General features: G+C 39.8%; 1 protein-coding gene and 1 non-coding gene across 2 annotated transcripts; one reads left to right on the top strand and one right to left on the bottom strand.

The window, feature by feature from the left end:
- The first annotated feature begins 52,217 nt into the window (after positions 1 to 52,217).
- On the top strand, positions 52,218 to 225,023 carry LOC126176273 (CREB-binding protein-like). The gene is made up of 32 exons (XM_049923422.1): positions 52,218 to 54,059; positions 55,356 to 55,481; positions 83,102 to 83,493; positions 85,108 to 85,491; positions 98,755 to 98,971; positions 100,673 to 100,983; positions 110,546 to 110,741; positions 110,823 to 111,053; positions 112,195 to 112,403; positions 118,350 to 118,492; positions 127,775 to 127,892; positions 128,223 to 128,277; positions 145,004 to 145,095; positions 145,430 to 145,520; positions 145,980 to 146,686; positions 148,347 to 148,569; positions 154,800 to 154,943; positions 155,088 to 155,377; positions 156,974 to 157,131; positions 163,063 to 163,143; positions 173,235 to 173,369; positions 175,119 to 175,334; positions 178,183 to 178,443; positions 187,384 to 187,549; positions 205,731 to 205,898; positions 206,035 to 206,268; positions 206,371 to 206,601; positions 206,687 to 206,806; positions 211,878 to 212,084; positions 215,191 to 215,532; positions 215,754 to 215,941; positions 220,797 to 225,023. The coding sequence occupies exons 1-32, from the start codon at positions 53,978 to 53,980 to the stop codon at positions 222,052 to 222,054; spliced, it is 7,776 nt and encodes a 2,591-aa protein (XP_049779379.1). The 5' UTR covers positions 52,218 to 53,977; the 3' UTR covers positions 222,055 to 225,023.
- Trnat-ugu (transfer RNA threonine (anticodon UGU)) lies at positions 201,522 to 201,596 on the bottom strand. Its single transcript has one exon. It is a non-coding gene; the product is annotated as a tRNA-Thr (tRNA).
- Positions 225,024 to 288,358: the final 63,335 nt, after the last annotated feature.

The raw sequence follows: 288,358 nt of genomic DNA, 5'->3' as shown, positions 1-288,358 counted from the left end.
TAACTATCACAATCTAGATTTAGCTACATTTCTGCATAAGGAAATAGACATGGAAATGACATTGTTCACTTTGCAGAGCATGGGTTGCAGATGAACAATGCCCAGAGTTGTTTGTTGGTAAAGTCAATAATTAAAAAATCATACTCATCTTAATTATCTTAATGTCATCATAACTGTTATTTCTTTTTCTCCTGTAATAAAACAGGGTGTGATTTCAGTCTGGAGTTACATTTCTGAAAAAAATTCACGTCTGTGTAATTGAGGTGTCTTAATACTGCATTCTTCAAACAACTGAGATAATAATTAACTTCTGTTCACACTTGCAAAAATATCTGAATAAATTTTAAATGAAACTGTTTTAAAGTATCACTTCCATATATTCTGCATGATGAAACTCAGAACAAATCTTCGGTATGTTGAATTTCCATACATCTTCAATGCTTTACAAAATGTGTTACATTATTGCAAGGGGACAAATCCCAGACTTGTCAAAAACATTTGTCCACCGTCAATTCAATTCAATCTCTTTATTCAACCATTAAAAATATACCAGGTGATCAAAAAGTCAATATAAATTTGAAAACTGCATAAATCACGGAATAATGTAGATAGAGAGGTAAAAATTGACCCACATGCTTGGAATGTTATGGGGTTTTATTAGAAAAAAAAAAAAAGTTCACAAAAGGTCCGACAGATGGCGCTGGGCAGCAAAACGTCAGTGACTGCGCATGACAATCGTCATGCTTGGCCTCCCAGGTCCCCAGACCTCAGTCCGTGCAATTATTGGCTTTGGGGTTACCTGAAGTCGCAAGTGTATCGTGATCAACCGACATCTCCAGGGATGCTGAAAGACAACATCCGATGCCAATGCCTCAGCATAACTCCGGACATGCTTTACAGTGCTGTTCGCAACATTATTCCTCGACTACAGCTATTGTTGAGGAATGATGGTGGACATATTGAGCATTTCCTGTAAAGAACATCATCTTTGCTTTGTCTTACTTTGTTATGCTAATTATTGCTATTTGGATCAGATGAAGCGCTGTCTGTCAGACATTTTTTGAACTTTTGTATTTTTTTTGGTTCTAATAAAACCCCACGTCATTCCAAGCATGTGTGTCAATTTTTACATCTCTATCTACATTATTCCATGATTTATTCAGTTTTCAAATTTATACTGACATTTTGATCACCCGATACTTTGTATGGATGTAGTCAGTTACAATATAATTTCTTATATTTAATTTGGTTCAAAAACTTGGATAATAAAACAAATATTTTATATCAGTATATATAAATAATATTACTTTTCCATATTCAGATGTTCTTCAATGTTATAAAAGCTATGTGTTAGTAAAAGTTGTTTAAGATCTACCTTGAGTTTATGAAATTATTTAATTTTCTTTATTGTAGCAGCCAATGCACTAAAAAGTATTTTGGGCTGGCAGTTTACACTTTTTTGGTAGAGCACTCCTTTGTGTGTGTCTCTGTGAAAATTATCTCTGTTCCTTGTTTCACAGTTATGAACCTGATTATTTAATATCGAAAATTCCTGGTGAGTTTTCAGAAATCAGAACCATTCATAGATGTATAATCTAGAAAGAGTAATTCTTTTAAATTCTTTAAATATTTCCCTGCATGACACTCTACAGGGAACCCCTTTTATTATTCTAATAGCCCTTCTTTGAAGTCTGAAAGCTTATTTTGTCATACCTGTATTTGCCGAAAAGATCACACTATATCTAAGCAAACTGTTCATGTAAGCATAATAGGCACACAGCAATGATTCAGTGTTGCAACATTCCTGAAGCATTCTAACCACATAGCCGCATTTACTTAGTTTTTTACTCAAAACTTCTAGATACTTTTCCCATCTCAAGTGCTCATCCACCCATATACCTAGGAATTTTATGTATGGAGCTTGTGCAATAAGATAGTTCCCTAACCCAGCTTTTACTCTCCTTCTAGCTTTACTTTTAATATTACTGAAATTCATCAATACCATTTTATCCTTATTTACGATCCAAGTATTATCCCTAAACCATTTTCCTTCTCATTAATTGTCCTAGAGACACTCTGCTGTAGATTGTCCTCAGTGTGTCCTTTTATAAACTGTCAGATGGTTTGGCAAATCATTTCCTGACGAGGCAACCGTTGGTTGCGAAAGCTAGAATTTTGTGTGTATGTTTGTGTTTGTTTGTGTGTCTATCGACGTGCCAGCGCTTTCGTTTGGTAAGTCACATCATCTGTATATGTGTGGATGGATATGTGTGTGTGTGCGCGAGTGTATACCTGTCCTTTTTTCCCCCTAAGGTAAGTCTTTCCGCTCCCGGGACAGGAATGACTCCTTACCCTCTCCCTTAAAACCCACATCCTTTTGTCTTTCACTCTCCTTCCCTCTTTCCTGATGAAGCAACAGTTTTTTGCGAAAGCTTGAATTTTGTGTGTATGTTTGTGTTGCTTTGTGTGTCTGTCGACCTGCCAGCACTTTCATTTGGTAAGTCACATCATCTTTGTTTTTGGGTATATTTTTCCTACGTGGAATGTTTCCTTCTATTATAACTATATATATATATATATATGAAAGTGCTGGCAGGTCGACAGACACACAAACGAACACAAACATACACACAAAATTCAAGCTTTTGCAACAAACTGTTGCCTCATCAGGAAAGAGGGAAGGAGAGGGAAAGACGAAAGGATGTGGGTTTTAAGGGAGAGGGTAAGGAGTCATTCCAGTCCCGGGAGCGGAAAGACTTACCTTAGGGAGAAAAAGGGACGGGTATACACTCGCACACACACACATATCCATCCACACATATACAGACACAAGCAGACATATTTAAAGACCAATAAATAAAATAATATACTCTCCCAAGTTCAGCACAGGATCAACTTAACCAACACTTTTTCGCCTTTTTTCATACCAGATCTCCAGTTGCTTTCTAGTTCACCTTTATCTCTCCCCATATATTTCTATCTTTCATTTTCATTTCAACCTCATGTTAAACTTTCTACCTTCTAATACCATGTCACCCTCACAACACCCCCACAACGACCCCATTAAGTTTTATTTACATTCCCTCCGCAAACATGCCTTCACCCTAGCCAGATTACGCTCGCATATTTTATTTTCTCAGGCTTGTCTGACATTTGGCATAACCCCCAAAGGCCTCACACTTAAAGTTCCCATCTCTGGCTGCAACCCTTCTTTCCATCAGTCCCTATACCAGTTCCAAACTGAACAATCCATTGCCCTCACCCACCTAATCCTTCACCTACACATCAACTTAGCCAATGAACACACCCGTCAACTCCTATCCTTAATAAAAGTCCTCAATCTTTCCTCTCCCACATCCACATCGGCTATTCAGAGCATCCTCCTACAGGCCAACCACAAATTAGAACAGCATGCCACCCTTCACCTCAAAAAACTATCCAATCTCCTGGTTTCCCACCTCCGGAAAGGCAACTCACTCACCCTTCACAACCTTTCCAGCAAACCTCAACCACCTCTCATTGCACACAAACCCACTCTCTCCCATCTACTCAATCTCCCACTTCCAGCTCCACTCCCTCCGAAACCTCAAAATTCCAATCAACACAATCTGGTACCACAACACCCTAATTCAGTTGTTAACCTTTCCTCCAAACCTCTCTCCCAATCCGAAACCTCTGTCCTATCCAAAGGCCTCACCTTCAGCCCCACTCCCAGATTCAACCAAACAGCCCTCGTCAAAGATTTACTGTCCTACACTCGTACTCTCTGCTGGAAGTATCACTTTGCCACGAAGAAAAATGATCCTAATCCTACCCCTAATGATCCAACTCCCCAAGACACTATCCAAATTGAACCCTGCCTGGAACAGTTCCATCCTCCGTCACAGCGGGACCCACCTCCTCTTCCTCAAAATCACCCTCTCCAAACCTTCCAGGAATTTCTGACTTCCAGCCTTGCCTCTCAATCCTTCTTAAAAAACCTTAATCCTACTCCCAACATCACCACTGCTGAAGCCCAGGCTATCCGTGATCTGAAGGCTGACCGGTCCATTGTCATTCTTCCGGCGGACAAGGGTTCCACAACCATGGTACTTGATCGTCGGGAGTATGTGGCTGAGGGACTGCGTCAGCTTTCAGTCAACACCACATACAAAGTTTGCCAAGGTAATCCCATTCCTGATGTCCAGGTGGAGCTTCAAGGAATCCTCAGAACCTTAGGCCCCCTACAAAACCTTTCACCTGACTCCATCAACCACCTGACCACAACGACACCCCGCACCCCTACCTTCTACCTTCTTCCAAAATTCACAAACCCAATCATCCCGGCCGCCCCATTGTAGCTGGTTACCAAGCCCCCACAGAACGTATCTCTGCCTACGTAGATCAACACCTTCAACCCATTACATGCAGTCTCCCATCCTTCATCAAAGACACCAACCACTTTCTCGAACGCCTGGAATCCTTACCCAATCCATTACCCCCAGAAACCATCCTTGTAACCATTGATGCCACTTCCTTATACACAAATATCCTGCACGTCCAGGGCCTCGGTGCGATGGAGCACTTCCTTTCACGCCGATCACCTGCCACACTACCTAAAACCTCTTTCCTCATTACCTTAGCCAGCTTCATCCTGACCCACAACTTCTTCACTTTTGAAGACCAGACATACCAACAATTAAAGGGAACAGCCATGGGTACCAGGATGGCCCCTTCGTACGCCAGCCTATTCATGGGTCGCTTAGAGGAAGCCTTCTTGGCTACCCAGGCCTGCCAACCCAAAGTTTGGTACAGATTTATTGATGACATCTTCATGATCTGGACTCACAGTGAAGAAGAACTCCAGAATTTCCTCTCCAACCTCAACTTCTTTGGTTCCATCAGATTCACCTGGTCCTACTCCAAATCCCATGCCACTTTCCTTGATGTTGACCTTCAGCTGTCCAATGGCCAGCTTCACACATCCGTCCACATCAAACCCACCAACAAGCAACAGTACCTCCATTATGACAGCTGCCACCCATTCCACATCAAACGGTCCCTTCCCTACAGCCTAGGTCTTCATGGCAAACGAATCTGCTCCAGTCCGGAATCCCTGAAGCATTACACCAACAACCTGACAACAGCTTTCGCATCCCGCAACTACCCTCCCGACCTGGTACAGAAGCAAATAACCAGAGCCACTTCCTCATCCTCTCAAATCCAGAACCTCCCACAGAAGAACCACAAAAGTGCCCCACTTGTGACAGGATACTTTCCGGGACTGGATCAGATTCTGAATGTGGCTCTCCAGCAGGGATACGACTTCCTCAAATCCTGCCCTGAAATGAGATCCATCCTTCATGAAATCCTCCCCACTCCACCAAGAGTGTCTTTCCGCCGTCCACCTAACCTTCGTAACCTCTTAGTTCATCCCTATGAAATCCCCAAACCACCTTCCCTACCCTCTGGCTCCTACCCCTGTAACCGCCCCCGGTGTAAAACCTGTCCCATGCACCGTCCCACCACCACTTACTCCAGTCCTGTAACCCGGAAGGTGTACACAATCAAAGGCAGAGCCACGTGTGAAAGCACCCACGTGATCTACCAACTGACCTGCCTACACTGTGATGCATTCTATGTGGGAATGACCAGCAACAAACTGTCCATTCGCATGAATGGACACAGGCAGACAGTGTTTGTTGGTAATGAGGATCACCCTGTGGCTAAAAATGCCTTGGTGCACGGCGAGCACATCTTGGCACAGTGTTACACCATCCGGGTTATCTGGATACTTCCCACTAACACCAACCTGTCAGAACTCCGGAGACGGGAACTTGCCCTTCAGCATATCCTCTCTTCTCGCTATCCGCCAAGCTTCAATCTCCGCTAATTTCTAATTTCAATTTGCCGCCGCTCATACCTCACCTGTCTTTCAACATCATCTTTGCCTCTATACTTCCGCCTCGACTGACATCTCTGCCCAAACTCTTTGCCTTTACAAATGTCTGCTTGTGTCTGTATAAGTGTGGATGGATATGTGTGTGTGCGAGTGTATACCCGTCCTTTTTTCCCACTAAGGTAAGTCTTCCCATTCCCGGGATTGGAATGACTCCTTACCCTCTCCCTTAAAACCTACATCCTTTTGTCTTTCCCTCTCCTTCCCTCTTTCCTGACGAAGCAACCGTTTGTTGCGAAAGCTTGAATTTTGTGTGTTTGTTTGTGTGTCTATCGACCTGCCAGCGCTTTTGTTTGGTAAGTCTCATCATCTTTCTTTTTAGATATATTTTTCCCACGTGGAATGTTTCCCTATATATATATATAATAAAATAAATTATTGTGTGTGTGTGTCTATATATATATATATATAGACACACACACACAATAATTTATTTTAGTTTAATATTAATATTCACTTAAAGAATATAAACACTTGTCAATCAAGAAATACACTCCTGGAAATTGAAATAAGAACACCGTGAATTCATTGTCCCAGGAAAGGGAATCTTTATTGACACATTCCTGGGGTCAGATACATCACATGATCACACTGACAGAACCACAGGCACATAGACACAGGCAACAGAGCATGCACAATGTCGGCACTAGTACAGTGTATATCCACCTTTCGCAGCAATGCAGGCTGCTATTCTCCCATGGAGATGATCGTAGAGATGCTGGATGTAGTCCTGTGGAACAGTTTGCCATGCCATTTCCACCTGGCGCCTCAGATGGACCAGCGTTCATGCTGGACGCGCAGACCGCGTGAGACGACGCTTCATCCAGTCCCAAACATGCTCAATGGGGGACAGATCCGGAGATCTTGCTGGCCAGGGTAGTTGACTTACACCTTCTAGAGCAGGTTGGGTGGCACGGGGTACATGCGGACGTGCATTGTCCTGTTGGAACAGCAAGTTCCCTTGCCGGTCTAGGAATGGTAGAACGATGGGTTCGATGACGGTTTGGATGTACCGTGCACTATTCAGTGTCCCCTCGACGATCACCAGTGGTGTACGGCCAGTGTAGGAGATCGCTCCCCACACCATGATGCCGGGTGTTGGCCCTGTGTGCCTCGGTCGTATGCAGTCCTGATTGTGGCGCTCACCTGCACGGCGCCAAACACGCATACGACCATCATTGGCACCAAGGCAGAAGCGACTCTCATCGCTGAAGACGACACGTCTCCGTTCGTCCCTCCATTCACGCCTGTCGCGACACCACTGGAGGCGGGCTGCACGATGTTGGGGCGTGAGCGGAAGACGGCCTAACGGTGTGCGGGACCGTAGCCCAGCTTCATGGAGACGGTTGCGAATGGTCCTCGCCGATACCCCAGGAGCAACAGTGTCCCTAATTTGCTGGGAAGTGGCGGTGCGGTCCCCTATGGCACTGCGTAGGATCCTACGGTCTTGGCGTGCATCCGTGCGTCGCTGCGGTCCGGTCCCAGGTCGACGGGCACGTGCACCTTTCGCCGACCACTGGCGACAGCATCGATGTACTGTGGAGACCTCACGCCCCACGTGTTGAGCAATTCGGCGGTACGTCCACCCGGCCTCCCGCATGCCCACTATACGCCCTCGCTCAAAGTCCGTCAACTGCACATACGGTTCACATCCACGCTGTCGCGGCATGCTACCAGTGTTAAAGACTGCGATGGAGCTCCGTATGCCACGGCAAACTGGCTGACACTGACGGCAGCGGTGCATAAATGCTGCGCAGCTAGCGCCATTCGACGGCCAACACCGCGGTTCCTGGTGTGTCCGCTGTGCCGTGCGTGTGATCATTGCTTGTACAGCCCTCTCGCAGTGTACGGAGCAAGTATGGTGGGTCTGACACACCGGTGTCAATGTGTTCTTTTTTCCATTTCCAGGAGTGTATTTCAAGGTCACTTCGAATAAGTTTCCTTTGTGGCACCTTATAGAGCTCGGTAATCTGTTGTACCATATTTGACCACTAATGCATGGACTATGGTCCGTTGTTTTTAATTTTTTTGTTTGTCTATAGTAAAGTCTTTATTTCTTGTATTATAGGCATGCATATCAGAGCACTTTGGTGCTTTGTTTTGATGTGTCACAAAAAAATAATTAATTTGTAAAGATACAGTGAGTAGACTGTGAGGTATTTATGATGAACAAAGATTTCCCTGCATGAATCTCTATAGCCTAATCCATGGATAATTCTGATTGCTCTTTTCTGTAGGGTTAATATTCTGTTCATATGTATGTCGGCAGCACAACCCCATATCTCTATCCCATAATTAATCTGTGCAAAAATGGTTCCATAATAAATTGTTTTTATGTCTGATGTGGGACTACTTTTTATAACTGCCTGATTAGATGTAATGAACTGCTGATTTTATTGCATGTTGCATGAGTTAAGCAGATTTAATAATTTTACCTTGTTCTTATTACTTTTGTTAAAATTAATGTTAAAGTCACCAAGAACTGTTGTGCATTTTGACCTGCTTCTCAATTCATCTAAAAGATCATCTCTATAATATAACAATTGGGTAAAGTTGCCTGTCGGGGACCTATAGATGCAAGCAATGATAGTTTGACAATCTGTAAATTCACAAATACAACATTCAAAATCTTTTTCTTCACACTTCACCTTGCTAAGTTTTACCTCTTTAGATTTAACTTTACTTCTAACATAGATGCATACACCTCATCATTTATAAATTTCCCTGCAAAAGCTAGTTGTTGCTGCACAAATCTGAGTGTCTCGAAGCCAGTGCTCATTGATACACAGCACAGAAACCTCCTTAAGGTTACAATTTAAAATTACTTCCAGCTCACATATTTTGTTGTCCTTGGCCATTCTGATACAACAAAGTCAAGCCACCTAGATTTGGTACACAGCTCACCTTAGTCTCCCTTTCAGGCTTTGACCAAGTCTGACACATTTCAGACTTGGTTAGCCTTATACATTTTCCTAATCTGGTTCTGAGTTTTGAGACATATGTTCCAAATTTCTGATACAAGATAATTTGGTATTTACCATACTAAGTATTATTTGGGCCAGCAGTGTGTTTCCTATTCCACTTAGGCCTTCACCGTGTCTTGTATGACAAGTTCTTGAGCAGTTACAATTGTCAGAGGGTTCATGGTTACAGCTGAAATATTCCTTAGTGTCTAGATTAGATTACATTAGATTTACTTTCATTACAATTGATCCATAGTGAGGAGGTCCTCCAGGATGTAGAACATGTCAGAAAAACAACAATACATGACAAATATTTACAACTAAAACAAATAAGCTAATGTACCATTCCACAGGTCCCAAGTGGAAGGATCGTCATTTTTTAATACACAAATCAGTTGGTTTTACTGAGAAATTCATCAACGGAGTAGAAGGAGTTGGCCACCAATAAATCCTTTAGGCTTCTCATAAACTGAATTTCATTGGTTGTTAAGCTTTTTATGGCTGCCGGCAAGTTATTGAAAATGTGTGTTCCTGAATAATGCACACCTTTTTGTACAAGACTAAGTGACTTTAAATCCTTGTGAAGATTATTCTTATTTCTAGTACTGATTCCATGAATTGAGCTGTTGGTTTTAAAAAGTGATATATTTTTAAAGACAAATTTCATTAAGGAATAAATATATTGGGAAGCAGTAGTTAGTATCCCTAGATCCCTGAACAGGTTTCTGCAGGATGTTCTTGAGTTCACACCACATATAACTCTTACTGCACATTTTTGCACCCAGAAAACTTTAGCATGGCTTGATGAATTACCCCAAAAAATAATCCCATATGACATTATGGAATGAAAGTAAGCATAGTATGCCAGCTTTTTCATTTTTATATCCCCTATGTCTGACACAATTCACATTGCAAATAGACATTTGTTAAGTTGCTTCAGCAATTCTGTGGTGTGCTCCTCCCAGATGATTTGTTATCAAGCTGTAATCCCAAGAATTTAACACTGTCCACTTCTTCTATCTGCTTGTCATCGTATGTTAGGCATATACTCGTGGGACACCCCTTAGAAGTTCTGAACTGCATGTAGTGTGTTTTTTTTTTTTTTTTTTTTCAAAGTTTAGTGACAAGGAATTGGCTAGGAACCAGTGATTAATGTCCACAAATATTTTATTAGCTGATCTTTCTAAGACTACACTTGATTTGCTATTTATTGCAATGTTTGTATCATCAGCAAACAAAACGAACTTGGCATCTGGTAATGTTACTGTTGAAAGGTCATTGATATACACAAGAAAATGTAAGGGCCCCAAAATGGAATGTTGTGGGACCCCACATGTAATTAGTTCCCAGTTGGATGATGCCTGATAGCTTGATACATGTCTCTTTCCTAATAACACCCTTTGTTTCCTGCCACAGATATAAGATTTGAATCAATTTTTCAGCATTTACTGTTACACTAAAATATTCTAATTTATTTAAAAGGATATTGTGATTTACACAGTCAAGTGCCTTTGACAGATCACAAAATATACCAGTTGCCTGCAATTTTTTGTCTAATGAATTAAGCACATTTTCACTGTAAGTGTAGATAACCTTCTCAATATCAGAACCCTTTAGAAATCCAAACTGTGTACATTACTTTTTCTAAAAGTTTCCAGGATGCTGGCAACAGTGAAATTGGATGGAAATTTGATGCTATTTCTTTATCTCCCTTCTTAAGCAGTGGCTTAACTTCAGCACATTTCAACCATTCAGGAAACATTCCACTGATAAACGACTGGTTGAACAGAAAGCATTACATTTTTAAACTGTTTGCAAATTGTTTCGAAATACTTGTTAGCTTTGGTTATTTCTCTATTTACACAAGATGTTTCAATTAAATGATAATGATAAGGTATTTTAAATAATATAACACTTGTGTCTGTTAACTTTTCCAAGTGTTGTCTTCAGAGCTGCTGTTGCTGCAGCTGTTTCATTACAGTGTACATAAGAACTGCAAAGTCACTCCTTGACAATACTCAAAACAAACTTCCTTCCAACTCAGCACCCACTATACAAATAAACTTCAGAGAGTAACGTGATGCAAAGACACAGTTATTACATTTCAACATATCACAGAATTTCATTAAGTTTAGAACAGTTCAACTGTAATGACATTTACATATAAATTGTTATTTAGCTTTTGAGCACATTTTGTAAAATATAATTTGTTAGGTAATTTCTAAATATAGTTTTTTATAATAGATTTCTTAATAATATGTGTTTGCTGAAAACGAGTTTAGTTATCTGGTATAGTAGGCAAAACAGATAATGTGAGATAATTAATGTTTTCAGATAAATGGCGAAAATATATAGGAAAGAACTTTCAAAACACAAAGGAAATAATGTAACATGATAAATGAAACTTCAAATATAGGTCTCTAAACATCAAAATGGTTCCACAAACTCACAGAGAGAAAATATGTTTTGTAAATGATAAGGAATACCACAAAGCCAAGTATTATATTGAGATGTTCATTAAACACAGCTGTGTCATTACCTACCATTATACAGGTGTTACTGTAGGTTCATTTCAGTACACAAATGATCGGTCAGCAGGTCTATTCAGACACACACTGTGCTCGTTCTTAGAGTTACATACCTTATTTATTTCTCCGCCTTGGTTACTCATCGGTCTAATGGACACATGCTTTGCTCATTCTTAGAGCTACATAACTTATTTCTGATTGTTTGGCATTAGGCCAGATGAGATTTAAAGCATAAAGGTGGAAGAGATGATAGTCCACAAGAAAGAGATTACTGACAGAACAACATGCATGAGTTAATAAGAGAGAAAAGGCTAAGTGAAGTGTATTGCATCTGACAGAGGTGGGGGCACGGGGGGGGGGGCAAGCAATAGACAGGATAGAAAATCAAAGCTGCAGAAAATTAAAAATGGGTTGAAGAAAGGAATAGTTACTCTGAAGAAATGCTGAGAGCAAAGAAATTAAGGTAAATTAAGGCCAGGTGGGTGGCTAGAACAAAGGACATGCCGTAGCACCAGTTCCCACCTGCAGAGTTCTGAGAAATGTGTGTGGTTGAAGAATCCAGATGGCGTGTGTAGTAAAACAGGCAATGAGATCACAACTGTCATACTATAGAGCATGCTCTGCAACTGGATATTGTGTGTTGCAAGCATATAACCTTTATCTATTCTCATTCATCTTAACTGATAACTTGGTTATGGTCGAGCCAATGTAAAAGGCTGAAAAGTGTTTACATTACAACTGGTATAAGACATGTGTCATTTCACAGGTGGCTCTCTCTTTGATAGTATGTGTTTTGACCATCACCAAGTTATCAGTTGGATGAATGTGCATAGCCAAAAGATGTATTCTGGCAACACACAATATCCTGTTGCACAACATGCTCTACAAAAAGACAGTCATGACCTTAGTGCCTGTTTCATCATATGTGCCATCTGGATTTCTCAGAACTCTGCAGTTGGGAACTGGTGCTGCAAAATGTCCTTTGTTCTCGCACCCAACTGGCCTTAATTTCTCCGCTCTCAGAATTTCTTCAGAGTTCCTGTTCCTTTCTTCAACCCATTTTAATTTTCTACATGTTTGATTTTCTGACCTGTCTATTTTTCGCTGCCCCCTCACACCTCTATCACATACGATGCACTTCGCTTTTCTCTCTTATTAACTCATGCATGATGTTTTGTCAGTAATTTATTTCTTGGTCATTACCCTATCTTCCACCTTTACACTCTCAGGTTTTCAAATCTTGTGTGGTGCAGTCCCCAACCGTCTTTCCTTCTCATCACATCAAGTAATTTTCCCCTGACCTGTGGTCCTGGGTGACTCTACCCTTTTTCCTAAACCGCACCAGTCCTTTTTCTTCACTGCTCTCTCTTCCCCTTCAATATTTTCTTACATGGTAAGGCAATCAACAAACCAACACTTTTGTTAAGTGAGTTTCCTTTATAGGTCATCTAAGAATGTGAACATTACTATATACCATTCAGTATACTTCATATAAGCACAGAAACTACTATTATAATATCTAGGAGGTAATAACTCAAGTGCTAACTTTCCTGTGGGTTCAATGACGAATACTTCTTAAATTTTTCTTGTAACTTATTCCAAGAAGAAAATTCCTCAGAGCGAGCTGTTTCCCATTCAGCAGAACCCTTTCTGAATAACTAGGGACAAAATCAATGTTTTTTAGACTAACTCCAACTCTTCGGCAGTGGTTTAAAAAATACCCTGGAGAAATATGCAGGATGACCATCAACTTCATTTTCTTTTTCTTGTGCCTTTGTCATGTGCTGGCACAGGGTCAGCATGGCCATTAATGGATTTGGCATGGTTATTTTAGGGGGTGGACAGCATGCTCTTCTTCTTGCCAGCCTTTTACTCTCCTGAGATGGAATGTGTGTATCCTAACTGTGTTTGTGAAGTATTATTCATGTGGTAGTGAGTGAAAGTGTTTCAAAATGATTGCAGAACATGTAACTGAGACGACACTTGGGTATCAGCCCAGTATTCATCCAGTGGGATATGGTAAACTTCCTAAAAACCCCATGTATGTTGGTCAGCACACTGATCCCTATTGCTAATCCACCAGACAGATTCGATCTGTGGCTTGCACCACTTCCTGTTCTGGAAGTTAACATACTCAGCTATATAGGCTGATAGGATGAACATCATTTTCAGGTTCTCAATTTTGAAAATAGTTTAGAATAGCTTGCCCACTCTTCTTAACGGAGTTCCTTCTGTATGGAAAGCACATTGTTATTATTTTTTGTTTTATTAATCTTGGCTTTCACTTTTATTAATTTGTCCAAGAACATTTGAAATTCTGCCTCTGTTCTATCTGTCTCAGCTGATGAATGAGGTATACTGAAAAATGACTCAATCTTTTCCTGATCTTTTTGTTCAATTATATCACCCAGGCACTTCTCCAAAGTTGTAAGAGTATATCTTGACACTGAAGTTAATTCTGAATCTTTATTTTACTCTAAAACTTTTAGTCAGATTGTAGTGTCCAAAGTCTGTTGATGTAGCTCAGTAAATATATTTTCAGTAAATTCTTTAATCAGTTTTAAATCTTTACTTCTGTCTCTAAAATGCTCATTAACATCATTTGTCAGCAACTCACACACCCAGAGTGTATATAATAACATTTAATTCTGCTTTTAAATCAGCAGTAGTAATATCTATTTTATCATTAGTTGTATCTAGCTATTCATTTGGTTTATTTAATTCTGATTTCAAATCCAGTAGTAATATCTATTGTACCATTAGCTGTATCTAACTTTTCATTAGGTTTATCACTTTGGGTCCTTATGTTGGCATTTAGTTCAGTCTTTAACTCATGAACCTGAGATTCTAAATAGCAATGTCTTGTACTAATGGCCCTATTCTGGCATTTACTGCAGATAAAGCTTTGAGTATTTCCTCCATCTTCCTAGTCAATACAGGCATACAATTAAAAGTTTATAGTCAATTTTGTCATACCAACATTTGTTAAAGTGGGGGGTAACTTTGTTTTCAAAAATCTTTTGAATGCCTTGTCAACTTCAACTACACTGCACACAACATCACCAAATAAATAAATAAATACATAAAATGGGAATATTGAAGAATGGATAAAACCCATCAGCTTTGACCAACAACATCACAAGATGAAACTTCCTGGCAGATTAAAACTGTGTGCCGGACCGAGACTCGAACTTGGGACCTTTGCCTTTCGCGGGCAAGTACTCTACCAACTGAGCTACCCAAGCACGACTCACGCCCTGTCCTCACAGCTTTACTTCTGCCAGTAACTTGTCTCCTACCTTCCAAACTTTACAGAAGCTCTCCTGCGAACCTTGCACAACTAGCACTCCTGAAAGAAAGGATATTGCGGAGACATGGCTTAGCCACATCCTGGGGGATGTTTCCAGAATGAGATTTACACCCTTCAGTGGAGTGTGCGCTGATATGAAACTTTTTGGCAGATTAAAACTGTGAGCCGGACCGAGACTCTAACTCGAGACCTTTGCCTTTCGCGGGCAAGTGCTCTACCAACTGAGCTACCCAAGCACGACTCACACCCCGTCCACACAGCTTTACTTCTGCCTGTACCTCGTCTCCTACCTTCCAAACTTTACAGAAGCTCTCCTGTGAACCTTGCACAACTAGCACTCCTGAAAGAAAGGATATTGTGGAGACATGGCTTAGCCACAGCCTGGGGGATGTTTCCAGAATGAGATTTTCACTCTGCAGTGGAGTGTGCACTGGTATGAAACTTTCTGGCAGATTAAAACTGTGGGACTGAGACTCGAACTCGGTACCTTTGCCTTTCACGGGCAAGTGCTCTACCAACTGAGCTACCCAATCACGACTCACGCCCTGTCCTCACAGCTTTACTTCTGCCAGTATCTCATCTCCTACCTTCCAAACTTTACAGAAGCTCTCCTGCGAACCTTGCAGAACTAGCACTCCTGAAAGAAAGGATATTGCGGAGACATGGCTTACCCACAGCCTGGGGGATGTTTCCAGAATAAGGAAACATTCATTCTGGAAACATCCCCCAGGCTGTGGCTAAGCACTATTTGCTGCATCATTCCAGAGGCGCCTGATGAACACACAGCCGCCCTTTACACTGTTGACCTCTAATCTCCTCACTTCTGTGTCATACTTGTTGCTGATAACTATGGCTGTTATTTATCAACACTTCCCATGCAAATATTTATTTACACACTTCTTCTTAGTGTTCTATTGTTTGTTCAGTTGTCAGTACAACAAAGATAATTTATCAATAAATATTCAGTTAAAATTTGAGTTTTCTTGTATAAGTTCCATTTGTTTGTTCCATTAGCACTAATAATAGTCTGTTTCAATTTCAGAGTCACATGTTCTGGGTCCTATCACCAGCACACCAGCATGCAATGTTCCCACTGTTGATGACTAATTCATTCATGAGCTGTGATTACTAGATATTATTTAGCATGCCTTTTTATTTCTTTGTGATCATGGATAGTAAAAAGCTCAGACTTCTTCAGTTTCTGAATTAGACACTGGGTGCATAAGACTTACTATAATATGCAATTACAAGTATGTGATCAAAAGTATACAATCGTGTGGCTGAAAACAACTTACAAGTTTGTGGCGCCCTCCATTGGTAAGGCTGGAATTCAATATGGTGTTGGCCCACCCTTAGCTTTGATAACAGATTCCACTCTCGCAGGCATACGTTCAATCAGGTGCTGGAAGGTTTCTTGGGGAATGGCAGCCAATTCTTCATGGACCGCTGCATTGAGGAGAGATATCAATGTCAGTTGGTGAGGCCTGGCATGAAGTTGGTGTTCCAAAACATCCCAAAGGTGATCTATAGGATTCAGGTCAGGACTCTGTGCATGCCAGTCCATTAGAGGGATATTATTGTTGTTTAACCACTCCATCACAGGCCGTGCATTATAAACAGGTACTCAATCATGTTGAAAGATGCAATCACCATCCCTGAATTGCTCTTCAACAGTGGAAAGCAAGAAGGTGCTTAAAACATCAATGTAGGTCTGTGCTGTGATAGTGCCATGCAAAACAACAAGGGGTGCAAGCCCCCTGCATGAAAAACTCGATCACACCATAACACCACTAGCTTTGAATTTTACTGTTGGCACTACACACGCTGGCAAATGATGTTCACCAGGCCTTCGCCATATCCACACCCTGCCATCGGCCTTCGCCATATCCACACCCTGCCATCGGATCACCATATTGTGTATCTTGATTTGTCACTCCACACAATATTTATCCACTGTTCGATCATCCGAAGTTTACGCTCCTTACACCAAGTTAGGCGTCATTTGGCATTTACCGGCATGATTTGCAGCTTATGAGCAGCTGCTCGACCATGAAAGCCAAGTTTTCTCACCTCCTGCCTAACTGTCATAGTACTTGCAGTGGATCCTGATGCAGTTGGAATTCATGTATGATTGTCTGGATAGATGTCTGCCTATTGCTCATTATGACCCTCTTCAACAGTCGGCAATCTCTGTCAGTCAACAGATGAGGTCGCCCTGTATGCGTTTGTGCTGTACATGTCCCTTCATGCTTCCACTTTACTATCACATCGGACCTAGGGATGTTTTGGAGTGTGGAAATCTCGCATACAGATGTATGACACATGTGACACCCAATCACCTGACCAAGTTCAAAGTCTGTGAGTTCCACGGAGCACACCATTGTGCTCTCTCACAATGTATAATGACTACTGAGGTTGCTGATATGGAGTACCTGGCAGTAGGTGGCAGCACAATGCACCTAATATGAAAAACATATGTTTTTGGGGGTGTCCAGATATTTTTGATCACATAGTGTATGTAAATAAATACAACTATTCTCCGATTGATGTGATGTATAGTCTTGTAATTTTATTAAGTTCTCTTCATGATGAACAGTTCCTTCTCCAGCAACATTAAAATGGCTGTCATCACTCAGAATATCAATGTAAATGTCAACCTGACAGACCAAAATATGACAATAGAATGAAATAAATTTTAAATATATTCTTTTGTTCCAAGGCTGGGCTTTTGTTCCAAGTCTGATGATGGAGTGTACACAAATGCTCTCACAAATACTTCCACTTGAGAGGCCATGCAATCATCGACCCACCTCAAAGACATACATCTTCCTTCGAGATGACCTGCCACATGACAAAAACATAACAAAAATCCACATTCTTCTAAACTGTAAATTATTACATCATTTTATAGTTTGCAAGCACCATTTGCTGGTAAGATAAATGAAGGGCTACACACCATTCTGCCAGAGTGATACGTAACACGACAGTTGGTATGCATCTTCTTATTTGTCCACATTCAACATGTTGAACAACAAAGTGAGTGCAGAGTGTATGCTATTGTTGAACAGATCAGTACTGATGGGGTTACTACAAAGTGTAGTGCTTTTGATGTCTCATTTGAAACTGATCAAAAACATAATAAAATCATACTCACCAACATGTCTGTAACAAGTCAAGAATAAGAAATTATACTTTGGCAAAAGGGAAATAAGAGGAGGGCAGAATTATGCAGCCGTGGATTTCAAGAAAATGGAAATGATTTTTTTTTGTTAAGCAAGAAGAGCATCTGCAACGTGCAGCTGGTGAGAATACCTTACAAAGTTGTACCTTCAGTCTCCCCACAACAACAAAAAGTAGCTGATAAACTTGAAAAGTACCTTGTAACACAGTATGTTTTATCCTAGGTTAAACAAGTGACAGCCAGAACAGACATCTATTGAATATTTTATTAGCAGCTCTGGATGGAAAACATGTGAGATCAGTCCTTAACCTGCTTCATTGAGAAAACAGACACTGGCAGTTTCATGTAAAGTTGCAATGCTGCAAGTTTACTATAGTCTGATGGAGTAAAATACAATTCAATGCTTACAAAAAAGTTTCTGACACTTTACTAGCTTTTCTTCAATCTATTTTTATATAGTGCAAAGTGACTTGCTTCAGGTGTGCCTTGTATATGAAAGGTAAGGCATTAGAAAATGTATACTGTACTCAAATGTATTCAAATGGTATCCTGTTTTAACAAAATCTTGATAAAAAGTTCCTGCGATAGTGAAAACGCATGTAGAAATTATAGAACTTCCAACAGCACTTTGCAAAATTAAAAAATTGTCGCATCCTATGACTATGATATCAATGAGTCACTGTTGGACTTGGTCAATCCATATAAATACCTAGGTGTAACACATTTTAGGGATATGAAATGGAATGGCCACATAGGTTCCATCATGCGTAAAGTAGATGGTAAACTTTGGTTTATTGGTAAAATACTGGGAAGTTCAATCAGACTACGAAGGTGATTGCTTACAAACCACTCATGCAATCTATCCTAGGATATTGTTCAGGTGTGTGGGACATGTACCAGATAGGACTCAGACATGATATTGGACATGTACAGAGAAGGGAGCTCACAGGTTTGTTTAATCCATGGGAGAGTGTCATAGAGATACTGAAGGAACTGAACTGGAAGGCTCTTGTATATATATATCCATGTGATATATATATATAGAGGGAAACATTCCACATGGGAAAAATATATCTAAAAAGAGAGATGATGAGACTTACCAAACAAAAGCGCTGGCAGGTCGATAGACACACAAACAAACACAAACATACACACAAAATTCTAGCTTTTGCAACCAACGGTTGCCTCATCAGGAAGGGGGGAAGGAGAGGGAAAGACAAAAGGATTTGGGTTTTAAGGGAGAGGATAAGGAGTCATTCCAATCCCGCGAGCGAAAAGACTTACCTTAGGGGGAAAAAAGGACAGGTATACACTCGCACACACACACATATCCATCCGCATATACACAGACACAAGCAGACATTTTCACCTTTATCCAGTGCTTCTAAAATTACTTTAGTGAACTGTGCTATAGCAGATTGTGTGCCTTTTCTGGGCCTAAAACCAAATTGGTCATTGGAAAGAAGGTTATATTTATTCAGGTAATTTAGCAGTCTCGTTTTGACTAGTATTTCTATTATTTTAGAAATGATAGACAGTATAGAAATCGGCCTGCAGTTCTCTACATTTTCCACATCTCTGTTTTTAAGGATAGGTATAACTTTTGCTTGTTTTAGGTACTCTGGAAAGTATCTAGATTCGAAAGATTCATTAATTATGTCTATTAATGGGCCCTTTATGGAGTCTATACATTCTTTAATTATGCAGACTGGGATTTCATCAAGTCCTACTGAAGTTTTATTTTTTAGTTGGTGTACTACTAGTGCCAACATTGTTTCTACTACACTGTAGAAGTTTCACTGGGAAAACCCTTACACATCCTACATACAGTCCTGATCTCTATCCATGTGATTTCTATATTTTTTGGAGCCCTGAAGAAAGACATTTGTGGGCATATACACTCCTGGAAATTGAAATAAGAACACCGTGAATTCATTGTCCCAGGAAGGGGAATCTTTATTGACACATTCCTGGGGTCAGATACATCACATGATCACACTGACAGAACCACAGGCACATAGACACAGGCAACAGAGCATGCACAATGTCGGCACTAGTACAGTGTATATCCACCTTTCGCAGCAATGCAGGCTGCTATTCTCCCATGGAGACGATCGTAGAGATGCTGGATGTAGTCCTGTGGAACGGCTTGCCATGCCATTTCCACCTGGCGCCTCAGTTGGACCAGCGTTCGTGCTGGACGTGCAGACCGCGTGAGACGACGCTTCATCCAGTCCCAAACATGCTCAATGGGGGACAGATCCGGAGATCTTGCTGGCCAGGGTAGTTGACTTACACCTTCTAGAGCAGGTTGGGTGGCACGGGATACATGCGGACGTGCATTGTCCTGTTGGAACAGCAAGTTCCCTTGCCGGTCTAGGAATGGTAGAATGATGGGTTCGATGACGGTTTGGATGTACCGTGCACTATTCAGTGTCCCCTCGACGATCACCAGTGGTGTACGGCCAGTGTAGGAGATCGCTCCCCACACTATGATGCCGGGTGTTGGCCCTGTGTGCCTCGGTCGTATGCAGTCCTGATTGTGGCGCTCACCTGCACGGCGCCAAACACGCATACGACCATCATTGGCACCAAGGCAGAAGCGACTCTCATCGCTGAAGACAACACGTCTCCATTCGTCCCTCCATTCACGCCTGTTGCGACACCACTGGAGGCGGGCTGCACGATGTTGGGGCGTGAGCGGAAGACGGCCTAACGGTGTGCGGGACCGTAGCCCAGCTTCATGGAGACGGTTGCAAATGGTCCTCGCCGATACCCCAGGAGCAACAGTGTCCCTAATTTGCTGGGAAGTGGCGGTGCAGTCCCCTACGGCACTGCGTAGGATCCTACGGTCTTGGCGTGCATCCGTGCGTCGCTGCGGTCCGGTCCCAGGTCGACGGGCACGTGCACCTTCCGCCGACCACTGGCGACAACATCGATGTACTGTGGAGACCTCACGCCCCACGTGTTGAGCAATTCGGCGGTACGTCCACCCGGCCTCCCGCATGCCCACTATACGCCCTCGCTCAAAGTCCGTCAACTGCACATACGGTTCACGTCCACGCTGTCGCGGCATGCTACCAGTGTTAAAGACTGCGATGGAGCTCCGTGTGCCACGGCAAACTGGCTGACACTGACGGCGGCGGTGCACAAATGCTGCGCAGCTAGCGCCATTCGACGGCCAACACCGCGGTTCCTGGTGTGTCCGCTGTGCCGTGCGTGTGATCATTGCTTGTACAGCCCTCTCGCAGTGTCCAGAGCAAGTATGGTGGGTCTGACACACCGGTGTCAATGTGTTCTTTTTTCCATTTCCAGGAGTGTATTTACTTCAGACCAAGAGGTGCTCACCTGGGCATGATCATAGTTCTGTAGGCAAATGCAAACATTTTTCCATGAAGGTATTGACCATCTTGTCTCACAGTGGGATAAATGTATTCATAATTGTGATGGTTACTTTTGAAATATGAAGATGGTTTTAAAAGTTCCCAGAACCACCATGAGACGTCAGCACTAGCACAACGTAAACACATGCTACGTCAGTGCTCTTGGAAGAGAGCTGTGGCAGTGTCATGGGTTTGTTGTTGTTCCCGAGTAGTGATTTGCAAAGATGGAAAAATTCGATGTTCGAGCTTTGATTAAATATTTCGTAAATAAAGGTACGAAAGCAAAGGACATTCAATCCGATTTCCAGAATTCACTGGGGGACTCTGCGCCTTCAAATTCAACTGTTGCCAACTGGACAAATGAATTTAAATTTGGTCAGGGGTCAGCCAAGATGTGTCACTACTCCAGGAAACATTTTGGAAGGGCACAAAAGGGTCATGGAGGATCACCGGTTGAAATTGCTCATGCTTGCTAGATGTCATCTGAAAGGGTACATCCCATTTTAACTGAAGAATTAGAAATGAAAAAAATTATCTGCCAGTTGGGTGCCACGACTCTTGAAAATGGATCAAAAATTCATGAGAATGGACATATCGGAACAATGTTTGGCTCATTTTAGGAGAAACGAACAAGATTTTTTGCGCCGCTTTGTGACCACACATGAAACTTCAGTGCACTACTATACCATAGAGACAAAACAACAATAAAAGCAATGGAAACACGCTGATCCTCCACCACCAAAGAAAGCAAAGACAATTCCTTCAGCAGGAAAGGTCATGGCGTCAATGTTCTGGGATGCGAAGGGGATTCTGTTTGTAGATTATCTCCCCACTGGGCAAACAATTACTGAAGAATACTATGATAACCTCCTGGACAAACTGCAATGAAAGATATGAAAAAAAGCCAGGTTTAGCAAGGAAGAAAGTCATCTTCCATCTAGACAATGCATGCCTGCACACATGTGCCGTCGCCATGGCAAAATTACACACACTAAGGTATGAATTGTTGCCAAACCCACCTTATTCATGTGATATGGCTCCGTCAGACTTCCATCTCTTCCTGAAATTGAAAATTTTTCTTGGTGATGAAGATTCACTTCAAACGAAGAATTGATAGCTGGAGTTGACAACTATTTTGCAGGCCTGCAGGAAACTCATTTTCAAGACAGGGTCAAGGCACTGGAACAAGGGCATTAATCTACAAGGAGACTACATTGAAAAATAAAAAAAGTTTCAGTAATGTAAGTACTTTTTTTTAATTCCGTTTTCAAACCAAACTTCGTAATAAAGTGTTCACTTACTTTTTTCCATCTGTAACATTTTCATTTGACTGCCCTTTATATATTGTGATTAGTTTTGGTACACTGTTCATTCAGTAGACGCATAGAAAGAGATTCCCAAAAATGTGGAATAAGACAGGAAAAAAAAGGATACATATTCACAAAATAACTGACTGCCTAATGTTTCTTCCAAAGTGAAATGGTCCTTAGGCATGTGGAATAAGTTTAAAATATTAAACATATTTAAAAATTAATACGAAAGTTCTGGTGTGATGTCTGCACTTGTTGTTTGGCTTCCTTATACCATTTCTGTACAGGCATTATGAACCTCATGACCACAGCAATATGCTGCAGGCATCTTATTGTTGAAATAATGCAGTAGTAATAACTTCTGAAGAAGGGGCCTAAGTGCCTGAAACTGGTTAAGAAATTAATTTTTTTTTATACACCTGTTTGCTGAGTGTTTTGATATATACAGAACTACCACAAAATATCAGAGTCATTTCAGTGACTGATTCATAGCCTGTGCCATCTGGATCCTCCCCACTAACAGCAGCTTTTCTGAAATGCACAGGTGGTAACTCTTGCTGCAATATATCCTATATTCCCATAACCCTCCTGGCATCAACCATCGTTAGTCATTATCCCTAACCATCAGCCCCTTTCCTGTTCCCTTCCCAGCATTACACAGCCCTCTATTCCACCAACACACCCTCTGTCTTTTTACTTTGCTCCTTTTCCAGCCCCCCCCCCCCCCCCCCCTCCAACCACCCTCTGTCTAGCTTCCCAAGTGCACATAGCTGCCCTACCCTCTCTCAACCTCATCCATGTATGCTCCAACAAACAGTAATTTATCGTACCTCATTCCTACCCTGCTGTCCCTCCCCATTCCTGCCCCAGCCTCCTCCTTATCTCCACCACCCACTTGCCTCTCCCATCATGCACTGCTGCTCATAGTCCGACTTCAGCTACAAGAGACTATGGTCTTGTGTGTGTTTTGTCTGTTTTCAACATACCTTTTTGGTTGAAAGCTCACTTTCTGGCAGTCTTTTTGTTGTGCCTATCTGCAATACAGTATCTCTGCTGTATGGTGAGTAGCATTTATCCTTTTCATAATATTGTTACATTCCATCATGGACACACATGGCGGGTGAAAACTCTTGCAGCTTTGAACTGCATCAGTAAATTTTTGCAAAGTTCACTGACAGTGAATACCCTTGAAATTATAATAATCATGAATATCTCATTGGCATATTTTTCTAAAAATATTCTTGATTTGCTGTGTATCTCAGTGACAGTGTTGACTAGAAATGAAACAAACTTAGCAACTAGCAAACAAAAAAAAAAAGGAAGTTCCATAAGATGCCAACATGTGGAACACCAAATATAACTGGTTCCCAATTTGTCTATGACTAATATCTTAATAATGACATCTTCTATTTTGATGTCCTTTATTACCTGACTAGAACCACTTTGCAGGTATTCATACCATCACAATTTACTTATTAGAATGTTGAAATTTACACAAGAAAATTATTTCACAAAGTATTCTGACAGCCGGAAATTTATTGTCTGACGAAATAAGTACAATTTCACTCTATGTGCAACCTACTTAACATTGGAGCCCTTTAGTAACACCTACTGTGACTTGAACAACATGTACAATACAATATTGCATTGCTTGTGTTATTCTGATTATGATGCAAAGTTCCTTTGGACATTCATGCTTGTCCAAAGAAGCAGGTACTGCAGTAACTAAAGCCATTATAAAAACATTAAATGAATTTGCAATTGTGAATAAGGACTACAGTCAGCTATAGAATGGAATGATGACAATGAAAATTTGTGCCGGACTGGGACTCGAACCCAAATTTCCCACTTTACATGAGTGGTCACCTTATCATTTGGCGATCCATGCAATACTCGTGGCCAGACCCAAACTACCAAATGTCATCAACCACTCGCCTACAACCTGTGCTCGTACATCCATTATGTATATTCCCGTCCAGGTCAGACGTTGTATTTGAAAGTTGCTTGCCCAGTATCGCCAGACAAATATGATATTGCAGCGCTTGTGTTATTCTGATTATGATGCAAAGTTCCTTTGGACATGCTTGCATGCATGCATGTATTTGTCTGCCGATACTGGGCAAGCAAATTTTGAAATACGTCTGACCTGTATTGGAATATACATAATGGATGTATAAGTAAAGGTCGTAGACACATGGTTGACAACATATGGAAGTTTGGGTCTGGCTGTGAGTCATGCATGGATATAGCCAAATGGTCAGGCGATGGCTCATGATGAGTGGGAAATCTTGGTTTGAGTCCTGGTCCGGCACAAATTTTCATGTCGTCATTCCATTCTACAGCTAATGATAGTGGTTACTCGCTATCGTGAATTCATTTAATGTATTCGACAACGTGTTGTTAGGAGTCAGTGGTCAAGAAATTACTTGTACATTATATTTTCTAATATATCTGTGAATGTTAGCAAAAGTGAAAATTGTTGGAAGTTTAATCATATTTATTTATTCCACTTCTTACAGAGAGTATTAATTTCAGTGTACCACAACCACTAAGGAAATGTTTCTATGATAGAAGACCTTTAAAGAAATAACTTAAGATGTTAGTAAGTTCAGGATACAACTTTTGAATTAACTTTATTTATGTTTCATCATAAGCAGGGGAATTTTTCAGGTTTAAAGATTTTAGGATAAACATTACTTTTCTTGTGTGCGGTGAAAGTGTCATATTCATGTTACTGAAATTACTTACAAAAACTGTTGTCAAAGTATTCCAACACAGTGATGTAGGCGCCTGACATCATCACCTTAGTAGTAACAAATATAAAGAGCGTGTTATTATGAAGGTAGTCCAATGAAATACCCATATTAGAAATGATGACACCATTTATTTTCAAAAACGAATTATTTTCCACAATCATCCATTTTAGGGATAAGTTTTCCCAATATCCCAGCGATTTTTTAACTCATCCAAGAAATATGAATGATTAAGGTTATACAATTCTGTCCTGACAATGACATCATCATTTGAGGAGAAGTTTTCACCAATAAGCTATTTTTTTCATGTTTGAGGATGAGAATAAACTGCAGAGAGTCAAAGCTTATTACAGGAGGGTATGGAAGCAATTCAGAGAACTGTTAACATCGTTTTGCAGCAAATACTCCAGCCAAATACCTAAGGTGAAAGAGTGCTTTCTTTTGCACCAAATGTTCCTTCTCTCTCTCTCTCTTCCTTTTTCTTTTCTTTTTTTTCACTGTCAGTGAGTGAATTCACCAAAAGCAACATATTATTTGTTATTTTGACTTCCAGGATATAATAATGAACTCAGTTCTCATTAATGGTGATACTTCAATGTGAAAAGTCCCTCAAATCTTCTTTCAGTTCCTCCAATAACATTTCAAAGCTCAAAGCTACTTTCCTTTTTGTTCATTGTCATCAATCACAGCATCCTTTGTGCTGACAATTTTTTCATCTACTACTGATAGTACAAAATCATAATTGTCTTTCTCACTGACACATTAACGGCCTCTACTACTTATCGCTTTTTTGTTCAATGATCATAGAAAATCGTGTCACAGACTTTTTCAACTATATCTTTGGTAATCACATCTGCTGTGTACCCTGATAAATTATGGATGTTGATCAAATTTACATTTACTGAACAAATGATCCACTTTTGTCATTTATAGTGAAGGGTTACAATAAACTTCATCCAGTTTCATGTTCATCACATCATCACACAGTTTACCATCCAAAGTGAATTACTGGCTGATACTGCACTTTTCTGTCTTGGCCAATAATGTGAAAATATAGTGTAACTTACTGAAATGGCTGCCAAATACAAACTAAAATATGAATCAATGTAATTTTAGTATAATCTAACAGCTGTCTTCAAACTGTCCTTGTAAGTTTTTTTGCCACATTGTAACTGTGTGTTAACAGAGTATCACTTACTCTTAAGCTACCTGCTCATCATCATTCACTACATTCCACATGGTTTTTATTTTGCTGCTAGATGTAACTATCCTCTTTTTATAATGCATTTACTTTGATATTTTGATACTTCAATATTCTGCAGTGTGCCTTGTAATGAGGTACAGTACCTAAATCAAAACTGTTCCTGCCTGCCAGTTAACGTTTCCTTTCCATCCTACAAGATACTTTTATTCCTTGGGTAAATTGTTGTGTTGAGGATTTTTTAAAGTATAAGGGCTATGTTGACCATGGTGGCGGTTTCAGAAGAAGCATAGAATGGGGAGAGGGTGGGTTAGCAGTGTAGAAGTTGGGGAATTTGCTGTAGTGATGCCTGTAGGGGATGTGCTGGGAAAGTACGTTGGGCTACTAGATGCAGCATTGGGAGGCTGTGATGGGGGAGGGGAAGAAGAGAAGCAGAGAAGAGGAAATGATGAAGTAAGTATACTGAGGGGATAAAAGGCATGGGTGAGGATGAAGTGGGATTGGGGGGGGGGAGGGCAAGGGGAGGGGGGAGACACTGGCATAGGAGATCAGAGTCTAGTGAAGATCAAGGGCAGAAGAGTTATGGAAACTAAAAATATCTTGCTTCACTGATTAATGGGCATTCCATTGGAAAATGTTATGGCAACTGCACAATATATTAACGAGATGTATCCTATGATTTGTCAAAAATGATGTTATAGCCCCACCCTTTGGTGCCTGCACATTTCTAATGAGCCAGCCTATATGTTGGTGAGTCACTGCAGCAATATATCAGTAAGAAGCTGAAGATGACGATAAGCTGTCTCATTGAAATATTGTGCAGCTTTCACAACATTATCCAAGTGACACCCGGGAACCAATGGAGCAGTTTTATGTTGGGAAGACCTCAGACAGCACATAAGAATATGTTGCAGGAAAAGTTTCCATCTGAACAGTTCAGAAAAGCTGATGTTAATGAGAAAAATTCAGATGGCATGGACTGTGAAGCAGTTGTTGACGTTGAGCACACTAACTTGTGCTGTGAATGCAGCAACTGAATGATCCAGGTGTCTCTTGAACACATGTTGATGGTGGGAATTCTTGCAGACAGCCAGCTTGTTAGTGGCCACACCCACACAGAATCTTACACATTTAGTATTAAGTCTCCATGCTCATCGTCAAACATGGGGTGTCTAGGAATCCTTCATGCTCTGTTTACTAGACAATCAAATCAAACAAGTCGTATTAATGAGTTTTATTACAAAAAAGTAAATGATAATACTTAACTCCCCCCCCCCCCCCCCCATGAACCATGGATCTTGCCGTTGGTGGGGAGGCTTGCGTACCTCAGCGACACAGATAGCCATACCGTAGGTGCAACCACAACAGAGGGGTATCTGTTAAGAGGCCAGATAAATGTGTGGTTCCTGAAGAGGGGCAGCAGCCTTTACAGTAGTTGCAGGGGCAACAGTCTGGATGATTGCCTGATCTGGCTTTGTAACACTAACCAAAACGGCCATGCTGTGCTGGTACTGCGAACAGCTGACAACAAGGGGAAACTACGGATGTAATTTTTCCCGAGGGCATGCACCTTTACTGTATGGATAAATGATGATGGCATCCTCTTGGGTAAACTATTTCGAAGGTAAAACAGTCCCCAATTCGGATCTCCGGGTGGGGACTACTCAGGAGGATGTTGTTATCAGGAGAAAGAAAACTGGCATTCTACGGATCAGATCCCCTCAATTGCGCAGGTAGGTTAGAAAATTTAAAAAGGGAAATGGATAGGTTACAGTTAGATATGGTGGGAATTAGTGAAGTTTGGTGGCAGGAGGAACTAGATTTCTGGTCAGGTGAATACAGGGTTATAAATACAAAATCAAATAGGGGTAATGCATGAGTAGGTTTAATAATGAATAGGAAAATAGGAATGCGGGTAAGCGACTACAAACAGCATAGTGAACGCATTATTCTGGCCAAGACAGATACGAAGCCCATGCCTACCACAATAGGACAAGTTTATATGCCAACTAGCTCCGCAGACGATGAAGAGATTGATGAAATGTATGATGAGATAAAAGAAATTATTCAGATAGTGAAGGGAGACGAAAATTTAATAGTCATGGATGACTGGAATTTGACAGTTGGAAAAGGAAGAGAAGGAAACGTAGTAGGTGAATATGGAATGGGAGTAAGGAATGAAAGAGGAAGCCGCCTGGTAGAATTTTGCAAAGAGCATAATTTAATCATAGCCAACACTTGGTTCAAGAATCATAAAATAAGGTTGTATACATGGAAGAAGCCTGGAGATACTGGAAGGTATCAGATAGATTATATAATGGTAAGACAGAGATTCAGGAATCAAGTTTTAAATTATAAGACATTTCCAGGGGCAGATGTGGACTCTGACCACAATCTATTGGTTATGAACTGTAGATTAAAACTGAAGAAACTGCAAAAAGGTGGGAAATTGAGGAGATGGGATTTGGATAAACTGAAAGAACCAGAGGTTGTAGAGAACTTCAGGGAGAGCATTAGGGAACAATTGACAAGAATGGGGGAAAGAAATACAGTAGAAGAAAAATGGGTAGCTTAGAGAGACAAAATAGTGAAGGTAGCAGAGGATCAAGTAGGTAAGAAGACAAAGGCTAATAGAAATCCTTGGGTAACAGAAGAGATATTGAATTTAATTGATGAAAGGAGAAAATATAAAAATGCAGTAATTGAAGCAGGCAAAAAGGAATACAAACGTCTAAAAAATGAGATCGACAGGAAGTGCAATATGGCTAAGCAGGGATGGCTAGAGGACAATGTCAGGATGTAGAGGCACGTATCACTAAGGGTAAGATAGATACTGCCTACAGGAAAATTAAAGAGACCTTTGGAGAAAAGAGGGCGACTTGCATGAATATCAAGAGCTCAGATGGAAAAACAGTTCTAAGCAAAGAAAGGAAAGCAGAAAGATGGAAGGAGTATATAGAGGGTCTATACAAGGGCGATGTTCTTGAGGACAATATTATAGAAATGGAAGAGAATGTAGATGAAGATGAAATAGGAGATATGATACTGCGTGAAGAGTTTGACAGAGCACTGAACGACCTAAGTCGAAACAAGGCCCCGGGAGTAGACAACATCCCATTAGAACTAATGACAGCCTTGGGAGAGCCAGTCCTGACAAAACTCTACCACTTAGTGAGCAAGATGTATGAGACAGGCAAAATGCCCTCAGACTTCAAGAACAATATAATTATTCCAATCCCAAAGAAAGTAGGTGTTGACAGATGGGAAAATTACTGAACTATCAGTTTAATAAGCCACGGCTGCAAAATACTAGCACAAATTCTTTACAGACGAATGGAAAAACTGGTAGAAGCCGACCTCGGGGAAGATCAGTTTGGATTCTGTAAAAATGTTGGAACACGTGAGGCAATACTGACCGTACGACTTACCTTAGAAGAAAGATTAAGGAAAGGCAAACCTACGTTTCTAGCATTTGTAGACTTAGAGAAAGCTTTTGTCAATGTTGACTGGAACACTCTCTTTCAAATTCTGAAGGTGTCAGGGGTAAAATACAGGGAGCGAAAGGCTATTTACAATGTGTACAGAAACTAGATGGCAGTTATAAGAGTCAAAGGGCATGAAAGGGAAGCAGTGGTTGAGAAGGGAGTAAGACAGGGTTGTAGCCTATCCCCGATGTTATTCAATCTGTATATTGAGCAAGCAGTAAAGGAAACAAAAGAAAAATATGGAGTAGGTATTAAAATCCATGGAAAAGAAATAAAAACTTTGAGGTTTGCCAATGACATTGTAATTCAGTCAGAGACAGTACAGGACTTGGAAGAGCAGTTGAACAGAATGGATAATGTCTTGAAAGGAGTATATAAGATGAACATCAACAAAAGCAAAACAAGGAAAATGGAATGTAGTCGAATATAACCGGGTGATGCTGCCGGAATTAGATTAGGAAATGAGACACTTAAAGTAGTAAATGACTTTTGCTATTTGGGGAGCAAAATAACTGATGATGGTTGAAGTAGAGAGGATATTATATGTAGATTGGCAATGGCAAGGAAAGCGTTCCTGAAGAAGGGAAATCTGTTAACATTGAGTACAGATTTAAGTATCAGGAAGTCGTTTTTGAAAGTATTTGTATGGAGTGTAGCCATGTATGGAAGTGAAATGTGGATGATAAATAGTTTAGACAAGAAGAGAATAGAAGCTATCAAAATGTGCTGCTACAGAAGAATGCTGAAGATTAGATGGGTAGATCACATAACTAATGAAGAGGTATTGAATAGAATTGGAGGGAAGAGAAATTTGTGGCACAACTTGACTAGAAGGAGGGATCGGTTGGTAGGGCATATTCTGAGGCATCGAGGGATCACCAATTAGTATTGGAGGGCACCGTGGAGGGTAAAAATCGTAGACAGAGACCAAGGGATGAGTACACTAAACAGATTCAAAAGGATGTAGGTTGCAGTAGGTACTGGGAGATAAAGAAGCATTCACAGGATAGAGTACCATGGAGAGCTGCATCAAACGAAGACCAAAACAACAACAATACTTAACTTTGACAATTACACAGAAGTGTCTCAAACAAAGGGCAATATATGAAATAAGCAATATTCGTCAGTTCAAACAATCAGAAGTCTGTGCTAGATAGACAGTACAAGCGAAGCAATGAATGTTGATGCTTCTATCCAAGTCACTAATCTTGAAGCTACTATTGAACTGGTCCATGACCAGTCAGGTGCTGTTCTTATGTCCTCATCACATAGGTACTGCTGCTGTCACATTGTCATCCTGGAGATGGGTTGGTCAGCATGCTAAAGGCTGATGTCTTCTCACAGATGTCTCTTCTCTATCGTTCCCGACTAGTGTGCCGGAGCTTGGCTTTATGCCGTAACATTCATCCCCCCCCCCCCCCTCCCCCAAAGCAATGGACTGTCATCATATATGGGGCTCGACAATAGGAGGGGAGGCAGAAGCATGGATGCTGAGATGGACTGGAAGCTGTGGCTGCAGGGGACGTCAGAGTTCTGGTCATACCCGCTTTGCGGTTTAAGCTTTGATGGAAAACACCCAGAAGAGTACCCGTCCACCTCCGGAGGTCCAATATAGATGTAGAAGGTGTCAGCTGCTTCAGCATGGATGGGTACAGTTCCATCAGTAGGACAAGAAGAGGCGGTGGAGGTGAAGGCTCCCGCGGTGTCATGAGGACCAATTGGAAGACGTGAAAGTGCATCTGCATTACCATGTTGAGCTGTTGGACAATACACAATCTTGTACTGATATTGAGACAACTACAAAGCCCATTTTTGCAATTTTTTGGCAGTTCGTACAGGAACTGGTGTCATCAAATGAAACAAGGACTACAACAGCTTGTGATCCGTTACGAAGTACAACTTTCTGCCATAGCGGTGGAATTTGGAGACACCATAAACAATAACCAATGCCTCTTTCTCTACTTGTGCATAGCTACACTGAGCTTTGGACAATACTTTTGATGCGAAAGCAATAGGCCTATCTTTATCACCAAACCTGCACAAAAGCACTGCACTGGTTCCGCAGGAGGAAGAGTCAACATGCAAAACAACTTGTTTGTCAGGATGAAAGTGAACCAGGCATCAATCACTGACCAATGTATCTTTAAGTTTTTGAAAAGCTTCTTGGTGCTCATCTGTCCAAACAAAGGGGACGTTCTTCCAATGCAAGCAATGCAATGGAACTGCGATTTGTGCAGCATTCGGTGTGAACCGAATACAATAGGTCATTTTCCCAAAGTCTGACTGCAATTCTGTGATATTTTGAGGAACTGGCAGGTCACGTATGGATAACAAATGTGACTAAAGAGGATGTACATCTTGACTGCTTGTGACATGACCAAGATACTGCAACTCATATTAAAAAAAAAACAAAATCACGCTTGTCCAGTCTACACTTAAGTCCTGCATCAGATATCACATGAAACAAAGCACACAAATTTGCAATGTGTTCTTTAGGTGTACAACCTGCTATGACTGTATTGTCCAAATAGTTTGAACAGTTTGGTACTTGAGCAGTCAGCTGTTCCAGATACCATTGGAAAATGGCGGGTGCAGAAGCACTGCCAAAAGGCAAATGCAAATATTTAAACAAGCCCAAATGCGTGTTCACAACACACAAGGTTTGAGATTCTTTATCTGGTGGCATTTGCTGGTACATGTTGCACAAATCAATTTTTGAAAAGTAATGACCAGTGCCTAATCTGTCCATGAGATCCTCTGAGCGTGACAATGGATATGTATCAATCACAGTTTGTGGGTTGACTGTAGACTTAATGTCAACATAGAGGAAGATGTGACCTGAAGGTTTGGGAAGCAAAACTAGTGAATTTGTCCACTGACTAGCTTGTAGGGGCACAATAGTTCTGCTATGTTGCAGTTCTTTAATTTCAGAAATGACTTTGGCCTGTAATGCAAAGAAATTTCTGCAATGCCCACCTGAAAACACTGACTAGGAAAAACGCTGTAAGACACTGTTAAGACAAGTAAAAACACCCTTGCAAAGAAAAGACACGATAGAATTAAGGCGCCACCAAAACACAAAAACCCACAGCAAAACAAAATTTGGCAGCCAGGCTCTAGGTTCTTCTTACACCTCGTCGCCAAATGTTATGTCTCCATGCTCGTCGTCAAATATGAGGTGTCTAGGAATCCTTTGTACTCGGTTTGCTAGACAATCAAATCAAACAAGTCGTGTTATGAGTTTTATTTAAAAAAAGACACGTCATAACTTTGACAATTACATGGAACTGTCACAAGAAAAAGAGCGGCACACAAAATAAGCAATATTCTTCATTTTAAACATTCACATGTCTGTGCTAGACAGACAGTACAAGCGAAGCAACGAGTGTTGACACTTCAAACTAACTCACTAGTCTTGAAGCTACTATTGAACTGAGCCATGGCCAGTCGGTTGCGGTGCTTATGTCCTCTTCACATAGGGGCCACTGGTGTTGCATTGTCATCTTGGAGAGGAGTCAGTCAGCATGTGAATGGCTGACTTCTTCTCACAGCCATCTCTTTTCTATTGTTCCCAACTGGCATGCCAGCACTTGTCTCTATGCCATAACATTTAGCAAAATTGGTAGTTCACTTGGTTACTTTCACAAGTGGCCCTGCCTTCCACACAACAAAAACACAAGACTTTCAAATGAATGAAATGATCTTCATTTTACTTTCTCTACATAAAATGAATAAAACTATTTGTAACATTGAATCACTAAATATTTTGTGGTAAAACTGGATTTTACATACACAAGGAAAAAAATTCTTGAACAGTTGATGGATTTCCTTCAAACGTCAATACTAAAATGCATTTGATACTCTTCCACAACACAGGCTCACCAAGTCTGTATAGTTATTAAGACTTAAGAAAATTCAGAAGATTTAAATTCCAATTCTTATTTAAAATTACAGAACACCAAGTTAAAAGGCAAACTGACCATTTTGCAAGCAAATGTTTCTGTACTATTTTTAGCAAATTTGTGACCTGCACTTGTTGATGAATGAAATATGAGCTAGGGAAGCAGTTGCTCACCATGGTGTGCAAAGCACATGCCAAAATAAATGCCTTGCAGAGTTTTTACAAGTATCAGCCACACAGTGAGCATACTATTGAATATGACTGTGAGGTACTGCGCCATGTTTCACCATTTGGGCAATTTGCATTCCTCACACAAGAGCAACACTTTCAGACTTGAAATATATGCTTTGAGTCTCCACTAGTTACTGTGTTCCGAGTGTCAACCAGTCTTAAGAGAAACTACCTCTGCCTTACTTCTTGTCTTTCTTCCTGTCTCTGTTTTTGTTTTGATTTAATTCTGCATTATCATTTTGTGTGTTTGTTCACTTTCATGTCTTTTTCAACCTTTTTTGTTGCCCTGGGTTCCACTTAGCATGAAATGCCCCTGTCTCCAATTGGTATGGATTACAATAACCTATTGTGCTCCTCATCTTCACCTGTCAACCAGTCCTGCTCCACACTCATCTCCTCTACCACTCCAACACCTCCATTCTGAGTGTCCTAGACAGATAGACTGGCTACAAAGGCGCACCTCATTAGTGAGTCAGTACCACCCAGGATTGGAGCAAGAGAATCACATTTACCATCAGAGTTTTGACTACCTCTTGTCATAATCAGAAATGAGTAATGTCCTCATCACCCTCCCTCAGTGATATTCTGTCACCCACTCAACCTATTCCATCCCTGCTCGCAACCTCTCACACCATTGCTGATATATCTGTAATAGACTTAGATGCAAGACCTGTCCCATATAGTCTCCCTCTACCAACTACTACAATCCTGTCACAGACATTTCCTGCTCTCGTTTAATCTGTTACCAAAAGTTCATCATTTACTTTAACAAAAATTTTGACAGCTGGCAGTCTTTTGCTTGAAAATTTTTCTGCAACTTACTACATTTTAAAAGTGGGTTTGAGGTGATTTTTTCCATCTGTCTCACTGTAGACCACATTACTGTACAGAAGACGTGCAGAAGTTAGATATAATACAGAACCCCTCCATCAACTGATAAATATTATTTTTTTTAAAATTTGTGAATACATCAATCCTGCTGCAGTTGTTCATAATACAGATAAGTAACAGCTCCTCTATACTTAAAGTGAAAGCTGAATGGAATAAAAGAAACAGTAACGATAGAGAAGGACTGAGGGGCAAACAGAGAACATGGAACTGGAGTAGATTCAAATGGCATGAATAGTAATACAACTACTGAATTACATTATTTGACCTTGAGTAGAGTCTGGCAATGGGCATGCCTGTGAACAGACAATTGATAGGCAGCTAAACCCCTCTAGAATGCTGCACAGTGATTGCGACGAAGGTGTCACTTCTTTCACAGGTTGCTCTGCATTATAAATAAAGTGCAGTGTCCAACACCAGATTGAAGTGTGTAGTACACTGGTGTGCTTTACTCCTTATTCATGCACAAGAGTATTACTCATAGTGACTATGTATTTCACATTGAAAACAACTGTAGGAATATTATTTTTTTGGGTGTATATGATAGTTTGAAGAGTTCCTGCATGAAAATCTTGGTAATTGTGGCAAACATGCATGATACTTTAATGGCAGAATGCTTGCCCATTGTCAGCATTGCTCAATGAATGCTAGACACTAGTTTTATAGTGAGCTTCAGCCACTTTTCCTATGGACTGTTGTGACTATTGGGTGTTATCAATGGTTCACTTCCTGTTGCTATGTCTGACAAGCCTTGATTCAGACAAAATAATATAAGATGATTTTATCGCCATTAGGTCTTTAAAGCAATAGACAATTTTTATGTGTATATAACATAATCATTACATTAGCAAATAGAAGTGTATGGCCATGTCAGTTGTTAGGTTACAGTTCCACGTTTCAGTTAGAAAATTCTTTTAATTCATAGAAGGGATTGGCAACAGACCATTTGTTTAATGTTTTCCTAAATTCACACTCTGGGAGGTCTTGTACCATCTGTAGAAGCTTATTAAATAGTTTATGACCCACTAGCTCATAGCTATTGATTGACTTTGATAATCTACGGTATGAGATATGTATGGAGTTATTTTTTGTTATGTTGTGACCATAAATATTATTTCTACATTTTACTTCATGCAGATTCCTTTTTGTATAGGTTAACACTTGGTATATATATATAGATTTATAACAGTCATTATTTTACATTCAGAAAACACAGGCTTACAATGTGATTTTTGCTTAGAACTGATAATGATTCTGATTGCTTTCTGCTGCAGAAGTAATATGTTTTGAACATGGTTTGAGTTTCCCCAGCGAATACGTCCATATGACATAATACTTTGAAAAAATGCAAAATAAGAAGTTTTAATACAAGCTGTTGGTACACATTTCATAAGACGTCTTAGTAAATTACTCTGCATAATTTACCAATAATGTATTTCATGTGTTGCTCCCAGGACAATTTGTCATAACCCCAAGAACTTTATATAACAGGAATCATTAAAAGGACTTTTGTCCTTTGTACTAAATACCATTTTTTGTGTTTGTTCTCGTTCAGGACAAATCCGTTTGACCTGAACCAATACGATGCTTGAGCAAGTGTATTGTCAATAGAATCTTTTAACTTATTTAGATCATTGTTACAGTTTATGAAGGTAGTGTCATCTGCAAAAAGCACTGTATTGGAACTTATTATAGAGGGTAGGTCATTGATCATTACCAAAAACAAAAATGGTCCCAACACTGGGAACTCCCACCTTTGTTTCTTCCTAGACTTTTCTGTGGCAGTACATACAAGTTGCCTACAATTTTGGAGGTAACGCTTTAGTAGTTTTAGACTGTTATCCCTGATGCCATAAAAATGGAGTTTCTCTAGAAGTGTGTCATGTCCTACACAGTCAAATGCTTTACTCAGGTCACAGAAAGTGGCCTGAGTGAATCCCCTCTCCTCAAACACTTTAAGAACATATTTAATTACAGAGTTTATTGCATTATGGTTTTCGATTTTTTTTCTAAATCCCTATTGTGCTACATTCAATATTCCAAGTTTTTCAAAATGAGCAGACAACTGATTGTAAATCATGACTGGAACTATCAATATTTTCTGAAACCTGCAGGGTTATCTTCATCACCATTTTTATACACAGGAACCACCCTAGATAAGTTAAGCTTCTCTGGAAAGTATCCCTCTGATAAACATTTATTTATGCAGTGAATCAGTGGATAAACAATGGAATCAATGGCTTTCTTCAGCAAATTGCAAGACGTCCTAAATATCAGCATTATCTGATTACTTCAAGTTCCTTACTATTTTTAAAACAGTACTAGGCATAACCGCAGAGAAAGTGAGAATGTTGTTTAAGGGTGTCCCATGATAATTTTTTTTCTAGAGTTCTGTTGGACTTGTATCAGGTTTACTGATGCCATTGCTTAAAATAACCATTAAATTCTTGTGGAGAGATATTGATTTTCACCTTATGTTAATCTTTGGCAACATTATTTATAAGATTCCAAGCAGGTCTGTATTTCGTGTTAGAAGTCGCAATATACTAGGCATTGTGTGACCTTTTCACTCCAATAACTGCTTTTTTTTATAATCATTTCCCCACCTTACATACAAATATTTTGCTTTTTCAGACTTTGTATTGTACTGCATGGAACTGGGGACCTACAATTGACATAGAGGCTTCGTCCCCACTGTAGCCCTCAGTGGTTCACAACCCCACAACAGGCTATAGAAGTCCTCTCACTCCACCACCGCCCACACCGAACCCAGGAGAGCCCCCCTGGAACATCTCATTCCAGACGAGTGTAACCCCAATGTTTGCATGGTAGAGTAATTATGGTGTACGCGTACGTGGCGACAGGTGGAAAACTGCCTTAAAAACCATCCACAGACTGGCCAGCACACCAGAGCTCGACACTAATCTGCCGGGCGGATTTGTGCCAGGGCCCAGCACGCCTTCCCGCTCGGAAAGCATTTTCAGAATAAGTATATTATCGTATATTTCTAACAGCACCATTACAGATCTTTCATACCAGACAGTGTTTTTATTACACCAAGAATTTTTCTTTTTTGACAACTTTTTACAATCTCTGTCTGTTACTTCACATTTTCTAATGGGAATACTATCATGACATATTTGCAGAAATGAGTTAAAGAAACATTCAAAATTTATCATAGCTGACTCATTATTTGACAGACAAGGATTACCATCATTTCTCTGGCAGAACCAATCTCTATCTGCAAGGATTTTCCTGAACTTGCCAATTTTTCCATTGGTATTTGGCTTTGTGATCACCATTTTTGAACTGGCCATGTCACCACTAAGATTTGGATTGGATTGTTTTGGGGAAGACACCAAACAGCGAGGTCATCGGTCTCATCGGATTAGGGAAGGATGGGGAAGGAAGCCGTCCATGTCCTTTCAAAGGAACCATCCCGGCATTTGCCTGGAGTGATTTAGGGAAATCACAGAAAACCTAAATCAGAATGGCCGGACACAGGATTGAGCTGTCGTCCACAGCACTAAGACTGACTGAACTGATCCTGTTAGCATATGTTAAGGACACTGATTTGTGGTCAGAAAAGGGAAACATTGTTACATCACATTGAGTTGGGCACATTTAAAATTAACAATTGCTCCCTAGTAGGTTTATAGTTAACGCACTATAGAGTGAACTGACGTAATAGGTTTTTCAAATCACTAACACTGCACTTGTCAGTTGACATGTCAGAATCAGAATTAAGATCACCACCTATTATAATGTCATAGTTGATAAATCTGTTCTCAGTGAGAGCACATAAAAGGACATCCAATTTCTCTGAGAATACATTGCTAATACCATTGGGAGACCTATACAATGATACTACTATTACCTTCATACTACTTATGACTATACCAGTGGCTTCAAAATTCAGTTCTTCACATAAATAATATAGATCTGAGTTACTAATGATCTAGCAACATAGATTGCTGCACCACCTTTCTTGTGAACTCTTCTGTGGTAACTAAAATAGAAAGAAACATTCCACATGGGAAAAATATATTAAAAACAAAGATTCCATGACTTACCAAACGGAAAAGCGCTGGTAGATAGGCACAATAAAAAAACACACAAAATTTCAAGCTTTCGCAACCCACAGTTGCTTCATCAGGAAAGAGGAAAGGAGAGGGAAAGATGAAAGGATGTGGGTTTTAAGGGAGAGGGTAAGGAGTCATTCCAATCCCGGGAGCGGAAAGACTTACCTTAGGGGGAAAAAGGACAGGTATACACTCGCGCGCACACACACATATCCATCCACACATATACAGACACAAGCAGACAGTGTCAAAAGTTTTCTCTAAGTCTACAAAAACTAGAAACGTAGGTTTGTCTTTCCTTAATCTAGCTTCTAAGATAAGTCGTAGGGTCAGTATTGCCTCACGTGTTCCAATATTTCTACAGAATCCAAACTGATCATCTCCAAGGTTGGCTTCTATCAGTTTTTCCATTCATCTGTAAAGAATTTGCGTTAGTATTTTGCAGCAGTGACTTATTAAACTGATAGTTCAGTAATTTTCACATCTGTCAAAACGTGCTTTCTTTGGGATTGGAATTATTATATTCTTCTTCATGTCTGAGGGTATTTCGCCTGCGTCATACATCTTGCTCACCAGATGGTAGAGTTTTGTCAGGACTGGCTTTCCCAAGGCTGTCAGTAGTTCTAATGGAATGTTTACTCCTGGGGCCTTGTTTCGACTCAGGTCTTTCAGTGCTCTGTCAAACTATTCACACAGTATCATATCTCCCATTTCATTTTCATCTACATGCTCTTCCATTTCTACAATATTATTCTCATGTACATCGCCCTTGTATAGGCCCTCTATATACTCCTTCCACCTTTCTGCTTTCTCTTCTTTGCTTAGAACTGGGTTGGTTTATGCCTAATAAATTATTTGTATATGTGGTCGGTCACATTATCAACATATTTTCAAATAGTTGTGGCTTGGAAATGGTACATTTCCGGACATGGGTTCCAATTCAGAATATTATCTAATCAGCCTCTCAACAAGTTCCAGAAGTCTGTAATGGGAATATCCTAGTACATTTGTTGATGACTCTCCACCAAAGATAACATGTTGTGTCCTCCCTACCAAGAAATCCTCATTCCAGTCACAAATTTCATCTGATATTCCTTTGATCATACTTATGATAATAAGCATAGGTGTGGTGCTGAGTCAACTGCTATTCAGAAACTGAGGACTACCGCATCTACCTGACAGTCTTGATCCATGGCTTTCAGGATGTCATGAGAAAAGTTTGCGTTGTGTATCACTTCATCTATTTGTTTGAAATCCATGCTGGTTGGCATGGAGGACATTGCTCAGTTTGAGACACATCATTATGTTTGGGCTCAGAATATATTCTAAGATTCTGCACCATATGGATGTCAAGGATATTGGATGTGACCTGTGCTTCCTTCCACCTACTGGGCAAGGATTTTTGTTTGAATGATTTATGATAGATTATAGTTAACAGAGTAGCTAACTTAATTGCGAATTAAATATATTGTATTTCCCTGGTGGTCTGCTCAGGACACAACCCTCTCCATCTTCTCCAATCTTCACACCATCTCTCTGTCTCAGTATTATGGTCCATTTCTCTCTTTCGAATGCTTTCTTCAAATCCTTTTAGCCAATAGTCCATCAGCCTTCTGCCTGGTCTTTTACCTTACATCTTCATCTCATGCATCTTCCTAAGAATACTCGTCTCATTCCTTCCCTTTACATGCCCACATCCTTTTCACATTTTCTCTCATTCATACACTGTGTTCTGTAAATCCTGTCATGAATGAGGGTCTTCAGAAGTATGGAATGAGTCAAGTCATACATTAACAAGACCGAATCTGTCACTGTAGGCTATTTCTGTAAAATATACGAACAACAAATTATGACTAATGCTGAACTAACGATATGGATAATTACAGGAATTACTTTTAGATTGCTTTGGATATACGTAGTCTTCAGTGGCTACTCTGCCTGTTAATGCATAATTTCACATACATCACAGTTAGATTATATATGGACAAAATCAATGTCTACACTGCAGGAAGAAAAATAAATAAATAACAAGAACATAATTAGTACATCTTTTTAGAGGATTCCAGTTCACTCAAGATTTATTGTTGCAACTGTGCATATGGAGTACATGAAATGATTAATGTTTACGGATCAATAGCACAAGCAGCTCTGAGGTAATCGGTATTGACCCATGTTGAAACACCCATATTAGTACATGGTGTACATTCCACAGGCAGCAATGCAAGTGCTAACTTTGGCATCCACTCTATCATACAGATGGCAAATACTGTCCTGGCATATGTTATTTCATACCTTCTCAAACTGTCCACATAGTTCTGTAATACTTGCAAGTTGTGAGTTGCATGAGTAACTTCTCATCCCTTCATATCCCACAGGCACTCGAATGGAGACAAGTCTGGGAAACGTGCTGGCCAAGGAAGTTACTGAGTGTCTTGCAAAGTATGTTGAGTTTCACAGGTAGTGTGTGAGCGAGCATTATCCTGTTGGAACAATGCATCACATTCCTGTTACAAGAACGGCTACAAAACAGGGCTAACAACATCCTGCACCCACCAAGTGGTGGTTAGCGGCCTCTACAGAAACACCAGAGGTGAATGAAAGGTGTGGTTTATCATACCCCAGACCATAAGGCCTGGGATGGGGACAATGTGTCTCGGACGAATGCACTGTACAGGACAGTACTCATGAGGTCTATTTTGCATGTGCAAATGACCATTATTTGCATTCAGGCAGAAATTTGCTTTCATCACTGATGACCACAGCATGCCATTCCATCTTCCAAGTGATCCTCTGATGGCACCAGTTGAGCCACGCACATCAGTGCTGTGGTGTGGGTGGAAGATGGACTAGAGGTATGCAAGCCCATAGTTCCACTGTCAATTACCAATTTGCAACTTTTAGTGTGGACACATCTGGGCTCACAAGCCCTCTTGCCTGTGCTGTGGTAGCAGTACAATCTGCAACTGCTGCCCCTACAATACGACGATCCTGGCTGGTGTCTGTGCTGCAAGGACATCCAGAACCTCATCCATGGGCATGAGAATGTTCATGTAACCACTGATATCGGCATCATTGTGCAACTGATGCAGCATGTCCAACTTAAGCAGCAATCTCCAAAAAGACCATACTGCCACTCAGAAGGCTACAATTTGACCTTTTCAAACTCATTCAATTGGATGTAGGAAGCACGAGTGCATCTCTGTGACAAGCCAGTTTGCTTCCATGTTTGCACCACACTGAACCTTCTGGGTCATCAGTCAAAGCCTTTGGCAAGTTCACAGAAAATCCTAACAGGGAATTTCTCTCGTTTAATTCTACCAGAACTGAATTTTTACACTACCTACAGCTTTTTTGGTGTACAAGCCTTTATTGAGGCCAAATTAAATTATCAAAAGATTATTTTCAAAAATTTGGTTCAGTATTTGAGTGTAAGCCACCTTCTCTAAAGTTTTTGATAACTCAAGGAGGAGGAGGGTGGGGGGTTGAGTGGGTTTATAATGAGAGGTCATTTGCCTATCTCCACTTTTATAAATAGATCTTACTACCACATATTTTAGTCTTTCATTGCAGCTTTACTATGTGTGGTGGAGAGTTTCAGGAAATGCACCTGCATCATCCACCAGAAACAAAGAAAACTCATAGACAGTACTGCCAAATTGGCACAATATTTTAGTGCTTTGCCTGAAAAATAGTCATGGTCAATGGATTCACTACTTTTCAGTGTTTTTTTGATCTCTCTAACTGTTGTTTTGGCAAACATGGTGCCTAGTAATGGAATATACAATGTTTCTATAACTTAGGGTAACAAATTTTCTGTTGATGTCCTATTTGGTCACTGCTTTTTCGAGCTGCTGTTAGGAAGAATTCAACATCATTTGCCCTACCAAATTGATTAATTTTGTGCTTGCTGGTACTACAAATTGACCTCACATTGTTCTATAAATTTTTTATATGTAGTACATGTATTTTGCTTTTTTTGATGATACAGTGAAGTATTTTGTGACATGGGTTGCAGTGCATTTTTAAAGCTCAATTAGAGCTAGTCCTCTGCATTAAATTCAGCTCTAACTGGCACAGATATTTTTCATTCCAGATTTTAGCCACATTTTTTCTTGGCTTTCATTGCAATTGTTCCATTGCATTGTTCCACTGTAATTACAACTGTCCCATTCTAAAAGAAAACCGAAAAAGTGTTGTAAGAATATTTTTAGGGAAGAATTAAATTTCCCATTTACAGTGTATCCTTCCTAAAACACATCCCATTGTTCATTCAATTAATTCTCTCTGCAAAATGTAACAGATTCGGCATTTACAATTACATGAAATCACACTTTTCCCTACACAATTACACTTTATTGTTGGTGTTACCTTACAGCTGTCACTTGACCATTGCCATAAAGGTGAAACATTTATTATGGGTCTCATATTTCTTTTCTTATTTATTTAATGAAAGACTGCTGGATTTAGAAATAAAATATCAATCATTATTGCACAGCAGCAACTCTAATTGGCTTCTATCGCGTCATGAGATCAACAGAGAAATTTACACATACAGTGACTTCCCAGTTACTTCTACAAAGTCTTATTAATCTTCTCTCTAATTATCGGGTGAAATTTAAAATATTTGCTGACGGGATCCTGTAGAGAATTACTATATTTTATGTTTCCAAATATAGTACTGAATTACTGCACTTAAAGGGCTGTTAAATGCAGTATGTATTTATGTGTATGGTCTATGACTTAAGTATCATTTCAATTCAGTATGTTAAGACACAAATGCCCCTTTTCTGTACATTATGCATACAGTAATGTGACACTATCTTGTATTAATTTACATGTGACTGTTCAGTTTCTGTGGCTTACATATGATTTTGTTATGCATAACATACCTGTAGAATTATATTTAAATTTTTCAATATCCTGAAGCAATATGGGAAGCTCATCTTTCTTAATTAACACGTTTGTTATGTTTTGTGGTAAAAGTCCTCAATACCCTGAGGCAATATGAGAAGCTCATCTTTCCTATTTAACATATTTGTTATATTTTATTGCAAACTTCCTCAATATCCTGAAGCAATATGAGAAATTTATCTTTCTTATTTAACATGTTTGTTACATATTGTTGTAAAAGTCCGAATATATTATGACTGCTACTCTTTGTACAGTCCAAGGTGCATTTTTGTTTGCCCACTGATTACAGAAACTGTGTCTAAAGTTATTAGGTAGCTTTGACTTTGAAAAACATTTAGCCTACAAACAGCCTAGTGAAAATACAGGGAATCACAAGGACTGTTGGCAGCCCTCTAGTTACACAGAATGCTTCTGGAAACCAGCCATGCTAGTAACCTCTTGCCAGAAACATTTAAATGTAGACCACACTCTATATGCCATGAGAGAAGTGTTACCTCAATAAAACCCACTGTGTTCGCCACATTTTGTTGATTAACCCCTGAAGCTCTGCATTTATACATGTGACATAACACTTTATCCAGGACAGTATATCAGTATTCGTGTTTCAAAATTATACTGATGAGGTAATAAATGAATGTACAGCAAGTTCGACTTTTTCAAGAACTTTACTTCCCTGTGAAGCCATTGTCTTCAAAAACTTTGCAGCAATGTGTTCATATGCCTAAAATACGAATTTTATGCAACAAATGGGGCTGAACTAAACCTGATCATGATTCGAGGAGATTCATATGTAACACATGTATCTTCTGAAATCTACCATTGAGCCAAAGAATAACCAAGACATATACCCATTTAAGTAAAGTCTACCTTACCCATACATGTTCCATAATTTCCATCATGAATGAGCAGAGCCATCAGGGATGTAGAGTAAGTTAAATTATACATTAAGTGGCAGAAACAATAACTACAGGTTAATTCAGCAACTACTGACATAAAATAGTTACTAAAATTATTAGTATATTATTTTATTAATGTGTATATTAGCAGGATTGAAGCTATTTAGAAAATAACTTTCACTTATAAAACTAAGTTGCTGTTTTAATTTACTCTTTCATAGTAAGTACTTGTTTAAGTTTACTTACTTCAGAGCAGAATAATGCACACTGTTCCGAAAAAGTTAATTTTTTTTAGCATGGATGTCATTCAAAATTGTTGAGGCTTTCGTGGCCACTTGTTGACAAACTGCCTATTGGCTTCTGTCTCGGGTTCTTCGGCTGACGTTCATCTAATGATTTTTCTGACGTTTCGCCAGCACGAGTGGCTGGCATTGTCAAAGCTTCACCCTCACCACCGGCAATGGAGGGTGAAGCTTTGACAATGCCAGCCACTCGTGCTGGCGAAACGTCAGAAAAATCATTAGATGAACGTCGGCCGAAGAACCCGAGACAGAAGCCAATAGGCAGTTTGTCATGGATGTCATTGTTAAACATTAAGTACATCCAAGAGTCTAAACATTACATTAAATTACAAAAGCAGTGGCTAATAAGGAACTCTTCACTTTGGTTTTGTATATCTGGGGTAATTCCAGTTTTCTGTCACATATCAACAGACAATCTCTTTCTGCACCTGAATACAGAGGGGACATGTAATCTACTTGGAAATTATTTTTATTTCTAGACTGTGGTTGTGTATTTCACAGTACAACCTAAATTCACTCGTATTAGTTAGCACAAATACCACTAGGGAGTTGAGTGTATCGTGAGTAAGAATTCCTGGATTTGAGAACAGGATTCTGCAAGAAATTTGGTTACCCATTATACAAGGCATTCTTATTGATTATAACAAATGGCTTTTTTGACCATAACTGTGCTGCCCCATAAGTTTACGCAGTAGGAAACAATTGAATAAATATACACAATGTATGCTAGCTGCCCTATCTGCAGGTCAACAAAATGGGAGAGATTTCCAAATGTGATGTATGTGGAATATTGCCTTTCAACATGATGGTGTGACCTTGGTTTGTCATTTATGTGGCTGACTAACAATTTCATGTATGGTATTTAGTATTATTGCACGTGCCCATTGATACTTACTTGTGAAATCTGGTAGTCAGCTTTAGTTGTAATGAATTATACGAGTTTTTGTAAGATTATGAATTAAGCTCTTTGTTTTGAACTCTTTATAAGTAGGTTCCACTATTATGCTGTCTGTGTTTAGGTCACTGCATCAGCAGCAAACATCACAGGTTTGGAACAGTTCGTGACTGTCTTGGATAAATAATTTATGTAGGTCAAGATCTAGAGTGAAGTAAGTACCAAACCTTGCAGGACACCATATTTAAGGTTTACCCATTCTGAAATTATGTTTTATTCTGGTGGTAGTATCTATTTTATGTTGTTGACATACAACTTCATCCATACACTGGAGACACATTTAATATCATATTTTTTGAATAAAAAAAATTCCTTACAAGTTTGATGACAAATTCACTAAAAACACTTGAAATAGGCACAGAAAATTTCGACATGGCAATTTTAATGTTTATTTCTATCAGAACTGAGTTTGTGCAATCACATATTGCTTTCACTAAAGAGTAACTTTTAAGGAAGACTAATGAGTTTCTCACAGGGTTTTTGAAGAATCATGATTCAATAGTCCATTAAAAGTTACCTTCTCATATATTCTGTCAGAAGTTGGAAGGAGATGGGAACAGAATTAGAAAGAAACACTTACCTCCGTTTCTACAAACAGCCATTAACACTGCAAATTTCAGTCTTACAGAAAGTATTGCCAGACTCATCAACTGGTTGCAAAGGAAATCAAGGGGGGAACTACCAACACAACAATAAACAAATTCACAGCCACACACTCATTTCTATGCCTAAGGATGGACTCATTGTGCATTAGGCTTGAATATGTGTACAATTACTAGAAAAAATCTAGTGCGAATGCTATTATCTGCTATGCATTACTGTGCTCCACGCATCGATCCTCTATAGGTGAGTGGTATCCTTCCCTTAACTTTATGTACTACAACACTTAATATTAGTAATTTGAGTACAGTACCATCATGAGCAGAAGAACAGATGATTTTTTTTTATATCTCTTAACAGCTAAGACGGCAAAACTGGTGTCTGCTGGTGTAGACTGCAAGTCTTATCTAAGTAAATCTAACAGATCTCTCAATGGTCTACTTTCCACCCCAGTACTATCTGCTACTGTTTCATTTAATATTGTGGCCAATGATTTGATTTTATCATCAAGTCACACAGCTACTGTCACCTTGTAGTTGGGCAACATTTGCATAACTGTTTTTCTTCACTTCATGTGTGTGATGCATGGCTTATGCTTTTTGACAACTTGGTGAAGAATACTATGGTTTTGCTTTAAGTATTGATTAAAGCTGGTTTTCTCCATCAAATAGATGACTCCATCAAATACAAGGGTAATCCCAAAAAGTATGGTCTCCTATTTTTTATAAGTACATAGACCTGTTTATTTCTACAATCATTTACATCAGTTTACAGCTTGAACATTTAGCTATTTTTCGACATAATCACCATTTCTGTCGATGCATTTTTGTAGATACTGTGGCAGTTTTTGTATGCCCTTGTCACACCAGCTTACCGCCATGCAGTTAAGAAAGTTATGAACCTCTTTTTTCATCTCATCGTTGGAGCTGAATTGCTGGGACCACGATTAAAGCTGACAGGTACTGTGAGACTCTGAAAAAACTCAAACGGACAATTCAGAACCAGAGAAGAGGAGTATTGAGCAAGGGCATACACATTCTCCATGACAGTGCTCGCCCACACATCACTCGGCAAGCCGTTGTTCTCCTGCAACAGTTTCAGTGGAACATAATCACCCACATACCGTACAGTCCTGACTTGGCGACCAGTGACTATCATCAGTTCTGTAGGTTAAAAGAACATTTGGCTGGAAAGTGATTCAGCTCCGATGACAAGGTGAAAGAAGAGGTACATAACTTTCTGAACAGCATGGCATGGTGAGCTGGTATGACATAGGCACACAAAAACTGCCACAGCATCTAGAAAAATGCGTCAACAAAAATGGTGAGTATGTCGAAAAATAGCTAAATATTCAAGCTGTAAACTGATGTACATCACTGTAGAAATAAACAGGCCTATGTACTTATACAAAAAAATATGAGACCTTACTTACGGGATTACCCTCGTAATAAATACTTTCATTCTATATTTTGGTCATACTTCCTATTGATTTCACTTGTATTGGTCTTAGTTTTATTGCAAATGAAAGTAGGGTTGTTTGCAATAGCTAGTGTATTGTGGGGACATACTATTCCTACACTCAGTTATTAGCTATGGGATTTTTTCTGCGGTCCAAAGGCACAAAACATTGGCCACAAAAGGATGGTAAGAACAATAATTACAAGTAGTAGTCAGGTTCATATTAAAGAAGTATTTAAAAGCTGTCTACCCCTATAGCACCAAGTGAGTACATCCATCAATCTGTTGTGCATATCAGTCGGATCTCAGCAAAACAGACACAGTGGCTTTGTGTGAATGTGTGCGTGTGTTTTCTGCTTCGGAAGAAGAGCTTTGTCTGAAAGCGTACATATTTTAGCAGTCTTTGATTGTGCCTGCCTGGGACTCAATGCCTGCTCTATGTGGTGGGCAGCGATCTATCTTTTCCATATTATTGTTACTAAGCATTTCAATAATATTTCTACACATAATCTCGGAAAACGGACCACTCTGGATTTACATTTACCAAATAAAAACAAAACACAACCAATTTAGCATTTTCTGCCAGGGAACAAAACTGTATAACAAACTGACCCGAAAATGAAATCTGCTTAGAATGGCAGTTAAAATATTCTTAATAGTAATGCATACTACACAATTAAAGATTACTTAGAGGACGCAGAGTAGTTGTTAGTAATGAAAGGGGATAACTACAACACCCTATTACATGATCACAATGTAATGCTTTTACAAGAAAATCTTGTGCCATGACCTAGTGCATGACAGTAATGTCTTGTCATTCTCCTGAGCTCATCATCTTTCCACTCAGTGGGGTAAGGGAGGGGAGCTGATAGTTCAGTTTTTCAGGCAAATTGAGGGTAGGAAATGAAGATGTGCATGGGGCATAGCTGCACAGACAGACTTGAAACCAGTTTTCCAAATGAAATGGAGTTAGTGCAAGAGGCTTAGCAACATTTTAGCGGTCCAGGAGTCATCAGCTAGTGTTCCCAATACGAGTAGCAATAAAGTGCAAAACTACATTTTCCAATGTAAGTTACCTGGAGCAAATTGTGTGTAAAACATAGAATGCTGTACAACAGGGACCACCTGAATGAGGCAGTGCAGCTGTCAAGACACTGACCTCATATTCGGGAGGCTGGAGTTTGCTCTGTCCAGCCATCCTGATTTAGGTTTTCCAAAATCATTTCAGGCAAATGGTTCCTTCACTAAGGCCACAGCTGAACACCTGTTCTATCCTCATAAACACATACTTATATATTCTGTGTTTATGTATCTTCTGAGCTCACTGTATGATGATGACAAAGCCTATTTCGTGGTGATCCCTGGATGGATGGATGAATGAATAAGGAAATGTGTTGTAGCTACATATTTCAGGGAAAATTAACTTTGTCTATTGTGTGTCCTCTTTGAACACTATGGTTGAGTATGTATTTATGAGTCCATGAAACTGAAATCTTCCGTTTGTAGCTAAAGTTGATTGACTGGAATGATGACAGAAGCCATGGTCAGATGATCAATTTATTATGGACTCACATCAATTTCATGAAAGACAGTTGGATTTAAAAAGAAGTAATCCACAGCTGTTGCAACATGTCCATGTTTTGTTGGGAATGTCAGTGTGTCTGGGAAAAAAAGCTGGATATCAGTGACTGTAGGTGTCCTTGATTAGTGCTATTCTATACAGAATCAATACTAGAACCAACACACCACGACTTCTTGGTAATTTCTACTATGACTTATCAGTGCGCTAACTGCATGAAGAAGATCACCACACCATGACTTCTTGTAATTTCTACTATGACTTATTAGTACTCTAACGGCATGATGACGATGACAAAATTTTTTGTTGGTGCTTGTATTGTGTCAGAACAACTTTCTTGTATGTTTACAAGTCTATTATTAAGGTACAGAGCTAGAATTGCTAAACTCATTATTCACTTAAGTTTAAGGACTGGAACCTTGTTCAATTTTTTGCTTATATGCACAATCTCCTTTTTTCTTGTAATATTCCCAACAGTAATTTGACAGTAGCTTGCATCTGTTCAATTCATGTCTCATTCAAATCATGTTCTATCACACACAATGCATTAGCATCTATAGCTTTGGATTTCCTGTTGTGATGCCACAAGTTCCTCTCTTTTGAAGCTGGCTTCTTACGTTCTGATAAGTCAAAGATTTTGATTTCTGCCCTTGGTTATGCCCACATTGCAATTCTTTATTTCTTCAATAATTGTTGCAGCCATGTTTTTAGTTACGTCATCACTCTGTCCACATAAACATTTACTCCAAAAAAGACCTATTGGAAATTTTTGTAAAGAAGAACCATACATTTCCACCAAGTACCTGCCCCTTTTTCTTACACCCAGTAGCTACATGTTCTCTATTTGTACTTCATACAGCATTTTATCTCACACAGCGCAGCATCAATCATCATACAAGCACATTTATTTTAATTTCTGTACCCGTCAGTCTAATCTATTCTGAGTGCACTTCTTTGTACATTATGCCATTGTCCTTTATTAACAACTTGTACTACTCATGTCATTTGCTTGCTTGAAATTGGTACTCCAGTTAAGAAGCTGAAGTATTTCAAGACTGTTCTTAAGTCTGAATGAAGGAAGAGTGAAAAGCTAAAGTTTCAACTATCATGTTGAGGTCATTATAACTTTCTTCATGAAGGAAAGCAGGAGGCAGATGTTGTTGGGGTCTTCAGTCTGAAAGACTGGTTTGATACTGCTCTCTATGCTAAGCTATCCTCTGAAAACTACTACATCCCTGCATAACTGCCACAACCTACATCCCTTTGGTCCTGTTTACTGTATTCTCCATTTTGGTCTTCCTCTACAATTTCTATCCCCTTCCACTACCAAACATACTACTCTTTCATGCTCCAGGATGGGTCCTATCAAAATTTCTTTTTTTTTTCGAAATCTGATTCAGTGCCTCCTCATTAGTTATCCATCTAATCTCCAGCATTCTTTGATAATATAACATCTTAAAATCTATTGTTTTTTGTCTGACCTGCTTGTTGTTTACATTTCACTTCAGTACCAGGCTAGACTCTAGACAAAAACCTTCAGAAATGACTGCCTAACATTTAAATTAGAATTCGATCTTCAGAAATGTCTTTTGTTTCGTAAATGTTTTTCTGGCTACTGCCAGTCTGCATTTTATATCCTCTATAATTTGCTTGTCATCAGTTAATTTGCTGTCCAAATAGCAAAGCTCATGTAAAATTTTTAGTATTGCATTTCCTACAGTCTGAATTGCATCAGCATCTCCCAATTTAATTCACCTACGTTCCATTATCATTGTTTTACTTTTGTTGATGTTCATCTTATAAGCTCTTTCTCAAGACACTATACACTCCATTCAACTGCTTTTCAAAGTCCTTTGCTGTCTGTGAGAGAGAACAATCTCAAACAACAGAAACTTCCGGTTCGAATATCAACAACATAACGAAAAGATAAAATGTCACTTACCATACAGATGACATGGTGAGTTGCAGACAGGCATCACAATGACACTTACACATTGGCTTTTGGAAAAAGCCTTCTTCAGGAAAGAAAACACACACATATTCATTCACACATGCAAGCAAATCTTACACACACATGACCACCAACTCTGGTGACATGGACTAGAATGCAACAATCAGACAAAGTGGAAGCAGCTATCTGGAGGGAAGGGTGAGATGATAGCAGGCTACAGGTGGGTGAAGGGAAGCACACTGTAGCATACAACAGGTGACATTAGTTCAAAAGTGTCACATTGTACATAATATTAGGTTGATGTACAGCACATAGCAGTCTATCATGAATAGTTCTCTCATCTCATAATTCATTTCTTCAGTCTCTTCATGATTTATGGAATAAGTTGGCATTTAAACTTGTACTAATGTGATTGGTATTGGCTTTAATGTGTTCATTATGTTTATGGCAGCCATTAACATTAAGTCACTGGTCAAGGTCGATGACTTGTACTGAACATTTCTCTTGACCCAAGAAATGTATGCATAGTGCACACTGCTTTAAGGAGCCATTAGATTTAGTAACTGAATACTGAACACACTGGTAAACTGATTTGAAGTTTATTGTGGTTTCTGTATGAAATAAAAAGCTACATCATCACAGCTTGAAACAGAATGCACTGAAATTTTTCTGACCCTCCTATGTTACACAACTTCTCCTTGAAATGTATCCTAAAATATTTTCCTAATGCCTATTTGTAACAAGTGTTAAATGCTGGGCACACAAATGTAATTAAAACCTTTGGCTTCAGTACACGCCACCGGATTTTCTGTAGAGAATATTAAAGAAGTGGCAGCATAGTCGTTTCATAGCCACAGCCTTGCCAACAGGTATTATTAGCCTCAGCAGACGAAAAAAATTTCATCTTGCACACTTACGATAAAATCACGAAACCTGTATTTGCTATGTTCTTAAGAGAGTCATATTGCAAAGCTCCTGTTTAAACATTTCTACGACAGAATTTTCACATCGAAATTATAGTACTACTTGGGACTACATAACAAGAAAGTTTTGCGCTTCACTCTGTTGGGCACAGTATTTCAACCACTGCTTTCTGCGTCAAACAATGCTATGCTGCTGCAGTAGAAAGAAATAATAGTTTTCTGAGGAGACAGTATCTGTTGTTACATTATACAGCTTACACGATAAAACGCTGTGTACCTAAAATTGTCAGGTTACGTAAATATAACAACAAAAAGGCAAAACATGAACAATAAAAATTAATATACTTTACTATATCAAAATCACAATATATCAAGATACACACGAAACTGTAGCTAACATGAAAATAACATTTTTCACTTTCGTTTGTAATTCTTCCCGATGCACGACATGTTAAAACTTCTCATAATAAATATTTACAACAGACTCGAATGTTAAAACAGACACAACAGTAGTCCCTATGTCTTGTATTTTCTTAGTGATGCACAGTGCTTAAATCTTCTCCTTTAATACTGCACAGAACTAAACATTTTGCGCGGTCCCCGATTCTTCTACAACACCAATTACACTTCGGGCATCATCGGCTCCTGACATGACGTCACGATGGCGGTCGTGAGGAGCTGAAGCCAATAGCTGCCCTCCTGGCGATCACATGGTGCACATCGACCAATGGCAGACCCGAGTTCTCATTAATAGTCGGAAATTTTCTGACAAGCGTAGAAAAACTTTTCATCAACAGCCGCCATTTTGAGTTACTGGGACCGTGTGGAAATTTGGATATTATTCTTCAAATTACCGTCATTTTCCTTCTAATAATGGACGCTAGTGCGTTGTATTAGAGACGTGAAGTGTTTTGTGCCGCCGCACTTGGTCCATAAATGTTAAAAGACGTATGATGTTGAAAAATTGTGGGTGATTTACTTTTGGATCATTGTGCAGTTCCGTCGGAAGATGGAGAGTGGGACTGTGTAGGCTCATCCGCCAATTTGGGGCTTCATTAAGCTCAGTAGTTGACTCTGGAGTATTAATATGTGCCTTGAGGGATGCAGTGTTCGTCGAACTATTCCAGTGATATTTCTGAGGTGTTATTTATGTTGTCGGGAACAAGCAGAACCGTGCTTCGTGGATTCAAATTCCATTAAATACGATACTGTGTAGGCTAGTAGACACGGCTTGGTAAACAGGGAGATATGGCCGATCATCTCGTCGACGGGCCGCCAAACAAGCGGCAGAAAATGACTGACTCCTTCCAAGGGCCTTCTGACTCGTCCGGTACGTCCGTCGTTTCTTTTAAAACAAAGAAAAAATATTAGATATTTATAAATTAGTAGTAAAGAACGAATCTCAGAATGCATCATATAACATGCTATTTGACATAATGGCCAAGTGTGCTAGAACTTTTGTATTCAAAGTAAGTTTCAGTGGACAGTGTCTCTGGATGATGAAGTAAGTGTCCAGTTATTTGTTATGTATATATTTGATTTCTCTTGAGGAACTGAAGCGTGTATGATATGGTTATTAAAGGGCAGTGTGACGGCTTCTTATGTCACAAGAAAACACTTCTCAGAGTGTGTTTAACTTACATTTACTTGTCATTACCAGTAATTAAAACAGTAATTTGTTTACATCGTGCAGTTTTTTAAGTAGTTAATTTTTTTAGGCCGTATTCTGTTATTTTAGTGCAACTGTCCGATTTGTTAGTAAACAATGATTGAATAGTAATTGACCATGGGAAACTAAACAAAGTGTAACGTGAGAGAGAGTAATGAAAATAATGTGCGTTCACTTTGCTTTAAACTGTTAACAATAAGCTTCACGTGTTTAGAAAACAGTAACTTGTCATTGGTCAGGAAAGGTGAAGTTCTGTCGGATTTTTTTCGTTTTAATGGAAAGTTCGTTGCCCTCGTTTCTGTGATGTAAACAAATAACTGTTGTCTACTTCGCATGACATTACATCATTCACGTTTCACTTTTCTCAGTAATAGCATGATAGCAGCATGTGCATGGACTGCTTTTTGTAGATTGAAATTGATTTTTTTAAAGTGGTGGTTTGTGTTACTTTTTACATTGCATGATGTAATTGATAAAAATTTTAGTAACTGAAATATTACCATATCGACTTAAAATGGAGATCACCATTTTTCTTTTTTACAAGAACGTTGCAACTGATTGACAGTTGTTTTATCAGTTTTTGCTGATGTTATGGTGTCACATTTATTGTGATGTTTAGTCACTTATTGAGAATGTAGGTACGAAAAACATTGAAGAAAAATATTTTATGCCTACTTTTATATCATATTTATACTTGGGTTTGTTTACATTCTTATCAACCTTGTATTATATGGTGTGAGGTATTTGTAAGTGTAGGTGTGGTTGGCTTATTTTTCAAACATCATTAAGGGTTTACTGCGTAGCAGAAGCATTTATTTTTTTCTGTCCCATTAAATACTTTTTTTCTCTCAACTTTTTCAGTCAAAAGTGGGAATTGATATGAACAGAAAAGTCTTTTGTTTTGTATCCTTTTTATGAACTCTCTTAATCTTTGTGACGTGCCATCCAATTCCACAGTACCGTTGGCGCCTTTAATGATGCACCATGCTTACAACTTCGGCTTGGCTACACCTCTGGGGAACAATGGTGGCAGGGGAACACAACAACCGCAACAGCAACAGCAATGGAACACGCAGAAGAGAAGTAATAACTCATTTAGTCCCAGTTCCTGTATCCGTCCTATTCATAAATGTCCTAATGAGGTGGAAGATGATAAAATATCACTGTTGATTCACTTACATAATATGGTTGTGGTAGCTTTCTAACCAAAAATGCCTTGTGTCTACTATAAGATGCGCACAACTGATCTTTTAACCTTTAGGTAGTTTTTTGGGATGGTGATGTAGTGTGACAGCAATTACCAGTACGTGTTAAAGCTACTTCTTTTGTGACAATAACTGAGCATTATGACAGATATTTGTGTAATTTCTTCTCTTTCCTTTTATGTGCGTGGATGGGATTTGGTTCTTGTGGTCACAGTGAGCAAGTAAACCAATGCTAACAGTGCTGGGATATGATGATATTTAATTTGCAGTGAACATTTCTGTGCTTGTCTGTCAATATGGAGAATGAGAAGTCCATTATCTTTGTATTCTTAATCATTATAAGTATAGGTTTCACCCAGTTCCTGGTTTCCTCTGCCTATGACTACTTCTCTCTGCTGAGCAGTTGTTTAGTTGTGTAAGATCTTGTGAATTGAGACCAGATGTGGTGCAGACATCCGGGAACATATAAAATTCAAGTTTTTCTTATGATTAATCATATTTATTATTTATGGAGCCAGCATACCATTTCATGCTGAATGCTTAACTAAGGAAAAGTGCAACCACTGCACATCCTGTAATAGGTGTAGCCTAGTATCTTCCATTAAATTGCACATAGCCAATCTTCAGTTTTTTAATCATATTTGTCAATAGCATTTGACACTTGAGTGTTCAGATTCCCTTCTAATTCTGAAATTTGATTGCTTTTTTTTATCACAACTGTTATGATGATGCAGTTGACATTACAGTAGCCTGTTTCATATTTCAGTAATGAAATTTGAGTCTCATTAGCATACCTTCTGCACTCTGCTGTTCCACTATTAATGGCACTGTGCATTCTTTGTGGCTGGATAGAGAAATCAATTGTTTAATTGATTTAATGAAAGTAAATACATGTGCACTGTTTTGGCTGTAAGCAGCATGTTTTTACTTTGCAACCTTTATGTTGAGAATGTGTTTCAAAAATACTTGAGTGTCACAAGGAATGATGTGGAATGGAGCCTTTCCACCCTTCCCATTTAATGTTGTCGGCTAGATATAATGGACTGGTGTCTTGTGCTTTTTGCATCACATCTGTAAAGATTACTGTTTGGCTTTGTAATTAATGAGTACTTAAACCTATATATTTGAGTCAAATTGACAGGAGCATGTAATGATGCATAGTATTGGTATACAAATTGGGGAAGTTTAATTTATGGGCAGTGACTGCTTTGATCAGACTTCTATCACTGAAGAGTATGGTACTGAAAGGCAAAGAAGAAGGGGGAGGAAGCGAGGATAGTTGCAGTGTCATTATTTTACAGTGTACATACCACAATCGCTTTCCATAATTGTAATGATTCAGTGAAGGCTCTGAGTAATCAGTTTTGGATGGGGTTTGGTTCTTGTGGTCACAGTGAGCAAGTAAACCAACACTAACAGTGCTGGGGTATGGTGATATTTAATTTGCAGTGAACATTTCTGTGCTTGTCTGTCAGTATGGTGAATGAAAATGTCCATTATTTTTGTATTCTTAATCAATGTAAGTATAGGTTTCACCCAGTTCCTGGTTGCTGGTGGTCATCATCTGTTACAAATATCCAAAATTAATGTTATCTCATCTGTCTGGAACAAAGGCATAAGTAAAGATTAGCTGAGGCAGGACACAAAAAGGATGTACAACTTCACATTCTTGCATACTTTTAGGCCCTAAATATTGTACAGTTCAGCAGAGAGTAGGTTTACTCATAATTAATTTTTGAAACAAGAAGATATAGAGGTAATGTTTATAGAGACACATATGTGGTGGCAGGAGGAAAGGGGAGGGGGGAGTGCATTGTCTATCTGTGTACATCTGCACTTGCTTACTGTGAAGTACAAAAACATTGCACGTATTGCATGTTTATGTGTTATATGTTATTCAGTGTACACATTAATTTATTGTTGTATGACACTACAGTGTTTATGTTAGTCAACTTTAGAAAAGCTGTTTTCAGTGTCAAAATAAGTCCCATGGTTTTAATTTTTAAACTTTCTGAAAAGGGCAGTTGAGTGTGTGAAATATCCAGTTTCTTTGCCATAGCTTCTCAAATAGCATTGGCAAAGGTGCTTGAATGCTTTCTTAAGAGATCTGTATAGCTAACTGTCTTTACCAGAAAGTGCAACAGAAGCTAAAGTTTTGAATATTTCTTTGCATTTTCAATGTGTGTGTTCGTTTTTGTGTTGCATAATATAGCTTCAACTTCTATTTGTCCTGTAGTTCATTAATAAATATTTTGAAGTAAAGCATTAACACAGCTGACCCAAGTTTATTGTTGTAGCCCTAGAGTACATATGTGCATATGTATGGATGTTTCCACAATATTTTTTTGGAATGCTTGTAAATTATAGACATGTCACTGGCAATTGAAATTACATTTTGTTATTTTTTTAAGAACTTTGTATTTACTGTGTCAGTTTGGCATAATTTGCTATAAGTTAATGTCAGTTTATTTCTGTTTCCATTTTCTTGTTATGCTCATACGTAAAGCTTGACTTTATCATATTTTGCCCTTTTTCATTGTTATCATTCACAAAGTTCAGGTTTTTGTTATTACAGAATTGAAGGGATCAGCATTTAGGATTTTGAAGTTTATGCCTTGTGTAACATTGATAAATGTCAAGTAACCACTGACATTGATAGCCAGTTATAATTTGGGTGTAATTCTAATTAATTTGCATGCACTTTGTTTTTGATTTTATGTTCTTTGTCTTAGTGATAAGTGTAAATTTTCAGCTTACTTAAAAATGTTTGGAAATCATTACATAACTTGTTACTAAACCATTAAATGTGTAGCTATAATAAGTGAACTTCAGAAAAAATAAATTCGTGGCTGTTTATCTGGGTATAAATGTGCAAACAGTCACTTTTTTGGATTTTAAATAAAATTTATTATACTATTAACTAGTTTTTGAGCCACTGCAGGTTCATCATTAGATGGAGGTTTTACTGGAACATTATATTGTGGACCAAGTTTAGGCAGACACTATGGTGACAGGGCTGATAAAAATTTATTTATTGGTACAGTGCATTGTATCGTGGTATCCACAGCAAATTCAAAACCCATAATGTACGGTATGAGGTTGTACACACAACAAATTTTGTAGTAGGTGTGAAAGATGACAGGCAGTATAAATATTGCTGTACTCAGCAACAGTCACTTGTGGTGCTGCTAACTATGTTAGTACATACCAGACATGCGGCTTTGAAACAAATTTTATCTTTCGGGAAGCTATGCATGATGAATCACAGAATATGAAGCTACACAGCTTACAAATTATTGAGTGATGAAAGAGTGACTAAGGAGGAGCCGGCTGGAGTGGCCATGTGGTTCTAGGCGCTACAATCTGGGGCTGAGCGACCCCTACGGTCGCAGGTTCGAATCCTGCCTGGGACATAGATGTGTGTGATGTCCTTAGGTTAGATAGGTTTAATTAGTTCTAAGTTCTAGGCGACTGATGACCTCAGAGGTTAAGTCGCATAGTGCTCAGAGCCATTTGAACTAAGGAGGAATCAATGTGGCTACAGTTTATGTTGGTTGATCCAGGTGTATGCTTTTTCTTGCATGTTCTGTGGTTCTTGAGAATTTCGATAGAAACTTTATTCTAGATGTCAATTTTCTTGCAGTTCTGATATATGCAATTGTTCAGCAGGTAAGTTGGCATTCAGGCCATCATATTAATATCATTCAATCACTAGTGTTAACTTACATGATTTTTTTAGCCATAAAACTGACATTCATGTTAATAAATTGTTGCAGCTCTTTCATATGTTGGTTAGGGTGATATATGTGAAGGGAATTAGTTCACCGAAACTCTGGAATTACATCCAACATATTTTTGGTTCCACGGTTGGCCTTGGTGATCTGTATTAGATTTATGTGCTGCTTTTCAGTCATTTTGTTGAAATGGTTTAATGATTACTCAGTTGAGGTTATTGTGAATCCCTTTCTGATTCCACAGTTTGTCATTCACTAGATAGCACCTTTTATGGGTGGCAGAATAGTTATCATGTATTTGGATACCCATTCATATCATTATTACATGGGAAAGGATTCTGATGTTTATGGTGCGCTGGAAGTGCCAGGTTTTTAAATCAAAGTGAGTTATAATAAAATTGTTTATATTTGAAATATAGAAGACAATTGTAACAAGAATTAATGCTGATACACACAAATTAGACCCAGTAGGATTTGCTGGTTACAGAAATATAACAATTCCAGTTTCCGGAGTAAGAATGACACAGTTTCCGGAGTAAGAATGACAGGATTGCAGAAATTAATCCAGAGCCCACGTCAAGGGTGGTGGTGGTGGTGGTGGTGTGGGAATTGCTTCCACAAAGATAATGCTACCAATTTGAGCACACAAAACTATCATTTTGGTAGTGCATAATGCGATGAAAGGAACCAGATAGGTTATTAATTTAATGTACACACAGCGTACGATCAATGGTGTTTCACATTATCATTGTTTGCCCAATTTTTATTCAGTTTGTTGCTGCTCTAGAGACACAAACAATTGCGTGTTGCTCTTTCATATTTCTTCGTGATAGTTTCCTCCAGCTTTTCCTTTGGGTCCTGCAACCCTTAAATTTCTATTTTTCTCCAGTCCTTTTCTCATCTTTTTGTGTTCATGTGCCTGTTTCTTTCCATTGATCACAATGAGTTTCTTTGCTTAAGTTGTAGATGACACTCTTTTTACATGTGTAGCGTGTGAATCTTGGCTCTGGTGGTGTTGTTACTGCTTTTTCCTTTTATATTTAATGCTTGTCTGTATTCATAAAGATATTTGGTGGACTTCCTTGTTGCTCCTACAGAATGGAAACATTGTTCAAACATACTGATATCCATAAATTTGACCATGTCTTAATTTGTATGTCAGCCCTGTACAAGTTACCCCTGTCTCAACATTGGTAAGTATTCATTCACCTTCTTGTTCAAATATTATAACATTTTTATTTAAGGTTTCAACCATGAGAGACATACCACAAGTGTGAGATTTAAAAGTTGTGAGGTTCCATAAGCATTTGTTCACACAATTTTATTTTGTAAAGAAAAGGCTGTTTTTCCTGTGACTCTGAGAACTGTGTGCTTGAGGACGTATGTCAGACCTCTCCCATCAATACAATATCTGTTTCACTTGTGTAAGCTTCTGGAAATGGCCTCATTTGAAGTTGGATTTAGGCTTCTAGAATTATTGGCAGTATTTTGTGTGTTTCATTACCTCTCTCACAAGTTATTTTATATAGCACATAATGATTATGAAGTAACACCTTAAAGGATAGATGGTTCTTAATACTTTCAATTGATATTGAATTGAAAGAAACATCCCATTAAGGTGATTATTAGAGCTATTCAAACTCTCATTGAAAAGGGTAGAAGAGAAAATTAACCCTGTTCTTGTCAAGGGAAACACCCCAGTATTTGCTTAATGTGTCTCTGTGAATCCACATAAACCAATATCTTGATAGCTGGCTGAGGATTCATACCTTGTTTATACCAAATGAGATTTCGTTGTGTTAGTCACCATGTCAATGTGGTCAGTGGACGCATGATTACTGAATTACACCAAAAATCCTGGGTGAAATGCTAGTAACAGAATTACAATAATGTACACTTATAGTTTCAATATCATGTTAATGATCTTCAGTAACAGCTGAACACTTAATTTTCTCATTCAATTACATTACTCATTCCATTATTTGGTTCCACTTATTGCCCATTAGCTCTTTTAATATACTCAGTTAATCAGGAAATGCCAAGCTATTTCATGGAAACAAAAATGGTTGTGCACCTGATAAATTGATTTTTATTTTGGTGAAAAGAATACACATTGCATGTGCTGAGCAGCCGCTATGACAAATGCCAAGATAGTTTTATGTCATGATATGCTACACCTAATCTGTGTACATTTCCTTTCATTAGTTGGCGAATGTAGTGATTGTCAGTATTTTCAAATAGTTTTGAATATTAAATGTTGGATTACATAGATGAGTACACCACTGAAGTGCTTTATTTTTTTATTTTTTATGTTTACTTACAAATGACAAAATATTGGGTTTGAAATCCTTAGCAGCTTAAGATGCAAATGCTTTTTTAGTACTAATTTGTGAACCTGAGACTATTGCTTAAAGTTGTTTTCAACAAAATGTCAGCCCAGACAGACATTTGCAGTTGTATTTGTATGCAGTTTAGTAACCATTTTTAATTAACACAGTAACAAATCAATTATGCTTCAACACCTTCCTGTTACTGGAGCAGAATTTTGTTACTAGTTACTAATATGAAAATGCCAATATTTGGTGCACCTGCAAATACCATACTAAATATTTTTCATTTTACTGTCTACACCGCATCCTTGAAATTATCGAGAGACTACACTGTTTCATGAGTAAACAATGAATGACATAACTGGAAGTAATTCCATTAGTGAAAGACTTTAGAAAATGGTAGGTTTCCTTTACCAAGCTGTCTTTAAATTTTAAAGCTTGCTCATGAATGCATTATTGTGACCATTTGATGAACAGTCATTTCCTTACAGTGACATGTGTTAAGTGTTATTTTAATGCTTCTTATGTCAGTAAGAAAGGTTAGATGCAGTCAGTAATGACTGTGCTTAGTTTTTCTAATCTAAAAATCAAGTTAAGTCCTCAGACATCATAAAGGAACATCTAGCGAACCTTTCAGTAAGTATGCCACTGTACTGTAAAGTAGTGAGGTGTAAATCATTTCCATTCCATGCAAAATGCCTTTGAAATAATAGTGACTTATATTGTGTTGTCATACAAAATTAACAAAGTAAACCTTGCTCTTCATGGACAAGCAGCATACCTTGTACATCTCCTCCGCCTGTCTGCTACAAGCAGTCATAAGAATTCTTAGGCTGTAGTTGGAAGAGCCGTTACTAGATCATGGGAATAATCTATGTACACACTACAAAGTTAGTTTATTGTTCAACTTTTCACCTCAGAATTGACTATGTTGTTCATAGTGAAAAGCACTTCCAGGTTGTGGCATCTACATTTATACCTAACTATTACATGCTGTGATGACGATGGGTGTTAGTAAAAGTACATCAGTGTCAATTACTTATGCAAGTGCATAAAAATACACTCCTGGAAATTGAAATAAGAACACCGTGAATTCATTGTCCCAGGAAGGGGAAACTTTATTGACACATTCCTGGGGTCAGATACATCACATGATCACACTGACAGAACCACAGGCACATAGACACAGGCAACAGAGCATGCACAATGTCGGCACTAGTACAGTGTATATCCACCTTTCGCAGCAATGCAGGCTGCTATTCTCCCATGGAGACGATCGTAGAGATGCTGGATGTAGTCCTGTGGAACGGCTTGCCATGCCATTTCCACCTGGCGCCTCACTTGGACCAGCGTTCGTGCTGGACGTGCAGACCGCGTGAGACGACGCTTCATCCGGTCCCAAACATGCTCAATGGGGGACAGATCCGGAGATCTTGCTGGCCAGGGTAGTTGACTTACACCTTCTAGAGCACGTTGGGTGGCACGGCATACATGCGGATGTGCATTGTCCTGTTGGAACAGCAAGTTCCCTTGCCGGTCTAGGAATGGTAGAACGATGGGTTCGATGACGGTTTGGATGTACCGTGCACTATTCAGTGTCCCCTCGACGATCACCAGTGGTGTACGGCCAGTGTAGGAGATCGCTCCCCACACCATGATGCCGGGTGTTGGCCCTGTGTGCCTCGGTCGTATGCAGTCCTGATTGTGGCGCTCACCTGCACGGCGCCAAACACGCATACGGCCATCATTGGCACCAAGGCAGAAGCGACTCTCATCGCTGAAGACGACACGTCTCCATTCATCCCTCCATTCACGCCTGTCGCGACACCACTGGAGGCGGGCTGCACGATGTTGGGGTGTGAGCGGAAGACGGCCTAACGGTGTGGGGGACCGTAGCCCAGCTTCATGGAGACGGTTGCGAATGGTCCTCGCCGATACCCCAGGAGCAACAGTGTCCCTAATTTGCTGGGAAGTGGCGGTGCGGTCCCCTACGGCACTGCGTAGGATCCTACGGTCTTGGCGTGCATCCGTGCGTCGCTGCGGTCTGGTCCCAGGTCGACGGGCACGTGCACCTTCCGCCGACCACTGGCGACAACATCAATGTACTGTGGAGACCTGACGCCCCACGTGTTGAGCAATTCGGCGGTACGTCCACCCGGCCTCCCGCATGCCCACTATACGCCCTCGCTCCAGGTCCGTCAATTGCACATACGGTTCACGTCCACGCTGTCGCGGCATGCTACCAGTGTTAAAGACTGCGATGGAGCTCCGTATGCCACGGCAAACTGGCTGACACTGACGGCGGCGGTGCACAAATGCTGCACAGCTAGCGCCATTCGACGGCCAACACCGCGGTTCCTGGTGTGTCCGCTGTGCCGTGCGTGTGATCATTGCTTGTACAGCCCTCTCGCAGTGTCCGGAGCAAGTATGGTGGGTCTGACACACCGGTGTCAATGTGTTCTTTTTTCCATTTCCAGGAGTGTAAAAGCAGAAAAATTTAAGAAAGTAATTGACAGCTGAGTTGTGCCATATCATGTGCCGGATGTGTTTCATTGAGTTCAAATGGAACACATTTGGTTGCCAAGATATCGGCATGAGTTCACTGTTGTGATCCTCAAACCACTGTAACATGATTCTTACCATGTTACATAGATGGTTAAGCATGCTGGAAGATGCTGGAGATATCAAGCATGAAGGGATCCAAATGATCCACAATAATCTTCACATAATCACAGCTGTCGTGGAATGTCCGATTACTTACCACAGGTACCATGGCAGCTCAAGTGAATTTCCTCCATACCATAATACTGCCCCCAGTGACCTGCATAAGTGATAAGAGTACACATTTCAAGCAGTTCCCATGTCTGGACACAACAATCAACTCAATGTAACAAGAGACTTGATTTACCTGAGATTGAGTTCCGTTGATCCACGATCCAATCTCAGTTGTTTTTTGTGCACTCCAATCGTAATTGGCAATTTCATTTGGTCAGCATAGGAGCATGGGGACATCTGCTGTGGAGTCATGTTCACCATCTACACTGAACGACGTGCCTGCACCAGCAGTGTACTCTGTCATCAGACCTGCTACAGATTGCCACCTGTCCTGCTTTACAGTCAGCTTCAGATCTTCGTGCTCTGTGTTGGTGTGTGGATGTCCAACACTTGTAGTTTCACTGTCTCTAGTGTCTGTACCGCTGACCAACTTCACTGTTTTTGAGATGCCAGTTTCCAGGAGCTGAGCCATAACAATCTGCCATTTCATAAAGCTTGCAGCCCTGGGTGACATCGCCAACAACAGCCAATATTTCGACAGGAATACACTCTGCCATTTTCAAGGCATAACTACAGTAATCCAGTGCTCTGTATGGGAATTTAAAATTTCAGATTGTAGAGAAACTCCGGAAAGATAACATACCTGCACACCATAAAACAAGCGCCATCACACAAACCGAAGATGACCGACGTTAGAAGTTATCAATAGTGAAATTAATAATAAATGGGTGAGGTAGTATTAACTCTGTCCTGTTTTTTGACAAGGTAAAGGGCAGGATTCAAACAAAACTCACCATTCTATTTACAAGGGTTATTTTCTTATTTAATTTCAGTTGCTTCCATAATAACACTATCCAGGTAGCTAGAGATTCATGGCAGAATCTCCATGTTGTTACATTTCATAGGATGACTGGTGCAAAGACATATGTTCTGCAATGGCGGATTTGCTCGGCTGTTGTAAGCAAGTGTGACACTGAAGTTCAGTACACCAATCCTCCACAGTGCAGATAGGCTGACTGATATATGACATGCCACAGCTGCAGAGAATATGCTAAACCATTTAGATTCTCATGGTCATGAGGCCAGATAAATAACACAAGATGTCAAAGCCATCGGCTTCAAGGCATGTTTCTCAAAGTCTTTTGTTAACAAATTGGCAATAATGAGTGAGGGCTGTCTTCCCACTGTAAATGTATCTGTGCGCTCATAGTACTGGTACTTGAATAAAAAGTGAATAGGAGTCAACACATGTCGAAATGGTTCATTAATTACCATCAAATCGAACCTCAGTCTACCATTTTTTTTTTTTTAAAGAAAAGAAGGAAAAAAGAAATTGGACAGAGGAATGCGAGTGGAGAGAGAGAGAGAGAGAGAGAGAGAGAGAGAGAGAGAGAGACACAACATCAAAATTTGTTAGAATAGGAGTCATGCAATCGCATTTCCCCTAATTGATGTAAGAAATCCACTGACTTCTTAATGTGATCCTTACACTGACGTGCTACAGGGCTCAATAGAGTAGAAAGGTATTTTGCTACATGATTTGTCACAGGACCAATGTTGTTTGCTATCGGATGAAGAGGAGCCTCTTCCTTGTGGAACTTAGGAAGGCCATATAACCTAGTGGGAGCAGCACAATAAGAATTAAGACTCTTGATAGTCTGCTGTGACAGGAAACTTTTCTTCAGGAGGCTGTTAAATCTTACTTCAGTCTATTAGTGTTTATTGTGATGTCAGCACTAATCCTGTGATATGCGGAGTCAAGACAGTAAACACTGCATCTTCTGAACATAATCCTGCTTGCCCAAAAGAACGGTAGCATTGTCCTTGTCTGCAGGTAAAATAACAGTATCAAGATCAACTCAAAAATGAATGTAAAGCAGCCCTCTCAACTGCTGTGATATTACTCTTTGATGGAAGTGCCCCCGTCAACACATGATGTGCCTCCCTCCTTGCCGCCTCTGCAAAGTCAGGAGGTAGTTTAAAAACAGCTTGTTCAGCAGAGCTAATAAAATCAATTACTGACAAATACTTGAGCATCAGCGCAAAATTTAAACCTTTCCCTAATGTGGCTAAACTGTGTTGTCAAAAGCTTTCGCCATGAGATTTATCACAGAATGTTGTGATGTAGTATTAGATGCCAATCCATGGAAGCATTCAAACTTCACCTTGTGTCGGGCAGTTACAGAACGAAATTCATAGTCAGGTTGGGATTATGAATCAACGTCTAGCCAGTCACAAGAAATTGCCAGACTTTTTGAAGCAATCATTAAATTAAGCTGAAACAATTCATTGGAAACAAAATCTTACTGTCGATGAGTATAATGGATTCTTTCATGAACAACAGCTAGGCAAGCACATTCCTTGATACAGTTGGTTGCAGGAGAATTAATATGATGCACAATTTTGGCAAACATCGGAACAGTATTTTGATCATGACAACGCACAGTGCAATCTTACTCTACTGCTGCAGCCTTTATCCAATCTCTGCAAGCAGCGATACATTTCTTATCCAAAGAGGTAAACAATGTGAGACACAAGTTTTCAGTATGTACAACATTCAACTAATAAGTAACTTTTGAGAACGCAGCCGGGTTATGTTGTCAACAACTGACAATATTTCAACAGGAGCACTCTGCCATTTTCAAGGATAACTGTGACAAGTAAGTGCTGTGCAAGGGAATTCCCTTTAAAATGTCAGGATTCTCCTTTGAAGTATCGATGGTTGTTGATATCACCCGGCTGCTTTCCCGTAAGTTATTTGAACATAGCATACACTGGATGAAATTTGGGTCTCAATCTGCCATTTGCCAAAGTCACTTATGTCAGTGGATTTTCCAATTTGTGGCCTGTATTATCACCACTAGCATTTCCCATTTGTCACTGCGGTGCTCATATATTTCACTTACCTCGTCATGTGCCTGCAGTGCCACCAGGTGGCATTCATTCTCATGATGGGCAATGGCTGTGATATTTGTCTCATCAGTGTGTGCTGGATGTGTATTCAAGAAGAGTAAGGTTCAGATCTGTACCTAGATCCCAAATTTCTGTTTTCAGTAATTCTGTAAAATAAGAAAAAAACTTCTTCACCATCACCACCACCACCACCACCACCACCACCACCACCACCCTGCTGTGGCTTTTTTCTTACACATTCAGATCTCAGTGATTCAACAGGTTGGAGGTTGATAGCTAGAGTATGCAGACACTTGCTGGGTAGGAAAACATGAGGAACTTGTTTGGAGTTATAACAACAGATTACATACACTGAAGAGCCAAAGAAACCGGTACACTTGCCTAATATCGTGTAGGCCCCTGCGAGCACCTAGAAGTGCCACAACATGACACGGTATGGGCTCAACTAATGTCTGAACTAGTGCTGGATGGAAATGACACCATGAATTCTGCAGGGCTGTCCATACATCCGTAAGAGTACGAAGGGATGGAGATCTCTTCTGAACAGCATGTTGCAAGGCATCCAAGATATGCTCATTAATGTTCATATATGGGGAGTTAGTGGAAGTGTTTAAACTCAGAAGAGTGTTCCTGGAGCCACTTTGTAGCTATTCTGGGCGTATGGGGTGTCACATTGTCCTGCTGGAATTGCCCAAGTGTGTCGAAATGCACAATGGACATGAATGGATTCAGATGATCAGACAGGCTGCTTATGTACGTGTCATCCATATCTAGGTATATCAGGGGTCCCATATCACTCCAACTGCATATCCCCCATACTATTACAGAGCCCCTGCCAGCTTGATCAGTCCTCTGCTGACATACAGTGTCCATGGATTCACGAGATTGTCTCCATACTCGTACACATCCATTGGCTTGATACAGTTTGAAACAAGACTTGACCAACCAGACAACATGTTTCCATTCGTCAACAGTCCAGTGTCGGTGTTGACAGATCCAGGCGAGGCATAAAGCTTTGTGTCGTGCAGTTGTCAATGGAAGACGAGTGGGTCTTCAGCTCCTAAAGTCCATATCGATGATGTTTCGTTGAATGGTTTGCACGCTGACACTTGTTGATGGCCCAGCATTGAAATCTACAGCAATTTGCAGAAGGGTTTCATTTCTGTCACATTGAACAATTCTCTACTGTCGTTGTTGGTCCCATTGTTGCAGGATCTTTTTCTGGCTGCAGCGATGTCAGAGATTTGAAATTTTACCAAATTCCTGATATTCACAGTACACTCGCAAAATGGTTATACGGGAAAATTCTCACTTCAGCACTACCTCGGAGGTGCTGTTTCCCTTTGCTCGTTCAAACTCGCTTAAATTTTGATAACCTGCATTTTTAGCAGCAGTAACCATTGTGACAACTGCGGCAAACACTTGTTGTCTTATATAGGCGTTGCCGACTGCAGTGCCGTATTCTGCCTGTTTACGTATCTCTGTATTTAAATATGCATGCCTATACAAGTTTCTTTGGCATTTCAATGTATGTTACTACTGTAACATGTGACCTCCTATTGTGGGAAGAAGGAACATTTATCTAGTTATTCTTCAGCTGTAGTCCTTCTTTTCTAGTTTAGCTTCAACATGACATTAAATCCACATATTGCTTTAGCTTATAGTTGAGCTAGTTTATCCACAGTTCTAATTTTTTTCAATCTTGCACATCACCTAACAAAAAGTGTTTCACATCTCCTTTTAGTATGTTGTGTAGTTAATTAATGGCTGTTCATTCGTTGAGTAACATTCTTTTTTCTCTCTTTATTTTGGAGGATTAGAATTCGGTTTTTTTCCCATACAGATCTGTGTTTAGCATAACCCTTGTATTTGAGTGTATAATTTGAGATGTAGTGTCGCACATATCGTGTAACGTCACATATAATTAGCATGGTGCAAACTACAATAGACGTAAGAATTTGAACTCAGTATTGCAGATTTTGGAATCCTTTTACATGAAGATATAGGGCCACGAAAGTGTTGTAAACATTCTATGTTGGTTCCTTGGCTTCTTTGGCATGTTTGTATGTTAAAAAAAATCTTTGTCTCCAGTGTGTTTTCTGTTTAACTGCATCTATCTTAGAAGTCTGTACTTTCTTCTTTTTGTGCGAGAAATTCAATTCATTCCCTGCATTCACAATAAAACATTCAACAATGTAGAAGCTGAGAAGTAAGGCAAATGAATATATGTATCCTCTAATGCATATTGTGTTGTGGTTTTCTGAATAAGGTGAATGCGTTATTGGAGATGGTATGTTCTTCCTTCATTCAGTTAAATTTTCAAGGTGCTTGTTAAATGATTCTGAAGCACATCGTAAGTTTTCTTTTCCGTCCACAGAACATATAGAGGTGGAAGCCATATTTAGTGGAAGAAAGGGGTGGAGGAGGGCTTAAGACTGATTAGTAATTGAACAAGAAAGCTTTCACTCAATAATTTAGCATGTCAAACTGATATGCTGTTCTCATAATGGATCAGCTGTTTGTTGTTTCATCTGTGAATATAAGGACCTTTCTGCTGTTGATTTTGATGATGTATTTTATCCCCATACATCCATGAGAAACCCTGAGAAATTTGAAATGTAGTTTCTCTGCCTTGCTCTCTCTCCATTTTGCTTCATTAATAAATATGTTGTAATATTTCTGTATGTGGTCTTTCCTGTTCATGCCTATGACTGTTGGTACTTCAGAAGCTGAGTATAGTGAACAGCACAACATGTGGCTCAAGTTTTAATGTTGGGGGCATTAAAATACACAAGAGAGCCAAGAGAAATCAAAATACTATAAATTAATAAACTGTAATGTAACTAAATATTTTAAGTGTTTCGTTTGATAACTAGTGCCAGTTTGGCACATGCATATCCTTTGCCTGTTGTGATTAATGTCTATAAGCTGGGAATTGCATGTGTAGAAATGAGTGACTCAGTTATCCTCCTCGTAGATGTGAAACAAACCTAATTCTTTGACAACTTAAAAAGTTCGTAAGATCATGGAATCCAGTACTTGTATGAAGAAGCTAAAACCCTTATCACGAAGAAACCTTGTTTCCATGTTAAACCAAAAGATTTGTTTCAAATTAATTGATGTCTTCCTGCTTAGAAACTGCTGGCATTGCATTTAATGACAGTCATATTCGAAAATTTCTCTAAGTCCAGTCGTAATTTTTCTGCACACTGTTGTCCGAGGGTTGCACAGAAAGTAATGCACAGCATTTTGTTCTTCAACAATTCTATATTGAACACAATGAGAATTATACACACAAAAGAATGGAGTTTTATGTACACACCCTGTTTTTCTATGTAATCTCCATCCCGTTCTATTGCCTTCCTCTAGCGCGAAACAAGGGTGTGTGTATGCCCTGTCGATACCAATCCTTGTCCTGGTGGCAGAGCCAGTGCTTCACTGTGTGTGTCATGTTCTCATCGTCCTCAAAATGTCTTGCTGCAACATGTCTGGTGCGACAGCCATGGATGGTCTCCCTTCTTCAGTAGCGCTACAGCCCTTGGTGAGCCTTGGCTTCTTCAACAATCTTCCTCCACACTTCTCAGTTATTTGCTGCTCTTTTCCACACCTGGACTCCTGTACTGGTGATATCCATTATTACCTCGTCGATCCATCTTCTTCTAGGTATCCGTTTAGCCTAACTGAACGGATCACATCTTTCATCATTTTCTTTGGAATTCTGTCCTCTTCCATTCTCTCCAAGTGTCCTAGCCACCGTATTCGCTGTGATTTCACAAATTTTACTATGTCCCTGCCTTGTATTAACTCTTGTAATTTGGCGTTGTAGCGTATTCTCCAGCCTTCTTCCTCCTTTATTGGCCCATAAATTTTGCGTAGTATTTTCCACTCAGTGGTTCTTTGTGCATTTTTATTGTGTTCTGTCAACGTCCATACCTCTGACCTGTAGATGATAACTGGGCGGCCTGACCTGTATACGATAACTGGGCAGACTAGGGAATTATATATTAGCAGTTTACCGTATTTACTCGAATCTAAGCCGCACTCGAATCTAAGCCGCACCTGAAAAATGAGCCTCGAAATCAAGGGGGAAAAAAAAAATCCCGAATCTAAGCCGCACCTGAAATTTGAGACTCGAAATTCAAGGGAGAGAAAAGTTTTAGGCTGCACCTCCAAATCGAAACAAAGTTGGTCCATTGTAATATGAGACACAATTTAGGTCAAATGAATGACGATACAGCTACAGTAGTGTGGTTTGAGTCGTAAGTTTAGCAGTTAAGCTTTACCAGGTAGCCATTGCTATGTGTCAGGCGCTCCGTCCGTATTTATATGGGTACCCGTCCTTTTACACGTGCTTCGTCTGGTTTGAATTGATTGCTTATTTTTCTTTGATCTGTTAAATGCCGTTCTCTTTGTTATATGTGTTTACGTCACTCTAAGCTGAAGATGCATTACTCTACTGTGTCATGCATTTTTGTCGCATTCTGATAATGAGTGTTTACGGCCTGTCGCCGCGCGCGGCATGGCTTGCTTTTGTGCGAATGTGCGCGCAACCACAGCCTTTTTTTGGGAGAGAGAGGGGGGGGGGGAGGAATCATCTCATTAGCGAAACAATGGCAAGAGACTGCTATTTGTTGTTACTTCACTGCTGCTTTCTTTGATAATGATTAACAAGAACCAAATAATAGAGTGCGTATGATTGAAAATGTTCTGAACGAGAGTTTAGTGAAAATTTTTCTCCATTTGAAAATCTTTGCAGACGCCTCTTTAGTACATTACATTCTGCACAGAAATTAGAGTCATCTTAGATGTAAAAATCTAGTCAATTGCCGTGCTTCATTTCAGACTGTATCACTATTACGCATAAGAATAATACGAATATAAACATGACATGATATGTATATTCTTCCGCATTTGCTGTTGTCTCACTCTAGTTTCGTAGTTTATCCGGCAGACAGGATTTAAATGAGATAGTAGCAAACACGAAAGAATACGTGGCAAAATGTTTATATTCGTATTATTCTTATGATGAAGAGAATACTGTATGTGATTCACAATTCATAAAAGTTCTTATTAGCAACGATCTCTTCTCACAGGTAGAAAAAAATTCAGAACGTAGAGTTGGCCATATTGACAAACATGCCTAACAGTCTTGCCAGTCGGATTTTCGTAGTATGTTGAAATGCTGCAACATTCGAAGAAGAACAATACGGAATTTGTATTTACTTCGATGGATAATTTAATTTACTTACTGACGCAGAGGTTTTGGCGCCAGTATTTATCTTTGTGCCTGCAAAGTATGCCTGTGTAGCGCTACATATATTCGACGGCAGAAGTTTGTTTTGGCGGCACCTACAAACATTTTTCAGAACTTCCGCTTACTTTGCACTCGATTCTAAGCCGCAGGTGGTTTTTTGGATTACAAAAACTGGAAAAAAAGTGCGGCTTAGATTCGAGTAAATACGGTAGTTTCTCTTGTAACAAGGCTATTTTTGAAAAGCTGCATATTTGCGAAGTAAGTTCTGTTTCCTGCTTGTATTCTTTCCCTTATAGCCTTTCCAATACTGTTACCTTTTGTTATTAGGGCTCCCAAGTAGTTAAGAGAGGACACTCCTTTGAAGCATTTCCCGTTGATGTTTAGGTTTTTAGGGGTTCTTCTGGCCTCAGATTGTGACATTACCATATATTTTGCTTTGTTTTCATTTACTGTGAGGCCAATTTTTAAGGCTTCTGTTTCCATTGCTCGGTATGTTTCTAGGAGTGTATTGGTATTTCTTCGTACTATGACAATTTCATCAGCGTTTGCACATATCTGGCTAGTTTTCATAAATATGGTGCCTCTTTTGTTGATTTTATTTACTACACTATGCAGGGCTATATTGAATATGACAGTGGAGAGACTATCCCCTTGCTTCACACCTTTATTAAAGTCAAAGCTTTCACCTGTTCTGCTAAGGACCTTTACTTTTGCTCTTGTCTCTGTCATTCTGATTAGTCTTATTAATTTAGCACATATAGTTCTTGCCAATTTATGCTGTCAAAGGCTTGTTTGAAGTCGATGAATAGGAAATGCAGATCTATATCATATTCATAGAACTTTTCCCTCATTTGTCATATCACAAATATTTGATCAGTTGTTCCTCTATCTGGTCGAAAGCTACACTGATATTCCCCTAGTATGCCTTCTGCACACTACTTTATCCTTTCGTTTTATATACTTGTGAAGATCTTATAAGCTGTACTTACGAGTGTTATACCTCTATAGTTTTCACATGCTGTTATGTCCCCTTTCTTATGAATGGGGATTATTTTTCCAATTATCTGGCATAGTTTCTGTTTCTCATATGTCTGATATTAATGTGTGCAGTTCCTTTATTACAGCCTCACCACCAGTTTTTATTAATTCAGCAATTATGCTGTCTTCCCCAGGGGCTCGATTGTTTTTTGACTTGTGCACAGCCTGAGAGACCTCTTGCAGTGTTGGCTTTCTTGCCTCATTGGTTTCATTGTCTACTTCGAGCTCCACTCGTTCCTCTTGTGCGGCTGTCTCTTCATCTTCTAGGCTGGTGCTTAGTGTATCTTTGAAATACTCTGCCCATCCTCCCAATATCTGTTCTTCTTCCCTTATCATTTTCCCATCTTTACTGGAACAGGCCATTGTTTTTGGTTGGAATCTATTCTTCATTTTTCCTATGGCATGATAGAACTTTCTTATTTCATTCTGTTCCTTTAATTCTTCTAGTTCTTGAAATTTCTTCTTATTCCACTCTCTTTTCTTTCTCTTGCAGTCTGTTAGCTCTTCTCCTTAATTCTCTATATTGTTCCACATTATTTCTGATTTCTCTCTGTAGCACTTTTGTTCTTGCCCTGTTCTTTTCCTCTATTGCTGACCTGCAATCTTCATCAAACCATTCCTGGGTTGTTCTGTTCCTTCTTATGCCTGTTATTTCCTCTGCAGCATCCTTAATGGTTTTTTCAATCCTGTTCCACCTTTCATCTACTCCTGCTGCAGTCTCTTCATTGCTCAACTTTCTGCTTAGTGTTACTTAGTACTTTTTTACTTCATCAGGCATGTTCAGTTTGTCTGTATTCCATTTCATCATCTTTCCTATTCTGTTGCCATTTGTTAGTGACAGTTTCTCTCTCAAGACTGATTTTATCACAAAGTAGTCTGAATGACAGTTTGGTCCTCTGCAACTCCGTACATCCGTAACTGATGTGGAGTGGCGTGCAATCAGTAAAATATGGTCAATCTGATTGACTACTCCATTGGCTGTAGACTTCCAAGTACCCAGATGGATCCTTTTGTGTGGAAAGCAGGTTCTTTTAATAATCATATTATTCATTGCTGCGAATTGACATAGTAAGTCTCCGTTCTCGTTGTTTTCTTCATGTAGTGAATATTTTCCAGAAACTCCATATGGTGGATGTTCATTCCTTCCTATTTTTGCATTAAAATCTCCTGTTACTAGCATCAGGTCATATTTAGGTACTGTGCAGCATACTTTTTCCAAGTCTTCATAGAACTGTTCTTTAATTATATCCTCTTTCTCCTCTGTTGGTGCATGTGCATTAACTATTGATATATTCCTAAATTTCCCTCTTGGTCTGAGTCTGCACATCCTTTCATTTATGGGTTCAAATTCTAGAATGCTTTTCCTGACTTCCCTAGTTATTACAAACCCTGTTCCAAGTTGGCCCTGTAGCCCTACGATATCATATTTGAATTTTAAAAGTTCATTGGCTATTTCTTTCATTTTTCCAGGCTGAAGCATTGTCCTCACATTCCATGATGCTACTGTTAGACCCCTTATCCGTTTCCTTTCCTGGGGTCGTGATACATGCTTCCCATCCAGTTTCCGAGGCTTCTGTTGAATTTCGGTAATATTCTTTTTTTACAGTATGGGGTTATTAGCTCCATGTCCAACCCGAGGACCAGGATTTGTATTAGGTTTACTCCTCTTGGGAAGCTGGCTTCACTACGCCTCTAGAGCCCTCCCTGCCCTATGTTGTGGGACACACTTTGTCTGGCTTATCTGCCGAGATCAATCAGGCTTGGGTGACCCTGCTAGTAGCCGTGCTACCACTGGCATAGCTCTCGACTTCAACGAAGCACGCAAACCCTCCCGCCCGGCACTGAAGGTGCCTACTATAAGGCGGTGTCCCCTGGGAGGGATGGATGGTCTCCCTGATGGCTGGAAATGTGAAGTTCCACCGAACCACCTTCTGATGTCCTCACCCTCCGTGCCCAGTGACTAGCTGTACTTCAGTTGACAGCAGATGCTCCATAGAAATTGCACAAGCAATTGAATATTCCCCACAGTTTCTTTCCCCGCAGTGAGAAATTCAATTATGGGACATTGCTTTTAACATACATCACCTACAGATGCCATTTTGAAACTGTCCTGTAGCTACGCTATCTGTTGAAAGTGACGGAAACTTGGCGTGATCACTCAGGAGACTTCAAATAATACATATGTAACGTTTCGCATTTGTACCTTTGTTTTCAGCTGAGGAAAAAAGTCTTACTTTACTTCCTGGGCAATCCTCGTAGAAGTGTGTTGGAACAGTTGTTGGTGTCTTCTTCATTGCCATCACTAACAACAGTTGGTGCAAGTGTTACAGTGTTGTCATTTTGTATGTGAAAGCCAACCATAGTCCTATGAACTAGAGGAGATGAATGTTGATGTTTTCATAAGGAAATGTAATCATAGATAATGATCTGAAATTTTAACACTCTAAAATTTATTAATCAGTATAAAGTCAATGTAAGAAGAAACTTATTAGCAGAAATCTCAGATCGAATTTATGAGAATTTTTCCTAGTACAGATTTATTACTGCGAAAAGTTGGACATTGGCAAAATCCAAGCCAATAACTCATCTGGAAGCTGTGGACCAGAGAATGAATTGGTTCAGAACTGTTTTAAGAGATGTGACAATGCAGTGAGTTATAAAACAGCAATGCATAATTGGAGTGCACTTTATTTTTCAAAATGAAGTTTGCCCCCCCCAGATAGCACATACATTGTATGACTGCACTGTGACCGCTAACGTCTGTTAGGACTTTGTCAGTTCCAAACAGATGATATATTCAGTTCTTAAAGTTTTAGAGCCATTCGGTGTTCCATAATGTCGTAAAGCATGTATTGGAAATAGGCAGTGGGATCATTACAGGTGCATTCAAGTTAAAACACCTAAAATATTTTTTCTCACAAACTTATCACACAAAAACGGCGAAACTTGTGCTACTTTTGGTTGCATCTCCTTGCAGCCGTACAAATTTTGCACAGTTGTGACACTGTGATTCCATGGCCGCTGTGAATGTTGCTGTAGGAGTCTGGTGTGACCACTGGCAACTATTGGGGAAATACATTCCACGCTCATTCGGTAATAGTCCAAAACAACTTTTTCCGTTCAGTTGAGCATGCCATTAGAGCGGCTGCTGCTAGACCAAGATGGTTGTGGTTTGTTGTCTCATGTTCAAAAACAACAGTGACATTCATGATTATAATAACAGAAAAAAAGAAAGACCTACACTATCCTTTACTCAACCTATCTTTGCCACAGAAAGGGTTAAAATATGCTGCTATAAAAATTTTCAACAAATTACCAGATGAAATAAAATGTCTGACTGACAGCAGTAATAGCTTCAAAAATAGATTGAAATCATATCTCCATGACAACTCCGTCTATACCATAGATAAATTCTTGAGTAGGAATAAATAAATCTATAAGTATAGTATATGCATTTTGTGCCATTTAAGGGAATGGGGTAAATAATAGAAATATTAATTTTTAACTCTATATTGTATTTCATATGTGCATTTATGGTGCACTTGACACGTTCCACATCATAATGGCTACCTTACCGCGCAGTTTATCAATGGAACTCGCAACCAACTAACTTCTGTCGTCATTGAATTGAACATCTCCAAGAACGGCCCTCCCTTCTACCGCTGCTGGTAGTTTTCTGTGTGTCGTACTGTGCTGCCATCTCTGTCAAGCAGTCACAACAAGTGCATGCTTATTTTAAAACAAAACACATGTTTCTCTCTGTTTCCAGTCCTTAGAAAAAAGAAACAAAAGTGTTATAACTTGAATGCACCTTGTACTATAAAATATAGATATTGGTATTGTTGATATCCATGACTTCATTATCACGTTTGATGGGGACTGATGAAATGTATGTGATGCAGTCACATTGTAGTGCCTGATATTATGAAGGGGTTGTGAGAATGTATTTAAGTAGGTAGTGAAGTGTTCATTAGTTTCTACTGTATATGGTGGTTGCGAAGGACCACTCATATGTCTTAAAGTACGCAGAACATGTGCCAGTACTTGTCTTGGTCTCACTGATAAGCTCTAGATTCTATAATAATCTTACATCTACATACATACTCTTCTTGGATTACTGTTGAGTAATTTTGGAAAAAAATGATTTAACTTTTAGATTTTAATATTTAAAGATGGTTTTTGTGCGATCTTTTAGGTGAACTGGTTCAAAAATCTCCATGTGCCTCAGTGCATTGGCAGTGATGAAGTACAAGGGTTGTCGGATGAATCTAGTAAATTCTTTAAAATGATAGAATGTTGTTGGGTTGTGTCATTGTTATGCTTGACTCTTTTAATGATTATAAATAAAGTTTGAATCAGACACTGTAGGCAGTTAGCTGTTAGCAGACATCAGAAGTGGTCATTGTAGCAACTGCTGTGTACTGTTATTAAATATTTGTTTGATAGTTTGGACTGTTGCACCAGTCAAAATTTGGTTGGTTGACTTTTGTAAAATTACCCCGAACCGAAAACTGTTTTATTTTGGGTTAATGAGTTTGTGTCGCCGTAGAAGCACTACTGCTGACAAGCAAGGCCATCACAACTGTTGAAAGCATCTACTGTGATGAATGCAAGGTTGCTAAATAAATATGTGTGAGGTGGATGGAACTTTAGGCATTGTGAGTGAGTATACAGCATCCTGCACGAGAAAGTGCAGATGACAGCTGTGTGAATGATGGATGGAGAGATTTCTGACTACTGATGGAAACCACATTTGGAAGAATGTTTCAACATAGTGTGTGACATCTTCTGTCACTATCTGTAAGACTTTTTGTGCTGACTGTGGGTGATATCTGGATCAATCATTACACTCTGTAGTTGAAACAGCATTAGTAGAGTGGACAAAGGTGGATGATAGTTTTCCTGATTAATTAAAGACCAATTTGTCAGCTGGTAAGGTATTCACCATTATTTGTTGAGATTCCTTAAGTATGATCCTCGTGTATTACTGAGAAAAAGAACACAACTAGTCGCTGTTTTATCGTGTGTTTCTTTACAGCGTGAGTTGAATGAGAAGTACTTGATTGACCAGAGGATGTCACTGGAACCACACTCAATGTCATCATCACTGTCATTTGACTCGTGAACATTTTTCTTCAACATTTTTGGGCATCTTGTCACTAGATTTAGTTCTTTCATACCATACGATGTAACTGTAGATTTGAAGGTCATGAAAAGTGCCAACATGAAAACTGTCCCTTACTGTTTAACCATTTTTTTTGGTTCACTTTAAAATATGAACATCTATAATATTCTTTAGTAATTGCCATAGAAAGCTAGTTGAGAATGTAAGTTGGATATGGATAAAAATGTGCTCATCAGGCAGCAGGCAGAAACATGCAATGACTCCTGTCGTCTGGGTTCAGAGGTCTTCCTCAGTTCGTACAGGCGGTTGCCGGAATTGGTGAAAGCGGAAAGCCTCGCTCGCGGGGTGGAATCAGAGCTAACTATTTGTAGTATCATTCCCAGAACCGATCGCGGTCCTCTGGTTTGGAGCTGAGTGGAAGCCAGAGGCTCAGACGATTCTGCGGAGATCTGGGGTGCAAATTTCTCGACCTCCGCTATCGGGTGGAGAAATGTAGGGTCCCCCTGAATAGGTCAGGCGTGCACTACACGCCGGAAGCGGCTACAAGGGTAGCGGAGTACGTGTGGAGTGCACATGGGGGTTTTTTAGGTTAGAGAATCCCCTCCCTAGGCCCGACAAGACGCTTCCTGAGACCCGGCAAGGTAGGAGTAGGCAAAATGCAACAGGGAATAACAATATTAATGTGCTAATAGTAAACTGCAGGAGTGTCTATAGAAAGGTCCCAGAACTGCTCTCATTAATAAACGGTCACAACGCCCATATAGTACTAGGGACAGAAAGTTGGGTGAAACCAGACGTAAACAGTAATGAAATCCTAAACTCAGATTGGAATGTATACCGCAGAGACAGGCTGAACAGTGAAGGGGGAGGCGTGTTTATAGCGATAAGAAGTGCAATAGTATCGAAGGAAATTGACGGAGATCCGAAATGTGAAATGATTTGGGTGAAGGTCACGGTTAAAGCAGTCTCAGACATGGTAATTGGATGTCTCTATAGGCCCCCTGGCTCAGCAGCTGTTGTGGCTGAGCACCTGAAGGATAATTTGGAAAATATTTCGAGTAGATTTCCCCACCATGTTATAGTTCTGGGTGGAGATTTTAATTTGCCGGATATAGACTGGGAGACTCATACGTTCATAACGGGTGGCAGGGACAAAGAATCCAGTGAAATTTTTTTAAGTGCTTTATCTGAAAACTACCTTGAGCAGTTAAACAGAGAACCGACTCGTGGCGATAACATATTAGACCTTCTGGTGACAAACAGACGCGAACTATTTGAAAAAGTTAACGCAGAACAGGGAATCAGCGATCATAAAGCGGTTACTACATCGATGATTTCAGCCGTAAATAGAAATAGTAAAAAAGGTAGGAAGATTTTTCTGTTTAGCAAAAGTGACAAAAAGCAGATTACAGAGTACCTGACGGATCAACACAAAAGTTTTGTCTCAAGTACAGATAGTGTTGAAGATCAATGGACAAAGTTCAAAACCATCGTACAATATGTGTTAGATGAGTATATGCCAAGCAAGATCGTAAGAGATGGAAAAGAGCCACCGTGGTACAACAACCGAGTTAGAAAACTGCTGCGGAAGCAAAGGGAACTTCACAGCAAACATAAACATGGCCAAAGCCTTGCAGACAAACAAAAATTACGCAAAGCGAAATGTAGTGTGAGAGGGCTACGCGAGAGGCGTTCAATGAATTCGAAAGTAAAGTTCTATGTACTGACTTGACCAAAAATCCTAAGAAATTTTGGTCTTATGTCAAAGTGGTAGGTGGATCAAAACAAAATGTCCAGACACTCTGTGACCAAAATGGTACTGAAACAGAGGATGACAGACTAAAGGCCGAAATACTAAATGTCTTTTTCCAAAGCTGTTTCACAGAGGAAGACTGCACTGTAGTTCCTTCTCTAGATTGTCGCACAGATGACAAAATGGTAGATATCGAAATAGACGACAGAGGGATAGAGAAACAATTAAAATTCCTCAAAAGAGGAAAGACCGCCGGACCTGATGGGATACCATTTCGATTTTACACAGAGTACGCGAAGGAACTTGCCCCCCTTCTTGCAGCGGTGTACTGTAGGTCTCTAGAAGAGCGAAGTGTTCCAAAGGATTGGAAAAGGGCACAGGCCATCCCCGTTTTCAAGAAGGGACATCGAACAGATGTGCAGAACTATAGACCTATATGTCTAACGTCGATCAGTTGTAGAATTTTGGAACACGTATTATGTTCAAGTATAATGACTTTTCTGGAGACTAGAAATCTACTCTGTAGGAATCAGCATGGGTTTCGAAAAAGACTGTCTTGTGAAACCCAGCTCGTGCTATTCGTCCACGAGACTCAGAGGGCCATAGACACGGGTTTACAGGTAGATGAAGTGTTTCTTGACTTCCGCAAGGCATTCGATACAGTTCCCCACAGTCATTTAATGAACAAAGTAAGAGCATATGGACTATCAGACCAATTGTGTGATTGGATTGAAGAGTTCCTAGATAACAGAACGCAGCATGTCATTCTCAATGGAGAGAAGTCTTCCGAAGTAAGAGTGATTTCAGGTGTGCCGCAAGGGAGTGTCATAGGACCATTGCTATTCACAATATACATAAATGACCTTGTGGATGACATCAGAAGTTCACTGAGGCTTTTTGCAGATGATGCTGTGGTGTGTCGAGAGGTTGTAACAATGGAAAATTGTACTGAAATGCAGGAGGATCTGCAGTGAATTGATGCATGGTGCAGGGAATGGCAATTGAATCTCAGTGTAGACAAGTGTAATGTGCTACAAAATAGTAGGTCAGCAAGTGGAAGCAGTTAATTCCATAAATTATCTGGGAGTACGCATTAGGAGTGATTTAAAATGGAATGATCATATAAAGTTGATCGTCGGTAAAGCAGATGCCAGACTGAGATTCATTGGAAGAATCCTAAGGAAATGCAATCCGAAAACAAAGGAAGTAGGTTACAGTATGCTTGTTTGCCCACTGCTTGAATACTGCTCAGCAGTTTGGAATCCGTACCAGATAGAGTTGATAGAAGAGATAGAGAAGATCCAACGGAGAGCAGCGCGCTTCGTTACAGGATCATTTAGTAATCGCGAAAGCGTTACAGAGACGATAGATAAACTCCAGTGGAAGACTCTGCAGGAGAGACGCTCAGTAGCTCGGTACGGGCTTTTGTTAAAGTTTCGAGAACATACCTTCACTGAGGAGTCAAGCAGTATATTGCTCCCTCCTACGTATATCTCGCGAAGAGACCACGAGCATAAAATCAGAGAGATTAGAGCCCACACAGAAGCATACCGACAGTCCTTCTTTCCACAAACAATTCGAGACTGGAATAGAAGGGAGAACCGATAGAGGTACTCAGGGTACCCTCCGCCACACACCATCAGGTGGCTTGCGGAGTATGGATGTAGATGTAGATGCAGAAAGGATATGGAAATGTGCAAGCCTTCAGAGCCAGTGTTTCCATCTGGCAGAAGGTTCAAAAGGAAAGAAAGAGGGATGAAGGAGAAGACTGTTAAGGTTTAGGAAATGGGGAGAGTTACAGAAAGAGAAACCCAGGTCAGGGGAAACTTACTGGATGGGATGTGAAGGAAAGAGTGATTATTGGTGCCTGCATTGTACAAGATTTGAAACCTGAGAGTTTGAAGGTGGAAGATAGGACACTATGCAAGACAGAGATCACTGAAGCAAGAGGAAAAAGTCATGCAAGAGTCAGAGTGGAAAGCTAAGTGTGTTATACTTGGGTAACAGGTGTGGAAGGGGGATAGACAGGTTGAAGAGTAAAAGATAGAGAAGCCAAATGGTACATGAGGTGAAACAGGCACCGAGGTCACAGCTGTCATGTTATACTTTGCAACAAGATTTTGTGTGTTGGCAGCCAGTATATACCCTGTGTTTACAGAAATGTGGAAAAAGGGGGGGGAGACAAAAAGCTGTTTTAGGTCTGGCAGGCAAAAGTCGCACAGAAGGGATCTCATTTCATGGCATGATTATTTCACTTTGGTATGAAAACCTCCATTTGTTCTGAATAGCTAGTCTTCATAAATACCCATAAGTTGCTAAAAATTTGGTGGTGGTAGTGATGATGATGATGATGATGATGATGATGATGATGATGATAGCTAGCTTCTATTGTAATATTGGAGTTTCTGGCATTGTTCAATACATTGTACTTTAATATTTTCCCCTTGCAAAAAATAGATAAATGAATTGATGGATAATTTTAAACAATGCTATTGGCCACTATAAAGTTATCGAAATGAAACATCGCCAATATATTTTGAGTGTTGTATTTCAGATAGGTTTTTTTTCTATCGCAGACTTGTTTACAAACACTACAATGTTTGCCTTGGAGAATGATCTTCCGGATGATCTCCTGTCAACTGGCTCGTGGAGTACATCTATGGAAAGTGCTAAGCAGCCTCCGCCAGGTCCAGGGCCAGGTTCTGGAGGTCAACCAGGCACAGCACTCCAGAATGGGACTGTTGAACAGTCTCAACAAGGTGCTGGGACCGCAGCTGAAGGGGCTCGTCAACATGTAGCAGCACAACAGCAACAGCAACAACAGACACAGCAGCAGCAACAGCAACAACCGCCGCAACAAACTCAACAACCACAACAGCAACAGTCACAGCAGTCTCAGCAGCAACAGCAACTAGTGCAGCAGCAACAGCAGCAGCATCACCTTCTGCAGCAGCAACAACAGCAGCAGGTGCATAATGGTTTTTCTTATATGTTGTTATACAAAATTTTATCACAGTGAAATCGTCCATTGTTAGTAATGTGTGTTCCATTTTAGTCTTGTTACTGTCTTGTAAATGGACACGATGTGTGCTACATTGATAAGGTTTCACTTATTGCATTTGTGAGGAAAGTTGGTAAAGTGGTCTCTTGCGGATTGTGTTAATTCATCAGCTTTAAATATATTGAAAAGGGAAGGGGAAAACACTGTTTTATTGTGACGACACACACTCGGTCTGCTGATGCCTTCTTGTGTATCACTGATAAAAAGGATCTGCAATCTTCAAGGAAGTCAGAGCTCTGTAGTGTTACTAAGTGCAAAGTATCCAAACAATTGCCGTATAGGCTTTACATTCACCCACAGTTGAGTCTGCAGGATGAAATGCACACGATAAAAGAGTTTTTTCAGTGGACCTTCCTTTGTTTACTTGCATCTGTCTTATTTAATGGCTAAAAAGGTGCACATTTCCAGTTGCAGGTTACCTATATAGCAGATTCCTGGAGCAACATAAATTTAATTTTCAGTATTGCAAATAGTTACTGACTGAATTTAAACAATTGAAAATTCTGTCACTCTACTTATTAAGAGATATAATCTTACATTGACAGTTGAGCATAATAAGACAAGTATTAAAGTGAGAAACCCTATATATGTCTTGAGGCAGCATAATTCATGACACACTGATTATTTAGACTAGATTCAATAGTATGTGAGATTTAAACCATCACATAGAAAATGCGGGTAAGGCAGAAATCCACTAACAAAGCTGCCTACATTGTACATGCTCATCCTCACCTGGAGTATTGGTTCATATATGGGTTCCTTGCCAGAAAGGATTGACAGAGGACATTGAAAAGTTCACATAACAGCAGCTCATTTTCTAATTATCACGAAATAAGGGAGAGAACGTTATGGATATGATAAGTGAGTTGGGGTGGTAATCATTAAAACAAATCATTTTTTCAATGCAGCGAGATCTTTTCATGAAATGTATCCCCAACTTTCTCCTCCAAACGCTATTCTTTGTAGAGATTGAGCTACTTGTGGATTGAACAGAAAAGCTATCAAAACTGTATTTTAATACAAACACAGCATTACAAGACTGCACAAAAGGTTATAATATACTTGCATATCAGTTGGTAAAAAGTGTGGGTTGTTACATAGATAGCAGTTACTTCAGTGAAAGTTGAAAATGTTGTAAGAAGGGGCATTAGGGTAGGTGGATGTATAGAACAAAATCAGCAATGCAGGCGGTTGTGATTATAGGAATTGTTTGGCACTGTTAAGTTACAGAGAGTCATAAGATTTCATCTGTTTGTGAGGAAGGAGTCATTTGTATCTTTTGAAGTGTTGCACTGTAACTAAATATTTCTCTTTTCAATGTAACCAAATATTTCTCTAACTTAATTGAATTTTGTGCCGTGTGTTTGTCAAGTTTTGTCATGTTTGTTATGTCAGTTGTTGGTCATTATAGAAGACCAGCTCTTTTAAGGCAGCCATTGGAGGAAATTCATTATCAGCATACTTAAACATTGTTACTATGTTTCTGTGTATCAGTATCTGAAAAATATTTTGTGCTTTCAGGGAAACAAAGGATTGGTGGTCAACTCCATGGGGCTCACTGCTGGAGCACTTGGCAGTAAGAGCCCCAATTTACAGTCTGCACCAAATGTATCTGTGAGCAAGGGTGTAAACTCATTAGTAGTTAGCTTGAGCAGTTTGCCCTCCAGCATAGCTTCAACACAAACAATGACAGGGATCAGCATGGGAATGAATAGTGGAGGTGGCATGATAATGACAAGTGCTGTTCATAATCCTGTCCAGAATGGGCCACTCGTTGTGTCACGAACTGTAGGCTTACAACAACAACCACAGCAACAGCAGCAGCAACAACAGAGCCATCTTGTTGCAAGGGGACAATCACCACACCAGGTGCACACAGTTGGAATAGGTGGACCACGGATGCAGGTGAGTGTTTTGCAAGTTATTGACATAAATAAAAATTGATTGTTTTGTCTGATTTAATTTGTTGCTGAGTGTATTATTGAACCAGAAGTTTTAAAATGGTTTGTGCTGTATTGCAAGGACTGAGTGAAATGATAGGGGGGTGGTAACAAAATGGTTGAAAAATCCAATTTTCTGTTCAATGTTTTGATGAAGTCATTTTTAACATGACCAAAAGGAAGACTAAATGTTGTGAAGGATTGTCACCTTGCTGCACTTATTTCTTCCATGTTATGTGCCAGATGTTGGCAACATGTCTCCATGTCAGGTTGAAGGCAGCTAGTGGGAGGATAGCCAATGAACAGCGTTTGCTTTTGCTGCACATTGATGTTTCCGTTTCTACATTACAGATCAATCGGTCACCACAAACTAGATTCTGTGCTTGAGACACAATCATTAATAATATTTCAACACAGATAGTCAAAAGTGCTATATATATCAATTATAGAAATACCTGTATACAACGAAAGGAGAAAGTGAAGGGAGGGTCATATAACTAATGTGATGATTTCAAACAATGGAAATTCCTTGTGGGAATAAGATGACTGTCAACTCCAGTATCTCGGGCCAGAATTAAACTACCATGTAGGTTTCAAGCAGCAGTCTGGAGGGGCTAAGGCAGAGGCGGGGAGGGGATAGTAGTGTATGGTTGGGGGGAAAGACGAACACTGTCTGGTGAAATGTGCAGGGACTGGAGTGCCAACAGATGCAGTGTTAGGATATAATGGATCATCCAGGTGGGGAAAATGAAGTGAAGAAGGAGAGGACTGGGAAAAGATGGGTGGGTGCATTGGTAGAGGGTGGGAGACGAGAATGGGAGGAGGTTATGGGATAGAGGGGGTGGAAACTGTTGGATGGAGGGTGCTGGAACAGTATGTTACCATATGGCCTGAATAATTATGGGAGTAGAGAATGCGTTGTACAGATAAGCCTATCTGCACAATTCAGAAAAGCTGGTGGAGGGGAGGATCCAGAGGGCTTGGGAAGTGAAGCAACTATTGAAATAAGAAATGTTACATTCAGCTGCATGTTGTGCCACAGAGTGGTCTACTTTGCTCTTGGCCACAGATTGGCTGTGCCCGTTCAGCATGATGACCAGCTGGTTGGTAACATACCATTATAAAACTCTGTGCAATGATTGCAGAAGAGCTGGTAAATAACATCACTGCTTTCACAGGTGGCCTGGCTTCTGATGGGGTAGAATAAACCTGTGACAGGAAGTGCTTTGTGGGTGGGTGGATAGGGCAGGTCTCGCACCTGGATCTTCCGCAGGTATATGATCCTGGTGCCAAGGGTTGGGATTGGGAGTAGCTTAGGGATGAACTAGGATATTGTGGAGATAGGGTGGGCAATGGAACACCCCTTTAGGAGGGTTGGGAAGTATTTTGGGTAGGCTGTCCCTCATTTCAGATCGTGATGATAACTAATCAAAGCCCTGGTGAAGGATTTGGTTTAGTTGTTCCTATTTCGGGTGGTACCGGGTGGCAAAGAGTACACTGCTTTGTGGCTGGTTCTTGGGGGTGGTGGGAGACTTGTGGGTGTGAGGGGGAAATGGCGTGGGAGATTTCTTTACAGACTAGGTTGAGGGATAGTGTCTGTTTCTGAAGGTGTTGGCGAGGCCCTCAGCATACTGAGAAAGGGATTTCTTGTCACAGCAGGTATGGGGATGGGAGTGATTTTTTTTTTGTTTGAAAGGTCGGTATCCAGATAATTGTTGGTGGTTGGTGGGTTTAATGCGGACAGAGGTGCAGATGCAATCATTAGAGAGTAGGTTGTCAGCATCTAGGAAGGTGGCACACTGGATTGAGAAGAACCATGTGAAGTGAAAGAGGGAGAAGGTGATGAGGTTGTGAAGGAACGAAGATAGTCCAGATCATGAAGATATCATCATTGAACCTGAACCAGACTGGGTGTTTGGCATCTTGGGAGGCTAGGAATGTTTTCTCTAGAAAGCCCATAAAAAGGTTGGCATAGGAGGATGCCATGCAGGTGCCCATGGCTGTGCCACAAATTTTTTTATATCTTCCCTTCAAAGGACGAGTAGTTGTGGGTTGGGATGAAGTTATTAAGGTGTATGAGGAATGAGACAGTGGGTTTGAAGTCTGAAGGTCACTGTGAGAGCTAGTGTTCAGTAGTGGTAAGATAGTGGGCATAAGGGATGTTGGTGTAAAGGAAGGTGGTGTCAACAGCAACAAGTAGGGATCCTGGAGGTAAAGGCGTGGGTATGTGGTGAAAAGTCGGTGAAGGAAGTGATTGATGTCTTTGACATGGGAGGCTAGATTACGAGTAATTGGTTGGAGGTGTTGGTCAGTGAGGGCTGAAACCCAGCAATACTGGACATCCCATAGCGGCTGGTTATTGTGCCGCCACTAATCATAAACATTCTGACGACTGATAGTTATAACACAGTGAATGTGTAATAATACAGCTGGAGGTGGTTTTCATTAATTATTAATATTAGTATCAGCTGTGGTGCCCAACATGATTAAAATTCTTACGTCATTGGCTACACAAATCAGCTGTTCTGCCATATTAACATCTATGATTGTACGCAACATGTGTTACCAGCGTTCACTTTATAATAAATATTGCAAAATGGAGCCTTGGTTGGATTTATTGAGTATTCTTCATTGTTGTAACCTTGGCTCAACAGGTCTAGAACATTATTGCTGCTGTTATAGAAAGGCAGCAAAAATTAAGAAATGTGAGAGCTTGCAGAACCTTGGTGAGGAAACAGAAGAAGAAGAGACTAAAAAATCAAAATAAGATAGCTAAATGAGATTATAATTATTATAGGAAAGGACAAGAAGGAAAGGTTTGTTGAAAAGTGGAGAACAAATTGGGGAAACGTTTGTGCCCTTTGAAGAGGGCAACATTACAGTCTGTTATAATTTCTAAGACTATCCCGGTGATTTGTTGTCATCTCGTAGAATTGGGTGTACTGCCGATGGTCCGTGTCTTCCCAACACGATATTCCGACGTCGTAACTCAGCATCTTCATTGTTCCCTGATGAAGACGCCGAGTTAAGACGTCGAAATATTGTGTTGGGAAAACGTGGACCACCGGACGTACACCCGATTCTACAAGATTACGGTCTGTTGTTCATGATGGGGGAAATGTTGCCTATGAATCTATAACAGCCCAACATCAAGACACAACTTCGAAAACTTAGTTCTGTGAACTTTCGTGAAACTTGTACTTATTTGCTTCTACATCTGCATCTTCATATATACTCTGTAAGCTGCCATATGGTGTGTGATGGAGAGTGCTTGTACCACTATGTCATTTCCTTTGTTGTTCCACATGCAGACGAAGGGAGGGAAAAACGCCCGTCCATAAGCGTCCGTGTGAGCCTTAATTTCTCTTATCTTTGTGCTCCTTACACAAAATGTGTGTTGGTGGCAGCAGAATTGTTCTGCAGTTAGCTTTACATGCCAGTTCTCTAAATTTTGTCAGTAGTTTCCCTCGGGCAGAATATTGCCCTCTCTCCAGGGAGTCCCATTTGAGTTCTTGAAGTATCTCAATGACACTTCGGTGTTGTTTGAACCTACCGGTAACAAATCTGCCAGCCTGCCTCTAAATGGTTCGTTGTCTTCCTTTAATCCAACCTTCTGCAGATCCTAAACATTTGAGCAATACTCAAGAACAGGTTGCACTAGCATCCTACACGTGGTCTCCTTACGGATGAACCATACTTTCCCTAACTTCTCCCAATAAACCAAAGTTGACCATTCACCTTCCATACTGCAATCATCATATGCCTGTTCCAATCTTGCTTCCAAACTTAACACCTAGATATTTAAAATACATGACTGTTAAGCAGGACACTACTAATTCTGTATGCGAACATTACGGGTTTGTTTTTCATACTCATCTATATAACTTGCAGTTTTCTACATTTAGAGCTAGCTGCCATTCATCACACCAACTATAAATTTTGTCTAAATCGTCTTGTATCCTCCTACAGTCTAACTTGGACACCTTGCCGTACACCACAGCATCACCAGCAGACAACCGCAAATTTTTCTGCCTACCCTGTCTGCCAGATCATTTATGCACATAGAGAATAACAGTAATCCTATCACACTTCCATGGAGTTCTTCAGGAGAGGTTGAAGATGCCCTTGTATCTGATGAATGCTCACCGTTGAGGACGACACAATGGGTTCTGTTACTGAAGAAGTCTTGAGCCACTCACATATCTGGGAACTTATTCCATGCACTTGTACCTGTGTTAACAGTCTGCAGTGGGCACCATGTCAAATGCTTTCTGGAAATCTAGAAGTATGGAATCTGCCTGCTGCCCTTCGTCCATAGTTCACAATATGATAGGAGAAAAGTGTAAACTGAGTTTTGCAGAACGATGCTTTCTAAAACCGTGCTGATTCCTGGAGATCAGCCTTTGGTCTCAATAAAATTTGTTCTATTTGAACTGAGGATGATTATGCAGCAGACTGATGTTAGGGATGTTGATCTGTAATTTTGTATATCTGTTCTTAAACCTTCTTATATATAGGAATCCATTGCTCTTTTTCCACGCTTGGGACCTAGCGCTGGGCGAGAGATTTCATGGTAAATGCAAGCTATGTAAGGTATCAATGCTGTAGAGTACTCTTTGTAGAACCGAACTGGGATTCCATCCAGACTTGGCAACTTACTTGTTTTCAACTTTTCCAGTTATTTCTTTACGCCCAGGGCTGCTTATTATTATGTTGTCCATAAGTGAGTCACTTCAACGGTCAAACAATGATATGTTTGTATGATTCTCCTGTGTGAACGATTTCTTAAACTCAAAATTTAAAACTTAAGCTTTTATTTTTTGCTCTCTTCAGCTACCACACCTGACTTGGCGATGAGCGACTGTATGAAAGACCCATTTAGCGGTTTTACATAGGACCAGAATTTTCTCATTTTTGTCAATTATAGATGGATAAATTGAACAAAATTTTAAATCAGTTTGGTTGATAGCTAAGAATATTTGAATTTTGGATCTCCACATTTTTTTAACATTTAAGAACACATTTCGCTACTCACCCTTTTACGTTTTCTACGCCATTCTCCACGTGTTGTGGACGTGTATACCCGCATAGTTTGGGTTTTCCTACAGTGCCGTGAACATCTGAATGCATTCTGAGCTGCTGACCACATTGCTGTGGATGGGTTACTTCCATATCTTGGTGAATAAAAAGGTTTCAAGTATTTATCGTACCACATATGTACCTCATTGCATACTATCTATAAACAAAATAAAAAATAAAAAAAACCTCGTTTTGACATCTTGAATCGTTTTTTACATACGACAGTTGTTATGACCACGTGATTCATGATTCGCAAGGATATGAATTGGCTCATCACATGCAACCCAATGACTCGTGAATGAAATGAGAAATTCTTGTGTTCTCAATTTTAAATAGAATTTCAATACCTTATCTACATACCATTCACTGCAAATCCCCCCCACCACGACTCATGGCTCTTTCGTGAGTTCATGCGTGGTGCACATGGGGCACTGAGTTATTCCAGCCCTTTCTTCCTTCTCGAATTGCATTTCCTTCCCTGTGCTCCTCCCTCCCTCCCTCCTCACTTCTTCCCCTCTGCCCTGCCCTTCCCCTATCTTAGTGTTGTTACTTATGTCAACCTGGCTATCCAACTGGTTTCTTGTATTTCTTCCAGTTTTTGTTCATCTTGATTTTTCTTTGTCAACTTTCCGTTTTGTTGTTTTTGGTCCCCCATTGGGGTTTTACCTCGCCTTCTAAATTTTTTTCTCCGTGGTTTGACCCAACTGGGAAAGAACACGTTATATAATGTCTTCGGCATGTGGCCTTTCTGCCTTTTTCATGTTTTCCTCGATGCCATTGTCCTGCAACACCCCAAGGATGTGGCTCAGTGGTTAGTACTTCGGATTCACATTCGGACGATGACTGCGATGACAGTTCAAACCTGTGTCTGGTATCCAGATTCAGGCTTTCAGTGACTTTCCTAAATTTCTCCAGGCAAAGGCTGGGATGGTTCTTTTGAAAAGGCACCGCCAATTTCCTTCCCATTCCTTGACACAATCCAAACTTGTGTGCCTTCTCTGTGACCTCGATGTAGACAAGATGTTAAACCCAATCTTTCTTCCTTTGTCCTTCAATGCTATGTAGCGAGAAAGCTAGCAAGACTGTGAGGTGGAGTCATTATTTACCCTTTTGGTTGAGTCCACTGACAGCACAGGGATCACACACCTAATAACTGAGCTGTTGCCTCCTGATGTGTATCTAGGAGAGGTTGCTTGTCATTCTGGAGCATCAAAACTCCTGGCAGTGGCTGCCTTACCATACGGCTGTTGCTGTGGCTGGATGGCACCCATGGGAAAGGCTCCTGATCAGAGTGAGTGGTGTCAGTGTGGACACGTTGTGTATGAAATGCATTGGTCCTGTTTGGCAATGGATCTTTCAATGCTACTTCTTATGACCCTGCAGCCTTCCCATCTCTGGCTTACCCTGGGAGGAATGCCAGGCTCAGGGGCTTGAAGTGGAACCCTTTCCCTGCTATGTATTCAGAACCAGGACTGCCATAACACTTTGACCGCCACTAAACTGTTATTTTCTGTGGAAACTGTCAAAGATAAGTTTGGTAAAGGAGAGTTACTCATTAAGATGCAGTCTGGTTTGCTGTTACCCTAAACTACTTCTGCTGTCCAATCTGCAGCTCTTTATGTCTGTGACCGTCTTGACGACGTTTGGGTTCACATTACTCCTCACCAGTCTATGAAATGGTGAAGAGTGTCATTTTTCGTAGGGACTTCATCCTTCAAACTGATGAGGAACTCCGAGCCAGTCTGGAGTGATGGGGTTTTCATTTTGTTTGGCATGATCAGAAAGGGTGAAGGACAATTGCATTGATACTGGTTTATTCTAGTGTTTGAGGGAGGTGCTGTCCTGAAGGAGGTCAAGGTTATGACTTATCGTTGTGATGTGAAGCCAGACAGCCCACCATCCATGATATCTTTTTCGTGTTTAGGTTTCTGGCACTTCTTCCTGTTGTATGGGTACCCCTATGCAGTGAATGTGGATGCCCAGTTCATGAGGGGAGCTTCTGCGTTCCATCACCCATGTATTAATTGTCATGACCATCACTCTTTGTGCTCTCCGGATTGCCTAATTTATAAGAAGGAAAAGGAAGATACAAGAGTATAAGTCCCTTGATGATTTATGCTACACTGAGGCATGTCAAAAATATGACTGTCTTTACCTTGTGCCTGTGACATCTAACCTCCTCCCTCATCCTTACCCTAGTCTTGCCCCACTCTCCAGCCCCCTTCCTTTTCAGTTCCCACGCTCTCCCCTCCAAGGTGCTGCTCCCCCTACCTGGCCAGAGAAGCCCCCCACTTCTTTGGTGCCTATCAATGATGCCCCCCCCCCCCCCCACACACACACACAGGTGTCTCGCAGACCAAAGGCCTGCTCCCACAAGTCGGCTGCAGGTCTCACAGTCCATGCGCCCCAAGGTGTTGCTTGCTCACTCTCAGTTGCAGACCTCGCTGAAGCCTGTTCTTTCTCCGTGCCCTGCATTCCTCGATCTAAGAAGAAGAAACAGAACAACAAGTAAATAGAAACATAAATCCTGGGACAAGGCCCCTCTGGTGCCATCAGAGGTGCCGACTCCCCCCCCCCCCCCCCCCACAACCTGAGTGTGGTGTCTTGTTTATGGAAGACACCGTGTCCTTGTTTGTGGTGGATGGTAACCTGGAGGTGTGAATGGCTTCAACCTATTTGCCTCCAGTTTAGATCCGCATTCGTGCATATTCAGTGGAATTGTAAAGGCTATTACTGTCATTTTTCAGGGTTGCAATCCCTAATTTCCTTTTACTCTGCAGCTTGTGTAGTTCTCGAGGAATCTCATTTACTGATGCTCACTCACCATCCCAGTTCCATGCTTTCTATTGTAACTGGCTTGGCCCTTTGAGAGTTCCGGTGGTGTTTGCACATTAGCCCATACGAATGTTGTTAGTACATGGATCGCTCTTCATACTGTGTTCGAAGTGCTTGCTGTCTGGGTACACTTGGGCAGTGCAGTGACAGTTTGCAGTCTCATGTCTCCCTCCTGAAGAGCATCCATGCCTATTGTCCTAACTGCCCTCCTTCAGCAGTTCCCTCCTTCCTTCCTCAGCCTTGGGGACTTTAATGTCCATTATCCCTTGCAGGGCAGTGCTTTTTCGTCTAGTCTTAATAATAATTTTTCTTAATAATAGTTCCCCTAGCTGGTTTAGTGTCACTTATAGCAGTTTCTCTGCCATTGATCTTTGGCTCACTTCCCCTCCCCTTCTTCTTTCATTACAGTGATTGCCACATGGTGACATCTGTAATAGTGATCCCATTGATTCTCTTGTTCACTTCCCAATGGCCAGGTTACCCCACTGATCTTTTCATTGTGCAGATCGGTTTCTGTATATCTCCCAGGATTGTGCAGATTGGCGTCTACATACCTCCCAGGTTCTTTTTACCTCCTCTTTGCTAGGTTGTATTGATGAAATCATCTGTGATGTGTCCAGTACAATTATTTGCACTGATATTGCCATTCACTGCTCGACGGGCCCCATTTGTCACTGTGATAGAGCACGGCCATTACAGTTGCCATCTGTGATTGCTGTCGGGCCTTGCAATGCTTTAGATGGTGCTAGTCCTCCGCCGCTCTTATTATCTTTAAATTTCTTCATGCAAGTGGGTGTGTTGGGAACACTTATCTCCTCCCTAGGTTCTTCTGTCTCTTCTTCATGGGTGTGGGCTATGCTCCACACCCTACAAGTTTGCAAACTGCAGTCATCCATGCCAGGCAGTGTCCTTTTGGGTGGCCTTTGTATTTATCCATCGGTTCTCGTGGTACACCTGGTGTCACATTTTGTAATGGCATCAATGTCAACCTCCTATCCAACTGCCGTCCTCCTCTGGAAACATCAAGCTGAAGCTTTCCACTTACCTTTTGCCTCTTGTCAGGTGGAATCGTACGGTGAATCTTTTACTGAATGGGAGCTACTTCTGTCCCTTTCCTGTTCCCATAATTCAGCCCCTGGCCTTGAGTCCATCCATAACCAATTGCTTCAACACCTCAGGCCGCCATGACAATAGCTCCTGTGGGTGTATAAGTGTATTTGGCTCCAAAGCATTTTTCCCCTTTCAGTTGAGGAACAGTATTGTCGTTCCTGTCCTTAGGTCTGGTAAGGAACCGCTGTCACTTGATAGTTTCAGCCAATCAGCCTAACCAAAGTCCCCTGCAAGTCATTTGAACAAGTAGGGGTTTGCCAGCTCAGTTGGGTTCTCGAATCTTGGGACCTCTTGCCTCCTTACCAGTTTGGCCTTTTGGAGGGATGGTCTCTGCTCAATCATCTGCTTCAGTTTGAAATTGCAGTGTGGCAGGTCTTTTCCCAGAGCTGACATCCTGTTGCAATTTTTTTCAATCTTCATAAGACCTGTGACATGGTGTGGCACCATCACATCTTACTTACTCCATTAGTTGGATCTGTGGAGCTCCCCTCTTGATTTTAATTCGCCAGTTCCTGTCCCACTGGTTATTCAGAGTTTGGGTTGAAACCATTCTCAGCTCTCCTCAGACCCAGGAGAATGGCATTCCACTGGGCTCTGTATTAACCCTTTCGTGGTTGATGGGTCATATATGTCCCAGTTCGAGTGTCGGGATATATGTTACCCAGCTCTGCACGGTGCTGCCATCTAGGGACGACTGTACTGAACCTGAGAAAAAATCGGGACTGCACTGCAAAGGCAGGGGTGCTAGTTCTGCGAGGTTCGCAGAAGAGCTTCTGTGAAGTTTGGAAGGTAGGAGACGAGATACTGGCAGAAGTAATGCTGTGGGGATGGGGCGCGAGTCGTGCTTGGGTAGCTCAGTTGGTAGAGCACTTACCCGCGAAAGGCAAAGGTCTCGAGTTCGAGTTTCGGTCCAGCACACAGTTTTAATCTGCCATGAAGTTTCATATCGGCGCACACTCCGCTGCAGAGTGAAAACCTCATTCTGAGAACAAAAGTTGTTTGCACTGCTTGTGGTGTACCACTTTGTGCCACACCATGTTTTTCCAAGTTTCATGGAATGTAAAGTTTTGTAAGTATTGGTCATGTATCATGAAAACTGAAATGTAATGAATATTTTTTACACTGGCTCTACACAAATAAAAAGATTACATGCATGTATAATTTTTAGTTATTTTATTCTCCACAAAATACAGTTTATGGCTAAAAAAAAAAAATTACAAAATCAGTCAGCAGAAAAGGTATCTTGCGTTGGTTCATGGGACATGTGTGTCCCACTTCCTGTTGTGAAAAAATGGAGAACTTAAAAAATATTTTGGTGGTGAAAATATAATAATGGGACTGAAAAGAAAACGTTATCACCTTAATATTTTAAAAATCTGTAAAAAATGAATTTTATCCATGAAAGGGTTAAGTGTCGTTCTTTTCCATATTGCTATTAATGGACTTGTGGGGTCTGTCGAACCAGTGGTCACTCCTGCTCTGTATGTCAATAATTTCTGTATCTGGGCTAGTTCTCAGTTGGTGGCCATTGTGAAGTGACACCTCCAGGGTATCATCCAGCATGCCTCCACATGGATGCTCCCACATGGTTTTCATCCCCCCCCCCCCCCCCCAAAAAAAAGGGTGATGCATTTCTGTCACTGTAATACATCCTTCCTGATCCTGAACTCTATCTCAACGCCCAACACCTGACCATGGTCCCCCAGTCATATTTCTTGGGTCTTCTTTTTGACAGCAATCTTATTTGGTTGCCCCATATCCATCTTTTGGAGGTTGGATGTTTTCATAAACTCAATGCCCTTCCATTCCAGATCGTTTGACTCTTCTTCACAGTTATTGCGCCTCAGTTCACGAGTGGACTGTAGTTGTCAAGTTTATGGCTCAGGTGCCCTTCCATACTGCTCATCTTGTACCTGGTCCCACCATTGTGTGGTATCCGTTTGTCGCCGGTGCCTTTCGTGCTAGCCTTGTCGATAGTCATCTGGGTGATGCTGGGATACGTCCTCCCTTTCGGTTTGTTGGTCTCAGCTCCTGATTTCGAATGCCATATCTATCTGCTGTTTCCCTGCTCACCCCTTCTATTGTATTCTTTTCGCAGCTTTGAGACGTCACCCTTCTGCTGCCCACCCTTGGGTGGGTTTACCAGTTGAGCTGTGCCTCCCTTCTCTCTGCCGCAATTTCCATCTTCCCCTCTGTTCTCCGCATTCTCTCCCAAACATTCTCTCTTGGTTAGTTCCTCAGCCTCGGGTTCAGATGGGTCTCTTGTGGGGTGCGAAAGCCTCCGTCACTCTGATGGATTTCCATTGTTTATTATGCTCACTCTTATGGGAGTTTCGGGTGGTATTATTTTCTTACACCAATGGCTCTAAATCAGCCGATCATGTGGGATATGTCTTCTCATCTTCTGTTAGCACAGAACACCGTCTCTTGCCTACCATGTGTGGGATGTTTACTGCAGAACTGATGGCCATTATTGGGCCCTCTGCTTTATTAAATGGTCCCTCCCCTCACCAGAGTTTTGTGATGTATGGACTTGATGAATGGCCTTCAGGCCCAGTGTTAATCTTACCACCCCCTTGCTCTCTACCATCCAAAACCTTCTTGCCGATCTTGACCTTGCTGCTTGTTCAGTTGATTTCCTTTGGGTTCCCAGCCCCTAGGGTATCCCGGGTAATGAGCTTTCTGATCATCTGGTTGTGGGGGGGGGGGGGGGGGAGGGGGGGGGGGAGACCCATCTGTGGGTCGTTTTTCGGCTTTGCATCAAATTTCTTTTTGCCGATTTATGGGCTAACTCTTGGGTGCTCTACCCTGTCTAATAAAAGTCATGTGATCAAAGTGACTACCAGCATGTAGCATTCTTCCCTCCACCTTCTTGACAGGAATCTGCCATCCTGTGCCATCTTGGTATCAGCCATACCTGGTTGACCCATGGTTTTTAATTCCATCAGAAGTCGTGTGCCATATCGTGCTTGCTTTGAATTCTGCGACACATTCACTTCAAAAATTCAATTCTTCTTAATCACTAGCAGCATCATTTGGGTAATTTCTTGAATAATTAGGAAGCCTTAATTAGTTTCTCTCACACATACTAAAAAACTTGCTGCTCTGTTTAATAAAACTTCCCCTGGTACCCTGAAACTTTTGACATGTGAAGCTGGCAATTTTTAAATTGTTCTTTATCTGCTGCAGTTATTTGTGGTATCTTTGTCATGAATAACCATTAACTTAAAATTAGTTTTCATATTGTGTTCATGGACCAATTGTGAACTTGTAGATCTATGTTTCTCAACAGAGTCATAGCTGTTACTTACATCCATTATTAATTTCCATGATTTACTGTTCTTACAAAATTAGCAAACTGAATAACAGTAGTATGTTATCCTCTCGCTCCTTAGTGCCAAATTGAAAGAAATTGAACCACTCCGGGCTAACATCATTTGTTGCCAACCTTGAAGGTGGACAGGGCTGTTGAGCAGTAGCTGCTTTAGCGCCATTGTTTAGCCTGGTGTTTCACTTATTGTGCCATATTTTGAGTTTTCTGTGCATACTTATTTATTTTAGAAACAATTTTCTCCTGTAGAAATGTGTTCTAATACTGAGTATTTATCCATTTGTAAAATCACTTGAGTTCTGACTATGTTTTGATGAAGATGAACTGAAGTTTAAAAATGGTAGGGGTTTGTATGTGGGATGCATTTGCTTCTTTGGCAATATGACGAAATTTGCTGCCTGGTTGTCACTACCCTTTTCGTGTTTGACCATGCTGGTGCTACTGCACCATTAAGTTTGTAGAACTTTAATATCCAAACAATATTTGATATAATGTAATTTTGTCTTGATATAAGATATTAAGCCATAAGTACACACAATGTAAGGGAAGATAGATCATTACTTACTACACGTTAAGTTGCAGACAGGCACAACTAGCTTTCAGCCACAGCCTTCGTCAGAAAAAAGCATACACAAATTCCTTCACATAAGCAGGAACACCTCATGTGCATGACCACTGACTCCGGCCTTCTGACGAAGGCTGTGGCTGAAAGCTATGGTTTAAGTGTTTTGTAGGTGTGTTTGTCTACAGTGTGTCATCTTTACAATAAGTAGCACTCTTTCTTTTCTGTACATTGTTGATATTCCAGCCTGGGAGCTTCCATTGTTTAATTATGCCATAAGTATTTCAGTTTAAAATACTCTTTTATTACAGAATCCAAATATCTCCACAATCAGCCAGATGGGTCAAGCTCTTAATGCTGGCAGCCCTTACGGATATGCTCCTCCAGGTGGGGCTGCAGCAGGGCCACAGGCTGTCAGTGTTCCACCACCTGTTGGAGTAGTTACTCCTCAGCCAAGATCTACTATGATCCCCAACATGCCGTCGATCCAGGGTACCCGCTTTGGGGCGTCTCCAGGTAGCTCTTTAGGTATGCACATAGATACTGATAATTTTTTGTGTGTCAGTTATTATAAAACATTGTCCAGGGAAACGGGACATATTAATTTGACAGCTAGCACTTGTATACATTACCTCACAATGGTCTGTACGCCTTAATGACTTTTATTCCTTATAAGTACATTCTTTGAAAAGTATTTGATATGTGTTTTAGAAGAAAGTTTGTCTCATAATTAGAGGCAGTATTTGATAGTTAAATGTGGGGCTTGATGATGATGAAGCTGAAAAGAAAATTCAGAAATGTTGTTCAGCAACATCTGGGTTTTGGTTTTTCATATTTCATGTTACAGTTCTGAACCATAATAATTATTAATTTATGTTTTCATGCAAATTGTTACTGTCGATAAACAGTTAGTGTTTATGTTGCATGCGGAGTACATAGTTTTTCTTTGGTTACTACTGTAGTGTGAAGTAGTTATGCCCTAGTTGACACCTGGATAACCAATAATAATTCGTTTGTTCTATGCCACTGATTTTATTTACTCTTCATACTATCTCTTTTGGAAAATATCTTCAGTCTTATGTGTATTAGGTGAAATATTAAAATTATTCTGCCGACATGTTACCATTCATGTAATTGTAGTACCATATGACATAATACTGCTGGATATGAGCTTATCTAAAAAGGGCCCCTAATAAACATTTTATGACGGGATGGTATAATTATATTCTTGAATTTGTGATTTCAGCTTCAGTTATGTAAAACATTTAAATAGTCATTACTATATCTAATTCAGTATGTGCTTGTCATTTTCTAAGTAGGAAAGAAGAAAAACACAGTTATACCAACATTACGGATTCACACTTAAATGACACTGTTGTTGTTAACTGTCAAAGATTCGCATAATGAGTCTCACTGGGACTGGTAATTACAGTGATATTGTTCATGGAGAGTATGAACTTTTCCTTCTGTGGATTTTATTGTAGCATAATATGTTCTTTGCTGCCATTTCATTGTAACTGTTTCTTGACAAATTCATTCTGCAAGAACATTGTAATACTAAGAACCTGCTTGTTGCAATTTTGTGGTAACAAATGGCATTGAAAGCCTTTGGTGTACTTTTAAAGCTGTGTAAACATGCTTCACTCTTTAAAGCTACTGCCAGCTGTTGACGTACATTGTTCCTCATGTACTATGCTCTTACGTGGTTGACACATGTTAACACAGACATCTGTCCCAGGAACAGAAAAATCTAGAGACACATAATTTTATTTAATTTTTTGTTTATTTGTTCTTTCTTACAGTCATCCAATTGATATTATTTCCAGTTCTGAAATGTCCAGTTGCTGTATTCTGTGCATCATGTAAATAGTTTTTGTTGAGGAACCAAGTGAAGCATGGTTTTTTTAATGTGTGTGCCCATTAGAACAACAGTACATGGAGACATGCAGTTAAGATTATTAGGGATGTACTGTTTGATATTATATTAAAAAGTTCATTTGTTGAGATTGAAACATCTGCTCTCTGAGATACTTTATTTTTACCAACTGATGATAAATTCCTCCATATATCCATTGTCTCAACTTGTAAACTACTGAAAGACTACCCTATTGCTTTGCAAATGAGATTCTGGAACAGTTACTCTGTGCACACCTTAGAGGCTCATAATTTGTTATTAAATTATGTTGCTTTGTTGTGAATATGAAGTGTGTAAATAAGATGGTATTGCAGGTGGTCCAGCTGTTGTAGGAGTGACTGGAACAGAAGGAGGCATTGCACCTCAAGCGCAGCCTCCTGCACCATCTCCGGCTCAGCCACAGTCTGGAGCACCAAGTGGGAGCCAGCCTGGTCCTCAAACAGCAACCCAGAGTCAGGGAGCACCACCTACCCAGGGTCAAGCTACAGCCACTCCCACCACGACCTCCACCGCTGATCCTGAAAAAAGGAAGCTCATTCAGCAACAGCTTGTTTTGCTGCTGCACGCGCACAAATGCCAGCGAAGGGAGAGTCTCTCTAATGGAGAAACGTGGCAGGGAAGTCAGGTACTTACTATCTACTCAATAAATGCTATGTTAATTTTTCCCACTTTTTGTTCAAGGTTTTGCACACTAGACAGTAGCCTAGTGTAATTTAATATGAGTCAAATTTTTAAAAGTTAATGAACAAGAATTTTGTGTAGCAGTCATCCATTCTCTGTCCACATTGGAGATCGGAATTGGGAAACATGGAATGCTTCTTTCGAAGTAACAGAGGATGCATGGTTGTACAGTTTTCTGTCTCCCTGCATACATTTGCCTCACCTTATTTCTTATTTTCTCTTTGTAATTTTTGTTACAACCTTCTGTGTGTATTGTCCACCTTCTGTGCCTGTTTTGTGTCATTTTTTATGTTTTTGCCATTGATATTGTAGTTGATATTTGTTGGACCTATGTTGTAAAGAAGGCTGTATATCACTTCGCCCTGTACTGAACCTTTGTACAAGTAGACTTACTGTGTCAGCACCTTAATATTAAATTCCACTGTTTCAACTCATGTTGCTTTTCAGAACCGTGTTTAATATTTTAGGAAGAGAAACATGTTTAGTGACTGTTTTAATGCCGTTATTTGTAGGTTGATAGCATAAAGATGCTCGAAAGAAGGTGTAATTGTGGTCGACATAAAATAATAATGTGCTTGTGTATGGTAATTTGGTGTTAAATTTAATTTTTCAGCTGAGTTTCCACGTAGTAACATCAAATTTGCACTGGGAGAGGGGCGGCCAGGATTTTAATAGCACCACTTACAACATTGCCATTAAAATATAATATTGTATCTATTTAGTGATGTCCCTAGTGTTCTCCCAATACCAGTTGGTAGCTGCACTTCTAAATGCCATTGTTTTAATTTTTTGCAAAGTAAATTCTGCTGCTTTTGTTTGTTAATTATTTCAGTGTATTCTTCATTCATTTGTGGAAAATATCCCTAAAAAGTGGCAATCAGCCATATTTTCAGTCGCTTTGGTTCCACAGCATCCACAAGGATTCATTCCAGAATGAGATTTTCACTCTGCAGCGGAGTGTGTGCTGATACGAAAGTTCCTGGCAGATTAAAACTGTGTGCCTGACCGAGACTCGAACTCGGGACCTTTGCCTTTCACCGGCAAGTGCTCTACCATCTGAGCTACCGAAGCACAACTCATGCCCGGTCCTCACAGCTTTACTTCTTCCAGTATCTCGTCTCCTGCAAGGTTCGCAGGAGAGCTTCTGTAAAGTTTGGAAGGTAGGAGACGAGATACTGGCAGAAGTAAAGCTGTGAGGACCGGGCGTGAGTCGTACTTCGGTAGCTCAGATGGTAGAGCACGTGCCTGCGAAAGGCAAAGGTCCCGAGTTCGAGTCTCGGTCGGGCACACAGTTTTAATCTGCCGGGAAGTTTCAAGGATTCATTAGTTGAGAATACCACAGATCTCTGATGAACGCAGTCTGTTTTGTAAATTTATAAAAAAGGGTCATTCCACGTCAAATCAACAAATGAAACCATCATTTTCAACCTTACCCTCTTAGATTTAAATGAAATTAAGTATGCCTATAGTACTCATAAATAGTACCACAAATTAATTTTTTCACATTTTTCTGATAAAAAGTTACTGAGTAATGGACTTTCAAAAATTGAAAAAATGACAAATTTTTGATTCGCGGAACAATGTTGTTTTCTTTATAACTCGTGTTCTAATTAAGCTAGAACAATAAAATTTATTTCATTGGAAAGCTCTTTTAAAGAGCTTTTATATGATACAAAACATCATTAGTTTAATATATATACACACATTGTTTATAAAAACAACATTGTTTAATTTATCGAATTTTGAAAAACTCTATTTTTAAAATTCTCAAAAAAATATATGTGAAAGGTACACTTTACATCTACATATTCTGAAAGTTTCAACTTAGGATGAGCATGGGATCACTATCAAAAGCAATTTTATGTTTACCACGATTCTCCAAAATCACATTCAGATAGGTGAATTTCTATTATTTTGCTACACATGAAAATATTACATTGTTAAATTTTGTTACATGGTCCACAAATTGTACTTGAAACGAATAACTGCTTATTAAACTTTAATGCTAACTATTTATTAATGGCTGTAAAACCACGGAAAGAAAGAAGAAAAGGAAGCTCTCTCTCATTTTAAAGATTATATATAAAATGATTCTTTGGTGTTACTATCTGCAATCTATTCAGTATTTTATCTCTGGTTAATATTGTCAGTAATTTTCACCTATTGTTGAAAGTGACCCACACATTCTTTTGTTGTGAGGCAGCTGTAGTGAAATTATGTGGTTAACTCTGAAATGTGTTTTGAATTTAGCTTAAAGGTACTTTCGTACAAACCTCACAAGAGCCTGTAAGTTTGTATGCCTACAACCAGTTAATGTTTGCATACTATTAACATAATGAAATATTTTTTTACAGGAAGTGAAAGAATAAAGAAGTAATATTGTGTAGTATTGAATATAGAAAGCTGGGGCATTCAACTTCAAAAACATTTTTTTAAATTAGTTTGTTCACTTGAGAAATGTAAAATGCCTAAAATTTCAGCTTTGTATTGTAATCCATTTAATGAAAAGGCCACAATAACCACAAGAAAAACTTACGGCCTGTTTCACAATGGATGATAGGAAGAAAACCTTTCTTAACTTTAAATAAAAAAGTGACAACTGCCGTAAAAAAATTGCTTGAGTAGAAATTTGTGATACGTCTAGCACAGAAAATGATGATGATCTACTGTATTCTGTTGTGAAACAAGAAAATGAAAAGGTTTTATGCGATAGTGACGTAAAAGATGTTGCAGTAAGTGAGGCCTTAGAAAGGTCGAATGCTTCTTTGCAGTCCGTTAGTGAATTGCCTATTAAGAAGAAACGACAGTGTGAAGCAAAATATCCTAAGTAATATTATTGCTTCCTTCCGGAAAAGAAGAAGAGGTACATGATCATGCAGAATCTGAGAGGATCGGTCAGCTAAAAGATAAATTTCGTTCATGTACATCTTGAAGTAAACAGGTGGAAATTCTTACCATTTTACCAAAGCTGGAGTGTTAAGAAGCTTCAAGATGAATTTAACGTAACAAATTACATGGCTCGAAGAGTAAAAGATTTGGTGAAGGCCAGGGGAATTTTGTCTTCACCAAACCCAAAACCTGGCAAGACTCTTGATCAAACAACTGTGATTTTGTTAGAGACTTTTATTGTTCTGATGAGATAAGCGGGGCAATGCGTGGGAAAAAAGATTTTGTGCTTGTGAGAGATAATGAAGAAAAACTGCAAGTACAAAAACGGCTAGTTTTAAGTAATTTGAAAGAATTTAAAGACAACCATCCAGAGCTCCACATTGGATTTTCGAAGTTTGCAGACCTACGTCCCAAAAATTGTTTTAGCGGAAGTAGTGGTACACATAGTGTCTGTGTGTGTACTACCCATCAAAACTTCAAACTCATGCTGACTGGATGTAACATTCCTCAGCTGACAATGGATGAAGATAATCCAATAAAAACTTACTAAGACTGCATTGCAAGAGTTGTATGTAATCTTTCATTACCTGCTTGTCATGTTGGTGAATGTAAATTCTGCCCTGGCCCAGAAACATTTAAGACATATTTACAAGATTTGTTGAATACTAATGATATTGATAATATAACTTATCAGTAATGGGTTTCCGTTGATCACACATCTATAGAAACAATCATAAAATCACCTGACAACTTCATTGATTGTTTTTTTTTGATAAATTAAAATCGCTCACACGACATTCATTTGTTGCTAGTCAACAATCAACCTTCCAAAAGAGACGGAGAAATGAACTTAAAGAAGGTGAGGTCTTAGCGATCTGTGACTTTTCTGAGAATTACTCCTTTGTCATCCACGACGAAGTTCAAGGCTATCATTGGACAAACATGCAAGCAACGATTCATCCTATTGTTGCTTATTACAAGGATGGGAACAAACTTGAGCATACAAGTCTTGTAATCATATCAGAATGCCTAACACATGACACTGTAGCTGTGCATTTGTTCCAATCATGCTTGATGGACTTCCTGACTGTTAAATTCGGTAGAAAACCAAGAAAAATATATTATTTCTCTGATGGAGCAGCAGCTCATTATAAAAATAGGAAGAACTTTAAACCTGTGCCATAATGAAGATGATTTCCAAACTGAAGCTGAATGGCATTTTTCAGCCACCTCGCATGGGAGGGGAGCTAGTGATGGTGTTGGTGGAACAGGTAAACGACTTGCAGCTCGAGGAGGTCTGCAACGGCCATACAGTGATCAAATAATGACACCAAAACAACTTTTTATGTTTGCCAAGGACAACATAGAAGCAACGAACTTCAAGTATGCTACTAAAGAAGATCACAAAAATGAAGAAATGAAACTTATGGAGAGATTTGAGAAATGCTGCAAAATTTTAGGGACACAAAAACTTCACACTTTTATTCCTTTTAGCAAGGACAAAATAATAACAAAAGTGTATTCAAACTCTGATGGCACTAAAATTGAACTGGTGACAGTTTCTGACTGTGATACAATGCCATTCAAAGACATAAAAGGATATGTTGCTTGTGATTGTAATGGGCTCTGGTGGTTAACCTGTGTACTTGAAAAAAATCAGAAGGATGAAAACACAGTTAGTTTCTTACATCACCATGAACCGTCACCATCCTTTACATTTCTGTGTCATCCAGACATTTTTTCCATAAGCAGTAGGGAAGTAGTGGCAGTTGTGAACCCTCAAACTGCTATAGGGCGAACATATAAGTTATCCATATACAGAAATATTGATGTGCAACAGACTGATTAGTTCAAAGTATGAAGAAGTGCACTAATAGGACGCCTGTTTGTAAATAATAGTAATTACTAACTGAATTTAGGTGTGATCTCAGGTATTCATCTTTCTGTGTTTATTTATTTATTTTTTTAAGTTTTCATTTTGTTTTTATTAATTACAGAAGCATAAAACATATGTTCTTTTGCCAATTATAAGTTATATTTAATTTCCACAGTTTACAACAGCATACAGCTGGTGAGGAGTAGGCCTACTATCTAAAATAAATTAGTTTTTACGAATTTTTAAAGCACCACCCTTAACGTAAAATTGCTTTTGATAGTGATCCCATGCTCATCCCAAGTCGAAACTTTCAGAATATGTAGATGTAAAGTGTATCTTTCACATATATTTTTTTGAGAATTTTAAAAATACAGTTTTTCAAAATTCGATAAATTCAACAATTTTTTTAACAATTTGTGTATATATATATATTAAACTAATGATGTTTGGTATCATATAAAAGCTCTTTAAAAGAGCTTTCCAATGAAGTAAATTTTATTGTTCTAGCTTAATTAGAACACAAGCTGTAAAGAAAACAACATTGTTCCACGAGTCAAAAATTTGTCATCTTTTCAATTTTTGAAGGTCCATTACTCGGTAACTTTTCATCAGAAAAATGTGAAAAAATTAATTTGTGTCATGATTTATGAGTAATATATGCATATTTAATTTCAAAAAAATCTGAGAGGCACTTGTTGATTTGACATGGAATTGCCCATAAAATGAATTATACTTTCAGGGAAAAAAATGAATTCCTGTCTCATTTAGTAAGTTGGATATCTCTTTTAATTAAAGTAGAAGTGAGGTAGTTAGTGACAGTAGGATAGCAGTTTAATTTTTTTATTTCTGTACATGCAACAAATACTTTAAAACATGAGTGTTCTGTGTTGTACAGTATGACACCAGTAAAACTAAATAATTTAGTTATGTTAACCAGTTCGTGGGCCATGGGGGGGGGGGGGGGGGGGCAAACCTGCCACTAAACTTATTTATTTACTGCATATATGAGGATATGTCTTAAAACTTTTGTAATCTCCTTGCATCTAGTGGTAGTCTGCTGCATGAGTGGTAGTTCCTGCTTGTTGTGAAATACAGCTTTTAGAGCCATGGGAAGTATACATCCCAACAAATAACATTGTTTTGAAGTTTCTTGGGAAGTCTGCTTACCACCAAAGTAGTTTCTCAAAGAGGTTTGGGAAGTATATTTAAGACAAAATTAGTGTTTCTGTTGTGGACCTTGTAAACGTACTTGCCATTAACTTACTAGTTTTACAAAGCTTTTGTGAATATGACTTACTATCTCTGAATGTGCCCAGCATCTGGTGGTAATACATTGTTCCAAGTGTATAAAAACTGCTACAAAAATCAATGCTTGTGGACAGGGTGTATACGACCCGGGACAACCGGGAGATCCGGGAAAAACCCGGGAATTTTTTCATCCGGAAGATAACCGGGAAAAACCCGGGAATTTTTTAGAATTCCGGGAATTTTTCGTTATTTTAGGTTTCAGTTTAATTTTTGTAATCTTGACTGGTAAGAATCGATACTCTAACAAAGGATATTACTCTATCCCGCTACTGCAGAATAATACTACAACAACAAACGTGAACGAAAAAAAAAAATGAAAATAATACATAAATTGCAAAGGAAATGTGCCATATACAGCAACAAAACACAGTGCTCATACAAACGTTTGCCAACAGCAAAATGTGTCAAAGGCTTTAGGAAGACTATGCGATGCTTCACAAGAACAAAATGTCTCCGATGAGCGTGGCGTCACAACTGTTTAACTAGATTAGTTATAGCAGTTACGAGCAGGCTCATGCGCATGCGCAGTTGAGTGGCGGGGCAAACCGATGTATCTGACCCGAATGACAATTGCGGGGAGAGGAGGGGGGCGCCAAATTCATATTCTTGTGAAGAAAAAAATTATATTTCACAAACAGCCTAGCATCCAGCGCACGTTGAAACGCATCCCTGTTGGTTTTTGAACACACTCTGTAAGTTGATTTCTGAATGAATCATAAGTTAATATTTGAATGCGTGCCTAGTGTACGTGATGTCTGTCAGGGAAATCGTCGTCGCATCTAGAAATAAACTTTCCTGCAAGCAAAAGGGGACCGGGTTATACGAGCTGAGCGGAGTAAAGCCGAACGAGTGAACGCCAACCGCTGTCTGATTATGTGGTTGATTGGGTTTGGAATGATCAGCTTTGTTATAATTACTAGCGAAATCCAGAATCAGACTACCAGAGTGGAAATAAACGACTAACAGGAATAACAGATAAGAAAGGTTACGTATTATCTTCTCGGTGTATCCAAGAAAATGAAATATTGTCAGAAAATTTTTGGCCAGATCGCTACACTAGTGAGGACCAGTTGTACAGTCCCCGTCTAGCAGCCGCTTAACTTATATTCTGGAAGTAGCGCGGAAAGTGGTTTGTATGAACATAACAACGCCTAACCGGAGAATAATCAGGGATAACTAAACCGGTGATTCTGGCAGGGTTAGTGAAGTTAACCGGCGAGTAAATTTTAACAAAGGCAGGAATAGTTCCAGAATTAGTCATGACAAGATTGTTTGTTAGAACGTGGAAGGAGAAGAAATGGGGACATCAAACCAATTAGGGAAGAACATGACGATTCCAAATTTAAGTAAAAATCTCGTACTACCACTTTTCGATCTCATGCTCGAGAAACTGGGGCGTATGAATGAAATGTGAAACTATTTTCTAACATTAAATTGTTTGCTTGTAGTAGGCCTAATAGGCATTTTATGTTGGTCTTCGTGAATTATATTCTATCGTGTTATAAAAATGACCATTTGTGCCAAAACAGTCTCGTTTATTTGGTGTATGTTACAGTTTCTGCAGTGTTAGAAAGACCTATTTTGTTTTATCTAGCCGACTGTGACAAAATAAACGTAATCAGATCGAGAAACCACACCAGTCATGGGTACTATTTGTATTAACAGCTTACGCAGTATTAGACAACAATATTTCGGCCTCTTTTCTTTTATGACATAGCGTAAGATCTTTTAATGTCTTACACATACAAACATACGGGCTTTCTGCGTCATCGTAGCTGCCACAGCGTGGTGGCGCCTGTTATCTGGCGCTCTCTGACGACTGCTGAACAGAAACTTGTTTCAAACAGGTCGCGGGAAAAACTGCGAATGGTGGTTTGAAAAACGTTACTTTCAAAGTAAATTTTCTTTTTCGCAAGTGGAACTGTGTGTGAGAATGTACGATGAATTCCTTAAATCACAGAGCGTTTGATGACGAGCCATTAGAAGTATTTCGAGCCCATATCAGACAATCGTGTCGTTATTATGAGCAAATTGCTGTAGTGCTACGGGAAGCTCTCGCTCCTCTGCGGTAGCTAATTTATTTATGGAAAACTTTGATAAGAATTCACTGGACTCGGCAAAAAAATTTACTAGCACATTTGTGTGATGTATCTTAAAGTGTAACACGGACAAGAAAAATCAACATTATATGTGAAAGCTTAGCTTCTGTTGCAGCTTATTAACCTTAGAGACCAATTTTATACGTGAAAGCTTTGCTGTTCTTGTAGCAACACTATGTATATTAATTTAAAACATTAACTTTTCCTGTTTGTGTATCCGCGCTACTTAATAGTGATGTTGCTATTAGCGGACTACATCACGTGTCCTACGCTCTGAATATCCGCTGTCCCGGCTGGCGTGATCACGTGACATGAGCAATGACTCGCTTACAAAAGCGTATCGCAATCTCGATTACATGGTTCGGAAAGTAACATGCGGTGTTTGGTGGGATTCGAATTTATACTTTCGTGATACGAAAATATACAGCGTACATATTGGGGGGGGGGGGGGGGGGAACTTTCCAAAAAGGGGGTTTTCTACCCTGAGTTTCGTTTTTTAAAGTGCCGGGAAATTCTACGCCCATGTATAAAAACATAACCATTCAAAGAATTGATAAGTTATACAGTTCCGAGGGAAAATATACTGTCACTTAATAACACGGAAAAAGTGTGTTTTCATCCGGGAGAAAGTGTATTTTTAACCGGGAAAAATCCGGGAATTTTTTTTCCTTGTCCATGTATACACCCTGGTGAAGTCGGAAAAAAACTCTTCATTTCTACATTGTGGAATACATTTACCACCAAAATAGCAGTTCACAATAGGGCCATGTGAGAGATTCATACTACCACAGTTTTTGATGCTGAATCACTAAAGTGAAATTATAAAATAATACATATAATCAATTGATCACTATTGTAATAAGATACAAAAAAATTAGCTCACTGAGTTACTGTATTAAAAAAATGCACACATTTAGTGTTCAAAAGGGCATGTTGTAAACTTTCTACTTTCTTTCAGCAAGCGTGCTGATAATTAAGATATTCATTAATGCCTATTATGGGAAATTTATGTGGTGAATGTTATGAGATTGATACTGTGTTCTGTGGATTAAACTTGTGGGATTGCTAATTATATTATGAGTAGACGAGCATTATTGCTTAAATGATGTCAGAAAGCCATTTTTATTTTCCCAGTAGCTCATGCTATTCTGAAAGTATCTTCATTTATGATATTAATAGGGTTCGATCAATGCAGTTGGAGGACTGGACAGCAGATCCAAGGTGTAAGACCACAAGGAAACTTTCAAGGGAATTGGAGAGAGAATGCTTTGTTTGACATTAGTTGACTTCTCACTGGGTTTTTTACTGAGTATATATTTTATCTCTATTCACAGTGTACGTTACCACACTGCAAGACAATGAAAAATGTGTTAAACCACATGACTACGTGCCAGGCAGGAAAGTCTTGTTCAGTTGCACACTGTTCCTCTTCGCGGCAGATAATCTCACACTGGAAGCACTGCACTCGGACAGACTGCCCTGTATGTTTGCCACTGAAACAGGCTGATAAAATACGGCATCAGCAAAATAGTAAGTAAATAAATAAGTCATTAAATGACGCATAGTGTTGTGTTAATTTTGCCTTCTGGTATTATTGTTTTTGTTTTTTAGTCGTATCTAATCAGGCTCCCAGCAATCAACCAACGGCATCTGATATGAGAAGAGCATATGATGCCCTTGGTATTCAGTGTCCCACAACTGCTGCACCAGGTGGCCTTTTAACTCCTAGTAATGTGGTGAACAGAGGACACCGCATGGTCGCTCCTGGTCTTGGTGTTGGGCCAGCTCAGCCTAATGTGGTGGGTGGTGCAGTTAGAGTTGCTGCACCTCCTCACACGCAAGGTGAGATGTTTCGAAAAGAAGAAGTTTGCATAATAAGTTATATAATTATCAAATCTTGTAATATTTAAGGTCATCAACTTTGTGATGGATGGAAACACTGTTTACTCAAATAAAAACTGATCATTGAGAAACTTATTTAAGACATCTTTTACCTTGCATAAAAGATATTTGTTTTACCAGTATGGTGTATAAGATCAGTAACAGTTTCTTGTAAGCTTTATCTGCTTATGTAATACACAATGAAAATAATTTATACACATTCATATTTCTTGGAAAAGGTTATAAAGTTACGAGAGGTACCTTTTACCTTGCATTGATTGTATTAAAGCAACTTTATAAATATATCTAAAAACAAAGATGATTTGACTTACCAAACGAAAGCGCTGGCACGTCGATACACACACAAACAAACACAAACATACACACAAAATTCTAGCTTTCGCAACCAACGGTTGCCTCGTCAGGAAAGAGGGAAGGAGAAGGAAAGACGAAAGGATTTGGGTTTTAATGGAGAGGGTAAGGAGTCATTCCAATCCCGCGAGCGGAAAGACTTACCTTTGGGGGGAAAAAAGGACAGGTATACACTCGCACACCCACACATATCCATACATACATATACAGGCACAAGCAGACATATACAGAGGCAAAGAGTTTCTCTGCCCAAACTCTTTGCCTCTGTATATGTCTGCTTGTGCCTGTATATGTGTGGATGGATATGTGTGTGTGTGTGTGTGTGTGTGTGTGTGTGTGTGTGTGTGGGCGAGTGTATACCTGTCCTTTTTTCCCCCTAAGGTAAGTCTTTCCGCTCGCGGGATTGGAATGACTCCTTACCCTCTCCCTTAAAACCCAAATCCTTTCGTCTTTCCCTCTCCTTCCCTCTTTCCTGACGAGGCAACCGTTGGTTGCGAAAGCTAGAATTTTGTGTGTATGTTTGTGTTTGTTTGTGTGTGTATCGACGTGCCAGCGCTTTCGTTTGGTAAGTCAAATCATCTTTGTTTTTAGATATATTTTTTCCCACGTGGAATGTTTCCTTCTATTATTTTATATTCACAACTTTATAAATAACTTGATATAAATTGAATTACCGAATTTATTGCTATACTGTGTTTTCTAAAGACAACCACCAAATTTTTATTTGCAGTTCAAGGTCAGAGTGCAGCTCAAACTGTTGTGGCACCTAATGTGTCCCTCCCACTATCATCAGACCCTACCTCACAGCAGCCACCACCGACACAAGGCCCAGTTTCAGCTGCAGCTCAGGCTGCAGTCGCTACCATTCAGCAGACAGTTGCAAATATGCAAAATTCCTTGTTCGGGCTTGGAGGTGCTGAGCCACAAACATCAGCAGCAGTGAGTTGTGGAGCATTTACATTTTATTCTTTGCTGTGTATTCAATTTAATTATTACAATATCTTGTACTACATTTTATGTTTGTATCTTCTCTCTGCACTTCATACTTTTCTAGGGCAAAAAAATTTTGGTGCAGCTTCTGTACAACACACAGTGTCAAAAATGGTTAGACTTAGATAGTTGTTAGATTGGGTCCTACCAGATAGAAGGCCTAGACATGGCTCAGGTGTGGGAATAGTGTTAGAAGATATGAGGAGCCATTTGTGTCTACAGAAATTTAAGATTGCAAAATTTTCATTTTTGTAAATACTTTCTAATTAAGGAGACTACTCATTGAATAGCTGAAATGTTTAAGTCTTCAACAGGCACACATGAAAGTGAAAGAAAACATACTAGCTTTCACAATAAGTTCTGGTTGTTGTGTGTGGTGGGGTGGGTGGTAGAAAGAGAGGTGAGAACTAGAAGGAGGGGTTGAGGGTGGGTGGCTAGTAGCTTTGAGGAAGGCAGCACGTTTTCTGGCTAGGAGTGATGTGGGAGGGAGGGTTGGCACCTGTATGGGATCTTGTGTCCAGTTCGCACAATGTAGAGGCACAGGTAGAGGTGTGTGTGGGTGTGTACTCCAGCTCAACGAGGCATGTATTCTGAAAACTAGCAAGTTTTCATTCTCTTTTATGTGTGCCTGTCAAATGCTCTGCTGTTTGGTGAGTGACTTCCTGTACTTCTAAAATGTTTACATTCTGCTTGAACTTTCCTTTCTTCTTTACATTGTAATTTTTCTATAAATGGTACGGTGAGTTGGAAGATCGGTTGAGTCTACAGAACTAAATTTTATTGGAGGTACATGAAACCAGGTGTATTTCAAAATATTAATTGTTATACACTTGATATATTTTTGAAGCTGAATAGCTGTTGATCATGTTAACCATATTTCATTTGTATAAGCGGAGTACATCTTTTTATATCGTTGTTATGGTTATGGTTGCCACCACTTTTTAGTGAATGACCTGAAGCTATATGCTCATACAGTGAAGTCTTGTGTGTCTGGTGAGTTTGGAAAAGAAAGCTGATATACACTAGAAATATTTTGATTCATGTAGTAGTATGTTAAGCTAACACACAAAATTATAAATCTTCAATAAAGAAAAATAACAACAGATAAAATTGTATGGAATACTCATCAAAGTAAAGAAGCAGGAAAGAAATTTAAAAAAAGCACTGCTATAAGTTTTTGGTGCTGTCTATAATGCAGGGTTTGCTTACAGAACCTTATACCCTTCATATGAATAGAGTTATTATATGATTATCATGCCTTTTATTTTTTAATTTTCACTGATGTAATTTCATTTTAACCTATGTAAAGGTATTTGAGGGTGACTGTGGTCAGCCAGAGCTGGTTCATTATTGATCAACAATCTCCATTTGAACAACAGCGTAGTTCATCAAGATCCATAATGAATAGAGTAACATTGAACAAATGTGTGTTGAAACATTCAATTTTTGGGTGATTTGTGTAAAGCGTAACCCTTCCCAGTATTTGTCAAAGTGAAATCTGATTAACACCACACTGAAATTGGCCAGTTGAACAGGCACTTTAACAACCTTGACCGAACCAAGACGTTCCTTGTGTACAGCCATGTTAATCAAATTGAATTTGTAACTCAATGACTGTATTTTGCACTGTATTGCACCCGATAGTGATTGAGAAGGTAGCAATGCCTGGAGATTCTCTATTCAGCCTTGAAATACAATACTTTTTTCTATCATTTCTAGAGCATATTCCATTTTATGGTCCACACATGTAACAAAAAGTGCACCTACGGTATAAAATGGATGTGTTCTACACTCTTTAAGAGTGGAAGTGAATAATGTCTCAAGAAGCCAGCACTGGTCTTGTGGTTTGTCCACACAAGAAAAACGTGAACATTGTGGTGATTAGATTGTGCAACAGGTAGAGGAGAATGTCCTTAGGAAAATTGGGGATAGATGTCAGCCAGGTTTATTAAAGCCCTATTTATGTTGTGTTTAGGGAGGACAAGTGGCACGGGAACTGTTGACCAACTCTCTTGACTGAAGTGTTTGGCCTTTCCTTTCCTGCAGCTCATTGAGAGCTGTTTGAGCAAATGACAGGAAAAAGTTTGGGAACTGTGTTTTAACAATAATCTGTAAAGGTTCATATCTGCCTACACTGCAGGACAGTGTTGAAATTACGACTGCACCAAGGAAATGGCATTATTTACTGAGAATAGCTTGACAGTAAAGATGTGTAGTGATTGCTGAAGCCACATTTTTTCCCATCATAATCAGTAGTTGTAAAAATGTTGTTCAAAAGAACTGTTGACAGTCACTTCTTTAAGTGTGCGAGCATTTTGTAATTAATAAAAAGGCTACAGTCCAGTTTGCAGGAGTGGATGCCTGTGTGTGAAGTAGTGTTTCCCCGTTCAATTCCAGAATGTGTAAGAGACAGTAAGTTTGAAATAACCAGTGCTGTGAATAAAAACACTTTATTAGGGAGGGGATTGGACAGGGAAGAAGGTGAGGGAAGAAAAGAACAGTAAATAATCAGAGTTCACTATTGGGGAGGGTGGTCATTTTTTTCTGCCTGTGGTGAAGCCCAGGAAAGTGGATGGATGAAAGAAAATGTGGGAGAAATGGCTCCAATCTGCGGACTGGATGAGAGGATTCAAATGACGTGTAGTGTAGCAGCCTTTCAGTTCCCTCAAGACTTGCTGTAGACCTGGCTGTTCCATCCTTGCACCATGGGACACTGGCATCTACAGCTGGCAGAGCAGGTTTTGGTTGGTAAGCTATCCACCAGGTTCCTTATTGCACTGTGTTGTCATGTGTGCAGCCTCTCTCAGACATGTCACATAAATGACTTTTAAATATGGGCCACCTGTGTCTATTTAATAGGCAGTTTGTTACGGGAAACTGAACCGTGTTTTATTGCTGCAGTTACCTTCCAGCAAGTTGTTGGGTTTAGTAGCAAAATTTTGTGCAATCAGAATTTTTAGACAAAGATTCAGGACGTGTGTAATTTAGAAAATGAAGTTATTTAGCACTCCATTTTCAGTTGCACCATATACAGTACATTTGGAAATGCAATTAAAGGTGATTGATTTTCAAAATTGCACTCTGCCCTAGTATAGGTATTGTAGCAGTTATATTGGTATTGTGCTATATATGTAAAAGAGTTTTCAAAGCTAACAGAAATGCATCTGGCAGCAAGTCTTTGGATTAGCATTTCATTGTGAACATATTTTTTCTATCACGAATGTAATTGCAGAAGTATCATAACTTCATGATTGACACTGGTGAAATTACTGTATCTTGCGGAAACAGAGGTTTTGACCCAGAGTATGTCCCAAGCTGTGAATAAAAAGAAATTTCATGTTCCGCAAATATAGTGAAGTGTTTGTACTTTTTCATTTTGTTGCATTTTTCCGTTGAACGCATCGTGTTATGGTCGTATTTTGTAAATCGTGTTCACCTCATTAGCCAGTATTGTCATGTGCAAATGTCGGCTGGTTGTTAGCAAATTGTATGCTCACCACTGCCCGTGGGCACTTGGCTCCTTAAGGAACCCCCCCCTACACACACACACACACTGTTTATCCACCCCTGCCTACCTCTGCACACAGGCAGACATTCGATCTGGAACAGTCTGCTGTTACAGCATGCACAGAGGGACTGTTGCAAGGACAGAAACCTTGAGGTAGCTATAATGGTCCAGGAATGTAAAATGGTGTGTCAATGATTTTATCAAGATTAGGGAGTTGACATTAGGAATTGGGGAAGGATATCAGGCAGAGATGATCTCGTTTCAATACCTGCTTCAAGAAAGTCTAAGGCTGTCTCTTCTTCAGATGCTCCAAAAAATAGCTGATACCTCAGAAAAATCACTGAACTTCCACCCTCATCATTCTGTACCACTTAGGCGTAATACACCTTCATACAAAACTTGTCCCAGAGTATAATTTTCCAAGTCAAGCAATGCATTGAGATTGTGTTTTCTGATAAATTTACTGCACCAGCTACTGTTGCTTTCTTGTTGTCCTAACCTCTTGTTGTCCTAACCTCAAAAACGTTATTGCCCAACTATATGACATTGCCAGGTCATTATCCTTGTTCAGAGGCACGGACCCCTACAATAATTCCACTATAATACCTGTCCCATGTATCCATCTGTTACTAGTTATTGCTATCCACACTGCTGGTATGTCTCACATCATCAAAGGCAGGAGTATCACATGGGACCATACATGTTTATCAACTAATGTTTGTTCACCACTTGGCTTTTTATAGATGAATGACCACCACTAGCTTGTTGAACACATGAATGATTACAGAACTGTCCACCTCTGCGATGAGAAGTTACTGAACATGCTACTGCACTGCTCAAAGAGAGCCAAGTACATGATACACTAAATGGATCACTTTGACCATCCCACACAGCACTACAGGCTGGGCCAACAGCCATTGGGCTGTCAATCCGGTTGCTGGGCATTTGCCAGGTGAAGAACTCATGAACATGACAGAATGAATCAGGCTGTGATGCAGCTGATGGATGCTGCAGGTGCTCAAACCCCATGCAACAGCTTTGGAGCAGCCTGAAAGTAAAGTTTCCCTGAACGCTGGAGTTGGAAACTTGTTCTGTAACATATCCTCACATTCCATCTCCCTTCTAGACTTAGCTCCAGTTAGCAAAATATTAACACTAATTACTCAAAGAAAAATAGAGAGAGCACTAGACTGTGACCTTGTGGAAAATCATTTTGGCTGTGGAGAAATATAGGAACACACGAGGGAATAGTGACTGTACAATTTAACATAGAATATAGATTGAAGAGACATAAGTCCTCATTTATACGATTTTTAGTTTTTGGAAAAAGCATTTGACATGTTGACTGCAAAACCTCTTATGGTATTCTGAAGCTATTCGGGATAAAATACAAGGTGTGGAAAGTGCAACTTGTACATAAAACAGACTGCAATTGTATGAGTTGAAGGACATGAAAGGGGAGCAGTAATTAAAAAGCAGGTGGGACAGGGTTTCAGTCAGCCCCCATGTGATTCGATCTGTACATTGAGCAAGTAGCAAACTTTGAAAAGGAATTTGAAGTTCTTGGAGTGGAAATAAAGACTGGACTGGCCTACCAATCCGGGTTATAATTCTGTCATAAAGGGCAGAGATCTTGGAGGACCAGTTGAATGGAGAGGATAGGACATACATAAGTTGAATATCGGCAAAAGTAAATCAGTAGTAATGGAATGTAGTCACATTACATCAAGCACTTCTGAGGGAATTATATTAGGAAATGCAATACAAAAAATATTAAATTAGTTTTGCTCTTTGGTCAGCAAAGTAACTGACAGTGGCCAAAATACAGGGATATAAAATGCAGGCTGTCAGTAACAAGGAAGCAGTTTCTGAAAAAGAGAAGTAATTTAACATCTGATATAAACTTAACTGTTGCGAAGTATTTTCTGAAGGTATTTGTCTCGAATGGAGTCCTGTATGGAAGTGGAATGTGAATGACAAAAACACAGTCAAGAAGAGAATAGAAGCTTTTAAAATGTGATTCTGTCGCAAAATGTTTAAGATTAGTTGAGCCTGTTAGATAATTAATGAAGAGGTACTTAATCTAATTGAGGAGAAAGAAAAATCATGGCACAACTTCCCTAAAAGAAGGGATAGGTTGATAGGACACATCCTAGTACATCAAGGAATAGTTGTTTAGCAGTGGTGGGAAGCATGGGTAGCAGAAATTGTAGAGGGAAACCAATGCTTTACTTCAGTCAACCAGTTGAAGTGGTTGTAGATTGTGTAGTTATGCAGAGATGAAGACACTTGCAAGGAGCCATTTTGTGTGTGTGTGTGTGTGTGTGTGTGTGTGTGTGTGTTTGTGTGTTCACTTGCAGTAAATGTATTTCACAATGTTTCAGCAGCTCGCTGCAGAGAGCCGACTTGCAAATTTGCAGCTGCCAGCTGTCTTCCCACCAGGTCAAGTCACTGCAACACCTGTGCAAGGGACCAAAGAGTGGCATCAGTCTGTCACCCCTGATTTGCGAAATCATTTGGTGCACAAGCTGTGAGTAATTTTATTGTTAATACGTTTCTTCTGTCTCCTTTATCTTTTGTAGTACTGTTCATTCGATAGACAGGTACAAAAAAAAAATTAGAAATTTACATATTATGTTTACATTGAGCATGTTGTTTTTCCAATTAGAAAAGTTACTGTTATTCCATCTTGGACTTTCCATTGTCACAAGTGAAGTATTAACGATAAAAGGGGAGCACTGAACAAAGTATGGATTATTCTGAAGTTTTAAACTCAACTTTTCTGTCACTGTTGAAAGGCAAAGGCTGAGAGGATAGTGCAGTCACAGTTAGAATTATCAATAGAAATTCCAGGATGAAATAACAATAATATTGTGAAACCATAGATTCCTACTTATCATTTAGAAGAGGTGTTGAGACGCACAGAAGTACAATGAAAAGATTGCTGAACATTTAAGCTATCTGACAAAAATTTCCTTCTTTGGAAATAGAAAACACACAAACGTTCATTGAAGCAACACACACACACACACACACACACACACAATTGAGTCAGACAAGACCAGCAATCTAGATGGTTGATGGGGGTATGGAGGTGATGTGGGGTGGAGAGATAGCAAAGCTGGGGTGGATTAACTTGTGCTACCTGTGAGAGTGTACAGGGACAAAGTAGTGATAGGATAGGGCTGCAAGCTGCAGAGTCTGGTGGCTGTACTGGGAAGGGTAGTGGAAGAGGGAGAGAGGAGAGGATAGGAGAGGAGAGAAGTAATGAAGGGGAAAACACTGTAGGCACGTTGGTGGAATAGAAGGTGCATGCAGTACTGCAGTGGGAGAAGGTAAGAGGATATGTAGGTGGAGGACAGGGACTAGCGAAGGTTTGAGACTAGGTGAATTATGGGAACAAAGGTTATGTTTAGGAATAATTCCTACCTGAGTTAATCAGAAAAGCTAGTGTTGATATGAAGGATCAGATGGCACAGGCTTTGAAGCAATATTGAAGTGGGCATGTGATGTTGGGCAGCATGTTCAGCAACTGGGTGGTTCAGCTGTCTCTTGATCACAGTTTGTCAGATCATGTTGAAATCAGCACAATGATTGCAGCTTAGTTTGTAGGTAACATGGCTGGTTTCACAGGTAGCCCTGCCTTTGATGGAATAGGAGATGCTTGTGACAGGACAGGACTGAGTGGTAGTGGGAGGATGTATGGGACAGATCTTGTGTCTAGGGCTATTGTAGGGATATGAGACGAGGAGTTGAGAATAGGGGTATAGTAGGATTGGACAAGGATATTGCCTAGGTGTGGTGAGTGATGTAATATCGGTATTGGACTGGTGGGGAGGTTAGTTAGTAGGATATATCTCATCTCACGGGTGATGAGACGCGGTCAAAACCCTGGTGGAAAATGTGATTCAGTTGCTCCAGTCCTGGGTGGTATTGAGTCATGAGAGAACTACTCCTTCTTTGTGGTCCACCCCTGGCCTGCTGCCCCCCCCCCCCCCCCCCCCAGCAATCTATCCTTTTCATAATGTTCTTGTTCTATCCTGAACTTCCCATTGTTCGCGTATGGTTAGTGGAATGCAGACACAAGCAGCAGAAGACAGTGAATATAATAAAATGGAATCAACAGTGATGAAAATGGAGAAAGTAAATGTCTAGAAGCCTTACAGAATTGAAAGCATTATAATGAATAAACAAGGAGAGGAAAGAGGATTGGGAAGAGTAACACTAGGCAGTTTGTATGTCGAGAACAAAGATAGTGCCTGTAATGAGGTCAGAGCTGTAGGAACTGGTGTAGATATTGGAAGAATATACAAGGGGCCTTCAATAAGTATGCAAGAGATTTTTTTCCTCGGCAAACTTTTTTTTTTTGGGGGGGGGGGGGGGGGTCGGAGGAAGAAATGTGAAATTGGTTGTGGGCCTTAACCTTCAAAATACCGTCTGTAAAGGAGGTCTGTTCAAACAGAGAGCTGTCATTGAGTTTCTTTTGGCGGAAAACAAGAGCATCGCAGATATTCATAGGCAATTGCTGATTGTCTACAGAGACTCAGCAGTGAACAAAAGCATGATGAGTCAATGACTGAGGAATCTGTCATCATTGCAGCAATGTCGTGCAAACCTGTCCAATCTCTCACGAGCCAGCTGGCCACACACAATTTGCTGCTCAACTGGATGTGTGTGTTGGTACTGCTGATGCACTTGTCCACCAGTTAGGGTACTCAATGGTGGGTTCATTGGTGCCTGAGAGAAGATCATAAACAGCAACAAAGGACCACGTATGCAGAACTGCTTGCACATTATGAGGCTGACCGTGACAGTTTTTTGTCGATCATCATCGCTGTTGATGAAACACATGTTCATCACTTTGAACAGGAAACGGAACAGCAGTCCATGGACTGGTGTCTCACCACCTCTCCTCCGAAGGAAAAGTTCAAAGCTGCACCCTCAGCTGGTGAAAGTAATGGCGATCGTCTTCTGGGATTCTGAAGGGGTTATTTTGTTTGAAGTCCTCTCTCATGGTGCAATGATCAACTCTGTGAAGTGTATTGTGCTACCCTCAGGAAATTGAAGAAATGAGTTCAGTGCATTTGTCACCACAAAAATGCAAAGTAACTGCTCCTTCTCCATGACAACGCAAGGCCTCACACAAGTCTATTAATGAAAAGTCATCTCTACTGGATGAGATACATGCGAGATTCTACACAGATTATGTGGAAAAACTTAATCCCTTACTAGAAGCAGTGTATTGGAAATCTCTGGGTACCAAACAGCTGGAAAGAAGTACAGATCATTCTCATTTTCAGGATGGATCGGCAGAAAGCTGCACATAAGGATAAGCTTATATAACTAATGTCAGTGTGTTGTAGTATTACACTCACACACTAAGAAACTTTTAGAGAACAGGAATCTCCTTGATACAAATTAAGAAGGACTCCATAGAGATTTTGCATAATTCAGCTTGTACATGTATACATGAGATCCAGAGCATCACCCTGGAGTGTCATAGATGACGGCGTCCAAGGTGGCCATAATTTTTTACTTCTCTAGGGCATCCAATACAGTTCTGCACTGCCAGTTAGTGAACGAAATAGGAGCTTACTGAATGTCAGACCAGATTTTTGATTAAATTAAGGAATTCTTAACTGGTAGAACCAACACCTCTAAGGAATGATGCTAACAAATGTAATTGTACTAAATTGAAATCCATTGGATACTGGTGATTTACAGTGACTATTGAATATCAAGATGTAAAGGGGGACAGCAGTCAATCGCAAAATCCGTAATTTATCGCAGATCTAGATTTCAACTGTGATGTAGTTATCATCAGTGCATTACCAGAAGAGCCATATAGACATACCTGTGTCAGAGCATAAATATGTGACTGTTCCTATGTTGTGCCTATATGTCTGTTCTGGTAATGCACTGATGATGACTATGTTATAGTCTAAATGTAAATTTATAACAAATTACAGATTCTGTGACTGACTGCTGTCTTCATTTACATTTGTAATAGTAATTTTTTAGTACACCAGAGGAGTGTTACAGTATCATTACTGTTAACAAGTGATAATGTAGGAAAATGTGTGAGGCTGTTTGCAGGTGACAGTGTCCTTAGGAAATTTGCAATATCACAAGAAAGCAGTGAAAAGTAGTTAGATCTGTGGGTGATTTTAGTGAAGGATCTGGCAGTTTATCATGGATGTAAACAATTGTAACATTTCACACATTAATAGTCGAAGAGATTGATTACTGTATGATTACACTGTTGGTCATAAATCACTGGAATCAGGAAAACAGTGAAATACTTTGGACTAACCATCCAGAACAATCCAAAGTGAAATCTTCACATACACAGCTAGTTGTAATAAAAGTGGATGATAGTCTGTTTCAAATAATAGAATGACCAGCATGGACTAAAAATAATAGGGAACAGTAGATTGCTATTCACCACATAGAAGAGACATTGAGTCACGGACAAGCACAATGAAAAAGAATGCTACAAATGTTCACATACACATGGCCACTGTTTTCTCTGGGCACCAAGGCCCGAATGCAACTGTATCTGAGGTGAGCAGCAGTTTGGCTGGGGGGGGGGGGGGGGGGGGGGTATGCAGTGGGGATACAGAAGAGGTGAACATTTTTACCATTCTTTTTCATTGTACCTGTGTGCAACTCAATGCCTCCTCTTCTATATGGTAAGTAGCAATCTATCCTTTCTATATTGTTGTATTTTCAGATGATAAGCTGAGATTCACTGGAAGAGTGTAAAGAAATATTATTCAGTCACAAAAGTAGCAGCTTACAAAACATTTGTTCAATCTATTTTGAAGTACACTCCTGGAAATGGAAAAAAGAACACATTGACACCGGTGTGTCAGACCCACCATACTTGCTCCGGACACTGCGAGAGGGCTGTACAAGCAATGATCACACGCGCGGCACAGCGGACACACCAGGAACCGCGGTGTTGGCCGTCGAATGGCGCTAGCCGCGCAGCATTTGTGCACCGCCGCCGTCAGTGTCAGCCAGTTTGCCGTGGCATACGGAGCTCCATCGCAGTCTTTAACACTGGTAGCATGCCGCGACAGCGTGGACGTGAACCGTATGTGCAGTTGACGGACTTTGAGCGAGGGTGTATAGTGGGCATGCAGGAGGCCGGGTGGACGTACCGCCGAATTGCTCAACACGTGGGGCGTGAGGTCTCCACTGTACATCGATGTTGTCGCCAGTGGTCGGCGGAAGGTGCACGTGCCCGTCGACCTGGGACCGGACCGCAGCGACGCACGGATGCACGCCAAGACCGTAGGATCCTACGCAGTGCCGTAGGGGACCGCACCGCCACTTCCCAGCAAATTAGGGACACTGTTGCTCCTGGGGTATCGGCGAGGACCATTCGCAACCGTCTCCATGAAGCTGGGCTACGGTCCCGCACACCGTTAGGCCGTCTTCCGCTCACGCCCCAACATCGTGCAGCCCGCCTCCAGTGGTGTCGCGACAGGTGTGAATGGAGGGACGAATGGAGACGTGTCGTCTTCAGCGATGAGAGTCGCTTCTGCCTTGGTGCCAATGATGGTCGTATGCGTGTTTGGCGCCGTGCAGGTGAGCGCCACAATCAGGACTGCATACGACCGAGGCACACAGGGCCAACACCCGGCATCATGGTGTGGGGAGCGATCTCCTACACTGGCCGTACACCACTGGTGATCGTCGAGGGGACACTGAATAGTGCACGGTACATCCAAACCGTCATCGAACCCATCGTTCTACCATTCCTAGACCGGCAAGGGAACTTGCTGTTCCAACAGGACAATGCACGTCCGCATGTATCCCGTGCCACCCAACGTGCTCTAGAAGGTGTAAGTCAACTACCCTGGCCAGCAAGATCTCCGGATCTGTCCCCCATTGAGCATGTTTGGGACTGGATGAAGCGTCGTCTCATGCGGTCTGCACGTCCAGCACGAACGCTGGTCCAACTGAGGCGCCAGGTGGAAATGGCATGGCAAGCCATTCCACAGGACTACATCCAGCATCTCTACGATCGTTTCCATGGGAGAATAGCAGCCTGCATTGCTGCGAAAGGTGGATATTCACTGTACTAGTGCCGACATTGTGCATGCTCTGTTGCCTGTGTCTATGTGCCTGTGGTTCTGTCAGTGTGATCATGTGATGTATCTGACCCCAGGAATGTGTCAAAGTTTCCCCTTCCTGGGACAATGAATTCACGGTGTTCTTATTTCAATTTCCAGGAGTGTATTATTCATTAGTGTGGGACACTTGCTATGTTGGATTATAAAGAGAGAGATAAGATCCCATGAAAAGAGGCATGTTAATGTCATGGTATCATTTAGTGAAGTCCTAAATCATTATAGCGGTGCCCAGTAGACTCCAGTGGCTGATGCTGCAAGAGAGAGATTATGCTTCACAGAGTTTACTGATCAGATTCCAAGTGCTTACCTACCAAGAGGAATGGGCAAACTTTTTACTTCCTCTCACACATTTCGTGAAATGACCACAGTGAAAAAATAAGAGAAACTACAGTTCACATGGCAATTTATCACCCCCTTCCCATACACCATTCACAAATGAAATAGGGAAGGAGGGAAATGATGTTGGTATCCTGCAACATACATTAAGGTGGCTTGCATGGTATAGATGTAGATGTATGTGTTCAGTGATGTGGCGGAAGGTCATGATTGTTAATCAACATTAAGTTCCTGGAAGTTTAACATTTGTTGAGACTGGGAAGTTGTTGCTGTAACATTCATTCAGAACAGCTAGCAAATCGGAAAAAATTGCTTTGAATGAAATATAGATCATTGCTCACCACTTAGAAGAGGATTGTTTTGCAGACAGACTTAGTTGCATGTTAGTAAAAACCTACATATAACTGAGAAACTGAAAGATTAAGTGTCGTACAAACATTTCAGAAAAAATTTGTAGACATTTGATTAATCCAATGCTTGCTAGTTGTTAAGTGTTTTCATTTCTAGAAAGCAGGTCTACAACCAGCATCCTACTTAGAACAGAACATGAATCCTTTCCATTGCAACAGTGAGTGGCACTTGACATTGCAAATTTTGTTTTCCACTCCAATGAGCCTCATTCGATACAATTTTTCATAGCGTTCACATTCTGACTAGGCATCAGTGCTGCATAGTATTGCCGTCTAGGGAGGTCTGTGTTAACTTGTTGTTGAACTGCAGTAGGTGTGTTGAGAGAGAGGTTGTAATTATTACGGTTAAGTTGAAATGGCTAGTTCTTTATGCACAGTCCTTTCTGATTATGAGATTGTAGAACCTTTAGAGGATTGAATGAGTGAAAATCATTTTCATGATAGTGATTCATTTGTAAACAATTTGAGTAAAGCAGTAGTGGAAACAGTTCACCTTGCAGATTTTCAAAAAAATCACACAGTTAATGGTTTTGCATTGTAATACTTACTTAAATATAATTTAATGAAAATGCACTTTTGTTTTAATGAGTTTCCTAATTGTTGGTAAGTGGCGTCATTGTTTCCACGAGACTCACAATTCTCTGTGGCGCCGATTTAAACCTGAGCACATAGAGACACTCTTGTTTTCTGCATTGCAGAGTGCACAGAGAAGTATTTCATTATCAAGAATATTTTTGGTATTTGCCAGTAATGCTGCACCACAATTGCTAGTTCCTTAATGTTTGTACTATATGCTGACTTTATTGTGAGACTAGCGCTCCTTTGTAACCTCACTTTCATCCTTCAGTGTTCCACTGATCGAAGTGATGTTATCTTCATATTCCATCTTGTGTGAACACACCACCACGTCATGGTGCCTTTCTATTCTGTTCTGTTGACATTCAAAGTGAATATGAGGGATGGTCATTAAATTTTAATGATCCCCTTGAAAAAATGAAGTGTTCTATTTAATTTGTTTGTTTGTTAGTGTGTATGTGTCTGCAGTCCTGGTACAGATTGAAATCTGTGCCCCACAGTACTGTAGCACTTTACTAGAGGAGCTGAAACAAAACTGTACAGTCCATTGATAAATTGGAGAGGGGCTGTGTCATGTTGATTTGGCTCTTGTAGCAGACATACTGTGGTGTGGGAATCTCAGTGTTGCCAGTTCTTTTGGGCAGGTGCCTGCAAACAAACAAAAAAATTAACTGTGTAACTTTGTCTTTTTTAGGTTATTATTAAACTTTAAAACACTTCCTAATATTTGAACACGTGTGCCAGCACTTCAAATGCAGTAATTGAAGATCACTTAAGCCCTGTCTGGTGCTAGCCACATTTGCTTAAATGAACTCACAAATTTTTTTGGAAGGAACTTTCAAAGTTAAAGACTGCCTAAGAAGCGATTTGCTGGATACAAGAATGAGAAGGCATTTGTTTTAAGGTTTTTGAGGGAGAAGAGAAAAGGGAAGAGAAGATTAGAGAAGAAGGTTCATCATTATGTAGTATTAACATACTGTCACTCTTTGTTTTCAACAGTTGCGTATGTTGCAGAATATTTTGAAGAAGTCGAGGAATTCTGCTATAATGGCATTTGAAAGTTTTCATATGCAGCCACTGAATATGTTACATTCACTTTCTAATGATGGAATAAATTTAGTTACTAATGAGGCTGTGGTTCTAAAAGAACATGTTACGGAGTTTGAGTGTACACTGTATACTTACTTTTCGGAATATTCTATTTTCAATGTAAGACTGCTTAATGGTGGTTTCGTTATTGGGGAAAAAGCAATTTTGTGTGAGGAAAATGAGCAAAATTTTCAGCCAGATGAAAAGACTAATACTTCAGGTAGAAGGAAAGGCAACATTTGGTTGCAGCTTAAAACTGGCTGACAACTCTTATGGCAAAAGTTCCGTTCAACTCTGTGGTCACATTCATTGGCTCTTGGTACAACACTGGGAATAGAATGAGGATGGGGTTGAGGGTGAGGTGGTGAAGGTGGAAGATGATGATATATTTTATCACTGCTGACGTGGCGAAAAATACATCACATATATCTGGAATGTCATGTTTTGGTATTGTAGGATACAAATACTGTCACTACATTATGGTAAAGAAACTTTCCCTACCAGCAGAAAAATGGTTTCTGATGTTTGCGGGCAATGAGACTTGATCACTCATAATTTGCTTCTATTGCACTGAAGGCGGGCTAGCTCCCATATTCTGATGATGTGGGCTCAGAGCGGCTAGTTTCGCACTGTACTGAAGTATTAACAAATCAACAACGTAATCTGTCAAAAGGGTATTAAGTCCTTATAACAGTGCTTTCATTTGAAAAACTTTCAACTTTATTTGGTTGAAGAATTATTTTTTCTTGAATAGGTTTTGATAAGATTAACATACATGTTCCATATGTTACGCCTATTAAATGTAATGTAATTGCAAGACAAGCACTCAGAAAATGGAAACTAAATTAAAATATGAATTCGCCCTTGAAATAATTTTTTGGTCCTTGTCTGTTTGTTGTAATTTAAATAAGCACAGGAGATGGATATCTGCAATAACAGACTTTAACCACCTTTTGCAGTATTTTTGAAGAGACTTGCATATGTTGGGATTGCTTGGTTTTGTTTACTTTATCTTTTTTACTCTTTTATTTCCTTTTGTTTCATTTTATAATTAGATTTCAAATGACATCATGGTTGGTTAAGAGTAGTAGCAGTTGTTTTGATTTATAGAAAACATCGTATTTTCTGTTCTTTCCCTCTTTTGTTTTAAGAAATGAAATGGTTGTGTACATCCCCCCCCCCCCCCCCCCCTTCTTCTCCCTCTGCCTTTGTCTCACTCCTCGATTCATTTCCATTTTTGTATTTCTTACTTTTCAGTGTCCAGGCAATTTTTCCAACTCCTGATCCACAAGCTATGTTGGACAAGAGGATGTACAACCTTGTAGCGTATGCTCGAAAAGTAGAAGGAGATATGTATGAAATGGCTAATTCTAGGGTAAGTGGAATTGTGTTCATATCGTTTTATTCTAATACAGTCTTAACATATTAAGAACAGTGAAAGAAATTTTGTAACATGTAATGTATTGGAAACACATTTGTGCAACTAGTTTGTGTCAAAATATGCTTGTTTTACGTTACCTTGGGGAAAAAATGTAAACATTAATTTTACATGCTGTGGTTAAATTGAAATAGCAGTAAAATTTGTTGCAATTTAGTTATTACATAAAAATCAATTTCTAAACCAATAAAGTCTCTGATATGTAGAGTAATTCATATTGTTCTTTTTTCTGTATTTTAATGCCAAAGTAATAATTTTTTTTTTTAGTCGGAGTACTATCACCTATTGGCTGAAAAGATATACAAGATTCAGAAGGAACTAGGTAAGTACTTTCCCTCTTCATAACTATTATGACTGTGACTGCCAAGTCGAAAAAACTAATCTCTACATGGAACAAATGTGCATTTGTGTATTGCAGAGTATTGTATTAATACATGTAAGAGTGATGACAAATTAAATATTTTGGACCACAGCTTACCTTCATGTTTCATCATCATCATTGAGTATCCTGTGAATTTAGGTGCAAGTAGCTATAGCAGTTGCTGCAAAGATAATTTCCTTTTGAGTTTTTATATTTAGAAGGCACCAAAGTGGGTAACTGCAAATGTAAAATATGTTAATATATAAATTAAGTGGAGAGTTCTACTGTTCATGTTCACTATATTCCATTTAATGGAGGTAGGGAAACAATTGCTAGAAGTAAAATCAGAATAGTTTTGCATCCAGAGCACATAGCACATTAATAAGCCCATTCCAGAAGTAGCTACCGTTGATCCATTTTTAGCAGTAACTTATATTTTCTAGTTAATTTTGTTTGCCATTTATCTGAGTCTTTGTGTGGTCATGAAATCCTGCCATCAGAGATTTAGCTTGAAGAGTTCATATAAAGTATGCCAAAATGTAATCTTTTGATGACCTCCACAAGCTCCAAAACACAAGGAATTGATTGTAATTGCCCTCATCAGGAATACAAGGAAACATACAGTCTTGAATAACTAAGTTTTATTGCATCATGGAGTGGCAATCGGACTGTGAGTACATAAAGAGTAATCACATGACTGGAGTATATTTGACAACCGAGCTTGGTGGCCCGATTTTGCATGTATAAAGATATAGTTCCCAGCACGCGCCATTTGTGTTGCAGTGTGTGTGTGTGTGCACAGCAGACCAGGTGAGTGCTGTTGGCGATAGCGTCCATGCTCTGGTTTATGACCACAGTATGCGCAGTAACCAGTTGTAATACACTCCTGCTCCCTTGCCAAGGGAGGAGCGGAGGAGGGGGGGGGACATCAAGAGTGTGTCTGTTCACAGTGCTGCAACTGCTGAGATGATGTAATCCCATCATCCTGCCCGGTAGACAGGTCTGACAATGAAAGAGAGGCTATTCTGAAGTCGGGGTCCACGATGGAGGGCACCAGTGCTGGGAGCAATGATGGTTAAGTGGCGAGGAGAGGTCCTGGAGACAGTGAACTGCTGTTAACCCTGCTGCTGGCAGTGCAGAGGGAGGGGCCAGCTCCGGCTGCAGGAAGCAGAACCATAAGAAGCAGAACTGCTGTTGGTGTGGACGAAGCCCCAACCACTGGGGTAGAGGGCCAGGCTGGTGAAGAAGAGTAAGCAGGGGGTGCTGGATGGAAGGGCGTCACCGGATGAGAGGGTGGCAGTGAATGAGTGGGCGGTGTTGGATCCGAAGCCTGCAGAGGAGGCCCTGTGCTCATCCTCGGGCAAAACTGTTTCTGGTGGTGTGCTGGGAGCTGATATTGGTGCAAACTATGAAGACATGGTGTCCGCACCGGGTTCGGACAACAGTTGGAATCCAGTGGGGCACTGTCCATACAATTATGTTGGGCGTGAACTTCCATGAAATTGGCACTGCTGGGGGACACCTGCTGGGCAGTGAGAGGTTGAGCAGCATCAGCGGCTGACGGCCATGCAGTAGCCCGGCAGGACTCTTGGCCCCAATCGTTGTTGTTCTGTATGAGCTTAAGTGGGAGAATCTGCCAGGTATTTTCACATCTGTTTCTTAAATGTCCGTTCGACTGTGATTGGAAAGGAGGTGCCTACACATGGCAAAAGGTATTGTGGGTACAGAAGTCCGTGAACAATTGTACAATGAACTGAGAACCGTTGTCCGAAACCAAATTGCAAGGCAAGCCTTTGATGGAGAACATCTTTGGAGGGTCGTGACTGTCACATTTGCTGTTACTGATGGATGACAAACGACATAAAAGAAAACATCAATTGCCAACATACAGGAAGGGTCTAGAAAGAACCAAGCAAGTGCAATGTGGACTCATTAAACAGTGGACCTCTCTCCTCAGGGCTGCTGGAATCGTGATTAAATCCACCCGTCAACAAGAGAATAACACCATCCAATGGAGAGAGACAATGGGCGCAATGCGTAATAATTGAGATGCCGGGCCCATCAGATGGTCGGGCCACCCCGTTGTATCTTGCTCACGACCTGCTGGAGCATTGGATCCCCTGCCACACCAGAAACAATATGGAAATTGAGGATAGAAAAACTGTCTGCCGTGTGCTTCGCCTCTGTATCCAGTTGAAAACAAAGCAACTGCTTTGTCCAAACAAAGGGTCGGGGTCCATGTGTAGCCAAGAGACAGCATCTGTGTTTGTATGTTGTGAAGTATGTTGAAAAGTAGATTTCATAATTGTACCAGCACAAGAACAGAGCCCAACACTGAAGATCCCGGAAGGATGCGTATGGGATAAGCAGGGAAACCAAGGGCATATGGTTGGTTATTAAATGAAATTTTTGCACCATACAAGAACACATGAAATTTCTTCACAGCATAGATGATAGTGAGGGTTTCTTTTTCCATCTGAGAATAATTTTGTTGAGCCGAGTTGAGTGTTTGTGATGCAGAGGCAAGAGGCTGTTTGAAGCAATCGGAATGGGCATGAGCCACGACAACCCCCACCCAGTACTCAGACATGTCTTCGGCCAGGACCATACACTTGCTTGGTTGAAATGTTGATAGACACAGTACCGAATGAAGACTGTCTTCCACTTGCACGAAAACATGCTCACAGGCTGTACACCTAACTAGAGATGGGGGATCCGCTCTTGAACTAATTCATAGAGTTGAATCTTTCAAAGGAGTGAACAATCAGTGATTCAGAAAAAAAGAACGGTAGCTCCAAACGTTTCCCACGGCAGAGAGAGAGAGAGAGAGAGAGAGAGAGAGAGAGAGAGAGAGAGAGACGGAGCATATCAGCAGCGCCTCTGCTGGTCAGAGCACAGTGCACGCCACACAACACAGCCAGCGCTGGCCTCTGTCTGCTTCTACCTTGGCTGCCTGCATTGTGCAGTGCCCCATTGTATTTTGTGTTTCACATAGGCCGTGCCGTCTCTGTGCGTCCTCTGCCGCGCGCAGTGTCTGGCGCAGCTTAACTTAGCATCGCACTCTGTCGGTGATCGTTTCAGTCGCACGTCCTGCCCTCTGGGCAGTTGATGCGAGCAACAGGACAGAGAGCCACCTAGCGGATAACATAGGAACTACTTGCAACAACCTGCTCGCAAGAGAACGGACGATTTGTCTCGGAGCGGGTGAGTTCACCGCTCCCCCCACCCTCGGAACTCGCCCGCTCAACGCTCACCCCACCGTCTCGACTCTAGCCAGAGCGTTGAGCAAAGCGACTCAGGTGTCACTCTGGTCTCTGCGGTCTCAGCTCACGCAGTAATACAGCTCACGGCTCGACCTGCTCGACTCAGCGCCTCTGCATCGGAGTTCGTCCCTACTGGATATTGTTCTTCGTAGTAATACCGCTATGTATATTACATTATTATGTTATGTATACATGAATTGTTTTTATTTTATTTTTATTTGTTTAAACTGATTAGATTAGGTTCCTGATGACTCCTCTTACTATAGGATTTTTATTATGGACACTCGAATTTACGCTTTAATTACGAGCGAACCGATAAACGTATCGCAAAATGTGATACACCAATATTTTCCTTGTTTTATTCTGCGTAAGGCTATATGCAGCACTTTCGTTTTACAGTCAAATTTATATTTTTTTTTCTTATTCTGGTACGGATTTTGCGATTTTAGGCGTCTTCGGAAGGAAACGTTCCCTTTAAAAATATATGGCTTGCGATGTATTTGTATGAGGTTAATGAAATTTTAATACATTATAGCCAAATATATTGTTAATGTAAATCTCAAGTTACGACATTTTCCGATCACCCAAAAAACCACGATAGTGCAAAATAAATCGATAATCAAAAACTTTGTCATATCGTGGAAATTTCAATAAACAATACAAAATTCTTGTTCATTATCTGTGTTACTTCAAAATAGGATCAAATAAGATCAAAATACAGGTATAGTACTGGAATAAACCAAGTTTAAAGGGCAATGTGCCTTCCATTTATTTTCTATTGTAAATGAGTGGTGAGTCATGAAAAAGAGCTAATTCATTTCAGGGAGTGAACAGTTCTGATCCAATCTCTGAAAAGAACAGTTTTGCCCATCTCTACACCTAACAGGAGGAGTATTTTTCCAAAGCAACAGGCGCAAGGCACAGGTGACAGTAGCTGATCTGGAACTAAACTTGTGATAGCATACCACATTGTCGTGGAACGCCTGCAGTTCTTGTAAATGTAATGGAAGGGACAAAGCTGTAATTTTGGCAATGTGTAGTTCCGTGTGGTGCACACCCTGCTGAGAAATTTCAATACCCAAATAAACAATGGAAGGCTTAAAAACCTGAGACTTGGTGAAATCACATTTGAGGCCAACACCCTCTAGAAAATTAAACAAAGAACAGAGGTGACGTAGGTGATCCTTCGTGGTTACACCCATCATGGCAGTATCATTAAGAAAGTTAATGCAGCGGGGAACAACTGTCGTGATCTGCTCCAAAAAAATGTTGAAAGATGGCTGGTGCACTAGCAAACCCAAACATTAAATGCTAATACTAGTGGAGGCCTAAACCAACCTTTTTGATAACTCGTGCAATGGAATTGGTAGGTAGGCTTGGGGCAAGTCAATATTTGAAAAGAAATAACCCTCACCCAACATAGTGAACAATTTCTCTTGGCCAGGGAGGGGACCTGAAGTCCCTACAAAGCCAAAGCTGACAACAATTTCTTTACTATCACTAGGGGCATAGCCCACTCACTTGTGGAAATCAGTTGAATCACTCCCAATGACATAATGCGGGGATGGGGGGCATTGACAAAATGGATTGAATATCCAGGTCCATTGATTCCTTTGAGGAGACATAATGCTGCTATGTGACCTTTCTTTCTACCTTTGTGGCAAGTGGTCCTCCACCTGGGACAGGCCGCCTATTCGTGCTGTATGAAACAAATGGGACACATTGAAAGAAGCATTTGTTGTTTGTGCTGCTGATGACTTCTTTGCTTGCAGCAACCTGATGAACCTGTTTGTACTGTGGCCACTTCCTCCAGCGCGCAAGGCTCCACATGCCGAGAGCATACGTTGTCAACAATGGCAACGACATTCCAAACCTTTAACTGGCAGCCAGTGGCTCGAGAAAACTGGAACAACTGTGCAGTATTCAAAACTTATTCCAACATGGAGTCCTCAGACTGAAGGGCATATTGACAGACTACCTTTTTAGGGGCCGAAGGAATGATTGCATTGTTGACCATGGTGTCCACAAATGACTCCTGAGACTTAGCTGTGATAAAGTGTCATTTATGACTGTGACCATGAAGCTTGGCCTTACAAGCTTGTTACAGTTGCTGCAGCTGCATATGACATTAGAAGAACCCCATGTGTATGGTTTTGGTAGGAGGAGGACAGAAAAGACACATTTCGTCAAATGAAAGAATGCTGGTTCCTGTAGAGGATCTAACTAGCACAGTAATTGATATATACGAGGTGACATCCATGATAGGAAAAAAGCCTTACAGATCTCCTTGTTGACCATGTGGAATGATATGAAATGTTGGCGAAGCCACTTCTTGTAAGCGTCCTAGTCTTTGGTGGCTTCATCAGGAGGGGGGGCAAGGCCAGTGAACGGTGGCGGGTGATCAACCAGTGGTCTGCTTGAGTGTAGCCAACAATCATTCAATACGGCTGCAGTACACTGCTGTTGTTGGGTGAGCAACTGAAGAACAACCTCCAAAGTAGTGCTGAACGGCTATAAATCCTCAGGATTAAGAACACACAAAGATACTACCCTCTCTGATCGCCACTTGTTTTCTCAGTAGGAACACAAGGAAACAACATAAAGTCTGAAATAACATTTGACGACTGAGATCGGGGGCCCAAGTATGCACATATAAATATATAATTACCGGCAGGCGCTGCGGGTGTCGCCCTGTGCATGCACATCGAACCAGGTTACGACTGTTGGCAATGGGACCGTAAACAATAATCTGCTTCTAATTGACCAGCATATATCATCTGATGTCTTGGGAATACTGTGTGATAACTAACTATGCTCTCCCCCTGCGGGTCCGGGGGTTAGGATAGGCCTGAGGTATTCCTGCCTGTCGTAAGAGGCGACTAAAAGGAGTATCACATGTTTCGGCCTTTATGTGGTGGTCCCCTGTAGGATTTGACCTCAATTTTTCAAAATTTTCTCGAAGAGCGAGCCGATTGGTGAAGGTCGCTTTACAAGGTGCATCATGTCCATCATGCACTGAGACCTATGGCATCTTTTGTCGACGTGGATCTGCACTTCCACTCATTCTCCAGCTGATGGGTGAGGTCACCCTCCTGGGTGCGTATTTTTCCATCAACTGTGCAGTATTGTTTTCTACACTGACAAAAATGGACTTGTTTGCTTGGTTGCACCTGATATCCAGCATGGTAGCCAGTCCGTTGTGGTGGGGCCACCTTTTACCCTGTTGATTGGTTGTAGCCCCCTGACCACACAGGGATCGCTCTGATGATGCCTGCACCATTAACTCACCACATATGCCAAGGGGTAAATGCCCATCCCCCTGGGACATCAGGACTCCCTACAATGACCATCCTGCCAGGTGGCCTTTGCTGCAGCTGGGTGGTGCCCTTGGGGAGAATCCCTGGTTGGAGTAGGTGGCATCAGGGTGGATTACATGTGATGAAGCGTAGTACATCGTCTCTTGCTGGTAGTCTAACACCAGCAGTCTCTAAGCATTCACGAGCTCAATTCAGTGCACACAAGTACGACCCCAAATCGTTCCCCTCCCTGCCATACCATGGGAGGAACTTCAGGCTAAGGATGGCAGCAGCTCTTATTCGCCCCGGTACCTTTTATGTTCACGAGCTGATAGGGAAACTTTCATGACGATGAAGCCTCAGTTTTTTGATGAGCATTTAGAGGACAAGTTTGGAGAGGTGGAGGGCTTGTCCAAAATGAGATCTGGGTCAGTCTTGATCAAAACAGCATCCTCTGCCCAGTCACGGTCGTTACTCGCTTGTGACAAGCTGGGGGATATTTCTGTAACCATCACACCCCATAAGAGCTTAAATATGGTCCAGGGTATCATATTTCTCAGGGACCTTCTTTTGCAGTCCAATGATAAGCTGCGCACCATTTTAGAACAGCAAGGTGTACGTTTCATTCAGCATGTCCACCGGGGTCCGAGAGATAATCGGGTTGCCACCTGTGCCTTCGTCTTGGCCTTTGAGGGTGATATGTTACCCAAGAAGGTCAAGGTGATGGTCTACCGCTGTGATGTAAAACCATATATCCCTCCCCCAATGCACTGCTTTAAATGTTGGAAGTTTGGTCATATGTCTTCCCGCTGTACTTCCAGCGTCACATGTCGAGATTGCAGACGCCCTTCACATCCCAATACTCCATGTGCCCCTACCTGTGTCAACAGTGGAGAGTACCATTCGCCTTGCTCAGCAGACTGCAGGATTCTTCAGAAAGAAAGGAAAATCGTGGAGTACAAGACCCTGGACCAACTTACCTACACTGACGCTAAGAGGAAATTTTAAGCCTACGTCCTGTACGCATGACATCGTCTTATGCCACCGCTACAACAGTTCTAGCCCCATCAGCTCCGCCAACCCCAGTCACTTCTTAGAGCCAGAAGACTACACCTGCCCCCTTGATGGTGGGGGACACTTCCCTCCCTGTTGCTGCTGCACCACCTACTTTAGGAGTAACCCCCCCCCCCCCCCCCCCCCAACCATCAGGGATGTCCATCCCCACTTCTATGCCGGAGAAGCGTACAACTTCTTCAGCTGCTCTTGCTAGGAAGGGGTCCCATGGGTCACTCCCTTCCCAGGTTTTTGCTAGTGGGAAACATGACACCCGCCAGTGGCAGAAGAGCCCAAAAGCAGCTGGTCGCAGGGCTTCATGCTCATCCTCAGTCCCGAAGACTGAATCAGTGAAGTCCTCTCAGCCAGGGAAAGCCAAGGAACAGTGAGAGAAATCCAAAAAGAAGGTCCCCAAGACCAAGGTAATTGTGGTGGCACCCACACCACTGCTACCTCCAAGCTCGGCATCTGCGGATGAGGTGGAGATTCTGCCATCCGCTGAGGACCTAGATCTCGCTGGACCCTCAGGCAAAATGGATATAGGCTGCTCAGGCAAACAATCAGTGGCACCAAGTGACCCTGAGGTGTAAACTGCCTCATTGAATGTTCCATGTCTTCCCAGTCTCACGATGACGTCATCCTCCAGTGAAATTGTGGTGGTTTTTTCCACTACCTGGCTGAGCTACGGCAACTGTCATCTGCATTCTGCATTGCCCTTGAGCAAACCTGGTTCCCAGAATGCGGGCCCCTGCGCTCTGTGGCTATAAGGGATACTACAGGAACCGTAACGACTGTAATCAAGTGTAAGGTGGAATTTGCATTTATGTCCTAAACTCAGTCTGTAGTGATCCTGTGCCCCTTCAAAACCCTCTTGAAGCTGTGGCTGTCAGAATTAGGATGACACAGGAAATAACTGTCTGCAATGTATGTCTTCCTCCAGATGGTGTAGTATCCCTGAATGTATTCACTGCACTGATTGATCAACTCCCTAAACCTTCCCTACTTTTGGGAGATTTAAACTCCCATAACCCCCTGTAGGGTGGCACCGTGCTTACTGGCCGAGGCAGAGATGTCAAAACTTTACTGTCTCAGTTCGATCTCTGCCTCTTAAATACTGGGGCAGCCACACATTTCAGTGTGGCTCGAGGTAGTTACTCTGCCATTGATTTATCAATTTGCAGCCCAGGACTTCTCCCATCTAGACACTGGAGAGCACATGATGGCCTGTGTGGTAGTGACCACTTCCCCATCTTCCTGTCACTGCTCAGGTGTCCAGCCCATGGACGCCTGCCCAGGTGGGCTTTAAGCAAGGTGGACTGGCAAACTTTCACCTCTGCTGTCACCTTTGAATCTCCCCCGCACAGGAACATCTGTGTGATGGTTGAGTAGGTGACTATAACAATCGTTTCTGTGACAGAAAACACGATCCCTCGCTCTTTAGGGTGCCCCTGGTGAAAGACAGTCCCTTGGTCGTCGCCGGAAGTCGCTGAGGCAATTAGAGCGTCGGCGAGCTCTACAGCGGCATAAGTGGCAACCTTCCCTGGAGCACCTCATAGCCTTTAAACGGCTCCGTGCTCGCATTCGCCAACTTATCAAACGACAGAAGCAGGAGTGTTGGGAGAGAGATGGTTTGACCATTGAATGCCATACGTCACCTTCCCAAGCCTGGGCAAAGATCAAACATGTTTTCGGGTACCAGACCCCAACAGGTGTTCCTGGTGTTACCATAAATGGCGTGTTATCTACCTGTGCGAATGCGATTGCCGAGTACTTTGCTGAGCACTATGCTCGAGCTTCTGTATCTGAGAATTACTGCCCCCCCTCCATCCCCAGCCTTTTGCACTCTCAAACGGTGGCTGGAAGAGAAAGTCCTCTCATTTACTACACGCCACAGTGAATCCTATAATGCCCCATTTACAGAGTGGGCACTCCTCAGTGCCCTTGCTCATTGACCCAACACAGCTTCTGGACCAGATCGGATCCACAGTCAGTTGATGAAACATCTATCATCTGCTTCCAGAATGAGATTTTCAATCTGCAGCGGAGTGTGCGCTGATATGAAACTTCCTGGCAGATTAAAACTGTGTGCCTGACCGAGACTCGAACTCGGGACCTTTGCCTTTCGCGGGCAAGTGCTCTTGCCCACGAAAGGCAAAGGTCCCGAGTTCTAGTCTCGGTCGGGCACACAGTTTTAATCTGCCAGGAAGTTTCATCTCTCATCTGACTAAAAGTGACATCTCCTCGTCATCTTCAACCGGATGTCTTTCCATCGCAATGGCAGGAGAGCATCATCATCTGGTGCTCAAACCCAGTAAAAACCCACTTTATGTGAATAGCTATCAGTCCATCAGCCTCACCAATGTTCTTTGTAAGCTGCTGGAATGTGTGGTGTGTCGGCGGTTGGGTTGGGTTCTGGAGTCACGTGGCCTACTGGCTCCATGTCTGGCTTCTGCCAGGGTCACTCTACCACTGATAATCTTGTGTCCCTAGAGTCTGCCATCCGAACAGCCTTTTCCAGATGCCAACACCTGGTTGCTGTCTTTTTTTTATTTACGAAAAGCATATGACACGACCTGGCGACATCATATCCTTTCCACATTATACGAGTGGGAGGCCCACTCCCGATATTTATCCAGAATTTCCCGTTGCTTCATACTCTCCATCTCCAAGTTGGTGCCTCCCATAGTTCCACCCATATCCAGGAGAATGGGGCCACGCAGGGCTCTGTATTGAGTGTGTGTCTATTTTTAGTGACCATTAATGGTCTGGTGCCTACAGGGAGCCATCCACAAGGCACAGTCTCATGGGCTCTAGCCCACGGTTTCCAGTTTTCCACTGCAAAGTCATGTGTTATGCACTTTTGTTGGTGTCGTACCATTCATTTCAAAACCAGAACTTTACCTTAATGACGATCTACTCACTGTAGTGGAGACGTACTGATTCTTAGGACTGGTTTTTGATGCCCAATTGACTTGGCTTCCTCACATTCATCAGCTTAAGCGGAAGTGTTAGCAGCACCTCAGTACCCTCCATTGCCTAGGGTGCAGATCACTCTACACTTCTGCAGCTCTACTGAGCCCTTGTTCAATCCCACGTTGACTATGGGAGTCTGGGTTATGGTTCAGCGGCACCCTCAGCATTGTGTTTACTCTACCCAGTGCACCACTGTAGCGTTTGGCTAGTGACAGGAGCTTCTAGGATGAGTACGGTGACCAGTGTCCTTGTGGAAGCCGGAGTGGCTCCATTGCAGGTTAGGTGTGCACAACTGCTGGCCAGTTATGTAGCACATGTTTGTAGTTCTCCTACGCATCCAAATCACCGTCTCCTTTTCACACCCATGGCGGTTCATCTCCCGCATCGGCGGCCCAGGTCAGGGCTTCCAGTTGCAGTTTGTGTCCGATCCTTTCTATCTGAACTGGAGTCCTTGCCTTAACACCTATACTTTTGAGGTCCATTCACATACACCTCTGTGGTGTACACCTAGGCCACTTTGCCTGGACCTTTCACGTAGCCCTAAGGACTCAGTTAACCCCATGGCTCTCCGCTGCCACTTCCTCTCGATTCTTAGCAAGTACTGAAACCATGAAGTGGTTTACACCGACAGCTTGATGGCTGATGCTCACATCGGCTTCACATATGTCCATGGAGGACATATTTAACAGCATTGCTTGCCCGCTGGCTGCAGTGTATTCACAGAAGAGCTGGTGGCTATATCTCTTGCCTTCAGTATATCCGTTCATGCCCCGAGGAATCGTTTCTTTTTAGTACTGACTCCTTGAGCAGCCTACAGGCTATCACCCAGTGCTACCCCTTGCCATCCTTTGGTTGGGTCCATCCAGGAGTCCATCTATGCCCTGGTCTGGTCCCATCGTTCAGTGGTGTTTGTGTGGACCCCAGGACACGTCGGCATCCCAGGCAACGAACTTGCCGACAGGCTACACGGAAACCGCTTCTAGAGATGGGCACCTCTGAACCTGACCTGCATTCTGTCCTATGCCGTAGGGTCTTTTTGCTTTGGGAGATGGAATGGCATAGCAGTACACACAACGAACTGCATGTCATTAAGAAGACTACGAATATGTGGAAGTCTTCCATGCAGGCCTCTCACAGGGAATCAGTTGTCCCCTGCTGGCTCCGCATTGGCCACGCTTGGGCGACCCATGGTTACCTTTTGCCACTAATTTCATCTGACAACGCCTCACTGGCTGATTTAGTTCTACATTTCATTTGTGAGGGTGGGTTTTATCATTTGATCTAAGTTTTAGCGCATTTCATTTGTCCCTCTGTGTCCTCCACCCTAGTGCTTTTAGGGTGAAGGTTTCAATGTGTTGCAGAGTGGCTGGCTTCTCCTATTTATTCTCGTGGTCAGCCAGCCACTGTAATCTACTTTCTTGTTTTCCTTTTAGTGTTCGTTGCCTTTCCTTCGTTCTTGTGGTTTTTCCTTTCTTTCCATTTTGTGTTATTCTCACACTTGTGGCATTGTTTTATTAGGAACAAGGTATCGGTGACCTCGTAGTTTGGTTCCTTCCCCCCTCTTTTAAACCAACTAATTATACCTGTGCTACCAGAGATTACATTAAAATATGCTGAAGGGTGTCAGTTTGTGCCACCACTCTTGTCGAAATGTAAACAACTTTGTTTATTCCTGCATAGCCTGTCAGCATCAAGTGCTTGCTTTAACATATTATTTAGTGTACAACCGCTGCACTAGTTATGGTAAGTAAATAGTTTCCTTCATAACACACCCAGTTTCTACTTGAAAATGCAATTTTAATCTTATGGCTCATAATTTTGATAACTCAATCACTGGTGATAGTCAGATGGTGGTCCATTTATCCTCCTCTCTTGACTATAACAGCACCCTTACAAGGGCAAAGCCTCCTACACGGTCAACCAGTTTGGCTCATATTTGTTGGCAGGTCAGTTGTGTACAACCTAAAATGAAAGATTCTAAGATATTGGCTCAACACACCACCCCCTTTGCCCCCCTCCTCCCACTCTCTGCCCCCCCCCCCCCCCCAATCTCATTGTTTTTGAGAAAACAACCCCTAAAATTCCAGACAAACAGTTGAGTCACAATTGACAGTATTGATACATAATTGCAAATAGCATTTCTCGTTATCATAAACAGGGCTTCAAATACATATTTTTCTAGAAGTACAGGATACCCATAAGATAAATACAATTCAATGAAAACGTTGTTGAAGTAGTGACCACGGCACCTGGCTAGGGAGCAAAGAACCTGTGTTTGATTCTCTAAAGCATTCTGCATTTTTAAATTAATTCCTTTCTGTATCACAATTGATGGGAATAGAAGTGTTAACAAGATCATAAGGAAGAAATAATAACAAGGTAGATAAATAAATTTCTCAGACAACTAGGATTAGAAAAAATTTGAAACTTTAAGACTCATTGTATGAAATCAGTTCGAAGTAATACTGCTGAAATTCATCATGAAGCACCGCAGACTGCTGGCCGGGCAGTGTTTGTTTGCCACTTGGCACAGTACAAAATGTTATTTGGAGGTTTAAAAATTGCAGGGTGCTTTTAGAAACACAGTTGGTATTGTACAATCTCGTGGATGCAACAACAATTAGAGCTCAATTCATGATGAGCTTTCAACATTGTTTTTTCAGGTGACATCACATGTGTAGTATGTATTAAAGTTAATCCTCAAAAAAAATAAACATTTTGTAAACCAAGGCTGTTTCCTAACAAATCTTCAGAAGGAACTTTGTAATTATGTGAAGATTCTATTTATTAGATGTTTCTGGTGCCGCAAGTATATTTGCTTCGAATGTTTATATGACAAGTATGATCCATATACCGTATTTACTCGAATCTAAGCTGCACTCGAATCTAAGCCGCACCTGAAAAATGAGACTCGAAATCAAGGAAAAAAAATTTTCCCGAATCTAAGCCGCACCTGAAATTTGAAACTCGAAATTCAAGGGGAGAAACAAAGTTGGTCCATTGTAATATGAGACACAATTTAGGTCAAATGAATGACTATACAGCTACAGTAGTGTGGTTTGAGTCGTAAGTTTAGCAGTTAAACTTTACCAGGTAGCCATTGCTATGTGTCAGGTGCTCCGTCCATATTTATACGGGTACCGGTACCCTTCCTTTTTCACGTGCTTCATCTGGTTTGAATTGATTGCTTATTTTTCTTTGATGTTATAACTGCTGTTCTCTTTGTTATAGGTGTTTACGTCACTCTAAGCTGAAAACACATTACTGTACTGTGTCTTGCATTGTTTGCCGCATTCTGATAATGAGTGTTTACGGCCTGTCGCCGCTCTCTGCATGCCTTGCTGCTTTTGTGCGTGCTACAGCCGCTTTTTTCTTTTTATTTAAAAAAAAAAAAGAAGAGGATCAACAAGAACCAAATAATAGACTGTGTATGATAGATGATGTTCTGAACGAGAGTGTAGCGAACGTTTTTCTCCGTTTGAAAATCTTTGCACACGCCTCTTTAGTACATAACATTGTGCACAGAAATTAGTCATCTTAGATTTAAAAATCTAGTCAATTGCCGTGCTTTATTTCTGACTGTATCACTACTAGGCATAAGAATAATACGAATATGAACATGACATGATATGTACATTCTTCCCTTTGCTGTTGTCTCATCTAGTTTCGTAGTTTACTAGGCACACAAGATTTAAATGAGATAGCAGCAAACACGAAACAATACATGGAAAAATGTTTATATTCGTATTATTCTTATGGTGAAGAGAATACTGCATGTGATTCACAATTCATAAAAGTTACTATTAGCAACTTCTTAGTACATTGAAATGCTGCTACATTCGAAGATGAACAATACGGAATTTGTATTTACTTCGTTGGATAATGTATGAAAATGCAGTGGTTGAAACTCGGGGTGGAGAAAAAAGCTCGTTTTCCACCTTTTTTTTTTTTTAATTTATTTACTGGTGCAGAGGTTTTGGCGCCAGTATTTATCTTTGTGCCTGCAAAGCATGCCTGTGTAGTGCTACATATATTCGACGGCTGAAGTTAGTTGTGGCGGCACCTACCAACATTTTTCAGAACTTCATCTTACTTTGCACTCTATTCTAAGCCGCAGGCGGTTTTTTGGATTTCAAAAATCGGAAAAAAAGTGCAGCGTAGATTCGAGTAAATACGGTAGTTTTTCGAAGAAAAGTGAGGGCATGTAACAGACTGAATGAAAGAGTTTATTCATCACGCAGAGAGGATTAAATTTTTAATTTTTTACTAATCCAAGTCAGAAAAAAATCATTTGCATGCCTTGCTGTTGTTTCGTATTGATTACCTTACTAACACTCCTATTCTTACCAATCTCAATTGTGGGGGAGGGGAAGGTGGAGGTGGTTGCAAAATGTGTTTGGGAATTGAACGAAGGTACTCTGATCCCCAGCCTGATGCCTTGGTCGCTGCACAAGCGGCACTTTTCATTGAACAACATTTACCTTGCGCATACATAAGTGGCAGTTGTAACAGTTACTTTTCTTGATTCTTAAGAAAATGCACATTTGCAGACCCCACATATGATTATGAAAAATGATCAGTTTTCAATTATCTATTGGTTGCATTATAATATTGGGTATCCCTTACTATAAAGATGTTCATAGAGGTACAGGAAATAAATATACTACTTTGAACGAACTATTTTAGTGTTGTCAGTGTTTATATAATTTCAAAAGGGCGAAAACACTATATTAGCAGATGAAAGTTACTTGTCCTGCTATTGCAGTCTCTTTGTCTAGGGTGTTGGTTCTTGTTTATGCTTTCCAGCTAATTGGTCCAAAGTTTTGTGTTTCAGTTGAAGTTGCTGGAATGTTGTTGCTTTTTGACATCATTGGTATTTATTAATGAATTCTTGACACTTTCTACACTACCACTTGTTATATAAATGCATTGCACAACATTTCAACAAAACACAAAGAACTTGGTAGATACATTGACCTATCTCGATAATGACTGAAACTGTTAAGCCACATATGGTGCCTAAAATTTCTATAAGTATTTCGTACACAGCTTCCAGATCCTTCTACAACAGTATATGATTCAAATTAGTTTTGTTATGACTGTCTTCATTAAAATTACTTGTCAGGTATTATTTACATAATGTTTTTTGGGAATAATTATTTATATAAAGATTTATGCACCTAATAATTGATAATGAAGGATGCAGATTTTGACAGTATAAAAACTATCAACTTCCTTTCTATATAGTTGTTGACTGAATTATCAATAATAAAATTAGAGACATTAAAAATGAAAACAGAAGCTTTGTTTATGTGAAAACTAAAACTTAATAATATTAGTTTCACTGCAATTGGTTTTTGACTCAAAGTTAACATTTGTGATTATTAATTTTCATGGTTCAAGATCAGTGTTGCTAAACGGATTGGTTGTTGTTGTGATCTTCAGTCCAGAGACTGGTTTGATGCAACTTTCCATGCTACCCTATTCTGTGCAAGCTTCATAGTCTCCCAGTACCTACTGCAACCTGAATCTGCTTAGTGTATTCATCTCTTGGTCTCCCTCTACGATTTTTACCCTCCATGCCGCCCTCCAATACTAAATTGGTGATCCCTTGATGCCTCGGAACATGTCCTACCAACCAATCCCTTCTTTTAGTCAAGTTGTGCCAGAAATTTCTCTTCTCCCCAATTCTATTCAATAGCTTCTCATTAGTTATGTGATCTACCATCTAATCTTCAGCATTCTTCTGTAGCACCACATTTCGAAAGCTTCTATTCTCTTCTTGTCCAAACTGTTTATCGTCTATGTTTCACTTCCATACATGGCTACACTCCATACAAATACTTTCAGAAATGACTTCCTGACACTTAAATCTATACTTAATATTAAAAAACTTATCTTCTTCAGAAACGCTTTCCTTGCTGTTGCCAGTCTACATTTTGTATCCTCTCTACTTCGACCATCATCAGTTATTTTGCTCCCCAAATGGCAAAACTCATCTACGACTTTAAGTGTCTCATTTCCTAATCTAATTCCTTCAGCATCACCTGACTTAATTCGACTGCAAATGGATTGGTATGAAATATAAAATTATATTATCAGAAAAAAGTGTTGATGAGATGTGCAAAATTGCAAGTCAGGTTGAATTTATATGGACTCGAACATTTCAGTTGAAGTGCAAAAGTTCTGAGGAGGTAAGATTCATTACAGAGTCATGAACTTGAGGAGTGGTTTTCTCAAAAACTGGGGGTGCTTTGCATCTTCCTTTCTACCAAATACAACCCAAATTGATTGACCATGTCTAAGGTCTTCCGTTTGTTAGCAAAATGGAAATTCTTTCTGTGATTAGATATCAGCAAAGTTTACATCACTTATTACACTGTATAAACAGAATACATTTAGTCTGGGCACAATGAATTGGAAATGATTTCTTATAAATTTTGTGCAGAGGAGAAAAGACAGCGACGTAAAGAACAGCAGCAACAGGAACTGCAGCGGCAACAGCAGCAGCAGCAACCGCAACCACAGCAGCAGCAGCAACAGCCACAACCTCAACTGAGGCCGACGGCCCCAACAGTGCCATCAAATGTACAAATACGACCCACAGCTGCAGCACCAGGTGAGCTGCTAAGACTGAGCCTCCCACAAAAGTCTCTGTTCAAATAGTCTTTATGTTGCTCGTAAATGCTGTATGTGGCAGAACATATAATGCAAAGGCCTTAAGTTGCAGAATAAACCCTTTCAAATATGGCCTTCATAACCTTAGGCATTTGGTTGCTGGTTTTATAATGGTTCCTGATTTCAATGAGTACATGTTTGATTATCCCAATAGTTAAAACATTAACTTTTCATATGTTGAAGTGAAGCTCTCACCTCTGTCAGTCCTACTATTGTTGCAGAAACAAACAAAAATTTCTTTCTGCCCTCTTTATCTATGTATTGTATCTTAATTTCCCTTTTCCTCTAACACAGAAAAATATTATATTTTTAAAATATCATACTAGAGCTCAAGTTCAAAAACTTTGTTACATAGAAGTTTCATTTTCTGGTGGATAAAAAATTTCTTTTTCATTTTTAGGTGTCCCTCATGGAGGAACATTAACAGGACTTCAACAGCCAACTCGTCTGCAGTTCCCAGCACAACCCACACAGCAACAGCAGCAGCCACAACAGCCACCTCAACCACCACAACAGCAACAGTTGGTCGTAGGACCACCTGGTCCTAGCCCCACAGGAACTTCCGTAACATCAAGTTTGTCGAGTACAGCTTCATTTGTACCGCCAACAAGTGCAGCTGCAGCAGTGACAACTAGTCAGTTCAACAATGGCCTGGCAGCATCTCCCACTGCACAGTTCTCAGATCAGGTGAAAGCAAGAGTTGCAGGTGGCAACACAACTCCTGGTGCACAGACACCTCCATCGGCTACCTCCCAGTTCACTCTCCAGACCCAATTCTCAAATGCAGCAGCTGCCCCAAGAGTTTCTGTTGTCCCATCTGCAGCAGGCCAAGGTTCAGACAGTGTTTCAGTTTCAGGTCCCTCCCCAGGTCTTTCTCAGACTGTTAGCTCAGCAGCTTTGCCTTGTCCTACAGCACAAGTTCCACAGCTTGTTCCGCAAAGTGCCCCTGGATCTACAGCAGGATCTGTTGTTACAGCATCAATGACCCAACAGCAGTTAGCAAGTCTAGGAAAGGGAATGCCTGCAGCTGAGCGAGCTGCTCAGTCACGTCCCACGACAAGTGGTTTGTCCAGCCAGATGGCAGCCATTGCAGCTTCTCTCAATGAGGTATGTACAGTATTGTTATTCAGAAGCATAAAACAATGATAAATATTGTACTGCTGTTCAGGATTAAATGATTATGGAAGTTACAATTTCTTACTCATAAGAATGGTGTGTGTGCAATTCATGCTTCCGGTCATCATAGAGTGGACGGCTGGAGCAGAGCCTTCCAAAAACACTAATGTTTTTAATCTTAAGCTCAGAATTTATGTCTAGTTTAAGAAATGAGGTGCATGTAAAAGAATGTTTATATAAGTAAATACTTTTTTTAGGGGGACAGGTTACCTGAAGAGAGATTGACATTTTGCGGGAAGTGTATTGTTAAATCTCATCAGTTGTATCCTAAAGTTATAATAATATTCCTGTTTTCCACTTTATGTATTCTATCAATTCTTGGTTATATACTGACATTTCCTTCACTTTAACACTATTATAGTCTTAATCTACTGTTTTTCTAACTGGCATCTCTCCTTTAAATACAAGTGACCTGCTAGTTCTAAAAGCTTGAGATTTGCTATGATTGTATGTTCTGTCTCCAAGAGCTGCACTCTAGTTGTGCCTGTTTTTTGGGTAGTTGGTCTCCTTTCATTCACCCACATATATTTGAATTTAGACAAAATGAGATTCATCCTGTGCTTTCAAAATACAAATGTTCTTGTAAAAGCTCATCACAGCAATGTGACGACTTCATGAAAACAGTGCAGGTAGTACAGTTAACCATATTCCATTACCACTCACTAATTATTCGTAATGTTTTTCTACCGATGTCAGTTAATCTTGAACAGAATATTGTATTAGATTAATTTGAATTTGGTTCTACCAACTGACCATAAACAATTATAATGTGGACAACATTTTGTTTACAAAAGTCAAGGCAAAGTAAAGCAAAGCTCCATGTTCTTACTCGGATAGGCCAGTTGGACCAGTAGTCTGCTATGTCATCCTCTGCAAATGACATCATTGTATTATGATATGGAGGGGCTTGGGGTCAGCACACTGCATTCCTGGCCATTGTCGGCTTTCTTTACCTTGGAGGTGCTATTTCTCACTTGACTAGCTCCTCAGTTGGCATCCAAGACAGAGAGCATGCCAGTCCAGCCTCCCACCTAGGAAAACTCCCTGCAAGCATTATTGGGCGCGAGGTGTCTATTACGGAGTCACTCAAAATTATATACTATACACTATAAAAAGTAATGTAGATGACTACAATAAAATTCCAGGTATGAATGGGTCATATTAAATGCATATGTGAATAGGCCATACAGCATGTAGAGGGTCTGTAATCCATGCTGTGTGTCAAGAACTACTGTAAATGGAGTAATTTAAGCGAATAACAGTGACAAAAAAGTAGTAGCTGAGCCAAGTCTGAGGTCCGGATTTAGTGTTACGGCTAAGGGATGACATGGAATCTGTTTTATCTGCAACCCCTAAGAGTGTGTGGAAGCATTGTCCCATTGTTGATCTCCCATATTAGCTGTGGTCATAAACTATGTTAGCAATAGCTACAACTTGGTTCATTTATTCAAGTTGCCCATTCTGTTTAAATGATAAACATTTTCATATTTGTTACTCTTGTCATTTTTAATTTCCCCTATCACATGCAATTTTTAAAAGTAATAGTTTCTCAGAGAAACAGATAACATGAAAATGTTTCTTATTTCTTAAGGATGTGGATTCACCACCTCCAGCTACAAAAGGAAAGCTGGATAACATGCATGCAGATGGAGAAAATGATATTAAAGTGGAAATAAAGCAAGAGAATGATTTGAATGATCAACATGACGGTGGAGGTGGGAAAGGTATTAATATAGACAGCATCAAGACAGAGATTAAGACTGAACCAATGGATGACTGCAACACTACATCAGAAAGTAATGTCCTTGTTAAAGGTTAGTGTACTGTAATATTGACCTACAAACTATAATGTTACCATGCTATCACATTAGTTATTTTTTTCTCTTCTTGTACACCCCAGTGCGATACAGACTGCATAATATATTTATTAACAGTTTCATCAGTCTTCTTTTGTGTAGGAGGAAGGTGTTTAGAGTAGTTTACTCATAATTTTAATGAGCTGCCCAGGCATGGCTTGTAGTTAAAATATATATATATATATATAATAGAGGGAAACATTCCACGTGGGAAAAATATATTTAAAAAGAAAGATGATGAGACTTACCAAACAAAAGCGCTGGCAGGTCGATAGACACACAAACATACACACAAAATCTAGCTTTCGCAACCAGTGGTTGCCTCGTCAGGAAAGAGGGAAGGAGAGGGAAAGACAAAAGGATTTGGGTTTTAAGGGAGAGGGTAAGGAGTCATTCCAATCTCGGGAGCGGAAAGACTTACCTTTGGGGGAAAAAAGGACAGGTATACACTCGCACACACACACATATCCATCCTCATATACACAGACACAAGCAGACATTTGTAAAGGCCTTTACAAATGTCTGCTTGTGTCTGTGTATATGAGGATGGATATGTGTGTGTGTGCGAGTGTATACCTGTCCTTTTTTCCCCCTAAGGTAAGTCTTTCCGCTCCCGGGATTGGAATGACTCCTTACCCTCTCCCTTAAAACCCAAATCCTTTTGTCTTTCCCTCTCCTTCCCTCTTTCCTGACACATATATATATATATATATATATATATATATATATATATATATATATATATATATATATATATATAGTTATAATAGAAGGAAACATTCCACGAAGGAAAAATATATCTAAAAACAAAGATGATGTGACTTACCAAATGAAAGTGCTGGCAGGTCGACAGACACACAAACGAACACAAACATACACACAAAATTCAAGCTTTCGCAACAAACTGTTGCCTCATCAGGAAAGAGGGAAGGAGAGGGAAAGACGAAAGGATGTGGGTTTTAAGGGAGAGGGTAAGGAGTCATTCCAGTCCCGGGAGCGGAAAGACTTACCTTAGGGGGAAAAAGGGACGGGTATACACTCGCACACACACACATATCCATCCACACCTACATCTTTGTTTTTAAATATATATATATATATATAATGAATTTCTCAGTGTTTACAAATCTAAATTATCAGCACGTCTTTCCAATATTTCTTGCACTAATTTAAACAATGAAAGTCAGCATTTTTGGAACTGTTGATACTAAGTGATTTTTTAAAAAACGTGTGTAGCTAATATTAAGGCTGTGCTGGTTAACTGTATGTAATAGTGGTATTGGGGGGGGGGCATGACTTCTGTGGAGTACATCTATTATGGGCTTCCCAAAGGCTCCGTTTGTTCAGTCTAATGGTATCCTACCACCCTACACATGATTATTTGCTTTCCGTTGCTTACATCAAAAGGGAAACAGAGTGACTGAAACTTCAGTAGTGAATCCCTGTCTCAGGATATTTGTATTATGCTTTGATGCACCATTAATCGTTGTTTAATGTTATTCTTTTGATAGTGTTTTAAATAGTTATTTGTTTAAGGCATTGGCAATTTAACTAATGTAGAAATAAGTGTGTAAATGTCTCGCCAGAGTGCATTACAATAGGACAGTGGACATGTGACCACCTAGCAAGAGTTTCACAATGCTGACGGTGTTCACTGGATGTAGTGCATTACTAGCCAGTTTCTTTTTGTGGGTGTATTGTGCCTGAATTCTAGTGAGGGGTGTTTTTTTTTGGGGGGGGGGGGGGGGGAGCATGAACTAAAGATGAAGGAACGTGATCTGGACAAACCTGATAACCTGATCAAAACATCAGTCAAGAATAAAAATAGTGTAAATCCAGGCTAGGGTATGTACACAGTCTTAAGAGAACAATGTAAAATGCAGCTAAGGGGTGTTAAGATTGTTACAATTTGTAGTGACAGCACTTCATCTGAGAATGGTATCACGTACTACAAGAATTTTTATGCAAAGGTGAAAAAAACATAATTCTAGAGAAAAACATTTAAATTTATTGAATCAGTGCTAGGGAAAGTGGACAATATATATGAAGGCTTACAAAGAAAACATGTCAAAGAACTAGTATACACTGAGTTAACTGATAGACTGCATTAAATTTTCTGGCAAATTAAAGCTTACCTTACAGGACCATGACGACACAGAAAATTATAACCCAGGAATTTTTTGAGAAACCATTGCTCTGTCAGAAACTGATATCATCTTGAAGCAACACATTGGGGGCGGCGTGGGGATGACAAGGAACTGGATGTTCTAAGGTCTTTCCAAACAATTCAAAATGAACTCCTGGAATCAGTTTATGAGATATGCTTCAATCTCATCAGGAATGATCTATCAAAGACAAATTATCTTACTGTTGAAGTTGATAAAACCAATGACTGCAAATTTGTCACAGCTTGTCCTAATAATTCACTATGAGCTGCTGGGAAATATTAATGAATGATTTTATTTCCTTTGTATGGCCAAAATGTTGCAGTGCAGACAATGAAACTGTAGCTGTTCTCAGTGAGCTAAACAGAATGAAAGTACATGAAACACATAAGAGACTGATAGCTCAGTGCTACATGTACTCGTGTTTGGAGTGGCCACAGAAGTGAAGTTAAAATGACAAAGAAATGTATGAAAATTCTCACTTTATTCACTGCTCTGCACATCAGTTAAATTTGTTTGTTGAAAGTGACTTGAAAGCCAGTAAGCAAGTGCTGGTCTTCCTCAGCAACTTGGAAGGAATTTGTATCTTTTTTCCATCTTCTAAACGCTCAGCCACTCTAAACGAGATAGCAAAGAAATGTATTTCTGCCTGTTGTCAGTCCATTAGGTGGAATTTCACATTGCAGAGTGTACCCACTATATCTGGATACTAAAAGGAAATTGTTGAATGTATGGAAAAAATTATTGATGGTGATAATGATTACAGGACAGTAAACAAGGCTAAGGGGCTGTTGGGTTTCGTGCAAGATGAAGATTTCCTCTTTGGGTAACATTTTTTGAAATAGTCATGTTTTATTGTGACATTCTTTTCAATGAATTACAGCAAAGGAATACTGATGCAATGAAAAATATTGAATATTCATCTCACTTGCAGCATCTGTTCCAAATGTTATGGCCATAAAATTGACCTTCACTGGGAGCAAGAAGGACCAACTGCAAAACAGGATGTTTCATGGAATCAAGAAAGGTGTGTCCATGAGACATCTGCGACCCCACCATGTTCACTTATCGATTGCGCAGTTATCTGAAACATAGTTGTTAAAAAATCGAATTGTTTTCCCAGAAAAAGAACTGAAAGAGGCTGTTAATTTGATAAAATTACAGTCTTCAGACATGTTGTGAAATGAATGTGCTGTTCAGCCAAAAGGACTTTGTACAAGCTTCAGATGAAAACAACTTGGAAAAAGATTTTTCTGATAATGTTAAATTGCTGCACATAAGTGACGTTCCCAATGATGACCAGAGCAGCATAACACTGTTTCGCAGTGCTGAAGAAAACATTTGTGTGAAATACTATGAATGAGGATAGACTTTGTTCGCTAGCAATGTGTGCTCTTGAAAAAGAACTGTTGGAATCTTTCAGATTTCAGTGAAATGGTCATAGACTATTTTGCAGTGCAGAAAACGAGAAAAGCTGATTTCGTTTATAAACAACTGGATTAAGGTAAGCAAGACACGCATTAATAGGTGATGAGTAGCAATTCATTTGTTGTTACTATTTTCTTGGCCTCCCGAGTGAAGCGCGTAAGAAGGAAGAGTGGCAACATGTTTATCCATTGACATCACACTCTTACACTTTAGTACGACAAACCGTAAGTTGATGAGAGGCAATTCCTTTGTTGTTACTATTTTCTTGGCCTCCCGAGTGAAGCGCATAAAAAGGAAGAGTGACAACATGTTTATCCATTGACATCACACTCTTACATTTTAGTACGACAAACTGTACTAAAATGACACTTTTTGGAGATGTCTTTAATTTAGCATGTCATTGAAACTGCACAAATCCACACAAAAAATTCAAGCTTTTGCAACCCATGGTTGCTTCATCAGGAAAGAGGGCAGGAGAAGGAAAGACGAAAGGATGTGGGTTTTAAGGGAGAGGATGAGGAGTCATTCCAATCCTGGGAGCGAAAAGACTTACCTTGGGGGAAAAAGGAACAGGTATACACTCGCGCGCGCGCACACACACACACACACACACACACACACACACACACACATCCGCACATAACAGACACAAGCATACATATCTGATTGTCACTGCATTTTTCTGCGAAAGACAGTTACATAACTGCTTTGCAGAAGTATTGCAATAAATGCCAACATCTTATTTTCTGAACAATCACTTGGCCTATTTCTTTTGGCTGCATACTGATTTGTGTAAGTGGTTATTATTTGAAGCACTTCATTATCAAATTGGTGTTCGCCCTTCCTTCATGTCAACTGTGCACATTAGAGGCCAATCAGGCATCATAATACCTATTTCTCCACTTTTCAAATTATATTTATTGAAGTTTTGAAATGTTTTCTTGGATAACCTTCCTGGTTTTTTGTTTGTTTTTGTTGCTGTTGTTGCTGTTTTGCGGGAGGATCGTGGAACCACATCAGAGGTTAAGGATTGTTTTTGTGCCGTATTCACAACATTGAGATGGCGGAAATGTCCAAATCACAAAGTGCAATAGCATTGAGTTGACTGGCTGGTAATTTATCTACACTTGGATTTTCTTCGGCGTCCAAATTTTGATTGATTACGGCATCAGTTGAATTTATAGGAGGGTGTAATGTTACATCCACACCACTATTTTGTGTTTGATCATCATTTGTTTTAATGTCCAAAACGAACCAATAGTGTATATCGTTTTCTATGAGTATAAAATGACAATATATTACTCTGAAATCCTTCTGTAAGTATGGTTCAAAACATCATTGAATTACAGTTGACAAAAACTTTCAGTTGTAATACACACTAAAATTGGACTTATTTTCAAGAGACAATTTCTCAATGACTGTAAACGATAGTGTCTAAATGACTGTGGTAGTGCGTTCCTGACTGACCGGACTTCATTTAAAGATGCGCCACTGTCAGTTGCAACAATGCATTATTCACAGAAATAAATAATTTCAACACTTAAATGACATTGTCCTTCCAGAAGGACATCAGGGTTATCTGGGTTAAAGATCTCACCAAAATACATATTTTAGTATGATGTGTTGTGATAAAGTGTCGGCAAGTGTGACAGTGGTGGATAAACATGCTACCCGTTGATTTTGGAATTAGCTGGTTTATTTAGTAGTTAATAATAAAATGGAAAGGAGATAAAAGTATGTAAACTATTGGCTAGAAGGTGATATTGCTTTGCAACCCCCCCTCCCCCTCCTGCCGCCTGCTACCGTCAACATCTTGGTTGTGGTGGCAGAGTGATTTGTAGGATAGTTAGCTTACTTCCAGATGGTAAATTGGTACCCCTTCCTCAGTATGGAAATCATGTGATGTGCCTGGATCTTCTTGTGATTTTACTTGTATCTAGTGTATCAATCAATAGATAATTTTGGAACAGTTTGTGATTTGTTAGTTCATTGTAATAATTAGGAATGGCATGGAAGTTACTATTTATATTCGACTGTGTCAAAAGGACAAAATATTTATGACCTAAGTTAAAAATAATTTGAAGAAAGAAAACTAAAAAAAGAGTGTAGGTAACGGTTTAGGTTAGTATGGATAGTAGTATCAGGCAGAGAATTCAGGTTCACATATACATATATTTGCAAGTTACAGGAATAGTAATCTTAACTAAAGGAGACACGTGAACTAAAGAATTTAAATTTAAAGGCAGTAGGATTAATGCACTTGTGCAAATGATGAAGAGATAAGAGAAAAGAAATCTTGTTTTTCTCGCAGTGTCATTACTGAGTGACGAATTATTAGTTGCATTACAGAGCTTAAAGATACATGAGGAAGTTAACAATTATGAAGAAAATATCATTTACTAGCCTTCTGTATTTCATTTCTTTATAATGTGTTTTGGTCATGTTCAGAACCAAATTGTTTAGTAGCAGATATATGCTTTAATTCTCTGTAACGTTTTCATTGTTATATTGTAGAGCTGCTTAGGTCTAATTTTGTACTGGTAACCTTTGGTTCCCAATTTTGGATAATATTAATTTGTACTCATATTATTTCAGAGGAAGTTGTAACAAAGGAAGAGCCAGTAACGCCGATGTCGTCATCCAGTATTGAAAATGCAGCAGCTGATATTAAACCAACTGTTCCTGAGCCTAGTCAGGGCGGAGGTGCAAGTGGTGCAACAGATAAAAAGAAAAAGTGCTGTGAGTTCATCATGTAAACATTACTTGGCTGAGAGAGAGAGAGAGAGAGAGAGAGAGAGAGATTGATTGTTGATACAAATTTTATTTCGGATATATATATATATATATATATATATATATATATGCATTACTTTGCTTTTCCAGTGTTCAAGCCAGATGAACTTCGACAAGCCCTAATGCCAACACTAGAGAAACTATACAGACAAGACCCTGAGTCTCTCCCATTTCGTCAGCCTGTTGATCCACAAGCGTTGGGGATTCCTGACTATTTTGATATTGTAAAGAAGGCAATGGACTTGTCCACTGTGAAACGGAAACTGGATACTGGGCAATATTCAGATCCCTGGGAATATGTAGATGATGTCTGGCTGATGTTTGACAATGCTTGGCTATATAATAGGAAGACATCTAGAGTTTATAGATATTGCACTAAGGTAGGTCTTCAGATTACTGACACATACAACACTATTATTTCTGATTTGAAAATTTTGAAGAGGTTTCCAGAATGTGTAAAGGCATTTTTATTTAAAATGATTTATCTTCTTCACTTTGTTAGTGCTAGAATGGTCATCAGCAATGTTAATACTCAGAAGATTTCTACTGTGAACACTTTAGTGGTTTGCTTCAAGAAAGTCATTGCAACATTAGTTTTTCCCCTAGTTGGTGAAGGGGATAAGTGAAACCATAAATTTAGTAAAAGATCACTAAAGAGGATAAACAATTGACACCTGAATTTTACAAATATTATGTACTTTTTGGCTAAAATCCAGATCTGTTTGTAAATCACAGTTATAGTGTGAGATATGGTGCGTTGTTGAATTTAGCTTAGTTTTAGGCCAATGCATAATATTATCAAAAATTGTCTTCTAACTGTCTTTGAAATAATGTCATATGTTATCCTTGCTCTTATCATAGAGTTCTGTATTTTTAATATTGCTGTAATGCCATTAGAAACTATGTTGTTTGTTTAGAAATAAGTGATGGGTATGAGGATGTGATGTGCTTATTATTTTAGATATGTTCCATTTGTGTATTGACTAACTGTAACATAGTGACTTGAAGGTTGGTGCGGGAAGCCCAAACAAAAATGGGGCGCATTAGTAATAATGTACCACACAGACCAGGCATACTCATTAAAGGGAAACTCAATGACTATATGTAATTTCGACTTCTTGGTAACTCATCAGATATTTTGAATGTGATGATGCTTTACTAAGAAGTCAAAATCAGTTGCAGTCCCATGTGTGTGACTTTTCAGTTGATGAGTACTTTGTAATGAATTCAGAATGTTTGACAATGACATTCTAAAAAAATTTAAACTACTCATGGTACTATTTGCATGACTGTGGGTTTCTAAATACTAGAAAATAATTTTGAAAGGCGCCATGTTGATTGACATAGTGCTATTGTTGCAATGACAATAATGACACAAGAACAGAGACTTCTGGTTTTTAAATAATTACTTCCATCTTAAAGCATTAAGAAGGGAGAAAGTTAATGGATAGTCATTGTCAAATAGTTATGTGAGAAGTTAATAGCATGGCATAAATATCGATTTTTGGAAATAAACACAGTAAGCAATCTATTAACAGAGATTTATTTAGGACATCTCGCAATTCAGAGAGATTCTCTAAATTTTTCTACGATGTAAGTGTCATATAGACTCAGCTTAAGATAAAGTATGCTTCAATTATATCTGGAAAACTAGCAGGAAAGTTTAGGAAATAGAGAGGGGTGTCACGAATCAGTGAAAAGGAAAAGTCTGGAATTTTAAAGTATATCACCTGTTAATATAGGAATGATCTTGGAGTGCTAAAAAATTGAAGGGGGAAGTACATAGTTTGCTTTTATGGAATCAACTGTGAATATTTTGTATGAATTACGAATGTTTGGGACGCTTTTTATTTGTTGGCTTACAGTAAGAGCATTTTTGCTGCTGAGACAAATAATTGGTTTTCGTATGTATCAAACATCAATAATGCAGTTTTGGTTACTCCAGAAGGTAATGTGTTTTGTGTTTCTTCTTGCAGTTATCAGAAGTATTTGAACAAGAAATTGATCCTGTCATGCAAGCATTGGGCTATTGTTGCGGTCATAAATATACTTTCAATCCTCAAGTGCTTTGCTGTTTTGGCAAACAATTGTGTACTATACCAAGAGATGCAAAATACTATTCATATCAGAACAGGTAAGAGTATAGACATAAGAGAAATTTGAAAATTTATTTGTGTTTGGCAGAACATCATAGTCACTATAAAAATATTTTTTTCTTTTATAAGCAGTATTTAGTTGGAACATATTAACTTGCACACGATCTGTCATGTCAGTTTCAGACTCATTAAATGTAATACAGTTTTATTGAACTGCTCATGCATATGGGACTGTCGCCTTTCAAAGTGTTAAACTCTAAACAGTTTTCTCTGCTTTTACTGTTAATTAGAACAGAGATTTTACTCTGGACAGTGATTGGGTGGGGAGGGGGGGGGGTGCAAGTACTGGGAATGATATATCTGTCCTCCTCTAAATTAATTTGTTTGGAACTGAGAGTTCTTTATTATTGTAGTGACTATAGTAGTCAGATTTTGTTGTACAAGTGGCTTTCTAATTCATGATTATTGCTAACCATTAATAATATTGGTTGACTTATAGTGACATATCACAGTTTTAACTTTCTCCATTGAAAAAGGGTTGGCAGTTTGTGTTAGAGATATAAGCATTTGTGCTATGAAACAACTAATAATGTTATTTTGTAGCCTTTAATTCCCCAGCTACACACAAAAGATTTTATTCATAGGCTTGAGAGTGTGTGTTTTTTAATTCAGCTCTCAGTTGTAACTAAGGGGGCATTAATTCTGTTTAAAGTATGTGTGCATGCTATGTACTGTTTTTCAGTTTGTAATGAGTTGAATTCACCATTGCAGTTAAAGAAGCTACTATTATATTTGTACGCGATACAGTTACTCTGTTTTTTGACAGCATTGAGAAGTTCTATTTGTAGTCTTTGTATGAGGATTCAAGTAGCTTCCATAATAACTATAGGAAGTTTTTGGATCTTGTGTGCATATATTTCTTAAATTTATTTGATGGAAAGTGATTTAATTATGGTGCTTCATGTAGTGTGTGTGTGTGTGTGTGTGTGTGTGTGTGTGTGTGTGTGTGTGTGTGTTTGCATGCATGCTTCAACTGTGTATGTCTTTAACCTCATTGGTGTTGATATTTTAAAGGAAAGTTCTAACTGTATGGGTGTAGTATTGCCTACAGGTGTGTTAATATTAAAAATTGTAAATAATCCTCTCAATCATGACCGTTTAAGTCCTTAATACATAATTGTTGGAAAAAGTTTCATTGCAGTGTTGATGTGTATAGTTTGAGCCACCTGTACAGTTTCCTCCTCACACCCCAAGCTTGGTACCTGCTCATTCACTTTCCCTGCACTCTTCAGTAGATGTAGACATCCACTATGTCATAGCATTAGATTTGTACTAGTAAGGTGAAGAAATTCATAGTAGAAAGAAAGAAAAATTGATTAAGTTCAGTGAATACGCACTTTACCATTTTCAAGGTTCTGTAAAAAATGATGTACAGGTAAATGTAAATAGTGTGACAGTAAGCAATTTTATTAATTGTACTGACCTTTAATTTGGCCTAATGTAATTTTTACATATCGTTTATACATTGATACAGCATGCATTTCACCAAGAATCCAGAATTATATTTTGTTTCAGTTTCTCCTGGTGTACTGGTACCTCTCTGATTTTCTAGTAAAATATATTTGAAAGTGTGGATATCTACATTCAAATGTAACAGAAGTCAGAAAGTGAGCTGGACACACATTACATACATATGTATGACACTAAAATGTAGACAAGACACATATCTGACTTCAAATTGTAAAAGCTGGTTATTTGTCGGGAGAAGAACAAAAATAAGAAAAATGTTTGGGGTAGCAGTTGATGATGATGGATGATATTGACTAATTACATAAAATGACATATATTTGAGAGCATTGCTTTCCATAGACATTATCATGACATTCTGTAGATGTTGCCGTGACCTTTCCAAACTTTGACGTTTGCCGATGACATTGTAATTCTGTCAGAGACAGCAAAGAACTGGGAAAAGTAGTTGAACCGAATGGACAGCATCTTGAAAGGAGGATATAAGATGAATATCAACAAAAACAAGATAAGGATAATCGAATATAGTCAGATTAAATCAGATGGTGCTGAGGGAATTAGATTGGGAAACGAGATAGGTTTTGCTATTTGACCAGCAAAATAACAGGTGCTGGCTGAAGTAGAAAGGATGTAAAATTATAAAATGTACACTGGCAATGACAAGAAAAGGATGTAAAATTATAAAATGTACACTGGCAATGACAAGAAAAGGGTTTCTGAAGAAGCGGAATTTGGTAGCATCTAATATAGACTTTATTATGAAGTCTTTATCTGAAGGTATTTGTTCGGAATATAGTCATGTATGAAAGTGAAGCATGAATGATAAACAGCTAAGATGAGGAGAGAATAGAAGGTTTTGAAGTGTGGTGCTGCAGAAGAATGCTGAAGATTAGATAGGTGCATCACATAACTAACGAGGAGGCATTAAACAGAACTGGGGAGGGAAGGAATTTGTGGCACAACTGATGACGGCATTCCGGCTGGAGATGCTGGAGGTGTCTTTTGCTACCTAGTCAATTGTTAGGCTGTCCGTGTTAGGTGACAAAGCAAAAATGTTTCCAGCTTTTAGTGACTTCTGCTGTCTCAGAACTGTGGAGAATATCCCCCCCACCAGTCAGTGTACATACAAGAGTTGACACTACATCTAGTTAGTGTGTGTAGGAATTGAACTGTCCACACTGAAAGAGAAAAGATAGTTCCCAAGTGTCAATTTCCCACATTACTGCATCAAAACTTGGTGCTGGTATCTCTTCCTCCTCCATTTCATCGTTATCATTGCTTTTGCCACCACCATCGAAACCTACTTCAGCTTGTTTATGCACTATGGCATCACATTGTTCAGTGATATCCATCTGGTATGTGAAACTTGAGATGCCAATAGCACGGGAAATAAGTCCTGAAATGACAAGCTTTACACACCATCTCCTATAGCATTCCATCCTTTGTGGAACGACTGATGTTGCACCACAGTCAGGCTTCATGAAACAGTTCACTATTGCCAGCTGTGTCACAAAATTCCAGGGAACAACAACAGATACAGAGTGATTCAGTTACCCCTACTCGCAACGTGTACAAAAACCACACACAAAATTTTCATGTTCTCTCTTTTGCTATGTGCAAACTTTTACTTTTACAGAAAAAATGAAACAACCTTTTTGTAGAAAATTTAAAGTAATTAAATTTTGTAGCGGGATGCATTTTTGTTAGAGGCCATACTTTCCAAATTATTTAAGAAAAACATACAAAAGTGACCTTCAAAAGCGTTTTTCTTGAATAATTAAAAAACCATGGCCTCCAGCGAAAACATATCCCAACACAAAATTTAACTCTGTTAAATTTCCTACAAAAAGGCCCTGTTCACTTTTCCTAGAGGACTAATAGCTTGCACATAGCAAGCGAGAGAATATGAAAATTACATACATGATTTTTTAAGGTATTGCGGTTTGCAGAAAACCCATAGATAGTGGCAGCTGAATTGCCCTGTATGTGCAAAAGCTGCAAAATGCACAGTTTTATTCTTAAATTTTTTTTCTTTAATGAATGAAATAGACCTTTGTGCAACAGCAACTTTATCTTTAACTCTTTAAAGACTGAACAATGCTGGTGGCTTTTTGGGTAACTGGGAGAAAGACAACATTAATGATCACATGAATGTTAAGTTTGAATATGGAGAACATTTGACAGTAATAAGTCCAAACTTTCTTCATATAGCACCTATCTTCTCAGGGCAGTGCCTTTACATTCTTAAAATCTTGAAGTTTTAAATTTGCCTATTATTAATGGTGGCAACTTTTCAATCCCACCACTGTTGACACACAAGTGCCATAAGTCTTTCTTTGCTGTTTTGTCACCGTGACATTTTTCTCTCCTTACAGCATAAATTTTTGCTGGGTGTAAACTATAAAGCAACCTAATTTCATCACCATTCAAAAGATTCCCAGGTTAAGAACCTTGAAGCAGCTGAGGCAAAACGTTCCTGCTTCCTCTCTTCCTTCCCCACCACCAATAATAGACACTCTCCATTTCCACAGCCTCTCTCTCTCAACTTAAAATCTTGACAGGACTGGTTATGACTTTTTTTTACAAAAAATGATCTAGCTCTTTGATTCACTGAAGTGCTTAACACCAATCTTGAGGCAATTTCTTGGACCATCTCACACATAACATTTCTACTTACTGAATTGTCTCACTGGACTCGCATTCGGGAGGACGACGGTTCAATCCCGTCTCCGGCCATCCTGATTTAGGTTTTCCGTGATTTCCCTAAATCGCTTCAGGCAAATGCCGGGATGGTTCTTTTGAAAGGGCAAGGCCGGTTTCCTTCCCCATCCTTCCCTCACTCGAGCTTGTGCTCCGTCTCTAATGACCTCGTTGTCGACGGGATGTTAAACACTAATCTCCTCCTCCTGGATTGTCACCATCTCTCATTCCGTGAAACCTTTTTAAAAACAAACACTTTGAGGACTTCAAAAGCTGACGTATATTTTTACTTTTCAGATCACGAGAATCTTACATTTCTGTAACCTGTGTATTTCAGTATTCCACACAAAGAAGGTTTTTAAAGTAGTCTGTTATTGACATCATGGTTAATCATCAGCTTCTGCCAAATCATTAGTTTTCTTCTTTTCTGGGCCTTATTAATATGTCAGATATACAGGGTTTTTTGCACAATAATGAGTCTGTCGTTGCAGTTCAGCATGAGTTTTGCCACCATTTCAGTATTGTGAGATATGATTGTGTTCCCACTACTATCACCATTTTACTTTGGTCTGGATAGTTTCATTTATGAGGAACAGTGATGAATGGAAAACTGCCAGGGGCTCCTCACTCAGTATGCATTGCAGAAAATGTTAAGAGTTCGCAAGCCATAAAAGAGTTTGCAAGCCATACTCGGTAGTCCTGGATGATCTGCTAGGGGACATTCTGCTGAACTGTGCCTCAGTAATCGTTCAGTAAGGTATATTTTGCACATTAATCTAGGATTTCACACCTCCGAAATAGCCATGGTGCAAGAGTTGAACCCTAGAGATTATGTACAGCGGCAGAATTTTGCTCGAGAAATGGAGGCCATGCTTGATTAAAATGACAACATTATTTTGTTTACGAGTGATGGAGCTCATTTTCATTTGGATGGCATGGTAAATCAGCAGAACTGTCATTATTGGGCTAATAGATATCTAAAACTAATGTGTGAGAGACAGTTACATAGTCGCAAGGTGACTCGTGTGTTGTAACCAGTACAGGTGCTAGTGGTCCATACTTTTTCCAAGACAATAAAATGGAAACACTGTAACTTTAACTTTGGAACGTTACATAGACAAATGATCACTGAATTCTTCCTATCTGAACGAAAATGAAAACACAATTCTATCAGGCGAGTTTGGTTTCAGCACAACGGGATCACAGCTCACACAGCAAGAATGTCAGTGGAAGCTATTAGATCTGTTTGGTGACATTAGTTGGCCACCTCGTTCCTCAGACCTATGAAATGCTCATTAAAAGTGAGAATTCTGTAATACGAGCTTATCTGTCTAACTTTATCTATATAGTTGTACAAAAATAAAAATGAGAACATCCAGTTAATCAGTATTGAAGCGTGAAAAGAGAATTATTTGCTTGTTTTTATTAAAGTTAGAATTCCTAGTTAGCATTAAAGGTTGACGTATAGCTAGTTAAGATTATTTGCTTTTGCTCATTTCTGCCCTACAATGATCAGCTTTTATAATATCATACCAGCTGGTTTTATAATTTTACATTATTCCACTTACACGTAGTATTGCTTTTGGATAGCTTTTAACTAACCCTTGCCTGCTGCTAATTGTGCCTCCATTGCTTTTTCCCCCCGCATCTTCCTCTGCCTGCTTGTTGTTTGCTGCCTGCTGGGAAATGTTTATCATATATTGGACAAGCAGCATAAAGACGTGTGGCCTTCTTTCTGACAGATACACCTTTTGTCAGAAGTGCTTCAACGACATCCCTGGAGACACGGTCACCCTCGGCGATGATCCAACCCAGTCTCAAACGTGAGTATTAAATATATTTGATTCTGGAAAGTCTTCAGTGAAATACACCAATGGAAAGATGTACTATAGTTGAGGCATTGGGTGACAAAGCAGCACATGAAGAAGATTGAAACTGTCACCTAATTTTCAGAGTAGTTTCTTTGGAGTTAAAAAAATTTGGGCTGGCACTGCAGCACTAGGACATTGACACACTTATCTTTTATGTGCCATCAACTGCTAAATGCCTCAATTATATTAAGATAGTCATAAATTATATTAGGATGGTCATAAAGTGTAAGTATTCCTTTAAAAAAATTAAGCTTTGACCATGAAATTTGGTGATGGTGTTATTCCTTCTCCATACATTCACCATTCAATCCAACACATTTTTCCCAATGATGGATGATTTGGCTGAGAATTTGATAGTTGAAATCTGCATTGTGGCTGTTCAGGAAAAGTTCTAGCTCAAAAATGGCATTGTCTTTCTTGGAAAACCTGCCAAGCTATGGTTTCTTCATCTGAATAAGGAGAATACTGGGGGGGGGGGGGGGGGGGGGGGATATATGGGACATTAATTGGGTATTCCAAAAGAAACAACATTTGAGATTGTTTTCTGTAAAGGATGTGTCTGAATGGAGCAAAAATCTCTCTTTGGCAACTTCTTGTTGTGCGTAATCTTGTCTGCCTTCTGTAACCACTTCAGAAGACTTCAGAACTGTGTTCCGGTGACAGTTTTCCCCTTATGAGCATAATCTGTCAGCACCAAACTACGGCAATCCCAAGTAACACTAGGCTTCACCTTGCCCGATGAGGGTTTGGTCTTCGCTTTTTTGTGGTAATAAATCCACTGCTGACTTGTGTTCCTGTCCCTCAGCTTGAATCCACTGCTGACTCTGTTCCTGTATCTTAACATTAATCCACTGCTGACTTTGTTCCTCTACTTCGGCATCGTAAGAAGACACCCAGCAGTCTATAGGGGTAAGGTTGCTAAAGAAGTCACCTGAACTAGCCCTGACACAGTTGCAACATTTCTGTTGCTGCCTCAGTTTGGCAGGCAGTGACTTTTGTCATTTCAAGATCTTGTGCAATATTTTTAAAACTGATCCATTATTAATTTTCGCTTTTTCCACTATTTCCTCAAATATGAAGCTCTGGTTCGAGCAACAGGCCTTTAACTTCTCTTGAGATTTCCGATTCTTCCCAGAGAGAGATAGTGTACCATTTTGATCTTTATCATTCAGAATTATCTGGAGACACTAAAAGCAACCACACTGCCTAACCAATGTGTCACATGATGGTGCAGTGTTTCTGTTTGCTTCCATCTCAGTGCGTAAAGTGTGTAATGTTGCAGCAGAATTACTGCAGTATACCCCACTTCACCAGTGGGCTGTGCCATTTTGTTTTTGCTCCTCTAGTTGTGTGCTAAAGTACTGTGGCATAGGGATTTCAGCATGCACCAGAACTGCAGGCATGTACCTGTAAACAAACAGTTAATTACATGACTTCATTTCTTAGAGGTGATGATTGAAACTAATGACTACCCCTCATACAAGGAGTGGCGAGTTCTTTGTAATTAAAGTTCTTTGTAATTAACATGTAAGATACAACTAGGCTCTTAAAAAAGTTCAAAACTGGATTAATGTGTTTAAGCTTCACAATTGGAGCTTGAATTGTTGAAGTAGCTGCTCTGAAATTGTCATTTGGAGCTTGAATTGTTGAAGTAGCTGCTCTGAAATTGTCATGGAGTGGAAAATGAGGAGAGTTGTTGTTATTGCCTACAGGAAATGCCATTGACAACAACAGTACCAAGGCTCTCCATGGTGATGATGTATAAGAGCCTGAGCCTCACTGGACAGTGAGATGACTGAAGTCAAATGTGATAGCTGAAAAGAAGTTCATATTGGCAGCACCCAGAAAAACTTTAATACAGTAGCAGTTTCAGCTTAACCTCTTAATGAAGCAAATGAAGGAACTTCACAATTGCGTTAATAGATTTAGCTGTGTCATCTAAATCTGTCAGAAGCCATTTATTCTCACTATTGTTCTGTGGTACTCATACAGTTCCAACAAATGAAGCCAAGCCTCTGTTGTAGCAGACAAATGAAATGTTTATCTCGATAAGTAGCTGCCATTAGTGAGGGAGGCTGTGTTTTTAAGAAGTCGTTAACATAAGGAACAAAATGCTGAAGGAGGATGAGATAGACTGCGTAGGCTGCAGTGCAAAACACAGCCAAAATTTAGTGTAGATGTTTATCATTATTCTGCAAATCACTGAATTACATGGCAAAGGGTACTTCCCATGGTGGCACTAGTTGGGGTTCTTCCCATTCCATTTGTCTGTTGAGCGCAGCTACTGTAATTAGACTAATCTAGTCTTCACGATCCTTGCAGGAGTGATACACGAGAGGTTAAAGAGTCTTACATTCCTCACTTAATATTGCTTCTTCAAATTCCGTCGGTAGTCTTTCACGGGATATTTGGTGTCCATCTTCAAGAAACAGACATGTAAGGTTTCCAGCATATATGTGATCGTCTCTCATGAGCCAAGCAAACCTATGGCTATATGTACTGCTCTTCTTTGTACATGTCCAATGTCTCTTGTGCATGAATGCTTTGTAAGCAATAGTTTCCCATTATCCCACCAATGAGCTGAAGTTTGAAACCTACCAACCGCTTTATCTACAACTGAGCCTATGGTATCATTTCATTTGATTTTCCTACAAATTGTTACACCCATGTGTTTGCAAGGGGTGATGGATTTCCCAGTTGTGACTCAATTGATATTGCAGTCGTATGGCACTCTGTGTTCTGTGAAGTGCAAAATTTTCCATTTCTGAACATTTAAAGGAACGCACCAGTCTTTGCAGTACTTTTAAATCTCATTAAGATTTGACTGAATGTTTGTGCAGCCTTTTCAGATAATACAAAGGATGTTCAGTAACTAATGCAACACATTTTTTTCCTGAAAGTGGTTGGTTTTATTCAGGATTCCAATACACCACATTATTCCCCACTCTTCTGTCTACAAAACCCTATTTTTCAACATAATGTCCGTTCAGTGCAACAGTCTTGCGCCACCTTACTCACTTTAATAGGAAGGTCTGTATGCCCGCGTGGTACCACTCTACTGGTTGACATCAGAGCCAACATCTTGCTGCATCAGTAACCTCCTCATCATCAATGTACTGTTTCCAGCATAGAGTGCATCCTTCACTCAGACAAATAGATGGAAATCGGAAGGTGCGAGATCTGGGCTTTAGGTCAGATGAGGAATAACAGTCCAGTGAAGTTTCATGAGCTTCTCTCAGGTGCACAGACTTGTGTGAAGCCTTGCATTATCAAGGGGGAAGGGGAAGTACTTAATGAATGAATGCCCATCATACTTCACATTAGATAATTGTGTTAGCTAATAAAAGGCAGAAATTACTATTAATATTGTCTTCCAAGTCGTTTATATACAATAAGAGCAGCAAAGTTTCTAGCACATTCTTCCTGTACTACACCTTAAATTGCTTGATCAGTTAATGACTCTCCATCCAAGATAATATGCTGCATCATCCCTTGCAAGAAATTCTTAATCCAAGCATACATTTTGTTTGATATTCCATATGATTGCACTTTCATTAAGAAATACTCATGTGGCATTGACTAAAATACTTTTCTGAAGCCAAGAAATCTGCACAGATTTAATTGCCATGGCTTTCAGGAGTGAGCAAAATGTGAGTTGGGTTTCAAAGGAGAGATGTTTTTTCAATCCATGCTGTATGGCATGGAGGATGATGTTCTGTTTGGGATAGCTCATTAAGTGTTAGCTCACAATATGTTCTAAGATTCTACAGCAAATTAAAGCCAATGATATTGGGTGATAGTTTTGTACAACATTTCTGCTGCCCTTCTTGCACGTTGGTGTGACCAGTGATTTCTTCCAACTACTGGGCTTAGTTTCTTGTTCCATGATTCTGCGGTACAGTATACTATAGTTAAGAGATGCTTACTCAGCCACAGAAGCAGTATAGAATCTGATAGAGATTTAATTTTTCCATCGGAGTTTGTTCAATTTTCTGCTGTTCCTTTACACCTCCGACACTAATATCCATATCCCCCATCTTTGCAGCTGTGCAAGAATTTAACTTAGACAGTAATCCTTAACAATTTATTTGTTGCCCTCAGTTTCTGTTGCCATAACATTGTCAAGGGTCTAGACACAGGTAGGAGGAGGAGGAGGAGGAGGAGGAGTAGCTGAAGATTTCACACATTGTCCTTTTGACAGCCAGACCCATTTCTTCAAGCATATCGCTACTTGACTAAGTGTAGTTTTCAAAGCTAAATTTTCAGTCCATCTATATTACTAGTTTTGACTTACAGCAATGAGACACATGTACTTCAAATCCAAGAACCATTCCAAAACTGAGGGTTGCTCAGTGAGTAATCCAGATTCTGACTTCTGCTGTTGAATAATGAAGGTGACTTTGGATTGTGTAATTGTCGAAGTCCATTTGATTGTCTTCTTAAACTTGAAGAGAACATTGGTTGATTTGTATGCTGAAGTTGAACAGTTAGTATCTCTGCCATCCTCTTCAGGGTAATCTGCTGTTAAGACTAAGCAGTTCCATACTGCCCACTAGATTTTCTGTCCCATTATAGAACTTTTCTTTTCCCATTACATAAACTTTTAGTTGGTTCTGTACGTGGCTTCTTTGGGTTTCAGGAATGTATATAACATCACATTTGTGCTCAAAATGATGTGAAAATAAGTCTGCCTTAGTGCCAAATATGCCTTCACTATTAATAGACATAATAATAAGCTGTGTTCTTGAGAATGTCTGTTTCATTACAAAAAAAAAAAAAAAAAATTGTTTGTGTATCTGTTGCAAGCTCTATAGCCTACAGACTGTGGTTTATGTGCCAATTTTGGAAACCAAATGTTGCTGCATGACAACAAAGATGTAGTAGATCATGTTGTCTTCAATGATGCGTCGACAGATCACCTAAGTGGAAATTTGAACACGCATGTGTGCACCAGGGGTTCACCAAATCCCCATAAGGTGCTACAGTGTTGCAATGAGACCTCCCCCCCCCCCCCCCAAAAAAAAAAAAAAATAGTTTTATGCCACATCCAGGTGAAAAAGTTTATGAACCTTTCTTTTATGGTGAAGCAACTGTAACTGGTGTTTCTTATGTTGATGCGCTTAACTTCCTCAGTCGGAAGAAGCTGAACCACAGAAACCTTTATCTGACAGCAAGATGGTGTGGCACCTCACTGGCATAATGCGGTACACAATTGGTTAAAAGACATTGTGCATGACTGCTGTATTGGCTTCAAGGACTCTGGTGACAGAGCTTCCTTGCATGGTCTCCTCGTTCTCCCGATCGGACACCATGGGTTTTTTACCTTTGGGGGGTTTATAAAGGGTTGTGTGTATGTGCCTCTGCTAACAGCTGTTCTAGTGACTAAAGAAACAGGTTGAATCAAATGAAGGAATTGCAACAATTGCTCCAGACACACTGATCAAGGTTTGGGAAGAACTTGCCTGTTGACTCGACATTTGCCATGTGAAAAATGTTGCTCAAATTGAACACTTGTAAGAAAAACTATTTGAATTGCTCTTTCATTTGATATAATATTTGTAACTGCAAGTGTCATGTAATAAATGCTACAGAACTTTAAAACCATTAAATTCATTTTAAAACTCAATACTGTATTTACGCGACTTTTTAAGACGACTCCCCTTTTTAAAGGTGCTCCCCCCATTTTTTAAGAACTTCTTTGAGAAAATTTTAACATTTTGACTACATCAATAAAACAGTTTGTAATTTGGATAAAGTTATGCCTAAAAAAGTTAAAATTATACCTATCGGAAACTTGAGCTGTTTAGTGATCGTCCATCACCACCACCACCACCACCACCACCACCTCTAGCATTATTGTCATCACTGGTATTAACATCTTTGTGTGTAGGCTTATTGGCATTTCTTCCTTCCTGTTAATATGTCATCTTCTGAGCCATCCATAGCTTTGAATTTGCAGCATGGTTTGATTTTTTTGTAATACAAGGGGCATTCAAAAAGAAACCAGTACCTGTATGGTAGAAGTATTGATCCTGCCTGACACTTGACCCACTGTGACACAAGGCAGTGAATGGCTGTCTCAAAATTCCTGGGTCTCCAATGTTAGCCAGTTCTGCACATACAGCTGACCATCGTCATCCGAGGTGAATCGTTTGCCCATCAGAGCGTTTTTAAGGGGACCAAAAATGGTGTAATCACAGGGAGAGAGCACCTAACTGTATGGAGGGTAGCTGAGAACATCCCATTTGAATTTCTGCGGGAGTGCCTAGACTGTGTTGGCCATGAGGCTTTTCATTGTCAAGGAGCGGAATGACCCCACAGGTGAGATTACCTGGTTGTTTTGATTTGACAGCTTGGCGAAGGGTGGTCAAGGTTTGCTGCAAGTAATGCTGGGCATTCACTGTTGTCCCATGCTGCAGGAAGTGAATCAGAAGGGGGTCATCTTGCTCAAAGAAGGTCAGCATAGGAGCAAACGATTCACCTTGGATGACGACGTCCGGCTTCTATGTGTAGAACTGGTTAACATCGCAGCCCCGGGAATTTTATGAGACGGCCATTCACTACCTTGTGTCACAATGGGACAAGTATCTTAACAGCCAGGGTCAATACTTCTAACATACAGGTACTGGTTTTTGTAATTATGCATCTGGCTCGTTTCTTTTTGAAAGCCCTTTATAGATTCACTTGACTTTCTGCACCCGCCATTCTGCAGTAAGGAGTCACTGGCTCAGTGTAGATATTGAGGTTTTCCTTAACTTTACCCCTGGAGTGAGGGCATCGTCTCCTTGAAGCCGTTCACTGTAAAGCTGCCACAGGTGAACCTTTTAAAAAGTCTGCCCACAACAACATCCTTTTACTTGAAGTTGTGAGATCATGCCACCAGGAATTATTACCAGGCCTGTGTTGTTATCTATCACATCTTTAAACTCTTGGGTGAGGTGATCCCTGAAGGAATCCAGCACCAGCATTTTCCTTCCGTTATGCAAAGAGCCTGGTATTCTGTTCTAAATGACCTTAAATCAATCTAGTATTAGGTCATTTTTATCCATCCCTTTCCTTGGCATCTAATGATAAGTCCAGCAGGCATCATTTTCCTGCAAAGAATCACGTGATGGGAACTACCTTCCACCTGTTAGAGCACACAACCTTCTTGTTTTCTGGCCTTTTCATTGCCACAATTTTTTACAGGAACATGTTTTAACATCCTACACATTGACAGTAACATTTGATGCTATATTGGAATAACAGGCATTTGATGGACATCGCCCATATGGCCTAGCAAATAGTCATGCTGTGTCTATAGATTGATTATACGACGCTGATACACAAGTAGCTTTCTGTCGGACACTGCAGGAAGTCGCTGAGGTAAAGTTGTTCTGCATCATAATGTAAACCCCATGCATCTGCCATTACTCATTTTGAATTTTGTGGTGTATCCAGTTGGGGAGTTTCACTTCAGTTTTAATTTTAATAATAAACAGCCTCAGCTGCACCGTTTACCTAGAACTTACCCAGGTTTCAGTCGGGATAACCCAACCTCCTTCAGAATAACAGTATCTACGCAAGTTAAGTTCACATCTGTTGAGTTAAGTTCTCGTCTTGTCCCAACAAGTAATTGTCATACAGTTTATGCACAGGCACAAGGTATTGTGTCCGCCTAGGCAGGCCTCATGATGCTACGGTCAGTTCCAGTACAGCACTCGTGGCTGCTGCATCGCGGTCGCGAAGTGGGGCCGAGGCACTGCCAGATAAGTTTTACAGTCTGATGATAATTTATGGATTCGTGGTTTTAGCTTGATGATGTCCACTATGGACAAACGGTAGATACTGTTATTCTGAAGAAGGTTGGGTTATCCCGACTGAAACCTAGGTAAGTTCTAGGTAAACAGTGCAACTGAGGCTGTTCATTATTAAAATTAAAATTAATATTTATACAGTTGCTGACAGAGCCGCGAAATGTTGAAGATGTTTAAGTTTCAATTCATCTCTAATACCTTCCATTTGTTATTTCTCAAGTAAATGGAAAACCTTCGTTCTGTTTTTCTTGCACATATTGAATAATCTGCTGCTCCATTTTATGAAAACCTTCCCTGCTTCAGTCACCTGGAAGTTCGGTGTGTAGAACTGGCGTTCTTTAATTTGTTGTTTTTACTGGCACCACCAACTAAAATTTACAACTGTATCGCCAAATTTTCTTCCTGCTACACAGTCCCCTCCCCCCCCCTCCCTCCTCGCACCTCTTAATGACAACTAGGCATTAACATAAAATTAGCGTCATATGACATACTGTCGGTGTGAACCACCAACTCATTGATCCACATTTTTAAACAGACCTGTAGCTGTAATTTGCAGTTATTATCGGTTGCTTCACCCTTTACAGTTCCTACAGCAGTGACAGTGTTAGCAGACTGAATGACAACAATACATTATCCTCCTGGCTTCCTGCAGCTGAATCGTCATTGTTACACTGTAGCCATCCTCGGAAATCAGTAGTGCTGAGAGCAGTAGTAACTTTAATGCAGTTCTCATGTTTCATTTGTTCTACTGTGTTTCAGACATTCTGTGTGAACATATTTTCATTAGCATTAGTTTTTTCCTGTGGGAATGTGTACTGTTGTTGACGGTTTGTCCACTTTTAAAGTCGATTCAGTTCCAAATAGCAATGGATTCAGGCAAGCTGTCCTTCAGATGTGGTAGATGTTCATAAAAAGCCAAGGTATGTGGTATAAATTCCCATGATTGGCAGCACGATGAAATTTGCTTTTCATTCACAAGCCCCCTCTCCACATTTGTCCTAGTGCTTGGCCAAGCTGGTGTTACCCCCACCTAGCTTTTCGAAGTCTTTAAATTAAATTGGCACATGTCCTCAGTCCTCATCTGTAAATGTAAGATTATCTAATTAATATCTCTGTTAATCTATTGCACAATGTTAGAAAGGTTGGCCTCGGCAGCAGTTACCTAATCTGTGAGTGTAAGACAACCTTGTATTTTTCTAATGATGAATTTGGGGAGAAGATGTTGAAGATGTTTAAGTTTCAATTCATCTCTAATACCTTCCATCCGTTATTTCTCAAGTAAATGGAAAACCTTCGTTGTGTTGTGTAAATATGATATCTCATTCTCACATCACTTAAGTGGTATCATTACCGGTTTCAACTTATTACCAAGTCTTTATCAGATGATTTGAATACATTACACAGATATTCATGAATTGGAGAGGCCCAGAGAGGTGGTCACAGTGTTTTGAGTTGAGGCTGATCAACATACCAACTCTACAGAGGTGTTTATATAATCTTCTTAGCTGATTCCAGCTGTGATAACAATAATCAACAACTTATTGCTGATTTGACAAATAAATCAAAGAGTGGTCTTGGTTAGTATCTGCATTAAGAACGCACTGAATAGTAGAGGCATTGAGTCTTCAAGAGCCACACAAACCAGACTGAAAACTTCAGACAAATAATTGTTTGTTTATTTATTTATAATTGAATTTTAAATGGTTTAAATTTATTGATATGTTCAGTGAAGGAACTCTTTGCACACTTAATTTAAAGCTAATATTGAAAGCAACTTGAAGTAAGTGAATATTATCTGAAGTCGTACAAAGTCTTCAGACATTTATTGGAAGATCTCTCGTCTTCCACCAACCTGATACTCTCCTTAAAGTGAGTGATTCGTAGTCATAAACACACTGAAAAATTTTATGTGACATAGGGTTTTTTTTATTATTTGCAGTGAATTTCCTTAAGTGTTTAACCTATATGAATTTGGCACGTGAAAGAAAAAAGTATTATGAGAAATAAAATGTGATTTATTGTTGTTTGAGGGAATGACTTCATTTCTGTAATACAAACTAAATATGTGATTAATACCAACATAAATCTCTTGCTGGTAATTATACATGTACTTCAGTTAACATGGATGCTGATCAGATTGTTTTGTCATAGATATAGGAATTTAAAAATTCTAGGTGATCTGTGTTATTAAATTAAGGACATGTAACATTTGCTGTCTTTGAAAAATTCTCTTATATTTGCTTACAGTGTGATCAAAAAGGATCAGTTCAAGGAGATGAAGAACGATCACCTTGAATTGGAACCTTTTGTAGAATGTACTGATTGTGGACGGAAGCTGCATCAGATATGTGTTCTTCATTTGGACCAGATATGGCCACAAGGGTAAGACATTTAGTATTTGCTTTTCTCTTCCTTGTTCTCAAAAAGAATTTTGCATGCAGTAGGTAGTCACTTTCAAAGTGTGTTCAATTGTTAACAGGATTGCTGTTAAACAATATAAGGGAAACAACAGAGTGCTACTTATTGTAAAGATGACACGTTGATTTGCAGAGAGGCACAATGAAGGCACTTGTACATTAGCTTTCAGCCAAAGCCTTCTACAGAAAATAAAACCACAGATTTACAGAAGCAAGCACACCTCATGCACACGACTGCCATCTCTGGCATCTCAGACCAGATGTAACTGTTATGTAGAGTGGAAGCAGCAGTCTGGAGGGGATGGGAAAGGGGAATGGATAGCAGGTTGGGGGGAGAGAAGAGCACTGTCCAGCAGATTGTGCAGGGACTAGGAGGTGGTATGACAGGACTGTCAGCTGGTGCAGCATCGGGAGGCTGTGGGGTAGGAAGGGGGAGGGGAATGGGGAACTGTAAAGGAGAGGAAGAGGGAAAGGGAAAGATGGGTGGGTGCATTGGGAAAGGGCGGCACACACACAGGTTGAGCGGGTGTGAATAGGGAGGAGGTGATAGGACAGAGGGCATGAAAACTATTGGGTGGAAGGTGTGGGTATAGCTGCTTACTATAGGTTGATGACAGGCTAATTTCGGGAGTGTAGAATATGTTGCAAGGATAACTTCCATCTGCACAGTTCAGAGAAAAGCTGGTGGTGGAGGAAAGGATCTATACGTTTTGGGTAGTTAGGCAGCCATTTAAATCAAGCCTACGTTCAGCTGCATGTTGTGCCACAGGGCGGTGTACTATGCTCATGGCCACAGTTTGGCAATGGCTTTTCATCCCGATGGACAAATGGTTGGTAGTCACATAAATATAAAAAGCTGCGCAATTATTGCAGCAGATCTGGTATATGATGTGGCTGCTTTCACAGGCAGCCCGGCCTCTGTTGGGGTTGGGATATACCAGTGATGGCGTTGGAATTGGAAGTGCTGGGTGGGTGGATCGCACAGGTCTTGCACCTGGGTCTTCCACAGAGAGATAATCCCAGTGGCATGGGGTTGGAATTGGGAGTAGTATACGGATGAATAGGATGATGTGGAGGTTGGGTGGGCCACAGAACACGAATTTAGATGGCCTAGGAAGTATCTTGGATGTCCCTCATTAAAGCATGGTAATAGATAATCAAAACCCGTAATGAAGGATTTAGCTCAGTTGTTCCAGTCTGAGGTGGTATTGGATGACAAAGGGGGCACTCCTTTGTGGCTGGTTCCTTGGTCCTTTGGGTGGTGGGAGGATTGATGGTGTGGGGGGAAATGGTACGGGAGGTCTGTTTGCGGAACAGATGGGGGGGGGGGGGGGGGGTAGTGCGTGAGTGTGAAGGCTTTGATAAGACCCTCAACATTCTGGGCAAGGGAGTTCTTATCATTACAGATATGCTAGCCAAGCTGTATGGGAGTTTTTTGGTTTTTTGTGTGGAAGGGATGACAGCTGTTGAAATACAGATGCAGGTACTGTTGGTGGTTGTGAGATTTAATGTGGCTTCTGAAGAAGGCTTTGGCTGAAAACTGAATGTGTAACAATCTTCTTGTTGTGTCTGTCCGCAACTCATTGTGCCATTTTTATGGTGAGCAGCAATCTACCTTTTTCCTTGTATTGTTGATATTCCAACCTGGAGTTTCCATTGCTCAAATTACAGTTAAAGTTAAAATGGCAAATAAAATGTTTCTATTTCATTTTAGGTTTTGTTGTGACAATTGTTTGAAAAAGAAAGGCCTGAAAAGGAAAGAGAATAAATTCAATGCAAAAAGATTACCAGCTACCAAATTGGGTACATATATTGAGACAAGAGTTAATAACTACCTGAAAAAGAAAGAAGCTGGAGCTGGTGAAGTCTTCATAAGAGTGGTTTCTAGTTCTGACAAAATTGTCGAAGTCAAACCAGGAATGCGCAACAGGTATGTTAGAAGTAACAGAATTTCTCATAGTTGAGAACACAGCTTCTTTATTTTGCAACATATTAACTCATTGCCTACATACATTAATCACTCCACACATCTGTGTACTCTTAAGTGAATATTGGTTTTGAATTGAAAGATTTCTTTCTTAGATAATACATATGTGCAGTGCAACATTCATAACCTCGTCATTTTCGCTTAAATCCAAGAAATTGTTTCATGATGTTGCTTGCATGCATGTAAGTATTGTTCCAATTCTAAAAATTGGAAATGATAAGCCAGCGAACTACATCAACTGTAATACTGCAGAACTAAATGATGGACAGTACCAGCAATTGTCATCGAAGTTTGTAGCATTTATCTATACATTAAAACATGTTAAATTAATTAGTGTGCACTCAGTATTGATTTGTATTATAAAATGTGTGTGCGTACAATGTTGTTTTGCAAGGTGAGCATAAGAATTGATAGATAACTGAATATTCTGTAAATAATTAAGCCTGTGCCTCCCATAATTATGCAAAGATAATGTGGATACATGGCACCAATGAATCTTCAACAGTAATCCACATGTATGTGTTCTCATTTATCATAGCCACGTCCTTTCAGAACAAAGATGCATTCTCATAAGTTGGAACAGGTTGGTGGCTCCTTACTACCTGTGAATCACAAATGGATCGCAAACAGTCCAAATCGTGTCTCTTGACAGGTTGTGTATGCTGCTGGAAATCTGAGAAAAACTCAGGAAAATCCCAAGAATTTTTTAGAAGTCCAAGAATTTTTCATTGTTTTAATTTTCAGTTAAATTTTTGTAATTTTGATTGGTAAGAACTGATACTCTAACAAAGAACTTTACTCAGCTTGCTACTGCACAATAAAACTGCAGCAATAAAACATAAATGAGAGAACACCACCAAAATAAAGCATCATTTGTGAAGAAATGAGACATTTACAACAACAATAGACAGTGCACACACACACACACACAAACACACACACACACACACACACCTGCCGACAACAAAATGTGTCGAAGGCTTTAGGATGAAGACTATACAATACTTTGTGACAACAAACTGCTTTCGATTAGTGTGACGTTACAACTGTTCACATTTTGGACAGGTCATGGGAAAATACTGCAAATGGTGATTTGAGAAACGTTATTTTCGAAGTAAATATCCTTGTACGCAAGGTGAATTGTGTTACTTGTGTGAATGTGCGATGAATTTCTTAAATCACGGAGCACGTGAATCTCTTTCAAAACTTAACACTATGAGGAGCAGCCACTTTGAAAAATTTTGGGCCCGAAGATCTAACCTTTTATGCCATTATTAAAAATTTTACTGGTGCATTTGTGTTTGATATATCTTGAAGGGTAACACGCTGAAAAAAAAAAAAAAAAGGCCAAGCTTCGAGGTTAGATTTTCATATTTATTTTAGTTCTTTCATAGATTATAAATTGTGCAGTAACAATGGCAGTGAGTTATCATTATCCATCTGAAAAAAGTGCAAGGTTTCTTCTTGAGCAGTTTCATATGTAATTGTCTTTTCTGTTTTATTCAGCAAGATAACCCATGAAATGTTCGGTGTGCAGCAATGAAATTTATAATCGGCTTGTCAGAAATATTCTGCTGCTGCAATTTAAGCTTTGCCCTTAGGATTCTGCCTAACCAAATAGTCAGAGAAATAACAGCAAAAAAGTTCAGTGGTCAATATTATATGTTAAAGCTTAGGTTTTTTGGTATAACTATACTGTATGAATATTAATTTAAACCATTCAGTTGTATACTTACTTACATATTTACCTTTCTTTTTCTGGGCAAGAACATCTAAATGCTGTTGTTTCAGAACTCTGCAGCTTTAATGGCCTCATCATTGCACAAAAATAGATATTTTGCTGCACAAACAAATTCCATCCATTGACACATCAGCAAATGTTCAGTGGTCTTAGTTTCTCCACATTCACTCTGGTCATCTTTAGAATAACCCCACTTAACCACATTTACTTTTCATTTTGCATCTCCCATACTTAATGTATTCTGTGCTCTCCAAGTAGTTGCTGCCCGTGTGAGATTCCCTCTTTGGGGTCTGGTTTCTATTTGTAGCGCGTCCAACATAAATATAGGCGGCGGACCTCAGCTCAACCTTCTGGCGGTACTGCCGGTTGGATAAAGGTCTTCCTTGACATAAGACATGTTGGAACAGATTTTTGATTATATGTTACATACCATGGGTTGATTTGCTGCTTCTTCCTCTCTATTTCACTGCCTACTTTGCTTTCAATATTTGTGTTTTTGTGCTAACCAACAGTTGTGTTGCTGTTGGCTGTCTGCATCACATCCTATGCTCTGAATATCGGGTGTCATCGCCTGGCAAGATAACTTGACATGATTGGCTAGCAAAAAGTGCATCAGCACCATGCTTTATTTAGTGGAATTTGTATTTATACCTCTTTAATACAAAGATATGCAGTTTCTGAAAAAATTTTTGTACGTGGCTGTGTATACACACTGCTTACCTTCTTGTACACCCCCCCCCCCCCCCCCCCCCCAACTCTCTCTCACACACACACACACACACACACACACACACACTCACTCACACACGCACACTTGGTAGGTGAAAATTTAGGTTACGTATCTAGGAACTATGTCCACAGTATTTCGTTTGTGCTCTGTGTTGATACTTGTATGTGCAGTAAGAAAAAGAATGTTTCTTGATATCAGGTGACTGATATTGTGTAGGTACTCAGTTTAATTTCTAGAACATAAAAATCTGTAAGGATGTTGCCTGAAATGGTGCATTCAATGTATTTAAAGTTCTGTTTGATTGTGACCTTTATTTTTAGGTTTGTGGATGCTGGGGAGCTACCAGAACAGTTTCCTTACCGTGCAAAAGCACTTTTTGCTTTTGAGGAAGTGGATGGAGTGGATGTGTGCTTTTTCGGCATGCATGTCCAGGAATATGGTTCAGAGTGCCCAAGCCCAAATACACGCCGAGTGTATATAGCATATTTGGACTCCGTTCATTTCTTTCGGCCACGTCAGTTTCGAACTGCGGTATATCATGAAATACTCTTGGGATACCTGGATTACGTCAAGCAGTTGGGGTGAGTTCACAGCTCTTCAATCAGTAATGGTTCATTATAATTGTACTTGTGTCTATTTTGTAACTTATAGCTGTGATTCCTGATGCTTGTGTTAAGACTTTTTGTTTTGATGTTAATCCCATCACTTTTAAAATGATGCATTATTTCCCTTAAAGGAGGTAAATGTTCATGACAAGTAGTCTTTCATACTATTTCCATGTGGAGGAGGTTTGTAGTTATAATTATGTTAGTTCTTTGTTGCTGTATTTATTTATTTATTTATTTTTCTAAAGAAAGAATGAAAATGGAACATTTGTCTGTCAGTACATGTTTTGACAGTGCAGGCCAAGTGTTCCAAATAAACCTATCTTTCAAAATTTGCAAATTTCTCTATAATTTTAGCTCAGAATTGTAGTTACACATGCATATTCACTTTGATCCAAGAAGTTCACCATAATTGTTCCCTTTATGTCCAAGAAGGCAACTATGAAGTAAGTATAGGTCCCATTACCTGTCACAGAATTCAATAAAATTATTCCATTTTACTTACTGAGATTAGAAAAAAAATTCTTTAGCAAGCTTAGCAACTTTTATGTTTTTAACTGTTTCAAAGTGTGGCTAATCATCTAGTAGAGTAAAGCAGCCATCAATAAGAAGATTGCTTTGAACACCATAGTGCTGGAGTAGGCGTGGTATGCCGGTAGGGGTGGTATGCGAGTCCCTTCCTCTGATGTTTTGAGCTAACTTATCTAGCACTTTATTGGGGCGGGAGGGAGGGGGGGGGGGGCTACTGTGTAATGTGGGTTTCGAACTGTGGTGCAGCTCAGCATTTTTCACATCAACGAACATTGCCAGTGGAGCTTAGTCCTTCATTTTCTTGGAATAGCCATTTTTAGGTGCAAACAAACTGTTTTAGTCTTGTAGTCTTTTAATTGAAAATACAATGAACACTAATATTAACATAGAATTTTTTTTTTGACACAGTTGCTCTGATTCATTATGGAAAATCAACAATTAACTATTACTTATATCAGTACTTGAAAAACTGCATGAACAATTGAGATGTTTACTGATGCTACAATTATGTTCTTTTTTACCACATTTCTAAGTTTTGGAAAAGGGAGCTTTTTCTGCTGTTTCTCAGTACATTTTTGTAAGGCGAGAAAGATCTATCTACAGCACAAGAGGTCAGTGGCGCATATTTCATCTCCACAATTGCCAATGACCCTTAATACAGTTCATCTGTTTTAAAGAATTTTTGTGCAGTGTTGACCCATCTGGTATACTGCAGCTGCTGATAAAAAGTCGAGATTAAAGCTGTCTACTGCAGTATTTGTCATCACGGAAATGACAGTTGAATCCATGTTTATTCTTCCTATTGATGCTCATAATAAGAGCTGTGGGATCTTTGTGTTGTGGTTTACTTAAATTTAAAAGAAACGAATACTAAGAAGATAGCAGTAACTAAAAAATGAGAACATGATCGTGTAAAATGTCAGCTTTAGTTGGATCACATATGGCAAGTCAGTAAATAAATTTTAAATTTTGATTTGAAGATCCAAGGAGAAGAGGAATCCTGTGTTTACTTATTTATTTTTAACAGACATGGCAACAAATTACTTGGCTGTCAGTTGTGAAATTTGGGTCTTCCCCGATCCACTGCTGGAAAAAACTTATTTTCGACAATTTCTGTTTAGTAGTGACAAAATTACATTTAAAGCATGCTATTCAATGTGCTACAGATGCGCTGTCTGAATTCCATACCGAGCGGAGCTTTGTTGTCGATGTAGTGCTCACCCAATGGTGCTACCCGTGCTGAAGAGATGGCATTCCGGCCACTACGAAATATTTAACATCTTATTTTAAGAAAACTGTTTGGTTAAAAAATAAATTAAAGAATGATCTTTGCATATCTTACAGTTTGACCTCTTCACTTGATAGAGGGCCCTTTATTTTCAGTATTTGTCTTAGTTACTGTGCTGCATCAAATTATATAAAGAATTGCCTGGGATTTTAAAGAATTTTGCAGAGGTAAAAATGCATTGCATAAGTTTTGTGTTTGGTTGATTTTAGCTCATACATTGCTGTGTGTGAAATGTAGCAGTAGTGCTTAAACAAAAACCCAGGGGCCATGTTTAAACATGTCATCAGCACCTGGGGTGTGGCAGAGCATGGCAGATTAACTCGTCCACAGCAGTCAAATGGTTAACATATATATCTGTTGTCCAACAACAGCATGTGGTCATATTCTCAAAGCAAAAATGCTACAGATCTGCATCATACGCAGTGTTGATTTCAGTGCGGGCTACACTTCTTTTACCTTCCGAATTGGTCGTGTGTATGTAAAGGCTGTTAGTGACACCAAAGTTAGTGTCCAGTTTCTAGTGAATGAGACAGGAACTGAAATTGAGGGTAGCAAAGTATCAGCTGAAATGCTTAACTCTGTTTTCAGATGTTCTTTACAAAGGAACACCCATGGGAACTGCCCCAACCTAATCCTTGTACCAATGAAAAGATGAATGCAATAAGTATTAGTGTCAGTGGTGTTGAGAAACAGCTGAAATCGTTAAAATTGAACAAATCTTCAGGGCCCGCTAGAATCCCCATCAGATTCTATACTGAATTTGCAGCTGAGTTAGCCCCTCTTCTAATTATAATCTGTCATAGATCCCTCAAACAATAAATGATGCCCAGTTCTTGCAAAAAGGCATGGGTCACACCCATATACAAGAAGGGTAGTAGAAGTGACCCATAAAACTGCCGTCCAGTATCTTTGACATCGATTTTTTGTAGAATCTTAAATCATTTTCTGAGCTCAAACATAATGAAGTATCTCTGAAGAAAATGACCTCCTCCGTGCCAACTGGCATATATTTCTAAAGCTTTGATCATGTGAAACCCAACTTTCACTTTTCTCACATGACATACTGAAAGCTGTGGATCAAGGCATTCAGGTAGATGCCGTATTTGTTGATTTCTGAAAAGAATTTGACTTAGTACCACATCTACGCTTATTGTCAAAAGTACAGTCATATGGATATCAAGTGAAATTTGTGACTGGATAGGACTTTTTGGTAGAGAGGCTAAAGCATGTTACCTTCGATGGAGAGTCATTGACAGGTGTAGAAGTAACTTTGAGTGTGCCCCAGAGAAGTGTGTTGGGACCCTTGCTGTTCCTGTTGTCCAAAATGAATAAATGTTGTATCGTATGATTAAAATATCAGTGAGTCACTGTTGGAATCGACCAACTCATAAAAATACCTGGGTGTAACATTTGGTAGGGATATGAAATAGAATTGTCACACAGGTTTTGTTGTGGGTAAAGCAGGTGGTAGTTTTTGGTTTACTGGTAGAATACTGGGTAAGTGGAATCACTCTTCAAAGGAGATTGCTTACAAATCACTCATGTGGCTAGTTCTAGAATATTGCTCAAGCATGTGGGACCCGTACCAGATAGGACTAAAAGGGAATATTGAATGTACACAGAGCAGGGCAACACATATGGTCACAGGTTTGTTTAATCCATGGGAGGGTGTCAGAAATATTGAGGAAACAGAATTGGAAGACTCTTGAAGATTGATGTAAACTATCCCGACGAAGTCTGTTAACAAAGTTTCAAGAACCAGGAATATGCAACAACCCCCTATGTATCATTCACATAGGGATTGTAAGGATAAGATTAGAATAATTACTGCGTGCACAGACCTATTCAAACAATTATTTTTCCTGTGCTCCACACATGAATGGAACAGGAAAAAAACCATAATAACTGGTACAGTGAGACGTACCCTCTGCCATGCACCTCAAGGTGGTTCTCAGAGTGTAGATGTAAATGTAGATGTAGACTAAAAAATAATTAGACTTGAGTATCATAAAGATGCAGCAGCTTGCTGACACATTATTGAATTGTAAAGATCTGAGTCATTGTGCATATAGATTCTTGATTTTAGTGCCCTGTATAAATTTATTTATGTTTTTCTATTAAAAACAGGGTTTTATTGCGAAAGTCCTTTAGCCCCTACTTGTTCTGTGAAAATCCTATTTAGCTCCTATTAGGCCTTTTTGGATTCTATAATGTTAAAACCTTCCAGTCTGGGCCCTGATCCTTGGCATACTGGGTGCTGTTGAGAATTACAGCTGCCCATGGGCCAACACTTAAACTTATACCATGATTACCCGTGGCAACCTCATTACAGTGTTGCACTCATTGCTGAAAAGTACTTATATTCATTGTTAAGCCCCTGAAAACTTCCTGTAAGTATATTTGGATGTAAATATTTGTTGAACATTCCACAGTTACATTTTCTGCCACATTTATGAAACATTTCCATATGCTTGTATGTGATTAGCATTTTGTGAAACACTGAACACACCCTCCATGAAGTGATATGGTTTTGTTCAGAAAATTGATTTTCTTTTCAATTTATTTCTTTTCTTAAATCTTTGTTTCTATATTACATATGAATTACCTTGGAAATTAAAATTGACACTTAAAATTCACATTCACATTTTTGCCAAATAAATGTGTCTGTCATATGGGTTATCCAGGTTAGATTTCCATTAATCTCGAGAATTTTTCTGTGATGGGACAGGAAGAACCCAGCTTCATGAGGCCAGTTGATGTGCTACTTAATGGAGAAGTAATTGCTTCAGTTTTGATGAGCCGATGTTAACAGTTGGGGGAGTAGTATGCTATTTGCCCACACACTAATTTTCAGTGATCGTGTCAGACAGAGATGGACACAGTGAATGATCGACAGCTCTTGGTCCATGAGGCTGCTTGTGGAGTTTCTTTTGAGTCTTTTTAACTTAATAATTGCTAAATGAATTATTTACATTTACTTTTATGACAGCAAGCCCATTGTTTATCATCTAATGAAAGTAGTGATATTGCTACAGTTTTACAGTGTTAAAATATCTACATTGTGACATTACCGCTATTTTATTGGAGTAACTATTTGTATTATATGTCAGCTACTTTGCTTTGCAGTAAGTGGATTTTCTGTCCTACCACAGAGAAAATCTACTGCAAGCTATTATTCCTAAATTATATATATATATATATATATATATTACTTTACATAACACAATAACTCACCACCAATTTAAATTTACTGCATCGCGAAATACAGCTAGCATAGTTCATGCTTAGTGGGAATCAACGTGGTTGTTGCCAGACCATACATATCTACAGTTCCAGGTGGCTAGTCAACATTCCTGCCATACTTGCTCTCTACCGACTAATGCATAACATGCGACCACCTAATACCTCCCTTGGGCATAATTGGTTTTACTTAATGTGTGTGCATGTTGAAATCATTATGAGCTTCTATTGATGTTGCTAGGCTATTAAATATGGCCCATTAATAATTATCCTTAACTGTTTCATTGGTATTTTTATGTATCAGTGCCTGCCTGGGCACAGGTGGCCACTTAAGCCTAGCCTATATAGGGTACTCAAATACTATGTGACGTGGCATTGCATAATGAACAGTATGTTTTTCGTTATCCTGCATAAATGTGATGGCAAGGGCCCTTGTCCAGGAAGTACGTGTACCATTCCAACATTTCCATGAAGACCTCTAAATTTAATAATCTCTTGAATTCTGTGATAAATTCCACAAGTTTTGCGACTTACATGTGAGCTTCTCTGCACCATGTTTACTGCAATACTCTTAATTCTTTGTTGTCTTCACGTTGATTGATTCATTTTTTTGCTTAATTTTGTCAACTTATTTTCTCTTCAACTAGTAATACAAAAGTTGGTGTATGTACTTTTAGTTGCATGGACTAGTTAAACTGCAAAACTGGGACTTAACCTTCTAACTAAATAAGTGTATAACTTCAGGTATGTAATTTTCTGGTTCTGTTATTACAAGAACCATTGCTACTAGACTATCACAAAAGCTTTCTCTAGCACAAGCTTTCGTTTTTAATCCAATGTCCTATCATGATTCTGAAAAAAGATACTGTTATTATTATAGAAAAGTTGTAGTATATTGTAAATACGTGTGGATTAAAGGAGCCCACACAATGAAAAACAGAAACATTGAACTATTATTAGCCACACACAAAAAGAAAGAAAATTTGCTAGCCTTTGGAATAATTCTTTTATGAGATAGAGTGAAATACTCACAGAAAACGTGCACACATGCACAAATATGCCTATGCCCCTACATGGTGCCAGCTAGACTTACCAGTGCTACTGCTGCAATTCAGCAAATGGACAGGTCGTGGTGGGGGTAGTGTCAGGTGGGGTGATTAGAAGGAGTGGGAGGCAGGGAGAGGGAAGGGAGGTGGCGCAGAGGGAGGCAGCAGGCTTGCCTTCTAGGAATTTGGGAAGGTAGCAGGTAAACAAGCTAGGCATGGGATGCAGGGTTGTAGGAGCTGGTGTCAGTGGCACACACGGAAAATGACATGAGGACATGAACTGGGAGGGAATGGGAAACTGTGGGGTGGAGAGTGGTGAAACAGTGGGTTATGTGAGATTGAGGCCAGCAATATTATGGGAGCAGAGAATGTGTGTAAGGATAATGCCCACCTGTCTAGTTCAGAGAAACTAGTGGTGGAGAGAAGGATCCAGATGGCTCGGGTTGTGAAGCAGCCATTGACATTGAGGATGTTGAGCGACAGGATGAACATTTTTGTTCTTGGAAGTAGTTTGACAGTGGCCATTTGTACGGGCAAACAACTGGTTGGTAGTCATACTGACATAAAAAGCTATGCAATGTTTTCAGCAAAGTTGTTATAGGCTATGTGAGCATAACTGACAACCAGCTATCTGCTGGGGGGGTGGGGGGGGGGGGGGGCGAATGGCCACTGTATAACTGTTGCCAAAAACAATGTTGGCCATCCAGTGGTGCAACATGCAGCTGAGCACAAAATGCTAAATTTCTGTGGCTGCTTCACAACCCAGGCCATCTGGATCTTCCCCTCCACTATCAGCTTCTCTCAACTACGCAGATGGAAGTTATCCTTAAAGCACATCCTCTTCTCTCATAGTCATACAACCCTCGATCTCAGGTAACACATCGTTCCTGCACCCTATACCCAACAGTTACCCCTCTCTCCATCCTATCATCCTCTCCCAATTCAAGTCACCTTCAGTGTGTGCTGCTCCTCACCAGCTCCTGCAACACTGCGTCCATCACACACCTAGGTAGTATACCTGCCACCCTTTCCTTCTGCATTCCTAGCCAGCAAAACAGCTGTCTCCCTCCGAGCCACTAGCTATCCACCACAATCCTTCTCCCTGCCACCCGTCATTGTTTCCTTCCACCCGACTCTGCCCTTACCACAACCAGTTCACTTGCTGAACTACAGCACTGGCACTATTCCCAGCCAGCACCATATAGCATCATAGATGTGGTCTCTCTCTCTCTCTCTCTCTCTCTCTCGTGTGTGTGTGTGTGTGTGTGTGTGTGTGTGTGTCTGTGTGCGTGTGTGTGTGTGTGTGTGTGTGTGTGTGTGTTCACCTTTACTCCAAAAGTATTTACAAGATACTATTATTTCTATGCTGGTTGAAATCTACCACTATCCTGTGTTCCAACTTGTGCTGTCCAGTTGTTTCAACTTTGCTGTCCAGTCATCTTTTATCACCAGTCCCAGTTACTGTTATTATCTAATCAAAACCCTCATCCTTCCTATTTGGTGATCATTGTATTCAGTCAGGCTTTTTCTGATGTTATTCAAGGTTCTGAATATTAAAACTCTGTCTATCTCTAAATAATCTCAAATATATTTTTGTGTGTTAAAACTTCGCATGAAATTATTGTTGGGTGTACCATTACAATAAATTCCCATTCTGTAATCAGGTGTGCTGCAACACACTTTGTGCCTATAATTGCATATTTTACGTTATTGTGTTGGTTCTACAGAGGGATTAACGACGACGATTGTTCTCTTACTCGAGTATTCATTTGTTCAAGAATAGGAATATTTCCATGTCTTATGTTCTGTAGCACAGCTGTCTTCATCATTTAATTGGTTTGAAGTGTATTAAGTTCTCATTCATGTATGTGAGAAAATCCAAATCTGCCATCATTTTATTAAAGCTGTTTTCTAATATCTGTGGAATTTTTTGGTGGACCACTTAGAATTTATTTTGCATTTCTAAGACAGTATGAGCCCGTTGTTGAAGTATACAAGTGCAAAACCACCTTTTAAAAATCAACTGTAGGATATATTCAACACATTTCATATTATAATGTTTGATATCACTGTGAACAGGCAGTTAACCAGGCTGTCAACTTGTGTTGCATCCTCTTTTCTCTTCATTAGCAATGCACATCAGTATTCATGTTTGGAAGCTGAAACGTATGCCACAAAAGAGTGTGTCAATAATTCTGATGAAATAGTTTCGCAACCACATTCATTAGTTGTGTTAGTGTTAGATGAAACTATTATGTGCGATTGATGTACAACGTTTGATGTGTTGTTGTTGTTGTTGTTGTTGTTATTATTATTATTATTATTATTATTATTATTTAGTCTCGGTGTTGTAATGATGGGAATTAATTGAAACTGCTGTATAGATTGACAGTAAATGGAATTCGTCTTTGATCTGACATCCTATTAGTATTGTTAGTTATATGGAATGTATAATAAGTAGAATGAAATTGCATACGACTGGCTGCTTGCCACTATTTGGTAGGTAACTGAAGATATAAATATGTGCATACCCCCACGCCCTCCTCCTCTCTCTGATTTTTGCTGCCTGCCACTGGGTGGATTATTGGGTTAATAATTGCCTGAGTAGATCCCATTTGTATGAAACTGATTGTTTCTTTGATAGAGAGTTCAGTCGGAAAATAAATGGTCCGTAGAAGTCCCTTTAATTTACAATTTCTTGGCCATATGAATACCAAGTATGTATGTATGAACGGCATACAGAATTCTCGTCCATTTTGTAGTATATAACTACCTTTATTAAATGTATGATTTTTTTTTTTATCTTGCTAGATATACCATGGCCCATATCTGGGCATGCCCACCATCAGAAGGGGATGATTATATATTTCATTGCCATCCAGCTGAACAAAAGATACCTAAACCGAAGAGACTTCAAGAATGGTACAAGAAGATGTTGGATAAAGGCATAATAGAGAGGATAGTCCTTGATTATAAGGTAATTATTTTATGCTCATTAAATTTCAGCAGAAAGTTATAAAAGCCTTACTGTATGAGTAAAAATGAATGGTTACAATGTTCTGTGTTTTTGTAAGTTCAGATTTGAGCCTGTTTTGTTTGGCCTTACTTGATTTTGTTGTTACTTCTATTGAAAATAAATTTGACAAGCTTTTTATTATTATTTTTTCAAATAAAAACTCAGGACAAACCACAATAAAAGTTGCAATGGCACTCGCTTGTGATTCAAGTCAGATTGCAGTGTACACTGTGTGGATTTCCTCACATATTGATCTAAATCCACTTCTATTCCTCTCCTCCAGTATCCCTTATCCACTCCCTGGTTCATTGCTCTGACCCTTCATTACGAGATAACTTGTGGTCCTGTGCTTTCTGTAAAATCTCTCCCATAAACTTTGCTGGTACTACTGCCCGTGCCCCTAGTCTCGTTTCCTTCCACAACAGTCTGTCACAAGTGTGAAATTTTGATTGTGTTCTGTAATGTTCACAGTAACTGTCAGTGTTCTGTGCTTCCTGCCCCTGTGCAAGACCATGACTCAGAACTTTCACCACTGTTACTTTACTGTTTAATGTCCCTGCATTCCTGTGCTTCTTCCTGGCTTGGGTGCCACTTCATAGTCGAATTCGCTAAGTCTCAGGGTCCATTTTGTCAGCATGCTGGGCTGTCAGTCCAAATAACCACTTCAGAGATGCATGGTCGGTCACTGCTTGAATCCCCCCCCCCCCCCCCCCTTTCCCCGATTCTTCAGAGATAAAATGTAAAATACATGACACTCTAAATGAGGCTGAACATACGTTTTTGTGTTGGATAGTTCTTCTGCGCTCTATTCAGCTGTCTCGATGTGTAGGCTACAGGGTGCTCTTCACTATTAATCTCCTGGTGTAAAACACATCCCAAAGCATGATTAAATGCATCATGCGAAAGGATTAATTCCTTCAAAAGTCTGCAAATAGTAGAGTTGGGGGGATATCAAAATCACTCTTTAATTCTCCAAATGCACCCTGACACTCTTCTGTCCATATGAATTTCACACCTTTCCTTAGAAACTACGCGGTGTGTTATGTCAGCAAACCCTTTTGTGAATTTTCTGTAGTACTTTGAGGACCCCAAAAAAGATTGCAGTTCCTTAATCAATGTAGGCATTGGACTCTTGTACTTTCCTGGAAGGCACTGACCAGCTTGTCTCATTGTGGGATAAATGTATTAATAGTTCTTGTAGAAATAGTAAACAGCCAATCAGTTGACTGCTCACTATTTCTATAAGCAGATTTCACTGTACTTTAGAATACAGTAATAAGCTTTGAAATAATAAACAGTATAAACATCCCCCAGGCTGTGGCTAAGCCATGTCTCCACAATATCCTTTCTTTCAGGAGTGCTAGTTCTGCAAGGTTTGCAGGAGAGCTTCTGTAAAGTTTGGAAGGTAGGAGACGAGGTACTGGCAGAAGTAAAGCTGTGAGTACCGGGCGTGAGTCGTGCTTCGGTAGCTCAGTTGGTAGAGCACTTGCCCGCGAAAGGCAAAGGTCCCGAGTTCGAGTCTCGGTCGGGCACACAGTTTTAATCTGCCAGGAAGTTTCATATCAGCGCACACTCCGCTGCAGAGTGAAAATCTCATTCTGGAAACATCCCCCAGGCTGTGGCTAAGCCATGTCTCCACAATATCCTTTCTTTCAGGAGTGCTAGTTCTGCAAGGTTCGCAGGAGAGCTTCTGTAAAGTTTGGAAGGTAGGAGACGAGGTACTGGCAGAAGTAAAGCTGTGAGTACCGGGCGTGAGTCGTGCTTCGGTAGCTCAGTTGGTAGAGCACTTGCCCGCGAAAGGCAAAGGTCCCGAGTTCGAGTCTCGGTCGGGCACACAGTTTTAATCTGCCAGGAAGTTTCATATCAGCGCACACTCCGCTGCAGAGTGAAAATCTCATTCTAGTTTACTTACTGTTTTTTTTCCATCTGTCTCATTTCTGTTTGATTGCCCCTTATACTGGGTGTTCCATTTATCTGATGACCGCCTGTGCAGCACAGTAGATGCTGGGCAGCAAGCACTCAGTTGCCTGGCAGTCAGATGTCATGTTGCCTGTCTACTGCTGCGGTACAACATGGCTACATTTAAAATATAAGCAAATAAATTTTGTAGCCACCCATGTCACACAAGGAGATGTTGGGATTGCCTGCCATTATTTTCCATGCATTTCTGACATCTTCTCAAGAAATTATTAATCACACAGTGTAATTGTCTCTGAATTATTGAATTAATTAATTCATGAATATTACCGTTGAGTTCCTCTATCGTGTAAGGATTTGTTGTGTACTCTTTGTCCTTCACCGTAACCCACAAATAAAAATCGCACAGAGTTAAATCAAGACTTCTAGCAGGCCAGATATTGTTACTAATCACTCTTTCACTGAACACATTGTGAATTGTGTGCAAAGAAACATTGGCCGTATGTGCCCTTGCCAAACATTGTTGAAAAAATTTTGCATAATGTTTTGCACATATTTTCCATGTGTAACTGTGTCATTAAAAAAAGTGGGCCTATTATTCTGACACCACTAACTGCATGCCACACCCATATTTTCTGATCATGAAGGGATTCCCCATGAAACACAACTGGTCTGTCTGCACTCCAATGTCGGCATTTTTGGGAATTATCATACCTGTGTAAATGGAACCAAGCCTCGTCTGAAAACAGAATGAGGTAAGGATCCATTTCACTGTCATGTACTTGTTTTAAAACTCATTTTCAGAACTTAATCCTGTGCACAGGATCACCAGGTCAAAGTTCCTGTACTATTGATATTTTATAAGGCTGTAGCCCAAGCAGCTTGGCACCTCTTTGTACAGAGGTGCACAATATTTGTATTTGCTGCGAAAGATGTGCAAGAGACTTTTTAAGGGAATTTTCCAGGCGGTATACAATGTCATCGAGACGAGCTTCTGTGAGCACTGTATGTCATCGATTATGCCTCTTGTCTTTCTTGAACACATCCCGTTCCACAAAATTGGCCTGCAGTACCCCGAGCAGGTGGTCATCAGTTAATGGAGCAGCATGCATATGACCTAATTTCTGTTTTTTTTTTTTTTTTTTTAAAGCTGAGGTAGCGTTCAGGAAAAATATGACCCATTTTCTATTTCCGTCCTTGCCTGCTGAGGTAGTACTCCAGCTCTGACATAGAAGTTACAGGAAACCCCCATTTTAATGAATTGCTGGGCCTCCTATACCCTGCGCAACATAATTAAAGCACCACTTTTTCAAAACCATGTAATTGTCCCATGTTCTGTTGCACAAGCTTGAAATTTGGCTCAAAGGTGCCTTCAACCTTACTAGTGCAAAAGCATTGTGTCCTGTCCTCTGAAGTCACCCTCAGGCACAACAATGCTTCATACAGCAAGATGTTGACACATATGGAAAAAAAAAGATGAGAGCTGAGAAGTGCATGTGACATGTAAAGTTATTGAAGTCAAATTAGCACTAAATTTCATCACAGTTCTACCCGCCACCACTGTGGACATGTCACATGATAGAAAGGTTGTTACAGGCATTCTTACTCACATTTAACCCTTCTTTTGATGCCTCTGCGATGGAGGTTAAAACTGCAATGTCCAATGTTGAAATCACGCAGGTTCCTTATGAGTGACAGCAAAACATTTCAGACGCATTGCTCCTCGGAATCAAAATGAAAAGGCCTCGATGTGGCATAAAGGGCATCAGTGAAATCACCCTTTTCCTTGGGACATTGATTCCCATGCAGTTCATGGTAGAAAGTGACAATTCACAGTGCGCCCATAAATGTGACTTTTACAGGGAAAATCTGCAAAATACTCTTACACGTCTGCAGACAGGCAATTTTTCTCAGAGGTGCGTATCAAGCAGTTGCCTCTCTGCAGACACCTTAGGCTACTTTGCAAGTTTTGTCTGTAAAGGTAGATTTTTAAAGTTCTCAGTAAATGCAGATAGCTGCCACTGAGGGTTTTGCCAAACTGGGGTTTTTAGAGGAATCCTTTGCTGTCTTATTCTCAAATGTGTCAATGTTGCACTTCTCTGTGAACACCACAGGAGGGCGTGAAACTCGTGCACTGTAAAGGATAGGGATCCTTTGCTACTTTGGATCATTTTCAGATTTTGTTGAATGGTTGTGAACAGTCTCTAATGACTCAAACCTGTACAAGAGAGCAAAAATTGTGCTCACGCTGCAATCCAGAGGTGTATGATCACATTTAATAGGAATGCAGCCTCACAGTGTCCACAGAGGAGGACTGAAATGTCCGAGTGTGTCAGCAGTGTCAAAGGTTGTTAAGAATGTCTTTCTAGTGCTCATTGTACTGCGAACTGTCGGCCATGGAATGTTTGGGGAATAATCAACATCCCAAGAAAGGGGTGGTTTCATTGATGATGCCTTTTAAGCCACTCCCTGAGGCCCTTTCATTTAGATTCTGAGTGGTAGTTTGTTTGAAATGTTTTCCGTGGCCACCCATAAGAAAACTGTGTGATTTCAACTCTGGGTGTCACAGGCTGACCTCCATTGCAGGGGCATTGAAAGAAGCAGTGAAATGTAGGTAAGAGGGGTGTGAAGACCTTCACATCATGTGACACTTCCATGGTGGCGTTGGGCAAAATTGTGATGAAATTTGTGCCAAAATGGCATCAGTAATACGCTTTACATCACATAAACTTCCACGTGTCAACACCTTTCTGTGTTTAAATCATCATTGAGCCTGAGGGTGACATTGCAGGCTGCCACATTGTAGGCACCATTGAGCCAAATTTCAATCTTATGCATTGGAATGGAAGATAATTGAGAGATTTCAAAAATTAATCCTTTAATTCTGGTGCACAATATAGTTTGCTTTAAATGAGTGTTTTCCATAAGTGGCGGCTTACCACACTTAAATCAAAGGCGTGATCAAAATGTAATTTCAAACTCTTTAGATGATGTAAGTATTTCTTGATCACAAGCTATCTTGCTGGAAACTAAAGTTGTTTAGCTTGACATCAAGGTTGTTTTCAATGTATAGTTACTGTAAAATCCCCTGTTTGTATCATGATTTAAAGAAAGCATCCAAATGAAGAGTTTAACACGGAAAGAAAGTTAAAGAAAATTCCTTAGTAATGACCTTGGTTTCATAGCAAAAAAGTAAATAAATAAAAGCCAATAAAGTTAGTTTGCTTCTTTTTTCCAATGTATTCTACCAGCGGGTATTGTCACTGCAGCTGATTGATGTTCCAGGACTATGAAAAATTCCACATGTTGTATCGAATCCTTACACAGGTATGGACAAACTTCTTGCAGGTGAATCCTCCTCCACCACCTCCTCCTCCTCCTCCTCCTCATCATCATCATCATCATCAACATCAAAATCACCCTTGTCACCACCTCCACCATAATTTATTTTAGTTTGTTCCTTCACAAGAGTATCATGCAAATCACTTAACATGAGTTTGGGGTTTGAAAGTCAAGCTGTTGTCATGAGGCATAGACCTGAAATGTGTCACTAGTAATAACATCTGTAATGACTTTCCATTCTTCTGTACAGAAATTGGCTTCAATTGCAGATAATGTTGTACCAAAGCCTGAATTTGCACAACAGCTTAGTGCTACCTGTTTAGCATACGATACTGCCCTTTGCTCGAGGAATGAATTCAGCCCTGTGCAGTAGCCATTTTGTGTTTTGTTTTCACTGATAGGATTATACCCAGGTCCAGAGGAGCCGGTATCTGTACACTTAAAATAGCAGGAAGAACACATCATAAATATTTCTAGTAAATGAAGTTGCCGTGACATGTGGAGTAACAAGAATAATCTTTTCGATTCACCTAGTCTTGGTATCTAATCTTCTAATAATCTCCCACAAATTTCTGCAGTCATCCAGACACTTGTTATTAAAGCTGAAGTATAAAATGGTGTTCACATTTTCTTAGATATCCCAATTTGACACTTTCCAGTTATTAATGTAGACAGATTTCCATTTCAAATAATATCACACAACAGTGCTGTCAATTTTTCTGTGCTCATTTTACTTCCATCACATATTTCTACTTTGTTAAGAATAGATTTCTGATGGAAATGAATTGGAAAAGATCCCAGTGTCATCTAAACTGAAAGTCTTTCTGATTGGTGTGCGTGTATCAGCCTAACAAAGTATTTTTCTTCCACTATTCCACAACCCTTCTTTTTCCACTAAAATTTATGATTTTTGAAAACAATACACCCAAACTTTCGTTGTACTCAATCCTCAGTCTCAATACGCAGCATGAGAGTTGGGATGGGAACTTGTATAGAAGTGTGTCATGTTCATGTGGGGAAGGGGGAAATGGTTAGGTGCCAGTAGGACTCGTGCACTTAGGGTTCCTTACAAATGTAATTATGCATATAGACAGTTATCATTCTGGGATGGATTCCAAGTCTTTTGAGAATGTTAATTTCAAGTTTAAAGTCTGATAACAAACAACAGAGGTATTTTATTTTCATATGATACAGTTTTAAATTAACAATTTTCTGAACCTTTCCATTTCCTTCTTACTAAATTTCATGATTCTACACCAAGGGGAATTACCCTGTAGGTTTTAATGAATTGAGTGTGCTAGTGTCAAAATATGTGACATAAATGGCTGTATCTTTTGATTGCATTAACTTGGAGGCTTAACATTTTTATACCACCAAAGGACTATCGATCTCAAAATTTTGTGGTAATATGTCTATCCGTTCCTGAGAAAAGGACTCTTTAATAGATGGAGCGACAGACAGACAGACAACAAATAATGTTTTCCCGGCCTGGTATAATTACAAATAAACACTTTTGGCTTTTCCTCTTAACCCGTATTGTGAAATCTTTTTATCTTGCCAAATTTCATGATTCTTGACCAATGGGGAGTGCCCTGTTGGTTTTGATGGCGGATTTGTGAGTGTCAGAATATATGACGTAAATGGCCATGTATTTTGGTTGCGGTGACTTAGAAGCTTAGATTTATTACCCTGTAGGTTTTGATGAATGATAAATGACAAAAGTTGTATAAACTAATTAACAAAACTTTAAAGTAATTCCTGAAATCATCTAACTGTGAGAGAAAATGGAAGATTGTTATTTATGCTTTAGAGATACTAAATTACAGTATTTTTTATGAAAATGCAGATTACCCGGGGGAAAAAATACAAACACTGCTCGACTAACCTTGAGGCTCAGCAAGTAAACAACTCTCATTGAGTTAGTAAAATAGCTTGGGAAATAATTAGTAAAGAAAGTGGGGGAAAAGCAGTATCTTGAACATCAAAGCTTAAAGTTAAGAGAAAATAATTAAGTAATAAACAGCACAGTAAAGTGTGTAATAAATTCACGGAAAAGTTAAGCAAAATTGACACAAATGAAGCACATGACTGGGCATCTGATTTTAATACTAGGCACTCATTTTTCCCGGTAATCCTGAGAGAGACATCATATCAGTTATCTCAAAATATCAAGCCAAAATATCTTGCAAATGGAATAACATTTCACCCAAGCTGCTAAAGGAATGCAGAAGAGAATTAATTATACCTCTGACGTACCTAATAAATACCTCCCTCTGCTATGGAGAACTCCATGACCTCCTGAAAATTACTGAAATTCTACCGATGCATAAAAATGAACACACAAATGACACAGAAAAGTAAAGACAAATAACTTCAGAACTTGACAGTGAAAGTAATATCAAATCAGGCCAAGGGATAGTGCATCAAGTAAAATCCTTTGAACAATCTATAAGGGACATTCAAATGAAACTCGGTCACTAGTGTAAAGTAACATTAACAATTTTATTAACTCAAAAATAGTCGCCAAAACTGCTGGCACATTTATCCCATTGTGACACTAGCCGGTTTATTCCATTCTTGAAGAAGTTAATAGGCAAGCCTGGACCTAGTCACACACTTTGTCATCCGTTGCGAGTTGATGTCTGCGAATAGCTTGTTTTAGAGATAAATAAATGTCGTGTGACTAGGGTCTTCCGTTGGGTAGACCATTCGCCGGGTGCAAGTCTTTCGTTTTGATGCCACTTCGGTGACTTGTGCATCGAGTTTTAGAGATCCAAACACATGAAAGTCACATGGTGAAAGGTCAGGTCTGTACGGTAGATGTTCCAGCATTTCCCAGCGAAACTGCTGCTATGTCGTCTTCACCATATTGGCCAGGTGTGGGCGGGCATTATCGTGCAGGAGGATAATGCCATTGGACAACATGCCTTGGCATTTCGACTTGATGGCTCATCTAAGGTTCCGTAAAGTGGCTTGATAATGCTTGATGGTGGTTCCCCATACCAGGAACTCGACAAGCAGTGGGCCCTTGTGGCCAAAAAAGGATGACGTCATGACCGTATCAGAACTGGTGTGCAAGGCCTTTGATTTCTTTGGAGGTGGTGAAGTCGCATGTATCCACTGCTTGCTCTGACTTTTGCTGCAAAATGGTGACACCATGTTTTTGTTACCTCTGACAATACGCGACAGAAAGCCTTATTCCTCCTCGTGATAACAGTGCAGATGACTCAAAGACAACACCATTCAAGTATTGTGCTGTTCGGCATACAGTTGTTGGGGAACCCACTGCGTACAGATTTTTTGAAAGTTCAAGTGTTGATGCATTACGGTGTGGGTGATGCCCATGCTAATACCCAATAACCAATGGATCTCGTCCACGGTGATTCTGTGGTTGTCCAAGACAAAAGCATTCACTTGCGCAACCATTTCCAGTGTGATGACACGATGAGCCTGTCCAGGACGAGCATCATCTTCCATTGACTTGGGTCCCTCAAGGAATTGTTTGCACCATTCCATAACACTTGAACGACTCGGACTGTACTCACTGTACACAGCCTTCATCTGTCGATACATTTCATGGCCTCCAACTCCCTCCGCTGCCAAAAATCGAATCACTCCTCGTTGTTCCTGGTTACTTGCCTGCATGTTTGATAGTGGACGATAACTTGAGTGACCAACTTTTCTTTGGCATGAAACCACACTGGCGCTGTGCAACATCAAATGGTGCACATGCATCAGTCTCTCTACCTACTGATGGCACTACCATAACCACAGTTACGTGGTGCCACCTTACGTGTCAGGCAAAGGCACTGACCAGGTTTCACTTGAATGAACCTCATACATGTGGCTTTAGAAAGAGAAATCTACCGTAACAGCAGAAGCAACTTCCATACATAAAATTTTAATCTAATGATATAAAGGACACAAAGTAACAGTCACTTTGAGGGATATGACTAAATCTTTTGATACTGCAAATCATACCATTTTGTTGCATAAATTAGAATAAAACAGTATGAGAGGAGTAGCCTTAAAACTTGTTCCTGGTATTTAGAAAACAGGAAACAGTGTGTTAAAGTAACAGAATGAATGATCAGCTGCTAAAAATTAAAGCAGTCTGCAGGGTAATTCAATGTGTTGAGTCTCAGTGAAGGATATTATGACACTTACTTTCCTTGTGTATTTAAATGATTTAATTGAACTCCAAAAAGTCAGAAGTATTGCTGCCAATAGTAGTGAAATCAGTTACATTATTCTGTCAATTTATCATACATACAGCAAATAACAATGTTTTATGTTACATTCCATCCTGGATTTTTCATGCAGCAAGTAAGCTATTTGTGAATAAAACGAAGAAAACAGCAATGCAATTCCTACTTAATTTGCTGTGATTTTTGGGTGTGTGAGCAGTTGGGGGTGATAATGTGCACTGTTGCTGGAAAAGGAGCTAGTGCTCGAAAGCTATTGTGAATAATGTTTTCTGTTGTCTTCTGCTATGCACTGTTCATCAATCTGCTATAGATGAGTAGCTGCTATTACCTTATTTTTCATGGTGCACCATTCAGGAATTTCCATTATTGTTCAACTTATAACCAACTATAAATGTTACTGCATTTATACCTTTATTGGCATTCAGCATATACAAATATGCACCAACTATTGAGAACAATCGTGTACAAATACCTGTTATGGAAGGAGCATACAGAACATATTTGTAAGAAAGTCAGTACAAATATGTGTTTACTGAAGTATGGTACCTCAAAGAAAATATATTTCTGATTGGTAAACCTGCATCTGCATTATGGCATCCAGATCTGGGATGGAACACCAGAAGTCTACGCAGATGGACATTTTAGACTACAGGAAAGGACAACAAGAATGGTCGTTAAGATAAACAAGAGAGAAACTTGTAGAGATACTTTCAGAAAATATAAAATACCTATTACCCACACTGTGTTCATCACACAGTCAATCATGTTTTTGAAAACTAAATTCAGAACATAATATAGTGAACAGTAATTTACTAACTACAAATCGTATGGAAGGAAGAATTCACATAATTACAAGTAATAAAAAGGCTGCAGACTACAGGCCACATACAATAGGGATAACTCTGTACAATAAACTGCCCTTTGATGTCAAGCAATAGTTGCTTAAGTGCTGTTGTTGAACCTCATGTTTAAGTTATTGTGCCATGTCACAAGTGTTCTGTGTAAACATATTTTTATTAGAATTAATTTGTTTCCTGTAAAGATGTATGCTATTGTTGAGTATTTGTCCATTGTAAAGTCAGTTTAGTTCTGACTGCATTTAGATTCAGACGAAATGTGGTAGATGGTTAAAAAACACAAAGCAGTGAAAGCAGGACAAGTCCCCATGGTTGTCAGCATGACGAAGTTTAATGCTCGCTCCCCACTACTTTTCCCAAATCTGGCCAAGCTGGTGCCACTACACCCCATTCACCCTTCCAAAATTGTCAACTCTCCACGTGACATCTTATCAAAGTGTCACATGCAAACATAAGATGACTCTTCATTGAAGTTTATACAATGCTATAAATGCGAATGTAATATCATCCAGAAATTTTGAATAGTGAATTTGGGGAAAAACCTCGTCATATAGTCGAATAAATATGGTAATTTAAGTACCTTCAAACGGACACCAGGGCGAATTTGGACAGTATGGCTTATTTGCTCTTTGCCACTGCATAGAAAACAAGAGTTACTTATTTTAACTTCCATGCGCCAGTTATTTTAAGCGCAAGACTGCATTTATCGCTTTCCACAACTTTTATTTTGCGTCACTTGTTTTCCTAGGTGAATTGACGAAGTCTCAGTGTTAAAAATCCATGCATTATCGTAAAGTGGAAACTTTCTATTGTTGCGCCGAGCGGGAAGTTATTGTAACCGTAATTGTTGACGCACTCAGTAGCTAACAGCATTGGGACAATTTCTGTAAAAGTTTGTCGAGTTTCTCGTGCAAGGTTATAAAATAACGATGGTTTTTGTAAAACTGTGTACTGTGTGGGATGATTTCGGACAATGCCAAGAACTTATAAGAGCAGGAGAGGTGCTACAGTACGGTGCAGTTATGACCCGGAACTTTTAGGAAGCTGTTCGTGATATTCAGAGTGGTAAATTATCATACAGAAAAATGTGTGATTTGAATGGTATACCTAAATCAACCCTACAGAATAAAGTGCAGGAAGTACATCTGAAAAAATGGGCGGACAGCCAGTGCTAAATAAAGAAGAAGAAGAAATGTTGAAGCAAGGTATCTTGAGGGCTGCACATTGGGGATTTCCCTTCACTAAAGTGGATATTAGATATTAAGTTAAAGGCTACCTTGATAAATCTGGCCGAAAAGAGAAGAAATTTCATAATAATTTGCCAGGAGAAGAATGGGTGCAGTTATGCCTCAAACGACAGTCAGAAGATCTTTCCTTTCGCTTAAGCGAAAATTTTCAACGAGCTCGTGCAGAAGTGAGAAGTGAACAAAAAGATGGTTAAGATGTTTTTCTCCAATATTGAGGCAAAGCTGTAAAATCTCCCACCTAGCAACGTGATCAACTATGATGAAACCAACAAGTCAGATGATCCAGGCAAGCAGCAGATAATTACGAAACGAGGGAGTAAGCATGCTGAAAAAGTGATGGACTCATCAAAATCTAGTGTCTCAATAATGATCGCAGCTAGTGCTGATGGTAAACTGCTTCCTTCCTATGTCCTTTACAAATCAGAGCATTTGTGGGACACGTGGCAAGAAGGTGGACCACAAGGAACCCGTTTCAATAGGAATGGAAGTCGATGGTTTGACCTGCCAGTATTTGAAGACTGGTTCTTTACAATCGCTTTGTCCTATTTGAAGAGGCAAAACGTGTCAACAGTTATGATTGGAGACAACTTATCGAGTCACATGTCTTTATGTGTTATTGAAGAGTATGAGCGGAACAATGTTTCATTCATTCTTCTTCCCCCCAATAGCACACACCTCCTCCAATCGCTCGATGAAAGTTTCTTCAGGCCAATGAAAGCAGCGTGGCAAGCTGTGTTAACTGATTGGAAGAAACACACTCGTGGGACCATTTCCAAGGATGCCTTCCCATCTGTTCTGAAGCAGACAGTGACTAAGACTTCAGCAAACTCCAAGGAAAACATAAAGGGTGGATTTCGCTCCACGGGCCTAATCCCTTTTGATCCAGATTATGTCTTATGAAAATTGCCTGATAATGAAGAGAACCAGCAAAGCAACGCAGACGCACGGTCTTCCACTTTTGAAGAAATGCTCAAAGAAATTCGTTATCCTCCAAATAAGCTTGGTAGCTCCCACTGCCACAAACTAGACGTTCAACATGGAAAATCAATCACTGGCCGAGATTTTCAAGGAAACGAAAACAGTGCTGAAACAAGTGACAGTGCTTCTAGGAATAATGAAAGTGAAAACAACACATCATCCAATGAAGTTTTACTGCCGAAAGAAGTGGCTTTTCTTGTTGCCGAGAACAAATATAAACATGGAAACAAGAAGCAAACAAGGCAGTATGTTGGAGTGGCCACAAATGTTGGTGCTACAGAAGTAAGTGTGAAATTCTTGCACCTACACGAGAACAGTTAAAACATATTTGTGTTTCCTAATGTCCCCGATGAAGAGAGAATACAAAAAATGCAAATTTCGAGAATACTTCCCTCACCAGTTGAGAAAAGAGGAATGTTCATTTTTTGAGAAGATGTGCTTTAGCTCGAAGACAATCGTTTATTTAAAGTTTTTGCAACTTCATTTAGAATTATGAGTGAGAAAAATTATTTTGACATTTTAGTTAAATTACTTTGTTTGTTTCTGTCTGTTTCTAATATTTCAGTTAAGAACTGTAAAAAAATTTTATTTAAATTCTTGCAAAATAAAAACTTATTGGTAATATATAAAATTCATTATATCATTCCATATCACTTATTCGTAACAAAGAGCTACCTTAAAATGTGCAAAATGTCACCAAAATCAAATAAAAAGCATGTAGAATTTTTAAAAAACGCAGTAACTCTCCGGATTCGCCCTCTATATACTGTAACTTCGGACAGAGATTTAAAAAACACGTGTCCGAAATCACCCCAATCCCTGAGGTGGCTTTCGACACTTTGTTTAGTTCAATGAAGGATTTCAAGGTGTAGTGTTTCATTGTGAACCTGGTAGTGCATACAGCCATAAGCTTGATTTTGTAACAGAAATGTGATTATTTCTAAGCCTCACTTTTTGTTTCAATATATGCATTTATCTTTTACTGGATAGAGACGTGTTATTAGTACAATAGTATATCTCACCATAAATGAAGCTGTGACGTGGACAGCAAACAAATAAATGTATGTGAATCCGATGTGCTACCAAGTTAGCACCTTGTTTACTTGGAAAAAGTACATTAGTTGCTGCTATCGGCATAATCACATTGCAGCAGCCATCATCATCAATACTTTCATCAAACAGTGACACTTACTATCTCAAATCAGTTTTAACCTCGTCTTGTTGCAATCAATGAGTATCTATATATGACGGTAGTATCTGTTCCCAAAAGAACAGTTACCGTGGATGACCATGCAGCTTTGCCAGAAATGAAAAGAAAATTAAATGGACACCCTAGCTGCAAACAGGCGTTGATGTACTTCATTGGGGACATGTTGAAAATGTGTGCCCCGACCGGGACTCGAACCCGGGATCTCCTGCTTACATGGCAGACGCTTTATCCATCTGAGCCACCACGGGCACAGAGGATAGTGCGTCTGGAGGGACTTATCCCTTGCACGCTCCCTGTGAGATCCACATTCCCAACATTTCCACACCACTACATTCGCAGTGCGCCTAATAGATGTTTGCCCATCATACTCATTACTCGTGGCAGATTAATCTACCAAGTCCCGTACGAGTTCGGGCATAGCATGTGCGTTCGCACAAGAAGGTCAATGGCCGGGAAGCCATATTTTAACTATATATGACGGTAGTATCTGTTCCCGAAAGAACAGTTACCGTGGATGACCATGCAGCTTTGCTAGAAATGAAATGATAATTAAATGGACACCCTAGCTGCAAACGCCGGTCGGGGCACACATTTTCAACATGTCCCCAATGAAGTACATCAACGCCTGTTTGCAGCTAGGGTGTCCATTTAATTATCATTTCAATGAGTATCTTCAACTCATTATAGTCATGCACAGATGGCACATTTTTGAGCAGTTGCTTCTTGGTATATACCGAAGCCAAATAAAAGTCGTTTATGGGAGTCATATAGTGCATATTTTTGTAGAGTGTACCACTCTGTTTGTCCCTAAAGTGAACATATTGACAATTTGAAAGATGGGTGCCTTAAGAATAGAAAAGGTTTGCTGTCATGTGAATAAATAAAATCTTTATATCTTTTTATTAATTCTCGTATTGTATGACATAATTTGCCTTCAAGTGATATTATTTTAAATGTTCAAGCACACAGTTGTTTGCTATCATTCACACACGTGTGCTATCTGTTTGCTTCATTTGGAATAGATCTGTAGTTCATTGTCTTCTAAATATTAATAGACTGTAAGTCTGATAGACATAAAATGTTAAATATTGTCACCTACATATTTTGGTTAACAAGTTCAAGAAATAGTCAAATTCTAGTGTACTGACAAATTTAGTTATGCAGTATGAGTGAAGTTGGTTCCAAATTATTACCCGAATTTTCAAATAATTCTTCTGGAGAGAGAGAGAGAGAGAGAGAGAGAGAGAGAGAGAGATCGAATCGAATAAGATGGTTGCACTAAAAATGATAGTGAAGGATATCTGCAGAAAATTTGCTTGAAGCCAATTAATTTTCCTGGAAGAATTGTCTTTATTTGTTAGAAATGAAACGTGCTTGATTCTCATTTAATAAAGAATGTCGCATCTGTTGCACTGCACCCCACCTCCCTGAGAGAAGTGAAGAAGTTGCGTTATATTCAAATTCTGGATTTTTGTCGAAAAAATTCTCTCTCTCTCTCTCTCTCTCTCTCTCTGTGTGTGTGTGTGTGTGTGTGTGTGTGTGTGTGTGTGTGTGTGTGAGAGAGAGAGAGAGAGTGCGCGTGCGCCTGTGTGTATTCCTTACTTTAACAAATGTTAAAGAACAGTTATTGTAGACCTGCTTGTATTATTATTTACCGCCTTTGCTGTTATCCGTTTTGCACCTATATTATGTTTGCTGCCTTCTTTGGTATTCTGATTAGTTAAATGCTTTAAATATTCTCATTGTATTCATTTTGGTATTCAGTTTTTCCTATTTGTATTAGTTAACACATGTTCCAACTTTATTCTTAACAATACAGACTTGTACTACAAACCTTCAAATGAAGTCAGTTGGGCTTCTTCTACCGTATTTACTCGAATGTAAGCCGCACTTTTTTTCCGGTTTTTGTAATCCAAAAAACCGCCTGCGGCTTAGAATCGAGGGCAAAGCGGAAGTTCTGAAAAATGTTGGTAGGTGCCGCCACAACTAACTTCTGTCGTCGAATATATGTAGTGCTTCGCAGGCACAAAGATAAATACTGGCACCAAAACCTTTGCGTCAGTAAATAAATTAAAAAAAAAGGTGGAAGACGAGGTTTTTATTCTCCGCCCTGAGTTTCGACCACTGCATTTTCATACATTATCCAACGAAGTAAATACAAATTCCGTATTGTTCATCTTCGAATGTAGCAGCATTTCAATGCACTACGAAAATCCGACTGGCAAGACTGTTTGGGATGTTTGTCAAAATGGCCAACTCTGCGTTCTGAATTTTTTCCTACCTGTGAGAAGAGATGGTTGCTAATAGGAACTTTTATAAATTGTGAATCACATGCAGTATTCTCTTCACCATAATAATAATGAATATAAACATTTTGCCATGTATTCTCTCATGTTTGCTGCTATCTCATTTAAATCCTGTGTGCCTAATAAACTGCGAAACTAGAGTGAGACAACAGCAAACGCGGAAGAATATACATATCATGTCATGTTTATTATCGTATTATTCTTATGCCGAATAGTGATACAGTCAGAAATGAAGCATGGCAATTGATTACATTTTTTAATCTAAGATGACTGTAATTGTCTGCAAAGATTTTCAAACGGAGAAAAATTTTCGCTAAACTTTCATTCAAAACATCTTCTATCATATGCAGTATATTATTTGGTTCTTGTTGATCATTATTAAAGAAAGCGGCAGTGTAAGTAACAACAAATAGCAGTCTCTTGCCATTGTTTCGCTAATGAGACGATTCCTCTCTTTTTTTAAAAATTGTAAGCGGCGGTAGCGCGCACAAAAGCAAGCCATGCCGCGAGCGGCGACAGGTCGTAAACACTCATTATCAGAAAGCGACAAACAATGCATGACATAGTATAGTTATGCATATTCAGTGTTGAGTGATGTATTCACCTATAACAAAGAGAACAGCACTTATCAGATCAAAGAAAAATAAGCAATCAATTCAAACTAGACGAAGCACGTGAAAAAGGAAGGGTATAAATACATATAAATACATAAATACAATAAATAAGGAAGGGTATAAATACGGACGGAGCGCCTGACGCATAGCAACGGCTACCTGGTAAAGCTTAACTGCTAAGCTTACGACTCGAACCAAACTACTATAGCTGTATCGTCATTCATTTGACCTAAATTGTGTCTCATATTACAATGGACAACTTCGTTTCGATTTGGAGGTGCGGCCTAAAACGTTTCTCTCCTCTTGAATTTCGAGTCTCAGATTTCTGGTGCGGCTTAGATTCGGGAAATTTTTTTTTCCTCGATTTCGAATCTCATTTTTCAGGTGCGGCTTAGATTCGAGTGTGACTTAAATTCGAGTAAATAGGTAATCTAAAGGTCAAAAAGTGATTAGAAGAGCACAAGGGGAGGGGAGATTGACAAATCAGCTGTGGAACAGGCTTTGCAGCCAGGAGATCAGTGCATTCATTTTGATAGGACTCAAGTACTGGCAGCCACCACAAGGGCGTATCACGAAAGGCTATATACATAGGCCATAGAGATTCTTCAACATCCCATGAATTTCACTAGCCTGGAGGAGGGCATGAAAGTGAATGACATATGGATTCTGGCACTGAGGGAGATGTGACCTAGTCTTCCACCATGGGGTGATAGAAGTAGTGGACGAACGGCAACTTACAATGGCCAGTTGTGCTCAGGTATTCAAAGCATGAGATGTCCCACTGTGGTCAGTGGCGAGCGAAGCTGTGAATCAGAAACTGAAAGAAGCTACAACCCCCCTTGAAAACGTCCTCTGCAGATGAAGGCAAAACGCTGGATTTTAAAGTGAAGTCCATCCAAGCATGCCATAATGTCGCAGAATATTTTATTAACTGTGACATTCGTGGCTATGAAAGTTTTTGTTTTCCAATATACATTACTGCAACTTTCGGTTCTCATACTGGATTTTGAGAAGGAACAAGATAGAGCAAAAGGTCTGAACGTATGTATACACAGGAGATTTAATAATGTCCAGTACTTAGTATAAACCACAGTTGAGAGTAATTTATTTTAGTATATTAGTTCATATTCCGAAAAAAAGAAAAAAAAAGTTTTGAACAATAATCTTTAAAAAAAAGTTTATATGCAGTTCAATATCATTTTATGCATCAGCGATGTAACAAATAGGTGCACAGCAAAAGTTATTACTCCAGCACTAACGTATTTGTTTTACATTACTTCATGTCATAGTTTTTGCTGCCAGGAATAATGTATCTTCAATGATGCTTCGCATATTAGCCCCTGAAAGTGGAATTCTAGTGTTCGATTAGAATTGTAAATTACATTTAATTTTAGCCTCCAGAACTGATTTCTATAATGTGTAGTTATGTAGAAAATAATTTTGATCCACCATTTATTTTCCAGGATATTCTGAAGCAAGCAGTGGAAGATAAATTAATTTCAGCAGCTGAACTGCCATATTTTGAAGGTGATTTCTGGCCAAATGTTTTGGAGGAGAGTATAAAAGAACTTGATCAAGAAGAAGAGGAAAAGCGCAAACAAGCAGAAGCTGCAGAGGCTGCTGCCAATGCTGTAAGTGTAAATGCATTGTACATCAGATGAAATAAAATGGTGTAGGATGTGGGGGGGCTAATAATTCTGTTGTTGAAATTCCGTTGTATCTGTATTAAAGTGTTTATTACATCTTATTCTCCATTTGGTGTTTCAGATATTTTCACTGCAAGAAGAAAGTGAAACAGGACCTGATGGCAAAAAGAAAGGTCAAAAAAAGGCTAAAAAATCTAATAAATCTAAAGCCAATCAGCGAAAAAACAGTAAAAAGTCAAATACACCGCAGACCGGAAATGATCTTTCAGCAAAAATTTTTGCTACAATGGAAAAGCATAAAGAAGTTTTCTTCGTAATCAGGCTGCACTCTGCACAATCTGCTGCCAGCTTGGCAGTGAGTAGCAGATTTATTTATTTATTTGTTTATTTTTGTATATGAGAGTTCATTTATTTCAGACATCGGTATATCTAATTTTGTTCTGTTTTCACGTTGCAGCCCATTCAGGATCCTGATCCATTTATAAACTGTGATCTTATGGATGGAAGAGATGCGTTCTTAACAATGGCACGTGAACGTCATTATGAATTTTCATCATTGAGGAGAGCAAAGTTTTCATCTATGTCAATGCTTTATGAACTCCATAACCAAGGACAAGACAGATTTGTATATACTTGCAATAATTGCAAGGGTCATGTAGAAACGCGTTACCATTGCACTGTTTGTGACGTAAGTGCTTCATTATATTGCACAGAGTTGTTGTTTTTTTTATAACAGATAGTTTCGTCATGCCTAATTCTGTTATTCTCCGTAGGATTTTGACCTGTGTGTTCAGTGCTATGAGAAAGATGGGCATCCTCATAGGATGGAGAAACTTGGCTTGGACTTGGATGATGGCTCCTCTCCTTCAGATCAGAAGCAAGCTAATCCTCAGGTACAATTACATACTAGCTTAGTTTTTTGTTAAGTAGTGTAAAAAATTCCGAGGGAGCCTTCCTGCAAAAGCTTTCTTTGCTATGTTAAACAAAACAATGTACCTGTAAATACAAGTAGCATTGTGAATGTTGATACTTGAAACTTAATGTTTTCAAACTTCCCTGCCACCTCTGCTCCCCAGTAAGGAAAGTTGTTCAACTGTTATTTATGAACAGAGAGAAAGCTGATAGAATTCTTTTTACTTTCTTGAATTTATTTTACTGAAGAAAAGAAAGTTGGCATTTTTTTCTTTGTTATGACACTGAATACTTAAAGCAAACAATGGAAGTCCAGGGTGGAATAGCAAGAATATTATAAAAAGGTGATCGCTGCTCATCATGTAGAGGGGACGTTGAATCGCAGACAGGCACAACAAAAAGACTACTATACATTTTAACTTTCAGAAAAAGGTCTTTTGGCCAAAAGCTACAATGTATTGCAGCATTTTCATTATGCCTGTCTGCAAGTCACTGTGTCCTCAGATGGTGAGTAGCAATTTACACTTTTCATGATATTGTTGATTGTTTAAAGCAGTTACACTAATGACAAAATGAGTCTTAACATAACTGTGTGTCTTCCAGGCTCTTGCCTCTTTTTCTCTTGGTGTGATTCTTCTTCTTACATGAAATTAAGGGTAAAACCAGAAAGCTAAACAAAAAACAATTTCTTCTCATGGAAACAAAATAAGTGAAACAGTCCCTGTAGAGAGCATCATGACATAAGTTTGGTTCTGTCCAGCGAATTTAACACTAAATAAATTTCTAAACTCTCTTTGTCTTTAGGTGGGAAAACAATCAGCAAGCCACTTAATTCTGTTGCCACAGATCTCTAAATCCTGTATTGAAAGTATGAGTGTTTAATACTTGTCAGCAGTTTTTTATAAGGCACATTAATGTGCTACTATCTCAGAAAAAATTGTAGATATTATTCACTGTAAAGAGCCTTAAGCAGATATCTTTTATTCGAACTGTGGTGATTGTAGTAATGAGAAATCCGTGTTTTAAATAAGAATATGTAGTACTCAGTAACCTCTCTGAGAGGCTGTGGAACTGCACAGATCTTAGTACTGAGTTTCTTTTTCATATCCTTCATAGAAATGTCATTTCAGATTGAATTTTTTTGTATCTTATATAATTGGGTTTGAGTGATTTCATGAACACCCATGTCCGCCTGCTTAGCTGGGTGGTAATGTGCTTGCCTCCCATGCACTGGGCTCGGTTTCGGTTCCCAGCCGGGTTGGAGATTTTCTCCGCTCATGGACTGGATGTTGTGTTGTACTCATCATCATTTCATCCTCATCATCAGCCACAAGTCGCCCAATATGGTGCCGACTGAAATAAGACTTGCACTTGGCGGCCGAACCCGAATGGGACATCCCGGCCAACAATGCCATACGATCATTTCATTTCATTTAATGAACACGCATGAAAGCCTTTTGCATACCTATGTCCCAAGTGATGTACAGTAAGAAGTCACTTGGAATTTATGGTAAAAGGAGACTTCGTGTAAAAATGAAGTATCTGAGTCTACAGTGTCTACTTGCATCATCATTGACTCCCGTCTCACGTGACCTTCATTGCTTCAGATGCATGAGCGTGATAAGAATAGTCAGATAACAGTTTTGCATGTTTTTGATTTGAGTGTTAAAATAGTTCATTTTAATCAAGGGTTGTCCATTGAAACTCATTTCAATCTTTTGCGTCTGAAATGAAGAGATTATGTATCAGTACTTAAAGAGCCGAAGATGGCATATATATATATATATATATATATATATATATATATATATATATATATATAAAGAAAGATGATGAGACTTACCAAACAAAAGCGCTGGCAGGTCGATAGACACACAGACAAACACAAACATACACACAAAATCTAGCTTTCGCAACCAATGGTTGCCTCGTCAGGAAAGAGGGAAGGAGAGGGAAAGACAAAAGGATTTGGGTTTTAAGGGAGAGGGTAAGGAGTCATTCCAATCCCGGGAGCGGAAAGACTTACCTTAGGGGGAAAAAAGGAGGGAAAAAAGGACAGGTATACACTCGCACACACACACACACATCCATCCTCATATACACAGACACAAGCAGACATTTGTAAATTGCCTTGTGTCTGTGTATATGCGGGTGGATATGTGTGTGTGTGTGTGTGTGCGAGTGTATACCTGTCCTTTTTTCCCCCTAAGGTAAGTCTTTCCGCTCCCGGGATTGGAATGACTCCTTACCCTCTCCCTTAAAAGCCATATCCTTTTGTCTTTCCTTCTCCTTCCCTCTTTCCTGACGAGGCAACCGTTGGTTGCGAAAGCTAGATTTTTGTGTGTATGTTGGTGTTTGTTTGTGTGTCTATCGACCTGCCAGCGCTTTTGTTTGGTAAGTCTCATCATCTTTCTTTTTATATATATATAGTTACGTACTATTGAGTATATATCGGCGGGATAAAATTGTATACTGGATTACGGTAAAAAAGGAGAAGGTGAATAGAAAGTAAAACATCCCACGTGGAATGTTTCCCTCTATTATATTTATATATATATATATATATTAAAAAACAAAGATGCTGTGACTTGCCAAACGAGAAAGCACTGGTAGATAGACACAATAAAATAAAAAAACACACAGATTTCGAGCTTTTGCTCAGGAAAGAGGGAAAGACGAAAGGATGTGGGTTTTAAGGGAGAGGGCAAGGAGTCATTCCAATCCCGGGAGCAGAAAGACTTACCTTAGGGGGAACCACTCGCGCACGTACACACACACACACACACACACACACACACACACACACACACACATATATATGGGTCTGACTGATGGAGACAGAGTTTACCTGTAATCATTTGTAACACAATTGATTAAAATGCTTTTTCTGGGAGGGTTTACTTGTTCCTTGCTCAGCATCTACTATATACTTTTTTATTGACCACAGAAAACTACCATGAGACTTCACTTTTTTTTTTTATTCAGTTGAGACACAAAAGTTAAATTTACAAATTATTAATAGTATTCATTGTTAGAACCTCATAATTATTGCACTTCCCTCCACAACATTCACATTTTTACATCTTTTCAACATGGCTATGATGTTACTCTGTAATAATGTGTTCAAATTCAGACTTAATTTGCATTTATTCTTATTAGGAATTACTCTCAGGGCTCTGAATGAAACCACTTACCTATGCATATTATGTTCCTGCAGTTCTTCTTATGTCATATTCTTCTCACCACATACCAAAGTAAGGGAAAAAGAAATTCTGTGTGACACATGTTTAGAAACCTGCTTCGGCATCCAAAATAGTACATTTTGTTTGGGTTTTGTGTGTGGTGTTACTGTATGCAGATAATGCAAAGGTGATTTGAGGCTGGTAACCTGCTTTTGTACTTCAGTATTAGTTTACAGTTTTCATATTGTCAACAATTTCTGAGCCCCAATGTTTCATCAAAGATATTGGGTACACTGAGCAGTGAGAGTGTGAGGGGAGGACTTTCGATTTGAGAGGATAGACTGAATGACTAATTCATAGATAACTGTTGAGATTGAGGACTTTGACAATAGTGTAGTTTGTGACATGATGATTCAGACTTGACTGACCAAGACAGAATGGAAGAAACTCAGTAGCAGTGTAGGAAACAGCAAATGTGGTATGATAGTGACACACATTCATTTTGTTCACTTCGTAGCAAGAATCACTGATACATAGATGGTTTTTTCTTTATCTGAGCAAAAGAACAGGATTCTGATCTATTGTGACAGACAATAATGTTGGAACTCTGAATTGGCTAAATATCCACTTTGATTAGTAGTGAGAAGCAATTTGTTTTTGAAATGGCAATATAAAGCAATTTTTAAATCTGATCACTACCTACTTCCAGTTATTACAGTGATGGATCTAAAAAAAAAAAAACTTAAAAATACTTGTAAATTGTCAGCATGTAGCATTGTTTACATGTGGCTGTGTAATGTGAATGTAAAGTGACTGGTTTCACATTGTTATGATTCAAGGTTCAAATCATTCATTTAACTTGAAACCAACAGTAGTGTGTGTGTGTGTGTGGGGGGGGGGGTGTTTTTTCCAAATGTGGTGATTGCTCAGAGTGGGTGGTTTATCCTTTGCCAATAATCAACCATCCACACAGTCTTCACTTACATTTTCTATGCTTTACTTTCTCTTTTAGATACAGCAGTGGCCATCAGTATTTGAGAATAAACATGAGGTTCACTCCATACAATTTCGAGTGTGATGTTCCTGAGTGTATTGTATTTTCCTAAACTTGGGGTCGTCTGTGTCCTGTATCACTGTGTCACAGAACTAAAAAAAAAATTATGATTGAAAATCCTGGATAGAGTACAAACAGAGATGTGAATAAAGGTAGCTGTTTATCACGTAGAAGCAATTTTTGATAATAAATAGGTACTGAAACTGGAAGCTCAACATTTTAACCTGTTGTTGATGTTATCTGTTGCTCGTCACTTTTCTGCTGTAAAATGGTGCTTTTTATCACTATTTATGTTAAACAATAATTTGTTGAAGAAATAAGAAATTTATGAAAGTTATTTGATACTTTTGAAACTCTGCATTGAACAGTGAGAGAAATTTCCTCAACTATCAGTTTTATTGTGACTCTGTTTCATGATAACATAATTTTTCTTTTCGTTATTTAGTAGGGGGTAGGTGAAACATCAAAAAAAGCCTAGCACTGGAATATGGTATATTTACCTTTGATATAAATTTGTAAGTGATATTTGATTTGTAAGCTTAATATTGTCATGTGTTAGTTGATTAAGAGGCTCAGTGAAGAGCAGAGATAAACAATTAAATATTTTCTTGAGCTGTGAAGGTAATACTTTTGTTGGAGGGGGTGGGATGGGTGGGAAGGACACCCCACACTGAATTTCCACAAAGTAGCTGTAGGGTGGCAAAAATAGTTGGGCACAGATATAGTTTTCAGTCACATGGAAGAATTTTGTGTGCAGGGAAAACAGTTTCATTCTGTTTGCATTAACATTTGAGACATAACAATTTAACTTTACAGGAGGCGCGAAAACTTTCAATACAGCGTTGCATCCAATCATTAGTACATGCATGCCAGTGCCGTGATGCCAACTGTCGCCTGCCCAGCTGTCAAAAGATGAAGAGAGTTGTGCAGCATACAAAGATATGTAAAAGGAAGACAAATGGTGGCTGCCCCATATGCAAACAGCTTATTGCGCTTTGCTGTTACCATGCAAAGCATTGCCAGGTAAATACATTTTTAAAATAATATTCCATTGAAGCAGGATGTGGTCTGCAATTGGTTCTGTTAAATTTGCGACAATATGGAAATAGTTAAAATTAAATGTAGTGAGATATGTTATGAGGAAAACCCAAGTCTACAAATTAATTAATGATAATTAATTGTTGTCCCATTACTTTTATATACTTCTTGTGACTGGCCAGGTCAGTCACAAGAAGCATCTAACACAAAAAGAACAGAATAGCAAAGGTACAACATTTTATTAATTACAATAATTTTGGTATGGGGATTCATTGCTCCTGTGAGTATTACTTGACGTTAAATCCTGAGCTTTATAGGGTCATGGCTTATGATGTCATGCTGCCAAGTACCTAGGGCTTCCCCTAAACGTCACACTCAGCAAGTTGTTCATTTCCAGTTGTGAAAATGTCTGCAATGCAGATGCAGTATATTTGAATTAGTGCCGTATTTGTTGTGCAATATGTGTGTGTTTGGGCTGGTCCTGTTCAGTTTTCTCCCGTATATAAATAGAGTAGATGTTAGTTTTCCTAAAACAGTACGACAGTTTTAAAAAAGAAATACTTAAGAAAGTTGCCTCTAAAAATGAACTCTTAAGTACAAAAGACTTTGCACAATCCTAGCTGAATGAGTAAGACTGAAGTCTCATGAAAGAAGAGTCACAGGTCCAAACCATCATTACAGCCTCTCTCTCTCTCTCTCTCTCTCTCTCTCTCTCTCTCTCTCTCTCTCTCCCCCCCCCCTCTCTCTCTTCCTCTCTCTCTCCCTCCCTCTCCCCCCCTCCCTTCCCCCCCTCTTGCTCTTCCTCCACCACTCCCAAGTGAAATTCATAATAAACAAATATTGAACCATAATTTTCTAATGAAAATAATGTAATTTTATGTTTTAGTGAGTGCTCACATGAAATAAATTAAAATTTGGTACAGTCAGGGAAATGACAATCAATAATAATCCAGAATACATTTTGACTGCAGCAGAGTTCGCGCTGAAATGAAAGTTTTGTCACAGATTCAGACCAGATTAATGTGCCAGGAAGTTTCATTGATAATGCTGGTGCAATTCTCCACAGAACGAAGACATTAGTGGGCATTAGCAGTAAATAGAGGTTGTATAGGATACCCAGGAGAAAATGCATTTCCAGCTGACCATCAGATCTTTGTGTGAATACAGTCCAACCTTTTGAATTTTTTACGTACTAGAATCCAATAGATGACTTCTGAAGGGATGCCCCCACAACATTACATCTTTTACACTATCTTTAACTCCATGTACTATTAGCATAAATTGTGCTAGGGAGATATGTTGTTAATCCAGTAAGCATATAATAGCTCGCAACTCGTTTACTAGCACATTTTCTGAAATTTCTTGCCTCAGTGCAAGAGTTATAACAGTAGAGTTTGGCATTCTGCTATCATATGTACATATGTGCTGCTGCCAAGGCAGAAACATGGCTGCTGTACAGTAGCAGTGTTGGCCACTCACTCTTTAAATGACTCGCTGAATGTGACGTCTAGTGGCTGGACTAGATACCTGTGGCCCAACGGCATGAGCCGTGATGGTAGAAAGCTCAAGATTTACCATCAGGTGCAGATTAGCACTACACTTCTCCTACAAACACATGATGCAGCTGTAATACTTTCATTGTATGCACCATTTCCTTGTGTTAGCAAACAACCAGGTCCATAAGTACAATGTTTTGGGGAAACTTCTTTAATAATTAAAGAAAGATGGTATTTTGTTACAGGTTATTATAGACCAGTCATGGACAACTCTTGGTGACCTGTGGGCCTGATTCACATACGTACTTAAGATTGTGGGCCATCTTGTCACAGGACATGATAGCAGTCCTAGTCTATTCAAAACTGTAGCATCCTTCATGTTAGTGTTTATGGGGTAACACCATTATATGAAGGGCACACCTTACCTGACACAGCAGGCCAACAAATTATGCCTAAAAGCACTTGCTTTTGAGAGTGTATCCCTTTTAAGTTGGCCTGGAATTTCTTCTGTGAACCAGACTGAAACTAATTGAGAGCTGGATGTGACCCACGGGCCGCAGGTTGTTCACTGAGTGATAGATGTATACTTTTATGACTTTCCAAATCAGTTGTTTCCTTTATCTCTCATCCCCCCTTCCTCCCCACTTTTGCTCCAGTTCCTCCTTTATGTACTCTCATTACAAGCCATGGAATCACTAATTATTTGCTTTTGTTTTCAATTTCTTTCTCTACTTTATTCTTAAATGTAAACTTATTCCTGACACACCTTACATTGTATGGGTCACCAAGAAATCTATTCTTCTTAGTATATCCTCACCCCACACCCCCTTCCCGGCATATTTTCCCCATTTTCAGTCTACTACTAATTAACTGAAACACTTGCCACAGTGATTTGTAGTTCTGAATAATAGCTATAATAATAATAATAATAATAATAATAATAATAGAAAAGATTCTTCTACTTGCTGTTCCTTTTTCATTAATTGAGAGTGAAGCATAGGAAAGCATACTTGAAGACTATTGGGAAAATGTGAGATATTGATACAAAATATGGTATTGTGGGGATGTAAGAGAGAGGCTGGAGAGCATTTTAAACAATTCACAGGTTTGCGTTGTATAAAAAATCTTTTTTCTGCCAAGTTTTGAGCTCTTTAGACAGTATGTCAACAAACCTGTAAAAATGCACATTTGGCAGTACCTGTATAAATGCTTGTTTGGAACATTTTGACGCAGGTATTAATTTTGAAGCCAACACACATGTAATTTGCCTCTGCTGCTGAAAACGTTTTCACAAATACTAATGGAAAAATCTTTCTTGTGCATGTTTCTTTTACCTAAAGTTGAAAACTCCAATATACATGAACACAAGTTCAGAGAACTACAGTAGAAAGCTTCAACAAAACAAACAAGTCTTACAGCACATTCATGAGGAGTAACGTTTTGTCATTAGTATAAATTATTTCTCTCTCTTAAATTTACCAGTTACTGAGATTTTTATTGTATTTGATTCTCAAGACAAACTTTTTACATTATTATGAAAGAAACAGAAGTTAAATATCTTTAAATACTATAGTACTTCTAATTAATCTTCGCAGGAAACAAAATGTCCGGTGCCATTCTGTTTGAACATCAAACATAAGCTGAAGCAGCAGCAACTCCAGCAAAGATTGCAGCAAGCACATCTGTTACGAAGGCGCATGGCAGCAATGAACACTAGGACAACATTACCTGTTGGTCCACTACCAGGTAGTTCAGGGGCAGCAGGGGTGCTTGGTGCTGGTGGTGCAGGTTCAGCAGTTAGTCCAGTGGGTGTTCTTGGGCCAGCAACATCAGGTGCTGGCATGGTAGTTGGTTTGCAGCCTCCACATCAACCAGGCATTGGTTTGAAACCAGGTGCACAGACTCCCAATGCCAATGTCCTGCAGGTTGTAAAACAGGTAAGCTATAATGAATAACCCCAATTTTCTTCATCCTTTCTTTTTTTATTATTAAAAAATAGAAAACTTCTAATTTGCCTACCTATGTCACTTTTTGTTTCTGCTGCTCGAAGTTATCCATGATGTGTACCAAATCAAATGCAAATTAACTTTTTGTTTGGGTTACGGGTATATATTTTAAGTATAAAAGATTGTTACTTGAAGGTGTGTTCTAACTATAGGTCCAAGAAGAGGCTGCAAGACAACAGGCACCTCATGCTCAAGTGGGGTATGGGAAAGGAAATCCTCCAGGTGTTGTCACTCAGGCAATGGCTCAAGTTATGCCACCTCCTCAGATACAAAGAGCTATGGGTCAAATGGGTCCTAACCCCGCTACTCACCTTATGCCTATGGATCAGTGGACTCCAAGGTATTTTTTTTTATAATTTTTTTATTAGTAATGAAATAATACTGCTGCATCAACAAACTTAAATCCCAAATGCATGGTTAATGTTGTCTGTTATGAATTTCTTTACTCAAGCAATGTAATGTTCATTTTATAGCTTAAACCTGTTATTATTATTATTATTATTATTATACCAGTACAAATCATAATATTGTTTACATAAATAGTTGTTTGCAGAGGCAAGTAACAGCAAATCCAATTGTTATGTAGTTGTAGTAGTAGTAGTAGTAGTAGTTGTTGTAATGATGATGATGATGATAAATTGCACAGAAATTTATTGATGGCATGTTGCCGATATTTTGAAACGGTTCATAAAGGTTAACTGTATTTGAGGTGTGTGTGTGTGTGTGTGTGTGTGTGTGTGTGTGTGTGTGTGTGTGTGTGTGTGTCCAATTGTAAAGCTTATTATGCCCCGTCCGTCCAAAAAGTTGGGAAACTTGAGTAATAAAAAAATAGAGAAGAGTGAAGATGGTGCTTTAAATGCTTCAGGTGTTCTACATAATCTCGTTCCACTTCAGTGCAATATGCAGACCATTCGTACAGCCATGTGAAACTTCACAAAATTTGACTTGTAGGACATCCCCAACTGAGAGGTGTGATTAATAGAATGACATGCTTCAGTTTTAACAACAGTTTATTCAATCCATGAGCAGTTTCGGGAAGTTAAAATCCCATTTCATGTTGTATGAAAAGAAACTGTAACATACAGAAGAGGGGGAGAGAAATCCAACAACATATCTGGAAAAACCATTGCAAACGCTCCAAGCCACTGCATCTTGGGCAGGACTAGAAAAAAATAAGAGCAGAGGACATGACAACCTAAAAATGTAACATTCAGAAGGGCAGGATGAAAGATATAGGAACCAAAACCAAACCTGTACTCACATTGTCCACCATCGAGCAGCCGCGCTATGGACAGCAGGAAGGACAGAGCAGAATGCCACATTGTAGGTCTAGAGATGTGCAGAGGTGCAGGTACAAACATTGTGTGCGAGAAAGTAGACTGAAATTGGTATTAACAAAGATATGGTAAATCAGGGCAGACTGATCCTAGTGGTTACAATACTTTTAATTAAAAGGATAATAAAACTTAGGGCCGCTGTGACCAAGCAGTTCTAGGTGCTTCAGTCCAGAACCGCACTGCTGCTACGGTCACAGGTTCGAATCCTGCCACAGGCATGGATGTGTGTGATGTCATTAGGGTAGTTAGGTTTAAGTAGGGAACTGATGACCTCAGATGTTAAGTCCCATAGTGCTTAGAGCCATTTGAACCATTTTAACCATTTTCTGAATAAAACTTAAACAAGCTGTGATTGACCATCAAGGTAGGTAACTCACAGACATGTAAAAATGTGTGATGTATTAGGTAACCAGGCAATGGTACACACACAAAATGAATGAACGGGGGATAAACCATGATAAAAAGTAGTAGTAACAAAATACCAAGTAAATCGTCGTAACATATCTAGGATACATTATGGGCTCAAGTGACATAAAATAAAATGTATTAAAACTATAATTTGAAAAAAATCTAAAATGTAAGTGTAGCAGTGTGAGCAGCAAAATAACAAACAACATGATCAGGCTGAGTGCTTTGCTTTATATGAAGGAGTAATGATATGGAAAGGAGGTTAAGAGGCAAAACAGACGAATGGGTGCTTAGAAAAATAGGCCTGAACATGTAATATATTATTTAACGAAAACACAAGTTACAACACCGCTTGTTCATTTAGTGTACGTAGTGATTTTTGGTTCAAATTACATAAAATTTCAATTTTCCGTAAATTGAGGACACGACCTTTCAGCTGTAGATTGAGGATACAAGTTATTATTTATGTCTGGGATAGAGTGTTTATATGCTCTGAGGTGGTTAGTTAATGCAGATCTTGAATTAAGTAAGGCCTGATGTTCTTTGAACCAAATAACGAATATACACACCATTTGTCCAAGATAAAAGCATTGGCAGTCATCGCAACTACTATGGTAAACACTTGGCAATGTGTGGGATTTGAACCAGAATACCAGAATCCACTATATACACTAAGTGAGCAAACATTAGATTTCGGTACACACACACACACACACACACACACACATACACACACACACACAAATAAGCAAGAACACCTCACACATATGACCACTACCTTCAGCAGCTCTGATTAGAATTACATTTTAGACTTAGTTTTTTAATAATGGCTTTTAAACATTTGATTTTACATCACTTTAGCCTATTGTGTATCCTACATATATTATGATGATTTGCTTAGTATAATTTTTATTACCATTTTATTTTATAATTGTTTATTGCAGTTTTTTATCCCCTGTTCATCCATTTTGTGTATGTACCATTTGCCTTATTGCTTAATACATCACATATTTGTACATGTCTGTGAGTTACATAACTTGATGGTCTACTACAGCTTGTTTATCTTTTATTATCCTTTTAATCGACACATTGCAATAGCTCAGATAAGTCAGTTCTGATTTACCATATCTTTGCTAATACCAATGTCAGTTAATTTCCTCTCGTGCACTGTTCATGGTCTTCTGCTCAGTCCTAGCAGCTTCCATAGTGTGCTCGATGGTGGACAGTGTGGGTACAATGTTTGGTTTTGGTTCCTTTTAATTTTGTCTTACCCTTCTGTTCATTACAGTTTTAGGGCCTGTTTCATTATCAGGCCCTCTTCTCTTCTTTTTTTTCTTTTTTCCTTCTCTCTCTCTCTCTCTCTCTCTCTCTCTCTCTCTCTCTCTCTCTCTCTCTCTCAGTCCACCCAAAATGCAGTAACTTGGAGACTTCACACTGAGTGGCCTGAGGGTTTGTTATGCATATTGAACAAGTACAGTATGTGAGTCGCTTTGTTTCCTAAGTTTATTCTCCTGTTTTTTCCAGGGATGTTGCACTATATTTCCCCACTCCTCTACTTCAATATGTTACAGATTTTACTACACACACCTGTAGCTGGGATGTTAACATCCCAAAACCTGTCGTGGATTGATTAAATAATTATTACAACTGATGTGAATGGCATTCTATTAATCATGTAAAATTGTTAAAAAAATTCTTTCTTTGGGATGGTATTCAACCTGTGTGTCATATTCACACCTTCTTAGAGGTGTTGTTGAACTTGTGCATCACATTCCCACCTTCTTCAGTCTTGGTGAACAATCGGAGACCTATTTTGCATTTTTGTCATTTTGTGATGGGTTTGTATCGATAACGTGAAGTCTCATCATCTGTGATTGTTTTTCCCAGAAAAGAATTGTATTTGTTTTTCATTTCAATTAGCTCCACGCATCATTTTTGTTTGAAAGCCAGGGTGTGTGCGACAGCCTGTGTGCTAGCTGAACACACAGTCATTAAAATCTTTCACCTCCCACTACACACACAACAGGTCAATGAACTCGGACCCGTGTGCTCTACAAGAGCTGCTTCATAGGGTGGCCCTGCTATTTTGCACAAGGTCTATTTATGACACATGCTTTCATACTGATGGTGCACAAACCCTGATGTATGTCTGTCTACCACCACAGTCAGCCATACTAATTGTGAACATAAAAGTTTCTTGCAGCTGTTGTAGTCGAACGAAAGTGGTATGTGACAGTCACGGGCAATCCAGATACGTTCTCACGGAAAATAGGATAGTCTATGTAATTTTAAATGTGTCTATTGGCAGTTTTGACATTTCTGCTGAAGGTGAAGAAATACCATTATTTTGCAAAACGCGTTTTTTCCCCCACAGCATTACACCACCATGTAACAAGATATTATCATTCAGGCTATGATCACTTGCATGGCAAATACGTGGTACAGTATCATTGTCATGCTAGACTCGAAGCGTTCTTAAAACATAACTGTATTTATTCAACCTCTTTTTGGTAGTTCCACATGTTGTTTGCTTCTTAAATAATAATCTATCCAAACTCGTAGAAAGTTTGTGTAAGATATTTGTTAAGTGCTATAGCTTCCCTAATTCTTTGAATTCATTGCTTCTTTATTTTGTTCTTACTTCTCTGAAACTCATCCATAAAACTTTTGTCTCATAAAAACTCAGGTATTTCCAGCAGGGTACACAGTAACCATTGGGAATTAATGTACAGATAAACCGTCACATGGAGTCAGTTTTTTTGTTTATTACATGTACTTGATTGTTCAGTGAGAGGGACACCGGGCAAAGGCAGTAAAATCTCAGATCTCCAACTTCAACCAGTCTCTCTTCCTGTAATTTTTACTTATGTGGCAAGTAGAAGGGCCAAGTATTCTCAAATAATCCCCACTGACTGGAAGAACTGCAACAGAAAATCAAAAACACTATAACTGCCATTTCTTAGGCATACACGATGCGACACTGATAACCTTAGCTTTGAGTGCCAGTAAGCTCAAACACACACGCTAACGTGATATGGGTCTCTCACAGACTATACACAGTGCTGCATTAATGCCACTGACCGTTTATAATTTATTACTTGAATGACAGTTATCATTTTCATTGATTTGGGTAACTTACTTTGTTCAGGCTTATAACTATTTATGCAGACCTGTTCTATTTTGGCTATCCTGTATGACAAAAACAAATAGCTAAAATAGTAATGTAATATTTAGTGTTGCTTATCAGGATGATCCAACCTGTTCCACTATTTGGTTGTTTCATCATGAACCATCACACAGCAGAAAGGTTATGTAAATGAGAGAAATGTTGTGCCATAGAGTGACATCAATACTGAAACTGAGAGAGAATTGCATAAAAGTGAGTTTTATTTTCTTGAAACTAGCTGTTCATTAAGACAATGAAATAAGAAATTCTTACTTGGTTTTCAGATATGCGGCTCAAGGATTGCCACAGAATCCAGGATTGAGGCAGCCATCACCTCAGTTGATCCAGCAGCAGCAGCAGCAACCACAACAAGTTGTTCAAGTCACACCTCAGGCACCCCAGTTGGCTGGTCTTGGTCCAGGGGGCCACTTAGGTATTCGCAGTGCTCCTGGTGTGGCAACACAGGGTGCAGCTGGGGGACCTGGAACTGGTTTACAAAAGCAGGCCCTGCAGCAACTGTTGCAAACACTTAAGTCACCAAACACTCCAGAGCAACAGCAACAGATCCTCCAGATTCTCAAAAGCAATCCACAGCTGATGGCAGCATTCATCAAACAACGGCAGGCATACCAAAACCAGCAGCAGCAACAAGCTGCTGCAGCACAAGCTGCAGCTGCTCAGCAACAGGCAGCAGTTACTGGGGCAAATACTGGTGTTCTTGCAACTGGACAGCAACAGCAGTTGCAGCATCTAATGTCCCAACAGCAGCAGCAGCAACAACAACAACAGCAACAACAGCAGCAGCAGGTAGCAGCTGCAGGTCGAATGCAGCAGATGCAAGCCATGCTTGGCCAAACAACGCCAGCCACACCGCACCATTGGTACAAGCAGCAACAGCAGCAGCAACAACAACAACAGCAGCAGCAGCAGCAACAACAACAGCAGCAGCAGTTACTGGCCATGCAGAGACATCAATCTTTTTCACAGCCTCCTGCACCTGTTTATGGACAACAGCAGCAGAGGCCTCGGCAACAGCATTTAGTTGGTGCATATGCAGGTGCTGGCTTCCCCACAGTGCCCGAACAACAGCCAGCACAGTATCAGCAACAGCAGCAGCAACAACAGCAACAGCAGCAGCCCCCTTTGAAACCCACACCTCCACCAGCACCATCACCACAAGGTGTTATGGGCCCACCAGGTGGAGCTGTGCAGTTGATGCAGGCTGTGCGATCCCCTCCACCAATTCGTTCCCCTCAGCCGAACCCTAGTCCACGGCCAGTCCCATCACCTCGAAATCAACCAGTGCCATCTCCTCGTGGTGGTGGCCCTGTGCCTTCACCTCACCACCATCATTCACAGCCAACACACTCTCCAGCTCATGAACTAACGGGGGGAGAAATGATGCTTACACAGGGACACGGGCCTGTCACACACCACCCTTCCCCAGTTGCTGGTGCAAATGGTCAGGGTCCAAGTGACTCCAATGAAGTACCACCAATGACTCCTCAGGACAAGCTTACTAAGTTTGTGGAACAGTTGTAGTAGTACCAGTGTAGTAAAATGTACTTAAATTTTGTTGTGTCCCAATTTTCGTACGATAAAAGCAACATATACTTTCATGAAAGTTTGGAAGTATGTGGCAAGCTTTTTGATGGGGGAAAAGTATTAAATCCCGGTTGCACAGTAACCGTGACGTGTTTTGTGAAAACTGTTCATGTGTACAGTTCCCGTACGGTGCATTATATTACAGTATAAAGATAGAGAATTACCAGGTGCATCCTAATATCCACTGTGTCCTGTGTGTAGTGTAGTTGTATAAATAAAAATGTACAATGTGTGGAACCTGCGCCATCCCCTCCCTCCACAACCCTACATTATTTTATTTAACAGACTTTGAACCATACTGATCCCAAAGCTGAGGAAGGAAAAACAGCACTGCCTATTTCACGTTTATCTTGCTGTGGACACCATCTGCGTGTGGTGATATTTCAGTAGTTGTAAATAGTCAATGAATGAAATTAGTTTATCAGGGAAGGGAAGGGGAAGGCACTGTGAACTTTGTAAACTGTATGAATTATTGGCTTAGCAAGGCTGTGTTTTGTTTCTTTTTTTCTTTGTGCAGACATTAAAGGTGTAATATTAGAACACTGAGATTTGTTGCATAATAAAGCATCTGAACAAATAGTAAATATCTGTAATGTTCAAAGTGCAAGAAAGAAACTATACTTCTTAAACTATTAGTAAATTAAATTAATGAAAGAGAATGGACTTTGGTGCATCAAAATGAATAGAATTTGTTAATTTTATTTTACAAAATGAACAAAACAAACAAAAAAAAACAGGAAGTGTTATCTTACCTTTCTGAGACATTAATAAAAATTGAAAAAATGAATATTTCCTGCTATTATAAATCTACATTAACTGCATCAGTCAGGCTGATCTTGTAAAAGTCAGGTATGAAATATTGTGTAATATAAGCTGCAGTACTTTGCCCATGCTTTTTCCTTTGTAAAGGAAAGAAGGCGGTAATAGTAAAATACTTTTTGTTTTCATTTATCACATTTGAATTTATTCAAAGAAAATTTGTATAGTTAGGTGATAAAGAAAGAAAGTAGATTTTGGAGTTCAGAGCAGTAGATATAGAACTGCATTCCCAATCCATAGGACATCCTACCCAGCAACCCATAGCCAGGTATATCTGGCACATTCTCTCTTAGAAAATTTATTTTAGAAACAATTTCCCTGTTTTCTAGTGACTTGAACAATCACAGATTAAAATTGCAGACTTCATTCCATTCAACAAAAAATTGCCTTGCATTTTCTGTGGAATGTACCTGGAAAAAATGCAGTAATTTGCGTTACAGCATACGCTTGTGCTATGAACAAAGCATGAAGACAACTCTTGGCTTCCTAAGAGCTTTGTCTTTTTTACTACCCCGACCCCTACACCCAGGCAAAATTGCATGAAGAAATATATTGGGAGGACATGAGGTTGCAAATTTTGTATCAGTGTTCACTCCTGTATTGCTCCTTTTACTTTGTGTAGTACTGTGCATTTAAAAGTGCTGCAGAATTCTTACTTTTTATTGTTACTTGTATTATTACTTTTATAATGTTTGTTTTGTTTAAAAAACAGTAGCTCCTTAATTGCTGGTAATAAGAGAAATCTGAAATTTCTTGTTTCCAATACTTTCTGTACTTCCTGCATGTCCACGAGGAGGCAAACGTTGCCCTTTTGGGACAGATATGCCTGTTGTTGTTTTTTGTTCTTTTTTATTGATCAGTAATGGGACAGAGAGATTTTTGAAATATACATTCAGTGTATGGATCATGAGATCTCTTACGTAGAGTTTTGTAAATCACACATTGAAAATTTTTGGTAACCCTACTACACTGTATAGTTAGTTCTGTGAGTATAATAATGAGAAGGATTTTTCAGTGAGAATGATCTAAATCTCATACATGCATACATATGTTAATTTATGTACAGTTCATATATCTTGCAATATAAGTTCAACAATCAAATTGAAGTGAGATCTCAAATTTTTAATGTTTTTATTTTTGTTTATTTTTATTGAAAGAAATGATGTAATTTAAAGTGTATTGCTGGTGGAGTATAAAATATATTTGTAGCAGGCACAAGGTTGTGATGTTAATAGGGCAGTAAGGACATATATTGTGTCCTAATCTCCCCTCCACCCATGTATTAAAATGACTGTCCAGAAACACTTTAACAATGCCCAACTTGATTGGAAAGGGTATTTCAGTGGCATTAAATTTTTAAGATATTTGCAATGCTGTAAATATTTAAAAAAAGAAAGGACTTTTTTACCCATTAAAAATTCTTTGATGGGCTTACAGAGATTTCATATCTGATACTGATTATGTCATTAAAAGTAGCACAAACAGTAAGAAACTATCCTGTACTAAAGATTTAAAAGGAATATCACTTTTTCTCAGCATTCTTGGTCCTTGATATATTTATTGCCTGTACCCATTTCAGAAACATACGTCTAAAAAAAAAACTGCGTTGAACAATCATGCCATGGAATAAATATTGCTTTGTGTGTTTCCAGATGTGTTAGCATTTTATGGATGCAGTAGTTTTTATTTCTGTCATTGGTATGTACTATGTTACCAGTAGACACAAAATGTTATTGATGTTCCTGTATGGTAGTGTGCACGTAGTGCCTTACTGTTTAATATATTTTTTAAGTATGATTCTGCTGGTATTTGTGCAAAAGGTCTGTTACATGACATTCAATGAAAATAGTTGAGAGTAGGTTTGACATTTAATGTACTGATTCTTGGCAAGAGCAGCATAGTGTGGAATTCATTGTGTAATTGTTTGTAGGCAGCTGTGTGCTGCAGGTATTCATGCATGTCATGGTTATTATCTTTGTTCATTTGGGGTATTCAGAAAATTAATTGTGTTTTGTATTATACTTTCGGTTGCTTAAATTTCAGTTAAATGAATTCCTTTTATTCCACATTGTGTTGCTCTTTTTTTTTGCAATGTGAAATAGTATGTTTGTTTAAGAGTGCATGCCCATAATCTTTGCTGTTTGGAACACTTGCTTCTTTTAAGTAGTAATTTTAAGTGTTCTATTTATTGTTGCTATCTTTAAACATAATCAGTGATCAGGTTGTTGAGATCATTCTGTGAAAGCTCTCCAAGTAAATAGTAATTCCTGTACTGTTCTTCAAAGTATCTTAGAGAAATCATTCAAGATTTCTTCAAGACGAAAACAACAGGATCCGATGAGGGTTGATAGCCATTGTATTATAGTTTCTCCAGTATGATAAGTCATTTGTACAAATGCATTATTAAATTAATAAATTTCAGCTATTTATCAATGATCATTTGTTGATTTGTTTAAATTATTTGAGAATAATTTCTGCACAGAAGTTAGCAGTTGGCTGATTTAATGTTCTTCATTAATGTATAGCAGCTCATTCTATAAATGAAAACATTTACTGTTTTCACTAATGCCTTATGGATAATTCTTCTCTTGTTGCAATCTAAGAGACTGTGATATTCTGAGATAAAGGGTCAATTCTTAGTCCACCAGGGCAGAATTCTCATTGAAACTTGTTTATACCGCAGTTGTCATCTATAATTGCATATAATATGAATATTCACTGCTCTGCACTATACTTCTGCAGATCTTGCAGCATAATGACTTAAGAGTTCTTGTTTTATTGTCTTTGAATTTTGCTAAACCATAATTTGTTGCTTTTGCAAGTATTATTCATTGTCAGTTAAATGGTTTACATTAATTTGATTTATGGCTGTCTTGCATGAAACACAGTAGCTGTGCTTCTGACAACACTGTCTCAATTGTACGGGCTATGGTTGTATTTCTGTTCCCTTAGCTGGTGCTGATTTCCTTTTTCTTTGATATGGTTCCTAGTTGATTTTTCACTTCAAAATTTACACAGCACACTAACAAAAAACTTTTTTTTAGGCACTTCCTTACTACTGACCTAATGACGGTGTAATGAATTTCCAATTTCCTTTATTAAGGAAGCATGCTGTTAAATCAATAAAATGTGTATCTCAGGGATAAGAGACAGTATTTCAGTTACACTAGGGTTAACTCTTTTTTTTTCCTCATTATGTTAATGTTAGATTTCTACATCAAACACTAGTTTTAAAAATGGCTGAAAAACTTCGAAGGGAAAGATGATAGATGTATGATTCCACAGTCAGATCCTTTGCTCATAATGCACATGAAATTTAGCAATTGAAATATTATCATCTTTTCTGTTTCATTTCTCTCTGTTTCCCATCCATGTTAAATTTCAGATCACTGCCTTCAGTTTGCTGGTTTACTGTACCTTCACTGGACTTGCGTAGGTCTTTCCTGGTCAATCTCCATTGTATGTTCCTCAATTTTGTCTTTGTCTATGGGTTGTTTTACGAGTTTGGTGCCAAGTGTGGAGAAAGCAAAGGGCAATAAGAGAATATATACATGGCCTCCATTGTAAGGAACAGTGAGGTATGATAGCAAATCTGAATGCTTAAAATTTAGTGCACATTTCTATAAAATTAATTATTTATTGTAAATAAAGTAATAAGTTGATGAGAATATTTAACTCAAAGATAAAAGTTGGAGAAAGTTCACAGAATTGCAGATTTCAAATCCTGGCCAGTGCACACTGCTTCAAATTCCGCATTTTTTTGTTTTTTTGTACATCGCTCCACCTGAATGTTGAATGGGTCCTGAGACACCATCAACATCTTACCACCTTCTTTTCAAAAATGAGCAGTCAACGAGACAGCTGTTAAGAGGCCTTTCAGTATCTATATTTTAAACTCCTGGGTAAGTGTTACAAGAGATTGTCTAGAGGGAAGTAAGAGTACACAGAGATACATGATGGGCATCAGTGAGTGGGATATGTGAAAATTGGCTGCAAGCTTATGAAGACAGGTGATGCTCTTAGAGAAGGAGATATAGAAAGAACTGTGAAGTTGGACAAAAAAAAAAAAAAAATGGGCATGTGACAGTGGACAAAATCTCATTCTGAAACCTCTGTTTATAGATGCAAGGGTCCCAATGACACATTTGACTAGTGGTTCCAGTACTTTTTGTATGGTGTAGTAAAATTGGTTGACAATGACATTGCATTATTATTGTTGGAAACTAAAGGGGGCTGTGGGACAACAGGAATGCCTTTTGAGGTAAAAAATTCTGTGATGGAAGTATCCATGTGGTATGGGGTGCTGTCATGCCACAGCTTCCATTTGTCTCCAATGTCCGGTCTCTCGTGATTCTTCCTTTTCCTTAGCCTTTCAAGACCATCTTGTAAAACTCTTGGTTGGCAGTTTGCCCTGGAGGAACAAATTATTGATGCACAATACTCCTACTATCTAAAAAGTAAATCAGCATTGTTTTGAGCTTTGATTTGGTCATTTGAACTTTATTCAGTCGAGGAGATGTCTCAGTGTGCCACTCCTCACTTTGATGCTTTGCCTCGGAATTGTAAAAAAAAAAAAACAAAAACAGGAATCATCATCTTTGATCACGCAACCAGACCATTTGTGGTCAGTCAGTACTCTCAAGATGATAAATGCATGTTTTTTCAATTGTCCTTCTACTCAGTTGTGAGGTTTTACGATGGCATTCTGGCACAAAACTTGTACGAGTGCAAAACTTGGTCATAATTTGATTTACAGTGAAAGTGTTTCAGTCAACAGACCACCCGTCATCATCTTTGTTAAACAGCAGTCTGATCTCACAAGAGCATGCACACATTCGAAGTTTTTGTCGGTTTTGAAAGTTGAAGGTCTCCTTGAGTGAAATTCGTCTTGCAACATGCTCTCAACCTTCCAGAAATTATTGTGACAGCAAAAAATGTTGCCCTCTTGATGAGGAATGTTTCCCAAAGGCCTGCTTTAACTTTTTGAAAGTGATACTTACCCGAAGTTTAACACAAAAGTTGATGGCATAATGTTATGAAAATGGAGCAGCACAATTTTGAGTAACACACAAAAACACAACTTTTTGCATGGGGCTCTCAAAAGTTGCATGATGGCTGTACGGAGCTGAAACTCAAACTGAGCATCTGGAAGGTTTGAATTCACTGATGTACACAAGTAGAACAACACAGCATTGCCAAATTGCCCACATTGTTGTCAGTCTCATTACTTTTCTCTCACACCTCATATACTTCCTGTAACCCCCATGATCTCAACCTTGGCTAGTCCCTTTTCTTCACCCACCTATCCCTTTCACTCCTCTTACTCCAGCACTACACAGTCTTCTATTCCACCAGTGCACTCATAAGTCTTTTTCACGTCCTCTACTTCTCTCCTGCCCCTCCTCCCCCCAAACCTCTCAATTGCACCCAGCGGCCCTACTCTGTCCCCACCATGTCCCTACACCTTCCCCACCCCTACCTTGCTGTCCCCCCGTGACTCCACCTCCTTTGGACCACTACTGTAATCAAGAACAGTTGTGCGCAGTCCGGCCTCAGCGGCCAGACGTGTGTGTGTGTGTGTGTGTGTGTGTGTGTGTGTGTGTGTGTGTGTGCGCGCGCGCCAAAGTGAGTACAACATAATATTGTCACTACTTTCATGCGTTATGCAGCGCAGATGTTGAAAAGGCATTTTACTTGAGCCCCATTACTCTGTTACGTGGAGAGCACACTTCAGCTCAACAGGTAACTCATTTCCATTGCTTCTCTATCCACTGAATTCAAAACTATGTGTTGTTATTTGTGAATGATGGTTAGTTGTGTGGATTGTCTGCCTTTGAATCAGACTGGCAACTATATGAAATGGTGTCCCTCAAAGTAAAAGACTTCCCTAAACCTTGAATTCCATAGACACTGTGCTTCTAGATTGTTCTCTATTTATTTGTGAAGAGCAGGGATCTAAATCCACATATTTGGCCAAGAGATGAATATACAAAACCTTTTAGTATAACAGCAGTTATTCATCCATTTACATCGAGCAACAGTGACACCATTGTATGAACATCTGATGCGCCTCATGATTTATTTGATGTTTATTTCCAGTCAAACTTGTATAGAGTGGGTGGGTTTCCAATTTCTAGCACAAGGAATTGATTCAGTCCTCTGCCTCTCTAGCACATGTATATTCTTTATATTGTCTTCCAAGCATGCTGTGTGACCTAGGGTTAGTCATTCCCTTAGTATCTGGGTAGTCTTGTTTTTTTACAGCCTAAGTGCTGTGATATGGGATTGCAGGGTCAGGGAAGAACTTGAGCTATTATGTCAGTACTTTGTACCAACAAGTTCATTATGTTGTTTCAAGTTGAAAGTCACTCCAAAAATAAAGTACATTAATTTGAAGTTGAACCACAGTTCTCGAGCAATATAGCATTTATCACATAGTGCTGGTGTAAGACACGGCAATTTGTAATATACAGGGTGTTACAAAAAGGTACGGCCAAACTTTCAGGAAACATTCCTCACACACAAAGAAAGAAAATATGTTATGTGGACATGTGTCCGGAAACGCTTACTTTCCATGTTAGAGATCATTTTATTACTTCTCTTCAAATCACATTAATCATGGAATGGAAACACACAGCAACAGAACGTACCAGTGTGACTTCAAACACTTTGTTACAGGAAATGTTCAAAATGTCCGTTAGCGAGGATACATGCATCCACCCTCCGTCGCATGGAATCCCTGATGCGCTGATGCAGTACGAGCACGAAGAGTCTCTACATTTGGTACCGGGGTTGCGTAGACAAGAGCTTTCAAGTGCCCCCATAAATGAAAGTCAAGAGGGTTGAGGTCAGGAGAGCGTGGAGGCCATGGAATTGGTCCACCTGTACCAATCCATCGGTCATCGAATCTGTTGTTGAGAAGCATACGAACACTTCAACTGAAATGTGCAGGAGCTCCATCGTGCATGAACCACATGTTGTGTCGTACTTGTAAAGGCACATGTTCTAGCAGCACAGGTAGAGTATCCCGTATGAAATAATGATAACGTGCTCCATTGAGCGTAGGTGGAAGAACATGGGGCCCAATCAAGACATCACCAACAATGCCTCCCCAAATGTTCACAGAAAATCTGTGTTGATGACGTGGCTGCACAATTGCGTGCGGATTCTCATCAGCCCACACATGTTGATTGTGAAAATTTACAATTTGATCACGTTGGAATGAAGCCTCATCCGTAAAGAGAACATGTGCACTGAAATGAGGATTGACACATTGTTGGATGAACCATTCGCAGAAGTGTACCCGTGGAGGCCAATCAGCTGCTGATAGTGCCTGCACACGCTGTACATGGTACGGATACAAATGGTTCTCCGTAGCACTCTCCATACAGTGACGTGGTCAACGTTACCTTGTACAGCAGCAACTTCTCTGACGCTGACATTAGGGTTATCGTCAACTGCACGAAGAATTGCCTCGTCCATTGCAGGTGTCCTCGTTGTTCTAGGTCTTCCCCAGTCACGAGTCATAGGCTGGAATGTTCCATGCTCCCTAAGATGCCGATCAATTGCTTCGAACGTCTTCCTGTCGGGACACCTTCGTTCTGGAAATCTGTCTCGATACAAATGTACCGCGCCATGGCTATTGCCCCGTGCTAATCCATACATCAAATGGGCATCTGCCAACTCCGCATTTGTAAACATTGCACTGACTTCAAAACCACGTTCGTGGTGAACACTGTTGATGCTACGTACTGATGTGGTTGATGCTAGTACTGTAGAGCAATGAGTTGCATGTCAACACAAGCACCGAAGTCAACATTACCTTCCTTCAATTGGGCCAACTGGTGGTGAATCGAGGAAGTACAGTACATACTGACGAAACTAAAATGAGCTCTAACATGGGAATTAAGCGTTTCCGGACACATGTCTACGTAACATCTTTTCTTTATTTGTGTGTGAGGAATGTTTCCTGAAAGTTTGGCGGTACCTTTTTGTAACACCCTGTATAGTACACTAACAGAAACAGTGTTACAAAATGAAGCACCAGTCTGATATTTATCAAACTTTGTGGGGGATGTTCATCAAATATCAATAACTGATGTTAAATGATTGAACTTCCTTTCCATTTGGAACTGATGGCCATCATCAGTATCAGCAAGATGATACCCCATTGGCATGCCAACAAACAGCCTCCAAATGGCTCCTTGAAGAATTTATAGGCATGTCTGAAACAGGCTATGTCAGTTTATAAAGATTACTTACTTTCTGGACGGTAGTATGAAAGATTACAGCTTCCAATTGTATCCCGATCAAGGACCTGTACATTCCTTAAGATGCCTATGGTGTGGACTTCAGTATGTGGTCCTGCATTATGCTGCTGAATGTTATGCTGTTACTGCCCAGATCATGAGGGCTGTGACAGTAGGATCTGCCATGTACTGACTGGCATTCAATCTCCTTTCAGCATTTGTCACATCAGTACTGTTGTCATATTCGGTAGCTCTCCACAGCATGCTTACACGAGTTGGAAGAGGTATGGGTCTCGAGAATCATTGATTCCTGTGACCTTTCATCAGGTCATCTGCAGACACATTGTTTTTGATCTGGCTGAACACCACAGAATGCAGCCCAATGTCCCAGTTGACTCTTTCTCTACACCATACTCTCAACCGGTAGTACACTCAGCCATGCAAGCGCAGATCATATCACAAATGACTTGGTCAAGCTGTGGATCAGCTTATATGCCAGAATGGTGGCGTGGTCCTGTCAGAGGGTGCTCCTGATTAAAAGTGTCACATGAGTAGTGGCACCACCAACTAAATTTCCATAGTAAAATGTTCTGGTGTTGCTATGCCCCCATCTGTCCCCTTTCCATTGCAGCAGTGACTGCCATGGTAGAAGAATGTATGTGTTGTATGGCCTGGATGAGTCGCCTCAGGAGAGGCCAGTGGAATGATGTCCAATGGTGTAACTGCGAAACACTGGGGTAGGACACAGCTTTATGGAAGTTGCAGGACTTGCGAGGGTCCTCCAGGGATGGAGAAACGGGCAGCTGCTGGCCAGGATGGAGGAAACAAAGTTGATTTCAGTGGCTCTTCTTAAGTCCATTAGTGGAGGTCACAGGATAAATCATTAATGATGCACAAATCCAGGTTAGTGTCATCTGATCTTTCGAGCCTGTGCTGGGCTGGCCACGTGGAAGGAGAGGTCTGGGCAATGAGATGCGCTGGTGGTAGATGTCCAAGAGCGTGCAGAGGTGGGACACAACAAAGACATTTTACGGGTCTGCAATCTTCAATTGGAGTGGCTCTGCAGTGGTAGACAAACTTATAGGTGACAGCTTTGTAGATGCATGTCCATTAACTGAAAGTTTGAACCGCAAATATGTCAATGATCACTGCATGAACAAATATTTGTACAGGTTTCACTCTAGTCCTTTGGCACAAAAGCTTGAGATTGTAAAGTTGGTCCTCTGGAGTTGAGTCACGTTTGTCACCAAGGTATGCGGTTCAGTTTGGAAAACCACATAGTAATTGATCCACAAAGTGCTGGGTGTGGCAAGGGCCTAAGAGGTTTCGAAAGGTAGCATATGGCGTATTGAGCACTAGGTAAACTTGCAATGCTGCATGCAAAGGAATCTCAAAGGATGCTTCTGCAAGGTCAGTTTTACTGGATAAAGTGTCATTGCTTAATTTTGCAAAGAGATAATCTAGGGTCATTAGAGGAGGGGTTTCTACTTTGGAATTGATTGTGACTTTAAAGTGACAACAAAGTTTTTGTAAGATGCCATTAGGTTTGTGTACTGTTAAAAGTGGAGTGGTCCATTAATTATGGTGAATCGGTATTAACTCCTGTTCATCTGGAGCAACTGGCAAGCATGGAGCAACTGTTGCTTTAAGAGTGATGTGTGCTTCAAAATCAATTGCATTCCCTAATCGACGTGAGAAGATTTAAGTCTCTCTCTCTCTCTCTCTCTCTCTCTCTCTCTCTCTCTGTCTCTCTCTCTCTCTCACACACACACACACACACACACACACACACACACACAGTGTGTCTTTGAGGAGGCCCAAGGCCTTTCAGATTGCCCAGTGCACTTCATTTCATGAGATGTAAATCCGTAAGTGTGGAAAGAAACAACCTAAAAACATAGGCCAATTTGGGGTTAACGATTATAAGAAAATTTACTGGCAATTTATTTTGTTGTAAATGAGTAGAAATGTAAATTTTTCTAGCAAGATTAATTTATTGGTGCAGGAAGATGAAACAGCAGTGGTCTTGGCTCATGGTTGCTTGCACTGAAACTGTGTTTATTGTGCAGTTTCTCTCCCTGAAACTCTGGTAAAGCCAGTTGGTACCTTTGAAGAGTAAGAGGAGGATTCATAGTAGTTCTTTATTAGACACAATTTCTTCAGGAATTAATGATCTTAATATTCTGTGTCTTTTGGCCTCCAAAGCTTTGCATTTGAAGATTGAATGTGGTGTGATTTCATCCACCTCATTGCATAGTCTGCTCTTACAGACTGATTCTCTATACAGATTGAGTGTAGGATGTTTTTTAAAGTTTCCGTGGTCAGTCATCAGCCTTACCCTGAGTATAATCTGTCTCCTGTTCAAGCGCAGGATTACGGAACTTCTCATGAAATGTGGGTTCGACATCACCAGCTTGACATGCTTCTGGTTCTGGATCCTTGTCCAGTATTCTGCATGCTGCCTCCTAATCCACTTACATAGTTTTGTTCTTACCATCACTTTATGGTGGTTTGGCATAGGTTCCACTCCAGCAAATGGAATTGTCGCACCTGTCCTGGCCAGCCTGTCAGCTTGTTCATTGTCACTAATTCTTGAGAAACCAGGGAGCCACAGCAGGTTTACCTATTGCTTTCTTCTGGACTTACAAGGGTTTCATAGCATTATGCAACAATGTTTGATCTCATTGCAGTGGCGGAACTTTCAGAACTACTTGGCTGTCTGAATGAACATAAATGCCACAATCCTTGTAGCACCTAGGGAGGTAGAACCACAGCACACACTTGGATAACAGGTATTTCCACTTGGAACACCATGGTCAGCTTTCCTAGAGATTGTTCTTTCTGATATAGGTTGTACACCAGCCCCAGCACCACATCTGTTTTTGATTCATCAGTAAATCAGACTGTCTCTTGAATGGTTTGAAGTTTGTTCTTACACTGCACGATACTTCCACTTATTACCTTGAAAGATCTATTGGTGCAGCTGGGAGTTGTTTAGTCAGCCAACATTTCCCCAACCATTCGTTTATTTATCCACATTCGCTGTAGTGGTGTGGGACTCTGGATTTCCTAAAGTTTTCCAGTCTTTAACCTGTATGACCCTGCCGCTGCCTCCGTTGTAATCCAAAGATGTAATAGGGGCATGTCCTGCATAGTCTTCATCCCAGCAGAGGGTGTGTGCTAATTCTACCGGATGTGACTAGGCAGGCCAATCTCCGCTCTTTGTCGGGTTTCTTGGGAGCTACGTTCTGTAATATTTTATTCCTTCATGCTGTTGCACCATAACTTCATAGGTTCTATTATAATAGTGTGCATCCAGTAAATGTGCCTACAGCTTAGACCCAAGTTTTTATCATAGGACCTTGTAGTGCACATAATAGCACCTTTTGTCTTGGAACATTACATTCTTTATGTGAGGTTTCATGTCTAGGAATGCCTCTAGATACATCACTGCCCCCTCTACTGGTAAAGTTTTGTCAGAGAACTTGAGATCCCAGTGTGTGTCCTGAATATGCTTCCTCATAAATGGTATAACAGTTTTCGTTGGGTGATCCTTAGATCCTGTTTCCCACACCAGCTTTTCAAAGTGCTAAGTGAGCATAGTGCAATTGCTCTAATGGTCTAGTAAATTTGCCAACTATTACTATGACTAGATCGTTCGTGTATCTTTGGCAAAAGCAACCTCTGCTATTTAACTCTTTTTAAGAGTTCATTCACCAGTAGGTTCCACAGAAGTGTGAACAGGACTTCTCTTAACAGACACCCATCTGCTGGTGTTGGTCACTGTTTTCTTAATTCAACATTATGACTTCTACCTTTCATTTACTCAGCATCATCTTACTCCACCTAATGCCATGCTTTTCTGCAGCTCTAACCATGGTTTCAGAGGGTGCATTGCTAAAAGCCCCTTCAATGTCCTGGAAGATGTAGAGAGCAGTCTCCTGAAAGTGTAATTCTTTTTCCACCTTCCCAACCAAGATGATATGTTCTGTTCCTCATGATTTGCATGATTGATGTGTGTGTTGGTTTACAATTAAAGAAACCTTGGTGAACCTCCTTTCCCAATCATCCACATTTAACAGGTTTTCTAATGTCATTAATAGAAAGGAGGGCAGACTAATTGGTCTCATATCCTTAGACTTGGTGTGATAAATTCTCCCTGGCTTTGAAATGAAAACAACCTTTGCTATCCTCCAAGCGCTAGGAATGACTCCTGCTACAGTCTGTGAAGGAATCTAATTGTCCCTCTCCTGTTTGTTGCACTGGAACTGGAAAGATTCCATCAAGGCCTGATTATTTGAATTATTGAAATGTTCCCACATCCCTCTGGATCTTTCTGAAATCAACACAGTCTCCCAGATTCCGAGTTCTCCCTTTGGTTTCCTGTTAATCAGTCCGCCCAGGAACTGAATCTTGGTATCTATTATCTGCCACAATGCATTTGAGGGAAGCGAGTATTGCAGAGCACACCTTGTGCTGTCCATGTACACTCAACATCGTCCTTTAGAGTGCCCCTGGATTGGTTTGGTATTCTAGTGAGAGTTTTTTTGAAGTCTGGCTCATGTAGCTTTATCTTCCAATTCATCACAGAATGCATTCCAGAATGATAGTTTCACTTGTTGGTAATTACAAGGCTAGTAGATTCCTTATGACTCCTGGTAGGCATGAGTCTAGGTATTTCCTATATGAGTCCCAGTCTGCTTTCCTAGGATGGTCTATTTAACATCCATTTCAACCTCAAACATGACTCAGATAAGGATGGATCTAACACCATATGCCATTTTTGACATAGCTACACATTTTAAGATGGACGCAAAACCAATGTCAGTTATTTCTTTCCTCCTTAAGTTCCTTAAGGTAGTTTTCCTGTTCCTTTTCTGGATCTCCGGTTACTCTCAAGTAAATTATTGAGGAGGGGCTCACCTCTACTGTTGGTGTCATTGCTTCCTCACACCAGGTTGTGTGCACTAGCATCAAAACCAGTGAAGAGTTGTTTATTCACATGTGAACTGTTGTGTTCTACTGGTGTGGCGGGGGAACATTGTTCTCCTAAGAAAGGTAACTGAGACAGTACAGTTTCCCTCATGCCACCTTCCCTTTGTTGCTTCATCCTGATGGTCACAAAGTGCCTGGAACAAAAGTCTACCATCAACATGAATGAAATTCCATTCTTGACATAAATGCATTTTCAGGAGGTCTTTGGATCTTTAGTATAAATCAACTTACTACAATTTCTCCTAGGCCTGAAATGCCACCTTAATGTAAATAGTGCTCCTAGATCAGGCCACTCCACCTCGTATATTCCCAGAAGGCAACTCAAGATGGCATTTGTCCTCTTACCATGTTACAGTTTTGCAGCACTGCAGCCACCAAGGTTGCTTCCGATGTCTTTGATTATGCTGAAGATACCTGGGAAAACCCTACGTACAGTTTTGAGGACCTGTTCTTGCATTGCCCTTGGAGTTCTTCACCGACTTCCACTGCAAGGATTTGGCCGTCTGATGCAACCATTTGACTAGTCACCCTACATTCTCCTGTTGAGACCTTATGGTAATGTACCCACACTTTCTCGAACAGAGTCTTTGGAGGAGTATCCGCAACTAACCTCTCACAGACAAAGATTAGAACACCTTTATCTAGATAGACCCTCTTAAATTTTTTGAGCCCTAGACATCCATAATTCCCTCCCCCCTCCCTCTCCCTCCCCCCTCCCTCTCCCTCCCTCCCTCCCTCCCTCATTTCAAATCTCAAAGAGAGCCATCTGCCATGTGAACAAGCACCTGCTCCAAGGTGGTGGTGGTGACCAGCGGGGATATCCCCAGTGGATAACTGCCATCCTGAAAACGGAGACTGCCATATTACAGGTCTGTTTCCCCTATTTCTTGCCTTGACTCTTTCTAGCTATGATTATCCTGAGAAGTGGGAGTATTAGACTCCTCCATTGTTCTCTTGTTCCCTGTCTTGGAGATAGAAGGTGTCTGTTTGCCCCCTTCACTGTGGGACAGGAGATGCGACATCTGAAATGTTTAATTCTCTTCATTTATGTTTAGGAAACCTTTCTTTACTTTCGATTTCATTTTCTTCATTGAGAAATATTTTCCTTTGTGCCCCAGATAAGGATTCGATCCTGGACACTTAGGATACATGGTAGGTGTCATGCATATGGAGGCTGTGAGCTGTGATGTCAACATTCACCTTCTCACCTCACCTCACTGCATTGAAGCTTAGAGGCACAAGGCACACACGTTTAACTTATACACAGGTATGATGTAATCGAGATATCCATGTTTTAATGTGTTGTCGTTATTATTATTAAGCTTCATATTAGTTAAACTACTTTTTTATATGCCAATGTAAAGTCTGTGAAGGACACAACCTCTTTCGCCATCTTGGAGGGCACTGCTTTTTATGGGTGAAGAGGCTCACACAGACCAATACCATATAGATCTGTGGTATGGAGGAACCCCTTATAATTTCATTTTAAACTCTTTAAGTGTATTAACAGGTTCTCTCTTTCTATTATGGAAAGTTGATGTTACAACTTTTTCATTTTTTTCAATTTTTGTCTTTGTTCACTCTGTTTCCCTTTTGGATAGCTTTCCTTCTGATGAAGGTGCATGTCCTTACAGAACACATTATATCAAAGGCCTCCACTCATTGATACTTCTCATTTTTATAATGTCCTTTAACGGTACAAAAGCTTTTGAGTTAAGGTCAATGAAGTTTCCCTGGGATTTTGGGGTTTTCTTTCCATTTTCAAAGTGATTTTGATAAAACTTTCAGTTGGCTTCATTTAAGATTCACTTGAAATTGATTGTTGCCAGTTCTTTCCTGAAACATTTACATTTATAACACAAATATGCTAATATATGCTAATTCAGGGTGTTTACCTTTAACTCTATAAGCAACATATCCTTCAGTCATCTGTAACAGCTCAACATTTTCTCCTTCATGTTTGGTGCACTTCTCAAAAATTTCTCCCACCTGATGTAATCTTTTCAACTTCCTTGTTGTCTCATTCATTTTACTGCAGAGAATAATGTCTTGCTTCTCAGAAGACAACAGTTTTACAGTCATATGCCAAGTTTCTGCCAGTATATTAGCAAGTAACAAATCAAATTTTTTCTCATTCTTGCATGTACTACCTGATAGCATGTTAGTCACATATGGCTCCAAAGCAAAGACATTTCTTTGGGGAATGGTGGTTGGCAAAGAGTGGTCATAGATAGGCAACATAGAGTCACAGCCTTTGCAATATCTTCAGATGACTACTTAGGACACAGTCCTTTCTTAGCTACTTGTTGACACTCAGAATAGAGCACTGAATTACTTTTTGAACAGGTTTTAATTTCAGTAACTCTGTGCTACATTGAGAGAAACGATCCTGTAAATTTGCATTCTTTAACCCAGGGTCTTTTATTTCTGTTTCCACAATTTCTAATGGTTGGTGTAAGGGTGCATTGTCGCATTCACAGCAGTGTTTGTTTTCATGGTTAACGTTTTTATAGTGCTAATTTTTTCATTAATTGGTAATATATTTCTTTGTGAAGTATCTTCTACTTTAGTGTAGATCCGGTTTTTGCGCCCAAATATTTCTCTCATTATTAGGCTCATTACTACACTCTTAATTCAGTACTGGATGTGGATAGATTTAGAGTTGGAACAGAATCAATCTTCAACTTGTATTTTGAAAGAATATTGTTCACTTTTCAAATCTGTCATAATCTGAATCAGTAAGCTCGCAAACTTCACATGTTCAACTGAAAACAAATCTGCACATTTACTAGTATGTATAAATTTTTGTTTTGTCTCATCATATCTAGGACATGTATGACTCTTAATTCCTAACTTACTTACTTGTCTGCTGTGGTTAATACAACTGTTGATCATACAACAAACCATTATTTATCACTTACAGACTTGTATTGTATTGTATTGTATTGAACTGGGGACCTAGAAATGACGGAGAGGCTTCGTACCCGCCGTAGCCCTCAGTGGTACACAACCCCATAACAGACTACAGTGGTCCACTCACCCCACCGCCGTCCCACACTGAACCCAGGGTTATTGGGCAGTTTGGCCCCCAGTGGACACTCCCTCTCCCCCTAGGAATGTCTCACACCCGACAAGTGTTACCCCAAATGTTTGCATGGTAGAGTAATTATGGTGTACGCATACATGGAGACAGTGTTTGCGCACCAATCGCTGACATAGTGTAACTGAGGTGGAATAATGGGAACCACCCCGCATTCGCCCAGGCAGACGGAAAACCACCTTAAAAACCATATACAGACTGGCTGGCACACTCGACCTCAACACTAATCTGCCGGGTGGATTTATGCCAGGGACAAGCACGCCTACCCATCCGGAAAGCACTGTGTTAGACCGCAAGGCTAACTGGATGGACACTTACAGACTTACTAAAAAAAAATCCTGAATATGCAGATAATTATGGTGTATTCTGTAGTCAAGTCGCCTGTCACTAATAATAATTAACACTACTATAAACAGCATTGTTTTCACTTGTAAACGTAATAGCAAGACAATATGTTGTGGCAGTTGCAGGCTAGTGAATGCTGGTTGGGTTCACTCTGACGCCAGCAGTACGGCTTGTTACTGCACTTACACCTCGTTATCCCTAGTGCATATGCTAGTATCCATGCATTTGATCTTGACCTGGTCCAATTTGTCAGAGGAAATTTCCACTCCTTGGGCTGGTCTATTACCCAATCCAGTTGTGAAAACAGCTTCAATTAGTTCCAACCTAATACTTAGGTGTTGAGGTCTCATCAAGGCCATGGGTTTTTGTTTTGTTTTGTGTTCTCTCTTTTGGTACCATGAGAATTGGGAATTCAGTAGGTCAAAACCATGGAGCCCCATGTGATGCAAAGCTAATTACTCAGAGAGGTTGCACAGTATCTTTGAGGCTCCACTAATAACGCATCTTCCTATGTACCAAACATCCAATTCACAAATTGCAACACACCTTGGGTTGAGTATCTGGGGAAATGGGAGAGACGGAGCATTGTGCGACACTCTGCATCTGTTTCATCTACATCTATATCCATACTCCACAAGCCACGTGACGGGTGTGTGGCAGAGGGTACCTTGAGTAACTCTATCGGTTCTCCCTTCTATTCCAGTCTTGTATTGTTCGTGGAAAGGTATGCTTCTATGTGGGCTCTAATCTCTCTGATTTTATCCTCATGGTCTCTTCGTGAGATATACGTAGGAGGGAGCAATACACTGCTTGACTCTTCGGTGAAGGTATGTTCTCGAAACTTCAACAAAAGCCCATACCGAGCTACTGAGCATCTCTCCTGCAGAGTCTTCCACTGGAGTTTATCTATCATCTCCGTAACGCTTTCCCGATTACTAAATGATCCTGTAACGAAGCGCGCTGCTCTCCGTTGGATCTTCTCTATCTCTTCTATCAACCCTATCTGGTACAGATTCCACACTGCTGAGCAGTATTCAAGCAGTGGGCGAACAAGCGTACTGTAACCTACTTCCTTTGTTTTCGGATTGCATTTCCTTAGGATTCTTCCAATGAATCTGTCTGGCATCTGCTTTACCGACGATCAACTTTATATGATCATTCCATTTTAAATCACTCCTAATGCGTACTCCCAGATAATTTATGGAATTAACTGCTTCCAGTTGCTGACCTGCTATATTGTAGCTAAATGATAAGGGATCTATCTTTCTATGTATTCGCAGCACATTACACTTGTCTACATTGAGATTCAATTGCCATTCCCTGCACCATGCGTCAATTCGCTGCAGATCCTCCTGCATTTCAGTACAATTTTCCAATGTTACAACCTCTTGATATACCACAGCATCATCCGCAAAAAGCCTCAGTGAACTTCCGATGTCATCCACAAGGTCATTTATGTATATTGTGAATAACAACGGTCTTACGACACTCCCCTGCGGCACACCTGAAATCACTCTTACTTCAGAAGACTTATCTCCATTGAGAATGACATGCTGCGTTCTGTTATCTAGTAACTCTTCAATCCAATCACACAATTGGTCTTATAGTCCATATGCTCTTCCTTTGTTCATTAAACGACTGTGGGGAACTGTATTGAACGCCTTGTGGAAGTCAAGAAACACGGCATCTACCTGTGAACCCGTGTCTATAGCCCTCTGAATCTTGTGGGCAAATAGCGCGAGCTGGGTTTCACACCACCGTCTTTTTCGAAACCCACACTGATTCCTATAGAGTAGATTTCTAGTCTCCAGAAAAGTCATTATACTCGGACATCATACGTGTTCCAAAATTCTACAAATGATCGACGTTAGAGATATAGGTCTATAGTTCTGCACATCTGTTCGACATCCCTTCTTGAAAACGGGGATGACCTGTGCCCTTTTCCAATCCTTTGGAACACTACGCTCTTCTAGAGACCTACGGTACACTGCTGCAAGAAGGGGGGCAAGTTCCTTCACATACTTTGCTCCGGTGAAGCCTGTCCTGCATGGAAAAACCTGCCAGTATCTACATTACAGTCGGCATAGCCCTTAGCTTTATGTAACATGCAAGCCTCTCTACGTGCACAGTCAGTACTTCAACAAGGCAGTGTCCTCTGGAGAGGCCCTATCAAGATGACCTCCACAGGCCCAAAATGGCCCAGCCACCGGCAAAGGCTGTGACTACAAAACTTAAAGTAAGTAGACCAGTTTAGCAGGAACACACAAGATGCTGTGTCAAAGAGAAATCTCACAGGAATTTGCCAAAGAACACTTCAAGTACACTTCCTGGATTGCATCCTCAGAAATTGTACTTCTATAGATTATTTAACACTCACTTGACACATCTACATAGGTTGGGGCATATTTGCGTTGGAACTGCTATAAATGCATGCTTTTGGCAGCTGGCACTTTTTGATGCATTTGTGACATGTTCCAGCATACTGTTGGAAATGCAGAGTGCATATGGGGCGAAGGAAACTATGTTTACAACTGGGCAGTGGTGCAGCTGTTGCTGATGTGGCCTGTCACCACAGGTGTTTTTTATGAGATCACCTGGGTTGTGGAGCAGGTGGGGGCCCTCCTGGATTTGGTGAGATGTTCAATATGATCAGTGGTGAAGAGCTGACAGCAATTACGTCTTCTTCCATCATAAACAAACTCTTGGCTGCATGGGGAGTTTCATAGGCTTCACTCTTGGTTTCTTTCGTAGAAGTGTCCAGTTTCCTCAGTATGTGATTCCTCACTTCGAAATGTGGGGTAAGACCCACTATAATGTCACTGACAGTGTCTGCCTGCACAAACACACAAATTTTAAATTCCTACTTAAATCCTGAAAGTCAGCAGTCCAGTTTGAGTAATATGGCCTGTTTTCCACTGCCAAAATTCTAAACTGGGTGCAACAATGTGTTTCTTTGTCAAAAAGTGTTCTCGAAATGAAGAAACCATTCCTGGTAACTCAAGTTCTGACAATTCATTAACAGCTCCAGCATCTTCATTAGGGGATACAATTTACACTGAAGAGCCAAAGAAACTGGTACACCTGTCTAATATAGAGTAGAGGCCCCACAAGTACACAGAAGTGCCACAACATGATGTGGCAGGGACTCGATTAATGTCTGAAGTTGTTCTTGAGGGAATTGATACCATGAATCCATAGAGTACGAAGGGGTGGAGATTTCTCCTGACCAGCATGTTGCAAGGCATCCCAGATATGCTCAATAGTGTTCATGTTTGGGGAGTTTGGTGGCCAGCAGAAGTGTTCAAACTCAGAAGAGTATTCCTGGAGCCACTCTGTAGCATTTCTGGACATGTGGGCTGTAGCGTTGTCCAGCTGGAATTGCCCAAGTCCATCGGAATGCACAATGGGCAGGAATGGATGCAGGTGATCAGGCAGGATTCTTATGTATGTATTACCTGTCAGAGTCAAACAAGGAAACATCCAGGATGGAATGTAATAATAATATTATGAGAAGGAAAGTTGCTACTCACCATATAACGGAGATTCTGTGACTCAGCATCTCTGCTGTAAGATAAATAGCAACTTTCCTTCTCATAATATTGTTACCTGTCAGAGTTGTATCTAGATTTTCAGGGGTCCCATATCAATCCAACTGCACATGCCCCACACCATTACAGAGCCTCGTTTACCACCATAGCCGAATGGACAGCGCTCTGGCTTGTCATGCCATGGGGCTCGGATTCGATTCCCAATTGGATCGGGGATTTTCTCTTCTCAGGGACTGGATGTTTGTGTCTTCATTATAATCAACATCATTGTCATCATTTTATCTTCATCAACCTGCATGTTGCCGAAGTAGCATCATCTCAAAAGACTTGCACCAGGTGATCAGGTCTACCTGCAGGAGGCCCCCGCCACACAATATTTAATTTCATTTCACAGAACCTCCACCAGCTTGAACAGTCCCCTGCTGATATGCAGGGTCCTTGGATTCATGAAATTGTCTCCATACCCGTACACATCCATCCGCTCGATACAATTTGAAACGAAACTCGTCTGACCAGGCAACATGTTTCCAGTAATCAACAGTCCAATGTCGGTTTGACAGGCCCAGGCAAGGCATAATGCTTTGTTTGTGTCATGCAGTCATCAAGGGTACATGGATGGTCCTTCAGCTCTGAAAGCCCATTATCGATGATGTTTTGTTGAATGGTTCACATGCTGACACTTGTTGATGGCCCAGCATTGAAATCTGTAGAAATTTGCAGAAGGGTTGCACTTCAGTCTCGAACAATTCTCTTCAGTTATCGTTGGTCCCGTTCTTGTAGGATCTCTTTCCGGTCGCACCAATGTCAGAAATTTGATGTTTTACTGGATTCCTTATATTCATGGTACACCCTTGAAGTGGTTGGACGGGAAAATCCACAATTCATCACTATCTGGGAGATGCTGTGTCCCGTTGCTTGTGTGCTGACTATAACACCATGTTCAAACTTATTTAAATCTTGATAGCCTGCCATTGTAGCGGCAGTAACTGATCTAACAACTGTATCAGACACTTGTTGTCTTATGAAGGCGTTGCCGACTGCAGTGCCGTATTCTGCCTGTTTACATATCTCTGTATTTGAAGATGCATGTCTATACCAGTTTCTTTGGCACTTCAGTGTAATATTTCCTGATAAGGACTTTGTCTTGATGCCTGCTGTATTGGAAATTTGACAGTCCAAAATGTAACGATAATTGTTATTGATAAGTGTTCCACTCTTCACACTTTCATTAAATGGTGGAAAAGTCATAAATGTGGGTGGTGTGGGAAATGTTCCTGCTATGTTTGCTAACTCTTGTGCTACCTATAATATGCCTTTCATTAGCTCCTGAAAAGCATGTTATCTTTGTCTTAGTAATTGTAATTTCTCCATGGTTGAAAAACCTACTCTTGCCTAGTTACAATAATGCTTGAAAGTCTGATATGCACACACCACAGATCTACTCCTTGTCACCACTTCTGTAAATGGTGACTTGCACACAAAACTAGCAGGGGCTTGCCCCAATTTATTCACAAGAGCTATACACAGAGTGCTACTCAGACATTGCAAGATATCTTAAGTCCACATTCCCCAGCTGTGACTGACAAATTGTAACACCTTAATCAAACCAGTAACACACACTTACTCCACTCCATGGGCCACATCATAGCTGACTCAGACTGGGTTATATTCTGGAATCTGTTCTGGTCTCATCAAAGTGCACTCGGGATGACAAAGGCCACCTGAGTAGTGACACCCCAGTATTTGACAGTAACGTTGCATCAGCTACTTGTTTCCAGGATAACATTGAGTGACGCCATTGCATTTTCTTAACATTTATTTCTTAACACTTAAAGTGCTGAGAATATAGGAAAGGAAAGGGTCAAGAAGTCAAAGAACATATTATTATCAACAAGGGAAACTCCTCATTGCAACCCCTCAGATTTATTGGTAAGATGGCCCAGTGGATAACATGTCAAAAACTGAATAAAGATCAAGCATGAAAACAGAAAGGTGGTGTACTGAACTGCAAAAAAAAAGAAGCAAAATAAAAACAACGATTGGCCACGCTCATGATGTGCAACATCAAGCAAACTTGAGTGGCCACAGTTTCATAGTTATGTGGCCACAGTGTTGGATTGTGAAGGAGGAGATCCATCTTCAACTCTCCCTCAAGACCTTTTTTAAAATTATGAATGGGCCTTTCGATCATTCACGTTCTGTTTGTTGTTTTCAAATTTGTGTCCATGTCATAGTGTAATGTCTGTCTGCAACAATGAGGTGTAAGGAAGGGTCTTCCAGATGTCTCCTACTTATTCTACACAATTGCCACATGTTATGACTCTTGTGTTCCAGTTTGGAAGTTTTGACTCATGATTTCATTTGTTGTAACATAGTTCACACCTGTTTATTTATTGTTTCCATTTCTGTGAGAGGTCGTTGTTGCATCTCGCAGGCTCTCACTGTTCATCATATTTACTTGTGATGGTAATGTATTCTTACCACATGACTCATATTCTATAACAAATTTGTAGTATGACAGTTTCCAGGACTGCAGAAGGAGAACAGTCATGTCAGTGACTGAACAGATAATTCATAATTTTGTGAAAAAAAGAAGGGGGGTGGGAGGAGGGGGGCATGAGGGAGATTTGAACACGGATTGCCCACTTTGCATTCGAACACCATGACCACACAACCACAACACCATGGTTCTTACAATTTGCTTGATGTTGCATACCTTGACCTTAGACCATTCACTGTTTTTATTTTGCTTCTTTTTTTCACAGCATAGTAAACCTTCCTGTTTTCATGCTTGATCCGTGTTCTACTTTTGACAAGCAATGTCATCTGGAATTTGGGTTTTATGGGGTGAAGGATGTTGCTAAAGACAATTATGTAAGGATGGTTGGGTGTACAGACAATAATTTAGGCCACACCCACCATTACAAAAATGTGGACTACACCATGCACTTTGATGCAAAGATCATGTAACACTTTGAGCATTATGACAAGTCCTGTGAGAAGCAGTGTGAATAATTTAATGGAGAATAGGGAAGGAGGGCAGCAGTTGGAGGGGGGTGGGTGGGGGGGGGGGGGAGGAGGTTCATACATGAATGTGACTGACACATTACACAGTACTTGGTTATATGGTACATATTATGGACTATAGCTGCTCGGCTTCCAGTAAGAAGCTAATTATTGGATGTATTCAGTGATATATATCAAATCCCAGTGGTTTCCATTGTTTCAGAACAGTATCTGTATTACATCAGAACACAGGAGCCTACACAAAAATAAATGATAACATGTAACTTCAATACAGGATAATAAGTGGTTAACTAATATGTCAAGAAATGTGATGTTATCTCTCAACAGATGTGTTATGCTTATTAGGATGCCACATGGAAATTATAGTAATTAAACTGGTCAGTATGAGCAGTTTTGTTGTCATAACTAGTAAAAAGGAACCGAAATGATAGTGACTGTACACAAAGTTTAAGCTAAGTGCTAGACACTACATATTAGCGAACATTGTGTTAAAACGCTCCTCAGGTGCTGTGCCTCAATACTGGATCTGGAAACATAAATATAGTTATATTGACAGTGTACAAACTACCATCAACAAATCACTTAGTGCCCTAACTAAGGCTGTACACACCCTACTGTAGACATTATTTGTCGAGAATTTTAAACGCACACGATTTATTGACCACCATCTTCAGTAATTACTTTTTATTGGTGGGACAGGAATTGTTACACCTACTTAAGCAACAAAATGTATGTGTATTACATTTACTCCAGCAGACAGTTTCAAAAAAGGATAGCAATCAGAGGTTACAGATGTTACCAATTTGTTAAAAAAATCAGTTAGTCTGTCTGTGATGGTGATTCCACTAAACTGTTAAAATCTTGTGTTAAATTGATATGGTCTCCATTAGCTATATTTGTATTCAATTAATGACTCAAAGACACATTTCCTATCACAGTAAAATATATAGTTACAACACTCATGTGCAACAACTGAGATGATAAAACCATATTTAGCTACATATTCAATTTTTTCATTCCAGGATTTTCAAACTTTTGTGAGAAAATAACAATATAGGACATCGCTATTCATATTCTCTTAGAAATAAACAAGAATAACACTACTGCTTTCTGTGACTTGCCAAAGCATTCAGGCTGTATATCATAAAATCCTACTTGTGAAACAAAAAGTTACAACGTTAATCACATTCATCTTGTGTAAACTAGACCGATTGAGGGGTTGCTGTGGTAAAACAATGGACTGGCGTTTGGGAGCACCAGGTTCCAAATCCCCAGTCACTCATCCAGATTTAGATTTCCTGTGGTTTTCCTAAATTGTTTTGAAAACGACTTGGTTGGCCCCATAAAAGTTGGTGCTGAGTCTATTATTGTTCTGAACTAGCATAAACAACTTTCCAGGGACTTCAAGGGCAAATTCTTTTATCTTTATAAATGATGTACAGCATTGTTAAACTAGAAAGAGAATACATTCTTTTTGTGTATTCTTCAACTATTTTATTGACTTTATGTGCTTGTTCACTGCTAAAGGAAAACTGTACCAGCATTTTTTGCTAAATTGCACCTTTTTAAATTAAAAATTATGAGATGGAATTTGTGAGGTTTTCTGCTGTCATGAAGTATGCTTCTACATTGTACCAGATAGAACCACCAATTCTTCCTGTAAGGCTACTTTTACTATGAAGAAGAGCAGGCTATGTACTCTGCACACAATCTGGTTTATTGACCAGATTACAGTTCAGACACAGTTTACAACTCATATTATAACTTAGTCATTTCACAAGAACATCTAGTTTGACAAATTCCTGTCTTTGTGTGGCATTCCTAGATCTGTGTTGACAAAAACCATGGAACTTCGTCAGGGAGGAGCTCCATAGCACAAACCACAGCTCTGCAGACTCTGAGTGACTACTTGTGCTAATTGAAACTCATCAAAAGGATGTCTTTCGCCAACACATGATGTCCTAGAAGCACCTCATACATAAAAATTCAGTGCTAAAAAACTATGAATTGTCTCAGTATCTTAACTAATGATGATAATGCTGCTTAACCTTAGCTGAATGCCAGTTATCAATGATTATTCAATTGTACTAACTGCTACAGACCCAGATGTTTCATGAAACCCCTGAAATATTAACCAACATATCCTTAACTGTACATTTGCTACACCTTTAATTGAATAATCATGGTAATCCATAAATAATCTATTCAGATTCTTAGAGAGTAATTATTGTATCGACAATATGATTTCAACAACTGTACTTCTCTCTGGAGAAATTCATATGTCCTCTTCACATAGGAGAGTAACGTTCCCAAAACAGTAACTCATCACAGGTGTTAAGGTCTTTAAATACTGACATAAACTCAAGTCAACGTCTGCTAAGGAATAAAATCTAATCAATTTTGCCATTTATTTATTGGTACTCCTTAACTAATTGTTCCAGCCTATAATGCTTACAGTGTGTTGCATGTTCATCACTTACTCTCTATTTATCTTTGTGAACAACTACACTATGATATGTATACCATAGCCTGTACTAAATAAGCTTTTAACTAACCGAATGGTAAGTCTAACTTACACCCCCTAGAAAACTGTATAAACCCAATTCTGTGACAAATAAAAATCCTTCGCCCCATAAAAGATTCTTACCAGTAAATACAGGATGGGTGTAGTATCTTCACCATCTATCCTTGCTACTGTTGTATTAACCCAAGCATTGCAATGCTGATAAAAGATTAACTACTCCAATACAAACGTGCCTTTTATAATGGATGGTTGTATACAAACCTTATGAGCTCAAGAAGCCATCCCAATAATTATTGCCCAAAATATCACCTTCAACATCCAGTTTTAACAAGGAGGAGGAAATCTCTGTTGTGAAGGACAACCTTGTCTATCTCACATCGAACAAATGAAACCTGCAATCAAAATATAATCACCTTTCACTGAGCACCAACATAGCACACACTTCTGCAGAACACCATCCCATCATATAACTTCTAGGTTTCCTCTCCAATTAAAGTCCCACTGACTTGATAATATTCCTTTAACAAAACTCTTAGCGCACCCTAAAACTGTTGTTTTTGGGCATGACATCTTTTTAATCACAAAAGTTCCTTCATACAATTGGTGGAACTTGTTAACTTTTCATTCTTTGAACTCCATTTGTGGATCTTAACTAGGACTCAGTCTCCTATCCTATGCTATATTGTATCAAGATACCCCTTCATGTTCTTTCCATCCTCTTCCCTGATTAATGGCTCTTTGGTATTGGTCTCTGATAGTTACTTTTTGCCTTTCAATATATTTTTGTAATGGTTCCCCTCTGTCAGTCTTCATATTACTTCTACTGGGGAAACTTGGGTTGTTGAATGGAGTTCATTTCTCACTTTCTCAAAATCCATCATCATTTTTACCCATTGAGAATGCTTGTTTGCACAATAGGTCTGACACAACCTTCCTAATTCACCCACAACCCTTTCAGCTGGTTTGACCGGCGGATGGTATTTGGATATTAATATGTGGTAGATATTCTTCCAGGCGAGGGACTCCTTAAACTGATCGGCAGTAAATTGTGTGCTATTATTTGAAAGCAGGTTCTTACACCTTCCTACATGTTGGAAGTAATCATTGTCCAGTTTAAATGCTATATTCTTGATCGTAGCTCTTCTCAAGGATACAATCTCATTAACTTTGACCAGCACTCTAAAATTGAGATGATGTATGCCACACCTTCCGTCCCTCTACACAGTGGACTATAAAAACCCATGACTATGAAATCACATAAAACTCCTGGTATTAATTGGTATAGTCTGGTGTATAATTTTAAACTTTATAATTTTATTCTCCAACAATATTATGAAAAGAATAGTTGCCTCTCACCATATAGCGGTGATGCTGAGCTGCAGATAAGCACAACAAAAAGACTGTCAGAAAGTGAGAGAAACACAAGAAAGAAGGAAGAACCACAAGAAAGAAGGAAGAACACTGAGTGTAGAAATGCATTAGAAAATAGTAGCAAAGGAAAACAGCACTAGCTTACAGACTGGAAGAAAAGCCATCAGGAAAAATCAGACAGTGGAAAATCCAGGATGGAATGTAACAGTATTATGAAAAGGGTAGTTGCTACTCACCATATCGTGGAGATGCTGAGTCACAGATAGGCACAACAAAAAGATAGTCTTTTTTGTTGCACCTATCTGCAACTCGGCATCTCCACTATATGATGAGTAGCAACTATCCTTTTCAGAATGCTGTTACATTTCATCCTAGATTTTCCGTCATTTGATTTTACTCTCTGGCACATGCCACATGTTACATGACCTAAGTATCCTTTTAATCTCTGTTGACATATATTTGAAATAATAAAATTTCCTCATTCGCAAAAATAATTTTTTTTTTCTTTTTTTTTTCTGAAATGTATGTACCTTCGACATAGGTACCATATTATTATGTTGATACGTTTTCTAGGAATGTCTAATAACCATTTGTTTGTTTGAGTTTTTTTTATGAAATAAAAGTCCTTTTGATTTTGAAGAGGGTGTCCACTATTAGCTATTCAAACTCCTGGTGCAAAGAGAAAATGTAAGTGGACTAGCCTGCTCGGGATCGATAACTTTTCTCTTATAAGCACCGTCAGGCATGACGCTGCCAATGGCTCCTCATTCTATGCCGAGTGTGCACACCTTCTACCATTTTCTGCCCCAGAATTTATCTTTGGCACAGAGAAACACCCTACAGACATCTACTGAGATCTAAACCCAAGGATTATCCTAACTAGAGATTATCCCTCACAGTAAGTAACTGTGAACTTGCACCAGTAGTGGTGATCAATGAGCAAAATATTAAACCTGTTCCGACATAACCACAAGCGCAGGAACGAAGATGAAGAACACAAGACCAGAGAAGGTGGTGCAACGATGTTGGCCAGTGGTGTGTGGAATAGGACTGCACCATAACAGGAGCACCTTCAAGCCATAGTGAATATAAGCACCACAGTTGTAGACCGGCACTCGCAGATCAGTTATTAGTGACATCTGTCAAACTTGCAGGAACATTGCACACAGCCAAGGATCGGCTGAAGAACCCTAGACAGAAGCCAATACGCAGTTTGTCAACAAGTGGCCACGAAAGCCTTAACAATTTTGTACTCTGAATTATGTTGCATGTCACCCATTGCTGCGACCTTTGTACGTTAAAGTTAAGTATTGTCAATCCAGTTTATAGGAATAAAACTACTAATGTTATTTGCTTGAATTGTTGTATAGCATTCTGAGAACACAGCCCCTTAGCACCCTCTGTATGAGATGAGTGGGCGAGACCCAACAAAACCCATCCAAAATAATGAATCAAAGGTTTTAAACTCCTGAAATCAAACATTAGTTACCAGGTAATGAAAGTCTTTATTACTCCAAAGATCAGAATACACAACACAAACAGTTAATAAGAAATACAGTGGGTGAGAATAAACTCTGCATATAACAAACATCACAAACTATAGTTGGCAAAAATATGATAGGAATACAAATGAATCTCCTTACTTCCCATGGATAGAAATTTTGGATAAGACAATCTCATTGTAAATAGAATTCAGAAGTTGACTACGATTGAGAACCAACAAAATGTCCTAGCAATAATTGTCTGTTCAACTCAAAAATGCTGAAAATAAGCCCTCCACAGACAATGAACTAACACTTGACCTTCTCTAACTGCAAAGCTGTAAACAGTCTTACCAAAAGAAACAGCCATATGCAGTAAATGGTGCTGTATCAAACACATGAAATTTATGTCTCTTCACAGTGCTGGCAACTACCCATGCTTGCCACACCTAAAGGCAAACTAATAGTATAGGGTCCAAAGCCCAACTGAATCAAACTCTTGTTTGGCACCTCATGTCATCGTCCTTCCCTGCTCAGTGCACTGTGCCCTTCCGACTATAGAATTTTCCTACTTAGCACTGCACCCATCTGACTTATTTGCCAGTGTAAGTGCTGTGAAGCACCATCAGGACTGCACCAAAAAGGCCTTCAGCAAATCAGAGTGACTCCATGCTTTTTCAGCACCAATTGAATCATCTTACATTAACACTTATGTACACTCCCTCCATCATCTATACAACAGTAATTCAGCCAGTCAGAGGTTTTCCCACAAAAATGACACAATTCTACGATTATTACTTACGTCATCAACCGCACATCCAGTCAAGATGAGTTTCACTGTTTGCAGCAGCAAATGCATGCTGCTGGCATGGGTGATGTAAAAGAAATCTACTGCTGCTCTGTCATGGGAGCCAGTGTTCTGCCCAAGTCATCATGGTGTCACCTACACCATTTTCTTCGATTGTCAATGCCGTGGACTGGCTTGCAGAAAATAAGCTTCACCACTGCTGGCATGACCAGTGGCGTACCTTCACAAGTTTGTTGCTCCTGAGGGGTGCAGTGCTGGTGTGGCATATGTGAGGTGAGGTTATTATACAGCCTTACCTCCAGCACAGCAGTTCTCTGAAAAGCTGTCTTTGTGGTAGGATACCATCCATTTACACATTTACAGTCAGCCTCAACTCAGAGCAGTGGCTGATACATACGAGGAGTGCGTGGGGTGTGAGCCCCCTCCTCTTGTGGAGCATCCCGCATTGTCACCCCCGCCGGTCAGCCCGCATGCTATTTATTCATTTTGTCAGTCGGCTCAACTGAATTGAGTTATTGAGGATTGACTTAATGGCTTAGCTCTGTTGTACACTCACCCTGACATCGATTGTCCTATTGACAATGTAGTTAACCAATTTGCCAGGAAGAATAGGCGCATAGAATTCATCATTTAAGGAAGAGAACCACAATTGCACTTTTTTTGTATCATAAGATGGCAGGCATTGTCTTGTTGTGTGTATAATAAGTTTAAATAAAACTTTCTTAAACTTTGCATGTGGCTTGATTATTTTTTATTATGGTAAAAATAAAGGTAGCTCAAGATATCTTTAGTGCCCCTCTCCTTGAAGTTTTTCTGTATCCACCACTGACTCGGAGCAGACAAAAACTATTCCCAGCCAGAAAATTAACTCATGCAGATACTAAAATACAATGTTATTACCCTTTTGTGAGGACATATTGATTGATTATTAATTGCATAAAAAATACCGCAAATAAAGTCTGAGATGTGAAACAGAGGCTGTTTGAAAGAACAGCTAAGTTTCACAACCCTCCAGCTATGTTTACAGTGTTGTGCAGGAAGTGTCACACATAACTGATAAAGAGTATGACACATATCAGCAACAATTTTCAAAATGTGTAGTCTCTGATAGACAAAAATAAGAATATGGAAATAGAAGGGAAGCCTTTGCAAACTTAAAATAGTTAAACTACTCCACAATACACACACACACACACACACACACACACACTCTCTCTCTCTCTCTCTCTCTCTCTCTCTCTATATATCTCTTCGGGGAGATAATCGTCGATTCACAGTCACACTTACTGGCTTCTTGTAGTCAGGAGACAGGGCTGGATGTTGTTCATAAAGATTGGAACACCTGGTCTATGCAAGCATCACAGCCTTCCTCAATGATCCAAATATGGCTGGCAGACAACTCACTCATGCTGTTACGAAGGTCATTTTATACCTATTGATCCTCAAGAGTTTTCATGTCTCTGCATACAAATTGAATTGCAAAGTAAGTAAAATAAATTGAACAACCAGACATTTTATGACTTTTATGAATGATGACAACAACAACCATACACACTACCATTCACACATACATCCTTTCAGCAGGCAATGCATGGTAAAACTGAGTGTAGATGTATAATTTCAATAACTACTTAACATACTGTGTGTGATAAAAATTATTGTGACAACTATTTCCTAAATTAATGTGTTTGGAAAAAAACATGTGACAAACACTGTGTGTAGGTGTACAATTTCAAGAATGACATATTTAGAATATTTTTTGTACATGACACTGTATATAATGAAAAATTATGGTGATATCTAGTTCTAGGTTAGTGTGTCTTGAAACAAATAAGGTAGTATTTTTATGTGTAAGACAAAAATGGTAAGAACTGACATTTGACATAAGGCAATTTGAAGCTAGACCTTCAAAAATTTGTATGTGGTTTCTCGGTCAGAAACAAGAAAATACATGTTTCAGCATTTTTGGAAATTTAGACTATGAGAGTGAAATAATGGGTGAAAGTTTTTTTTAAACATAAGTTATTATTAAAGGACATCTAAAGCTTTTTTTAAAGCTATCTCATTGAAAATTGGTATTTGACTTCTCAGAAAGAAATTAAAAAAAAAAAAAAAATATTTGTTTCAGTGCTCTTGGAAATTTAACCCCATGGGGAGTGAAATGGGAGATGAAAAGCTTTATGAAATTATTTGATTATGAAAGTATTTTCAAAGCTAAATCTATGAAAGTTTGTATTTGGCTACTTTGTTAGGGAAAAATACAATTTCCTGTTTTTGGAAATTCAACCCCTAAGGGAGTGAAATAGGGAATGAAAATTTTTAAGAAAATATTTATTTACATTAAAAAAAAATTAAATGAAAACTGGTATTTCACTTATCTGTTAGATACTGTATAAACCAATAAAACTTTAAAGTTTCTATGGAAACATCACCACAAGAAAGTGAAAAGCAAGATTAACAAAATCCTAGAACTTAAGCTAACAGATTTATTATTTATTTATTTATTGTTGGCATAAGTCCATTAGGGAAAGCCCATGTTTCTAAGGCCTTAATTAGCATGAAAATTTATAAGGTGTTGCAATTTGTGAACAACATCAAAATTTGATTAAAGGAAAACAATTAATTAATCAATCTTTGCAGACCATTCACTCAATGTGAGTCCAGCAGTGTGTAAGTGAATGTAAATAATCATTAATCTCAGGATAGATGAAAAATAACAGCTTGGACGTTTCCTTTTCTTTAAAGTTTGTTACCCTTAGGTACTCACATTAATAACTTGAAAAGCTAATAACATATCAATAACAATCCTAAGCATGGCCAGATACGGGCAATATAAGTAATATCACACTTTGGGAACTGTTATGATGAAAGTATTTTTTAGACCTCAAATAGACACTGTAATTGGTAAAAATGTTTTAAACGGTAATATTTTGTTAAAATCACTAAAATATGGTTACGGTCATTGTCTATGCCATGTATTTCAAATTTGATGTTATTTGAAATTAAAAAAATATATTATAATAATAATAATAAAATTAAAATATAAGTCTTATTATATAATGGTAAAGCATTAGCCTGTCTTTGTGAAATATAATTATTGTAATTAACAGGAACAATAATTGCAAATAATGTAAACAAACTACTTTAAGGAAGTTCCAGACTATTTCTCGAGAGACTGTTATTACCAAAATGAAGGACATTTTTAATGAAGCTAGGAAACAAACTAGGAAGAAATTATATTCAATATCTTTCATGTAATCCACTAAAATGAAATATGTGTTGATATATTTACATAACTTATCTGACTATATTCATTACGAATGGAACTGTTGTATAGCGAGATTCATATGCTGCATAATGACATTTTATTTTATGATTTATACTTGTTACTTTCTGTTATAATATGTGTCAAAATTCATTGTATTTCATTAATTTTCTGTTTTAAACATCACTGACATTGTATTAAAATGTATACAAGGCCCATGCAGGACCACTGTTGTATGTCAGTTTTTGCTCAATCTTTTGAGGTAGCATCTGTGCCGATGTGGTTTGTAAAAATGTAATCGATTCTTGGAGGCACACAATGTGTACCATAGCTTGTTTTGTTACTCAATGACTTCAAGACAGAAATAAATTACATTGAAACTCAGAATCATGTGTGGCATGAATTAATGTGAGCAATTTGCTTGTTAAGGTCAGTCACTGTTATATCAAGATAAACAATTATATGTTCAATATGTTCACCCACCAATTCATTTTCTGCAGATGCTGATAATTAACTGACAACTTCAAGAATCTTTATTACAGCTTCATTAAATTCAGTAACTTTATTAAGTACAATGCATTAATTGACATACAAGTAATTACTCAGCCTTGGGTAACTTTTCAAACAACAGGTGTAAATGTGAACACAGATTAAACTTAGAAACATATAAATACATTAAGGAAAACAGAAAAATGAGATAAATATGTTTACAAAAACAAACAAAGTTTTTTTAAACTCTTGTTACAACAGTATTTTACGGGAAGTCACTTTTTGTTTCTTGAAGCACTGGTAGTGAATTTTTTTAATTGAATACTTTTCAATCACACACTCACAAAAGTAACACTTTCAGCAATTCACACAACAAGAATACAGAACTGGGTGGAACTGGCATCGCATCGCAAATGTGGGCGAAGTACATTGATGCTGGGGCAGAGACATCACATAGAAGCTGAAGTCATTGTGGGCAGATGTGACATCTTCCCATACCACTGGCATGTCAGACCATTAGGCCTGAGAAGCTCTCCTTTTCATCTCATAGTTACAACTGTCATGGAGTGATGGTTGGCTTAGTAAGGTACATGCAACTAGGTATGTGTCCATCTGAACCGCTATGGTCACAGGTTCGATCCTGCCTCGGGCATGGATGTGTGTGATGTCCTTAGGTTAGTTAGGTTTAATTAGTTCTAAGTTCTCGGTGACTGATGACCTCAGAAGTTAAGTCGCATAGTGCTCAGAGCCATTTGAACCATTCGTCCATCTGATTATTTGTTGACAACATTATGAAAAGGATAGTTGCTACTCACCATATAGCAGAGATGCTGAGTCACAGATAGACACAACAAAAAGACTGTCAGAAAGCTAACTTTCTGACAGTATTTTTGTTGTGCCTCTCTGCGATCCAGCATCTCACCTATATGGTGAGTAGCAACTATCCTTTTCATAATATTGTTACATTCCATTCTGGATTTTCCATTGTTTGGTTAATTGTTGAAACAGATTGTTGTGGATTTGTTTTGCTCAATGCAAAGGTGGATGTTTTGTAGAAAATGGAGCAGCTCATTGCTATTCAGTAGCCATACAGGAGAATTAAATTCAGACTGAGTCTGTTTTTTATGGGTGATCAAAAAGAATGTCGTGGATTTGTTTTGCTCAATGCAAAGGTGGATGTTTTGTAGAAAATGGAGCAGCTCATTGCTATTCAGTAGCCATACAGGAGAATTAAATTCAGACTGAGTCTGTTTTTTTATGGGTGATCAAAAAGAATGTCCTCTGTGAGGAACAAGCTAGTATGGCAGCAAAACTGGAACTAATACAGGACTGCAAGTGTGCTCAGTCTGTGTTTAACCTGAGTTTCAAACTCAGAAATCAAGAAGATTAGAGATTAGATAGTGGAGGTATAATATGGATGTGAGACAATCCCTTGCATCATTGGATAAGAGCGACTAACAGCCCAGGCAGTACTTAAACCCTTCCCTGTTGCCACTGGGGCAAATGGGATGTTGATGCCCTCTGTGTACTAATCCACCGCTGTGCTGCCCGAGAAATCCTTGCTTGATATCATAGGCCACCTCTGGGGAGTTGCTGCTTCAATGTTCCCCATTGTCTACGCTCCCAGGTAGCTCACAGCAGGTGTGAGTCCCATGCCTGACCGGCTGCCAGCTGCTCGCCTCCATCCACCAAGGAGAGTAAACAACCCCTGATGTCTGGTCATCTGACCACAGTGTGTGTCTGTAATGAATAATATTATTATCATTTTTTCCCTCATTCTTTATATTTATAATTTTTACCAGTGATAATCTTGGTATACAAACAAAACAAGAAGCGATACACTCTTCAACTGATTAATTTCTGTATATTCACCTCCTTGTCTCTATAACTGGTAGCAGGTGGACATATGAGGAGTTGCACCGTATTAACATTGTTCAAAAATTTGTATTCTAATCATACATTAAAGAAGTGTTATAAAAGTTATTAGCAAGATAAAGTTTATTAATAACCACATCTGTTCATCATATCGCCTGCGTCACGAATCCTGCATCAAGAGGATCGAAGCAGACAAGCAAAATTTGCATGAGCAGAGGAGGGGTGATCTGGAACCAGTATTGTCATACCAAGATCTAGGTACAACAATGGAAACAGAAAAAGAAATATGCACATTTAAATGAAGAAGGATAATCTAAAAATGTATTAATTTTAAAGGTCTGTTGACATTAGCGCCAGTTAAATTTCACTCAGTATATGTGTACCTTCCAATTTCTTTCAATTATTCTTTCCAATCTTTTTTTAATTATTCAAGCAGCAATTATTTAATCAGTTTCCATTATGCATTATATTTTATCTTTGCCCCCCCCCCCCTCCCCCCCATTCTAGCCACTCAGTGTTGACCGAGACAGGATGGCGCCAAGCAGAATATGTATAAATCTTTCAATTGTTGAGATAAAACAATTTTTTTCAGATAAATTGTTACAAGGAACTAATGAGACCTTTGTTGCATTTGTTCCCTGCCCATGAGATTGGGACCAATAAAAACTTGAAGGAGAAAGTTAAAATCAAATTCTGCCTGCAAACGACATGCGCCAGGAATGCTGATTTCAGCGGTTAAGGTAGGAAGCTTTTACGCTTGGCACTGTCCTCTCGCAGTAGATAATCCCTTTTCCTTCCAATTAATATACTTTACAGAATGTGCATTTCTATAGAAAGACAAAAATCTGTATAAAGTCAACATTAAAGTGCAAAATAATTCATTCAAATTCTGTAAAACTGTATCAGAGAATAATCAGGTTCATTAATGAATACGCACACAAAACTGCTTTAATTCAAAAGTACCGATACAAACAAAATTTCTTATTTGAAATTTGTTTTTGTAATTTTGTTAAATATTGTTCACAATGGAGTCAAAGGAAATGGCCGTTGTTGAAAACACATTGCAAAATGCAGTATGCCAAGATGTCAGAAATCCAAGCTTGGCACTAGTTTAAAGTAATGCGCCAACTTGTGAACTGGCCAATGGTTACCAAAACAACCAGGTTGGCATCCAACTATTAAAAACTGATGACACTGGTAACGCAAGTAATCAAGATGTCACTTTTATGATGATTGATGAGACAGTTTCTCAGTTCTCACTGGGTAACATGTTTTCAAACAGTGAAACTGATGCATGTGACAGCAAAAATTCCTTTGATTAGTGGCTCGCAACGTCGCGAACGCAAGAACAGGAAACAGTTCATAAAAGCAATGTAAATACTAGCAAGACACACAATGTGACACAACTCATGCAACTAATAACAGAACAGTTTACACAGCAAAATCAAGCATTTAATTATTTCAAGAATAGTATTAGTCAACAGTTCAGTGAGGTGAGCAAAACTATATGCACTGAATTATCTGATGAATTATCTGGGAAGTTCACAGAGCTCAGTAAACAACTAAAACAAGAAATAATTACCAACATGTCCTGCAGGAACAACTTGCAAGTGAGCTATAAAACGTTAGGGAAGCATATTCTCAAATTCAGGAGACACAATCCCAAGTGGATGCATCTGTAAAAAATGTGATGAACGCAGTCAGCAAGCTGCAAGACATATGCAGCAAAAACCTGCCTACAGAAGTACACAAGTTGAGTCTAAGAGTAGACCAGTTAAGTTTAGAGTCAGAATTTGCCAAAAAACAGAGAGATAAGTTATGTGCAGATGTAAAGGAAATAACTGAAAAAGGTGAAGCCGGGATGCTGGATAAGGGCAACACCCTTGCTGAAAAGGTAGTGTCAGAATGCAAAATTTATGTAGATACTGTAGAAGAAGCTCTAAAAGGGAAAGAAAGTCAACTTCTAGCTAAAACAGATTCAGGTTTAAAGGAAGCAGAGGAAAGGTTATGAGGCAGTGTTGCTAACACTAATGACATTCCAAAACAACATATGACAGAAAACAAATGCATTCTTTTAGAGAAGTTAGATACCATCACTGATTACCCACAATACAGGGCTAGCCCATTGAAGGAAAATAGCAAAGGTTACATAATACAACAAGCTTGCTAACAGTTGTACCTGTCACTGACAGTGTGGCATGTTTGTCAACATTACTTGAGGATGAGGGATTACTTAGGCATCAACAATTTCTGGTATTTACCTCTGAAGGGAAAAGAATACACCCTGTGGTCTTTAATAGAGCATTTCGAAATGTTTTACCTCATACTTGGACCAGAGCCCAGAAAATTAGATTTGTTGTTGGATACACACGAGGTGATGTTCTGCTATGGACTACAGACATGGCGGAACGTTTCTGGATAGGTACTGCTCTGAGGCCACACAAGAGAGGCTCAGATGTGAAGTATTCAACCCAGCTCCATTCAATAACAAGTATAAAAGCCTATGGGGCTATTTTGAAAAATATTTGAATAAAACCAGATACTGGAGGAACCTGGTACCTCAAGAATATGTGCTGAAAATTTTAACGAGCCCTCTCCCTGCCCACATTAGGGAAAAACTCATTACCATTCTGGGACATGACACTGAATACTTTCTATCTGTACTGGACTCAATAGATTTAATATACGAAGAGAGACCAGTACAACCCAAGACTGTTAAAATGCTGATAGCCCCACAGAGATTTATGGACCAACAAGTAAACAATGGATTTGTAGCAGGACACGGATAGCAAGCAACCTTACCCCACACAGACCTATGGTAATGGTAATGGTAATCACAATGGCAATGGAGAAAGCCATAAGTTCAAAGATGGATATAAAAGAAATGGGCAAAAATTTAGCAAAAACAACTACAACTGGCGAGTATCATATGACCATCCTGTGCAATAGGTACAAACACAAGCTACCGGCAATGATCAGCTGATCACTTGGCAAACACAAAACAATACTAGACAACCAAATAACCAACAGACAGTGGAATTTGGCCACAAAAGTAATGCACTTACGCTGAACAATGCTCAGAGGCAAAGAGAACTTAGATTGAGAGCCTCTCAGGACACTAGCATAATCAAACATGAACAGTCCGCATAGTGGAAGTTATGCCTAACTCAGTAACACAGAGACAGATGCCACCTGATGCCGGAAAACTTGAACCAGTCACAGTAGGCCCCCGTTCTGTGACCCCGGACAAGAGTGGAGGCACGAGCTTGATCGACACTTGCTTTATCAGGTATGATCATGGTAGTGATGTGAGAGATGATCTGTATCGAGGTAATGAGGGTACACAGAAAAACTTAACATGGTACAAGGTACAAGCTGCTATTGAAGCCAAAATCTTTGACCCTGATGTACCAATTGTGCCTGACACAGGTGCTATGATTAATTTGATGTCACAGGGTTTCTTTCAAGAATTGAAGAAAGGTTGGCGTATACCCACACTGCCAGTGCAAAATCACAAAGTACAAACTGCCACTGGTCAGAAATCGAAAGAAGTCAAGATACAAGCCTTAATTCCCATACAATTAGGACAGTTTTCTGAACAATGCAATTTTTTGATAGTAGAGAAATTAATAGTTGATTGTTTAATCTGAATCGGGGGAAGTACTAATCAGTGTAAAACAGAAGTTAGACATGACTTTGAAGTTCAGTTGGTAAATCCCACAGTTATGTTTGTCACCACATACAATAATGAACAGTCAGCAGCACTAGAAGTAAACATCGACACAATAAGCACAATGGTAAGTGAATCAAAGTGCTTGTCTCAAGAACAGCAAGTGGAACTTAGGGAACTGATACTTGCTTATATACATATATTTGAAAAAAAGACCAGGGATCATTCTCAGAATTTCATTTACAAAATGAAAGCATATCTTCACAAAACTTTTTGTTCTACCTCATAACCTGTACAATGTACAAAGAGGGAAGCAGTAAGAAAAGATTAACAGGATGCTTGAACGCGGCATAATACAACCATCATTTTCCCCTTATTGTAGTCCTATTTTGGCCATGAGTAAGCCAGATGGCAAGGTGCGCTTGGCCCTCAATGCACGTAGCATTAATAAGATTATTGTACCCCTCCAAACACATCCAGACAATTTAGAGGAACAGCTCCTAAACACAATGAAAACATATGGGTTATACAATACTATAGCTACTCTAATACATATAACTGCAAACTCCTGTAGTCAAATAGATCACATCTTCACAAATTTAAGGGACTTTCAGTACAAAAGTGAAGTTATAGAAACATGATGCAATAAAAATATGCATAAATCATATCACCACAAATGAAAAGACAAAAAATATGGGAAAAAAGAAGCTAAAATGAACAAAACTTAACAGCCCTTAGGATAAAACTTGAAAAAGAAGGATGGGAAATACTGGAAAAAGACTCTCCATCAGTGGATCATAAAGCGACTCATTTTATTGACACACTTTCCTACCATCTCAATATTACATGCCCAGTAATAAAAACCAGAGCCAAAACCACAAATAAAAACAAAAAATGGATAACAAAAGGCATTTTGGTATCTAGGAACAAGATAAAAATGATGCACAGAATATATATAACTAGCATTGGTGAAAACTTTTAAGAGTACTACAGAAAATATAAAAGAATGTATGCTTAAGTGCTACTAGCAGCCAAATGACTAGAAGCGAAAAAGTACCTAAATAGTGCTGTTAATAAAAGCAAGGCTTGCTGGTCTATTATAAATACAAATCACAAACCCCCCAATTCACAGGAACATAGCAAAATACAGTTCATGATCAGCAAAAAAACTATAACTGAACAGAATAAAATCATAAATCTCCTGAATGACTATTTTGCCACAGTAGGCCAACAACTTAAAGAAAAAAAACAAATAATAAAAAACACAATAACACCTGGAAAACATTTATTAATCCCCAGGGAAAAACAATTGCACTTTCCCCAGTGACAGAAGAAGAAACATTAAAGATAATAAAAAACCTAAAACAAATAAAGTCACGTGGAATTGACGGAATATCAAGTATAAAAATTAAACACTGTATGCAGGAACTCAAGAAGCCTCTTACACAACTAATCAATTCATCATTCCTGGGAGGGACTTTTCCAAAGTGCTTAAAAACAGCACTGATAAAACTAATACATAAAAATGGGAATGAATACAATCCATAAAATTATAGGCCTATAACTCCTTTACCAGTCATATCAAAAATATTTGAAAGTGCATATGCACAGAGACTCATTGCTTTTATGATGAAATATGAAATAATTAACAAGAATCAGTTTGGCTTCCAGAAAGATAAATCCACCATAGATGCAGTAATAGATCTGTGGCACCGATGAAATCGACACCAACATTGATATCCATTCATCTTTAGACTCTAAGCATTATCTTTGGCTGCTCCGCCATGTTCAGTTCAGTTCTCTGTGATCCTTGTATATGTTAAGGTTAATAAATGAACTATTGCTAAATGGGTGTGATTATTGGTGCAACCAACCCAGTAATCCTCCTCACTGGTGACCCCGAGTTGTAACATCTTCCGTTTTCGCTGTTTTATTCTACATCTACATCTACATTTATACTCCGCAAGCCACCCAACGGTGTGTGGCGGAGGGCACTTTACGTGCCACTGTCATTATCTCCCTTTCCTGTTCCAGTCGCATATGGTTCGCGGGAAGAACGACTGTCTGAAAGCCTCTGTGCGCGCTCTAATCTCTCTAATTTTACATTTGTGATCTCCTCAGGAGGTATAAGTAGGGGGAAGCAATATATTCAATACCTCATCCAGAAACGCACCCTCTCGAAACCTGGCGAGCAAGCTACACCGCGATGCAGAGCGCCTCTCTTGCAGAGTCTGCCACTTGAGTTTGTTAAACATCTCCGTAATGCTATCACGGTTACCAAATAACCCTGTGACGAAACGCGCCACTCTTCTTTGGATCTTCTCTATCTCCTCCGCCAACCCGATCTGGTACGGATCCCACACTGATGAGCAATACTCAAGTATAGGTCGAACGAGTGTTTTGTAAGCCACCTCCTTTGTTGATGGACTACATTTTCTAAGGACTCTCCCAATGAATCTCAACCTGGTACCCGCCTTACCAACAGTTAATTTTATACGATCATTCCACTTCAAATCGTTCCGCACGCATACTCCCAGATATTTTACAGAAGTAACTGCTACCAGTGTTTGTTCCGCTATCATATAATCATACAATAAAGGATCCTTCTTTCTATGTATTCGCAATACATTACATTTGCCTATGTTAAGGGTCAGTTGCCACTCCCTGCACCAAGTGCCTATCCGCTGCAGATCTTCCTGCATTTCGCTACAATTTTCTAATGCTGCAACTTCTCTGTATACTACAGCATCATCCGCGAAAAGCCGCATGGAACTTCCGACACTATCTACTAGGTCATTTATATATATTGTGAAAAGCAATGGTCCCATAACACTCCCCTGTGGCACGCCAGAGGTTACTTTAATGTCTGTAGACGTCTCTCCGTTGATAACAACATGCTGTGTTCTGTTTGCTAAAAACTCTTCAATCCAGCCACACAGCTGGTCTGATATTCCATAGGCTCTTACTTTGTTTATCAGGCGACAGTGCGGAACTGTATCGAACGCCTTCCGGAAGTCAAGAAAAATAGCATCTACCTGGGAGCCTGTATCTAATATTTTCTGGGTCTCATGAACAAATAAAGCGAGTTGGGTTTCACACGATCGCTGTTTCCGGAATCCATGTTGAACCTACATAGTAGATTATGACTTTCCAAAAACGACATGATACTTGAGCAAAACACATGTTCTAAAATTCTACAACAGATCGACGACAGAGATATAGGTCTATAGTTTTGCGCATCTGCTCGACGACCCTTCTTGAAGACTGGGACTACCTGTGCTCTTTTCCAATCATTTGGAACCTTCTGTTCCTCTAGAGACTTGCGGTACACGGCTGTTAGAAGGGGGGCAAGTTCTTTCGCGTACTCTGTGTAGAATCGAATTGGTATCCCATCAGGTCCAGTGGACTTTCCTCTGTTGAGTGATTCCAGTTGCTTTTCTATTCCTTGGACACTTATTTCGATGTCAGCCATTTTTTCGTTGGTGCGAGGATTTAGAGAAGGAACTGCAGTGCGGTCTTCCTCTGTGAAACAGCTTTGGAAAAAGGTGTTTAGTATTTCAGCTTTACGCTTGTCATCCTCTGTTTCAATGCCATCATCATCCCGGAGTGTCTGGACATGATGTTTCGAGCCACTTACTGATTTAACGTAATACCAGAACTTCCTAGGATTTTCTGTCAAGTCGGTACCTAGTATTTTACTTTCGAATTCACTGACCGCTTCACGCATAGCCCTCCTTACGCTAACTTTGACATCGTTTAGCTTTTGTTTGTCTGAGAGGTTTTGGCTGCGTTTAAACTTGGAGTGAAGCTCTCTTTGCTTTTGCAGTAGTTTCCTAACTTTGTTGTTGTACCACGGTGGGTTTTTCCCGTCCCTCACAGTTTTACTCGGCACGTACCTGTCTAAAACGCATTTTACGATTGCCTTGAACTTTTTCCATAAACAGTCAACATTGTCAGTGTAGGAACAGAAATTTTCGTTTTGATCTGTTAGGTAGTCTGAAATCTGCCTTCTATTACTCCTGCTAAACAGATAAACCTTCCTCCCTTTTTTTATATTCCTATTAACTTCCATATTCAGGGATGCTGCAACGGCCTTATGATCACTGATTCCCTGTTCTGCACTTACAGAGTCGAAAAGTTCGGGTCTGTTTGTTATCAGTAGGTCCAAGATGTTATCTCTACGAGTCGGTTCTCTGTTTAATTGCTCGAGGTAATTTTCGGATAGTGCACTCAGTATAATGTCACTCGATGCTCTGTCCCTACCACCCATCCTAAACATCTGAGTGTCCCAGTCTATATCTGGTAAATTGAAATCTCCACCTAAGACCATAACATGCTGAGAAAATTTATGTGAAATGTATTCCAAATTTTCTCTCAGTTGTTCTGCCACTAATGCTGCTGAGTCGGGGGGTCGGTAAAAGGAGCCAATTATTAACCTAGCTCGGTTGTTGAGTGTAACCTCCACCCATAATAATTCACAGGAACTATCCACTTCTACTTCACTACAGGATAAACTACTACTAATAGCGACGAACACTCCACCACCGGTTGCATGCAATCTATCCTTTCTAAACACCGTCTGTGCCTCTGTAAAAATTTCGGCAGAATTTATCTCTGGCTTCAGCCAGCTTTCTGTACCTATAACGATTTCAGCTTCGGTGCTTTCTATCAGCGCTTGAAGTTCCGGTACTTTACCAACGCAGCTTCGACAGTTTACAATTACAATACCGATTGCTGCTTGGTCCCCGCATGTCCTGACTTTGCCCCGCACCCGTTGAGGCTGTTGCCCTTTCTGCACTTGCCCGAGGCCATCTAACCTAAAAAACCGCCCAGCCCACGCCACACAACCCCTGCTACCCGTGTAGCCACTTGTTGCGTGTAGTGGACTCCTGACCTATCCAGCAGAACCCGAAACCCCACCACCCTATGGCGCAAGTCGAGGAATCTGCAGCCCACACGGTCGCAGAACCGTCTCAGCCTCTGATTCAGACCCTCCACTCGGCTCTGTACCAAAGGTCCGCAGTCAGTCCTGTCGATGATGCTGCAGATGGTGAGCTCTGCTATCATCCCGCTAGCGAGACTGGCAGTCTTCACCAAATCAGATAGCCGCCAGAAGCCAGAGAGGATTTCCTCCGATCCATAGCGACACACATCATTGGTGCCGACATGAGCGACCACCTGCAGATGGGTGCACCCTGTACCCTTCATGGCATCCGGAAGGACCCTTTCCACATCTGGAATGACTCCCCCCGGTATGCACACGGAGTGCACTTTGGTTTTCTTCCCCTCCCTTGCTGCCATATCCCTAAGGGGCCCCATTACGCGCCTGACGTTGGAGCTCCCAACTACCAGTAAGCCCACCCTCTGCGACTGCCCGGATCTTGCAGACTGAGGGGCAACCTCTGGAACAGGACAAGCAGCCATGTCAGGCCGAAGATCAGTATCAGCCTGAGACAGAGCCTGAAACCGGTTCGTCAGACAAACTGGAGAGGCCTTCCGTTCAGCCCTCCGGAATGTCTTTCGCCTCCTGCCACACCTTGAGACGACCTCCCACTCTACCACAGGTGAGGGATCAGCCTCAATGCGGGCAGTATCCCGGGCAACCACAGTCGTAGTCCGATCGGGGGATGCGTGGGACGGGCTGGCCGTCCCCGACAAACCCCCATCCGGACCCCCACAGTGATGCCCATTGGCAACAGCCTCAAGCTGTGTGACCAAAGCCAACACTGCCTGAAGCTGGGAGCGAAGGGATGCCAACTCAGCCTGCATCCGAACACAGCAGTTGCAGTCCCTATCCATGCTAAAAACTGTTGTGCAAAGAACGTCTGAACTAATCTACAGAGAGCGCAAACAAAACGACACAAAATTGAAACGGTTATTAAAATACAAGATTGACTAGTAAATGCAGTAATGCTGCCACTTGTGCACTGCTGACACACTGCTCGGCGGCGGAAGGAGACTACGCGATTTAACACTATTCGAGTACTAAAGCGCGATGCTACAACTCTCAAATACTATAATACGCCTGAAATTTATGAATTAAACAATGCAAGTACCAAAAACACGCAAAGAAATTAAGAATTAAACTATGTAACAAATGAGTGAGCTAGGAGTATACAACTGGCTGCTGCAGCTGCTTATCCAACGGCGGCAGGGAGCACACTGACCTCTGCGTCGGTTATTTTTGCGTGTATTACATCGACACAGAATTTGAACAATGACTTCGGCTCAGTGCCTAACGCCGGATTTTATGATCGACATGCATCATGTTGCGGGTGGTGTACACCCGCCAGGACTGCAACACGATGCCTCTCACTTGATGATTCCGCTAATTTCGCTGGACGTTTTCAAGCCTGCAACAATAAGTGAGGTTAGGAGTGCGCATGACTCCGGCTATCAAATGCCTCTGTTCCCGCCACATGTGCCCTCCCTCATTGACTGTGCAGTTACCTCTTACGAATCTCAGTGCAGGACCAATGCCGAATTCTGCAAATGCTTTGTTGGACAACCTACTGTAACATTACGAGTCAAGATAGCTGTAACGGAAATTGAATAGCGTAAAGTTATCATTAAAAACACACGCCGCGCGATTTAATTGAATAGCGTAAAGTTATCATTAAAAACGCACGCCGCGCAATTTGTGACGATTTGGTTGGTCATAATAGTAGTAACATGCTTTTGAATACAATTAAAATATAATGGCGATACCTGTTTAGTGTTAATGGAAACAATATGTAGTAAATTAATGTGTAAGGTAGCCGATCCTATAAGAAGAGGTGAAATTGGGCATATTAAGGTGTTTTGCTTTATGTCGACTAAGCCGATTATACGGCGTCTTTTTTTCCGTTTACTCTTAGAAAAAAAGCAAACAAGTAACGAAGTGCTAATTGTGCATTGTGAAAAATATAGGGGCGAATTTTAAATAGCTACAGTGTATAATCAGACTAAAAAATGGACATTCAGTTACGCGAAATAGTGGACAGCGAAGTGTGGTCATTAAATTGAGTACACCTACAGGGCGGTCAATTCCGGGATAAGTCTATTCGCATCTCACGAGGGACGCGGTATTGAGACCAGTTTTTTTTTAATTATATCACGGAGAGCGGGCTTCAATTTATAAAAAGGAGAAAAGCTGTATCATTATCATTGACTGTTGGTGTTAAGCAACCAAAACTGTTCATCAAAGGGTTTCAGTGAATGAGTGGTGAATGTGAAATGAAACTGTGAACGAAGTTATGTTAAATAAAGCAGAAGAGACAAGACAGTTTGGTTGTATCTGTTATTATTCCATCAACCGTAACATTTCTTCTCGTTGTACGAAGCCTTTATAGACGATCGTTATGACAATTTGCTTTGAAGGGATCTCGTTACGAGTTAAGTTTTGGGGACCTGGTCAACAGGGGATAGTTCGTAGATCTTAACTACTGCAGCTATTCTGGAATCAGGTGCTACCGTGACCGTTGTGTGTTGTCAATGGCTTAAGGTCATCATATCTCATGCTCTAAGATCGACGCGCCTTTCCTCTTGGTATAACGGTGTCTCACGGTAACAACGACAATGCCGACGGCGAAGGAAGATACGGTAGAAGTGGCGCCCAACGTGGGGCTCGATCGAGGATTGCTGCATCGAGTTGAGTGTCATCCGGATTCACGAACCCTAGAGTTGGAAAATATTGTAGCAGCCAGTGAGTCTGTCCAATGAAAGAGGTATTCTTCAATAATCGCTAAAAGTGAGCGATACTACCAGGTATGATTAAAATAACTGTATAATTATAAAAAAAAAAGAGAAGTTGAGACTTGTGATTTTGGTAGATAAATATATATAAATACATAGTGAAAATAAGTGTGTGTCTTGGTAGTGAATAATCATGTCAAAATGAACGAAAAGAATACATGATAATGTGCAGTTGAGTAGAGTAATGAGTAGAGAGAGAGAGGAAAGTGAAGATGATATGGATGATGCATCCCATGAGCTCAATCTGGGACAGGAGACATGTACAGATAATAATACAGTTATTGATTTAGAGCCGTTAGGAGATTCAAATACAATGATAAGTAAGGTAAGCAGCATGGGAGAATATAAAGATCTTGAGGTTTCGGAAGTAGATCAGCAAGTTGATCCTCAAAATGGAAATATTAATCAAAAAATGTTTGATATGCTGGTATCAATAAATACTCAAATGGGTGTAATGAATGGAAGACTTGGTTCACTAGAAAAAGATAATAAGCAATTAAAAGAGGACAATCAAAAGTTAAACGAAAAATTTGAGGCCAAATTTGGTTCATTAGAAGTTAAAATGGATTCTTTGGAAAGCAAACTGAACACCTTTGATTATAAATTGGAAAATACTAAGAAAGAATTAAAGGCGGAATGGGAGACTCAAATAAATGCGAAATTTGGAGAACTAGATGTAGAGTTTTCTAACACCTTAGAAAGGCAATATAATAATTTAATGGGAAAACTTCATGACGTAGAAAAGAAATATGAGGTAGTTTCGAAGAGTTATGATGGCCTGTCCAATAGGATGGTTAAGTGTGAAAGCAGCTGTTTCAATGCTAGCGCACAGATAGAAGAGCTTTCGAAACAAATAGTCGAGTTTGAGTCCGATGCTCGTAAGGGGATTGACAAGTATTTAGTAGATCAAACTAAAAGACTTGACGAAGATCTATCTGAATGGATAGAAATAAAAGGAAATGAAATTGTAGACAAGGTTAAGACTACTATTGGATCCCAGCCAAATGAAAATATCAATGAGCACCTAAGTAGAAATGATGAATTAATTAAGCTCTTCACTAGCGAAATTCAGAAAATAAAAGAGAAAATAGTTGATGAGTTACCTAAATGGCAAAAGGAAACCAATCATAAATTGGCGGAGTTAGAACGAAAGTCATCACAAAATTTGTTGACATAGGACGAACGTTCGGAGAATAGGTCGAAAAACAACCGAACATGTGAAAATACGAAGTACAATTGTGGTGAAAATTTGCATTGGGAAGTTGATGATTTGGTTGGTAAAGATGATGATTCTTTTGGTCCTCGAGGATATTTGTCTTCTTTAAAGGTGGAGAACAGCATTTTTAGAAGTAGACAATTCCCAACATTCTCCACTGAAAAGAACAACCTGCATCCGAAAATCTTTATCAATAATTTCAAAAGAATATTTCCACGTAGCTGGTCAGAACACGACCGACTTCAATTTATAGTATCCAAAATTACCGGAGAAGCCGCATTATGGGCCGCTGAAGTAAGTGAAAGTTGCCATACTTGCGCTGAGTTTGAACAACTTTTTTTGGCTAAATACTGGTCGTCGAGTAAACAAGAGAAATTAAGAAAAGAGGTTTACCAACCTGAGTATTTTAACAGTAAAAGGAGTACTTTAAGGCAATATTTTGAAAAGTACATAAATAAGACACGTTATTGGAGTGATCCAATTTCTCACAAGGAAGTGACCAGAATTTTGAAGGGAAGGTTGCCCATAAATATACGTGAAAAGTTAATAAATGTTCCTGATCACGATGTAGAACAGTTCTTGTCGGTGATTGACTCTATAGATATGATTATGGAAGACGCAAGACAAATGAGTGGTAATCAAATGTCGACTCACACTCATAGTAATACGAATAATTATAATAATAATAATAATTTAACGTATGATAATAATAATACCGAAAACCAGGTCAAACCCGCATCACCGGAGCGTGGACAATCTTCATCCTATGGTTGCAATAAAAACAATGATTATAATAAATATAGAAGAGATACTTACTGTGCTAGAGGTAAACCTCGATATGGTGACGCAAATGTACATAGTAGTGATATTAATAAGAGTAACAGGTACCCAAGTGATGATCCCAATTGTATTCAACCTTGGGAAGATAATTCGAAGCATAATGTTCATCGGCAGGATGGAACAAATGCCTCAAGTCCTCATTCAGCACAAGGACTTATACCAATGGGCGAAGGAGCCTCCAATGTGCGACGGGGTGAATACCATAACTCGGATCATACTGTACGGATTGTGGAAGTTCATGAACCCCCACCGATGACTCAACGAGATAGATTAAACTAATACCAGTCACCAAATGCCTTCCTAGGATGACTGGAAAGGAGAAGGAAGGCAGACATCAATTTGAACTGAGAGTATTAAGGTACAATAATGATCAGGATATAAGGAATCAATTAATTGAAGAGAAACCTGAAGTTTCTAATAAATGTGGACAAATTTTACAGGCAATAATTCCAACAAGTATAAATAATGTTGATGTTGAAATATTAATTGATACTGGAGCAACTATTAGTGTCATGACGCTGGACTGTTTAAAACAGATAAGCCGAGGGGTAAAAATACCCACTTTTCCTATCACAGGATGTACCGTGTCTGGCGCGTTCAGCGCAAAAATGCAAAAAGTTGTGAAACAGGTACGTGTTGACGTTACAATCCCAGGGGCTCAAATAGAAAGTACATTCCTGGTTGTTCCTAAAATGACAGTACCATGTATCTGGGGTTTGGATTTTTTATGTGAGACCGGTGCAATCATTAATTTAGAGAAAGGTGAATGTATGTTTAATTCCAATGGTAATCTTTTGACAGCCACCCTGAGAAAGGGCCGAGTAATTCCAAATCAATTGTGTATGAATCTAATGGTAAACTACATCAGTATTGATGATGAAAGTGTGTATGATATCTGCCTTATTGAATGTTCTGAAGAAATGATGGATAAAATGTCATTGCAGGAAAAGGTGTTTGAATCAGAATATTTATCTGTTATCCAAAGGGACGAATTGTACTACTTGTTGGAAGCATATCAGTCGATTTTTAGTAAACGTCCAGGTATAATAAAAGACTTTGAATACCATATAAAGACGTATGCACATAAACCCTTTTGTCGTACTTCCTATTCTATCCCATGGACAAAGAAAGAAGTAGTCAGAAAGGAAATCAATAAAATGTTAGAATGGGGTATTATTGAGCCCTCAGAGTCCGAATATTGTAACCCTCTTGTGGCGGTAATTAAACCCAATGGTGACATCAGATTGGTGTTGGATGCCAGAGAGATCAATAAGATCATTATACCTGTACAAACGCGACCGGAGAACCTAGAAGAGTTAGTACAAAAGTTTTATGATGCCCGCTCTTAACTTCTTTGGATATGCATAGTTCATATTGGCAAACTAGAATATCAAAAGAATCTAGAAAATATACTGCATTCATTTTTCTGGGCCGAAGTTACCAGTTTACCGTCATGCCATTTGGGTTGAAAATAAGCGGTGGTGTTTTCATATCGGCATTAGATACCATACAGGGCAGAGACCTTTTGAATGAAGTTACGTTATATGTGGATGATTTGCTAATTGCTTCTGAAACTTGGGAGGAACATTTGGACTTATTAAGAAGAGTTTTTGCGAAATTTTTGGAATACGGAGTTACTGTAAATTTGAGCAAATCCAAGTTTGCTCATAACCAATTGAAATTTCTTGGACATATAATCACTCCTGAAGGGATAAAACCAAATCCTAAAAAGATGGATGCGATTAACAGATGTGCTTATCCAAAAAATAGGACGGAATTAAAGTCATTTATCGGCTTAGTTTCATTTTTTCGACGATTTTTACCCAATCAGTTAGGAAGCCAAGACTGTTTGTTACGGCTGTTAAGAAAAAATGTCATGTGGGAGTGGAATTCCGAATGCACACAAGCTTTTGATAACATCCGCAATGCTTTGACTAATGCTCCACTGTTACATCATCCGAGACTTGATCAAGATTTTTATACTGCTGCGGATGCTTCTGAAACAGGATTGGGTGCCACTCTTTTCCAGATGGACAATCCAGAAGATATCAGTACCATAAAAATAATTGGGTTTGCCAGCAGAACACTCTCTAGCTGTGAACGTGCATATTGTACTACTGAATTGGAAGTACTGGCCGTGGTCTGGTCCCTTAGAAAGTTTCGCTATTTTGTACATGGAAAGAAGATCATTGTATTCTGTGACCACAAAGCTTTATCTTTTATTTTAACAGGAAGGATGTTCCATTCACGTTTAACCCGGTGGGCCTTGCTACTGAAAGAATATGATATTACGCTCAAATACATCAGAGGGAAAGACAACATCATAGCCGATGCTCTTTCAAGACTACCGAAAAGAAAGAATGACGACGAGTGTGAAGAACGGACTATTGACTTTAAAGTCATGAATTTATCAAGGCAATATTGTGAGAGGCAGATTTCACAGCTATGTCGAAGTCTTCCACAACTGCAAGAAGATGATAAGTTGTGGAAAGCCATTAGGCATGCTGTTGAAAGCAAAACGCTAAGTCACTCTCAAGAACAGTATCAATTAAAATCCGGCATATTGTATCGAAAGAAGGATGAAGAAGATGTTTGGAAAGTTTGTGTTCCAAATAAATATTTAGAATCACTAGTATGGTACACTCACTTGAATTGGGGTCATTTTGGTGCCGCTAAATGTACAGCCAAAATAGCACAATACTGCTATCATCCAAATTTGGGACGTATAGCTACAAATATTCTTAAGAAGTGCAAAATATGTCAGAAGGCGAAACCCATAAACTATTGTCAGAAGATAGAATTACATCCTATCATCCCATAACAACCTTTAATGTTGGTGTCATGTGATGTCTGTGGACCATGTCCCATGACATGTGGACGGTTCAAATATGTATTGGCTTTCTATGATCTCTTTTCAAAATATGTGAAATTATATCCTTTGAAAAATCTCCACGTTCGACCCATGTTACGCAAATTTATCAACAATTATATAACTGAGCTTGGCAAACCTATAATGGTCTTGACAGACAACGCTGCTTATTATACAAGCAAAGTATGGAGAGACACTATGAAAGAACAAGGAATCCAGCACATTTACATCTCAAGATTTTACCCTTGTGGAAATCCGGTTGAGAGAATCTTCCGAGAGTTGAACCGATTTTTACGGACGTACATACCCAAACAACATTATAAATGGATCAATTGGATTTATGAATTTGAGAAAGTGTATAATGACTTACCACACTTATCGACTGGTTATTCACCTAACCAAATAGTATTTGGTGAAAGTATTGTGCCAGAATGGATGAAGAAATTACCTGTGATAGAACAAAAGATTACCAAGAAAGAAGATATGGTGAAGAAGGTCTACGAAAACCTGAGGCATCAAGCACAATTGAGAAAAACCCGTTTTGATAAAAATGTGAAGAAAGTAGTCACATATGATGTAGGGGAAGAAATTTTATTGAGAAATCACCCAAAAGCATCAACCAGGAAAAGACTGAATAAGAAATGGCAATATTTATATACAGGTCCATACAAAATAATGAAAATACCTCATGAAGGGAGCTACCTCCTGGCAGATTGTGATACTGATGTAATTAAAGTCTTGTTCCCTCACATAGACCTGAAGAAGTATTATCAATAATGAGCAAAATATAGATTCAAGAAACACTGAATGATACCAAGACTACACTCAGTGGACTAAATAAAAGCACCAGTGGATAAATATGTACTTATACTAACTTACAAAGAAAATTAAAGAATGTACCGACGATTTCCATGAGATACCTTCTTGGTATCAGCAACAATGTCGATGTTGAAATACGATTTATCTTCTCACCGAACAGCGAGGATGGATGAGTTAAAAGTGGAATTAAGAGGAACAGAAAAGGACCAAATCCTCTCTGGTTAAACAAGTGGCCTAATAAGGGTTTTGGCCTGGGATGCCAATCGTCGAACCTGGTTGTGATCCCTGCCTTGCACAGTCGGTTGAAGAACTGAGGGCTTCATCCAAGAAAAAAAAAAAGTGGTGTGAATAGGAAGTGATTAGTGCGAAGTGTTTCTAAGACAACCTATAAACAAATGTGGAATTTAGTTAAGGGCATTTTGTCTAGGCCCATTAACTCAACTTAAATATTGTAGAATGTATGTACTGACTTGTTGAGTGAATCTGAGAGTGAGTGTATTCACCAAAACAAATACCCTCTCCTGTCACTGTTCAAAAAAAAAAAAAAAAAGCCTGTTCTGTCTGGAACCCTCTTCAAGACATCACAGTCTGGGGGGCCGTGTAACATTACGAGTCAAGATAGCTGTAACGGAAATTGAATAGCGTAAAGTTATCATTAAAAATGCACGCCGCGCGATTTAATTGAATAGCGTAAAGTTATCATTAAAAACGCACGCCGCGTGATTTGTGACGATTTGGTTGGTCATAATAGTAGTAACATGCTTTTGAATACAATTAAAATATAACGGCGATACCTGTTTAGTGTTATTGGAAACAATATGTAGTAAATTAATGAGTAAGGTAGCCGATCCTATAAGAAGAGGTGAAATCGGGCATATTAAGGTGTTTTGCTTTATGTCGACTAAGCCGATTATACGGCGTCTTTTTTTCCGTTTACTCTTAGAAAAAAAGCAAACAAGTAACGAAGTGCTAATTGTGCATTGTGAAAAATATAGGGGCGAATTTTAAATAGCTACAGTGTATAATCAGACTAAAAAATGGACATTCAGTTACGCGAAATAGTGGACAGCGAAGTGTGGTCATTAAATTGAGTACACCTACAGGGCGGTCAATTCCGGGATAAGTCTATTCGCATCTCACGAGGGACGCGGTATTGAGACCAGTTTTTTTTTAATTATATCACAGAGAGCGGGCTTCAATTTATAAAAAGGAGAAAAGCTGTATCATTATCATTGACTATTGGTGTTAAGCAACCAAAACTGTTCATCAAAGGGTTTCGGTGAATGAGTGGTGAATGCGAAATGAAACTGTGAACGAAGTTATGTTAAATAAAGCAGAAGAGACAAGACAGTTTGGTTGTATCTGTTATTATTCCATCAACCGTAACATTTCTTCTCGTTGTACGAAGCCTTTATAGACGATCGTTATGACAATTTGCTTTGAAGGGATCTCGTTACGAGTTAAGTTTTGGGGACCTGGTCAACAGGGGATAGTTCGTAGATCTTAACTACTGCAGCTATTCTGGAATCAGGTGCTACCGTGACCGTTGTGTGTTGTCAATGGCTTAAGGTCATCATATCTCATGCTCTAAGATCGACGCGCCTTTCCTCTTGGTATAACGGTGTCTCACGGTAACAATGACAACGCCGACGGCGAAGGAAGATACGGTAGACTACTACTGCCAGGACAACGATTTGCCATGCCGCAGTCCATGCAGTACCACATGGATACCTTCCACGTGGCCGGAACTGCTTTGTTCACTGGTCTACCTCCTCAGCATCCAACCACGCCTGCGCCTGCCTCAGTTCAGCATCAGCACATGCCTTCCTACTTCGATACCTCAGCCTGCAACAGGAACAATAACTTGTTATCTGTGCCTGACCTCCACCTCCGTCCCACTGCTACACCTCAGTGTTTTGTGCTACGACATTCACCTTATCCACACACCATTTTGAGTGGAGTGACTATGAACAGTAAACATTCACACATTCTGTCCCACGTTCAACATCATTTCCCACACTGGGCTTCTGGACAGCCCGCACCTCCGCAGCCTCCCTGCAAAACAGTTGGCCCTGGCTCTGATCATACGTTGAGCTTTCCATGGACTAACACGCATTCTCAAACTTTGAATTTTTTCTCACCTGTCGCCCCTGCGCCAGCTCCAGTCGAGCTTCCGCTTCTGTTCTCAGCACATCTTGGTACCTGATCCGTGTCAGTCTTGCGTGACGCATCAATCTGAACACACCCGCAACCTGTTGAGCTTCCACAACCGCAATCAACACATTATGGTGTCTCACCCGACCCGCATCAGCCTTCCGCGTCGCGATGGATCGCGCTCAACCACAACATGTCACCTTCACGCCACGACCCAAACAGCTGTTGTTGCCACATCCCCTGGAGGCACACTCTCCTGGAATACTACAGCAACAACAGCTCGATTCAGGCAGTGCCCCAACGAACTCAACTCAACCTGTTCTTCTGAACATTCTACAATGCTTACCGACACTGCCGCCGTTTAATCCCGACAGAACAACAACCTGGTTCAAAATTGTGGACAAAGTGTTCAACCATTACAGACTCGACGAGTCAACCAGGTTTCTGTGCCTCATCACCTACCTGCTCGACCAGGAGGACTTGATTGCTGACCTGGTCGACACCCCAGACTCATCTACCTGGTACACTCTAGCCAAAAAGGCAGTTCTACGTCGGCTTGCACACTCAACTGAGGGAGCAATACCGCAAGTGCTCCACATCGAGCAACTAGGCAACGACAAACCTTCCCAGCTCTGGAGACGGCTACGTGCTATGGTCAGCACCAATCTATTCTCTGACACAGCTCTCCTCGCCATCTGGTCAGATAAACTATCTCCTCACTTCTACTTTGCTGTGGTTCAAAGGTTTCCTGAATGTGTCGAGCAAAGAATGACAATTGCTGACAAGCTACATGATGCATCATTGCTCTATTTCGCCAGCCACTGCCTACCTGACAAATCTCAGGTTCAGGCTCATCGCCCTGTGGCCAGACGCAGCCGGGGCCATACTGTGCCGATCATTCCGCTCGCTCCGGGAAGCAGTAAACAAGCAACTGGGACGTCACTGGCTCTGCCCACAGTCATGCCCTCTCCTGCAACCGAACCTGCTGCGGCCACCAAACCTTGGCCACTGCCACTGGCAATGAACTTTCCGCAGGAAATGCACCCGCACTACCCGAACTGTTACTTCCACACACAGTTTGGTGAGGTGGCACGGAACTGCAGACCACCCTGCTACTTCCCAAATGCCAATTGCAGGTAGGTCCAGGTGCCACCTCCTGTGCACAACATGACAGGCACCCCTCAGTGCTCCATTCTGTCTGGGAACGACTGGATAATTGCTGACGACTTTACATTAAAGACATTTTGTCGGGATACCTTTTCCTAGTGGACACAGGCGCTGATGTTTTGCTGCTGCCTACGTCCTTAGCGTCGTTGAACATCCGCCCTTATCATACTTCACTGCAGGCCATGAATTCAACTAAACTACAATGCTCGGGTTCAACTTCCCACGTCGTCTCACTTTCCGTAAACTGCAAACTCGAGTGGACCTTTTTAGTGTGTGAAATTGACAAACCTATACTAGACATTGACTTCTTGCGACACCACAAACTATCACCGGACCTGGTGCAAAACACCTTGTTTCATCATCTGTCCAAGACTCACTTCCCCTGTGCTACGTCGAGCAGGCCCCCCCCCCCCCCCTCCCGTGACACATTGGTCTGGGCTCATCTCATCCGTACATGCTTATCTCTGTCGACGACGTTACAAGAAACCATGCATATGTGCCTTGCCAAGCTTGAACATGTCACTCGCCTATGCAAGGAAAACTTCGAGCTCTCCCTCCGGCTCCACGAAACGTAGCTCCAGCTCTCCAATGTAGCAAAGGAATTACAGACACTACAGCAAGGACAAAGTAAGGTCAGTAAGTGCACCGAATCTGCTTGCAATCCCAGCAATCGAGCCTCCATGTGTTTACCTCCCACTACCCTTTGCAACTGTGCTATCAAGACTGCCATAACGTGTACTGACAGTTCCACAGGGCCACACCCTCCTAACACGGCAGCGTTTGACACTCAGCCGGACACAAGTGTGCATGTGTGATGAGTGTCACATGATCCCGAACTGACGGCTCCTACCCCGCCCCTCGCGGACAGCACCTCAAACTATGCAACTTTGGCTCCTACACGCCACCATGCGACCGCCACTGACAACACAAACAGTGCACTCGCGCCAAGCATTTCGCATGGACTCATTAACGGCTCACGGGCTCACCTGACCATGGTGCCACTGCTTCAGGCCGGCAGTCATCTTGTCACGTTGGCTCCTGGGACACTTTGCTGCCTCGGCTCCCATCAGATCCGCCGAGTGGCTCCGAACACCATGACCACACCTCGCCTGCCCCGCCCGCCACACAATGTAAACAAACTGCCTTCCGTACCACCGGCAACGTTTCCATCATCACCAACGGCAAGATTCACAAGCTTCGCCTCACGCCAGGTCCCCCGATCTCCAGTAAACCACGTCGACTTTGTCCCGAGCGCCTCTTCGACCTTAAAAATCAGATTTCTGAACTACTAAGCTTCGGCGTCATTGAACCCTCTGCCAGTAGCTGGTCTACGCCCATACATATAACACCCAAGAAAGATGGGTCCTGGCGCATGTGTGGAGACTACCGTTGACTAAACGCGTGAACAATTATGGACATCTACCCCATACCCAACATTGCTGACTTTACCAGCTCCCTCGCAGGTGCGACCACGTTCTCTGTCATTGATTGCAACGGGCCTATCACCAGATCCCCATGGCACCTGAAGACATCGAGAAGACAACAATCACCATCCTGATTGGGTTATTTCAGTTTTGATTCATGCCCTTCAGTCTGAAAAACGCAACCCAGACCTGGCAATGCTTCATCAACGAAGTGCTATTCAACCTAAAATTCTGCTTTGCTTATCTTGATGACATTCTTGTGTTCAGCACCTCCGTCGAGGACAACATTTGATATGCACAAACTGTTATGAACACTCTCGCAGCAGCAGGCATCGAGACCAACCAGGAAAAATTGCACCTACATCAACCTGCTGTCACTTTTCTTGGTTTTCGGGTCTCTGCCGACGGCATTTCAGCACCTCCTGAGAAAGTACAAACAATACTAAACCTACCCAGACCTTCGTCTTTCAAAGAGCACCAGCGCTTTCTGGGGCAGTTAATTACTATCAGCGACATCTACATCAGGCTGAGGAGATTCAGGCTCCACTGACGGATGCCTTGGCAGGCACCAACACTTCTGGATCTCGGCCCATTCCGTGGACCCCTGCTATGACTGACTCTTTCACTGCCCTCAAAAATCTTCTTGCCGAGGCCTGCACCGTCACGCATCCTCATCCCAAAGTGCAGCTTTTCATCACCACAGACGCAAGCGATACTGCCATCGGTGCTGTCCTTAGCCAGACAATCGATGGCACAACTAACTCTTCATCCTTCCCCAACGATTTCAATGCCAGTTTCTCCACTCTGCTTACATTGGACTTAGGAGGCTTGGCTGTTGCTAAAATCTGACTAGTTGCAAGCCTTACCTCATCCGCTGCCTCTTCAGGAAGGTGCCAAACCACTTGTTCTACTCCACTGATAATCTCGGCCACTGATAGCTTTTGTGGAGCTGGAGAAAAGTACAGTCCCTTACTGAGAACTGAGATGGTGGCATCACCAAGTCATGAAGAGTTAGTTGTACTACCAGCCAACAAAGGGAATGCTGCAATTATCCTCAATGCTACTGATTATCATAAGAAAGTGGCCCTATTATTGGAAGATGCCATGTACCAGATTCTTAAACGGGATCCCACAGCAGCACTTAGTAGGAAGACAGGAGAGCTACTGAAAAACTCTGGCCTCCCAGAAGAAATAGTCAAGAATCTATGACCAAAAGCACCAAGGCCATCCAGGTTATATGGTCTACCCAAAGTCCATAAGGATGGGATCCCGTTGAGACCTATTGTTAGTGCTATTGGGTCTCCTACATATCGGTTGGCAAAATACTTAACCAAACTATTAGCACCTATTGTCAGCCACTGTAGTCATCATATTAATAACTCAAAAATGTTTGTTGACGTCATAAAGCAGATGAGGATAGGTCCAAATGACATCATGATCAGCCTACAAAGGTACCGGTGGAAGATACGTTAAAACTGTTGGCTGCTCATTTCTCTCCTGAAATACTGAAGTTATTTCGACACACTTTGACAACCACCTATTTTTTGTATGGTGGAAAATATTATGAAATGACTGATGGAACAGCCATGGGTTCGCCACTGTCACCAGCCATAGCTAACTTCTTCATGGAGGATTTCGAAGAAAGAGCGTTGAGCAGTGCTCCCTTACGTCCATCTTGCTTCTTCAGGTATGTTGACGATACATTTTTAATATGGCCACATGGCAATGAGGCACTGCAGCAGTCTGTTGATCATTTGAACAGTATACATCAGAACATAAGATTTTCAGTGGAGGTGGAGAAGGATGGGAAGTTACTCTTCTTAGATGTGTTGGTGGAGCGAAAATCAGATGGACGTCTCGGACATTCTGCGTACAGAAAACTGATGCATACAGATTTATATCTAAACACATGTAGTTTTCACCACTCAGCTCAGAAGAGAGCTATGCTGAATACCTTGGTACACAGAGCAAGGACTATTTCAGACAAGGATCATCTCGGCTCTGAGATTAACCATCTGACGATGGTATTCAGAAAAAATGGATATTCTGATCGTGATATCAGATCTACTCTGGCGAAGAAACCTAGGAAGGATGCTGTTCGAACAGATCAAGAGGACCAACACATCACACGGCTACCATTCTGCGGTGCAACTTCCAGCAAGATCGGCAGAGTCCTGAGCCGGCAAGGAATCAGTCCAGTCTTCTGGCCACCCAGGAAGATTAAGGAAATGTTGTGACCCGTGAAAGATAATCTTGGCCTGGGAGTACTGGGAATTTACAGCATTCCTTGTGAGTGTGGCAAAAATTATGTGGGCCAGTCTATAAGAACTGCTGCCGATCGCTGGGTGGAACATCAGCGTCACCTGAAATACAGGTGGCTGAGCACAGTTTGTTAAATAAACATAAGATTCTATTCGATGAAACAAGACTACTTGCTCACACTTCAAACTATTGGGACTCTGTCATCAGGGAAGCAGTTGAAATTAGACTCTGTGAAAATAATTTCAACAGAGACTCTGGTTATGCACTCAGCAGTGCATGGAAGCACGCAATTGATAAAGAAAGAGCGCGGAGGGAGACTTCTTACATTCCTCGCAATTCTCCACCTGTTGCGATGGATGGCGCTGCAAGCAACACTGGATAAAGGGCACAAACAAAATCTATGGATATAGAGGCCACCACCTCGGTATGCGCCGTTTTCGCCGTGACATCATCCAGCCAATGAGAAGTCATCCACTGCTTATAAAAGTGGAAGCCTCACCGGTCCACAACAGTCAGTTTTACGCCTGATAAAGATGACAGAGGTAGTCATCGAAAGCTTGGGGTTTTATCCAAATTTGACATGGGAAGTAAACCGACAACAAGCAGTAATCACCCTTGAAACCTGGGCTAAATACAGGAAAGGAATTTATGACAGAAAGCTGAAACGTACAACACAATTTTGTATAGGACAAAAGGTGTTATTTATAACACATCCCAAATCCACAAAAATGGGAAAACTGAACCGTAAGTGGTAATTACTGTAGATTGGACCATACGTAATTACTAAAATCCCCTACGCAGTAGCAAACAGATTGGCGCACACAAACATGGATAAAGACAAGGACCTTTACGCACACAAAGACTTGAGAACATTTGTATACTGAAGAAGGGCTGTATACCCTTTAAGTTGTATATATGTATAATAATATTAGATTTAGGATGCTGGAAAATCACATTCTGGAATTTATGTTGTTAGTTGATAAGGAAAATTTTTGTTTGTATTTTTTCTTATATTTCAAATGTGTAAATGATAAGGAGGAATTTTACTTTTATGTGTATAGAGACAACAATACTTTAAATACAAGGCTTCGCCTTGCACATACTCCAGTGGTAAATGAATAAACAAACTTGTGAAATGCACGGTAGTGTGCAATGCAATACACAACTCGCCATGATTTTAGTGGTAATAGAGCAACGCAGGAAGCTAGTCAACAAATCACAAGTGCGTGTGTGCTAGGCATGGATGAAAGTGTTGGACCACCCAAAGCAAACAAACCCTATGAGCTACAGCATACACTAGCATTTGTAAAGCCTGTGGAATAAACAGGGACAAAGAAAATTAAGGGAGAGTCTGTACTACAACTATCTACACAATACTCACAAACAAAGATAAGCTAAGGGATTATGTACATGAAAAGGGCCCCTAAACTATGAGATATTTGCTTAAATTACGCTACTATACACCTTATATCTATACATGTCTATATCCACAAATTTAAGTAGTGAAAGTACACGCACTAATTATAATTTAGGGAGCAGAAAACTCTTGCTGCAAGTAAACAAGCAAGTACAATATAAGTGGCAAACTGAATAAGAGGTCACACCATGCTTATAATACACTTTATCTTTCAGATTTATAAGGTAAGTAGAGTTGCACATATGACATTAAACAAGTTTGTGACAGCATGACTGAACACTGAAGTAAATGAGTACATGGTTAAATATATGAAAGAGGCATTAGTAGCCATCGAGTCACTGTATAGTTATTTATGAAGATTTAGTTGTAAGTTAGTGTTAAGTTGTTTCTTCCAGGGAATGATGCATCAACACATCCTAAAGTGAAGAAGATGTGGAGTGTTAGGTGCCATATAAAAATAAGAAGAACCACATCACAAGACAAATATAGTTATAAGTTTATGATACATGAGAATGTGATAGAGTGAAAGTATGGGTAGAAGAAAACAGTTGTGTGGGCCACATATCACGATGCTGAGGTAATCAGGGAGTCGAAATCAAACTACGGTGAGCATTGAATACCCATGAAAGCGTCAAAAGCCTGATTTTCATTGAAATTTTCATACATGTTTGTTACTTATATAAAAACTTTTTTACACTCATTGTACATAACATATAGTACTGATGATACAACTCTGTATATCCTAGTGTATGAAATAGTTTCCTTATACAATGAACATAATAAGTAAATACTGAGTTGCACTTTAAACACTGAATAATTATTTGACATGGTGGGTATAGCCAAGTTTGCATTGTGTTTATAAGCAACAAACTATTTTGTTCTTGGGATCACAGTTAAGACTTGTACTGAGACCTAACTGAGCACATAAATGCCTTTCCATGAAATTTCCTCAACCCTGTAGTCTGTAGATCCTTCCTGGAGAATGCTAGAGAAGTGAGGCTGTGCATAGTTATTTGAGCAGCACATAGCACATAGAATATATTGTAGTGACTATTGTTTACTTCTTTAATTCTTTGAAGCTGATAAATATGCTTCAACATGAAGCCACTGTGAACTGGAATGAAATGTATGTCAATTTATGACATAAGGGAAAACAGAATCTATTATTGTATGAATTTTATGTAAAGAATGTAAAACCAAATGAGAGTAAAAACTGTACTTATATAACTGGAATTGAACAATGTAACAAAATTATAATTTAACAAAATATAATAAAACAAAATGACAATCAGATTATAATGTATATAAGCAATGATAATGGCATGTCAGCAAATGAATAGGATCAGTTTATATTTGTAGTTCTATTTGTATTTTATTTTATTATATGTATAGTATGTGGAAAGGACACTAGAGAAATTTTGTGTAATGCAACAGTATGAAAGATGCTCAAAAACAAAGTGCAAAAAAATACAAAACCTGCCTGCAAAGTGTTAAGTGTGCATGTGAGATACGCGAGTGTGCACGTGATAAACTAGTAATGACAATACTTCATGTAATATGAATTTTCTCTGCTGGACAATGCCATAAAAGTGGCAGAAAACTTACCTTGTCGACGGATGTCAGATGTATGGCTGGTGTCCCCACTGAATAAGTGAGAGGGGTGAGGTGAAATAAATTCCTCAGGCCGCTGATATGGAAACCAGTTGTCACTCCATCGAAGATTTCACAAAGGATCAAGCCGCTGAATACAAGCTTCACATATTGGTGCAGTGAAGGCTACCGTGAATGCACGACACAGTCACTCTAACTTTGTATTAAACATGTGAGTGCGAGCTAGGATGGTAATGGACATCAAGCTGCGCACACATGCTTTACAAGCTAAACACTGTGTATATATACTGACTGACAATAATGGGAGCATGCGGTTACAGCAAGCACTTTGTTATGAAAGAAAACTTATTTATGTATGTGTTAAGGGAAACTGACGTGCCCATATAAATTGATAACCATAAAGGATAACTTCCATGGCCAAAAAATAAGGCTATGCTGATACCGGCCAGGGTCATCAACCAGTAAATCTCTGTATGTTGTCAGTCCGCAGTGGAGGGAGGAGGGGGGGGGGGAGAATTATAACAAATCATATTATTATTTTGTTCTCTCATTCTTTTCTTTACATATATATATGAAAAAAATAATAAGTTATTATGTACCAGCGATAATCTTGGCATACAGACAAAACAAGTAGAGATATGTCCTTCAATTGATTAATTTCTTCATCTTCACCTCTTCGTCTCTGTAAGTGGTAGGGGGTGGACGTATGAAGCGTTCCACCGTATTAACATTGTTAAAAAATGTGTATTCTAACCATACATTAAAGAAGTGTTATAAAAGTTATTATTGAGATGAGCTTCATTAATAAACCTGCATCAAGAGCATTGAAGCAGACAAGAAGAATTTGCGTGAACAGAGGAGGGGTGATCCACAACCAGTATTGTCATACTGAGCTCTATGCACAATAGCAGTAACAGGAAAAAGAGATATGTACATTTAAATGACAAAGGATAATCTAAAAGTGTATTGACTTTAAAGGTCTGTTGATATTAGTGCCAGTTACAGTTCACTAAGGATATGTGTACCTTCCACTTTCTTTCAATTATTTTTTCCATTTTTTTTTTAATTATTCAAGCAGCAGTTACTTAATCAGTTTCCATTATATATTATATTTTATCTTGCTCCCCTATTCTAGTCACAATTCATGCCCCAGTGATGGCAATGATAGTGTCACAAGGACACCCGGCCGCAGCAGTCAACTGCCAGCGCACATTCCATACATGTTGACTCCAAACACCACCTGCACAGTACCCGGACTTCCCATAGACATGGGTTTACATTCTCTGATTACAATAATTGTTACATCAGCCACAATGTTAACAATTAATAATATGTCTAATGCCAATATTTTTAGTTGTAAATTAAGACAATTATAACAACAAAAGCTCATCTTATAAAATGCATAAATTAACATAAAAGAAATTTCTTATATAGGACTGGGTTTGTAGCAGTGTAGTGTGGTGTTACTGTGGTTCCATGATGAGTTAATTAGTAAACTATTCACTACATGATCACCAAGTACATTTCCATGTCACAAGTGTTAATGACCAGTGGCATAATTTAAACTACTCCACTGTACAATACCTATTATTCCTGAGTTTGACTGATCTTCATCATAATGGAAAAAACAATAACAATAATAATAATAAAAAACTCATTGAACTATGCCAACAAAACAAGCTAAAAATTATGTCAACCTCTCTTCAAAAACAAAAAACATGACGATCATCAATCCATTAGTTGGGAAAATTTCAGATTGATCATGTTGCAATATAATTACTACCAAAAAGAAATTCACAATGTGCAAGTAGACAAAGGTGCAAATATCAATTTTGATCATTATTTAACCAGAATCAAAATTAAATTCACACCCAAGAGGAAATTCAAAAGAAAAACAGTGCTGATCCCAAAATTTGATCTACACAAAATCAAAGTCTCCAAAATCACTGAAAAATGGGAAGAACAACATGCAGAAGATTGGCAGAAACTTCAAACTAAAATTGTCAAAACAGAAAAAAGATCTGACCCTCTGATCCTTCTTTCCAAAAAACGAAAACACCCTTGGTGGAATCAAGATTACGAGAATGCACTAGAAGAAAGATGAAAGGCATTTCAAAATTAACATTAAAACAAATCAGAAGAAACACAGAAGAAATTTTTCAAAATGCGCAAATAGGCTTCTAAGAGTTTAAGACAAATTAAACGAAAATATGGCAGTGGGCAATTGCAGTCAATTGAAGAAACTTCAAAAAATACAATACTCGATTTCTAACAAAGAGATAGAGGGGCTGGCCAGTACTTACCTCAGCTCAGTACAGCTGATAGATACACATAAAACAGAACCAAAAATTTACATTCCTAGCTTTCGGAACAAATGTTCCTTCATCGGGGAGGAGAGAGGGGAAAGAAAGGGAAGAAGAGAAAGGAGATTCAGTTACTCACAACCCAGGTTATGAAGCAACAGGGAAAGGAAAATAGGGAGATATTCTATATCTTTGGCTTCCCTCTGACAACCATGCCTCCATCCTTGCTACGCTCCCTATTTTCCTTTCCCTGTTGCTTCATAACCTGGGTTGTGAGTAACTGAATCTCCTTTCCCTTCTTCCCTTTCTTTCCCCTCTCTCCTCCCCGATGAAGGAACATTTGTTCCGAAAGCTAGGAATGTAAATTTTTGGTTCTGTTTTATGTGTATCTATCAGCTGTACTGAGCTGAGGTAAGTACTGGCCAGCCCCTCTATCTCTTTGTTAGTATTTGTTTCACATCTTTATATGAGATTTTCCATTAATCATTTTAATACTCGATTTCTATAAGAGCTTCACAAACCAGATCAAAGGGTACTCACCACAAAAACTTTGCTTTCAAAAACAAGATGGTAAATTTGCTCAGACATGTAAAGAAAATTCCCAAGTACTAGCCATATATTTTTCACAGCTTTTAAATTGTCCAGTACCCAAAGAGAGATTTCCAAAAGTGTGGCCAGAAATCTCAGCACAGAACTTGTCACCATCAACACAAGAAGAAATTTATGCGCTCATCAAGAAACTTAAAAGCAATAAAGCATCAGGGGATGACAGAATTGTAGCAGGACTCTTGAAAAATTTAGGCCCAAATTGACTCAAAGAAATTACTCAAATAATCCAAAACATCTAGCAAACCGAAAA

Source organism: Schistocerca cancellata, chromosome 3 (assembly GCF_023864275.1).
Source record: "Schistocerca cancellata isolate TAMUIC-IGC-003103 chromosome 3, iqSchCanc2.1, whole genome shotgun sequence".
In the NCBI taxonomy this organism is placed as follows: Eukaryota; Metazoa; Arthropoda; class Insecta; order Orthoptera; family Acrididae; genus Schistocerca; species Schistocerca cancellata.
Note: the sequence above shows the minus strand (reverse complement) of the source record. Positions and strands in the feature narration are given on the sequence as shown.

Coding starts and splice junctions, on each gene's coding strand:
- LOC126176273 (XM_049923422.1), top strand. CDS start 53,978: ATGGCCGATCATCTCGTCGACGGGCCGCCAAACAAGCGGCAGAAAATG. Junction 83,494..85,107: donor AGCAGCAACAACAGCAGCAG/GTGCATAATGGT, acceptor TTGTGCTTTCAG/GGAAACAAAGGATTGGTGGT. Junction 145,521..145,979: donor ACCCACAGCTGCAGCACCAG/GTGAGCTGCTAA, acceptor TTTCATTTTTAG/GTGTCCCTCATGGAGGAACA.